The 288,358-nt window shown below is 40.2% G+C and overlaps 1 non-coding gene and 1 pseudogene across 1 annotated transcript; one reads left to right on the top strand and one right to left on the bottom strand.

The window, feature by feature from the left end:
• Positions 1–53,993: 53,993 nt before the first annotated feature.
• On the bottom strand, positions 53,994–274,123 carry LOC127205742 (cytosolic beta-glucosidase-like; annotated as a pseudogene).
• LOC127206049 (U6atac minor spliceosomal RNA) lies at positions 62,927–63,052 on the top strand. Its single transcript, XR_007832742.1, has one exon. It is a non-coding gene; the product is annotated as a U6atac minor spliceosomal RNA (small nuclear RNA).
• Positions 274,124–288,358: the final 14,235 nt, after the last annotated feature.

The raw sequence follows: 288,358 nt of genomic DNA, 5'->3' as shown, positions 1-288,358 counted from the left end.
AAGCAACTGTGTCTACCTTCACACAATCTTCATTGGCAACAGATAACAGTGAAATTGCTGACAAATTCTACCTCAGGCAGAAAAAACCTACATTCTTAGCCAAAAATATCATAATAGTTACCTCTAGTATACGAGTACCTCTAGTATCCATATAGTAATATTCTTCCCTTCTGAAACCTCTTGAGTCAGGCCTCCACAGTTCCAACCATCCCCAGCACCACTGTCTTTCATTCTCTTATGAGTATGGCCAATTAAACCAATTTAAATTGTTCAACCACTTTTCTAATCCAAAGTCCCACAATTCACACTCCTCCAAACAAAGGCATGGTCAGGCCAATCACAACAATACTCCAGTCCCTGGTACCAAGTCCTGTCTTAGTTAGGGTTTCTGTTGCTGTGAAGAGACACCATGATGACAGCAGCTCTTATAAAGGAAAACATTTCATTGGAGCTGGCTTACAGTTTCAGTGGTTCAGTCCATTATCATCATGGTGGTAAGCATGGTGGCACACAGGCAAACATGGTACTGGAGAGGTGACTGGGAGTTCTCCATCAGGATTAGCATGCAGCAGGAAGAGAGAATGGCACTGGGCCTGGCTCGAGCTTCTAAAGCCCCAAAGCCCACCTCCAGTGACACACTTCCTCTAACAAGGCCACATCTACTCCAAAAAGACCATACCTCCTCCCACCAGTGCCAATCTCAGTAAGCCAATGGCAGCCATTTTCATTCAAAGCAACATAGGTGGCATAACATAGTCAGCTTAGGTTCAGTCCTCAGTTTGATATTTAATCAGTCATATTAACATATTAAGTTTGCTCGGTGATATATGCATTAACACCAGCTTTCCCTTATTGAAAAAATTACAAATATTGTCAATACAAAGATTCTGATCAAAAGTGAACAATATCCCAGGCATCAACAAATGATGTGCTATGGTCCCCTAAAATATGATCTTCAAGTATTTTATTAATCAAGCACATGTCTAAAGAAATAACATGTCACTCACTTGTAATTTAAGAAGTCAAAATGTAAATATCTTTGTATATGTAAACCTACTACTTCATATGTTAACTAAAAGCATTAGAACAAAAGTGTCTTACATGAGTGGATAATGCCAATCCCAGAAGTCATAGGTTATCAAACAAAAATACCAGTTCTACATGTGAGATACTGCTATATGAATTGGTGAGAAAGACTCAAAAGGCTACGCAAATAACACTGGTTATTGACTTTTTCTTGGATGCACAACAAAACGAGGTGTTAACACCATATTGCTGAAGACACCACATACACTGGTTGCAGGATACAGAGAGTTAGCTACAACTGAACTGGACCCTCCCTCCCTCCTGACTAGCATACACAGTGCCAGAAGGTGACCACTCACCAACACCTTCATCCAGCTGTGGAACTCTCACGTTGTAAGGCTTACAAGTCAGGTAAGGAGATGTACCCACTGGTACAATAACGGTATGACTGCTGTGAAGGTAACCTATTAGATCCTGATGAAATTTGTGACCTGAACCATAGGGAAAAAAAATGTATGCCTTCTTCTGTAAACCTGCAACAAAATAAAACAAAACAAAACAGAAACAAGCCAACAAGAACTGTCATGACTAGGAGATCACAGGCCAAAAAGAAACTTGCTCTTCTGTTTTGCTAAATTTGCATAGGGCTACACACCTTCTAAATATTTATGTTTATACCCACAGATAAGTGCTACTCTCAGCTTTTATTCTGATAAATTTCTGAAAGCTTCTCTTCACAGAATGACGGCAAATGTAGAGACTTCTGCTTTCTCAGGGCTTTGAGAATAAGTAACTGTTTGGTGTTCAATGCTCAACAGGACATTTATACTACCCTCTCTAATGCTCAAGAAACATTGTTGATGAATAAACAGAAATGAATAACTCTCATCATAGGGAGATGGCTGACAAATTCTGTCTTCTGTGAATGCCATAGTCATTGTAGTCATAAACACAGAGCTTTCACTGGGCATGCACTAAACTAGACCTGCCAGCAATAAATTCTGGATGGGAAATGGACACATGTGTGTCTTCTCTCCTCTGAGGAACTGTTGGGTACTGATGGATATTTCAGTTGTGTATCCACTGGTGAACCAGCACAACCCAATGGTCATGCAGCTGGCCCTATTTAAACATAGTGTGTCATAAAGCTTTTAAAAAGACACAGAAGTGAGAAAGGGTGAGAACAGTGGGTTTGTAGTTAGAGCAACCAGTATGCATTATATACATGATGAAATTGTAAAATGAAAAATTTAAGAAAATCAGAAATTTCAAATAGTCACAATTCTTCGATAAGTCTTAACTTTACTTAAATGTACTCACAAATATTGCTTGTAAATCTAAATAAACTTATGACTACCATTTGGGCTCTGTCTCAACCAATAGTGCTCTTTATTCAAGGTAGCAATAACTAAGAAAATTCTAATAGGACTTTATTTTATTATCTTAATTCTCATAAAATTTTAATATTTTAAGGGCAAGAATGTTTTGTGTGACACCACCTGATGCTGAACAGCCTTGTAGGCCTGGACAGAAGGCAATAAATCACTATGAAAAACTCACATGGCACTTAGTATGAGGGTTATCTGATAACAGAAAAATCTCAGCCAAAGAGTTCCCCAGGAAAAGAAAAGAAAGGAAAAATGTTAGCCAAGCTCAGACTTCCACAGTCATGAGAGTTTGAGGACGAGTCAAGGCAAGCAGTCTGGTTTATTCAGATGAAGAAACCCCATTCCACTTATCCTGATCAGTTTACACATTTCTGTGACAAAATAGCTGACCAATTCGATTTAAAGGAGAAGTGTGTTATTGCAAGTTTCTATTCTGACAGAATACAGCTCTGCATGGTAAAGGCACGGCAGAAGGAGTGTAGGATCAGATGGACACATCATATCAAGTCAGGAAATGAGAGAACAGGAAGTGGTACTGGTTTTAAAACCGCAAAGCCCACAGTGTATAAGGTACTCTTTCCTTTAGTGACCCTCTACCATCCAACAGCTCCACAACCTTTCCAAAGAGGGCCATAGGATCAAGCATTCAAGTGCATGGGTCTATGGGAACATTTCACATTAAAATCACACTACCATGAGGTAGTTTGGATAAGCTACCTAGACTTAGTGTAACTTGGCTCATTCTTCCATGAAATGAGGATGGCAAGTATAGGAAGATCAGCCTCATTTTCATTTTAGAACATGTGTAAAGTGCTCAGGGTCCTTGGGTGTCACCAGCAAGAGCTCCCCAATGGCTATCCTGCCTGGGCTTGTTGGGTTAGCAACTGAGCTTTATGACTTCATGTTAACTCATCTGAAAAAGGTTAACTCCATTGAAATGGATAAATAAGATGACCTATACTTTCAACTCCAAAAAGGGGTGGTGGTTGGTGGATTAGTACAGAGAATACATATAACATTGGGAAGAATGTGGGCAAGGATAAAACAGAGCACACACACAAAAAAATTCGACAGAAAGAATTATGCCTTTCCTTTCAAAATAAAATCATCTAAGGAAGAGAATTGAATAAAAGACACAAATAAGAATAAAGAAGAGACAATATTTCACTCTATGCTCTATTAACTGGGAGACAAATTCACTGTGAATGTCTAATTCATGAAACAAAAAGCATCATACACACCATTACCTGTTTGCTTGTGACTATAACACTCTAATTCCTCAACTTATAACCACAGCCTCTAATATTACAGGACAAGGATGGAGTGAGGGTGGCTTAATGCAATTCAACATATTCCAAGGTAAAAGGCTGCAAATGAAAATGATCACAATGAGCAAGAATAAAATTATTATAAAACTGTCACATTTCTAATATTCCATATCACTTCTGACCATAAGCTCCCCAGCTATAAAAGCAATATCTTTAACTCCCCAGTGTGCGGCAGTGATGGTTTGCATTCTTTAAGGCTTATAATGTTAAAATGCCTTTAATTATGTTCAGGATAGCTATTCGCAAGCCGTTCTTAAACCTCTCCAAGGTCAGCCTCTTCCTTCTTGCTGATTCTCAGATCATCATTCTCTGATTTTTAGCTTCATTGACACAATGTTCATTTTATCCCCAGGAAAGACACAATTGCTGAATTGGTCACACTGGCATCAGGGACGGGAGCAACTACTGTCCCAAAAGGTTCTTTTGTTGGGCATTTGATGTCTCCTCTGCTATTCATTAGAGGTCAGCCAAAAAGAAAATTCATATTGGGATTTAATGCAATTCAAAAGTCCGAGTGCTGCAAACAGCCACCGCCTTTTGGGGCCATTCGGAGACCCTGAGTATGAAGCAGATGGTAAGCGGTAGTTTCTTACAGATTTGTGTTTCTGGTGACACCTTGTCACAGGGACAGGGAAGCAGTGGTGAGTTGCCAATCACAGTATTAAGTGGGCACCTTGGAAACTGAAAGTGTAAGTCTATGCACAGTTTATTATGAACTTAGACAATAGCTGGCTATGCTACTACATAGCAATAATGGACTTTACTTTGAAATTATTAATTTAAAAGCTCAGACACAAAACCCCCAAAAGAGTCAACTTCATGGATGGCTAGTCTTGTTAGCAAGTGGCAAATGGAATAAGTTACAGAAACATATGCACACCAAGTTCTTGGTAAGGGCACACTGTTGAAAGTGTGTTTCCAAGGATTTTATTTTAATACAAAGAGAGAGAAGGGGAAGGGAACACCCCCTGTCATCTACTTTCAGGGAGGCACTGAAAAGTCAGTAGGAATAACTCACAGAAAGATCAAGAATATGCTAGGATGTAAGTCAGTAACTATGAGGAATGATTTAATCTTTTGAATGTGTTCAATGATAATTTCACCAAGAGTTTTCTGCTTTTTTATGTAGCTTATATTTGCTCTATTTTTTTAAAATTTATTCAGAGTACATCTAAATTGTTATGCCATCACTTGTATCCTTCTGTTCCTCCCTCCTCCTGCTTTCACCCTATTCCCCTCCCCTAGGCCTATGACGGAGGGGGATCTACTCTCCCATTATATGGTCATAAACTATCAAGTCTCATCTTGGTAGCCTGCTTATTCTTTCTTTGAGTGCCATCAGGCCTCCCTATCACGGGGAAGTGGTCAAATATGGGGCACCAGAGTTCATGTAAGAGTCAATCACTGCTTTCCACATAACTGTGGAGAATGTCCTGTCCATTGGCTAGATCAAGAAACTGTGGTACATTTACACTATGGAATACTACTCAACTATTAAAAACAAGGAAATCCCAAACTCTGTGGACAAATAGATGGAACTAGAAATGATCATACTGAGTGAGTTAACCCAGAAGCAGAAAAACTCACATGGTATATACTCACTTATAATTGGACATTAGTCCAAAAGGCATGTTCCATAAAAGTCTTCACTTACCAGGAAATTGAGATAGATGTAAGGGCATCCTACTGAGACTCTAGGTAAGAAAAATAATAGGCAAATGGGGAAATAAAAGGATCCAGAGGGTCCTAGAAACCTACAAGAAGAACATCGTGATGGGTGGATCCAGGCCCAGGGATGTCTGCTCAAACTACTGCACTAACCAAGGACAATACAAGCAGTAAACATCAAAGCCCTACTCTGATCTAGCCAATAGATTTTTCTGCTTTTAAGAGAAATATTTTCCTATTAGAGAAAATTTATGAAATTTAAAAAGAAAAAAAAAAAACAATAAAATAAGCTGTCCTAACCAGAGCTCTCCAGTAGTGACAATTTACTGTACTTTAACTAATTTCTTTCCTAAGCATTGTTAGGTTGTTGATTTTTCACCTTCATCCTAGCCTTAATAACAGTATTTATTTTGTCTATTAATGGTTTATTGTCTGTCAAACCAACAGAGCTGCAAAACCTTTCTTCTACCCTACAAATATCCCCCCACAAGAAAGAGTGCAATCACATTCTTTGATTTTATAGGACCTGGAATAGGTTCATCATTCAATAGACAACTGAAGCATGAATTGATCAACATTCAACTGAGCATGGAACTGTAGCTCTTATTTTATTCTCACAATAGTCAAACACTGAAATGAGCATGTTTTGCTTCAGCCTCATCTTGTAGCTAACGTTAAGGAAGCAGAACCCACAAGTCCCATGATTCCTGATGGGCTTCAAAAAGGTGCCGTTTAGAGAGCACCTGATGCAGACTTCCTTTACAACAGGAAAGTAACTAATTCTACAGACTAAGACCCTCCTGATGATTCCATGCCTAAACTGGAGATGTGTTCATGAGGCCAATATTGACCAATGAGAGGCCAGGGCTAATAGATAAATACTTCCTTCTTCAATAATTGAGAAAGATGTTTCTTCAAAGAACCCAGTAGGGTTGATTTCTGTCTACCAACAGACCAAACAAAACATGTCCTGGTGTTGGCTTTTAGGGTCAGTTCCTAGCTATCTATGTACCTTCTGTACTCTCCATCCTAAAGAAATAATCTACATGTGAACCCTCACCTCAGGTTTTGCTCCATATAAACCAATCTAAGCAAAACAGAACTACTAACATATTCTTATAAATCATTCCAGATATAATTTTAAAGGCTTCATGGTATTCACTTGATATTTCTGTGTAACATAGTTTAACATTTTTGGACATTTAGGTAGCTCATAATTTCTAATCTTAAAAATAAAACTGTGGCTAGGCATGGTGGCAAATGCCTTTAATCTCAGCACTTGGGAGGCAGAGGCAGATGGATTGCTGTGAGTTCAAGGCCAGCCTGATCTACAAAGTGACTCTAGGACAGCCAGGGCTACACAGAGAAACCCTGTCTTGAAAAGCCAAAAAATAATAAATAAATAAATAAATAAATAAATAAATAAATAAAGCTATGATCCTTTTCACAGGTAAAGCCTTTTCTTCTTTTAAGAAATGACATTAGTAATTCAATGGCAAGAATACGAAGTTTTGTTCAGACTTCCAAATTATATTTGAAAAGACACAGTTGCAGGCTTGATCTTTCCACAGCAACATTTACCGCCATTTATAGCCTCTATATCCATGGCTCAAATAGTCATGTTTGAAAATACATCTACAAAGTACTGAGGATGTATAGTTCTCTCTTGCCTATATTTCCTTAACAACAGAGTATAATTTTTATTTGCATACTATATACATGGTACTAGGTATAATCCTTATCAGGTTTCTGTTGCTCTGATAAACTCCATGACCCGACACAACCAGGTTAAGAAAAGGGGCTACTTCATCTTACAGCTCGCAGGTCACATTTTATCACTGAGGGAAGTCAAAGCAAGAACTCAAGGCAGGAATCTGGAAGCAAGAACTGAAGCAGGCATTGTTGAGAAAAGCGTCTTACCAGCTTGCACAGCTTGCTTGCTCAAACAACCAAGGCCCACCTTCCCAGGAGTAGTACCACCTACACGGGGCTGAACATTAATGAAGAAAATGTCCTCACAAACTTGCCTACAAAATTGAGGTATCCTCTCCTTAGATGAGACAAGCATGTGTAAAGCTGACAGGAAACTAACGAGCACAATAATTCTAAGTAATTCAGGTATGAAAAAATACACAGGAGACTATGGAGATTATATGCAAATATTATATAAGAGATGTGATCCTTTACAATATTCTTGGAACCAAGACCTGCATGACACCAAAGGACAACTGCATTATTCTTTGTCTACATTTGAAAAATTAAAATGTGGGAGGTCATTTTTTTTTATTAATTTTGTATTTATTCACTTTACATCTTGGTCATAGCCTCTACCCTCCTCTCCTTCCAGTCCCACCTTCCCTCCCTCTTCTTCCATCCTCACTCCATTAGTCCCCAGAAAAGGGGAGATTCCTCCACTCCCCACCCTAGCTCATCAAGTCACATCAGGACTGAGCACATCCTTTTCCCCTGTAGCCTGGCAAGGCAGCCCCACCAAAGCAGGCAACAGAGTCCATGTCATGGACAGTCCTGCTCACCTTACTAGTGGACCCACATGAAGCCTGAGTTGCCCATTGGCTGCATTTGTGTAGGGGCCCTGGGTCCAGTCCATACTTGGTCCTTGGTTGGTGCTTCAGACTCTACAAGTCCTTCTGGACCCTGTTTAGTTGGCTTTGTTCATCTTCTTGTGGAGCTCCTGTCACCTCTAAGTCCTTCTATCCTTCCTCTATTTTTACTCAAGACTCCCTACACTTTGCCCAATGTTTGGCTGTGAGTCTCAGCATCTGTTTGGATCTGCTGCTGTGTGGAGCCTCTCAAAGGACAACTATGCTAGGCTTCTGTCTGAGAGCATAGCAGAGTATTGTTAATAGTGTCAGGATTGGCTTTCTTCCATGGCATGGGTCTTGTGTCGGGCCAGGATCATTTTTATTTTAACTTGTATTTAATAATTTTAGCAGTTCTTCTGTTGTTAATTGTCTCTTTTCAAATAGCAAGTGTTTTAGAATTCTGTGAGACCATGAACTTTCTATAGGCAATAACGTAAGAAAAGTTACCCTGGGAGAGATGATCTTTAGGGTGAATATGGGTAGGGAAGTCTCAATGAAGTTCAGAACTAGACCAAAGCACAAGAGATTTTCAGTTTAATCACTGCAGATCCCTAATCCATGGGGCCAATGTGGAGAGATACTGGAGATCATAGAGAAATAACCACCACACTGGCATCATGGGGCTGAGGTGATCACACTTGGCAGGAAGTCAAGAGAATCTGTACTGCTGGATGATGAAAGGGATGAGTCATTGCATTTGGTTTTCCTTGGAAGAGGAAAAACTATTCAAACTCCTCCAAAAGTAGACTAGAAAAATTAGAGTGTTTACTCTGTGTAATAAACTCTAAAAGCAATTCTACAATGCTAATGGGTTAATGCTAGATATAGCCTGGTTAAGCTAACATACTACCAAGAGGGGTACATGTGCCCTAAAGACATAAGCTACCTGTGCTAAGTAAAGTACTCAACTATGGCATTTAAATATGACAAGACAGACCAAAGGCCAGGGTGAAAGCTGTCCTCCGGAAGGCAAAAATAGAAACAAAATAAATATATGAACAGAAAGCTGATTGTATTAGCCATTTTGCTGCTGGTGTTAAAAAATACTAGAAGCTCTGTTTTTCTATAGTCAGACCTGGTTTATTAAAAAATAGTCAGAGCTGGTTTATTAAAAAATTTTTTCTGGGGAATCACAAGCATGATACATATGTACTATTAAATTACATTTGGCCCAAGGCTGACTCCATGTCTCCATTACCTATATCATCAGCTACAAACTAACAACATACAAACTAACTAGATATAAACCAACCACAGTTCTAAGCTGCAGCCAATCACAGGCTACCAAACAACCAAACCATATCTAAATTAGGTAAATTCTAGGAGCTGTAGGCTATGAAATTCTTTAGCTCCTGGATTCTAATGTCAGTCCGTTTGCTGGGAGAAACCTTCTGAACCACTGCCTGAACCTAAGGAATGCCCTATTCCTAAGTCAAGTTTTGCTGTTTAAAAAAAAAGAAAGAAAGAACGGAAGGAAGGAAGGAAGGAAGGAAGGAAGAAAAAAAACAGAAAGAAAGAAAGAGAAAAGAAGGAAAGAAAGAAAGGAAAGGAAAAAGAGAAACATGCCAAAAAAAAAAAAAAAAAAAAAAAAAAAAAAAGAAAGAAAAAAACAGACCAAAAAAAAAAAAAAAAAAAAAAAAAAAAGTCAAAAGAAATTTAAAGCCATTAAGCTATATTTACTGATGATCTTGAGTTTGCATCAAATAGTTTTCTTTTCAAGTAAATTTCCTTCATCGACTGCTTTGGCATCTTTCTTATATGAATTACAAATGAAATACATCACTTTCAATTTTAATTTTTTCAAAATAGAATAAGAATGTGAAATGACTTTAACAAAGTCCTCCTAGATTCTTACAAATTTCCCTAAGTCTCTCAGTTAATTTTCCCCAGGTTTAATACACTCATTCACCTCAAGGGATTTGAAAGTACAAGAATATTTTATTAGACAGCTTGGTGAGACTTGCTATCATTATTTCATAACAAAAACACTCTTACATATTTAACCAGGATAACATTTCTATAGATGAGTTATAATTTAGAAAATTATCATGAGATAACAAGGTAGCAGGTGCCTTTAACTTCAGGAAACATGCTGTTTGACCAACAGAGCTGTGTCTGAATGCACGCATTTTGAAAATGTGGCTAAAGTGACTTTTTCCCCAGCAGAATGACAGATTAGATCATTCTGAGCAGCCTCCTGATGGAAAGAATTAAAGTGTTGGTTAAAACATATATGTTCAATCTTCTGAGCCGTGTTGCTGAGCTGGCACAAAAGGAAGTAATTCAGAAACCAAAGACAAAGTGAGAGAAGGGACATTGTAGGATAAGAGGATGCCAAGTCCCGATTACATGAAGAGGGTTCTCATAGACCCTTGCTTTCTTCAGCTTCCATTTAGGGGCTTTAAAAGGTGCAGGCTGTGCCAGACCCATGCTGTTTTAATTAAACGCCACCAAACCAAATAACCCAATAGAGAAATGGGGCTCAGAACTAAACAGAGAATTCTCAACAGAGGAATATCAAATGGCTGAGAAACACTTAAAGAAATGCTCAACCTCCTTAGCCATCAGGGAAATGCAAATCAAAACGACGCTGAGATTCCATCTTACACCAATCAGAATGGCTAAGATCAATAACTCAACTGACACCGCATGCTGGCGAGGATGTGGAGAGAAAGGAACACACCTTCATTGCTGGTGGGAATGCAAACTAGTACAACCATTTTGGAAATCTATCTGGCGCTTTCTCAGAAAACTGGGAATAGGGCTTCCTCAAGACCCAGCTATTTCACTCCTTGGAATATACCCAGAAGATGCTCTACCACACAACAGGGACATATACTCAACCATGTTCATAGCTGCCTTATTCATATAGCCAGAACATGGAAACAGCCTAAGTGTCCCTCAGTAGAAGAATGGATAAAGAAACTGTGGTACATTTACACTATGGAATACTACTCAGCTATTAAAAACAAGCAATTCCCTAAATTTGTGGACAAATGGATTGAACTAGAAATTATCATAATGAGTGAGTTCACCCAGAAGCACAAAGAGTTAAATGGTATATACTCACTTATAACAAGACACTAGTCCAAGGGACACGTCCAATGAAAAACTTTACTCACTAGGAAAGTGGGTCAGAGGAGAGGACATCCTATTGAGACTTTAGGTGAGAGAAGCCTGGGAGAATGAGGAAATAGAAGGATCCAGAGGGTCCTGGAAACCTACAAGAGGAACTGTATAACAGGCGGATCTGGGTCCTGGGGTCCTCCTCAAACTATGGCACCAGCCAAGGAAAATATAGGCAGTAAACCTAGAACCCCTACCCAGACTAGCCAATGGACAGGACATTCTCCACCATTGAGAATGTCTCTGACCCATCTCTGACCATGTCCCCGGGATGGGGAGGCATGGTGGCACTCAGAGGAAGGATAGCAAGTTACCCAGAAGAGACTTGATACCCTATGAGCATAAATGGGGGGGAGGTCCCCTCAGTCACAGACATAGGGGAGGGGAGTAGGGGGGAAGCGGGAGGGAAGGAGGAATGGGAGGATACAAGGGATGGGCTAACAATTGAGATGTAATATGAATATATTAATAAAATAAATAAATAAATAAAGGTGCAGGTACTAGTTTAAACCAGGAGTCATCACGAAGAAGGAGCCTATGGACATAATCTCTATAAAGGCAGCCTACATCCCATCGATTCAAGCAAAAATTTTAGAGAAAGAAAAAGAAATGAACGAATGCATTGCTCCTGTAACAGAATAAAAGGAGGAAAATAGCACATCAGTTCACCTCTGACATTGAGCATTATTATAGAAGTTTACAATTTAAATATATCCTTCCTTTTTGATATTTCAAAAATATTTTTAAAAATACATATTCTGGGCTTGTGGGGTCATGCTTGCAATTCCAGTATTTGAGATGCTAAAGTAGGAAGATAGTTCAAGCCTTTCTGGTTGGATAGTGAATTCCAGGCTATCCCAGGCTTCAAAATGAGACTCTATATCAATCTGGTGCTTTCTCAGAAACCTGGGACTAGCACTACCTCAAGACCCAGCTATAGCTCTCCTTGGCATATACCTGAAAGATGTTCCACCATAAAACAAGGATATTTGCTCAACTATGTTCATAGCAGCTTTATTCATAATAGCCAGAATCTGGAAACAACCTAGATGTCCCTCAACTGAAGAATGGATGAAGAAACTATGGTACATTTACACTATGGAATACTACTCAGCTATTAAAAGCAAGGAAATATTGAAATCTTCAGGCAAATGGATGGAACTAGAAATGATCATCCTGAGTGAAGTAACCCAGACCCAGAAAGACACACATGGTATGTACTCACTTGTAAGTGGATATCAGCCACATAATGCAGGATAACCACACTACAATACACAGACCTAAAGAAGCTAAATAACAAGGAGGGTCCTAGGGAGGATGCTTAATTTTTATTCAGAAGGGCAAATAGAATAGACACCAGAAGCAGTTCAAGATAAAGAACAGGACAGAAGCCTGGCAGGTCCTCTGAACGAGTCCACCCACCAGGGGGATTGAAGCTGATGCAGAAAGCTCATGGCCAAACTTTGGGGTAGAGTGCTGGGAATCTTAGAGAAGAGTTGGGGGTAGAAGGACCTGAAGGGGACAGGAGCTCCACAAGGAGACCAACAGAGCGAACAAATCTGGGTGGCAGGGGAGGTTGTGCTGCAGAGACTAATGCACCAACCAAGGACCATGCATGACTTAGCAAGGACTTAGACTCCCTGCTCAGATGTAGTAGATAGGCAGCAGAGTCTCCATGTGGGCTCCATAATATGGATGGAGAGTAGGGGCTACTTCTGACATGGACTCTGGTGCCCACTCGTTGATCGCTTCCCTCTGGCAGGGCGGCCTTACCAGCACACAGAGGAAGAGAATACAGGCAGGCTAGATGAGACTTGATAGGCTGGGGTCAGATGGTAGGGGAGGAGGGCTTCCCCTTTCTGAGGTCTATGGGAAGGGAGGATGGGGGGGAAAGATGGGAGGGTAGGACCAGGAGGAGACAAGGTAGGGGGTTATAATCCACAAGTAAAGGGAACAAATTAAAAATTAAAATATCTACCAAAAGTAGACACTACGTCAAAATAATAATAATAATAATAATAATAATAATAATAATAATAATAAATAATAATAAAAGGAAAAATAGAAGTATAAAAATAAAAGCTCCAATGTGAAGAAGTGCTCCTAAGCTGCCACTGCTTCTGCTGAAATGGCTCAAATAAGCACAGGTGTAGTTTGAAGGTACCTGACAGCATAGGTCTCAAGAAATTCCCAGAAAGCACAAAGAACGATAAACAGACCACAGCTAAAAAGTGACAAAACAAAAACACAAAAGTGACAGTATGGAAGTAAGCAGAAATAGAAAACTTTTAACAGTGAAACTGAAATTATTCAGTGATTGTCATATCAAGCAAAAACGTTTATAAAGTGCAGATTTAGTATATGTTTAAAGTAGCTCAGAGAAGTTTGAGAATGGGAGAGGATTTGGGCCCAGGGGTCCCGCTCAAACTAAGGCTCCAGCCAAGGACAATACAGGCCATAAACTTCAAACCCCTACCCAGATCTAGCCAATGGACAGGACATTCTCCACAGTTGAGTGGAGAGTGGGGTATGACTTTCATACGTAATCTGCTGCCTCATATTTGACAAAGTCCCCTCAATGGGGAGACCTGGTGGCACTCAGAGGAAGGATAGCAGGCTACCAAGAAGAGACTTGGTACCCTATGAGCATATAAAGGGGGAGGAAGTCCCCCTCAGTCACAGTCATAGGGGAGGGGAGTAAGGGGAAAATGGGAGGGAGGGAGGGAGGGAGGGAGGGAGGAATGGGAGGATACAAAGGATGGGATAACCATTGAGATGTAATAAGAATAAATTAATAAAATAATTTTTAAAAAGGAAAAAAATAAAAATTAGAAAAAAAAAGAGAGAATGGGAGTGGAGGGAAAAGGTGACTCTATGACCTTGAATAGATTCTTAGGAGACATCAGTTGTAGTCCCATACATGAGAAATAGGTTAAAGTTAAACATACAATGGGCCAGTTAAGCATCAAATTGAAGATAACTTGGAAATGCACCCAAAGTGAAAGTAGATATAAATAAATGAACTAGACTGTATGCTAAAAAGAAGTGATGGAAACCATGAGATAGGCAAGTGACTTGAAGTCTAGAAAGATGATGTCTGTCATAGACTTAACACAGGCTTTACACAGAGCTGGTAAATCACTGGTCTCCACCAGTGGTCTGCAGAGTTGTCAGGTGGAAAGAGAAAGATGGAGATTCACAGAAGACACAGAAACGATATGTTGAATTTTATCTCAGCATTTGTTTGTCTTTCAGCTGTCACATGGCTTGTTCCGTAGATAGAAGGTGATGATGCCATCAGTAAGCATCATCTAGCCACTGGCTTCAGTTTGGCCTCCAGACATTCCAAGTGATATAAGCATCAGTATCTTCAGATGCACATTATCTTGATCTGTAGGGCCTATGAGCCAAAGTTACAGTAACTCTACCTAGCGCACAAGAGTAAACCAAGAACAAAATAATTTCTATGTTACCACTCTGAAGGACATAATCAGAAAAACAAGATACAGAGAAAAGACACATAGAGGACATAAATTGTTAACATCTACTGAGCAAGCATCACTGATGCTCTTCACTCAAGAAAACCCCTGCCTCTTATTAATGGAAGAATCCCCAGACATTGACTTCGTGCCTCTGGGATGCATTTTCTGTGCAGTAAGTCTTTTCCAATTATCGGCCTTGGAGTAGATGTGGGGATGGTTTCAAGCTTGTGGCCTTTTCAGCTTTTATAGCTAAAATCCTACTTCTGTAATATTGGACACCAAATGTTTCTAATTAATAATTTAGGTTTTTTATTTGCTTTTGGTTGGTTGTTTTTTCCAATAGAGGTTTCCTAAAACCTTGGTAGCTCTTGTCTATTTATGATCTAATCGGTGCTCTTAGGGGCCTGTTTTCAGGCACAGTTTACTTCTTTGTTGTATAACACCATGCAAGCCTTTTCCATTCTTTCTAGAACATATGAGCAGAGCCTTGATGTGATTTTTAACATGAGTATAGGTCTTGTGGCTGCTGTAATTTCCTTCCCAATATTGTAAAGCAATAAGTTTCTGGAGTCTCTATATTGCCTATTTCCAGACTTACAATGTAGCCCTATTGTTCTAGAATAGATTATATTTTTATAAAACTCACAGATTGGTTCTCCAGAAAACAGAATTCAGTATGGAGTTTACTGGGCAAGATTCTTATTCATGCATGGCATTAGAACCCAGGAAAGGTAGGTCACAGGGTTGAACAGAGAAAGAAATTAAGATGTAGAAAAGGTCAACAAATACCATAGCCTTTCTCTCGATGAACTCTGGACATAAAATAATCCAAGAGAGTTGTCACTTGCTGGGATGAAATGTCTGGCTGTTTATGTGTCTGCTTTCATAAAGGCATATGAGCCATGCCAGGAAGAGTTTACCTTTGGGTGAAATAGATTTCGACAGTCAAGGAGTCTATAAAAGACTGGCTAACAGAACAACAGAGACATGCATCTGGAAAATAGCCTTGCATGGTTTGGTAGGATTCTTTTCCTCTGGAAACTTAAAAGAAGAGGCTAGTGGAACAAATGGCAGCTGCTGCAGATGACCTCAGAACCATAACCAATGTGAAAGGTCTGCACTCTCCATGCCATCTAATTCATGTCCTTAGACCATACTTGTGTTTTCTGTACTGTAAAGTGGATCCTCTACTCTGAGACGTGGTGTATGGTAGACTTGGTGAGTGGCAGATCCACCAGCTCTCAGTAGTGCTAGGATACACAAGGATGTGTATCTTCCATGCGAATCAGTCTCTAAAATGCCGTGGTAGAAAGAAAAGATTTCTAGCCAGGTGGTGGTGGCGCATACCTATAATCCTAGCACTTGGGTGGCAGAGGCAGAAAGATCTCTGAGTTCAAGGCCAGCTTGGTGTACAGAGTGAGTTCCTGGACAGCCAGGGCTACACAGAGGAACCCTGTCTCAACAAGAACAAAAAATGAAGAAAAGAAAAAAAGGGAAGATTTGTAAAGGATGTACCATACGTGGAAGAAGAGTCACGTGAGCTGACCTGAAACAAAGCATCTGAGGTGGAGTAATGAGAAACAGTGACTGGAAAAGATGGTCAAATATAAATAAGGATAATATTCTTCAAAAATAACTAAGAGCCTTTTATCATTTTAAAATTATGTGCATGGAGGAGGAGCACTGTGTATGTGAGAGCAGATGTCCATTGAGGCCTAAGGCTCTTGGAGATAGAGGGAAAGACAATCACTTGTCACCAAACTAGCTAGGTTGTCTCTTCATTAGGTGGGTCAGTCTGATGCTTATTGGTAATGGGCTGCTGATCAACTGAACACTTGACCATAGCTGTAGTTGTTGCAGCTTTGGTGAGCATTCACACACCAGGGGAGGCCACTTGTTTCTTGTGTTTGCCATCCATGTCTGTCCTGTCAAGGCCAGGGCAGACAGAGATAAAGGTTGTAAGTGTCAACCAGCTGAACCATTGTGGCCTCCTCTTGTAAGGCAGATTCTCTGTGATGGCCATGTGCTACAAAGATCTTTGTACTTGGCACCCACTGCCCTATGTTCACTCACATCCCTCTGTCTCTGGCCTTTGTCATTAGTCTTCTAGTCTTTCTCCTTCCAACTGTCTGGGCATTCAGGCCATTTACAACTGTCAATGGGCATATACATACATTCAGTGATCACTCCTGGAACCACATGAAGTTGATGCCCAGTGTACCAATGTCATCTGCGACATCCAGACAGTAGAGCTGTTCTTACTAATTCCAATCCCTTGTCCATACTCAGTCCTCTAGGCCCAACCTAACTGAAGGGAAGATTGAGGTATCCTTATTTCTAGGTCCAGGACATGCCAACCATTGCTTCTGCCCTGAGATAGTAAAGCATGGAATTATATCAGTAATTTCTTGTTACTGTGATACAATACCCCAACCAAAAACAACATATGGAAAAATAGTTTAACCTAGTCATGGTTCTAGAAGAGGAGGCCATAACTGCGAGGCAGGCATTGCTATAGGTGCTAGAACAGGAAGCTGAAAGATCACATTTCTGTCCACACATAGCAAGCAGCGAACAAACTGCCAGTGAGTGCAGTGGGGCTCTAAACTCTCAATGCCTCTCCTTTAGCAACATTGAATCTTCATAACACCCATCCCAAACAAAGCCCCCTAGCTCAGGATGAAATGTCTTCATATATGGGCTCATTTCTTATTCACGCCACTACAGGACATAAAAATAATTATGGAGGTTTTTTCTTTTATTTTTTATAATTTATACAGATTATATCCTAATTGTTATCCCTTCCATTGCATCTTTCTGTTCCCATCCTCTATCTCTCCCTCTTCTGCACTATCCCTCTCCTCTAGACCTCTGACAGAAGGGAACCTACTCCTCCAATATATGACCACAGCCTATCATGTCTCATCCAGATAGCCTGCATCCCCTTCCTCTGTATTTTTGCCAGGCTACCCCACCAAGGGGAAGTGATCAAATCGGGGTGCCAGAGTTCATGTCAGAAGCAGTTCCTGCTCACTCCCACAACTGGGGAGAATGAGCTGTCCATTGGCTACATCTAAACAGGTGTCTAGGCTCGCTGCATGCACTGTCCTTGGTTGGTACAGCAGTTTGTGCAGCCTGCCACCCCTACCAGGTCCAGATCCACCAGCCTTGATGGTCTCCTTGTGGGACTCCTGAACCCCCACTCTTCCATTTAAGATAAAGTTAAGAAATGTCCAAGACTGTTTATAGCAGCAATTCTCAACCTGTGGTTCACAACCCCTTGGGTGGTTAAATGACCTTTTCACAGAGGTGATCTAAGAAAATGACAAAACACATATTTATATTATGATTCATACAGTAGCAAAATTACAGATATGAAATAGCACAAAAATAATTGTATGCTTTGGGGTCACCACAACATGAGGAACTGTATTAAAAAGTCAAAGCATTAGGAAGATTGAGAAACACTGGTCTACAGACATCAGTGCTCAGAACTGGAAGAAATTCCAAGAATACTAAATGAAACAACATCTATACTTTGATGATCACCAAACCGGGATTTCTTAAAAGACAAATTGCCCACAAAGGAATGGAAAACATTCTGATGATTTCTACAGCAACAAAGCCACATAATATTGGAATAGCACTGTCAATGTAATGAGGAAAATTAAGCGCTGAACTATTGTTAAGGGACAAGGTAAGGACATTTTCAGAAGAACCACTTATGAGAAGATCAACGCAGCACACACCCTCCTGAGACTACATGTAGAAAAACAGTACATTTAAGCGGAGGAAAAGTGATTCCAAATAAAACATCCAAACAGGATAATGCTTAATAATGACTGGGAAACATAGGCAAATATAAATCAGTATAGACCATTCAATTTTAATTAAAAATTTTTAATTATGCAAATGTGTGTGTCTTTATGTGGCTATGTCCATGTGATACCAGGAGTAGTGACAATTCTGGAATTTTGGTTTAATTAAAACACACAGAAATATAAGAATGTGTCTTTTTTTTCTCCATATTTATTTACTTTACATCCTGATCAAAGCCTCCTCCTCTTCTCACAGTCCATCCCTCAAACACCCCTCCCTCTATTCTTCCCTCTCCTTCTCCTCAGAAAAGGGATGGTCCCCCATGGGTACCACCCTCCCCTGGAACATTAAGTTGCTGTAGGAATAAGCACCTCCTCTCCCACTGAGGCCAGACAAGGCAGCCAAATTAGGGGAACCAGATCCAAAGGCAGGCAGCGGAGTCAGAGAGGGACCCTGCTTCAGTTGCTGGGGAACTCACATGAAGACCAAGCTACATGTTTTCTACATAGTGTGGAGGGCTGAGGACTAGTCTGTGCATGCTGTTTGGTTGGTGGTTCAGGCTCTGTGAGCCCCGATGGGCCCAGGTTAGTTGACCCTGCAGGTCTTCTTGTGGAGTCCTTTGCCCCTCCAGCTCCTTTAATCATTCCCCCAACTCTTCCATAGGACTCCCCAAGCTCTGCCTAATGTTTGCCTGTGGGTCTCTGTGTCTGTTTCCCTCAGCTGTTGGGTGGAGCCTCTCAGGAGTTATGCTAGGCTCCTGTCTACAAGCATAGCAGAGGGTCATTATTTGTGTCAGGGATTAGTTCTCTCCCATGGGATGGGTCTCAAGTAGGGCCAGTCTTTGGTAGGCTATTCCCTCAATCTTTGGTGGGGTGTGGGGGTGGCAGCTTCTCAGAAAATTGGGAAATAGTTCTACCTCAAGACCCAGCTATACCACTCCTGGGCATATATCCAAAAGATGCTCCATCATACAACAAGGACACTTCCTCAACTGTGTTCATAGCAGCTTTATTCATAATAGCCAGACTCTGGAAAAAAACCTATATGTCTCTCAACCAAAGAACTGATAAAGAAACTCTGGTGTACATTTACACTATTCAGCTACCAAAAACAATGAAATCTTGAAATCTGCAAGCAAATGGATGGAACTAGAAAAGATCATCCTGAGTGAGGTAACTCAGACACAGAAAGACACACATGGTATGTACTCACTTATAAGTGCACATTAGCCATATAGTGCAGGATAGCCATACTACAAATCAGAAACCCAAAGAATCTAAGTAGCAAGGAGGGGCCCAAGAAAGGATGCTTGAATCTCACTCAAAAGAGGAATAAAATAAGCATTGCATGTGGATGAAGAGAGGGAACTAGGTACAAGAGCAGATGGGGGGGGGCAGTGGTGGGGATTAGGAGTAGTGAAGAGAGGACCAGGGGAAAGAAAGGAAATCAGAGGTGGGGGGCATTCTAGGACATGTCAGAGACCTGGAATGGGGGAGGCCCCAAGAACTTACCCTAGCTGAGACTCCTAGACGCAGAAGATATGGAGCCTGAAGGGGCCACCTCCTGTAGTCAGGCAGGACTCCCAGTGGAGAAACTGGGTCTTCATTTTAATCCCACGTGTAGGGATTTGGAGCTGCTTCAGATTGTCTTCAGCAGCTGACTATAATTTGCCTCATGCTCTAGCAGAGGCATGGTTTGCCAGCTGCCGATAGTTTCTGCAAATGTCCAACACTTGGAATTGTGGGAGCTTTTCAAAGGGTATATAAATGCTCAGGCCCCAAGAGTCGTGATCTTGTTTATCTTTCAGAAGGTTTGGTATCAATTTATTAGTAGTCATGCTCAAAGAAGAAGCAAAGAGGACAAAATAGATTCAGGGCTCTCTCCCTCTCTCTCTCTCTCTCTCTCTCTCTCTCTCTCTCTCTCTCTCTCTCTCTCTCTCTCTCTCTCTCTCTCTCTCCCCTAGCTCCTTCACCTCCTAATAGGGAGTGAAACCAGGGTGATACAGCATGGGAAATAAAAGAACCCACAAAATAGAAAAGGTCAGCTACTGGCAGGTACCCACTGAGGCCAGAGTCGTTGGATTGCCCTGGAGCTAGAGTAACAGGTGATTGTGAGCTATTCATGTGTGCTGGGAAACAAACTAGGGTAAATCAGTTCCTCCATAGAGCAAGAAGTATTCTTACATACTGAGTCATCTCACCGGCCACCTCCAAAAGAATTTCTGATTGGAGAAATACAGAAGTATTTTTGATGAATACACATAAAACAATAATATTGGAATTGTGAAAAGGAATGTGGAAGGTTAAGTATTTAGTCCTCAAATATCTGGGAGGATAGTGGAGTTGTTATTGTTGTTAAACATGTGTGGTAAAACATATATTACGGCCAGATAACATCCAAACATAGACAGATGAACAAGATAATGATTAAAAATAGCTAGTCATGCATATCACAGAATGATATGCATATACCCATCACAAGCATGCAATCATATATAGCATTATACATGTATGTTATACTATGTTACTCATACAATGATCCAAAATTGGTAGAACAAAGAGGTATACAGCTTTAGGTGCACAATAGGAATCCTCCATAGTAAGTTGGAGACAGAGTCTGATTAGCCAGAGAAAAGTCTAGGAGAAGCAGGGACAGGAGATGACAAACAAGAGACGGGACCATGAGCTTCTCCTCCTTCAGGCTGCATATTATGTACCCAGCTCTCGAAGCATTAATTTTAATAAACAGAAAGTATTTTAGTAGCTCATATACATGTATGTTCTATCAAAAATACATGTACAAAGAACTGACACTTTTAAAAGCCTAGTGAATATTTAAAGGACCTTGTGTGCTTGTGTGGGTTGTTGATACATCCACTTCAGACACGGAATGGAGAATGTCAATCAACCCAGAGAATAAATCAACCTAGAAAAACATGACTGCAGCCATCATTTAAGGAGACATCAGCTCAGAGTGACCCACTGTGTACATACACATCGACTTGATAAGCTCTCTGTGAGAAGAAAGGAGATGAAAGAGCTGTCTCTCCTGACTTCTTGGGGTTGCTTTGTCTCCTGACTCTTGATAAGGCAGGCTGTAATTCTTTCATTGTTGAGTTGTGGCCGAGAGACTACCCTAGTACTCATGAACATATCAAATTTCATTCTTTGTGGGTACTATTGCTCCCTATATACCATTTTCCATGAAAAGAGAGAAACAGCTCATTGTTTAATAAAAATGGTGACGGTTAATAAGGTTTGTATTTCTTTTAACATTGCTTGAATAGTGTCTGCTCAGCTCCATGAATGAATCTGGGTAAAATAATGCTGTCCATTCTAATACAATACACAAGGAATTTGAGCACAATAACTGCTATTATCAGTTTTCCTGTTATCAGTAAAGAGATGTGTTCCTAATTCTCCATACATTATTTGAAAAATTAAACTATTATAGCTAATACAGTGTCAAAGACAATGTTAATGAAAAAATTAACTACCGAGAAATGTTTCAAAAAGCAAAAAAATAAAATTCTGAAAGAACAGATTAGAAAGATAGTGGTAAGACTATATCTTCAGCTTCTAGAATGAACATGTCCAGCTTTTTAATGTGGTGTTCTGGAATTTTCCGTCCGTGGAGGTGCACATGACTTACAGTCATTAGTTGTGAAAGTAGACCATGGCCATTAATACTACGGCAAGATAATAAGGACAAAATCTCTAAGGATGTGTTCACTGAGATATCTTGACTGGCTGTCCATCCTGCTGTGTTGGAGAACAGCGCGGAAGCAAGCAAAGAGAATGGGAAGATTCCCTGATCACACACTACACTCCTGACACCATTTCTCTTACTCACCGTGGCTGGTGCTCACTGGGATGGCATACTGATGATGACCAAAAAGTGGGTTTTATCAAAATGCTTTGGGGATGCAAAGCAAAAGGTAATCTGTGAGCTGAGTCTTAATGGAGGGCTAGCGGCCTTCAAAAAAATGTTCTGCTGGTAGGGATTAGTGAGGAGAAAGATTTGTCTTAGCACCAAAGCTGTAAGCTCGCAGATGCCTTGAGAAGGTAAATGCTGAAATGAATGAGGGTGGCAGTGAGACTGGGATATTGACTGGACAGTGTTATGGAGACTCACCCCAAATACTAGTAATCCCACTTTCTCCCTCTCAAAAATACAGCCGCAGGCTATTCTATAGGCAAGGTTTCCATAGATTGTAAATCTCTAGTGCCATCCTAGAGGATGGGTCTCAGGTGCAATACTGAGGCTCTATATGTGTGACCATTCCAGGATGCAGGAAGTATACCGAAAGCCATCCTAAATGTTCAGAGCAGGCAAACTTCAGGGGACATAAAATTGCTATACAAATATGTTGAGATATCTAAATTGACTTTGTAGGGAAGATATGCATGGGTGCTTTAGAAGCAAAACTGAGGATCACCAACCTCTGCGAAGTCATCAAGGAGACCCTGAGGATGAAGCCTCAACAGAACTGCCCCTTAGAACTTAGCTTTAAAAAAAAATGCAGGTGCTGCAGTTTCATTCACTGTTCACACCATGTCACAGGGTTAAGAAATCACAATTGATTTTGAGCTAATTGTGCGTGTGTGTGTTTTAGAACATGGTAGGGTATAAATAAAAAACTAATTAATTTAATAAATCAATAAAGTCATAAGAACAGTATTTAATCTTGTTAGGCACAAGAAATGCTTAATTGATTCATCATTCACAGAGTGCTTATCAAGGGCTTGGGGACAAAGAAGCTGCAAGGGAATTCTTGGAAGGACCAACAGTGTGACCAGCGGGCCCTGTATCAGGAAAGATGTCTGCAGATAGCTTACTTCTGTAGGTCCCTTTCAATACTGAGGGCTTGTCAATCTCTGACCCAGGAAGTTTATAACCTAATTAATGATGTTCATTTTCATGTGAGAGAGAAACAAAAGGAGGGGCTAAAAGAAGGCTTGTAAAAATAGGAGGAAGTAATTTGAAACAAACTGAAAGTTGAAGCATATCTGAATATATGTGAAGTATATGTAAATGTGTGAAAACATGTATGCATGTATGTGGGCATGTGTGGTATGCGCAGGGGCACATACTCTTTTTTTGTACATGCCTGTGGAGCCCCAGCATCGTCATGGAGTCTTTTTCTATTACCCTTCATCTTTTTTATTCAGGTAGATTCTCTTGCTGAACCTGGAATCACCTACTGCAAGTTAAGCTATTTTAGCCAACACATCCAGAAAATCTTGTCTGCCTCTGCCTCCATGGGGGTGGGATTAGAGGTCACTTCTGTGCCTGCCTGGTTTGCACGTAGTTCTAAGGATCCAATCACAATGCCTTCACAGACAGACAGACAGTGCCTTCAAAACAGACAGGCCCCAGTGCTAAGACAGAAATTGGGCACAAGCTCGCATCTCTAACCAAGACCTTATTTCCAATTAGCATCCACTTGCAAAGGAAAAATTAGTTTTATCCAATGGAGTTTCACTGGGTATATAAACCACACTTAAGGGTAAGCCCCATACCCAGATGTACATGGTCAAGACAAAATGAACTCAGTGGTGGCATTTTGTAAAAACAAACAAACAAAGTAGTGCAGGTGTTCATGCTTTTACACAATCACTTTGTCCACTGAGCCACATTCGCTGGCCAAAAACTAGGAGAAAAAAGAGAAAGAAAGGAAGGAAGGAAGGAAGGAAGGAAGGAAGGAAGGGACAAATAAATCTCAAAATTCAAAGCCTATTCCTCTTTGCTGAGGAAATACGAAAAGTTGAACACTTTTGCTTCCTAAACCTAAGTCCACCTACAGTAATCAGCAAATGCATTCCCTGGAAACATTCAGATGAAATCCTATAGGATCCGCGAACAGTTTCCCAGCATTAAAATAGCTCATGCCAACAAAAGAGGCACCATGAGACATGCCATGAAAACAGCAGGGGTTCAAGGGTGGCAGAAGCTTGTTGGGGTGTATAGAGAAGGTATGCGGGGGGGAGGATCAACAGGGCAGTGGGCTGATATCTCCCCCATGTAGCTCTGGGCCCTGGCCAGCTCAGGGGAGAAACGGTAGGAAATCAGGTTGAAAGGGTCACTAAAGGTCTCTGTAGCTAGAAAACATCAGATGGACTGTACATTAAAGCACTTCCTAACAGTACTTCAGAACTGTGTCTTCTGAGCAATTTTGCATACTTGAAAGCAGTCTGGGTACACCCCATCCTTCTTCCTCTAGTTTGTGGTACCCGTGATTATTATTAATTAAGGCACAGGCCTGTGTATATGAAAGGAGTATGGAAATCTACGGGGTTCATTTTCATATTTGTCAACTTTTATTTGAAAACAGCAGGTGAAATTCTGATGTGAGCAATGTTTAGCCTCAAACTATCACACAGATTGTTTTGCTATGTATGTAATTACAAAAGACTGCTTTGGTCAACGCTCCTGAACACTTTTTATTGCTAATTTTGGCGATAAACCTGTTAATTAGTTAATTGTAAAACATTAGTGAATCAAGCAAAAAGAATCCATCTGTTTATAAAATTTCAAAGATCTCTTCTGGGCATAACATTTAAAAACAAGAACTGGCTTTCGGTGTACTACTTACTCACTGCCAACGTTTCCTGGGAGTGTTTGCACAGTCTCCTCGAAGGGCTGAGGTGATATTTTCATGCAGTCTTTTGCTGTACTTTTAGGCGATTTTATGAGTACGTGGCGTTGCATACAATTTGTTTGGGAAACTGCTGCGATCTGGAAAGCTGATGAGGGATATGCAAGTTGTTCATCTGTTACACAGGCTAAACCTGGAAATAATTAACCAGGCAGAGACAAACAAACAGGAAATAGAATAATAAAATGAAATGGCAGGATAGTATTCCGTATAATGAATCACAATTCTTAAATCAAGAAGAGAAAGCCCAGAGAACAGCAAAACTCTCTCAACAAAGAATGCGTGTTACACACCCAGAAGGGTGGGGGAGGGGCGCGGCAACTGTTGAGCTGAGTGGGAACCAGATATGAAAAAAAAATCTGAAATTCTGTATTACACTCTTAGGACCCCACTATAAATCACCCAGAAGCCGGAGGCGGGGGGCGGGGGGACAACTGTTAGGCTGAGTGGGAAACAGATAAGAAAAAAATCTGAAATTCTATATTACACTCTTGGGACCCCACTAAAAATCTTGCATCCAGAGAATGGAATGAAAATTTTGCTTTGAGGAAGACTTGTCATCAAGCCAATCTCCAACATGGGTGGGAAAAAAGAGGAAGAATGTAGAGATCATGAACTCTTCTCTCAGTGCCATAAAAACAAAGTACAGTAGAAGCACCTGGATAAGCCTAGGTAGCAGAGCAGAAGAAAGAGAAACGCTACCTAAGTAGAAGGAAGGTATGAGGGTTCCTCGCTTGTCACATACTAAAGGCTGCTGGGAAGCGGCTCCTCAATTTATCTTCCATGGCTCCCTGTTGTTTTACTTCCTTGTTTACTTATTTGTCTATTTATTTATTGATGTCTAATGAATGGAAAAGTTATTTGGGAACACACTTCATGTGAACTTGAGGCAGAGGATATAGTTAAAAATCTTTTGTTCATAGTCACTTCACCTATACTTAAGTTATTTACAGACACCAGGATGTGGGAGTTAACACTAAGACTTCTTACTACTTAGGTATTGAGCAATTTGATCTCATAATAGGAAAAGGTCAGAACGGAAGCAATGCCAGCCAAGGCAGCCACACTGGGAAATATGTTGGTGCTGTGTAAGAAACGGGGTTTGAGATGTAGTACACAATGCCAGAGCTGTTCCCTGAAAATGTCCAGCAATCACCACACATGGTAAATCATAAATGGAGGGATTCATTGGGCTTGGAGTCTCATCATAACAGAAGTTATAGCATTTAATTTTTTTTTTACAAGACAAAACCAAATTTATTCAGCAGACATTTTAATTATGAATCCTATAAATCAGGCCCACCACAATTTCAGACACTCCATTGCGAAGTGTATGTCAACAGCTATATCTGAAGGATGAACAAGCCATTGAATCTTTTTTTAAAAAATTAACTACTCTGGTGCCCCATATTTGACCACGTCCCCTGGATGGGGAGGCCTGGTGGCACTCAGAGGAAGGATAGCAGACTACCAAGAAGAGACTTGATACCCTATGAACATATACAAGGGGAGGAGGTTCCCCTCAGTCACAGTCATAGGGAAGGGGAGTAAGGGGAAAGTGGGAGGGAGGGAGGAATGGGAGGATACAAGGAATGGGCTAACAATTGAGATGTAATATGAATAAATTAATAAAATATATTTTTAAAATTAGCTACCTTAAAGTTTGGGCTTGGCACCTCAGAAAGGAGGCCCTCAAGTTTTAGAAGGTGAAAGGCCAGTGGTTTCTCCACCTGGAGTCACATTTTGAAAACTGTTACAGTCACCTAGAAATGGCAGGTGAGGAAGCAGGAGAGGTCCCCTCCACCTCTGAGGAGGGCTAAAACAGAGCAGAAAAGGGTGTCTACTGTTTCATCCACCACCCCCACCACCCCCCACGATGGGCGCAGGGAGGACAGGAGGTTGTTTGTGGCCGTTTCTGAGAAAGCTGGTGCCATGGCCAAGAGTAGTCTAAGCAGAAGGAGTTCTGGACAGAGAAAAGCAAGGAAAACGCAAATAACTCTCCCTGTTGGCCTGCAGTGATGGCAAAACATACAGGTCTTCGCTTGGCTTTAATCTGGGAATTTTGCTACGATTTTCTTCTGAAAGCTAGAGTGATTTCTATTGCTGCTGGTCTTCATGGCTTTTGCTTTGTATTTCATTAATCATCTGAATTTCCTCTCAGACCTTTTATAAATAAGTGCAAAGATTAAGGAGAGAGAGAGAGAGAGAGAGAGAGAGAGAGAGAGAGAGAGAGAGAGAGAGAAGATACCAGGTACCATTCAGATATATCTATGTGAAAATGATGTACTTTTTTTTCTTTAAACACTTAAAATCATCTTAAATACCTTCGGAAGATGTGATTGCTGAGAGATCAGGCCTAAAAGCAACAACACTGGGGGGCTCAAAGCTCATAGGCCTTGTGTCTCTCCTACGTATGCTTGTATTTGAGGTACATTGTATTATGTCTTAATGCCATAGCCAAATCTAACTATGGGGGACTCAGCTGCTGAGAGGGCCCATACTCAATTTCTACTTATTTGGAAATGAGCATCTTCTTGATTTCATCAGTCAAAAAAGCTCCTAGCCCTGTCTATAATATTCTTACTTGGGGTCTTAATGGATGTGTTGCCCAATCCTATGATTCAATCATAAAGCACACAATTGGTGAGCACCAATATTTCCAGAAGAGATGATGTGATGACAAGATAAAGTGGAAAAGGCACTAAGATGGGAATCAAGAGACCTGACTTCTAATAGAGTACTACTGAGAACTGTGATGACCTTCACTTTCATCTAACACCCCTGAGCGTGCTGGTTTCCCTGACTACACAAATAAAGGGTTGGACCAAATATCATTAGATCTCTTCTGGCTAAGATGTAGGGGAATTTTATTTCCTTGGCTGCTTTGAAGTAGGGTTTGGCAGCTATCTATCTGATTGTAGCCCAAGCTAGTCAAGGCTAATGCTCATGACCTGACAGCTGGAGAGATAGGCACAGAGGGAAAGCCCCACATCTCTTTGGATTTCTCTTCTGTAGGGACATCATTTTCCAGTGCAAATCGTAAGTCATGGATGTCATTTTTTTTTCTTAATTTATGGCGAAGTAAAAAGAAAATAGCATTTTAAAATATGCCAGCATGTAACATTTCATTTGTTTCTGTACTGTCCGATTTAAGGATACAGATCTTATTTTTTTCAACCCCCTGAATTCATCTGGCTTACAGTATAATTTACATAGCCAATGGAGCATTTATTTGATCTGACCAGAAATAAAGATGATACAACCTTCCTGGCTGAGATTAAAAATATATAAGGATAGAATATTGATGGCAACACATAACACGGAGAAAAGCAGTCTGGTGATGAATTGTGGATACAGATAAGAAAGGAATGGTCGTAGCCTATGTGAAGTGATAACCTCAAAAGATACTGATTAATGACAGTGGTTTTCAAGATTGAAAATGAGGAGGCAAGGATAAAAGAAGAATATATTCAAGCATTCCAACAAAGGATGGGAAATGTAAAGGATAGTGTTAATTGAATTATGTGTTGTAACCAGATAATATTCTATTATGCACAGATGAAAGCCATGGGCATATCAAGCCATCTAGTACAAAGATGTCAACTTGATCCACCAAGGTTATTTTTAAAGTGGCAGACTTTAATATAGATCTGAATCTCAGAAGGACAATTTTAGTTTAATCTTCTTAGTTTATAATGGTGATAAACTTAGTCAGATTGCTCATGAGGACATATCGAGATTTATAGCAACCTCAAGATAACAGATCGCATTGTTGCCTTCCACCCTACCCCACCCCCCGCAATGCATTCATTCATTATACAGAGATTGACTTCCCTTCTCTGTGTCCATAATCACAAATGGTTCAAAGAACTCTGTTTTTTCAATCCTCATTCATTCAATAAATCTTGCTTAAGTATCTCCTGTATGAAAATGTCGTGCTTAAGTTCAGAGCCTAGAATAAATCAGTTTGCTTTTTGGGAGCATGAGTTCTCTAAAACTCATGTTGCCATGCCAACAAGGAAGGCTGGCCTAGTGGATGGAGTTGGTGAATGCTTGTTAGACTGAACTGGGCATGGAAGTAAATATCCAGGAAAGCAACCATCAAGAGAACCAAACAGTGACCTTCACATCTAGAGACAAGAGTTCAGAACAGCTCTTGCCTGTGAGTTCATTCATTCGGCCTAAGAGTGTTCCATAGAATAGTGCCAGGAGTGTTATTATAACAAAGGGGAGCAAGAGAACCTATATCAAGAAGGTTTGTATGCAAACAAAACCAAGCAGATATTGTTGAAATTGTGACACACGTTACTATTTGGCATTTTTATCTTGGAATCAGATAATAGTGGAATGCATTTCCAGTTGCATTCATCCAGCAGTGTTGTTTTTGAGGCATGGCTGAAGCTCATGGTCACATCTGGAAGAAGTTATCTTGGAAGAGCCTTGATGGGTCCATTTTGCTTTCTATGTCTTCAATCTCAACCACATTTTCCCTGTGGTAATTGTATGCCTGTTTCAATGAGTCAGACAAAAATGGTTCTGTCATAAGATGGTCTTGATTTTGGAGGTTCTTTTTTATTTTGAACTAAAATTTGCTCATGGTCATTAGAATGAGCGCTGGAAGACTATGGTGTGCAGGTTAATCTTATACATGGCCTGATTATGTTCAGTCTTCAAGCTGAGGGGTTTCTATATTCATAGGCTTTGCGGCTGTTGTTGCTGTTGTTTTTGTTGTTGTTGCTGTTTGCATATCCTTGTGTGTTCAGGTATCTATGTGAATTGGGGTGTGTGTGTACATGGGTATGTGTGTGTGTATGTGGGTATGTGTGTGTGTGTGTGTGTGTGTGTGTGTGTGTGTGTGTGTGTGTATGCCTGCACCTGCATGTGCATGAGTATGTACATAAATAGAGATTAAAGAAAACCTTCAATTGTCAATTCTCAAGGGCTGCCACACCTTGTCTTTTGAGTCAAGGTCTCTGAAAAGGCCTGGGATTCATCAAATATGATAGGGTGCCTCTAGGAGGTCTGTCTGTCTTCACATTCCCAGAGCTGGGGTTACAAGAATTTTCCACCATACCTGCCTTTTTAATGTGAGTCCTGAAGTCCTTCACATTGAGATATCTTTCCAGTCTTAAAGATTACTTCTTTTTTTAATATTTTATTAATTTATTCATATTATATATCAATTGTTATCCCATCCTTTGTATCCTCCCATCTTCACTTATCAGGAAAGTGGGACAGAGGGGAGGACATCCTATTGGGACTCTAGGTGAGAGAAGCATGAGAGAATGGGGAAATAGAAAGATCCAGAGGGTCCTAGAAACCTGCAAGAAGAACATTATGACAGGAGGATCTGGGCCCAGGGGTTCTGCTCAAACTATGACACCAGCCAAGGACAATACATGCAGTAAACTTCAAACACCTACCAATGGCCAGGACATTCTTCACCGTTGAGTGGAGAGTAGGGTCTGACTTTCACACGAACTCTGGTGCCCCATATTTGACCATGTCATCCCCTGAATAGGGAGGCCTGGTGGCACTCAGAGGAAGGATAGCAGGCTACCAAGAAGACTATTTCTTAAAAAGAAGAAAATTTAAGACTATTCAGGGATCCTGGATAAGTCCAACACATTTATATCTGAAAATTAAAAAAATAAATAATTTGCGTATGTGACCACCCTGGTTTTGAGCATGCTTTCTATGGTAAGCGGTGTCTATAATATTCCTTGAAGATCTTTGTGTCTTTGCGGCCATAACCTTGAATAGCCACTCCCGTTAAGCCGGGGCTTGTTCCGTTACAGTCTGTGCTCTGCTGTGCTATTCATCACTCTTACTTTTCTTGATCCTCCTGCATAGAACACAACAAAGTGACAGAAATCCTCTTCTAAGGATAGATCACAAAAACATTTTTGCTTTTAACTTCGATGCTTCTTCTCCTTCTCGTATTCACCTTCCCTGAAGTAAAACATGACCATGCTATAGCCACACTATAGCAAGGCAAGACAAGGAGAGAAGCTTTCAAACACCACCAAGCAACTGAGGACCTCAGACCAGCACATTATAAAAACTGAGTCGTATGAATGTCCAGGAGAGTCAGCTTGAGACAGATTCTACCTGCTGGTCTTTCAGTGCTATATCGGGCTCACAGCTTACAAAGAACCTGGAGCAGGAAGCACACACATAAATTGTACCCAAAATCATGAACCAAGAAGTAATTAATGTGGGCTGAGAACCCTGCTATTTTATGGCAATAATCACATATCAACAAATAACTCATGTACACTCCCATTAGTACAAATATTTGGTGCATGTATTCTCAATAGTTATATTTATTTATGGATTATAAACATATACTTCATTAAACCTTTATTTTAAATATTAGTAATATTCATATTTCCTTAATCTTCATTTTTCCAAATTTACTGAAGTATTGTTGACAAAAATTATAAAGCTGAATTATACTGTTTGATGATTGTATATATACATATATGTGTATATATATATACATATATTTCACAATTAAGTTACTTACAACATCTAATTTTTTTTTACTTAGTTCCCCTTTCTTTGTAAAATAATGTTTTAGTTACTGTTCTATTGTAGTAAAGAGACCAGGACCAAGGTAACCATCATGAAAGAAAGCATTTATTTGGGAGCTTCTTACTATTTTAGAGTGTTAGTCCACGGTCATCATGATGTAAGAAGAAAGTTGGTGGAGCAGTCTCTGAGAGCTTTACATCCTGATCCAAAAGCATCAGGCAAAGAGATACTGGGCCATGTGTTAGCTTTGAACCCTTAAAACCCATGGCATTAACATACTTCTTCCAGCAAGGCCAACCTCCAAATCCTTCTAATCTTTATCAAACAGTCCACTAGACATTCAAATATATAAGTCTATGAGAGCCATTCTCACTGAAATCACCACAGATATGAACAATGAAGACCTACTGTTTCAGGCAAATTTGAAGATAAAGTAGATATTGTTAAATGTGGGCAACATATCACACAGGAGCCTCCCAGAGATTGTTTTATCTTAAAATAAAAAATTGTCCCTGTTCAACAATTTCTCTCTATCCTCCATAGCAACCAGCATTTTATTCTATTTCTATTAGTTTATTTATATATATTTCAACTAATAAAATGGCCTCAAATTTTTCTAGGGTGTTTCGAATTTCATAATTCCCATCTTTTCCATTGATCAATAATATTTTATTGTTTATCTTCCACAATTTTTTTCTCTGTCTACCTTTAGACTTTGGCTGCTTCATGTACAAAAAAAATTTTTTAATCCAGCAATATGGCTGCTCTGTTCACATCCAAAGACCTTCTATATCTGTGAGATCCTGCTGTAATGCAGATACTCCCTTGGTGCACACCTTTAATCCTAAACAATAAATGTAATATTAGTTTGAAAAGGAAAGCAACTATGATTGAAAGTGATGTCTAATTGAGAAGCAGACAAAGTGACCAATCAAAGAACAATTTGACAGAATAGGATATGCCCAACTCTCATGAGAAGATTCAGGGAAGAAAGGCAGCTTAGGAAAAAGAAGTACAGAAATGGGACGGGAAGTGGGGGGCAGGGGGAGGGCATGGGAGAGTTTTGCCAGAACAGTTGTACAGAAACAGGATGCAAAGAGAGAACAAAATAGACACAGATAAAGACAGATCAAGCCAGAAAATAAGGAGCCAAAAGATTAGAACATATTGCCAAAGTTAGTATGAGCCCAAGCAGAGCAACTCAGTTAGCAGCAGAGTGAAGTCAGTTTGAATCAGTCAGATTGGGGAGGAGTTTGAGCTGAGTTGAGGGTGAACTTATTTAGCAGTAGGTCTCAGAAGCTGAAAACATTCTAGGCCTAGATTATACTGCATCAGGTGAATAAAAGTTATTTTCACAGTTTCCATATTTGGGCTGTTATGAATATTATTGCAATGAATGTGAGAATATTTCTTCTAGCTACTGATTTTATCTTGCTTTGTATATATAGGCAGAAGCATGATCGTCCCATCCTATGATAGCTCAATGGACCCTCCATGCTATTTTCCATAATAGCTGTAACAATTTCCATTCTTGTAAACAGTACACCTTTTCCCATGTTTTTATTCTTACTAGACTTTGTCCTCTGCTGTGGTTTGTTTTGTTGTTGCTTTTGTTGTTTGTGAGGTGATACATAGTTTCCTTATGTAACCCAGGCTGTTTTCAAACTTACAGCGATACTCCTGCCTTGGCCTCTAAGTGCAAGCTTTACAATCATGGACTGCCATGCCTGGTGACCTGTTGTTATTTCAATGCTAACCTTTTTAATTGGTGTGAGATAATATTTCACTGTGACTTGTAAATTTGTATTTTCTTCCTGGTTATGGTGATGTTTTTGCCATTGTTATTCCTTGTGTTTCTGTTTGATGGTTTTTGTTTGGGTATGCCTGTCATATGTTATATGACTTTTAAGAAAGAGGTTACTCAAGGTCTTTACCCACTTTTATCTGGATGCATTTGTTTTACTTTGCTTTTGTTATTGAGTTATCTGAGTTTCTTATACATGTTTTCTTAAGTTTGTTATAACAACAAATGTACAAAAAAAGTTCAAACCATTAGTTTCCACACTCCACTGAAATATTTTCCTGTCTGGATGTGGCCACATTTGCGTCAACAAATAATGTTGAAGAGAAAAATCTATAGTATTAGAACAAAATCCTCTCCCAAATCATAGACATATGACAATTTTATTTATCTGATTACTATATTCTTTTAATAGGATCCAACTCTTGTCTCAATTTTTTATTGTTCTGAAAGTGTTAATTCTCTATTTATGTTCACCAAACTCTGGTTTCTCTTCAGATCACATAAACTTTTAGCCTTTTATTTATGTTAACAAGTAGAGGAATCAACATTGATGTCACCTTGAAAGCCTGTACTTAGGTCTGTAAAACCTTTAGATGTCTTACAGAGTCTGCTCCTGTCTTAAGGGTTGCTTGGCTACTGAAAAGAAATGCTAACAGCTGTGGGAGAAGCAATTAGTGTCCATTCTATCCTGATTGACAATTCTGTAAAATGCCCAATAGCATTTTCTCTGGTTTTGCAAAATGGCGACCTTCTGTTACTGAGTGCTGGGTAGCTATTGAGTCCTGGCACAGTCATCATGATGCGCATGCCCCATGTGGTTCCCAATTAGAGAATCTAGCTTAATTTCCCTCCCTGACAAGACTGAAATATAAAAGAGAAAGATAAGACTTTTCATCGTGAGGTATGAACAGAGATTTCAGGCAAGCAGAATACATGAATATCAAGGTTAAGGGCATTCGCTTTAAAAATGCCCAGCCAGAGCTCTGAGAAACTGGAGACACGGGATGAAAGCAGAGAGATTAGCCTGAGCCCAAGCATGAATGTGCTGTTTTCATACAATGCCTTCATCAGGGGGACAAGTGGTCCTTGTTATGAAGCAGTGAGACTCAGAACAATGCCTCTCCCCAGTATGCAGTCACTGCAAATGAAGGGCAGAATTGGACAATACTGACTTGTCCACATGAAAGAGAATAATTACATCAAGTCTATGCCTGTCATCTGGCGAATCTTTTGATCGAGAGACTCAAGGAACTGGACACTCTGAGGTTATCTTCCTCTGGCTCCAAGACTCCCTATTTTTTCTCACCCTGGATTTCATATTCCCCAATTATCTAGGTTAGTGCATCAAGATAGAAATACTATGATCTTCCATTTTCCCTAATTAAGACTATTAGGAAGACATTTTATGCTCTTACTTTTTCTAATGAAATTCAATTTAAAGTCACTACATCAGGCCTTATTAGCTGCTACATCATAACACACAATATTTCATGGGGGACAAAGTGCCTAAATCAAAAATTAGATCCAAACTTCAAGAGGACAAACTGTGATAGTACAATTCATGGATCTTTGCATAGATTTCATCTTGCATTTTTTAAAAAAGCTTTTCTGGTCTTAACTTCTAATCAATCATATCCCCAAGGACATAGAATGGCATGAAAGATCTGGAAAGGAATTTTACACAATTTTTCTTCTTTGTTAAAAAAAAAAAAAAAGATTTTAAAAAGATTTCTAATCTGTCCATAATTGGGGGGGGGGGAATATGTGCACAAGAGTGGAGTGCCTAAGGATGACAAAGGTGACATCAAATGCCTGGAGCTGGTGCTTGTGAACCACCTGCCATAGGTTCTGAGAACTGAACTCCAGTCCTCTGGGAGATCAATATACCCTCGCTACTGCTTATTTCGCTACCGAGCCTTTTCTCCAGCCCCCTCATTCCATCTCTTTAATAGTAGAATGCTCTGATTACATTTGGAAACATTTCAAGAACGTGTGACAGGTGAATGAGGAGCTAACCCACCTTAATTCACACTTATAAAAAAACAGTATATAAAACCTGGACTCAATTGATCATGTGTATGAAGCCAACATGGTATGTTGAAACAGCATAGAGAAGAGAGGCATCCATAGGGTCCTGGACATAGTAGGAGCATGATATCAGGTTTTTAATAATCAGCTACTGAAGATCAAGATTGCTGTCTTCTGTACAGAAACACACAGCCAAGTTAATGTCACTACCTCTTCCCTCACATAATCTTCACTATTTATATGTGACCAAGAAAAGATATTTAAACTAACTTTGTGAAGAAGGAAACTGAGGTCCTGAGAGGATATTTGCTGACTGCCAGAAAGTCATGTAGCAAGGACGTGAACCCAGTGTCTTGGCCTGGAGTTCAGGCTGTTAACTTTGGCTCATGTCTTTTACCTGCTGTTGGCTCATTCTTCTACAAGCTGAGGACTACCCTCCATGAACTTGTCTTAGTCCTTTAGACTCGGATTCTTTGTATGTTTTTACTCATCTGTTATTTTCTCCTTCAAATGCTACAGAACAAATCAGCCTCCTATGGGAAATCTTCCAGCTATAATTATTAAAACCCAAGTAAATATGTCTCCCAAAGCTTGAGGCAAAACGTATAATTCATGTAAAACTTGGAGGCTACTTGCAAGCCAGTGACAGGGACCCAGGGCTTGGAGGAATCAGCCTCAGGACAGCAGACACACAGATGTTTTCTGTGATATCTCTGGACAAGAGGGACCTTTCTCAATGATTTCCTGTCACTGTGTAAAAGTAATACACTCTATGAAAGGTTTAATGGCCAAATAAAAGATTACTGGTTACCCTGTGGAAGGGATTCTCAATTCTGCTGTTCTCACAATACGTCTCAGAGATTTTCTTCCAGGACACATAGATGTTCACATTCCCACCAGAACTCACAGTTGTCCGTCTCTCTTGGAACAGCTCAGCTCCAGCAGTGCTCAGCTGAGACCAAAGATAAAGCACCCTGGACAAGTTGACAGTCAAGGGAGTATGGGCTCAAATTCAGCTAATGGAAGTGAAATGGGTCTTACCGTAAGATTCAGTTTTTTAAAGATAATATATTATTAAAGATATTGTTAGTTATTGACTATATCATAAAAAAAATAGAATTGAAAATTGTGTGTTTGGTATGTGAGTGTGTGTATATTTGTGGGTGATACATATGTGTGGTGTATGTGTGCTAGATATGCATTCATAGTGTATGTGTGTGTGCATGTTTGTGCATGTACTTGTGAATGTAGATGAGTTTACAAACATGTTTACCTGAGTACATGTGGATGCCAAAAGTTGATGTCACATGTCTTCGCCTATTGATTTCTTCTTCAGTGTTTTGTTTGGTTTTGTTTGTAGAGCCTGTGTTTCTCACTGAAATCAGAGCTCATTAATTAGTCAAAATGGTAGACAAGCTAGATCCAGGAACCTAAATGCCCCCTCTCCATGGTAGAGTTATGCTATGCATGTCCACACCTGCTTCTGTGTGGGTCCTGGGGATCCAAACTCTGGTCTTCATGCCTATACCACAGGCCCTTTACCAGCCTACCTCTCCTGCTTCTACAATTGGGTATGTAATACACATCAGGAGAGGTAAGCTATTTCAGATCATGGAAATATCTTGTTACTTGTTTGTAGTGTTTAGTATTTAATTGACATCATTCTTTCATGACATGGTCACTCTTGGTGTTTCAACAGCATTGAGTCATGTGCCTTCATCCATTTATGCACAATGGAATCATTCTGAGAAAAATAGCATTTTTGATTTCCAAATGCATAGAGAGAAAGACTGCCAACTGTGGAAGTGAGGAGAACCACAGGAATACCACAACATGGAGTTCAACCTCGTTGCTCAGTTTTAACTGTTTTGAAGCCTTAGAAAAGGTGTTATTGCGTACTTCCAGCATCCATCACTATTGGAAGACACAACTTTGCTGTTGGACACTCTGAGTTCCTTCCCATGTCTCACTGAGACTAGCTGCCTCACTCCTGCTGATATGACATTTTGCCATGATGGGCTGGCTGTACCCTCAAAGAATGAGCTAGGACAAAGGTTCCTTCCTTCTTTACTTGCCTTTTGTTAGGTATTGTCATCATAGCTATGGGAAAAGTAGCAAATACAAAAGATAAAATTATTTCTGTTTCTTGAAATCAAGATTGCCTGGCTCCTCACATTGTTGAAGTAAACACACCGTTATCCCATACAAATACTTTCTCAAGGTTTGAAATTTTCACCTCTTTCTGTGTTTCTTCAAATTTTTTGTTTGTTTTACGGACATCAGGTGTGACTACTTCTTTCTACTCATCGCCCAGTCCTAAGTGGTAACAGCAGCTCTGTCAGTGGCCTTCTTCCAAGGCCATTTAGAATGTACATGTCTTGGATATTGTGCAGAAAAAGTGAGAGGAGGTTCATTCTCCCCCCATCATATGCTCCAGAGCACTCAGCCTCTCTCCTTTACAGCAGCCATCACACTTCTAATTACTTGTTCAATGTCACTGCCTAATTACTTCTTCCCCACATGTTCTCTATTAAGACTTTAGAGGCCCTAAGCTCTGACAAGATAATGGTGTCTCCTCCAACACCAGATGGATTTTGAAATTTTAAAAGAAAATCAGAAGTATAAAATAAGTTTAAGACAGCCAGTAAAGTTTTAGCCCATCATGCTTGGTTTAGAGTTTACATAACCTATAATATTAATCTACGTATAGTCTTTAATTGTTGTCCATAGTTGAGCTCCACAACATGATGTTATCTATAGGCTACACAGAAGCAGTTAGAAGGTGATCATATTGTCAGATTAGTCAGGGGTTGTCAGAGAAATGGATCTATAGGCGAGGGAGGCGGAGAAAGAGAAGATGATTGTGTCTGCAATGGTAATTGGCTCACATGATTATAGAGAATGAGAAGTCTAGTCAAAGAGAGTTGAAACTGATAGTACACTGTCAGTCCATACACAAGTGTCTGAACACCTGAAACAAATATGTAAGCTCAGATTTGAGACAGCGTCTGAAGGTAGAAGACCAATGTTCCAGCGCAAAGACAGGTCTGTAGAAAGAAAAAGTTTTTTCTCCAACCAATGGATTGAACGATTCTACCCCATTTTGAAGAGTCAAACATGCCTTACTTGGTCTTGAAGTTTGATGCTAGTCTCATCAGAAATCACCCCACAGATATACTACATGTTTAACTAAACATCTGGGTGGCTCATAGTTCAGTCAAGTGGATACATAAAATTAGTGATCACAGTTACAATGGTATAGTAAGCTGAAGTCTTTCTCACTTCGTATAGTTACCTACATCAGGAGCAGGTAGAAGCAATGAAATGACAAGGCTAACATGAATCCCATTAGCTCTCTAGAATCCCCCACCTTATGCGTCAACTGCTTTGAATTCTCTGATCTACCTTTCCCCATTTCCTGTCCTCTTTAGCCCTGGTAACCACAATATTGTTCTCTATATCTGAATATTTAGGGTTTTTTATGTTCCCCATATAAGTAAGGTTATGCAATATTTTTCATTTGTCTCTTGTTTCTTATGGTATTATCTAGAATATTGTATATTATGGCAAAAGACAAGGTCCTATATTTTAGAGTTGAGTAATATTCTTTTTGTATATACACCACAGTTTTGTAATGCATTTATCCTTCGAAGAACATATACGTTTTTTCTTATTTTAGATATTGTGACTAAAGCTGCAATGAGCATGGGTATGCAAGTATCTTAAGAACTTAATCATTTTGTTTCCTTTGGGTACATCTAAGAATTATTCCTAGATTATACAGAAATCCTGTTTTTAATAACTTTAGAAATTATCATACTGTTTTCATTAAGGTCAGTAGAAATATATACTTTTGTTGACAAGGTCTAAGAATTAGCCTTTTAGCCACTTGCTGAGAATACCAGAACAAAGCCTATTCTGGTCATTATTTAATTAAAGCTTGCTTGATTTTATCACAATAAAGGAAAATGTGCCTTTCTTTATACTTTCGTTGTGTGTTTACCCTTACCCGTGAATTTTATACTTTGATTTATTTCCATGACAATAATTATCATTCATTTCTGTTGGATAAAAATTCTTAAGTCATTCTATCAGGGCAGAGCTATTGGTAATGAAGTTCCTTGTTTTTAGTGTATTCTTTTTCTTTTCTTGAGGACAGTTTTCTTGTGTATTGCAAGGATAATGCATGCTTGGCTGTATGCTCTAAGATTTCTTTTTTAGTATTCAAGTATACCATCCCATTCTTCTCTTACTACAAAGTTTCTGTTGAGAAATCCACTCAGAATAATAGAAATTCTCTGGTGTCATCCAATGTTTCAGTTGATTTTTTTTTTTTTTTTTTTTTTTTTTTTTTTTTGCCTTTGTATAATTTGATTGCAATGTGGCTTGGAAAAGGCCTATTTCAGCTAAGTTTATATGGAGACCTTTCAGCTTCAGAGATCTTAGTGACTACATGCCTCCCAATACAAGAATCTCTCAATTGGTTCATTAAATGTTATTTTTTTCCTTCTCTCACTTGTTTTGTTTACTTCTCTTGGCGAGTTGTCTTTTTTCTGTGTGGAGAGTAGATGGAGTTAATTCCAAGCTAAAGTAGGGCATTCTCAAGGATTAGAGTGAGAAATGCCTAAAGGAACCCTGTCTGAGTTGCCAATTTCTCACTGAGGTTTTTTTTTTTTAAGATAATTATTTTGTATTCCCTTTCATGTAATCTGTACATGTCCATTGACTGTATGATAGTTAGTGGTGACTGTGTTCCTTTGGTTTGCTTATGCATATATCTTTGATTTCTTTTTTATTAATTTATTCTTGTTACATCAATGTTTATCCCATCCCTTCTATCCTCCCATTCTTCCCTCCCTCCCATTTTCCCATTATTCCCCTCCCCTATGACTGTTCCTGAGGGGGATTACCTCCCCTGTATATGCTCATAGGGTATCAAGTCTCTTCTTGGTAACCTGCTGTCCTTCCTCTGAGTGCCACCAGGTCTCCCCCTCCAGGGAACATGGTCAAATGTGAGGCACCAGAGTACGTGTGAAAGTCATATCCTACTCTCTACTCAACTGTGGAGAATATTCTGACCATTGGCTAGATCTGGGTAGAGGTTTAAAGTTTACCGCCTGTATTGTCCTTGGCTGGTGCCTTAGTTTGAGTGGGACGCTGGGCCCAAATCTGCCTTTCATAATGTTCTACTTGTAGGTTTCTAGGACCCTCTGCATCCTTCTACTTTGCTATTCTCCCTTGCTTTTCTCATTTAAAGTCCCAATAGGATGTTCTCCCCCTCTGTCCCAGTTTCCTGGTAAGTGAAGGCTTTCATGGGACATGCCCCTTGGGCTAGTATGCAGATATAAGTGAGTATATACCATTTGATTCTTTCTGCTTCTGGGTTAACTCACTCATTATGATCATTTCTAGCTCAATCCATTTGTCTACAAAGTTAGGGAATTCCTTGTTTTTAATAGCTGAGTAGTATTCCATAGTGTATATGTACCACAGTTTCTTTATCCATTCTTCTACTGAGGGACACAGGCTGTTTCCATGTTCTGGCTATTATGAATAAGGCTGCTATGAACATGGTTGAGCAAATTTTGTTGTTGTGTACTGGAGCATCTTCTGGGTATATTCCAAGGAGTGGAATAGCTGGGTCTTGAGGAAGCCCTATTCCCAGTTTTCTGAGATAGCACCAGATAGATTTCCAACGTGGCTGTACTAGTTTGCATTCCCACCAGCAATGAAGGAGTGTTCCTCTCTCTCCACATCCTCGCCAGTATGTGGTGTCGCTTGAGTTTTTGATCTTAGCCATTCTGATGGGTGTAAAATGGAATCCCAGAGTTGTTTTGATTTGCATTTCCCTGATGACTAAGGAGGTTGAGCATTTCTTTAAGTGTTTCTCAGCCATTTGATATTCCTCTGATGAGAATTCTCTGTTTAGTTCCAAGCCCCATTTCTCAATTGGGTTATTTGGTTTGGTGGTGTTTAATTTCTTGAGTTCTTTATCTATTTTGGATATCAGACCTTTGTCAGATGTAGGGTTGGTGAAGATCTTTTCCCATTCTGTAGGCTGTCGCTTTGTTCTCTTGGCAGTGTTTCCTGCCTTACAGAAGCTTCTCAGCCTCATGAGGTCCCATTTATTAATGGTTGACATTAAGGCTTGGGCCGTTGGTGTTCTGTTCAGGAAGTTGTCTCCTGTGCCAATATGTTCCAGGCTCTTCCCCACTTTTTCTTCTAAGTGACTTAGTGTCTCTGGTTTTATGTTGAGGTCTTTTCTCCACTTGGATTTGAGTTTTGTGCAAGGTGACAAATATGGGTCCAGTTGCACTTTTTTACACATAGACCTCCAGTTAGACCAGCACCATTTGTTGAAGATGCTATCTTTGATTTTTTTTAAACAATCCTATGCTCTTTCACACTCTACATATGATGACTTCACGAGACTACATGAAAGATTCACAGAATTAACACATAGCTTGGTAGGAAGTGTAGAAAGAAGTGTGGGGGTCTCAGGTGAGAGTCTAATGATCCTCCATACTCCCATCTTCTCTGACGGAACATCAATGGTCACCATCATATCAACAAGTCTGATACTGTGAGTTACTGGTGATAGTCACACCTGCTCTGATGAAGACAGTAATGATTTTGTGCTTGGATGACAACACTCTACAAAAGCTGCAGAGACAAATTCCTGAGCTGAGGAGCTTGCAAAATACAAAATCACCTTTGGCCAGAGTCCAAGTTCACTTCCAAAGACACTGGTGAATACAGTCTCACAGCTAAGCCAAGGTCAAGTGCTCAGACATGGACTCCAGTAGCTCAGAGTATCAGTATGGCTCAGAGAAAGAAAAATTGCTTTTCCAAAGCCTTGAACCACTGGCGCCAGGTCACAGATTTAACTCAAAGTTGTAAACTAATAGTATAGAATGCATTTTTAGCTCTAGTGACCACACTACACTGGAGTCACAGGGGACCCTGGCATGATAAGACATGCAAGCAATGGAGGTTTGGGTATAGCAGAAGCAAGGGTATATTTGTGGCATGTTGCCACCAGATACACTAGACTATCCATAATAGAACATTCCAATAGTGTCTCTCCTTCACAAAGGCAAGTGGTCTTATCAGTTCCAGTTCCAAGTAGAGCTGCATTGCTGGTAGTTGTGGCACTGTGATCATTTGACCTAGAAGGTGGAATAACCCATCTATGGCATTAATGCCATAGACTGCAAGGCAGTGCTTCTTCTCATTCTGCTAGTGTGCACACACTATTTAGCAGAGTCTGTGCATACATGAAGGTTGGATGCTACAACAGCTGTGGATCCAGAGAAGTTTGCCACTCTTCTGGTGTGCGAGAGGTTTGGCTCCCCAGTGGCTTCCTTCTTATGCATAAGACATAAACAACAGGGTCCTACCAGATGTGTGACTGTTTCAGTAGTTCAAGGTTCTGGGTCCTAAGCAATCAGGTATCATCACAGCTTTCTCTTAACAGGAAGGGATAGTAGAATGAAAGATGAAGGCATAGAGTGCTTGGCACTAGTGGCAACAGAGCAGTAGAAGTTCTGCTCAGGAATGGCCCTCAACAGGTACAGGGAGGACAGAGCCTTATGGGAGGAGGAGTCCAATGGCTTCTCATACTCAGAACAAGACACATCCTAGCAGGGGCCAAACACGGGCTCTGGGGAGATGGAGTAATATCCTCTGGGACAGATCAGCTTAGGAACACCAGGGAGCATCTTCAGCTGGGCTCAGAGCCCAGAAGGCTCTGTGAAACTCCAGTTGTAAGAACTGCAGGTGTCCATGATAGTGGTGGGAACAGAGGTTCCTCTTGCTTACCTTTTCTTCATAGAGAAAAGTTCCTCTAATCCCAACTTGATCTCATCTGGAGAGATGATGTGTCAGAGGCTATGCACGCCTTCCTTTTTCTGTACAGCCATCTGGGGTTTCTATGTTCTAGCAGAGGTAACCTAAGTTTTGACATTGCAATACAATATGGTTGTCTACAAATGTCTTGGCCTTTATTTCTGGGATGCTTAGGGCCTATATCTGCTAGAGTCGCTTGTGATTCACTGTTGTCTGTCTTAATTTAGTTAATTTGGGGGGAAATGTTGTTGTTGTTGTTGTTGCTTGTGTGTGATTTTTTTCATCTTTCTTTTTTTTAAGGCGGAGGAATGCTAGGAGTTTACAATGAGCCACTGCATTCATGTCTTGCAACTTAATTCTTATAGGGGCATGAGAGAGCTTCCCTTCATGGGCTCCCTAAATATTCTTTTTAACTTTCTACTGGTTAGCTCTATACTGTTTCCATCTGACTTGTAAGTGCCATAAAGACACCAGTGCATCTCTCTTGAGCACAGAATATCAATAGTACCTGCACCATGCCTAAGCCAACAAGGCTCTTAATAAATGCCCAATGAAAATTGAAGAGAGAGAGAGAGAGTAGAGGCATAGAAGAAAAGGAAAAGAATCTGAAAAAGAAGATAATTGATAGAGAAAGAAAGTGAAGGAAGGCACAAAAGGAGGGCTGGAAGACAGGCAGAAGATAATGACCCTGTTGGCTTCTGTCTTGATTACACTATTGGAGAGAGATCCTCTGGTACTGCGCTGCCAGCCCATAGCAAGAGCTCAAAGCATCATCTGTCTCATTACTGCTTAATTCTAGAGTAAACGCTGCCATTACCCTTTAACAGAATTAGGAACAGTGTCTTTATTTACTTACATGGCACAGTTTTTATATGCTTAACAGCCCATTGCTCATGTTGTCTTTGTCATGGAATTAGAAACGTAGTGTGAGCTTCCAGCTAACAGCCAATGTCCAATGAGTGAAAGACTCATGGGTAACAATGTGATATGTGACATTCTCTATCCAACAGATAAACAGTTCTTAGGACTTTGGAATCCTCTCACCCTAGAAAATAAACACCATTATCACTGACAGTTTTTTTCTAAACTACTCACCCATTTGTAATGATCCATTCTAAGTTTGGGTGTGCATTTAAATATATTTCACATGCTGTTTCAAAACAGTAATATTAATAGGACTTGCCCCAAATAGTTTATAGAAGTTAGGGGAAATGTATTAATTCAATACACTTAGGAAAAATGGATTTTTAAGATAATATCAGTCCTAAAATATGTCAACATACAACCAATACATGCAGGCTTTATTTTCAGTATTTTCTTCGTAAGTAATAGTATGTATTGGTAGAGAATTCAGATTCATCAAATAAGCCCTCAAGAACAGATTTATTGCACAAGCTAAAGTTAGGAAAAGGATACCAATATGCTATAAAAAAACCTATATCTTTAGGTCCCCAGATCCTAATGTTAAAGGATATTATTATCCACTGGATCCATAAAGCCTTTTATAGAGATATTTTCCCCCTTAGCCCTGTTATTTTAATTTGTGCACAGATTTTAACACAGGCAATTTCCCCCTGCAAGGGCTTTTCACTAATAGAATTACACTGTCTTAGCTCAAAATGGTCTTTGGTTCTTAGTCCACTGGGCTCAAAAGATTATTTCCTTGTGGTGGAAAGCTCTCCACACCGCCCAGGAGCAGGCCATTATCTACACTGAGCACCCCAACTCTTTCCATCCTTCAAGAGGCTCCACAGCTGGGCCCAGCATGAAAATGACAAACTTTAGAAGGCTCCGAGAGTGTCTTTTCCTCTGGCTGGGTCTCTTGGTTGCTGGATTCCTGTCAATGCCATCACAATGCGTGCCTTTCAATAAAAAGTGATCCTAACAGGATTAAATGTAATTTAGAGTCAATAAGGAGAGGTTTGCCATCGGGCAGAATTATAATAGACAGTGTGATGAGAGCATAGTGAATCTGGAAGGTTTTCAGAGGTGCAGTCTACTGTACAAAAATTGAAACGCAGAAGGCAAAGAAAAGGTTTACTTGGCTGCCAGACCTTTCACTAGTTTTGTCTTCCATGCAAATCAAGTCGCAGGTTAGTAAGAAATGTATATTGTAGTTTACAGAAAGGCAAAGAGAGAAAGAGAGACATTTGCAGGTAGAATGCAGAAAATTTTCATCACTGCTCTTCTTTCTATGTGTGCTAAATAAAATGTTTCAGTTCTGCAGAACTTGGAAATGGAACCCACAAGAGGCACAGTCAGCCCACTACAGAATGGCATTTGATAAAGAACAGTTCTTAACGCATCTCTTGGCAAGTGGTAGCACTGAAAAGTGATCACTGTTCTAGAAAACAACATTGTATACCCTGGTCAGGATGGATCTGGAAAAGTAATAGAGGAATTAAGATCGGTTGGAACTGCCATCCAGGCGAGAGTGTGTGTGCACAGGGATAAGGTGTGGCTCCTTTGTTGGACTTGTGTAAAGCAATTGCTTTTGTTCATATGAGAAGGGTAGGAAAGTAAGACAGATACAGAACAAGGGCTGGCAGGCTGAGGTTGCTTCCCTCATGTCTGATCTTTAACTAATACCAGGGGAAAAGAAGATCTGCCACTGTTATCATTTAGTGAAGTATAGACTTAGGTCCTTTTTTGTATATCATCTCATTTTATTTTAAAGTCATCGTGTAGGTAGTTTTATTTTAATATTCATCTTATAGTAAAACATTAAAATAAAAATATAAGTTGCTGAAATCACATGCTCTATAAAATACAGAGCTGAAATAAAAACTCTAGGTAGCATGTACTTTCTCAACCATCCTATCTTTCAACTGGAAGCTGGACTATAAAATTTGAAACATAGGGAAACTTTAGTTTTGGTGCTTCATCTCTGGGAAGAGCACCAAGTTTTTAGGAGACAAGATTCCAAAACAAAATAGCCTGCATGCGTATGTAAAAAAAAAGAGAATGTTTGATATAAATGGTGCCTGTCTTGAAAAAGAAAGAAGCTACACATCTAGCACTCTGTGAGATGGACAGCTGGAAGGTATGGAAAATTGGTTGGAGTTTCAAAGACACGGAGAAACTGATCTAAAAGAGCCTGTGGTTAAACTGTATGTCACGGCAGCTGTCTGGATGCTTCTAGGAATCATCTGCCTTGGGCACTAGGCTTAATTCTCCCTAATCTTTGCCAGGGAAAAAAAAAATGTACACTTGATATCCAAAACCTAAAGCATTGTATATGGGTTTCCATACTGGTACACCAGTTGATATCTCTGTGGTTGTTGCTACTCATTATTTATCTCCTCACTGCCAAAATCCATTTATCTGGGGAAAAGATCAATATAGAATATCGTATGGGACCTAGGCCAGGATCATAGAAGTCAATACACGCCTGACATACCAACTGTAAATTAAAATCTGACTACATCATACAGATTGTATCAATGACTTTATACATTGATAAATTACTTACAGATGCTGAATATCACCCTAGGTAGAGGAAATACAAAATGAATTAAATTTGAAGGTACCTACCACTGAATAAGTAAACACAAGATTAAAAATATTATGGGTGCACAAATCTTCTCCTGTTACAATGGCTATCATCAAGGTGGGTGCGGAGAGCAATCATTGGCAAGGAGATGGAGGGAAAGGAACCCTTGAACACTGTTGGTGAAAATGTAAATTAGTGCAAGCAGTTTGATAACATTATGGGAGTGCCTTACTTGACATTTAAAAAAAATAGAGCAATTCCGCTACTGGCTGTATCTAAAGGCAACTAATTCAGTCAGTCAGTTCAACCTGAGTACTTATCTAATGTCTCATTGTAGGACAATTTTTAAAAGGATAAAATGTGTCATAGGAACAGATGGTATGAGTGAATTTCTAATACATTTCTACCATTCATTGCATCATATGAAGGGACACTATGTAAAGGGAAATAAGCCAAGCACAAAAAGGAGGTTATCACATGATCTCACTGGGAGGCGAAAGCTGAACAAACCCAACTCATGGTAATGCAAAGTAAAGTGTTCCTTAAAGAAGACCATCGCTAGGGAGAACAAAGGGCTTGAGGACATATTAGTTAGAAAAGGAAACTGGGCATTGGGGCACTAGCCATGTGGTCAAGCATTAGCATAGTATCTATGGGGAATCTGGGTTCAGTTCCCAACACTAGAAAAGGAAGAGCTAGGACTAGGAAAGTAGTAAATTGTATATAACCGAAACACCAATTGGTTACTCTAGACAAGAGAAAGTAATCTCAAAATTGTGTTGAGTATTTTAAAATCCTTGTTGTAGGTTGTGCTCCTATCTAGAAAAAAAGTAAATTCTGCTCACTTTCTATTCACTGCACCATCATTCTCTCATAGAGACATGGTTGACTCATCCAACCTTCATTATCCAAATGTCCAGGAAATTACAATAACCACTGACATTTGTTTTTTATTTTTTGACATTTTTTATTTAATTACTTTATTCAGCTTATAACTCAATTGTTATCCCATCACTTGTATCCTCCCATTCCTCCCTCCCTCCTGCTTTCACCCTATTCCCTTCCCCTAGTTCTAAGACTGAGGGGGACCGCCTCCCTCACTATATGGTCATCATAGGCTATCAAGTCTCATCTTGGTAGCCTGCTTATTCTTTATTTGAGTGCCATCAGGCCTCCCCACCAAGGGGAGGTAGTCAAACATGAACCAGAGTTCATGTCAGAGTCAGTCCCCACGCTCCACCTGACCTTTGTTATGAGGGGATATGCTATAAATGTCCAGTTTGGGGCTGAGCATTCCATGGTCTCTTATTCTTTTCACATCAGCTAGTTGCAGGCAGGCCTCTGTGTTAATCACCACCTGCTGCAAAGAGAATTTCCTGTGATGATGGTTGCAAGATGCACTGATCTTTAGCTATAACAATAAGTCATGGGGCTATCAATTAAGTACTATACTCCCCTGGCAGAGTAACAGTAGTAGGTTCTTCCTATAGATCTTTGGCCACAATAAAGGGGCCAGGTAAAAGGCTAAACTTACGGTGCAGGCTTTAAATCCAATCAGAAATAAGTTGCTTCCTCTCATAGCATTTGTATCATTATTGTACAAATGGGCATGTCTTGTCAAACTGGTCATTATTGTAGTTCACAGGCTTCATAGATAGGAAATGTTGATGATTACTTTTCTCCTCCAGTAGCATGCATACACCCTTCGAGCACCATGAAACTAGCAGTTAGGGATGAAGGACTCAAGTTAGGACCACGTTGATTTCTCCATGTTCTATTATTCAAGTATGTGGTATCATTGTGGAAGAGAAGACAGAAAGACTGTACAGGCAGAAGTGATGGATGACACAAGGAAATGTTGTTTCAGGACAAAGGAGGGCAGTTGGATGTATGAACCCGCAGCAACTGTGACACTATGCACAATTTGGGCAGCACAAACTGTGCATGACAGGCTCTTATGTACCGTGTGCTGGCTTCCACATCATTATGTAGCCTTGAACCCCTGGGCTCCTGCCTGTACCTCATGAGTTCTAGTACTACAAGCATTCGTTACCAAGCCCAGCCTAGATGATATTTATTTGCCAAGGAAACCATCTAAGACCATCCCAGGTGTCCAGAACTCTTCCCGCCTCTGCATATGAACAATGACTAGCCTTCAGAAGATTTGCTTGCCATGCCTTATTCTCTTAAGTCTCAATCAAGCTGCACAAGTCCAGGTGACTTAGCAGAGACGCTTCACTATGGCTCTCCAAAATGCTGTGTCATGTAGGTGAGTTTAGTAAGCATATACCAATTCAGTCACAGAACACCTCCAATCACAATGTTGGTGTGAATAATGGAATCTTCTCTGCACAGTCCAGCACTGAAGAAGCTCTGAAGTATCATAGTCTACCTACTGGCAAACAAACCAACAGAATAAATAAAAATCAGCATCTCTTCTTAGGTCCAGCACAGAATTAAGTCTGCTGGAAAATGGATGCCACCGAAATTAAAGGATTAGACCAGCAGGGTGGTGAGTCCCAAGAAAGCAGAAAGCCATGTAAAGAATATCTTTGTGTGAAACAGGTCTGCTCCCATGAAAGGAAACCTAAACAGACTTGACGAATTGCCAGAGGCTTGATGTGGACAAATTCAAGAGGAAAAAATTATAACCCATGCTAGCATACCCTTGGCACGTTCTAGGAGCTCTCTATGCATGCTGTATATGAACTTGCTTATTTGACTGTCATGACAGTCATATCTTCATTTGGCACATAGGGAAACTGAGGCATGTGGAATTTCAGGAAGTGGATATATGTCACTTGGCTAGAACATTTTTCATTTTTTTATTTTGGAATAATGTTTGATTCACAGAACCATTCCTCCAGAACTCACACTCTTGGTAATGACAATGCTGTGTTTCCCAATCCCCAAGCAGCAATCACCGACCAACGTTCAGCTATATAGGATATCAGTCTACTCATACCAAGAAAGGGAACCATTGTGAGGAGGGAAGATAAGAGAGTAATTAAGGGGTAGTATCAAAGTGAGCCTCTTTTTACACATGTATGAAAATGTAGCAGTGCAACTCACTGTCTTACAGAATTAATATATGCTGACAAAGTGTTATATAAAAACCTCACGCCCTTCACCTCTTACAGTTCGGAAGCTTTCTTCCCTTACAGCCTTAAATGAACACTTTGTCCTCCCGTCTCCACACCACACCCACTGCCTCTCTGCACTCAGCTTATGCCACACCTAAAGACCACGATGCGGTGTGACAGGTCCCTGTGACATCATTCTTCGAAGCTCATCATGCCATAAGCTTTGCTCCGCATCCCTCCCAAGGTAACTCCAGCCGAAAATATTACGCCGAGCGATGACTATGTGCTCTCCAGGTGTGGTGTGCTGTTAGTAATTAAACAGTATTAATTCCATCAGCTTTGATTTACATTCTGAGCTCTCATTAATAAGTCTCAGTATCCTAGTTTCTTTCTGACTAGCCCTGAGTAATACAATTGGTGTTTAAGGATTATCATATAAATCTGTTGGGTTTTTTGTTTGGTTTGGTTTGGTTGTTTTATTGGTCAGTCAGTATCAGAGATTTTTTTTCAATTTATTACAAATGTATTCATTATTCTCAAGTTTGTAAAAATAATTAAAAGCTACAGGCCAAACACAAATTCCCAGGACATAAAAATATCATTGGCACTCTACTGTCAAACACTGAGGTTGCCAACTTTTGGTTTGAAGCTTTAATGAAAAATTACTTTCCATCTTTTCAGGTAATAAAGGACGTGGGTGGTAGCCCGTCCCTTCTCCAGAGTTAGGGGATGATGACCACTCAGCCTATCAGAATGAAGCACCCTCTTGCCATGCTGTGTATATTTTTAGCTACCTGCCAATTATCTATTTTAAAATACAAACTATTCTTTAAGAAAAAAAATAATTTTCTTAAACGTGATTACCAGGATGTAGATAGCATGTGTTCACACAACAAGAAAAAAAAAAAACATGAAAAGTAAAACAACCAAGGGAAAAATAAACTCAAGTCTGTCTGTCTACTCTGTCACTGAGATCTGTAGGTCTCCCTTTATATAAACAAGTGTAAAATATAACCAAACTACCCTCAGGTGGCCTGCCACATTTTGAACACAGTGTCTACGGGGGCTAAGCATAATTAACAGCTCTTGCTTTTCCACTTAAAGAATTCAAATTCTGATTCCTTGGCAGGAAAAACACAACTAATCTTGTTCTTAGATGCTGAGACAAACCATTAAGAACAGTATTAATTGAAATACTAGAAGAGCTGTGAGAATTTTGTAGAGGGAGGAGAAAGTCTGGGAAGATTTTTATGGGGTTTTTTGTTACTGTTGTTTGTTTGCTTTTCCATCTTAACCCCAGGGTAATTTATGCTAAGTGAAATGACTAATGGGGATCCCTACTTTGTGTGGTCCACCTTTGGAGTGAAGAGTTAGCCTGTGGCAGCCATAAGAGGACTGCAAAAGGCCACAGCTCTGGGAAGAAGCTTAGGCAGGAACAACACGAATGTTTATTTCACCTGGTAGACCAAATGTGACAGACTGCTTTATCTACAACGGAATATTAATTTTCTGGTTTAGGTAAAGAAAACACAGCGCTCATTTGTATTGTTGTAAAATTTGTGCATTTGCCCCATAGGATAAGTAATACTCAAAGCCGCATCCTAATTAAAAGGAAAACTCAGTTGCCGTGCAAGATAATATAGGAGGGCATATAAATTGTAAACAAGATGCATGGTAAAAATGAAAAAGACAGGCTGGATTGGAAAGGAATGAAATAAGCTTTGGAAATGTGCTTCTTAAATGAACACAAATTGTGAGATAATGTCTCATTGAACAATAAAAATAACAAACCAGTGGCAAAGATGTAATAGAATTCCCCATGTATACCATTTTAATCTTAATATAATTTTCCCCAGTGCATCCATGTTTATTGAACTACTGTGACCGGTTCTTTCTCACTCTGTCCAAAGTTACTGAGATTGTGTTCTCCGCTGTAAATAATTCCCTTATAATGAACATGAAAACGATCCAGAAATTGACCACAGTTTATAAGAGGAAAAACTGCTCACAGAAAAAGCCCTCCTAGGGATGTCAAGCCTATCCACAGTTTCCTTGGGAAAACAGCAGGAGAGGACAGGAAACAATTCCTGTTTCCTGCTGGGTCATCAACTTAACACCTTTGTTTCTTTGCCTGTCCAGACAACACAGAGAAGATTGCTGGGAAATCCTAATTTGCATTGTGTTGGATGAAGAGCTGCCCTGAGACATCCTACGGCCACTGAATCAGTCCACATGTGACTTTGGTACCCAAGGGTATACTGCCTCAGGTCCTCAGTCTGCAAAGAGGAGGTGATGATGCTGCACAGCATCACACAAGTGGCATATAGGAAAGGCATGCTGGAGGCAGAAACGGAAGCCGCAAAGGAGCCCTGTACCTACTCCTGACTCCTGCTGACTCAGAAACTTAACAAACCTCCAACTCCAATCAACCCCATGAACATCTCAAATATCTTAGCTTCCAACATAGTAAACCCCCACCCGTCCTTTGGTTACACTCATTTTGGCCATTTGCAGTATGTGTTTATTTCATGCAATTTTAAAATAAAAATTCCCAGACAAGGTTCAGTAACATCACAGAAGGAAGAAGTGTATGAGCCAGAGGATGGAGTGCGAGGTTACAGAATACTGCCTCCTGGACAGCACATAGACAGCACACTCAGGAACTAAGTAAAGGTAAGGTTCCTTGCACAGGATCAAGCTACCAAGATCAGTCAATATTTCGGCAGAAAGACTAATTAGACTCGCTGGTTTTGTTGTGGTTGTTTTGTTTTGGTTAAAGACAAAGAAAGGATGTGAAGGTGTGAAGGAGGAGAGGGGGGGTGTGTGAGGGAGAGTGCATGGGAGGGCAAGGCAGAGGGATGACAGGTTCACACGCATAAAACTTTCAATAATAAACTGTTTTAAAATTTAATAAATAATGTTTTAAGTGTAAAATCATGCTCTGCTTATCACTTTGGGTTTTTTTTGTTTTTTTTTTTTTATTAATTTATTCTTGTTACATCTCAATGTTTATCCCATCCCTTGTATCCTCCCATTCCTCCCCCCCCCCATTTTCCCATTATTCCCCTCCCCTATGACTGTTCCTGAGGGGGATTATGTCCCCCTATATATTCTCATAGGGTATCAAGTCTCTTCTTGGCTACTTGCTGTCCTTCCTCTGAGTGCCACCAGGTCTCCCCCTCCAGGGGACATGGTCAAATGTGAGGCACCAGAGTACGTGAGAAAGTTGTATCACACTCTCCACTCAACTGTGGAGAATATTCTGACCATTGGCTAGATCTGGGAAGGGGTTTAAAGTTTACCTCCTGTATTGTCCTTGAAGTTGCTGCTACTGTGTAACTGGAGTCTGAGGTTTTGCTAAGTAGCACCACAAATCCTGTCCGGAGCTGAGGGTGAGGCTCAGTGGTAGAGTCCTTGCCTAGCGGGCACAAGGTGATGGTTTCCATCTCTAATGCTGGCCAACAAAACAAAAGAAAGCAGAAATATTTCCCTTCCGTTCAAAGCTTAATTCAGTTTATTTTTTCATTATTTTCCAGAAATTCATTACACAAAAGAAGGATATATGTTTAACCAATCATTGATAAGACCTATCGTAAACATATTAACCAATATGTTTCATTAAAGCAATAATTTCATTAAACATATTATCAGTTTCTCTGTTGGACAGAATGCACGCTGAGGCTTTTAGCTTTGCTATATTGTGCTAAATTGAATACTGGAAACTTTATGGATCAAACAAAATAGCTATGCAACCAAAGTAAGTAGCTGCACAAATCTACCCTTGTAAGACTAATCTGCCCTTCTGAGGGTTCTGCTGTTAGAGTTCCAAGGCAACAGTGCATTATCTTCATAAAGACACCATTATTTTTCTAGGATATTGTTCTAAGAATTTTAAAAGTTTTCAAATCGATCTAAATTTTTTTAATGAAAATCAATTTCTGTGATTCCTATTCCCTAACTAACATACTTTCTGATAAAATCCAGTTAGCACATAGAGGCTCTCATTAGATACATTCATAGGCCTTGGGCTTTATAACACAGATCATTGAGAACAGAGGCAACTTGAGGCTGCCTGAGACATGACCAAAACAGCTCTCTGTCATCATTCCAGCATTTTGGGGACATGTCCTAATCGTTGCTCCTGCAGAGTGCCTCCTAGGCCATTGTTTCTGATGACCTTAGCATATTCCTTGGCTGACCTGGGTCAGCAGGATCTTCAAAATCAATATGGAAGAGGCCAAACCATCTGCTGTAGCTATTGTTCCACTCAAAGTTAACCAGAAGCAACCACACACAGTATGTTTGAAGATTGACTTCATCAACATGGATAGCTGAAATTTTTTTTTTTTTTAATTAGGATTTCTGGGAAAGTTCTGAGAACAAAAATCACTGATGAACGTTGGGTGCCTCTTTCTCCTGCTTTGCTGGGGTTCTCAGTGAACAGAGAAAATTCTTCTTTATCTTTTTAATCACAGACACGACACCAAAATAAAGTAAGATGACATGGGACCTAATAGATATGTTAGCTATCGTGACTCAGGTCTTCCAAAGTATGCACCTTTTTCGAAGCATCAGGGCCCACATCAGACCATAAAGGAATTTTTCTCACTCAAAACAGTCCCTCTTTCCAGTTTTCTGCTTGACCTGAGCAGCAGCTTCAATTCAGAAGTTAAGTCATAGACAGGCATAGGTGACAGAAGGCCCACAACCCCAGTATTTGGAACTCTGACAAAGAAGGGTGAGTACAGGTTCAAGGCTAGTTTGTTTTACTTATTGAGCTGCAGATAACCCTGGATGACATAGTGAGACCTTATCCCAAACTTACTAGAAATTACTTATTATTCTAATAATGTAATCAATCATTTTGACATTTGTTTCAATCTTTCATTCTCTTCATGTCCAGTGCCTTTCCCAACATACAAATACACATACTCTTTCCTAGCACCCAGAAGTGTATTCAGTTAAAAACACCATCCACAATCACAGTGTATAGCTTCCAATAGCTGAGAAAACCCATTAGTCAGTTGGAAGAGATGACCATAGCATGCCCAGGGGAGTCTGAAAATGTCCCTGACCTTATATTCCCATAAGCAAACTGGTACATAGCTTAGAGCTCTGAATCAGAAATACCAAACTGAAAAGGGTGAGTACACAGCTCTGGCATGTTTACACCCACGTAAATGTGGCATGAAAATCTTTGAAAATGCCACAACAACATGTTATTTGGTCACTATAGCACAACACCAAAGACAGGCTAGCTTATAAACAACATTTTTTCATAGTTAAAAGAAGCAAGAAGTCCTAAATCAAGGCAATGGCAACTTCAGCATCTTGTGGAGGGTTATATCAAGTTTTATTAATGCCACCTTCTTGTCGAATCCTCATGTGGCAGGAAAGGCACAAGACCTCTATCATGTCTCTTCATATATGGTCACTAGCTCCACTGATGATGACCCCTTCCTCATTATCTAATCATGTTCCAAAATCCTTATCTCATAGTACAGTCACCTTGAGAACTATTATATCTTCATGAGTTTTAGAGAGACTCAACATGCATTCTATAGCTCATTGTCTATGCCCTCTAACAAGACTCAGAGAGAAGCCTGAACCCTTTAAGAAGCAAAGATGTGACTCTATAGTCAAGGCTTTTACAAGATCAAGCTAAACAAAAATCCCAGCATGGAACATGGAGGGAAGTTCATAGTCTCTAGCCCCAGTCAAGAGCTATTTGTAATTGATAATTTCTGGGGCAGAAAATGTTAGGTCTTTTTTAGGTTTGTGGCCTCTGACAGCTTATCCATGTCCCAGTAGGTGGTCCTAAACTGTTCCCACACAGGCAACATTTGATGAACTCAGCATGTTAAAATGTAAACTATCCAGAGGATTGGAGAGATGGCTCAGTGGTTAAGAGCACTGAATGCTCTTCTACAGGACCCAGGTTCAATTTCCAAAACCCACATGGCAGCTTATAACTGTCTGTAACCCTAGGATCTGACAACCTCACACAGACATACATGTAGGCAAAATACAATGCAAGATAGAGAGATGGGTAGATAGATAGGTAGATAGATAGATGATAGATAGATAGATATAGAAAGAAAGAAAGAAAGAAAGAAAGAAAGAAAGAAAGAAAGAAAAGAAAGAAATAATTAGGAGGGAAAGAAGTGATGGAGTGACATGGCAGAAATAGAAGAGGAGGGGAATGAGGAATAGATTTTGTCAAAACACACTATAAATATATCTTTGAAGTTTTAAATAATATGAAAAATTAAACACAAGCTAAAAACATGGATCACTTGGTCCAAATTGCACATATACATAAACACAATATTCTCTATAATTTCTTATGTGAGTTCTCTAAGCTCGTCATTTTCCTCCACGCTAAGAGACTAAAGTATGGGGAAATCTCTAAGTCTTTTCACAGTTATTTTTTTCATTTGAGATGGAAAATTGAGTTTATGCATTTAATTACGACTTTAAGTTTCTCAGAACTCTGGGATTGTGTGAAATCTTCACACTGAGCATTTTCTTTTTGAAAATCACAAAAATGAACTTGGACTGTGATCCACTAAGATCCATTCCTCCATGCGGAAATCAAGTGAACGGCTGCATTGCTTAACAAGACGGCCATGTCCCTCAATAAACAAAGACAAAATGAACAGTCATATAATAAATCAGATTTTAATTGCACTGGATATTGTTTTCAGCCATAGTGAGTCCTGTAGCTAAATATTTATCAAATGAAGCTTTTTTTTTTACCCTTAGTATTGGTTTATATTTTTCAAATTTATTAAGAAACACTGTACTCCTCTTCTACTATATATCTGTAGGTCTCCAAATCATAAGAGTTTTGCTTATAGAGTCAGATATTATGCAGACAAAATATCCCTGACAGGCTGGTTGATACATGGCCCTAGGTACACTAGTACAAAGAGACAAAGTGTTTTGATTAGAGTGTTTTATAAATGGTGTAGAGCAAGAACTTAGGCAAGCTCTGTTGACATTTTCAATGAAATTATGCTTACAAAATGAACATGCATAATGTTCAAACATATTAAGCCTTACAAGAATAAAAATACTTATGATACATCTCTTTTTCTCTTATCTGGTGCCATTTTTATTATGCTCTCCCTTTGACAAGTATAATCTGGAAAATATCTTTTCTTTTAATATTTGTTTTAGGAATCCAATGTAAGTACACCGTTTCAAAACTATGAAAGTTCAACACTCCTATAGAAAACAGGAGTCTCAATTTCCTTCACTTACTTGGTAATTCAGCCTGAGGCTACATGAGAGCATGCATGTTTTCTTTCCCACTTGTGGAAATACTACTGCCCAAGAAGAAAGCCTGCCAAGTACACAGCCACACAGTTTCTGAAAACACACAGAGTCCCACTGATCATATACTAAACCAGGGAGTAAAAATGAGGCTCTGCCTGCTTGGGAAAGAACAAAAGGAAGTCTTGACAATTTCATTGTTAATTGCCAGGAGTGCAGCAGCAAGCACTAAACGGCCCAAGTGACACTGGTGGATGTCTCTGCATTTTCACTGCAGGAACACTCAAGTGGAGAATTGCCTAGTTAGGTTCAGGAGCTGGCATGCTGGAATCCCTCTCAACAGGCCATCACCGGGAAAAATTACAAAACCCACACCGGAACCTGCACGCCTCTCCTCTTCCAATCTCCTCGGGAACGGAAAGAGACCATCATCACATTTCTTGTCACCATGATTTATGAGGTCCCAGATCTTGGCAGGGGAAAAAAGTACTTCTGAGAATTTGCTTTCTTTCTTTAACCAGAGTTGGGGGCAAAGTCAACACAGACCAATAGGAGTCTGGACAGCTACACAGGATGTGAGGATAAAAATGGTACCCATTGTAGAAGTAGAGTGTAGTGTGGGATTAGAAGACTGTGGAAGGATTCAGAAATATATTTTAAATCTTGTTTTCAGTCAGTCAAGCTCTTTTACTTATAAGAATTCCACTGTGTGTGTGTGTGCGTGCGTGTGTGTGTGTGTGTGTGTGTGTGTGTGTGTGTGTGTGTGTAATGTTTTAAAGAACATGTGTATATTTTCTTTTGTGTGTATATGTCTATTTATATTATGTATACTTTGTCCAGAAAGAGGCAAACTAAAAAGAACAAAGGCAAATTTAACCCAAATAACCTTTATGTACTTACTCAACCATGATCATTAGGAAACAGCCTAGATGTATTTCAGGTGATAAATCAATAATAAAAATGTAGTAAATATATACAATAATATAAAACTATTCATCTGTAGAAAAATAAAAATTTCAACTAAATGCATGGAACTATAAAAGATCATATCAAGTGAGGTAGCCCAGTTCCATAAAGACGAATATTCTCTCTCATCCATCTTCACTTCTAAGTACATAACCTGGACTAACTGTAGAACCCAGGAAAGTCCAAGAGAATTGAGAAGGGAATTGCAGGGTACAAGTGATCTGAAGAGGAAAATAGGGTGTTTGAGTTAGGGTGGGTGATAGAGACAAACAGAAGAATGAGGGAAGAGGATAACAGTAAAGATGTCTGAAAGTTATAAGGAATCATTATTACCTAAAACTATCAATAAGGTTTGTGTGTCTTTGTCTACATACATATATATTTAGATTAAAATTTCCCATCTGGGCAGACAATGTTCGCCCCAATGATCCATAGACTGTCTAACAAGAATCTCCACACCAGGCATGAGAAGCCTCTTTTGAGTAGTTTGTCAGGATTTTCCAAGAGACTCCCAAAACATTATAGGGTGTTGCTATTGCTCTTGACTGCCCCTCCTCCAACAGGTGAAAAATAAGTTCCCCTTGCTGAAGAAAACATGCAGTTCAGACACACAGCCTAGAGGACCTGAGCTGGCCATAGCCTGAAAACCTCCCTGAGAGGACACTCTCTCATGACTTCTAATGGAAAGAGAGGAACACCAACCCACTCATAAAAACTTTGACTCAACACTTAAACCTGCCTACAAGATGGACATGGACAAAGATAAAGCAGAGATTGAGGAAATGGCCAACCAATGCCTGATGCAAACTGAGACCCACCCCATGAGGGACAGCCAAGCCCTGACACTATCAAGGGTACTCTGCTAAGCTTGCAGATGGGAGCCTAGCATAGCTGTTCCTGAGTGGCTCCACCTAGCAGCTGATGGAAACAGATGCCGAGACCCATAGCCAAATATTGGGGGGAGTTCAGGGAGTATTATGAAAGAGTAGGGGAAAGACAGAAGGACTCTGAGGGGACAGAAGCTCCACAAGAAGATCAACAAAGCCAACTAACCAGGACCCAGGAGGGCCTTTAGAGACTGAAATTCCAACCAAAAACCATGCATGGACTGGACCTAGGCCTCCTACACAGAAGTAGTTGATGGGAATATTGGTCCTCATGTGGGTCCCCTAGTAAGAGAAAGGAAGGCTGACTCTGACATGGACTCTGTTGCCTGATTTTTTAATCACTTCTACATGGAGGGGCTACCTTGCCAGGCCACAGGAGAAGAGGACACACTCAGTCCTGATGTGACTTGATATGCTAGGGTAGGTGTCTGGGGAGGCTCCCCTTCTCTGAGTAATAGAGGAGAGGAGATGGGGAAACAGGCAGGGAGAGTGGGACCAGAGGAAAGGTGGGAGGGGTCTCTGACTGAGATGTAAAGCAAATAATAAAAAATAATAATCTAGCTTTCATGGTACTAGTCAGTGCTATGAAAATGTCTAAGAGAGAAAAAAAAGTCAATAGTCTTACCCATGTAGAATGCCTATGAACTGTTACAATGATGACCAGCATGGCACAGTAACCTTGAAGGTGCAATAGTATGGATACCTTGGACCTTAACAGCAGGTCTCTAAGTAGTCTTAAGGCCTGATCAACAAGAAGAAGACCATGCCTTCTATTGGAAACCCAGCCATGGCTACTGTAGTCATAGATCTTGGTGGAGAAACTATGACTGCCTCTTTACTAAGCCAGCACAATCCCTAACATCCTACTTAAAGATAAGTGCAGTTCTCCCTTGTCCTGAGTAGGAGTCTGTCTGAGAGAATAATACCTCTATTGCTGTGATGAAACACCTTGACCAAAAAGCCACTTGGGGAGGAAAGAATTTGAATTACACATCCAAAGTCACAGTCTACTGAAGGAAGCCAAGGCAGGAACTCAAACCAGAAGGAAACCTGGAGGCAGAAGCTGCTACAGAGTCCATGGAGAAGTACCACTTACTGGCTTGTTTCTCGTGGCTTTCCTAGCCTGCATTTTTATAGGACGCAGGACCACTGGCCCAGAAGTGGTACCACCTACAACAGGCTGGACCATCTCCATCAATCCCTAATTTAGAAAATGCCCTATAGGATAGTCTACAGCCCATTCTTACAGAGGCGTTCTCTTAATTGAGGTTCCTTCCACTCAGTAACTCTAGTTGTATCAAGTTGACATAATATTAGCTAGCACAGAGCCCCCTTCTGAATTTCTTGTTTACCACTTCATAGCTCCTACATTCTGTTATTCCCCTTTCAAGCCCTCAACCTACAGTTCCTTTATATTTTCCTGTTTTCTACAGTTACTCACATCTGAAGATTTGGGGCTAAAAACCACAGATTAGAAAGAACATACACATTTTGGAAATCTATCTGGCACTTTCTCAGAAAAATGGGAATAGGGCTTCCTCAAGACCCAGCTATTCCACTCCTTGGAATATACCCAGAAAATGCTCCACCACACAACAGGGACATATGCTAAACCATGTTCATAGCTGCCTTATTCATAATAGCCAGAACATGGAAACAGCCTAAGTGTCCCTCAGTAGAAGAATGGATAAAGAAACTGTGTTACGTTTACACTATGGAATACTACTCAGCTATTAAAAACAAGGAATTCCTGAAATTTGTGTACAAATGGATTGAACTAGAAATTATCATAATGAGTGAGTTCACTCAGAAGCAAAAAGAGTAAAATGGTATATACTCACTTTTATCAAGACACTAGCCCAAGGGGCACGTCCCATGAAAGTTTTCACGTACCAGGAGAGTAGGTCAGAGGGAGGACATCCTATTGGGACTTTAGGTGAGAGAAGCATGGGAGGATGGGGAAATAGAAGGATCCAGAACATCCTAGAAACACAGGGATCTGGGTCCAGGGGTCCTACTCAAACTATGGTACCAACCAAGGACAATATAGGTAGTAAACTTTGAACGCCTGCCCAGATCTAGACGATGGGCAGGATATTCTCCACTGTTGAGTGGAGAGTGGGGTCTGACTTTTATGCGAACTCTCCTGCCCCATTTTTTACCACATCCCCTTGATGGAGAGGCCTGGTGGCACTCAGAGGAAGGATACCAGGTTACCAAGAAGAGACTTGATACACTATGAGCATATACAGGGAGAGGAGGTCCCCCTCAGTCACAGAAATAGGGGAGGGAAATAGGGGGAAAATGGGAGGGAGGGAGGAATGGGAGGATACAAGGGATGGGTTAACAATTTAGATGTAATATGAATAAATTAATAAAATATTTTTTAGAAAGAAAGAAAGAAAGAAAGAAAGAAGAAAGAAAGAACATACAGCATTGCTTTATGGATCTGGGTTACCTCACTTAGCATAATTTTATATGCCATCCATTTACTGAAATTTTCATTATTTTCTTTAATGTCGGATAGAATTTCATTGTTTATATGTACCATATTTTTCTTATACATTGATCTGTTGAGGGACTTTGGGCTGTTTCCATTTCCTGCCTACCGTGAATAGGGAAGCTATGAACATTGCTAAACAAGTATTGAGAAAGTAGGATTGTCAGGCCTTTGTTAATATACCAAGGAGCAGTATAGATGGGCCATATAGAATATTAATGAAAGAAGTTGAGAAAGACATTAGCAGATGCTTGGCTAAACTTCAAGAAGATAACAAAAATTACTTCAGTGGTGTCTAAGAAAATACAATTGAATGAAATGCCAAAGATATTTGAAAGGATTTCAAAACTGAGTTAATAAAGAAAAAGAACTATAGCTGAAATGAAGATGGAATAAAAAAAAAACCCAGTATACCCATTAGAAAATTCAATGAAAAGCCTTATAAGAAGAAAGAATCAAGAAGAAGCTGGAATATCAGGGTTCAACAATAAAGTAATGAAAGTAAACAAAGTAAGCAAAGAAAGTTTAAAAATTAAAGCATGGAGAAGAGACACACAGGAAATGTGGGAAAGCATCAAAAGATAAAATATTCTAAATGTAGGCATAGACGAGGAAGAAGGATCCCAGATAAATGACACAGACTGGATTGTCCCCAAGTCATAGAACAAAACGTTCCCAAACTAAGGAGAGGCATATGTATACAGATACATGAAGTAAATAATAATAACTAGATAGGACCAAATGAAGAACACTCCATGGCATATTATATTTAAAGCACTACATATACAGAGCAATGTAAAATATGTATATGTACAAGATAAAAACAGATAAGTCACATATCACATATGAAGGAAGGCCTACAAGAATAAAAGCTGATTCTTCCCTGGAAACTCTGAAATCCAGAAGCCTCTGGAACAATGTGCCTCAAATTGTGAAAGTCACTGATACCCAACCAAGACTATTATATACAGCAAAAATAGCTGCCATAGTTGAAGAAGAAAAATAAATTTTCCATGATCCAAACAGGAAGCAAACAGACAAATAAGCATAACCACTTAAAAAAACACTGGAAGAAACACTTCAGACTGAAGACAGGAATCAAGATGGACAAGAGGCTCTGGAAAGAAACAAATGAAGATCCAGTTTAATGAAAAACATGCCACAACTAAGGACGTAGACCAGCAAGGAATAAAAAAGACTACAATCTTTACAAACACCTTTCAGTAATAATTCTAAATATTAATGGCCATAGCCGGGCAAAATGATGCACATCTGTAATCCCAGCAAGCAGGGAGGCAGAGGCATAATGCATATATATGAATGGTCTTAACTCTCAAATGAAAAGAAACCAGCCAGCTGAGTAGGTGAAGAAAGAAAATCCACCTTAAAGACAAAAGATGGTAAGTGTTGTATGAAAGGAGAGAAGGTTAGCACTCCCCTTGACAAGGATGGAAGAGGCCCTTGGGCCTAACAACACGCATACGGTTAAGGCATTGCCACCTACTTCGTGGCATCTAACCACTGTTTTTGGAATACTACTCAGCTATTAAAAACAAGGAATTCCCGAAATTTGTGGATAAATGGATTGAGCTAGAAATGATCATAATGAGTGAGTTAACCCAGAAGCAGAAAGAATCAAATGGTATATACTCACTTATATCTGCATACTAGCCCAAGGGGCATGTCCCACAAAAGCCTTCACTTACCAGGAAACTGGGACAGAAGGGAGGGCATCCTATTGGGACTCTAAATGAGAGACGCATGGGAGAACAGCAAAATAAAAGGATCCAGAGGGTCCTAGAAATCTACAAGTAGAACAATATGATAGGCAGATTTGGGCCCAGGGGTCCCGCTCAAACTAAGGCACCAGCCAAGGACAATACAGGAGGTAAACTTTAAACCCGTTCCCAGATCTAGCCAATGGTCAGAATATTCTCCACAGTTGAGTGGAGAGTGTGATACGACTTTCTCACGTACTCTGGTGCCTCACATTTGACCATGTCCCCTGGAGGGGGAGACCTGGTGGCACTCAGAGGAAGGACAGCAAGTAGCCAAGAAGAGACTTGATACCCTATGAGAATATATAGGGGGACGTAATCCCCCTCAGGAACAGTCATAGGGGAGGGGAATAATGGGAAAATGGGGGGTGGGGGAGGAATGGGAGGATACAAGGGATGGGATAAACATTGAGATGTAACAAGAATAAATTAATAAAAAAAAAAAGAAAAAAAAGAAATTAAATAAAGAAAAAAATAAACAATAAAAAAAAAAAAAAAAAGACAAAAGATGGTAAAAATTTCCAAGCAAATGGAATCAAGAAGCGAGAAGATCGTAATATCTGGCAGCTTTTATCTGACGGAACGTTCAGTGTTAGGAAATCTGAAATTTGTTTTGTTTTGTTTTGTTTTCTGAAGGTTCACAGTCATGCCATGTGGAAAGCATGGCATGCACTCCCACATACAGAAATCTATGACCTCAATGTGGTAGTTTGAATAAAAATGGTCCCATTGGCTCATAAGGAATAGCATCATTTGAAAGGATTAGTATGTGTGGCCTTGTTTGATTGGTGTGACCTTATTGGAATGGGTCTCTGGGGGTTGGCTTTGAGGTTTCAGAAGCTCCAGTCATGTCCAGTGGTTCACTCTCTCTTCCTGCTCCCTGTTGATCCAGATGTAGAGCTCTCATCTCCTTCTCCAGCACCAAGTCTGCCTACATGCCACCATGCTTCATGTCATGGTGATAATGGATTAAACCTTGAGCTATAAGCCAACACAAATTAAGTGTTCTCCTTTATAATAGTTGCCGTGATCATGGTGTCTCTTTACAATAATAGAAACCCAAGTAGGACATGCTTGATCATGGATTACAGTGACAGTGGCAGGACTTAAGCTAGTTATTTGGAAATATAGTCCCTAATTATTCATCAGAAATTAAATCTGGCCTTAGGTGAATCTACATTGGCAGTATCTGAAGCACATGGAAGCACACTCAAATGCTTTTGAATGGAGATACCAATATTCTCAATCTCTAATTGCTATTATAAGTATTTAAATAGAATCATACTGGATAATCAAAGATAGTCAAACGGGCCTAGAAAATAATAAAAAAAAGAAGCCAACTGATAACATACATGAGCTCACAAAGCCCTCAGTTGTTAGAAGAATATGCAATGCCTAAATTTACTGAGATTAAGGCAAAGAGACAACTTTGACCTCTTTTAGGAATTAGGAACCCATAAAGCTGAAGTAGACTGACTATCTTGGTGAGGGACACGACACACTGCTAAGTGTGCTAGGGAAACTTTTCTTTCTCACATGCCACTGGAGACAGTGAGATCTACTACCAAGTCTGCTGTAAAAATCACATGAGAGAGCATAAACCTCAGAATAATGCTCAGCCAACACTTAGTTTTTGGTTTGCCCCCTCTATGGTCATTCTTTAGGATAATACAGAACACATAGTGAAAAAAAATAGATGGGGGGCATAAGAGAGAGAAAGAATTGCACATAAACAGAAGAAAGGCCATCTAAGGGACACAGTAGTGAGGTAGTTATCTGTAATCCAAACAGAAAAGCCCAGGAGAAGCCACAACTACTAGAACTCTCAGAACTGTAAGAAAACAAATTTCTGCTGATTCTAAATCTGGTCACATTGAAAATAAAGATTAATGATCACAATAAAGAGTGATTTTTTAGATCTAAGCAGATGACTATTAACATGTACAAGCATCTACTACGGAGTAAATAGTATAGCTTCAATCCCAGAGTTAGAGTATTTGGGGCCTAGACATATGGGAGACTCCACCTAGGGAAGCTGTGTCCTAAGAGAAGACGGAATTCTACAAGCTAGCTTCTTCAAATCATGCTTACCGCTAAGACACTATGAAGATGCTAACTATTCCTGAATGCATGTCAGCCCGCTGCTCAATTGTAATCTACCTTCATTTCCACTCAATCAAAAGAAATCTTCTCAGTCACCATGTAAGATAGGTTAACTGGAGGCCTACAAATGGGAGCCAAAGCTGTGTATGTGATATAAACTGAAAAAAAGGAGTCATTACAAATATTATTGAGAATCCCAAAATAATGGTCCTAGATAAGAGTAAGCCCTGAATGTCAAACACCCTTGTTACAGAAGAGAAAGAGAGAAGCAACCCTGGGAAGATGCATAGATGAGAGAGAGAGAGAAAGAGAGAGAGAGAGAGAGAGAGAGAGAGAGAGAGAGAGAGAGAGAGAGAGAGAGAGAGAGAGAGAGAGAGAGAGAGGTGGAGGTTACAGTAAAATGTTCACAGGCCCAGACCAGGGATTGCTAGCAGTCAGAAGAAGCCAATTGAGAATCATGGAGCAAATTCTCTCCCCTAATTCAGGAAGCAGATTCTGGTCCTGCTGACACCTTACTTTTGGAATTCCGGTTTCTAGGACTGTGAGAGAATATATTTCTGTTGTCTTTAAGGCACCAGGTTTAGGGTAATTTGCTAGCATAGCCACGGGAAACTAATGCACCATGCTCTTTCCGAGAGGTTGCCAACTGGGCTCAGAGTCCCAAACCACCCACCTGGTCTTGCTGGGGGCTTATAAGCATCTCTCTCAAAGTCTGTCAAAGCCAGAAAAGGAGAGAGAAAGCCTTCTGGGGACACAGTTTGAAGCCTATTTTCTGGCAATTGCGCACACACTAACTTTGAGAATGTGATCTTCCAAGTTTGGTTGAACAGTACAGGTTCATTACAATTGAAGAAGAGCATTAGCTGGGTAGCATGCTGCAGGAGATCTGGCACACCAGCAGCCTCCTCTTTCTTTGGAAAAAATAAATAAAGGCATTGGTATGATCTAAACAACAAAAGAGGTACGGTAAGACTTTTCTCCCCTCTCCCCAATTGAATGTGAGTACCTGGGTAGCATCTATAAAAATACCCAAATCACTCTCATGTAGTAGACCCCGCCTATAGATGGGAACTCTTGGGGGGAAAAAAGAGCCACAACTCTGAAAAGACAGTATTTGAATATCAGACCTAATTTTTAAATATTTTATAGGAGAATGTCAATTAGCCAGAAATGAGCTACACAGACTTCTTAATTAACTATTATTCCTACTCTTTCTATTACACTTGGGGGGTGGAAGCATGCTGCAAATAGCAAGCAATTGAAAGGGATCATGGGATCATATAAAATTTGTAATTGTAAAGCTGATCTGAGACTAGGTATGTGACTGTTTCACCTTCCACAGTTTCTCCATCTCCATTAATTACACAGTTACTTCTGCTCCAGCCAAGAAGATGCTATTATGGGAACTGATGTTCTTCCTAGCCAGAGATACAGCAAAAAGGCTCATTCTATCCCCACATCGCTTTTTCTAACCTCTTTCTTGCCTTCTTTACCTCTGGGACTTGGTTTCCTCATCTTCAAAATGGAGGTATTAGCATATGTTTATAGAAATAATTGTGAGCATTAAATAAATTAATACAGATAGCTCTGGAAAGAATGCTCAGACCCTAGTAAAGCCTAAAACACACTACTTAGTGGTTGCAATTGTGGCTTTTATTGCTCTCCAAGTCTGGGAGGGTGAGGAGTGAAAATCTGTTCCATCTCTTCCTCCATCTGGTTTCCAACAGCTTTCAGAGGACGTAGAGTCAGCACAAAGTGCTCTGTGCTGAGAAGCAGTGAAATTGGGTGCCAAGGGAAAGCACAGCATCTGGGACAGGGTTATGCTCTGTGGGAATGGGTCAGCTGTGGGTCAGGAAAAGAAGTCAGTACCAACATGGAACTTTGGGTGATGCTTCCAGAATACAGGATGATACTGCAGCTCCCCTACTTGAGAGAATAATGGGAGTTAAGATTATCCTACTTGACATTTCTAGGACGTATAAGAAACACCTATCCTGCATTTATAAAATAACCGTGTGTCAACTGAAAAACAAGGAGCAGAGTATATGATGGTATTTTATACTCTTCTTTAATTCACAATTACAGCCTATAAGTAAGGTGAGTATTCATTGAATTATTACCCATGAGGATTTAATCATAGTCTCTGAAAAAACAGAGTGAAGAGATGTCATAAGAACCAACTATAACATTTACTGAGTATTTGAATACCATCTCAAAAATTCCTTATCCATCAAGTCATTTCATTTTTACAATGAACCTAACTGATATTATCATCTTCTATATTTTACAGAGAAAGGTACTAATGTCTGGAAAGGTTAAGTACCCTTGGTAAGATTCACACAGCAAATAAGTGGGTTGAGACAGGAACTCAAGAGGGCAGTAGCAGCAAAGCCTAAACATAGAGCCTGCACAATTAGAAGATCTACTTTAATCAGAAAGTATGGGCCATGGCTAATGAACCACTTTGCTTAATGAAATAGAGCCCATGGATCCAACAATGAGTTGGAGCTATGTAGTGCCCTCAGCCAAGGTAATTCTTTCTTAGCAAAATCTGACTTTGACTGATTCTCCCTGGTTGTTATTGTTTGAATGTGAAATGTCCCCCCACATAGGCTGGTGTCCCTGATGACTTAGAAGATGGGGCTATTTGGAGGAAGTGCACCACTGTAGGAGTAAGCCTTCAAGTTTATTGTCCCACCCACTTCCTGTCCCTATGGCTTGCTGATATATTGAGATCTGAGCAATCTCCAGTCACCATGGGGCTTCCTGTCACCATGATGAATTTATAGCCCATCCAACTGTGAGCTAAAATAAATCCTTTCTCCTTAAGTTGATTTTTGTCAGTTATTAGGAAGCAGTAGCAGAAGGTTTAAGAATACACTGATGGAGAGCAAAGGGGAGTGTGCTAGGAAAATGGGCTGCAATGCTCCTTTCAGAACTAGTGCTCAAATATATATTGTGAAGACAGTTGGCTAAAACACCACCTTAACTGCTAATGGCTTAACAGAAATGGAGGTCCACAATTCCTTTTGCTTCCAAAATATTAACTTTCTACTTCAGCACCCATCTTATGTTGTACCAGCAACTAGACTTTATAACCACTGTCATTCACCAGAGCTGTGACTCTCTTCTTCCAAGCTTGCCAATATAAAAGGCTCCGCATTTCTCCAGTTGCTCACCCTTAAATTAAATTCTCACATGAATGAATTCAACTTCCAGGTCACATAACACCTTGGCCCAATGAAACCAGAGATTTCTCATCCTGCACCTTGGAGTGATAAAACTCAGAAGTCTGAGTGTCTCTCGAGTAGAACAAGTACATTCCACCAATGCTGGACAGCCAGATGACGTGACAGATGTTCACCACTCTAGATGAGCAAAGACTAGAGCAATCCAAGAGAAGGGACAGCACACATCAAAAGTCAGATATGGGAAAGCCCCTGTGAGAAACATTAAAAGGATGATTGATTCAATGTCATCAGAATGAATGGCAGGGAAAATCAGAAGGAAGACCCAAGGCTAGTTCCTCATCAAGACTGTAAGGGTTTTGAGTTTCACTCCAACAGAGATGAAATATCATTGAAGGATTTTAAGAAGGGGAGTCATTTTAGCTAATTTGTACTTCTAAAAGTTTACTGTGCCCTCTGTGAAGAACAGATCTGAGCATGGATAGGATGAAATGGCAAGAATGGAATTGGAGTAAGCAGGTAGGATTGATGGTAGTCAGTTGGATAAGAATGACACATGTGACATAAATGAAAACAGAGACAATATGTACTCAAATGAAAGCAACAAGGTTTAGCAGTGTAGTGGCAATCAGTGAAAAGGGAGCTATGGAAACAAAGAAAGACAGTTGATAATTGTGCCAATCTCTGGATTAGGGAATGCTGCACAGAGACAAGTTTTGGCACAGAAGCCGGAAAGATAGAGTGCAGCTTGGTTATAGTGACCTTGAGATGCTTTTCTTGACATCCAAGTATAAGATCAAGGCACAATCTGAGACAGTGATTTTAGTTTCAGAGTTCTCACACAGAGATGATAATTGAAATTATGGCTGTTATTAGAAGTAAGAGAATGAACAAAAACAAAAAAAAGAACATTTGGCCATGAGGCTGTCAGAATTCTAACAATTGATGCTGAGGCTCCAACTCCAAAGCCTATGATCTTCACCAAGAAGAAAGTGGAAAGTTGCAAATCTAAACAGGAGGACTGTAAGAGGCATGAGGAATCAGATGCACCGTGGGAAGGGAGTGCCAGACGGTATAGAGAGCACAGGGTAGATGGAAGTAGGAGAAGTAGCTTGGAACATCAGTCCCTAATGACAAACACCTCTGATCTTTCAAACCTCTATTATGGACTCCAATAATTCAAAGGTGAGCAACTGGAGAAAGGCAGAGCCTTTTATGTTGGCAAGCATAGAAGGAGAGAGTCACAGCTCTTGAGAATGACAGTAGCTACAAGCTCTAGTCTCTGGTACAACATAAGATGGCTGCTGAGGTAGAAAGAAAGTTCCTTTGCCATTCCCCACAAACACTGGCTTTCTTGTTCTTCCTAGAATATACTAAGCACAATATACCTTGTGGCCTTTATATTGATTTTTCTTTCCATCTGTTATTTTTTGTCTTTTTGATACCATTGCATTCTTCACTCAAATCTATCCCCCATAACAGACCTTTTCTGACGCTCCAGTTTAAATTATTCCCACGTGCTCCATTCTCTCTCTCTCTCTCTCTCTCTCTCTCTCTCTCTCTCTCTCTCTCTCTCTCTCTCTCTCTCTCTCTCACACACACACACACACACACACACACACACACACACATCATCATCCTGTACTACAGTTTTGTAGAGTTTATTAAATGAAAATGTCTTTCTTGTGCATTCATTTCTTTGTTTCATCTCAAGTAATCTAAAGAAGGCTTTTATCTTTTTTCTTCAAAATGTGACACCCTGTGGATAGTTTTTCATTCTCCAAGGTAGATGATGAATTAGCACTTGTTGAAAGAAATGTGAAGAAAGGAAAAGTAAGAGAAATGGAAAAGGGAAAAGAATGGGGAAGATAAAATAAGGAGATGGGGAAGGCAACAGAGAGAGAAATGAGGGAAGAAGGAGCAAAGGATTGTCCTGACTTGATCTCAATAAATCTCTAGTATCATCATCCCCATCATGGTTTTAGATTCTCAGCATCTCCAGGGTTAAACAACTCAGACATCAGTAGCCACTGATTTCAAGTCTCCACCTCATAATCACTGACACTGTCTCCCATGCAACCAAACTCTGATTCCAGTCCTAAAGTGGCTGATACACCTGTCTACTTATTCATTCCAGACTGTATCTGTACTCCCCAAAGTGCATGCTGTACTCTGAAGTCCAAATTAGAGGTCCTGGAGAAAGCATCTTTATCATATGCCCTTATCTATTACCTAAACTACATATCTTAGAAATGCTATAATTATATAATCCATAAGAATATTGATCTATCTACAGATAAAAAATAGCTCCCCAACCAACTACAGAACGTAAAGTAGCCTTTAAAGTAAATAGCCTTTATAGAAAACATTTGGTAACCCCACCTGAAAATATCAGAGTCAGATATTTCCATATTCACATGAAGGGCTAAGTTCTAGGTTCTGTGATTGCAGAAAAGTAATGTTGGTAGCACTGTAAATGTTGAAATCATGACGACCCTTAACATGGACACAAATTAAACTATGTAATTTACCCTGAGTGACTGACTTAATGTCTTTCAAACTATAACTTCCCAAAGTGCATGCGGTATGAATGGGTGAATCTTAGCATCTTAACTTCTTTCTTCCATTTCTCCCTTGATACAATTCAGCTCTATTTCATTACATAAATAAGACATGCAGCTACTTGTTCAAACTCTATCTTCTGCTCCAGACTCTTTGCCCCTAAAAGTCAGGCGTACCTGGATTCTGAGTCCCCGCACTCAATTCACACTGCTTAGAATGAATGGCTGTAAGTAGATATTATATTGGACATTTTGTCAGCAATATAAGAGCATAGAGAAAACAGTTACTAAAAACCATAATGACTTTTTGTCCAAAGTGACAGAATTCATTTCTAAGTTCAAGTTTTCTGCGTAATCAGAAGAAGATGCAGAACTTGCTGTTCCTCCAGTCAGATAGACACAGTTTGCGTGCTGAGGACCAGAATGCATTGTTGTGATTCTTTAATTCCTAGACCAAGTCTCTCTTCAGTTGCCAGCATCCCTATATGTATAAAACAAATGCTAAGGAAATCATAGCTGATGCTCCTTAAGATGTCATTGCCAGAGATGTTGATGCTGCCTTCTGTCTCTAACAAAGGAGAGCAAGCTCACCATACGACCACTAAAACATTCAGAGTGTTTGAGTGCAGCAGTCACTGCACTTGCTTAGAGTTGATAGACACAGGAAAATGAGCAACAAAGAGCAGAGGAAAAAAAAGAACACAGACACTTCTTTAAAATGCAATGGTGTATGTTTTGAATTTTCCCATTGCTGGCACCAAGTTCAAGCCCAGGTGGGCAACACCTCACCCAGACTGCCCATCCTGGCCTAATGCACAAGTCTCGCCAGCCTGCTTTTTAAGGACAAGGAAGGACACTGCTTGGTGATGTGGCCACAAGCTGTTCAGGGAAGAGACTTCGCTCAGCACATTTCAGCTCTAGTGCAAGGCTGAGCTTATTTCTGAGAGCCACATAAAATAAATAATCATGTAACTGCAGATTCATTCTGATAGGGCTTCTGACAGCTGCTCTGAGAGGTGGGTCCTTGCAAGCCCATCTTTCAACAGTGAACTGACCCAAAGATGCAGGAAAGCTCCAGACAGGACCATATGGCCAGGAATAAAAACATATTTCAAACTCTGTTTATTATGCATATCCTTCAAGGGTTCACTACTCTGTGATGAAGCATTGCACCTGCAAGGCTTTAATAAGCTTCCCAAGCAAGTACAATTATAAAATTGCCAACACCTGAAGACTTTGGCTTCTCTTCTCCTCAGACAAGCACTGCCCACCAATGACTGGTCTCATTCTTTTTAATTATGTGGGCTTGAAGTGTTTTGTAAGCTGTGATCAATACTTATTCAGAAAATAAAACTCTTCCTAGGCTTCAGAGTATGAACCATAAAATATTGTTTCACCTAAACCTTGGGAACACCAACATTATTGCATACAAAACCTCACCAGTCTCCCTGAAATTCAAAGGGCAGTTCCTGACACAGCCCTGCAATGCCAAGAGAGCCTTTGACATAAACTGAAGGTGGACCTCATTTATCAACAATACCCATAGTGAGTAACGGCCTTCTTCACAATTCCACATTTTGTCCAAGTCTCGGGGGAACACAGTTTGCTCATGATTTCTTCAATGACTATCCACTGAGAGGCCATTGTGTGCCAGACTCCAGGCTATATATGCTAACCTAGATATAAAGAGCAGGCAGTCCCTGCACTCAGGAGTCAGTGTTCTCTTCGAGCACATAGATTCAGTGAGAATTGGCTTGGGGTGCTGTAAAAGACACTGGGTATACAGAAACTCAACTATCCTGTGTGGGTCAGGCTCAAATCTCAAAGGGAACAGACAGTTAAAATGAAACCTTGAAAATTACTTGAGTTCATTAGCTAGTCATGATGGACCAAATCAAGGTTGGAAGAATGCTCCTATGTCATCATCATTGGTCTCACCCAGGGCCCAAGCTGTATGATGCATCTCAAGGCTCTAATTTCTGTCTGCCTCTAGCTAACCTGAGAGTAAATAAAGCATTCATGTAAAAGACTCATCTCATGGGTAAATAACTGCCTTGAAGTGAGTGGTCACTATATGTCTACCACACTGCAATCAACAGCCTCTCTCTCTCTCTCTCTCTCTCTCTCTCTCTCCTCTCTCTCTCTCTCTCTCTCTCCCTCCCTCCTCTCTCTCTCTCCCTCCCTCCCTCCTTCCTCCCTCCCTTCTTCCCTCCCTCCTTCCATCTCCTTCTTACCCTCTCTTCCTCTTTCTTCCTTCTCTCCTTTTCTCCTTTGTTCTCTCACTCTCTCCTTCCCTCACTCCCTTCTCCAAACTGGCAATCTAGATGATCCTCAGAACCTGTGTGTCTTTCTACTTAAACCATGCTCACCCCCCCCCACTGTATTTTAGGAAGAGATTTTGTATAAGATGGTTTAGCCTAACTGTTACATAGATTAAGGGGTATGCAAGTCTTGCCTACTGAGATTCTGTTTTATCCTCTTTCAGTCCATGATTCAACATTAAAGGAGCCTTGAGAATCATATGGTTATATTCTTATAAGGGCATAAAACAGCACCTAGTCTGTTTCTCCTAGGCTTTGAAAGACTCCTGACTAACCTTCAGGAGGTCAGAGGACACAGGTAACACTGGAACTCTGCACCAGTGCTTCATATGCAGCATGCATATGGCCATGCAGAGTCTAATTTTATTCAATTCACTGACTTTAATATATCCACAATGGGAGTTTGGCCGGTGCATTTAAAAAGACACAAATGTTCCCATGAGGCATGAGCAGAAAAGGGAGGGAAATTCGGGTATGTGAAATGGGCTCTATTTCTCTTTGAAGTGCGGAGAGAACCATCAGCCGAACGGAGAGGGGGCTCTGCAGAACTTCAGTTTCCTCTGGCTCATGGTAAGACCCTTCAGGTCTTTACACTCCAGTGTCCCACTACATAAGTACAGCCATGGCTTCAGTTGCAGTAAGTATATTCAACAGTGAGCTACTTAATTGCAGTCGAGGAAACCCACAGACCACCTCTCCCACAGCCTGCTCCTGATTACATCAGTAGCTTTCTCAAATGAGCAGCTTTCTCAAATGAGCAGTGGGATGAATTTGTTAACTCCCCTTTGGAGCTAATAAAATAGCAAAATTCCCATTTGCCAGGCACTTGCGGGATGCCAAGCTCTGTTTGAAGTTTCCCATGCACAAAGCACTTGCTCTTTCCTACAGCCCTATAACATAGATCCTATTATTGCTCCCATTTTACCCAATGAGATACCTGAGGCACTGGGAGGCCATTCCATCTGCCCAAAGCCTTGCATTTGGTAAAAAAAAAAAAAAAAAAAAAAAAAAAACCTGCAGTATAGTCTTCCCTCGCAGAATGGAGTGGATTAGCAATTTGAAGAGAGTGCTTGAAGGACAGCTATCTCACCCTATTTTCATTAAGTATAAAACTTAGTCTTGCATTCAATCAATATCTATTGCTTTTCTCCCAAGCTACTAGGAATACAGGAACAAATAGGGTGATAACCCTTCCTGTCTTCAAGGGCTCCTCTATGAAAGAACAGACATGACAAGGAGCAGCTGTAGAGCAGTGATTAGATGAAAACACTGTGTACTATAAGGGCAACACAAGAAACGCCTAGCTTGGAAAAAGTGTTGCAGGAAGGGGATGCCAAAGTATGCTTCTTAACCTATTTAATTTTAATGTTTGAGAATGTAATATATAAATACTGCATTTACATAATTTCTTCTCCTCTACCCCCACTTAAACTTCTCTCATGTGTCTTCTACTCCCTCTAAATTAATGATCTCTTCTTCTTTAATGATTGTTAATACATATACTTACCCCACACCTATGTATATATAAAAATCCAATGTGCTAAGTCTATCTCAATTGTTATCCCATCCCTTGTATCCTCCCATTCCATTAGAACTAACCTTGAATGTCCGTCCTCCTACCTCCACCTCCCAAGCTCTGAGAGCACAAGCGCACACCACCACATCTGCTGTGCTCCATTCTACACCCGGGGATGGAATCAGAGATGGAGTAGGCGAGCTCTCTGCCAACCGAGCGATATCCCTAAGCCCTGGTGTTTCTTGAAACAACTCTTTAAGAGTGGAGATTTCTTAGTCTGCAGTGGGATCACCAAGCCAAGAGGGTAAAAGATTGGCTCAAACTCCCAAAACGAAGAGGGCAGGGCCAGAATGTGAACCTTTCCAAACTCCACTTCCCTCTGGCTGCATGACCTGATACAGCAATTTAAGATGCTGATCACTAGCAACCACTGAACAACAGGACACAGAAAAATGCAAGATATAAGTAACGTCCATGGGGAAAAAATAAAAAATTGGCCTACTGCAGTTTCCTTTGTGGGAAGGGTCTTCATTGACACATGCTGACCCACACAGTAGGTCACATCAGTGACTGGACTGACTGGTTAGATCATGAGGTTCCTTGTTGGAAGCCACACTCCTTCAGAGGCCGTGGAGTGAGGACAACAACCAGACACCAGACACCGGCCCCACATTGTTTAACCCTGGTGTGCATGGTGGGGACCATTTACTCTGCCTCACCCTCATTTCAGTGCTCCCATGGGAGGCCACTCTGAACCTTCTCTCTGGCTCTTCCTGCTATGTTCTGAAAGACGGGCCCCAGACAGTTCATCCGTTTTGAGTTTTCAAATTAGGAGCCATTTTCCTACAACATTAGAGTGCTGGTCTGTGCAAATCCCAGAGAGGAATAAACAGGGAAGGCTTGACTGCCCAGGACATCAAGCTGTGAAACAGCCCCCCTGGGGACACTATTCACCCCAACCCCAGCAGCCAATTACTCAGAGCCCATTTAGTAAATGAGATTATTCAGTATGCTAATTGGAGCCTCTGAAAGTAAAGTTGTGGGAGAAGCTAACTCCCTGGGTTAAGTTCTTCCTTTCTACTATGACTTAGGATAGACAGTGATACAGCCCACAGGCTCCAGGCCTAGGTTGCCTCACTTAAGTGCTAAAACTGGTACATATACTGAGCTCAGAGGCTATCTGGGAATGCTAGACTTTGACCTTAACAACAGAGTCCCACACTGACATCTTCTTCAATGTCTTTCTTCAGAGACTTGAACTTCTTCTCATATAAGTCTTTCATTTGCATGATGATTAGAGTTACACCAAGATATTTTATTATTTGTGGTTACTGTGAAGGGTATTGTTATCCTAATTTCTTTCCAGCCAGTTTGTCACTTATAAACAGAAAGGACTACTGACTTTTTTTAAGTTAATTTTGCATACAGCCACTTTGCTGAAGGTTTTATCTGCTGTAGAGGTTTTCTGGTAGAATTTTTGGGCTCAGCTATAACACTCCTGGGCATATACCCAAAAGATATTCCACCATACCACAAGGTCACTTGCCCACCTATGTTCACAATATCCAGAAACAAGAAACAACCTAGATGTCACTCAACCAAAGAGTAGATAAAGAAAATATTATATAGTTATACAATGGAACACTACTCAGGTATTAAAAGCAAAAAAAAAAAAAAAAAAAAATCATGCAATTTGCAGGCAAATGGATGGAACTAGAAGTGAGGTAACCCAGATCCAGAAAAACAGACAAGGTATGTTCTCACTTATAAGTGGATATTAGCCATAAAGTACAGAATAACCATGTTATAATCCACAGACGCAAAGAAGTTAATTTACAAGGAGGGCCCAAGAAAGGATGCTTGAATCTCACTCAGAAAGGGAAATAAAATAGGCATCAGAGGAGGATGGAGGGAGGGAACTGGGTAGGAGAGAGGATGGGGATAGGAGCAGGAGTAGGGACTAAGAGTGGGAAGAGGAATGGAGAGAGGGCCAAGTGAGTGAACAGAAATTGGAGGTGGGGGCATCTTGGGAATTTGCCAGAGACCTAGGACAGGGGAGGGCCCAGGAAGTCCATAGGGGTTACCCTAGCTGAGACTCTTATAGCCAGCTAGAACTTCCAGTGGAGGTATAAGGACATCAGAAAACCTTTGATCCAAAATTTGTCCTATCAACAGAACAGACAGGGACAAAGACAGTACAAAGATCAAAGGAATGGCCTACCAAAGACTGGCCCTACTTGAGACCCACCCCATAGGAAAGACCCAATCCCTGTCACTATTAATGTTATTCAGCTACGCTTATAGACAGGAGCCTAGCATAACTCCTCTGAGAGGCTTCACCCAGTAGCTGATGGAAACAGATGCAGGAATCCATAACCAAATATTAGACAGAGCTCAGGTGTCACATGGAAGAGTTGTGGGAACAATTAAGAGAGCCACAGCGGTTAAGAATTCTACAAGAAGACCTACAGAGTCAACTAACCTAGGCCTATGCGGGCTCACAAAGACTGACCCACCAACCAAAGAGCATGCATGGACTGGTCCTGGGCTACCTGCGCATATGTAGTAGGATGTCCAACTTGCTCTTAATGTGGATCCGCCAACAGTCAGAGTGGAGGCCCTGTCTAATTCTGATTCCTCCCTTTGGATCCACTTCTCCTAACTGGGCTGCCTTGTCTGGCCTCAGTAGTAGAGGATGTGCCTATTTCTGCACAGGATGTGCCTATTTCTGCAGTGACTTAATGTGCCAGGGTAGATTGGTACCCATAAGAGACCTCTTTTTTTTTTTTTTTTTTCTGAAGAGGAGAGGAAAGAATGGTAGGGAGGAGAGGGGTGGGGGCGGGGCTGAGAGGGGAGGAGGAAGGCTGCAATCAGGATGTAAAGTCAATAAATAAACTTAAAAAAGAAATTTTAAAAATCCAACCTAACAACTTTATTGCTTAATAACATTTTTTATTAATACTTCTTTTATTTGGGGGTATATAATTATATCGTTTCCCTCTTCTCTTTCCTCCCTCCAACCCCTCCCAGATACCACTTATTGCTTTCTTTCTAATTCATGACCTCTTCTTTTACTAATACATGCATCTGTGCACATGTAGATACGTATAAAAAGAGTAAAAACATATTTTGTCTAAAAGCAAAACAGAGACAGCATAGCTTGTCCTCCCAGGATATGCAGTGGTTGAATGAAAAGCCAGAAGTGTATATTTCCAAGCTGTCATTCCAACAGACTTTGGGAAAGAGTGAAGTAACTCCCCATTGCCAGGTCACTGTGGAATTAACTTTGTATTTTAAAAGCAGAAGAAAACCTTGAAATAGCTTTCCTTCTTTAGCCTGGCCATTTTTGTGCCTCTGGAAACAGAAGCAAATACAACATGAATGGCAAATTCCTAGCTGCAGGAAGATTTAAATCCATGCCTGAAAACTGGACAATCAAATGAGGTCAGAGCACAGTAGCAGGAAATACCCTGGACCTAAATGCAATTTATTCAAATTATTAACAAAAATAAAATTTACATCTATAGTCCTGTATGATAAGAACAACTTCCAACTTCAAAGAGCAATATTTTATGGTGCCAATCAAATTAAGCCACCAGAAGCATATGGAAAGAAATCAATTCTGTAACAAAACTTTGAAAAGTGTGTTATTCATCATGTTTAAGACAAGTTCATTCCAGGTCCAAATAAACTTTCTTCTTCCAAGGAAGGGCTGTTTTTGTTTTGTTTTGTAATACTTTGCATTTATTGAGAATTTACTTAACACAACATTCTTTCAATGCAGCTATGAAATCTTTCTTCAACCCTACATGAATATATGGAGCAAAACCCAATACACACACACACACACACACACACACACACACACAAAATCAGATCATAGATGCTTAACTGTATTGACTTGGACATGAATAAGACCACATACTTATGCAAAGGACACTGAAAATTATAAGAAGTATTTGAAACAAAGCCCAGTCCCCTTTTTTTCTGTCATAAGCTTCAGAGATTAATTAGATAATCACGTCAGCAACTCTCCTGTACTAACAGCAAGGAAGCCTTTTATAATGTCTTTCCCAGCTCTAAATGCCACATTGCTCTACAGATGAAAAACCAGTAGCCTCCAATACATTAGTGTGAACAACACACACATGTACAGCACTAGCTGGATTATACTCCTAAACTAGGACCCTCTAGAGCCACAATATCTCACATCTAAGAGAAATAGTCAAAACCAATCTTCCAAATCATGGACCACAATAGCTTCGTCTTCAAGTTACAAGGAGATGAACAATGCAGATGAGGCAAAGAAGGAAAATTCACTCCGACCGCACATACAGAGTAGCAAAGGAAGGGGGAAATGTGTGGTATACACAGTTTAGAACCAAAAGAGAATCTCAGATACCTAGCCAGTAGCTTCCAGCACCAGAGCATGTAGGAGTAAAAATGTGGAATGGCAAGGAAGAATTGACTGTATAGTGCCAAATGCCCACAGGGCTTCTTTTCATTTGTATAGCTCCTTACTGAAAATGGAAAGAGTCAAAACTATTGTGTCAAAGTGAAGTGAAGTTTTGGCTTTTCTGATGGGAATTCAAAATTTGCATTCAGTTAAAACCAGTCAAATGAAACTTGGAAATAAGTTTCTTTGCTTTGTCTCAATTTTACCATATGCATCCTTCATTCATTCATTTGCTCACCCATTCATTCATTATTCAATTCACCAATTCAACAAATATTGTCCAAAGGCCACCAACTCCAAAGTCATGCCTTAGCAACAGGAACCTGTCGAGGCTGGAGAGATGTCTCAGAGGTTAAGAGCACTGACTGCTCTTCCAGAGGTCCTGAGTTAAGTTCCCAGCAACCACATGGTGGCTCACAACCACCTGTAATGTAATCTGATGCCCTTCTCTGGCATGCAGGTAGATAACTGTGTACATATTAATAAATAAATCAATCTTTTAAAAAAAGAATCTCAATAACCCAAGCAGGGAGCACCTGAAAGGATATTAACAATGAAAGAGCATAGATATGTTTGCAGTAGAATAGTGGAAAATAATTCAAGGGTACAATAGATTGTTAGAAGATGATAGTTTATATGATGATCAAGGAAAGCTTAGCCAAAGAAGTCTCCTGAGGAAATAGTTATAAAAGGAACAAGGTATATGAACATATGGTGTGGAAAAAAGAAGGAGATAACATCCCAGGAAGAACAAGCAACAAGCACAAAGGCTCTTGTGTGTAGACAAAAGGATGGCCAGACTTGACTGAGTTAGCAGCGATAAACAACAGATCAAGCAAGGGTCTTGTAGCCTACAGCAAGAATGACGATCTTACAAATCCTATTCTGATTGAGATGCAAAGGGCTGACTTGGCTGGTGTGAAGTATAGATAGCTAGGAAGCAAGAATAAGGCAGACACATTAGAGGGCCATTTTGTAGATGATAATGAAGCAGACTGGTGTCATAGAACTGGGACAGTGGGGATTCTTGGGGTGTTTGAGGGAAGTTGTTACAAAGGACAGCAGAAAGTGAAGAAAGACAATGAGATTTGTCACTTCTTGGAATGAAGAAGTTGACTGTGACTACTAAAATTCCTCCAGTGCATCTTCACATTTAAGACATATATAAAACATTGGTATTAGTTAGCTCTTCTCTAGAGAAATAGGTGTGTGTGTGTGTGTGTGTGTGTGTGTGTGTGTGTGTGTGTGTGTGTAATTGACTTCTACAATATGGTTGCAATAGCCCAACAACAGTTATCTAACACCTGAGTGGCTAAAAACCAGTAGCTACTCAATCCAAGAGGCTAAACACCTCAGCAGAGCAGTCCAGCAATGGCTGGCTAACACAATTAGACCGCCTAGCCCACAGGATTGGGTGCTTCAATACTCTAATGTGGCAGCAAAGTCCTGGAAGGTTCCTGGAAAGGAACTGGTCCTCAACCCAATTTGGGATCCCTGAAAACTCTGGTTCTGATATCAACAAAGGAATCGGCAGCAGCAACAGGGTAATTTACTCAGTGATGAGTGAGATGGTCAAGCTAGCAAAGGGCAATGCTCTTCCTTCTCTTGTGGCTTTTTTATCCAGGCTACCACCATGTCACCCATGTTTGAAGTGGGTCTTCTCACATCAACTTAGGCAGTCAAGATAATCCTTCAGTTGCGAGTCCTTCTCCAGACGATACTAAGTTGTGGCAAGTTGACATTTAAAGGCAACAGCAATGAATCACAGATAAGAGGCATGAGGTTCCTGTCTTCACTAGGGAGCAGCTGACTGCTTATTTAAGTGTTCTTGGTTAATTTCAGGGTAGAAAAGTTACAGGCAGTCAGTCACCTATTGACTGAACCCATAATCATTGAAGTGGGGACTCCCAAGCCTCAGTGTTTACCTTAGATGACCCTTTAACCATCAAATGAGGAGACTGGGGAGGAACTGTATCAAGTGAGCATGAAAACTGTACGCTCTGGAGTCCTAACCTACAGTGGAAAAAGAGGGCAAGGATTTTCCTTGATCAGGAACTTTAAAAATCACTGGGCAAATTGAGAGTAATACAAACCTATGGCTATAAATATTTAGAAGGCTGTTTAACAGCATGGCCATTTAGCAACATAACACCAGTGCGTTCCCCCCAACACCCTAAGATGTCCAATCAGAAAGCAATTGGTTAGCTCCATAACCATCATGCCACTAGGCCACCAGCAGGCACATTTTGCTAGACAAGTCAGTATATCAGCATGCAGAGTCTAGCATTAGGAGAGACCATTGATTTCATTTCTCTCCTTCCAGCCTACACAGTACTATTTAGCACTATGTAAACTATCCAGCACAGTGAGAGTTTCCTGGTCAATTGCAATTGATTTTTCTATGACACATATTCAAAATGAGTGGTGTCTTTAGAACTAAAGTATTCCCACTAGTTAGGGTAGGCAAACAAGAGCAATGACAATACTGTTTTTGGGGTGCCTCTGGGGCTTCTCTAACCAACAATTTATAGGGAAATATTGCATGCCTGGAACTGAGATTTTCATGTACTAACCCATGTCTTCTGAGAGTAGCACCACCCAACCATGTAAGGTATTTCTGTTCGATCTCCTCTTTAAATAGGACTTATTTTTAGTTAGTTTACAAACTAATAGAAGTCCTCCTACAGCCTTAGATTTTGGCTAACATACTACCTATCTTCTCCTCTCTCTATTCTCCTATCTCCACTAAAAATTCAACCTAAAGCATCCCCTTCCTTTTGTGTCACCTATATTGGTCATTGAAATAGTATTAGGAAAGATAAGTTGTTGAGTGTGAGGTCACTTATTGAGACACAATTCTTTGGGGAGAAGGAGAAGCAGGGCCCCTTGACTGTCAGAAAAAGCCAAGCTTTCTCCTCCCAGGTACCTGACAAGTGAATCAAGAACTGGATTACTGTTCGTGAGCCCATCTCTGTTCTTACTTCTAGCCACATCTCTTTCTATCAAAGTGAACACACCACCCATAGCTCTTCCACTTAGAAGGACTGATTCATCTCCCTACTTAATTTTTCAGGGATAGTCCCAGGTTTTCAGTTTGTACACCCAGGCAGCTTACCCACCATGTGTCCTGAATTGTTTGTTCATGCTGTGCATCCAGGAAGTCTAAGATAGGAAAGACACTCCCATTTGAGAGGGTGTGCCTGGGAAATTATCCTTAGGAAATGAATGGGCTCTCATAACCTTTCAGTTGCTCTTTAAAGTATTATAGGAGTGCGTTATAGGTAACAAGCCGGTGGCTTTTATGTGACCACTTGCTAACAAGTTGCCTAGATGTTGAGGTAAAGCCCATATTTGTTATTCATGGGTTTAAAGAAATGTTGTAGTAATTTAAGAGTTAGAAGTGGGGGAAGAGTGCTGTGACACCATGTCTTCAGGGCATTGCATAAACTTTGTCCTCATTAATTCATATCAGCTATAGTACCTGCACAAGACTGTCACAAAATGGGGCCTTTGGTGACCATTTCTAGTCTGATGGATGGAGTAATAGTCTCATAGAATCCTCAGCATTGTGGGCAAGTAGAACAAAGGGCAAAAGCAGATGGTTAGAGGCAAGAAACACCAGCAATGGTGCGCAACCAGCCTACTCTGCCACAATTGACTATGGAAAAGATTGAGCAGGTGCCAGTGGACAGATGGATTTAAATAGCACTTCCCAAGAGCTCTCCAGGCTACATCATGGTGAGGGTGGGCCTTTCATGATGTGCATTAAAGCTAGTAAGAGGACACCAAGTGGCTGCATGGATCAATTACAACGAAGACAACTCATGACCGCCCACAGGAAGCAGTCACACAAAAGGATACCAGCCAGTCAGTACTAGCAGTCTCTGAGAGATCCTGCAGACAGCTCATTACCCTCTAACTTCTGAGTTTCTGTGGTGATAGTATAACGCTAGTGATAGTTTACTGAGGAACATGAAAATATGGTCTTTTAGGAACACAGCTTAAATTATAAATGAATCCCAGTGAAAACTTTCTACACGTACAGATAGCTCTATGAAAATATCTGATTGAATAATCTGATGCATATTCCCCTGTCAAAAACTAAAGTCACAATAATTCAATAGAGAACTTTTATAGACAATTCCTATACAGAGAAAAATAAATTATTCACTTGTTTGGGGATTTTCTAAATTTTTAAATCATTTTCAGGACCTGTTGTACCAATCCAAAAATCTATCAGGAATATCAAAGGTTCAGGTCATGTCTACACCACAGAGTGAGTTCAGGCAAGCTTCAGCAATGGAATGAGGCTCTGTCTCAAGATAAAAGGTAAGTAGAGGCCTAGGAATGTATGCGTCTCAATGGAAGAGCACTTGCCAAGCATGTACGAGGCTTTACATTCAAATTCCCATGCTGCCAACATCTTTGATTCAGCTGTTGCCTTTTTACTTTTTTATTTCATGTATGTCTGGTGGAAGAGGTGTAGAATAGTGTTGGCCTGTCCTTACCATTTCAACTGAATTCCAAAGATGTAACACTGCTTTTCTGAGGATATGCCATTTTCAAGAAGCTGTGCCTCAGACAGTGTCCTATGAAGCTGCAGTCCACTGTGCATGCTTCAGTCATACCTCTTCCCCATTCCGTTCCTGCCACCATGTTACCTGGAATCTTCCTGTAAACTTCTTTTGGGACGTTGCCTATTATTTCTCATGCATTTAGTTCCTACCAATGACTTCAATTTTATTATCTGGACTGCATGCAGGGACCAGTTTGTATGAGCTGGGCTTCTTTCTCCTGATCCGTGGTGTGAAGGTGGACAACAGCTGTCATCTTGTCAAACTAAAGCTACTCCACTGATTTAGTCCAAAGATGAACCCCTGCTTTGAATCGCCTATTCAGAGCTAAGCCAGTATTAACTGGAAAAGTTGATTCCTTTTCTCTGGTCTTGAAGCTAGTGTGTATAACCCTGGATCTGGTAGTGAGTACAAAGGAACAGGTTTGTGTATCGACGATAGCCTCCAGTGGTGCACAGACAGGAGACAGAGGAAAAACGGTCCCTATGGGTACTTCAATTCCACTGATGTGAAGGACATCCTTGAACTTCCTGCTATTTGATCAAATAAACTCAGTTGTCATTTAAACCCATTTCTGGTAAGTTCTTTGTAGCTAAGTAAGATGAATCTGATACTCACAGAAGATCCCCAGGATGTTCTGTAGGTTGAATAATTATTCAAGTTTAAGACATAGCTTAACAGATATTTGAATTTAGATAGATAGATGATAGACAGACAGATAGATAGATGATAGAGAGATGACAGATAGAAGACAGATGATAGATAGATAGATAGATAGTAGATAGATAGATAATTAGATAAAATGTAAGTCATTATGAAAGTCTTCTAAGTAGGTTTTTATTATTTATTTACTTATTTATATATTTTTTGATTTTAAGAAAAAGCCTCATGTAACCCAAGCTGGCCTTGAACTTGCTACATACCCAAAGATAACTCAGACCTTCTGATACCTCTGCCTCTAGCTCCCAAGTGCTAAGATGACAGGCATGTACAACCACACTTGGCTTTATGCAGTACTGAGAATCAAACCTGTGGCCTTGTCGAACACCCTAACAACAGCAACCTCCCAGTTCTCTCTATGTGTTTGTTTTTAACTGGATCTTTCTCAAACAACATATAGTGAATGTACTGTGCACTGTCTAACAGTGTCTACATTTTACACAATAAGTGTAAACCTGTATTGATACTGATGCAGAGGACATTTGTCCTGGAAGGTGAATCAATTCACTTCTAATATTCCTTGACCTGATCCTCTGGAATGTGGTGATTCTGACACACTGATGGTACCTGGTGTGGTTTGCAGACTACAGACATGGAAATAAAGTTGTGAATTTGAAGTAAGAAAAAAAAAAAAAAAAGCAATTGAAAAGTCTGAAAGCTGCCTTTTCTTTGGATCCTTCCTCTAATACCAGTTTGTATTTCACACTGGGAAATACAAATCATCAATGTGTTAATTAAGCTGTGTTTCTCACTGCACAGTCTTTTTGGCTTCCTTCAAAGTGATAACAAATGGATCATCATTTTCTTTAGATCTGAGATCACAAAATGTCCACAAGCAATATACAGTCATAGCAAGATAATAGATGGCCGAAAAATAAATAAATAAAGCTTTAAATATCACCCACCACAGAACCTGGAATATAGAATGTGAAATTTTCAGAGGCATGACTAATGGGGTGATTTCTATTTTTCAGGCAACTGAACACCCAGCCCATGAACTGAGTACATATAACACTTAGACAACAGTCTTAGAGAAAACTGACAGGTATATAGGGCATTTTATCTCGCATTATGTGATTTGTGGAAGCAATCTCAACTGGAGGCACTTCAAAGGAAGGCATTAAACAAGTGTAAAATAACTAATCTACAAGTATTTATTAAGTGTTTGCTGTGTGGTTAGCCAAGCACAGGGTGCTTCAGAAAGAAATAAAAATGTGAGACCTGAGGACCTCACCGAAAGGATCCAGCTAACCATGCGTCCATTCTTTCATCCCTCAAAGCCACCACACAGGAAGGAGACTCCTAGGTTAATTGGTTCAAAGCATGGTTGGATTCCCTTTGCTCTCCAGGAGCTTCCACTGTCTACCACAGACATTCTGAACCTCTCTGTGAGCTTCTGACTCTGAGGGTCTGCAGCATAGTCCCTACACAGATTTTGTGACAATAGATGCTGGCTGCAGTAATAACAGATGTTTATAGGAAAGAAGAGGGGGAGGTGAGAAGGGGAGGGAGCAGGAAGAAAGAAAGGGGAGGAGGAAAGGGGGGAAAACAGAAGAGGGAGAGGGGGGAGGAACAGGGGAGGCTTAGTGGAGGACCTGAGGTCATCAGAGGTCATAGTTGGGAAAGGAGTCACAGTAATTTTTCTCATGGGACACAGCTAGTCCTCTGTATCTCTTTGGCTTCGGGTCTGATCATACGAGTTCTTCCTTCCATCGGCACTCCCAGCACTGGTACTATCCACTACAAAATCCTCATATATGCCTATCATGGTAGGAGGGAGAGGAAGAGTTTGAGGCAAATGGTGTCTGCTGCTCAGCTGGCTTCCCTTTTAACTCCATCCAGGGCCCCACCCTATGGGGTAGCTTGTGGACTACAGATCCTAGTACTTGTTTTCACCTCCCTAGCCACATGGGCCATTACCTTACAGAAAATCTTCCTCTCTAAAGATAAATCTTTTTACATAATGGAAATCCCTCTCCATGCTTGATACATATATACATATATATACATATATAAGCAATTAAATGTTACATATACATCTATAAAAAAAAAGAGCTAAACTGATACCAATGCTACTTTCAGAAACCTCAAGAATGGGGGATAAATAACCTTCATTTGTCTGTAGACTTGCCTAGCTACAAGGGCCACAATTAACAGAGCATATTATACAATTTTTAAAAATCCAGTTATAGTTACTATCATTTGTATATGAAGTGTCCTCTAAAAGGTTCATATCCTAAAATATTGGGTCACTATCTTGTGGTATTGGAGTCATATGAGCACTGGCATCATCAGCCGATGACAACATCCACTGATGTTCATTGCTAGATCCTCTGTGACAGGGTAGAATCTGCTTAGGAAAAAAAAATGGATCATATCTCACCAGGATCATGGCTTTGAAAGGTGTGTTGTTTCCTGGGTCCTTTTCCTCTCCCTCCCCCTCTCTTTCCCTCTCCCTCTCTCTGTCTTCTTCTCCCTCTTCCTCTCTCCTCCTTCCCTCCTTCCCTGTCTTTTGGCGGGAAGCTTTTCTTTTCACTTCCAAAGGAATGACCTAGGGCATTCCTTAGTAGCTCTCATGAATAAGAAAAATATCTCTTTAAAGACACACAAACTATATCTTTTTTATCTCTTTATCTCTGAGCAAGATACCATCCATGCTCCAGGGTTTCTCAAGAATGAGATGTTTTATTTGATGGGTGTGATTGACAGATTCTCTGTCACTCTGAAGCAAAAGGTAGAGTCGCTTTGCTGAAATAAAGTGAATGAAGTAGGGACAAGTTGAATTATTCAACAGAAAAGCATGTGAAGATATCAGAAAAGGTGAAAGGCCATTAGAAAAGGAAAGGCCAAAAACCAAGTCAAGTTTTTAACATTTCATCTAGGTAGTGGTATGTGCACTGGCCACCAGCTGTGCCAGCAGTGAAGAGCGCACAATCGAGCTCACTCTATCACACAGTTGCTGAGTGGCACACTCAGCATCTGAGTCAGGCAGTTAGTAGAACTGGACAGTGTAGGAAACAGTGTGGGAGCCATGTGGAGCAGCCAGAAAAGGAAGACAGAAAGTTCAGAGAAGGGAAAGAGGTTCTTCCTGTTTGACAGTTCTGCCTTCCTTGTGCGGCATCTGCTGTAGGATGAGCAGGGATAGACTCTGCAAAAACATTTACGCATTAGAGCATCCTCAGAGGGGATGATCCCCCTGAGAATATGCTTATGTCCCAGCTAATTAGCCAAATAGATAATTCATTTCACTCTGGAGAATCCCATTTTCCCTGAGGGGAGAAAATATTCGAAGTCTGCAAAAAGAGAGTCCCAGACTATTGTGAGCATTGCTAAATACTGAGCACCCATCAGCAAGGGCTGAACCTGACAAGCACAAAGCAAAGGCAGATTATCCCACTTTGGGACAAGCCACCCATGACCCCTGACCCTGGTCTTCCCTTCATTCACTTCCAACTAACTTTCCTATGCCTTTCCCCTCCATTTAGGTCATAAGTCAACTACTGTCATGGGGAATACAGGTCCTCAGAAGACATCTTATGTTGTTACCAAAATACAGAGAGACAATCACACAGTCTGATGGTGGCAGAAGTGGGGAAGGGGGAACAAATAGCATGCAAGAGGTCAGTGAGTGAAGAGGGCAGTCCCTGTGCATAAGAGTGTGAGAACAAATATCTGCAGGATTTCTTTCATCAGCTCGCCTTCTCCCAGGACACAACAGGGCGTAGGGAACAGGAGCACTTTGGCACGTTTTACTTGTATGCCCACACTATTCAGAGACTTGGGCAGCTATGCAATTCTTCAAGTCCCCAAGCAAGAGCAACCATTGTAACAGAGCTGGGCTCAGCAGACTGCAACATCACAAAGCTGCTTAGGCCTTGCCATGCCAGAGCCATCCGTATGCTGCGTTTTAAGGTATCCTTGTCCTTCTGTCTGTTGGAGTCTTTAGAAAAACACAATATGCCACCTAAAGGACATCAGTATTTTAATGCCCATCCATGGCAATTGTATTTTGAGCCATATATTAATTAACTGACATTTTAGGGGTTTTTTTGTTTTTTGTTTTTTGTTTTTTCCTCACTGCTCCCCTCTAGATTGCTCCTATGACGATTAGCTAAACCTGCTTCCTTGTGTAGCTGTGTATAACAACTGTGCTTCCCTGTTTGTCTGTATATAGTAATGCCTCCTCTTTGTTCAGCTGTATACAATAACCACACCTCCCTGTTCAACTGTATAAAATAGACACATTTAGCTTCCAGGACGCTGCACCTTCTCCATGAGAGAGCCCAGCCCACCTGATGCCAGGTTTTCTGTGTGTTTGTGTGTCTGTCCTTTTTTCATTCCCTTACCTACCCAGTTAGGTCACTCCCAGGGGTCCTGCGACATTTTAGTTTTTATATCAGTGTCCTACAAGTTGCTGGATGTGACTTTTCCATGAGAAATTACATATTTAAGAAAGCTAATGGTTCTTCACTTTCCAAACAGACAAGAATGTAGATCATGCCCATGGCTGGCCACAGCCTCCAAGGGGAAATTTCAATGGAATCTAGGATTCATCCCTTTCAGTTGCAGCCTCCCTACTATGATAGCAGTGATGGATATCAAGGTCAATTCCAAGGCAAAGCATTGGCCTCCACTCTAATTATGAGCATTGTGTTTTGAAAGAATACTGCTTCTTCATTCCAAGTAGCTAAAAGTCAAAGCATCCTGCAGCATCCAGAAATTGATGTGACCCACATTTCTCAGGCAACGACAGAATTTTGCATGATTTGCCACATAGTTTGGTTTAAAACAGGACCCAGGATTCCCGTTAAGTCGAAAGTTATTTCTACTTCACCATAAAAGTACCTTAAGACCATCACAGCTGTCACCACATGTTCAAAAAGCCTCTACTTTATTCTGCACTTAGTTATTTTGAGGTTCTAGTTATCCTAACACTGAATAGCATTCCACTGTTTTCCAAAGACAGAACACTGGGAGGTGCTTTTAACCTAACCACAGCTGCTTTTATGGGCCCTCCATTTTCTTACTATGGAACTCTAGGATTGAGCATAGGCTAAGTGACATCTTAAAAGTAGTTGATATGAGATCTCTTCTTTACATATTGCACTGTAAGCTCATAGTAAATACATGGACCATTGTATACCATTTATTTACACATCAGGAGGATTTGGTACTAGTTCTTCATGGAGAACAGCTTTCTTCCTCTCAGGAATGAGCAGTATTTTCCTCTTCACCCTACCTAGCTGAAGGGCGACTCTGAAGTAAACATTATTCCCGATCTTGAGAATTTTTATGTTAGGCTAGTGTCATGGGCTGGACACATACTTCTCTTTCAGCTGGGTATGCTTGCATTATGCCATATTTAGTCAGGGTTATCCCAAAAGAAATCAGGTAGGGTTCATAGGGAGCAGATTATCTAGAAAATACTAAGACATGATACCTAAGCCCTCTCTGGAATGAAATAACTGAAATCTTTGCGAGATGAAAAGCCAAGGAATTAAATCCAGTGGTGCCTCATCACACAGAGAGAAGCTATCTTCAATAAAATGAGAGTCAAGAATGCATTGACCAGGGATAGTAAAACCCAGAGAGAAAATGGTCTTGTCAGATTAGTAAGCCAAGGAATGCAGCACTACCTTATTCCATTGCCTTGTGAATAACTTAACTGATTTTACAGTCCAGGTTAAATTTCTGTAAAGATCCCTTGAGTTTGGCCCTTTTGCTACTAATCAGTCTGGATAAAATATATAAGATAAATTATATAATATGTATTGTATAATATATAACATAACATATAATATATTATATCTTCGGTTGTAAATTTTCCTTATATTGTTTTCATTTTAAGCATATTTTAAATTTGTTTTAGGCAAGACCTAAACTACTTAATAGAAAAAATAATGGTTTTTCAAGATTTAGCTTGCAATGCACATAGTTCCCTAAGTGGATGGGCTAGCAATCCCTAACTCTACCCTCCCTCTAGGCACTTATATGCCAGTGTCTGAGAAACACTGGGAAGTACAAGGAGGGAGGAAAACCAACAGGAGATATTTTTTTAAAGATTTACTTTATTTTTTTATGATGTGTGTGTGAGTGTGTGTGTGTGTGTGTGTGTGTGTGTGTGTGTGTGTGTGTGTTTGTAGGTACGTCCATGTGAGTGCAGGTGCCTCAATGGCCAGAAGAGTTGGATCCCTTAGAGCTGAAGTTAGAGATGACTGTGAGCCATCCAAGTAGGCGCTGGGAATGGAAGCCAGGCTCTCTAGGACAGCAGGATGCTCTCTTTACTGCTGAGTCATTGTCTCTTACTTGATGGAGAATGTGCAGCTATGAGTTCCAAGCACAATACTTAGATGTTACGCTACAGCATGATATGTTAGAGGACAGCCGTGGATGCTATAGAAAGGAGAAATAGGAAGGGGACCATGAATCAAGAAAGGAAGATGGCTGTAATAACTTAAGTGTTTAAGTTGAATTGTGTGAGAGGGTACCAAAAAACAAAAAACAAAAAAACAAAAACGAGTGACACAATGGATCCTGAAGTACTGGGAAGCTTGGTGCTACCATTGTTTAACATATCAGGCCACGGTGTGGAGCATTCAGAGGTGAAAAAAATCTGATGATTTAAGGAGTTCGCAATCTAACTAGAAAGATACATAAAAAGGTACGCATAAAACAACTCTGGCTACTTAAAGGCTTGCATTGTGCCAAGTATCAAACTAAGTATCTTATAAAGGTAACATAATTCAACCCTCACAGTAACTTTTTTGTGGTGACTATTACTAGCCTTATTTAGCACTGAAATTAGTCAAAGTGAAGTGATTTGCCTGCGACCTAAGACAGGAAACACAGGATTGGTTTAAACCCACATCTGTCCAACCAGAAATTTGTGATCTCTACATTAGTCTATCTAAATATGGCTAAAGTAAATCACGGAAATACGGTAAGCAGCATGCATGAAACAGATGCCTGAGTAAAGAAGTTTACCTATGACAGAATGATCGTGTAATGGCTTTTAATCCATAAAACAGGGATGGACTCAGTGATTTCCATGGTTGCTTCTAGCCCAAAAAAGCCCATCATTTTAAAATGTGGCTTCCTTCCTTTCACCAAAGTGAGAATCATTTTTATTTTGTAAGGTTGAGTAGCATATAACACAATTCTCATCTTTATGCAAAGCTATTTGTAGCCAGGCTAAATTGTGCTTGCAGCCTTATAGTTCGCCTAGTTTAAAGTAGAAAGAACATTAAAGGGTAAAAGAATAGGAGAGTGTGAAAGAGGAAACGAGGATAAAAAGAGAGCATGTCGAGGAAATAGAGGCTTCGTCAGGAAATAGGCAAGGGAAATTAAATGGAGGTTTGAAAAGCTGTCATTTTCCCGGAGTACTGAGAAGGTTTACATATTTTATACTTATATACCATGATAGCTGACCGAAAGATTCAATACAGACATGAAAACTATCTCCCATGTTAATTCTGATCGTCCCCCTTGCTCTAAAAGTTGGCTTACAATATCATACCTTCAATGTACACCCAATGCTAAGTCAGAAAAACATGTTTTCATTGAGAGACAAGAGTTGCACACACCAAGAAACACATAGAGCAAAGTACTTATCTTTTCTTGGAACACAGAGGAAAGGGTACAATTAAATTTCCCCTATGTTGAAGGAAGCACAAAAGCAACATAGTCTTTAGCTAGACTGTATCAGGGCCTTGTGTCTCCTTCCATCATCATAGCTACACTTAAAGTGAGTGCTGGTAATGTATGTAACATGGTACCACAATCCTGTGGCTCTGGCATGAGGAAGGTGATATTAGAGGACGCCTGAGACATTCTGTCTAAATTCTCTAGCCTGATTGGTGAGCTCCATGTTCTGTGAGAGGTCATGCCTCAAAAACAAAAGCAAACAAACAAAAGCAGAGGGCTTGCGCGGAGCTTAGGTAAAGTGCTTGCTTAGCATTTTCAAGGCCCTGATGTGATCCACAACACCACAAAGACAAGTCAAAACATAACAAAATTGAGAGAAAAGGAGAAATTCAGAAAGACACTCCAAGTTAACCTCATGCCTGCATGCCTACATAAATACACATGAGCATGCACACATATGTACATACATGCATGTGTTTACATGAACATTTACATACATACAAACACAAAACCACAACAATATATAACTACTACACTCGGTATCAAAGTAAATATACTCAATGTTTAAAACATAAATGCACTTCATTCCATCAATAAGAATTATCTTGTCTCTAAATAATTTCCGGGAGATTGCTGAAAAATGGGGCATTTGTTTATTATCAAAGCTATCATTTTCTTTTTTAAAACTATGCCAAACATTAAAACCACACAGAAATAGTCAGACGATGAGCATTCACCCAACAGAAGAAATTCATGTATAATATTTAGTCTTCTTGGTGACTGATATAATTAAAAACTACAAAGCCATACGTGCATCATATCAAATTAATCAAAGGTATGTTTTGTGTATGTTTGTTTTTTAAAAGAGAACATTCAACATTTATGAACATAAGCAAAGCAGTTATCCTAACAACTGTTAAGGAAAACAAAAGACTGATTTCTAGAGATTAATGCTTTTCGACACGAACTCTGCTTGGCTCAATCATTGTTTTCAGGAACTGTGTGTATCCTAAGGACATCAGCAGAATCCAAGTTTTTTTGTTTGTTTGTTTGTTTTTTAAACTCCAAAGATCTAGAATGATTTTTAAATTGCTAGTGTGAATGTAAGCATTTAGTTCTTCCAACTCCCCTACCCAAATAGAACATTTCAAAAGGAAATAAAGGGAACCTACATTCACACTGGAACTCATGAGAAATGTGGCTAACCTGTCATGGGATTTTGCTCTGGCATCCTCTCAGCTTCCTGGCCCATGTTTCCCATAAAATGAATTCAGATAAAGCAGGAGCTCAGCCTAGAGGATAGAGTTTGTTACAGACTAAACATCAGTACACAGTCCAGGTTGATGGTAAGCAATGGCAAAAGGAGCACTGTCCCAGTCTATAACTAAAAGAAACAGGATTAATATTGTTGTTTTTTAAGTTTCTGAAACAGCTCCTGAAAGAGCATTTTTCCGAGTGGTTGACCGTCAGTCCTACCAGAAAGCCATGTCTCCACCTAGGGCCGGGGGATACACCTTCTTTCTAGCTTAGAGTCAGGGAATCTAATATTCTATTTGTTAATTGCACACATACATAACATATACTACGTATAATATATATATAATTTTATACAGAAAGAGACTTTCTTTATGGGACAGCAGAGGTGGGTCTTATTTACAAAGATTACATTGCATAAAATTCTGACTGTTTACTGACAGCAAAAAGAGAAGAGTCACGCTATAAGAACAAGTGGTCTTCTAATAATCCCCACAGCTGCGTATTCTCCAAGAGACAGGCATGGCAGTACTCTCTTCATACAGAACTGCTCTCCCTCAATGCTAAGGTCCAAGGGAATGAACCCATCCTCAGGAAAAAAAAAAAAAAAAAAAAAAAAAAAAAGAATTGAAGAACAGTAGAGAAGGGAGATAGTTTTACATAGTATCAAATCTTCTGAACCTGTTTTTAATCTCATTTAATTAATTTTTTTTTTCTGTCCTTCCATGAGAAAAATGACAGGGAAGAATTTGAGAGTCGTACAAGTTATAGAAGTGCACTCTCAAATAAGCCTGTTCCAAAATGATCCAGAAGCAGTTTACTGGCTTAAAAAAAACCTTGTGGCACTCAGAGGAAGGACAGCAGGCTACCAAGAAGAGACATGATACCCTATGAGCATATACAGGGGGAGGAAATCCCCCTCAGGCACAGTCATAGGGGAGGGGAGTAAGGGGAAAATGGGAGGGAGGGAGGAATGGGAGGATACAAGGGATGGGATAACCATTGAGATGTAATATGAATAAATTAATTTAAAAAGGGGTAATATGAAAAAAAAACCTCTTTCCCAGGGGGTCATCTAAACAGTTAATGACAGCTCAACAGAAGTGAGATCACTGGCTTAAGTTTCTCTTAGAAGCTGGTCTTTTTGTTCCAACTCTCAGACCCACAAGTAGTCTATGTTCCAGACCAACAACCCTGCACAAATAACCCCACGCAAGTTCTCAGCTTTCTGTTTAACACTAGCTGATCAAGGCCCTTAGACCAGTGATCCTCAGCATTATCTGCACATTAGAATCCCTTGAGAACTCATAAAATCCCCCAGTGCTCAGACAGGGCCCCAGACATATAAATTAACATCCATGAGAATGGAACTCAGGTGCCAATAGTGTGTGAATTCCCCCAGGTGATTTCAGTGTGAAGTTAAAATTAAGAAGCAGTTCTTCACATCTTTGCTTTACCTACAACAGAAAACGAAAATAGAAAAAGGGAGCCATGTGAGGGAAATTATTTCTCCCAAAATAATGCAGGTTTTCACTTTACTGTTTTTAATTTCCCAAATTTATTGCTTTCTCAGATAATAGCCTGTTTAAAAAATGTTTCAGTCTGGAGCGATGGCTCAGTGGATAACGGGTGTGTTACACAAGTGTGAGGAAACCTAGTAAGCTCCATGAAACGCGCATAAAAGGCAGGCAGGTGTAGTACTGAGTACTCCAGTACTCAGGAGGCAGCCAGGGCTCCTGGCTTGCTAGACTAGCCGGGATCAATGACTTCTGGGTTCAGTGGAAGACTCTGCTCAGTAAACAAATGTTGAGTCATTTGAGAATGACACTCAGTGTCAACCTGAGACTACGACAAGCGTGCAGACATAGGTGCACGAGCACGGGGCCACTCATATGCATGTGGGCACATGCACACGCACATACACACACACCACACATTTACATGTCATTCATGGGCATTTTGAACCTTGGTAACTTAAAAGCCTTAGCAACTGCAAAGCAATGGGTTGGGAAAGCTGACTCCATCAAAGGCTTCTTCAGTATGATATAGTTCCTTCACCACAGAACCATCTCAAGTTTATCTGAAGAGTAGGAGTCTCAGCCAGACTCATTGCCAGGCCAACAAATGAAAACAAGACACACAAAGACACATTTTCCAAAAGAACTCACACTATACAGAAAAACTGTTAAAAATCAGTTAAGGAGCCAGGAACGTGGGCCAGTGAGTGAAGATGCTTGCTGCCATGCCTGCCAATCTGAGTTTGACACCAAGGACCTACATATAGAAGAGGAAAACCCACTCCTGTAAGTGGTCCTCTAAACTCAGGAGCTGTGGTGTGGGTGCCTCCCCCAGCCAAAAAAAAAAAAGTATATTAATGAACAAATATCGTTTTAAAAAATAAAGAAGACAAGTCAAGTATTTCATGTTTTAATATACTAATAAAACAAATATTAAATATGTAAGGCTAGAGACTACTTAGAGTCAAAATGGTGAAATTGTGCCCTTAGGAGCAGAGTATTGTGATTGTGGTTGCTCCAGTCACCAGCAGGAGGCGCTACAGGATTAGTGGAATCCTGTCACACATCTTAACAGATCACATGACAGAGCATCTAAGTCCATCTGCAGCCACAGTCACGCATATGCATAGAACACCGAATTCAGACAAAGTTTAGAATCGCGGTGCAGCATCCAAATTGATGGGTTCCAATGTGATGTTTATTTATTAATCTTCTGAACTGGGTTTCCACGTCAAACACTTTATGATTGATTGGTGCAGGCTTGACTTTAAAGAATTAAGTGTCTCTACTTCTAATACCATAAAGTCTCTGTTATGATTCATGCCTCGATTATCAATGGGAATTAGGAAGGAGGTTCAATTCTAATGCAAGAATATTTACCTTGACAGAGTTTCACTAAACAAAGCTAACACACATCATCTCAATCTCAGAAATCATATTAACACCATAGCAACACCAGAAGAAAAGTAAGGTGAAGAAAAAGAAACCAAGGTTTTGTATGCTGTCACAAAAGCCAAGCTAGAGCTTAGACTAGTGGCTAAAAGTGGGAAGCAGTTAGGTGGTTGCTTATTCTATAATCATCCTGCAAGAAGTCCTCAAGTCAATGACTACTGGTTTTGGGGTGAAAATGGAGAGGCCCCATTGCTCCAATGCTCCAATTTAGAATCTGTGATTATTTAATCAGGACCTTGGCTAAAACATCCAAATATTCTTTGAAATTAGAATCCAGAGGTGATGGTATCCAGACAACAGCTGTGCCTTATATATTCCCATAGCCCCCACAGAAGCAAGCATGCTGTGCATACTCAATAAATATTAAGTGATTGCACACACATATGGAGTGACCCTCCCCTGTGGGCCAGACGTCTTTGCTACAGCATCTTTGACAGATGGGCGTCTGACATCTGCTTCCTCGCCGTCTATTCACAGATATCTAATGACCACCCAAGGATGTTCCTTCCCTCACTCAGTCTCTCTGATGGCTAGAAAGCTTTGTCTTTCATTAAGCTGAAACTTGACTTTCAGTAATGGGCTCCTATTCATCTGAATTCCATCTTTCAGAAGACACAAGGTGCATCTTTTGTATCCTCTTTATGGTCTTCTTAATGGACTATAACAAGCAAGAGATTGCCAGGTCCTTCTCCACCTGACAGCACATGAGAACCAACATAGCTAGGGTTTTTTTTTTTTTCACTATAATTTCAAATTTGAATAATGATAATAAGGCTCAATGAGGACTGTAATTGAAGACAAGACTCCAGATATAAACAAAATGACAATATCACATATTAATTTAGGAAAACACTTAAACCACAGTATATATCTTTGCTTCCATGTAACACACGCGTGCGCGCGCGCGCGCACACACACACACACACACACACACACACACACACACACACACACGTTTCTCCTGTCTTATTCATTTATGTTCTTCCAAATTTCATTTCTAAACTTGGGATCAGACCATCCAGTGGCTTTTTCTGTGTGCACGGATAGTGCCCACTACTTTGACAATATCAACAAACATGTAGCATTTTCTTGTTAGCAGCCAAGAAATAGTCCATGCCAGATACAAAGAAGGCACAATATCCCTCTTCTCACTTGGTTTGTAATTGATGGAAGTATGTAAGAGAACCAATCAACACACTAGGAATATAATTTCAGATAAATAGGCAGATATTGGTTGAAAATAAGGCCTGTACAGGGGAGCAGGTCCCCCTCAGTCACAGTCATAGGGGAGGGGAGTAGGGAGAAAGTGGGAGGGAGGGAGGAATGGGAGGACACAAGGGATGGGATAACAATTTAGATGTAATATGAATAAATTAAGATATATATATAGAAAGAAAATAAAGCCTGTATATAAAGGTTCCATAAGACAGCAAGATAAGGTGTATTTGAGGAAAATAAACCATAGAAAAGTCAACTACATCCACACTCTAGCTCTTTCTCTCTTGTTGAGGTATTAGACATCTATAAGTAGTGTCACCTATAAATTTGAAAGTCATCTCCTCCACTCTTCATTCACATCATTAATTAAAGTGTCACATGGGACACGATTAAGAAAAGAGACATTTCACGTAGCCAGAGATCCCTTACTACACTGCATTATACAGCTTCAAATGACAAGGATTGTGTCGACAACATAATAATTTCCCAAACGTTGAGAATTTATCCCCTACCATGGCGGTTTGAATGTGAACATCTCCCACAGGCTCTGGCAATGATTAAGGTGAGATGTAAAAGGTGCAACCACCCATTCCATTTGGAAAAGGGGATAAGGCAAAGATAACCACGACAAATGAAAAAGCCCAGGTAAAAGATACGTAGGGTATACTTAAACTCTAAAAATAAAGGAATTTACATAAAGTTTGGCTATAAATACATAACCACCTTTTCCATATGGAAAAGGGCAAGATGAAAATAACAAAAATAAAGATCCAGGCCCAAATTTCTAAACGGGTACGAGACACCTAAAATTAAAAGGAGTTTATTTGAAGTTTATTTAAATATAATGCCTTTTCTATTGCTGAAGGCAACTGGCCTGTCTCTAAACAGAGAACCTTCTCTAGGGAAACAAGTAGCAGCCTGGCCTATACATCAGGTGCCATAGAGCCCAGAGGAGGACATTTAGACTTTACCAACTTGTTTTGATTTCAATTAGAAAATGAATGTTTGTTCTTTGGTATCTTACATCTTTTTTGAGAAGAGTCAAAATAAAACTGATCTGTATACAAATGTTCTTTTTTTCTGCTCTTATGAAGAAGAGAACGCCATCTTTAACTTATCTATGCATCATGCACCTCTAACACATAGAGTTTAAGGACTGTACAATGGCAGTGAGAAGTTATATATTTACAGTACAAGAGAATCTGACACTGGTGATGCGGGATCAGACCTGACAGGGTTCATCCTCCTGGATGCTAAGACACAGACACATCTCTTCCAGCATCCTGCATGCTTCATCCTCACTGTTGCTCATCAAATCCTGCTCCCAGGAGAGCTGGGAAGAAAGCTGCAATTGAGATTGGTGCAGTATTTTAGACTGTTCCAAACAGAACTCCTATTAAGCCTAAATTTCTTAATATTTAGAGATTAGACCACAAATACTATTAGTAGATTGCTAACCTATTTTTTCCAATTTTATTTGGGCCCCCCCTAAAGGCATTCTTTGCCCCCTAATCAGTGAAGAAGCAAGCATAAAAAGAGAAGGATGTCCCTTTTCCAGTAAGGGGGTTGCGTTTTTTGTTTTGTTTTGTTTTGGGTTTTTGTTGTTGTTGTTGTTGTTGTTGTTTTCTTGGGCTATGGATGTTTATTGTCATTGGGAGTTGGTTATAAGTTATCATTGGTCTTATTCAGAGAGAAAAGGAAGTTAAACTCAGGGGTTTCTCTCTTTTCTTTTCCTTTATCTTTCTTTCTTTCTTAGGTAAGGACATAGCAGTTGAAAAGAAAGAAAGGGCAATATAGACAATATAGAGATATGACAGGACAAAAAGCAGATTATTAAATCTACTACTCAACTTAAGGCCTTAATTGTTACTCACAAATAAGGTTATTTTTAATTCATTGGTATATAATTTTGTCTATTAACCCTAAAGTAAGTTTATTTTTGATACATTGGCTTACAATTCAAACTTCAGATTATCCTTCACAACATCACGATGGGCAGATCTGGACCCAAGGGGGGTCTGCTCAATCTACTGTACCATCCAAGGACAATACATGCAGTAAACATTGAACTCCTATTCAGATCTAGCCAACGGACAAGACCATCTCCACAGTTGTGTGGAGAATGGGGACTGACTCGGACATGAATTCTGGTACCCCATATTTGACTACTTCCTCTTGGTTGGGAGGCCAGGTGGCACTCAGAGAAAGAATAAGCGGGCTACCAAGATAAAATTTGATAGGCTGTGACCATATGGTGGGAAAGGAGGTCCCCTTCTGTTACAGACCTAGGGGAGGGGAATAGGATGAAGGAGGGAGGTGGGAAGGAACAGGAGGATACAAGTGAGGAAATAACAATGGAGATGTAATATGAATAAATTAATTAAATAAAAAAACATTATTCTTCACACACACTATATAAATATATAATATATATGAATATGTAACTACTCTCGTATGAGGTATTGCACCCATACAACTTGATTATAATACAAGATTTACTTCCAATACATTTGAAAGTTCTATGGCAGGCTATTTAGGATAATTAAGTAATACAAGTTAATTATTAGTTGGTCAATTCATTGCCATATCAAATACTAGCCTAGTTTAACAGAAATATACATCCTAGATTTAACAGATACATAGATTATGTAAAAATAAATAGATAGTTAAGGTCTTAAAAATCCTCAGAGGCCTACAGAATATGGCATTTTAAAATGTTTTTATTATTTTAAGGATTATTTGACAATGAAACATGTCACCCAGCATACCTCAAAGAAGATGATGAGCATGAAAGAGCCTCCTTATGGCGACTGCTTCAAATGTGGCAAGCCAGCCACTGGGCAAAAATGTCATCATTTCCGCCACAGAATTCTGCCTGAAATGGGCAAGCTTGGATTCAGGCTGAGTTGACTGCCGAACTCTGCTAAGACAGGGTAAGCAAGTCCTCAATAGTTCCTGCTTCACAAATATGTCTGTCAGACATATTGGGCCAGAGGCTAAAAATGTTGCTCCAGAAGTTTTGAGTGGCTGTCCAGATATCAAACTATCTCTGTCATTTCTTTTTATAAGCTGTTAACCTACACTTCCTGTTTACATGAGTGATTAATTTTATTCCTTCTCAAGTCTCTGATAGGATTGAAGACCCAATAGTTTAGTTTTATAATTAAGTTTAGTTGTTTAGGAGTTTTAAGAAATGCTTTTACATCTTGATAGATGTTTCTGGGTTGATAGAGACGAGATATGATAAAGATTAATTTAGGTTCAGAATGTTAGACTCACAATATAGAAGAAATAATGTTTTCTTCAAGGTTGCCAAATACCTTTTGACAAGACATTATGTATATTAAATCTTTTCTGTAGGTTTTTATAATTTTTCATAATTGTTCTTACTGTATATTTTTTAAATGGCCTTTTTATTTAGACAGAAAAGAGGAATTGTTGGAGATTGATCTGATATAGTCAATGCTAATTGCTAGCCTGCAAGATCTAGTTACTGTCCTGAACCTTGCATCCCAGATTGTCTGAATAAATATACCTGGGCAAGGCAGAAGGAAAGGGCGGAGTGAAGGTCTGGCTTTGGGCAGAGAGAAAGTTGGGACAAGGAGAGATGGCTTGGAGGAGGAAGAAGGAGGAGAATCACCATCGGATAGGAAGTGTAAGGACCTCAAATGTCTACAAGCAGTAAATTATACATATGATCTGTTCACACATCAGAATAATAATCATCCCTTAGAAAGAACCCACCAAAGCTGTAAGTACTACCGTGGACAGACCTCACAGAACATGATACTGAAAGCCGGCTACATAGAGGGTTATTATCATTTATGTAATAGTATAATGTAGAATCAACTTCAGAATAAAGGTTATCCCCTGATATACATAGAGAAAAGGAAAGAGATTTAGGGAGGCCAATAATAACTTATTATTTAACTTGTTAAAATGTTGACATGAATTCAATCTGGGCCACGGTTACATGGGTACCTATATTTTGTATGTGTTTTTTTAAATAACTCATTTTTAAGTTAAATAGAACAGAAGTTCATCTTCATTTCCCCAAAGGAACCATGATATTTTCTCCTCTCATAACGAGGTCCCAATTACTCAGTGTTTTTCTACTTTTTCTTTTTTTAGCAGGAATCTTACTTTAAATGAATTTTTTTTCTGAATTCCTAATATATACAACCAATAAGAACTGAGGTGCCCTGGGGCCCTGCTTTCCCATACTCCCTCTATGCATCCTAACAGGGTCCCCAAAGGTATTATGGAATGCAAGACTCCATGGAGTGCAATGTGAAAGCTACTCATATGACTGACAGCTAATCTCTCTGGGCCCATGTCAACAATTGTGGTCTAGGCCCTATGTTATTCTCCCTTCTTTCTCTGCTGGTTCTTTCCTGACCTGTATGCCAGGCAAGCATTCTACCAACTGAGCTCAATCTCCAGCCACAGCACATTGCTACCTAGTATTTCCTTTTATCAAGTAACTAAATATACAATAATAGCACATTTTCAATAATTCACAAAAATTAATAACTCTCAATATATTTAAGCTGTCATTTCTGAGCTGTCCTTTTTACCTTCACCTAAATAAGAAAGATTTTAATACTGCTTGTGTTAGCAAAATAAAGTTTAACATAAAAATATAAAATTAAAACCTTTTTAAAGAAAACAAGTCTGCTTTCAATAAAGGGAATCATTAAATTATTAAGGGTGAATATATTTATATGCATTTATGTGAGAAATAGTTATTAGATATACTGATGTTAAAAAGGAGACATAAAGTACTCTTCAAGACTGACCAACATCCATGTTTAAAATGACATCTCTATGACTAATATGACAGTATAATTAGCTTCAATTTTATGAATGATCATAAATTTTAACATTGTATATTAGTAGATTTAATTTGTTTGAATAGGTGAGCTTATGCCATCCTTAAATGTCACATTTTAAAAATACTTTTATACAGTTGGCCATTTAAATACTCCAAACTCAAGGTTTCAAGAAAATTTAGTTCATCTTACAATATAACTGTAGTTTATCAAATACAAAACTTGTCTGCATAGCTGAAGAGACATAGACCACTGTACTTTGGCTGGAATAGTGATAATAGTACACTACTGCAGTGTCAAATGAAACACCTTGTGAAAACTAGTCTGAAGCATCCCTCATGAGGGCAAAGGTAGATGAAACGCTGGTAGATTGGTAGAGTGTGGAGATACCCTTCCTCAGAAAATCACAGGAAGAGAACAGACCACCTCCAGGCTGGGAGGCTTATCTCCACATCTGACCCTGACCACAAGTGATTGCCAGGAACAGGACCTGTGCCCAGAACAACACGCACAGAGGACATGTTGCTCAAGCATACCAATGTATGACCAAAGATTAATTATAGAATTCCTAACAAGCAGTAAGTCGCTTCTTTGCTTTAAAGAATGGATAAAAGACCAACATGAAATGTCCATTCCCACCAAAGGCTGAATTTATTTGAGGGCAGAGATCAGATCCAACAATATACAATAAAACTCTTTATTCATCAGATAGGAAACGCCATGTTCCAGCTAATCAAATATTTTTTGCTAATTGTTGCCACATGCAGAAGGATTACAAATTTTTTAAAGATTGAGAATAAATTAAAATACACTTAACACTGCAACTAAACTGATTATAATTTAATCTTTCTCTAATTATTCATAATGCATTGCAGGGTCATCAGGAGGAGCATAAATTATCAGTGCTTGATGACAATGCAGGAAGTCACAGTTGTTCTAAGATCCTGGTTAACAGAATTCACTGAAAAAGTTAGTATTTGGAGGATTTGTGCACTAAGCACTTTCTGAGATATGAAGTATACCGTCAATCCTCATGAAAAGCAAATTTTGAGATATGATGCACTGACATCTTTGGAAGCAGAGTAACTTGCCCAGCATGGCAGGGTACCAAACCTTTTGAGCACCAATCTGTCTTTAAAGGGTAGGCTCAACTAAGTATATCTTTTTTATATAAGAGTATTTGTGGAAGTCTCGGCCTGGCTATTGAAAATGAACACACAATCATGAGGGCTATCCTGTTTGTTTATGTAGATGGGTTGAAGAATATTTTTGAGCCATACTTCACATAGCAGCTATAAATTCATCAATACAGTACATGTGGAACAAGAAGTGTGTATGAGTGTGTGTGTGTCTGTGCCTGTGACTTGTCTTTGTCTGTGTAGTGTTGGTAGGGAGTGCTCTTGGCAAGGGGAAAAGGGATGCTCTCGTGTGTGTGTGTGTGTGTGTGTGTGTGTGTGTGTGTGTGTGTGTGGGGTGTGTGTAATCAGAGGTCAGCATCCACTATCTTTCCCCCATCTCCCTTTACCTTTTTATTCAAGCAAGGTCTCTCATGGACCCTGGAACTCTTCACTTGGATAGAGTAGCTAAGTCTGTAAGAGCCCCAGGGATTCCCCTCTATGCTGCCATCGCCTAGGGACAGTGTTATAGATAAGCACTTCTTTTATATGAGGCCTGAGATTTGAACTCAAGTTGTGCCGTGTAGCTAGCACTTTAGCCATAGAGTGACTCTCAATCCTCATGGAATAGTTTTGGAGTTGTTTGCAGACAAAATGAGAAATGTTAATATAAAAGATTGTATCTTGAATATCTTAGGAAGAAAACATTTTCAGAAACTATTCCAATGTAACCCTTACCCACTTAAAATTCATCTGCTGGTTAAGGTACACAAATATACACTAAAACAGACTTATTTATTAGTCTTCATATGGTGGTACAACTCTGATATTATTGATCAACTGTGAAACACATGTGACTAAATTATTACTCATAGAACACGACCATTAACTTAAGATATAAGAAGGACATATGCTCAACCATGTTCATAGCAGCCATATTCATAATAGCCAGAACATGGAAACAGCCTAAGTGTCCCTTAGTCGAAGAATGAAAAAAGAAACTGTGGTACATTTACACTATGGAATACTACTCAGCTATAAAAAACAAGGAATTCCCAAAATTTGTGGACAAATGGATTGAACTAGAAATGATCATAATGAGTGAGTTAACCCAGAAGCAGAAAGACTCAAATGGTGTATACGCACTTATATCTGGACACTAGCCCAAGGGGCATATCCCATGAAAGTCTTCACTTATTATGAAAGTGGGATAGAGGGGAGAACATCCAATTGGGACTCTCAGTGAGAGAAGTATGGAAGAATGGGGAAATAGATGGATCCAGAGGTTCCTAGAAACCCATAAGAAGAACATCATGAGGGGTAGATGGAGGCCCAGAGGGGTCTGCTCAAACTATTGCACTAACCAAGGACAATACAATAGTAAACATTGAACCCCTACTCTGATTTACCCAATAGACAAGACATTCTCCACAGTTATGTGGAAAGTGTGGACTGACTTTGACATGAATTCTGGTGCTCCGTATGTGACCACCTCCCCTTGGTGGGAAGGGCTGATGGCACTCAAAGAAAGAATAAGCAGGCTACCAAGATGAGACTGGATAGCCCAGGACCATATAGTAGAGAAGGTCCCCCTCGGTCATAGACCTAGGGGAGTGGAATAGGGTGAAATTGGGAGAAAACAGAGAAATAGCACACTGATGGAATTCTTGTTCAACATGTGTAAGGCCCTAGTTATTAATGCCGCAAAAGATGCAGGAAGTGTATAACTAATCCCTATCTATAATCCCAGCACTTGAAATATAGTTTATAGAAACCACAACAATTACCTCATCCTTAAAAAACTTAAACAAATACAGTTGTTATGTCAATCTAATATTTTACTGAAATTCCCAAAAGTAATTCAGTTTTTCTACTAATCTAGTCTCTATCTCCTTACAACTCAAACATTAACTGAGCACTTACTGAATAATAAGTATGTAACTCAAAATCCAAAATGTTTTTTTTGGTCAGAATTTCACCTTCCAAAACGATAAATAAAATGTTTGTGTACACTGCCTCTATCTATGCATGCTGACTTCTTTTAATATCTTCCATTTCCTTCTGAAAAATGGTTTTCTTCCTCCCTCTCAAGGTTTATAATAAGTATTGTCTTCAGGAATCAAAGTGTCTCTCAAGTTCCATCTAGTCAACTGTCTTATACAATAAGCATCTAATTGTGACAAGGCTGCAGGTAAGCAAGACGCCCACGTTGCTAGCTGTTGATGCTTCTATTTGCAATATTGCTGTTTTTCCTCCACACAATGTCCAGGTGCACGAGTGAAAAGCCAAGGTGGGATGGGGTTAACCAGCAATGCACACAATGCCAGGTCTGTGAATGTTTGACAAAAACAATACTAAGGTCATTGTGGAAAGCTAGACCAGCAAGAGCAATGTAAGAATTGTTCAAAGACATGGAGATGAAAGCCACAGGACCAGTGAGGACAACACCAAGTAACACTGGGAACCAGCATCATGAAACCAGAAGCTTGTTTCCGTACTGCATAAGGAGCTAACTTACAGGTGCCAGTATATTCCAAGGAATGCCTCTCTTTAAACACTAGTAATTTTGTTAAGCTTCCTAGGCAAGATATTTGCTCCATGATCATACAGTTGCCCAAAAGAATAGCCCCCTAACACAGCTTCAGGTAGCCCCTGTCAACCAAACTAAGTTGAAATCCCCCACCTAACACCAAAGCAGGCTTTTCACTCTCACTGAGATACCAGAACGTTCAGGTCACATTGGAGTTCTAGAAACAATAGACAATATAGACAAGTGTTGGGTTAGAGAGCTTGCTCATGGGTTAAGAGTGCTTGCAGCCTTCCGAGAAGAACAGGGTTCAATTTCCAGCATCCACCTGGTAGCTCACAATGGTCTGTAACTCTAGTCCCAGAGCATCCAATGCCCTCTTCTGGCCTCTGTGAGTACTGCAAACAAACAGGCTACATCACAAAACCTACAGGGTGGATTCTGTAAAAAAAAAAAAAAAAAAAAACACTGAGTCAGTGTGCACTCATCTAAATTTCCCTTAGAATGAAGAAGTATTTTTATGGAGAAAAGGTTGTGAATTTTATGTTTAAGAGTAATTTTAAAAGTACTGCAAACATGTGCACACACATACATACATCTAAAATTAATAACAAGGAGGAGGAGGAAGAGGAGGAGAGGAGGAAGAGGAGGAGGAGACAGGCACTTAGGAGCCCCTTTATATATACCTGGGCTCTCTGGAAAATGTCTTTCCTCAATTCCTGTTGCCTTGCATGGGTCTTTATTAAAGATATTTATTAAAAATTACTGTAGAACCTTTCCCTTTTTTCCTTCACTTTTCTGAATTTTTGTTTAGTATACTCTTCCTATTAAGAAGCTTGGTTTTCATTAGATAAATTAACTTTATATGCTGTACTTGAAGGTCCCGTTCATGTCTATAAAAATAAAACTGAGCTTCTGTGGGCTGTAACACAACAAAAAGTATAGGGTAAGTTATGTGAAAAACACCGAAGCAGTGTGCAATCATCTAAATTTCACTTAGAATAAAGAAGTACTTTTCTGAATAAAAGGAATATGAAATGAACAATATTATACAGATCTTTAATAGTAATTTTAAAATTCACTGGTTTGGGGCTGGTGAAGAACTTTAATTATCATATCATAGCAACTGAAACTGCATTAAAAACCTCAATTTAAACCAAATTTCACTACTTCAGTCTCAAGCTCTGGTTCTTGCCCATAGAGAGGTCCACAAGGGAAAGCACAGTATAGACTGGGGATTGCAGCTGGCTCTGGGCAAGTCTTCCATGGGCAGTACAGCTGCTCCTTTTATGAGCAGTTCCAGGACACCTATTCCATGAGGCAATGTGCCAGGTTCCCTGTGTCTCAGAAGATGGGCCTGAAAACAGAATACATCTGATACTGCCCATGAGAGCCACACCTGCACAAGTCTGGCAAAATATGTCATGAAACAAGTGTGTGTGTGTGTGTGTGTGTGTGTGTGTGTGTGTGTGAGAGAGAGAGAGAGAGAGAGAGAGAGAGAGAGAGAGAGAGAGAGAGAGAGAGAGAGAGAGTTGGTGGGGATGCAAATAAAAATGACTCTGAGATCCCATCAGAATGGCTAAGATCAAAAATTCAAGTGACAGCACATGCTAGCAAGGATGTGGAGAAAGCAGAACACTCCTCCATTGCTGGTGGTAGTGCAAACATGTACAACCACTCTAGAAATCAATCTGGCAGTTTCTCAGAAAATTGGGAATAGTTCTACCTCAAGACCCAGCTATACTACTCCTGGGCAAATACCTGAAAAATGCTCCACCATACAACAAGGATATTTTCTCAACTATATTCATAGCAGCTTTCTTTATAATATTCAGAATCTGAAAACAACCTAGATGTCCCTCAACTGAAGAATAAAAAAAGAAACTGTGGTGCATTTACACAATGGAGTACTACCCAGCTATTAAAAACAAAGAAATCTTGAAATTGCAGGCAAATCGATGGAACTGGAAAAGATCATCCTGAGTAAAGTAACCAGACCCAGAAAGACACACATGGTATATACTCACTTATCAGTTAGATATTAGCCACATAATATAGGTCAACAACACCATAATACAAAGACCTGAAAGAAGCCAAATAACAAGGAGGACCCTAGGGAGAATGTTTACTTCTCATTCAGAAGGGCAACTAGAATAGACACTGGAAGCAATTGAAGAGAAGGAACAGGACAGGAGCCTATCATAGATGTCTTCTGAACTACTCCACCTAGCAGAATATTAAAGCAGATGCTGAAATTCACAGCAAACTTTGAAGTAGGGTGCAGGGAGTCTTATGTAAGAGTTGGGGGATAGAGGGGCCTGGAGGGGACAGGAGCTCCACAAGGAGACCAGTGGAGCCAGCAATTCTGGGTGGAGGAGGGGGGTGCTGCAGAGACTGATGTATCAACCAAGGACCATGCATGGAGAGGACCTCAGCTGTTGTCCCTAGGCAGCACAGTCTCCACGAGAGTCCCATAATATAGGGAGTAGGGACTACCTCTGACATGGACTCTGGTGCCCACTCATTGATCACTTCCCCCTGGTGAGGCAGCCTAGCCAGGCCACAGAGAAAGAGGAGACAAGCAGTCCAAATGAGACTTGATAGGCGGGGGTCAGATGTTAGGGGAGGAGGGCTTCCCCTTTCTGAGGAATAGAAGAGGGGAGAGTGGGGATAATGGGGAAAGAGTGGGGCCAGGAGGAGACAAGGGAGGGGGCGACAATTGGGATGTAAAGTGAACAAATATTTTTAATTTTAATTTTTAAAAGGATAATAATAATAATAATAATAATAATAATAATAATAATAATAAAAGTCAGTCCTATGATTTGTGACAATAAGTACCCGAAGACAGCCAGACTTGGTGGCTCACATCTTCAATCCCAGCACTCGAGAGGCAGAGACAGGTAGATCTCTGTAAGTTCAAGGCCAGCCTGGTCTGCAAAGTGAGTCCAGGATGGCCAAGACTACACAGAGAAATGCTGTCTTGAAACACCAAAAAAAAAAAAAACCCAACAACAAAAACCCAGAAAACAACAAAACAAAGAAAACAGACAAACAAAAACCTGAGGGCATTCCATGAGATCTGCCAGGCATCAAAAGACAAACCTTACATGCTCTCCTTCACATTTGCAAACCAGTTCATCTGACACAAGAAGAAACATAGCTAGTTCTTTCCATACTCTGCTTTCTCTTCAGATCTTACAAATCTTTCTCCTTTTACTAGTTGTTTCCAGAAACCAGGCAATGAGAGAGCTTAGGAAGATGTCAGTCAATTGCAAAAGTCCTAGTGAAAAGAAGGGACACCCGTTATGGAATGTGGTAACTATGTGATAACAATAACGGCGCATGGCATTCCTGAAAACTGAGAAGGCAAATTAAAACGTTGTCATCACCAAACCATGGTAAGTGTGTAAGATGCTACATTCACTAATTAGCTTGGCTGAGCCATGCCTGAAAGTACACACATTTTGAAACATGTTACAGGTCAATAAATACATACAACCTTTATGTCAATTTTTAAAAATCTAACAAAAATCCCTAACTATGAATTGGCATTCGTGAGACAATTGCATTCACCATTTGTGACTCTCCATTTTGCTCCTGACCTGGGTCCTGTTTGCCAGCAGCCACTAAAGGAGGCGAAGAGCAGGTTTGCCAATGTTTTCAACCCAATCTAACATGGCACCAGTGTGACCCCAAAGCCATGAAAACATTTCTCATGTGAGCCCTCAGTGCACCATGAGATGGACTACTTCATGGGGTTAAAGTGACACCGTTCTCATTCAAGAAGTAATAAAGCAATAGCCCCTGTGTGGGAATCTACATTCAGGTACTGGAGTCTCTATTCTGAGCTGACAATGGATTTTTAATTGGTTGGTGCTTCTGAAAGGTCAATGTATTAACTTTGGAGATCTTTCCTTAATCCTTAGGATGTTCGTGCACATTTAGAAAAACCCAGGTGCTTAACACATTTTGCCCAGTTAAATGGGCCTCTGTGATCTGAAATTGGCATAGGCAGGTGGCTGCCAGGTCTGCGCTACTTTGGGAAATAGATGTATTTCTCCTCTACGAGCTCTCGGTGGGAAGGGGAAGAGGACGGGGAGGGAGAATAGTGACAGACAACAGCAGGGGGACTCTGTGCTCAGCATCTTGTCTTGGTGGTAGAGCCAACTGCAAGATTTATAACCTTCTTGCTACCACGTATCAGCTTCAACACTTTCCGTGAAGTCTTCAATAACTTCGATGACATCTTGCTGAGGGGTTTTGTCATTAAAAGCCTAAAGCTGGTCATTAACAAACCTTCTCTGCAATCATCCACCGCTGTGCTAGCTCAGGCATGGATCTAACTGGAAAGTTGGGCTGCCTTGGAAACTTTCTAGAAGAATGCATTTTTATTGTGCAGAGTATATTTCTTTAGGGGAAGAATCCCAATCATTTCATCATTTATTTCTCATTATCTATGGGCTAACCCTTCCCTCATAGACACAATCAAATTCAGCAAACATGTGTAGCACACTACTATATAATAGGCACACTGCTTGGGGCTAAATATATAATTAGGAAAAACACAGCTCAGCCTTCAGAGCATTCATGCCATCTCCACCCCCCCTCAAAAAATTAGCCATCATTAACACAACTTTTTTGTAACATGGAGAGAACCAATGCAGGCATTATAGCATCATCTTGTTCATTTGTCACTGTCTCTTAGAAGATGCATGTTCTTAATAACTTCATCTTTGTGATTAAATGAGTAGAACTTTGCCTGCTTAGGAAATCAACCAGCCTAGGAGTCTACCAACAATATAATAGACAAAGAAAGTGTGGTACATATACACAGTGGAATTTTATTTTGCCACAAAGAACAAAATGATGAGAGTTGCAAGAAAATAGATGGTATTGGGGATCATTTCATAAGCAGAATAAGCCAAACTCATAAAGATACATTACGTATTTTAGCTTATACTCAGATTCTAGATGGAAGACATGAAGGTAGAAAGAAGACTATGAGAGGGGATGAAGACGCCTAAAGGGAGATGGGAGAGGGCATGAGAAAGTAATGTCTGTGACATGAAAGTAGAAGGAAGGATGATTTGAGGGAGCAAGAGAACCAGCAACAAGAGTGAGAGGGCGGTAGGGGATAGGGTTAACTACAGGAAGGATAATGATTCCCATGGATGAAGAGGGCAAGCTAGGTATAATGATACTGATCTGTCACCCCCGCACCCAGGGATGAAGGCAGGAGAATCAGAAATTCAAATCCAGCCTTGGTGATATGTATTCCTATCTCAAAATAAGTAAATAAAAAATTTTTAAAAAAACAGAAGATGGGAGAAAGAAAAAGAGAAGATGATGGGACGGGAGGAAGAAGAGAAATCCTATGGAGTTCCATTACTCTACATGCCAAGACACTTAATTTTAATTGGGAGTGTTTATTTAAAAAAAAAAAAAAACAATGACAACAAAAACCCTTTCTCACAATTAATAAACTACTAACTCACAGAACAGGATCTCAAAAGCAGGTTTTGCTCAACTTCACACAGGTTGACCTGTCCTACACAACCACACAAGATCAGGACACTGAAAAGTAGGGAAATGTCCTACAATCTCAGAGTGAACAAAGACAACCAAGCTGGGTGCAGACAGAAGTTGAGCAAAAATGAGGAAAAACATGAGCCAGGGCTGACACCACTTTCACGAGAGCTAATTTGTTCTGGAGTCTTGCTCAGAGGAGTCTCTCCCCTGGCCTCCCTCTTCCTCAAATCCATCCATAGCACTGAAAATGGAAAGTTTCCATCCACGAGCATTTTGTGCAGGTAATTTCAAGATTGTCCCTGAGCCTCCACCACTGATGCTGAGCTTATCAATAGAATAAAGACTCATGTGTTGTATGAAACGTAAGCGTTTGTACATCACTGAACTCCAAACATACAAAAATCCATCTGAATAACTTTTCCTGCCAACGATTCAGTGCTTCACATAATTTTATGCTCCCTCAGAAAGAAATAACAAGAAATTTGCCTCTCTTCCTATTCCAGAAGTGGTCAATGCTTCAAATATGCAAATAAAATATGCAAGCATGAGAGAGACTCTTCTGCTACAATGTGAAAGAAGGGGAAATAACCAGAAACAAATAATAAGATATCAATGATATTTCTTATTATAAAATATTTATTATACTATTCTTTGTGGGAGTAAGAAATCAGAGGGTAAATTGTTGGAGTCACTTCTCCCCTTCCACCATGTTGGTCCAAGAGTTTCAACTCAGGTTTGTAGGCTTGGCCGCAAGTACTTTTGCCAACTAGGCCATCCCACAGACCCGATAATGTTATTTTCTTATTATTTGTTTTAATTTTGAGATTAAGATATAAACCGCGCCCCCTCCCATTGCTTCCCTCTTACCCCTCCCATATATTGTCATTTGCTCTGTTTCAAGTTCATGGCATTCTTTTTCCATTAATGGTTGAAGCTATATCCACATTCCTAAATACATAAGTACAACAGTCTGTATAATGTTACTCATATGTATGTTTTTAGGGCTGACCATTTGGGATCAGATAATCAATTGATGTGCTCGTCTCAGGAGAACTATTTCTACTCTCAGTATTCATTAGTTGACTGTGGTTCTTTGTGAAGGTCTAAAGACTGGTGATCTTTCTCTTGTCCACCTTTGGCATGTCTGTTGTTGTTATCTTTGTTCGGCTCATGATTATGCAGTCATGTAGGTATGACTTTAAATAGCAAGGAAAATAACCTGTGCAAAGAATATTTTAACGATGCACATTTTGTAACAATAATTAACACTGGTTAAGGACCTCCAATGTACCTGGCAATGGCTTGCAGAGGTTTATGCTGTATATTATCAGATAGAATCTTTGGAATAGCTCTGCCTCTGGAGCCATCATCCCCGTACGTACCCATGAACAAAGCAGGGACCTCCATGTTAAGCTACTTGTCAAAGGCCCCACACTGAGGCTTTGCAGAGCCTAATTTTGTCAAGTTTGGGGTACAGCTTTACTCTGGCCAGCATCTATGTGAAATAAACTATGGCCTATTTAAAGATGCTGGACTAGAATTAAACAATAAAATGATAATTAATGTTCTCTCCCTTTCCCCTCTCCATCTCCTCTTTTCCTCTTTCTCTCTCTCTCTCTCTCTCTCTTTTTTTTTTTTTTTTTCTCCTTGCCCAAAATGAGCCAGAAACATTAGCTTACATTTAGTGCTCTATAAATAACTGGGATTTCACCTGGGGAGCCCTGTAAACCCTGCAGACAGATATCACCGATCCTTCTACAGTGTCATTATGTGCCTGTCCATATGCACGATGTTGGGGGAGGGGGTGTTGACAGGAATCACAAGGCCAGCATCCATCTGACACCCTGGGTTTTTAGTGGGCTCTCACCTGCAGTGGGCTCTCACCTGCAGGGCTCCTACAAATGTCTTCCTTGAACTGCTATTATTTTGAATAGCTCACAAGATGCTTCTTACTAGGATAGTTCTTGCCAGCCAGGACAAGGAGTCGCAGAGAATCCATGAGTGGTGAAAGGCCAGATTTGTGGGTCTGAGATTTTCCCAACATTGCAGAGCCAGTTGAACCTTTCAGAGACATGAAGAACTGCTGCACAGGACCTAGGTAAACCCTGAACTGTAGGCTTAAGGCGCGAGCTTTGTGCTGGGGGACAAAATTTTCTGTGTTTCACAGATCTTAGATAATACAAAAATAATGATAATAATAACACCTTCTTCCCTGTCACAGGAAAAGTTGCTTAGTAGCTTTTTGGTGTGAACAAATAACTTGGATTCCTTGCATGTCAGTTTCCTCATCTGTAAGAAGGGCGTAATTACACAAATCATTATTTGGGATTAAAGTGACATGCTAGTGTCAATAAAGCTCTTTTTGTTCTAATCAAAATTGAGTTATGAAGAAAGTGCTTAGTGACAATTTTTACAGAAGTAAAATTAAAGTCTCTTAAGAAAGTGAATGCAACCAAGTTTCATGAAAAACTAGAATAAAAGACTCGGCACCATGGGAGAGTTCTCCTGGCTCCTTGGCTCCACTTCCCTGTCCACACAGGCTCTCCTTCCTCCCTGTTTTCTAAGGTTATAAGGTAGAGTGAATGCTCTAATGGCCCACAAAGTTGCTTCCCTCCTCCATTCAGTCTAAGAAACTGATCATTCAAGTTCAAACTCCAGTGAGAAGGCTGGGATTGGCTCAATTCACATCATGTGACTCCATCTAAAACAACCCATTATTTGTTGACAGGTACAGTACTCTCTCCTCTTTTCCAAGTTGACCTTGTGCTACACGTACAAAAGGGGACTATAACCAACTCAGAGAAGAAAGGATACTTGTTACAAAAAAAAAATTCCATACCAAACAATTTAGTAACATCTAGTACAGAAACATAATAAAAATATTACACTGATATCCATCTTGAAATAAATATATTCATGTTTGGATGTTTGTATAGAATAAATATATATTAATATAGATAGCATGTCAATATATAAATTTCTGGACATTTTAAGGGCTCATATCTTTTTTTAAACTCAAAGAAAGATGGTATTAGGGACGTGGCATGGTGATACATACATATGCAGGCAGGAATATCAGGAGCTCAGGGCCAGCTTTGCCTAGCAGTGACATTAAAGCCAACCTGGGATACATGAGACCTTGTCTCATAAAGACAACAAATCAGAATGCAAAAACATTATATTAGCCATAATGAAAATACGTAGCATATTGTAAGATGAATGAGATAACACACACCAAAAATAAACAATGTTTTAAATATATAATACAATCACTATTCAACATACCATGAAGTGTCTCAGTAAACCCACTGTTAAATTTAAAATCTATGTGGCACCCTTAATTTATTTGTTATCAGCTGTGCAACACTGAGCCGGTGACAATGTTCTAAAAAAAAATATTCCAAGAAAATCTGAATTTCAGAAGACAAGGTGTCGGACTAATTAATTAGTTATGTGTGCCACGGTCTTGATTGTTTTGCCTTGTGACAGAGGCTCATTGAAGGACATGGTTCTCAGTTGCCGCCTGGTATCATCACAGAACATGGTACCATGATGTACCATCCCAGGCAACTATCAAAACAACATTACAGATTCCCTGACTACTGAGTGAACATCATTCTCTCCATCTTAAGTTGTGGTGGCATCATTTGGGTATATCCCATTCATTTTCCATACAAAAAACACACTAGAAAGGCAACATGCTGCAGAAAAGGAGTTTGCTTGTCAGCCCGGTTTCCTGCTCCTGTCCCTTAGCAACCCAAATTAACCCACAATTTCTGCCTTCACATTCCATTACAATCCACATCTCTAAATGACTACACTTATAGGTAGGTCTATCGCTGACCTTTTAGCATGAGAAATCTCAGGGATAGCATCAATCACTAAAACCATTTCAAAGGCCAACAAAGATGCATTTCTATAATTGGTAATAAGCAGAATACCAAATTGAAAGTGAAAAAATGTTAATTCCTTTTTTAAACCTTTTTTTCTTTTTAATTAATTAATTTATTTATTCACTTTACATTCTGGTCATATCCCCTTCGCTCCTCTCCTCCTAGTCCCATCGTCCCTTTCCCATGGTGCCTCCCCTATTCCTCAGAAAAGGGGAGCCCCGCCCACCCACCTACCCCAGCTTATCAATTCACATGAGGACTAAGTTCGTCCTTTTCCCCTTATGGCCTGGCATGGCAGTCCTGTCAGGAAGAAGTGATAGAAAAGCAGGCAACGGAGACCATGTCAGAAACAGGCCCTGCTCTCCTTGCTAGTGGACCAACATGAAACCTGAGCTGCCCATCGGTTACATCTATGTAAACGACCTAGATACAGTCCATGCATGGTCCTTGGTTGGTGCTTCAGAGTCTACAGGACCCTCTGGGACCTGGTTAGTTGTCTTTGTTGGTCTCCTTCTGAATCTTTTTATCCTTTTTTGTCCTTTTATCCTTTGCCCCACTTTTCTGTGCTTTGTCCAATGTGTGGTTATGAGTCTCAGCATCTGTTTCAAAGCATTGCTGGGTGGAGCGTCTCAGAGGATAACTCTGATAGGCTCCTGTTTTCAAGCATAGCAGAGTATCATTGGTAGTGTCAGGGGTTGGCTCTCTCCCATGGTGTGGGTCTTGGGTTGGGCCAGGCATTGGTTGGACATTCCCTTAATCTCTGCTTTATCTCTTCTATTTTTATCCCTGCATGTCTTGTAGGCAGGGTAAGTTTTGATCAAAGTTTTTGTGGATGGGTTGGTGTTCTCTTCCCTCTACTAGGAGTGTTGTCTAGTCCCTCTCCTATCCTCCCAGAGGCCTACTATATATATAAAAACATAAAAATAAAAAGATTAATTCCTATTTTGTCCCTTTTTCCAAGCACGCATAAACTGATGTTAAACAAATCATTTAGGCCTGTGAGGGATAAACTTCATTGTTGGCTTCGCTTCCTTAGATTCATCGAAACAACTGACGCACACCTTTGGCGGTGCCTATAAGGGAATTATCCAAGGGTTCATGAGAAGACCCAACTTTAATGAGGGAGGGGGAACCACCCCATAGGCCGGAGTGGAGTAATATCCGGGAAGAAAGTAGAAAGTCAGAGGGCACCAGAGGGCATCATCATCCTCTTTCTCTAATTCTGGTTGGCCATGGAGCCGACCATTCTCCTCAACAGCACAGGCCTGTTGTCTTGACGTCTGGCTCAAGAACATGAGATCAAACAAGCATGTGTTGTAGCCTGTGAACTCCTAAGCTAAACTGTGATTTAAAATACACGCTCCCTTTTCAGAGTTCTTATTTCGATGTTTTGTCACAGCAACATGAAAGTAACTAGTAAAGTACCAACAAATCTGCTTGAAAGCCTACCTCTCCTACAGGATGAAACCTCAGAACTTTAACAGGTTAACAATATGCCAGACTCATTTGTAGAGAGGAGTACAGAGGAATCTCAGAGAAACAGAGATTTCCCTCTAATTTCAGAAGTGAATTCTCACTCCAAAAAATAACACATTTTGAATGACATTTTTCAAAACAATCTTTTGCTCTGGGTAGATTGTAGGAATCTGATTGTTGTCTACCAAGAAGCTCTAGGCCTCAGTGAGGGATCACTCAATAAATTAGGAATCTGATTGTTGTCTACCAAGAAGCTCTAGGCCTCTGTGAGGGATCACTCAATAAATGTCAGGTTTTAGAAATATACCCCTTGATATCACATTGTAGGATTCTTTTCAGGTGTTTCCTGAGCACCGTTGTAAAGACTAACTCCCGGACTTTTCAATAGAATCATAATAAGTAAATATGGCTGTTAAAATTGAAAAAAGGAAATTGCAGTCTCACTTTGTGTTAGATTGTCCATCTGTGACTCCTTTATAGGAAGAAGAAATAAAACTGAGGCAGTGACAATGTTCTAAACAACGTTATTTTAAGAAACTCTGAAGGAGGCAAGACAAGGTGGCAGATTACTTAATAATGCATGTTATTAATTCATAATTATGACTCATCATTTATTATCAAATATTAAAGTATTGTCTTGGAAGACTTGGCATCATCATCACTAGAAGGCAGTTCACATATCTCTGTTTCTAACCTGGCTTCTTAATCGTAGCTCAAATGCTACACTGAGAACCTTGTAAATCCTGTCAACTCATTTTTGATAGTTAGAATATCAAAATATGCAAATGAGTATGCTATGCCTGAGCAGTGTTGACGTTTTATGACATTTAATGATTTTTCCCACCATTCTATTCTTGTTACCTTCACTTATAATTCGGGAAATGCTGAAGACAGTTGCTTTTTCGTTATTCAGTTTCATCAGAGTAGAAGCTGGGCCTAATCCTCAGCTTCCTCTCTTCTAAATACCTGTTCTCCCCTCTCCTAATTACACGGCTTTACACTAATTTACATGAATTTCAGCTTTCAAAAATCAATGGCCTTTGTGGAATGCAAATAAGCACATGGGAAAATTATATTAAGTTTGCACAATTGATCTTTCATCATTTCAAATGGTACCTTTGAATAGTTCCTGAAATGTCTGCCTGAAATACTCCCAATGCTGAGTGTCATCAAGAGATGGGGGTCACACTGGGGAAATCCATTCTCAGTGATGTAAATTACAGGGTTATTATATGTATCCTAGGACAAGAGAACAGAAGTTTCATTCCAAACAGATGTTTAAAAAAAAAAAAAGATAGCTCATAAAATCAGGTACATTACCCTCTATCTTCTGGAAGCTACAACCCCAAAACTAGTTTTCATCAAATTGCACTGACCCTATTAACTTAATTTTCCACACACTGACCTTTTATGACTAACAATGGAAAAGCAAAACTGTGAAAATGTCCATGAAGACAGTCAAATGACTCTTAACATAATGAGAAGACAGAAATATCTTTCTTTCCATCAGCATCTGCTGATTGTCACTGCTCCTTAACCCCTTGGTCCCGTGTGCGGGTACATTTTCTATCTGCCACAGGAGGAGTCCAGAAAACTGGTATCTTGCTATTGTAATTTGAGCTACCAGCATAGGGGAGAGGCAGAAAACATTTAGCTCCCTTTCAATTAAATGCCTTTTCTACCTACAGCAGTGACACCAGCTTGAAAAAATATGCCCAAATTGCTCATAAGGCCACAACAGATCTTAACAACAAATTTTGTTTAAAAGCCAGCTAGTTAACTTCAACTAACGCAAGGCTTAGTCTTTTCTTCCAAGTCAACAACTGGGCAAACTAAGACCTAAACTCATCCCTTTTTGTTTCCATATACATGAGTAAATATGACTGCCCTGTGTCCTTTTGTATTTGTGTACATATAGGCACAAACAAATCATTCATTTACCTTAATATATTTCCATAGTTTAGATATTCCCCATGGCACCACATACATCCAACCTATATTTTTCCAGGATGGACTGGGGAAAAAATTGAATCTCCACAACCTGAAGGAAGCCAAGTTCTCCCTTCTTATTCCCCTGGTGCCTGACTAAGCGGGTTGTATAATATTGAACAAAAACGAAATCAGCAGTGCCTTTGATCATTTCATTTTCTTCTCTTCTTCTGTGAATCCTGGAAGCCGTGATGATGAATAGCCTTGCTTTTACTCACAGAAGCAACCTGGGATTTGACAACTTCAGGATAATCACCATCAACATATATGGGCTCAGCAAAGAAATCAAACTGGAAATTGATGGCCCTCTTAGAAGCTTCCTGGTCAAGCTCTGAATTGGGACCTGCTAGTTCTAACCAACAAAAAAATAATGATAGGGACACATGACCCTTCGGTTCTTTTTTGGAATAAAGAATCATAGCTATGCCAAGATCTGGTGTGAGCCTTAATCAAATTATGAGCCACGTGGTAGGCCCCAGTCACAAAACGAGGCACACCAGGAGCAAAGATACGCATGTCATGGGCCAAAAGAGCAAGAATATCTGGCTCATTAATGGTGCAGCACTGCTTCACTCAGTCTCCAAAGGTCCTGAAGCAAAACCGAGCATATTTGTCAAAGGCTTCGCCAATTGCTTTGGACAACCAACCTCCTAGATTGTCTAAAGCCTGAAGCAAATCAATGTGCTAGATGACCACTGTGGGCATCATCCCATTCCTTATCAAGTCATCTATGGTCTTGTTGTAGTAGTCGATTTATGGGAAAATAAAATGTAAAAAACCAAAAAGTTATTTTTAGTATATTGTCAACACACTTTATGAGACTGTTATGCGGATGAGTCTTATTCAAATTAAGGTGTGTGATGTATCCAAGTTGATCAATGAAAGGTTGGGAAGATGCATGGAAAACAGCAGAGAAGACAGGGTAATCAGAAAGTGATGTGGGGGAGGAGGTCCCCCTCGATCATAGACCTAGGGGAGGGGAATAGGGTGAAAGAGGGAGGGAGGGAGGAATGGGAGGATACAAGTGATGGGATAACAATTTAGTTGTAATCTGAATAAATTAATTAAATAAAAATAAAAAATAATAATTCAAAATGTTAAAACTGGTAGCTTCAAACAGCTTACAGTTAAGGAAGCTGTGCTGAATGGTTTAGTGGCCACTGAGGTGTGGATGTGGTTTTATGTCAGAGAGATCATAGGCAAATGTGGCAATGTTGGCTATGATGTTTGAAGACCAATTTTTAACATGTGATTGTGAGTTCTTATTTGAGTGTTCTTGGACTATGGGTAATGAGACTGCTATCTGAATAAAGTACTAGCTGTGAAAAAAAAGAAAGAAAGAAAGAAAGTGATGGTGAGTTGCATGGCAGGACAAGAAGATAACTGCTCTAAACAGATACATTTGAGGAAGTTGTGCCACCTAACATTATGTTATTTTGGTATTTATTGAAATCAACTCCATAGGAATGCAAGCTCTATGTGAGATGAATGTGCAATTTGCCTCTTAATTTCCAAACCCTGGAACCCTAGCAGAAGTTCAGTAAATAATAGCGATCTATTCAATTAATGGATCTCAGTAGTATTAGAAACTACATAAAGCAAGTCAAATGACTGCCTTGGTTCTTTGGCCAGCCTAATCATCTTACAAGTATAGGCAAAGAAACCTACTGAGTGTACAAAAAGTTTAGCATCAAAAAACAAGTATGGTAGGACACACCCATGGTCCCAAATACTTGGAACTATTTGATCTAAGTACATTGAGGTCAGTCTCAGGAACAGGGTGATAGCCTTTTTCAATAATCTAAAAAGATCTACATGTATCCCAGAAAGTGGATAAAAGATACAACAGCCAGGAAGATACTGGCACTAGTCTCATACAGTGACTCTTATCTTGAAAGTGACCCTTTGGAGAGGGTGATGCTAGTACTGTGCCTGGCTCTAGGTTTAAAAGAAGGAAAGGGACTAGGGCTTAGAGAAGAAAAGCTGTCCTGGGTTAAGAGGTTTCTAGAGAAATGGTGTAAAATCATATGTATAATTGCATTGAAGGCACACCGACAAGGAAGTTCCTTTTCATTTCTAACTCAGTGACTATAGAAATAGACTTCTGCTGTTCGGTCATCTCCTTGTTCATCGCTTAAGCATATATTAGTAGAAAAGCAATCATATGCTGGTCATAGACACTTAGGAAGGTAAGCATGACCCTCTTCCTCAGGAAACTTACTAAGAACTCTACAGATAATACAGATATACTAACAAACAGGTGGAGATAGTACAGATAATGTTTAGCATTTTATTTTTAAATAAGTTAAATCATATCCACCTTAACCTTAGGGCATCTGCAAGCATGCTCTAAAAGCAATATACCATAATGGATTTAATACTGAACTATTGTACCAGCCTATATAAAGTCCATGGACACTCTGTCACCTACTTGTTCCATGATCTTGGGTTACCAGATCCTCCTGAGTTATTTTTACTCACCTATAACACTAGAAATCTACTTCAGCAAATTATTGTGTGTGGGTTTAATTAGCTGATATACTGAACATCATAATAACATTTCTTAACACATAAATAAGCACTCAGTGCAGGTAATATGTCATTCTACTAATCAATTTCATTGTTATTGTTAGATAAATTCAAATGATCATCATAAAGCAATGGAAACAAAATGTTCCCTAAAGAGAAAAAGAAACAAATGTCCAGAACAACCAAGGAGATACAGACATGAAAACCATCCAAAGATGAAAACAGGCAATTTACTGAGTTTGCTATAGGAAGGAAGTCAACCACCATCATTCAATTTGGCATGTCCTCAAGGACACTCAGGAGACAGGGGGGGAAGCGGAAGGCTTCAGGCACACTCTAACCGGAGTTGCTGGTGCAGGCAGCTGGAAGGCGGCTGAGTACAAGTGAGTGTCTTGTGTGGTTGGTTTAAGGAGCAGATTTTGTTTTCTCTGATTGGCTTGAGTTAGGTGCAGTCAGAGGGTGGATGTTGTTAGCTAACCTTGACTATTCTGGGCAGGCAGCTACAGAGGTTGTGGTTTAGCTGTCTGGGTTTCTCATGTGGGCCCGAGTTTTATTATCATATGCTGTCTGGCCAGTGTTTATATAGACACTGTCTTAAAAGAGGCGCTCCTTCTGGGAACTGAGATTTCAGTGTATAGAGGGTTCATACCTCATCGGAAGAAAGGAGAATGGGGAGAAGAAAGCAGAGCATGTAGAAACCACATTGTGCACCATAGTGTTGCTGAACTGTCTGAGTATTTTTAACCATGGCTCACTTATTTTAGAAGAGGAAAATAACATGAGTCATGTATAAGACCTCCATGTCTTGGCAACACATTCGTTTATAACTGGAGTAGAATAATTCCTTCTATTCCCAAAGACGCCCTGAATTAAGTTAGTATATCCCTTACAGAGCCCAGGTTGACTGCAAATGCAATTGATGTAAAGACCTTGACATGAGAAGGTTTCTCTAGACTTTTCAAATGGACTCAATATAAGCCATAAGTCCTTAGAGGCAAAAGAGTATGGCAGGAGAAAAAAATAATCAGAATATGTAAGAACAAATAAGAAGTGGAGACTGAGGTAGATTGAGAGAGACTAGTTTGCTACCACTGGCATTGAAGATGAAGAAGAACAGGCCCAAGCTAAAAAAAAAAAAAAAAAATCAAGTGAAAGTTGCCCTCAGAAGGTAGCTAGCAAGAACATGAGAACCTTGGTGCCACGTGTCAGCAACACACATGAACCAAGACACAGACTGCCTCATATGCTTTAGAAAGAAACATGACGCCGAAGATACCTTGATCCCAGTTGCCAGAGGTCTGAGGTCATTGCTGTGTGTTGGTTTAAGCAGTTGAGCAAGTGCTGGTTGATTTGGGTAAAGCTTTCCTTTTCTTTCTCAATAAAAATGTGTTCCAACCCCATCTCTGGTCCACTATAAATGCCCATTTCCCAGTTTATAACTGGGATATCTAAGGTGATAGACTACACCAATCTTAGTATTGGTAAGTTTCAAGCTCCTTCTAGTGAACTTTTTTCATTGGGTTGCCTTGCAAATGAGCTTCTTTCATTGAATCCATACTATATATATACTAGATGGCAAGCACTTTTGCTTAATTTTAGCACTAAGCACTTTTATTCCTATTACACAATGATATTTGGTATCAAGAGAGCTGGGGTATTATCAAATGGAATAGACATTATTTAGTCCCACACCGTGTCTGAGTTTTTCCCACTTCAACATATCATCTCTCCCCTTTACAAATGTTCCTGAACTAGGAAAATGTGACTTTTCATTAGCCTCAACTTCTACCTACTCAGACCTGGTCATAATATCAGATCGTTTTTATTATCCTTTTATGAGGAATCTTTAATGGTATCCAATCAATTTTAATTCAAGCCACATGATAATCATGAGTTGGCATTAAACACATTTTATGTGTTTAGGAATTCATGCTCTGTTACATAATTTAGATGTAATATCCCAGAATGGAGTACCTTTCTTACTTCAGCTTTATACAGTTTACTTGATGATATAATGAGACTTTTACAACTTTTCTGCGAAGTGTGTGTGTGTGTGTGTGTGTGTGTGTGTGTGTGTGTGTGTGTGTAGGCAAGGATCGAAACTCAAGTTTTGTGAACACTAGGCAAGCACTCTACCACTGTGCTGTATCCCCAATTGATCCTAAGGGCAGAGCACTATATTCAGACAAAACAGTCAAAGGAACTTGGATGAATCACTTGACCTCTGCATGCCTACAGTCCTCATTTGTGAAAGAGAGATGCTAACAGTGCCACCTCGCGGCTATTATAAGAATTGGATAAGATCATACTATTGAAAGTCTTCGGTCTTATCAATAAGACTGGTAAAGTTCTGTGACAACTAACCTTCCATGTGCTCAAGTGACTGCCTTTTATCAACCTGAGGGTCCTGAAACTGAAAGGTCATTTGGACTCTGTTATGTTTCAGATTTTTAGGATAATGTTGTCTCTTTGAAGAAGTAAAACTTCTACAAGTTTCTCTCCTAGTCAATAACACATTTCTATTTTAATGATTTATTTCTTTCTGTTTTATGTGCATTGGTGTTTTGCCTACATGTGTGTCTGTATGAAGATGTCAGGTTCCATGGAACTGGAGTTACAAACAGTTCTGAATTGCCATGGGGATGCTAGGAATTGACCAGTTCCTTTAGAAGAACAGCTAGTGCTCTTAAGCACCAAACCATCTCTCCAGGCCCCACATTTCTGTTTTAATTAAGCCCATTTCTGTTTATTTCATTTTTGAAAACTTGGAGAAATTTTGAAATGTAGAAAAATAAACCTTCTCAGGCTAACTCATATACAAAGGTCGTATGGGACAGTTGGGTGGTAGGGCTAGTATGGTAAAGCAGGCATTGCTTGAAATACAAAAATAATATCAGATACCTAGTGACAAAAAATAACTGCAATGGGAACTCGCATGCTTTGTCTCACAGGAGAGGCTCACATACTACCTTATCTTAATATACCTAGTCCTTTCCTCCATTTCGGAACCAGTTGGCTCTACATGACCCATTTACCTCTGCCGTGGTCTTGCAAAGGCATCTGCCCACAGTACCTCAGATCCCTGCACAATCTACCAGCAGAATCAGTCCTCTCATTTGATCAAATCCAGACTTCCTTAGGAGAGATAACCAACTGGGCAAGGCAATCTAATTCAACAAGGACACAGAAATTATTCACAACAGGGGATGGATGGGCTTTTTTCTTTGTCCTATCAGCAGTGAAGAGGGTTACACAGAACAGAGAAATAGGAAAGCTCTGCTATAAGAGAAGACAGATGACAAGAACTTTCCGAAAGCATGCTTCCAGAAACACAGAAAGGGGGGATGAGAGGGAAAGGAGAAGAAAAGAAGGGATGGACGGGAAGGGAGGGAGGAAGGAAAAAGAAAGAGAAAGAGGAAGGGCTGAAGAAGGGAGAGGGCTGAGAAGTAGGCAGGCCAACCAACTATAAAATTATAACAGAATTTGCTTTGGTCACATGTCCAAGCTCTGTCAGATTCGTGCTAACTCTCCTTGATTCACACCTCTAGACTCATAACCCCAGTTTATTGAGTGGTCCAAGAACTGTTTTAGTTCTCTGCTCCTGCTGTAACAAATGACACACACACACATTGTCCTACAGCTCTGGAGGCCAGAAATCCAAATAGTTTTTAAAGAGGGTTAGGTCAAGACGGCAACAGAGTTGCCTTCCTCTAGCAAGCGCTCATGTACTGTCCACTTCCCTGTTTGTCTGGGTGGTAGGGGTCCTCTGCGTGTCTTCACTGCTGGCTCTTTTTTCGTCTTCACCTCACCTGTCCTCTCCAATCTGTTTCAATCCTTATGTGCTGTCTGACTGCAGTCACCCATCCTCCCTCCGTCACTAAGCCACGTGATCACAATACACCCCCACACAGCGCATCCAAGATAATCTCATCTCCGTATCCTTAATGACACCTGTAAAGTTTCTCTTGCCATTTAAAGTAATGTCTTTACAATGTCTAAAATTCAAGACAAGAGCATGTTTGCATGGAAGGAGACGTTACCCAGTCTGCAGTTAGGCTGAACATGAAATGCAAGACAAGTGTGAGTTAGTTAGCTTACGTGTCTCATTCTTACCAGGTACTCTTATACTTGAAGTCTCAAAGTGAACAAGAATTTCTACATGTATATTCATATTTTCTCTCTTTCTTTCCAAAACTTGTGTCTCCTACTAATCCCATAAAACCTACATTTGTGGCAGATATGAAAATGCACTTAGACAGCTAAAAAAAAAAAAAAAAATACAGAGCTATGTGATTTCAGTCGCCAGCTCATTCTTTTCTTGTTAAACCTTGAAAATTTGACATTTGAAAAAGAAAAGGCGTGCCACAATCTTATGTTATAAAATATTCTGCCAGTTTGAGAACATAGAATTGCACAAGGTTCCGAATGCCCCATAATCAACTTTGGGATGGGTAGTGAAGCATACACACACAGAGGGGAGAGGAGTAGCAGAGACAAAGAGTAGAGACACAAAGTTAGACACAGAAACAGAGACCCAGGGGTTCTGCTCAAAGTATGGCACCAACCAAGGACAATACGTTCAGTAAACATTGAACCCCTACCCAGATCTAGCCAATGGACAGGACATTCTCCACAGTTGAGTGGAGAGCAGGCACTGACTTTCATAGGAACTCTGGTGCCCCATATTCGACCACATGCCCTTGATGGGAAGGCCTGGGGGCACTCAGAGGAAGCATAACGGGCTATCAACAAGAGACTTGATACCCTATGATCCTATAGAGGGGGAAGTGGTCCCCCACAGTCACAGACATAGGGGAGGGGAATAGGATGAAAGCAGGGAGGGAGGAATGGGACAAAACAAGGGGTGGGATAACATTTGAGATGTACTACGAATAAATTAATAAAAAGAGTAATAAATAAATAAGTAAATAAATAAATAAACAGAGTGTGTTCCTGCACTGAATAAAGATAGTAAGAGGTTCTTTTGTTTTGTGTTAATTTGTTACATTTTCTTTGAGAAAAATGGTTAAACAAGATGGTGAGAGGCACACAATGGCCTTTCTTAGCTTAAACCATTTCAATCTCTTCAACACCTCCCATAAGCACCTCCCATTTCCTTTTGTTCAAGAGAAAGTCTGTACTGTTAGTCAGCTATGTCTGAGGCTAAACCAAAAAGCGCTCCGTGTGGTGGCCAGGTCATCGCCATGTGCGCTTCGCACGTCTGTCCTCACTACCCCCAGATCACTTCACTGACTCCAGCAACCTTTGTGCCTCTGCCTCCATGCTGCAGTGTCTCTGCCTCTGTGCTCTTGGATCCCTTGCTCACACTGTGTCCACAAACTTCTGTATGTGTTAAGCTGATTCTCAACATGTGGCACAGTGCTATAGCTCCACAGTCCTTTAGCTAAAAACTTTGGTAAAGGGCAGGAGAAACTAGGGAGATTGCTCCATCTATACAGTGATTGTCTTGTAAGCTGGAGGACCTGAGTCCAGTCCCCAGAAGTCATATTTTTTAAAGTGGAGCATACTGAAGTAGGCTTGTATTATGAGAGCTAATGGGACAGAGACAAAAAATTCCTGTAGTTCACTGGCTAGCCCAGCCAGTCTGGATTACTTGGCAAGTTCTGGGCCAAAAGGAAACCCTGTTTAAAAATAAGGGAGAATGAGCTTGAGGAAAGACATGCAAAGGCTCCCTTCTGGGTTCTACAAGCATTCACATACATGTGTATGTGTGCATGTGTGTGCACCCGCATTTGCGCTCTCTCTCTCTCTCTCTCTCTCTCTCTCTCTCTCTCTCTCTCTCTCTCTCTCTCTCACACACACACACACACACACACACACACACACACACACACACAGGTGCCTCTGCACAACACAGAGTAAGTAAAGAAGTCTGGATAGAGAGTATCTTCAGAATGTGGTCATTTTAGAAAGGAAAGGCAGAGCGTGTGTCATATAATACCTAACACCCACAGTGGGTCTGGGTCAGTTTTATCTGTAGCAAAATACACAAATAGCCTCATAAAATATGAGAAGCCAAGATGATGAGGGGCATTTCATACACACACATTCACTTGTGCTTACGATGCAAGTTTAGCTGCAAAGCCCTTAGTAGGAGATCTCAGGATTCCAGAGCTCCAAAGAGGGGATACTGGAGCAGTCTTACAAGCCTATGGTGGTTGCATTTCTTAATGTTACTACCACTTTGTTCTTCACCATCCAAATGGAAGCTCACCAAAGAGTCCACAGAAACTTCAATGGAAAAAGTCTTGGTAGCATGGAACATCTATTTCATTGATAGGCAAAAATCATTCCAGACTTCAAGTGGTTTTGCATGGCTTTTGATGCACTTAATACTGAGCGCTAGGATTTTTATATCAGATCTAGGTTGAACTCAGTCATAAGTAAATTTATGTTAGGGATGCCTCTCACTCATAGACATACTAGGAACAAGAAATTGCAAGAGCGAGTACCACATTTGGCACAATGACTGACACGTACTACACACTCAGTAAAAAAGATCATCCCTGTACTTGGTGGGTTTTATGATTATAGACCTAAATAAATTAAGGGATTATTTACTGATTCCCTCTTTGGAAGGCAGTACACTAGGGCTCTGCAGACAGAATTATCTCTCCTTCACACTGTAAGCAATTCAAGGGATTTCTCTTTCTGTGTTGTGAGTATACAGCACAGTCTTTTAGGCGTAAGTCATACTCAATATAATCTGAGGGAAATTAAATGCAATGTGCTCACAACACTAATAGTGAAGAGGGTGATAAATACCCAGTGTGCTTTTCAAAATGCTTTGAAATGATAGATAGATGATAGAGATAATAAATAAACAATAGCTTGATTGATTAATATAGACAGTAGACAGACAGAACAACAGATGATAGACAGACAGACAGATAAGAGATAGATAGATAGATAGATAGATAGATAGATAGATAGATAGATAATAGAGATTGAGATATTTTCTGTCTTAGAACATATAAAGATTTTAGAACAAAAGAAGCATTTGTGCTCAGCCTTGAACAGGTGTAACTGGTGATTAAGGAAGAGACATTCTAAGAATGAGGAAAAGTGTCATCAACTCCCTTCCAATGTGAAAGGTGCATAGTATTTTTAGTAAGTGGTAGCTTATGTGTTTGGGAAATTGTAGTCACATGTGTAAGATGAAATCGCAGTTTAGAAGTCTTCAGAAATGAGTTAAAACTGAGTCAATTAGAACCTACAATGATAGAAAAAGAAGAATGCTCCATATTGAGCCTTGAAGGAATGAAGTGTTTTTTCAATCTTTCTCTTCTTTAGCAAGAGATGATTCAGCCTACTATGATTGAGACCAAGTTTAAGGAAAGTTGAGATGGTTGTAGTTGTAGGAAAGACTGGAGCACAGAAAGGAGAAAGCAGGCAGATCTGTCAGTGTGTATGTGTCAAAAAGTCCTTGTTGAGAATGATTAAGAGGAGAGGGCTGGGAAGGTGTTGATCAAGGGCGAAGGCTAATAGCTGCAAAGGCACAAAGAGAGTAGATCACAACTGGCAAACAGTGAGAGGAAAGAAGCAAGACATTGCACTCACTCAGAGTCAACTGTCAGAGTCTGAGGCATCGTGGCACAACGAAAAAATAAGGGAAAGATGTTGGGTGAGCAGGGGCTGGAGAGATGGCTCAGTGGTTAAGAGCACTGTCTGTTCTTCCAAAGGACCAGGGTTCAATTCCCAGCACCCACATGGCAGCTCAAAACTGTCTGTAACTCCAAGATCTGACACCCTCATGCCAATGCACATAAATTGAAATTAAGGAAACATATTTAAATTAAAAAAAAAAAGATGTTGAGTGAGGAAGATAGAAAATTATGGATTTATCTTTGAACCAAATAACACATCACTTCTTGTTCAAAGCCAAAAATAATAATCAATGATGTGCAATAATTCTACATTCAACTAACAGGCCCTTTGTTTGGTTAATATCTACTGATTCATCAATGAGCCTACTTATCTTGGATAGTCGCTCTTCAGGGGCAGCACTGGTTGCAGGGAGGGGGCACCCTAAGGACTAGAGCTTCATGTAAAAGCTCTGTGCTGTGCATACATTTCACAAGGAAGAGATCACCCAGCCTTGTTTGAGACAAACACTGCAAGTTCCCAAGGACAGTCAGGCACTAGCAGAGTGGGTTTGTTTTTCTATAAGGGATTCCTATAAGGATTCCCATGACAACATACAGGCTCTGGGGGTGTGGAGAGTTTGGGGATGTAGGAAGAAGAGCTACTTTCGGGTCATACAATTGTCCATCCTGTATTTCAGACAGGTTCCCTAAAATGTACACTTTGTGCACTTCATTTGCTTCATCTAGTACTTCTAGTTGTATGAACTCCTTTCCAAGACCAAGTAGTAATAAAGAGTGTGAATTTAGGAGCCATATGTTGTGGAATATGGGGTTGGCAAACTTTTCCTGCAAAGAACCAGATCATTAATATCATGGACTTTGTAGGCCATATGGTCTCCACCCCAACTACTAACTTTTGCCATTGCAGTAGGGTAGCAACCATAGATGACGTGTAATGAATGGTCATGGCTATGTTCCAGTAAAACTTTATTCACAAAAACAGGTGGTGGGCCAGATTTGGTCCCTAGGCCAGGTTTCCAAGTCTATTTGTATAAAGTGTAAATATAATTTAAGTTTATATTTCAAATATATTTACCAAATGTGTGGAGTTGAACATTCCCATCTATAAAATATGATCATGATGTCTTCCTTATTGGTTTGAGAATGAGAAAAAAATGAGTGTTAAGAAATGTCTAAGTAAGGCATCTAATAGAGATGTTAACGCTTCTTTTATTTATGTGTTACAAGAACAGCTAGCATTTAATAAATGTTTATGATATGTTGGGTGCTATGTGAAGCACAAAATTAGTCCATGAAATTCTTAGTACTTCTCTGAAATGTAAACTTTTATAGTGTTCCTTTTGTTTTTGGAGAAGCTGATGCCAAGAAAAACTGTTATATATAGTATAGGATGTAGCTGGCACTTCCCAGTTCATCCCAACTACATGAGCTCCAGGGATGTGGGGGTGACGCCGTATGCTCGTGCAGTGCAGTTGAAATACTCCAAACCTTTTGGGTTCCTTGGGGCTTTCATAATTCCTCCTGGGTGACACAACTTAAAAAGTAGACTAAAACATAAACAAACAAAAAAAGGGTGTAGGACAGCAGCTTTTGGAAACTGATCTTCTCTGAGATAATGTCTTACACAAACAAACCCCTTATTCCAGCCTTCACTGTATCCATATACCCCTCCCTCCTCCAAAGAGGAGCCCAACAGCCCAGGAGAACAAGCTAAGGAAAACCCATTTCAAAAATATTCAAAAATATTATCCCATAATCACTCTGAAAACTTGCGATTTCAAAGCTATCCTTCAGAACAGCATGCTGGATTAATTATGCCAGGCTGCAGCAATAACCTTGAATTAAAGCCACAACCTTCTAATTTTAAGAAACACTTGCCTTTCTGGTTGACGAAACCTGTCGTCCCATCAGGTAACAGACGTGACCAGGAAAGAGAGAAGCGGTAATGAGTCAATCCAAGCTGTTTGATACATTTCAAATCTTCTTCCCACAGAGTGTAGCTGCCACAAGCTACAGAACCAGTCTGGTTCGCAAAAACTCACTTGCCTCCCTGATGGGTGAATGTGTCCCAGACACAAGGGCCTCTTCCATCTGCATCCCAGCCTCCTGAGAAAAGAACGGAAATGAAACGGGTACAGGCCTGACATCGAGTGGCATATGTGGAATGTAAATATTTGTCACCAAAAGAACATACCTCATTAACTCAATGTACCATATTTATAACTTTAAAATGTGCCTTTAAAATAACATGCATGAGTGGGTTACGTGTTTAACTGTCCTTGATCCCGGAAGCTGACTAGTAGCAAATGAAAACTTATTGCATAGTGCTGTGGCATAGCAGGCTTTCATGGTTCATTATCCAAAGTGCTCTCAGGAGGTAAACAGAGGCAGTCCCCAGCTTATGAATGTCTGAGTGGCAAGCACTGCTGCCTTGAGAACATTACTCCTGGTGACGACTGACGATCTTGTTCTTGCCTATCAGAGTCAGAGGACTGTATCTCTGCTGGCTACACTTGAATCCATTCTCCTTTTTTTTTTTTTTTTTTTTTTCTGACAGGGAGTTATTTAATGGTCCAGCCTGTTCTTTGTGGGAAGCCACAAAGAGCTTTCTCTATTGGTATTATATCTGAAATGCAATTGTTTGTACTTCAATCAATTCAACAGACGTTTTGTATCAAGCACTGTGCCTAGTGAAGGAGAGCCTCGGGAGGACTACGCTGCCACACTGTTGAGGAACTTGCCCAATTTCAATTATCAGTTGTAAAACCCTCAATGCAAAGGCCCTGGTCTTCACAGAAATGCAGAAAAGACAAACAAAAATATATTATCTAATTGTGAGCCATAATCAGAGGAGGTTTCTTTCTGCTTAGTAATTTTATAAACCTAAAATGTAAAACTGATCTAAAATATGCAGTCTATGGATTTGAGAATATATATAGCAGGGTGTTATGTTTTATATATTTAAGAGTATGAGAAACAAGCTACAAAGCCCACGTCCAGCAGTATAATCTTGGAATGATTCATTTAGGCTAGTGCCTAGATTTGGAGGGGAAAAAAGAATAATGGTATTAGAGAGGAACAGGCGGTCTTCAAGGATTTTCCCTAGGTGTTTCTCCTTAAGTAAGATAGAAGATACATGGGAGTGCCTATTATATAATCTATAATCCATCTGAAAATCTTAAATACTTTTTCATAATCTCTCTGTAAGAAAGAGTTCACAGAGTACGGTTATCAATAGTAGTGACAAGGACCCACTGGTCTTCACCGAGCATCTATTGACTCATACGTTGTGAATAAATATAACAAGATTAACTATGATATCCAGCCTAGCAAAAGGAAGGCATTCATAGTTTTAAAAAAAATGGAAGAAGAACTAAAAGGGGCAGTCTGACAAAACCAAAAGTGACTGTGCACATCAAGCTAGGATACTAATAACTACACAAAGCCACAGCACCACCCAGGTGATGTCCATCTCTGGGCTTAGAATGGTCGATAGGCTTCAAGTGTTTTACTCTAGCGTAGAATAGGCACAAACATGAAAATATAATTTTCTAGTATTGTGCTTATACATTGTGTGTTTGATTTAATAAATGAAGATTCTTAATCTGAGTGAATCTGAGCGGTTGTAGTGCTGGCTAATATTTTACTGCTGGCTGTTGGCTATGTTTAAAAACACGTGGAAATATATAATGAATGAATGTGTGAATACATTCCACAACTAATAATGGCTCTTACAGTAAGCTCCCTGTCGCCAACTGATTTTGAAAGAATGTTTTCATTTCGTCAAGTTCTTCAACAAATGGTGATGGTCTAACTGGATATCTACATGTAGAACAATGCAAACAGACCCTTATTTATCACCCTGTGCAAAACTGAAGTCCAAGTGGATTAAAGACTCAACATAACACCAGACACACTACATCTGTTAGAAGAAAAAGTGGGGAAGAGTGTTGAACTCATTGGTACAGGAGGCAACTTCCTGAACAGAATGTCAACAGCTCAGACTCTCAGATCAACAATTAATAAATGGGAAGGCAAAGGACATTGTCAACAGAACAAAATGACAGCCTACAGACTGGGAAGGGATCTGTCACTATGTCTAACAGAAGGCTTATATCCAAAACATATAAAGAACTCAAGAATTAAACACCAGCAAACCAAATAATCCGATTTAAAAATGGAGTACAGAGCTAACCACAGAATTCTCAACAGGAATATCGAATGACCATGAAACATTTAAAGAAATGCTTATTGTACTTAGTCATTAGGGAAATACAAACCCATCTTACACTTATCAGAATGGCTAAGATCAAAAACTCAAATGACAGCACATGCTGGTAAGGATGTGGGAAGAGGGGAACACACCTTCATTGCTGGTGGGAGTTCAGACTTTTACAACCACTTTGGAAATCAATCTGCCATTTTCTCAGAAAATTGGGAAGAATGCTACCTCAAGACCCTGGGCACATACTCAAAAGATGCTCCACAATACAAGCTCAACTATGTTCATAGCAGCTTTACTTAGTCAAAAACTGGAAACAACCTAGATGTCCCTCAACCAAAGAATAGGTAAAGAAATTGTGGTACATTTGCACAATGGAATATTTCTCAGCTATTAAAAGCAAGGAAATCTTGAAATTTGCAGGCAGTCCTACATGGGATGTCTCCATCAAATCCTCCCCTCAGGGTTCAGGGAACCCCAAGGAAGAGAAAAAATGGTGGGAAAAAATGTAAGAGCCTGAAAGGATAGAGAATACCAAGAACACAAGACCCTGAAAATCAACAAGACTGAGGCACATATGAACTCACAGAGACTGTGGCAGCATCCACAGAGCCTGCACTGGTCTGCACCGGATGGGATGCATCTTTGTCTGTTTTGTCTGACTTTTCTTAGGTTCTTTTCCTTGTTTCTGTTTTGTTTTGTTTTATCCCATTTTAATGTGTTAGTTTTTGTTCTAGCTTACTATATTGTATTTTTGTTATTTTATTATTATTACTTAGAAGCCTACTTGTTTTATAATGAGAGATGGAAAGGAGGTGGATCCAGAAGTGAGGAGAGGTGGCTAAAAACTATAAGTAGAAGAAGAAGGACAAATGTTAATAATGACTTTTAAAGTATGCAATTTTCAAAAAATGATTTTAAAAGTTTGTGGTTTGAAAAAAAAAAAGCAATAAAAGGGAAAAGGGACAAAAAAGAAAACCAGACAATACACATCTCTGTCCATTCTATCCCACCCACCCCATCCCTTACCCATACCCAAGCACCAACATCCAGAAAACAATTGCCCAAACCTTCTCACTCTGTCTGAGAGATGGAGTTGGGGTGTCTCCACCCAGAGAGGAAATGTCTTCTCCCACCACCACATCCTCTGGGTTTCAGAATATAAAGGCACCTTAAGGGCCAGGCTTTTAGTGGTGTTAGCTTGACCTTCATTTTAGAGAAAGAAAACAGTAAGCACTGTGACAGAGGGAGGTAAATGTGAATCCGGGGCAACTGTGAGGGGGACCTTGGACCTCTTGAAACATGGAGAGGTTCCTAAGGGCAGAAGTCTGACCCTTGATTTTTCTCTTCTTCTCTATGTGCATAAAACTCTACTTGGGCTTAGTGCAGCCATGTCTGTTAAATGGAAGTTTCTAGAAAGTTTCTGATAAGCATCGCGAGCCACCCAGCTAGGCCATACAGGCAGAGAGACAAAGCTGACATTTACGTGGGGTGTGGCTTCAGGAGCCGCCGCTAGGGGGCATAGGCTTGAAACCAAGCTCTTCTTGAGGGAAGACTTCAGGTCTTGCAGTAGATAGGCAACACACAATGAACTCAATGTCATCTTTGGAGGCCCCTTGTCTTATAATGTCATGTCATGTATTTTGTACAAAATCATATATAGGATTTGGGGTCACATGCCTTCCAGAATGGGAGGAGCATGGACGAAAGGAAGCTGAGGTTGTTTGCTTTCCAATGAGCTGTTCCAAGCCAAAACCAGAAACAGGCACCTATAAGTCCTGTTAAATCAGCCCTGGATATCCAAAGCCTCCCCTCGTCTAAGCTGGCTCCGTCACTCATCTCGGCCCACTTCTCCCTCTTCTGCAGTCACTCGACTAGAGGCTCAGTTAGGTTCTCCAGAATCCATGAGTTGCAGCCCCTGGTCCTTGAGCATGTGACTAAGTTTGGAGACATTTTAAAGCCATGACTCCGTTAAATGAGGCCACTTGAGTAAGCCCTCCTCCAGAGTAACTACTATCAGACTTGACAAGGAAATTTGGAGACTTAAATAGGCACCAAGGACACACACACACACAGAGAGAGAGAGAGAGAGAGAGAGAGAGAGAGAGAGAGAGAGAGAGAGAGAGAGAAGACCATAAGAGACACAGTAAAAAAAAAAAAAAGGTGCCTGAAATCAAGGAGGGGAAGTTCTCAGAAGAAACTGAAAGTACTGACACCTTGATCTTGGGCTGTTAGTTTTCAGAATCACTAGGAAATTAGTTTCTATTTGGTCTGCTATATTTTGTTAGAAGATCCCTAATAACCTAATACAATCCCTGCCTTTTGAGAATTACACATTTTACACCCAACCGGTGTATAAACTGAATCCCCTCAGGGAGATATTCACTCCCTCCTCCTTTGACCCAGTGACTGACTACATTCCAGGCCTTCCTTGCTAACTGTTCAGTGGCAAACCCTTCATGCACCATAAGTCAGACAGTGGCTCTGATTAGCTTACATAGTACAGTAGTCCCCTGACCCTTTACCCATGAGGATATATTTCAGGGCCCTAGTGGATGCCTGAAACTACAAATATTACTGAAATCTATATTTTTCATATATGTACAATTAAATAAAGCTTAGTTTACAGTTCAATAAATAAATAAATAAATAAATGTAACAGATCTTTAAATCTAGGAAATACAGATGAAAATGGCAATGAGAAATCATTCTACAGCCATACGGTTGGCAGACATGTAAAAGCTGCTGCTAAGGAGAAAGGTATAAACTGTATTCATTGGAGAAAAATATAGAAACATCGACAAGTCAAAAAATAGCAAATAGTAGGGTAAAAATTACTAATTCAAATACTATCACATGTTTACTAATGTGGTCCAGAGATACACGATACACGTAGCTATGGTTGCAACCTCAAAAAAAAAAAAAAAAAAAAAAAAAAGACTAAATACAAAAGAACAAAGAAAATATTAGAAGCATCCCAAACTTCCCTTGTGCAGACAATAAATAAATAAACTATAGAATATGTATACAATAGGGGTAAGAAAAAGTGAATCCATCCTTACAGACCAACCTGCCTGCACAAAACCCCTAAATTACATTAAGACAATATAAGCAAGTTTTAAATATATGAAGGCTTTATTTTCTCTGTGTAAAACTAATGGTAAATAACAGGTTTCTAGCTAGAGTTTCCTGTAGTAAAATCACACACACACACACAAAAAAATCAAAGAATTAATAAATGTAAATTTCATTTCAGTGACTACCTGAATAGGAGAAAATAATGGATATGGTTGTGAAAATATGATGAGTACTAGAATTGGTTTTATTTAATACACATATATTATAATTTCAACTATTGTGAATCTAACAAAAACCACAGTATAACACATTTCAATGTTCATAGCAGAAGTCTTTTGTTAAGTATTAGCTTTGACTCAACCCTGTACCAATACCTTATTTTAATTCCATTCTTTTGTTCCTCATCATAAACATTAGCGGTATGAATATTCTTCAAAGAAAGTATTATTGCTTCAAGAAGGAAAACTAGGACACATAGAGATTCGGTGACTTTCCCAAAACTGGACAGCAAATACTGATGAGTATCGCCATGCAGTATACCAATCTGCCTATATACCAATTTGCAATACCAGCAAATCAGAGCCCTGGCTCTGTTACTTATTATTTGGGTAAGTATGGAAAAATATTAAACCTTCCTTTGTGAGTTAGTTTCATTCAACACTTACACATTTAAGAAGTATTGTATATCCATCCTCTTCTGAGAAACTCATGGTTGTGTTGTCATCATACAAACAAATATTGGCTAAAGACAGAATTATTGTAAGTTGTGTGAAAACATGAGGAAAATATTAAAAAGTACATACTCAAGAGTTGATACTGTCATTGAAAGTCAGGTGACTTAACAATAGAAAGCTTGTTAACATAGAGATTAGGCCTCATAGTAGTTGCTAAAGAGAAAAGTGATTTATGGGTCCCGTATCGTGGTTACAGTACCTAGAGAAAGGAGCTGCTATGAGGCCAAGCACCGGGTACCAAGAATGTAATGTTCTGAGCCAGAAATATTTATTCTCTAGTCACTTGGAAGAAAAAAAAATTGTCCTTTGAATTTCCATACTATCAAGAATTACAAGGTATTTTAATGAAAATGGAAAATATTGAGTCTTTTAGATTGTAAATGGATCCACTACCAAGCCTGAAGACATGAGTTCAATCCCCAAGACCCACAGGATAGAAGAGAACTAACTCTTGTCCATATACACACAAACATAGACACAGTGAAAATGTCCCTCATAGCCTCAGACATTTGAAAACTTGGTCATAGTTTAATGGCTGCTTGAGAGGTCTAGCAGGTGTGACATTTGGAATAAATATATCACTGGAGGTGAGGGTTGAGAGTTTAAAGGCGCTTGCCTTTTTGGATTGCTCTTGCTCCTGCAGCCTTGTGCCTTTGATCCATCATCATGGACTCTACCCCTAAAACTGTAAGCACCCAAAGTCTTTCTCCCATAAGTTGCCTTGGTCATGATGCTCTTACCACAGCAATAGAAAAGTAATAACATATGCATACCAAAAACAAATAAAGTGTAACACATTTGTATTTAAAAGTTTCATATTAAACAACATCCATGACATCCAAGGCTGCAATGTGTTAGAGAAATTGCAGAGGTTCCACAGCTATGGATGAGCCTCTGTGTTTTCTCTGGCTTACGAGTGACACAATTTCCCTGTATTTATTGTGGACACACATGGACTACTTTACACGGACTTTCTAGTTAATCTCAAATGGTCAAAACACCAGTGAGCCTGAAGGGTTTCAATACATACTGCGGATGTTAGCTGTCTCTTCCACCCTAGGCTCAAGGCAACAAGCTATAACTACATTCCCACAAAGCATGGACTAGTTTGGGGCTTTAGCTTCTTTCTGTCATATGTCCTTTGTACCATAGTGCACATGTAAGAGATGCTGAAAGCGATGATCTCTGCGTACGCCTGCGGAATTACGAATGCATGTGGTGGCTAGGAGGGCTGGCACTATGAGGCCTCTGGCTTCCTGGCGTGTAAGATACAATCAAAGACGGCACAACATTGTTGTTATTATTGCTACAATATCCTTTGAGAAATCGCAGGTCTGTGTAAGCCTCTGTCCTATGCACAGAGAAAATCATCTCAACTAAAAGAACAAATGAGATATAGGTATATGTGTACACGAGCATCATCTACATCTTCCCTCTCCAACACCCCAACATGGGCTCAACATTCCACTGTTTTTAGGAATACTTCTTTCTTCCCATAAGTATGGCCCCCTCTAGACAGCTATGATACAAACAGCACATAGGGCCAGAGTTATTTTGTAACATGTTTGCCTCCTGTGCTTTGAGATCTAGTCCAGGGAAAGTGCACATTTTCCTGATTCATCTGTCTCTCTAGTAACAAGAATGACGTATGGCAGTACCATGTGCTGGGTAAAATGCTCTGCACATGTCAGCTTCACACAAAATAGGAATGTTGGTATTTATTGCTTCAAGGACGTGCAGAAGTTCTCTTCATATTTGTAAGCTACTTATGAATTAGTTTAAGGATGAAAATATGTCTGAGGAAAATCCAACTGATTGCTGCTATATGTTATTCACTCGCAAAAAATATTTAATTTTAAAAGTAACATCCTTTAAGAATATTATGTACAACTATTGTGTGTGAAACTCCAAAGCAGTGGTTATTAATCATTGCTTAATTGATTAAACAATGATTGTCCTAAAAGCTGGACTTGGCAAGCTGGCCCAGAAGGACAAGTGTATTCAGAGTCATAGGGTCAATCACCATACCACAGGATCACATTTCTTTATCATATTCTAAGAGGATAGAAGGTTCTAGAAGGAATGTTTCTAAGAGTAAAGTAAAATAATAAAGTATATAATGTATTTGAAAATACTGAGATGCAATCAACATTTCTGTCAAGTAAGGTGGAAATGACTTACTGAAAGGATTGCACAAAAGGAAGCTAACAGGAACAATAAAAATTATCAACGCTGCGACAAAGCAAAACCTATTTTAAAATATAACCATAGAGCATTAGGGGCTCATCTTGCACAGTGATGTAAAAATGAAGCAACAATTTTTTTTAAACTTGTTATTTAATCAAATAAGAAAAGCAGAGATGTTAGCCTTGTTAGTGTAATATAGTGAGTTTGCAAATAAGTGAGAAAAAAAAAACTCGTCTTGTGGAATAAGAAGTTAATGTTGTACAATCAACTAAAAACTACGTAATAGTTATAAATGTGCCATTTAGGAACATAGATATAAGTACTACTAAAACAAACATTAAAAAAAATAAAATGCATAGGCCTTGGGCCACAAATAAAGACTAGGGAGAAGTGGTATGGAACACCTTTTCCTGGTGATGAGCAGTAACCAGTTCTAACTGCACCACGCAGTACTATGTACATACAGTACAAAGATAAAAACTGAAGGTCAAATTTGAAAAATAAAGATAGCCACTGAAGGAGACAAATCAGAAGAATGCCAGTTTCAGGCAGCACTACATAGAAAGACTTTGTCTCAAAATTACATACATAACATCTGGGGAGATTAGTGAGTGGGTAAGGCTCTTGCTGCACAAGTGTCAGGCCCTGAGCTCAGATCCCTAGGTCAATGCAAAAAAGTGAACTCACCAGCCAGCCTAGATGAAAAACATTCCTAATCTAGGGAGAGATTATTGTCTCAAAGGAATAAGGTGCATAGTGACAGAGCAAGACGCCCAATGACTGCCACTGGCCAACTCAGCATTTGCACTTCCACACATGTGTGTATAAACCCACACACATTCTTTACATCCACACAAAAGCAGATAAGTAAAACAGAGTTCTCTTCAACTGGAGAGTTGACTGTGCAGACTTTTAGAAGTTGCTTCTTTGAAAGAGAGATAGGGTTTGTCCATGGCTCACATTGTTGCTGAGAGATAGCTCCATTCTGAGAAGCCACACCACAATTGTTCAGTCAACCCAGCCTTTCAAGAACCTTCACGAGCAGCAGTTTTTCTCAACAGACAGTACCATTCAAGGTCATTTTTGGCTAGGAAATGAAGTTTTTTAGTCTTCCCAAGACCAGACTGTAGCATGTGTTCAGAAATCAACTTGCTCCTGAAAGACTCAGGCAGCATTATGTTGTGTCATTGTGGAACTTAACAGATTGGGAAGGGTGCAGTTCAGTTTTGTCCTTAAGCTTATATCATAATACATCCTGTAAAAGAAGGCAATTCTATAGCCTTACTTCATGAGATAGAATGTCCCAAACTCTTCTCAATATTTTTTAAGCAAAGGTTGTTTGAGATGACTATTCTCCTAAGATCTGTCATTTCCCTTCTATGAGCCCAAGACACACATACAAGCACAGATATGTATGCAGCTATAACCAAAGTCTATTTACAATGTTCCCTCTTTTTTAAAAATATCACTAAAATTGATTAAATTAAGATAGGTTTTTATTGAGATCAGAGATTATGTTAGTAATTGGTAGACTAGTAAATTAAAGGCTTCATAAATCAGATGGTTTAGCATACTTTCTTCACTCTCATTCTGAACTCTTCAGTGCTCTTCTATTTAACAGTAACTTCATGAAACTTTTAAATAATCATTCTTTTATTGAACTGAGATAAGTTCTTTTTTTTTAAGAGGAGGGACGATACAAAGAATTAGTGAATATTTAGTTGAAAGCCATGCATGTAAGGAATCCCAACCCCACAAAGCAGATGGCCAAATGCAAAATCAACAGCACCAATATGAAAACAGTGTTCATGGTGCCAGACCCAGTTGCAAACACTTACAAAGAGGGCTCTTGATTCACTGACTGATTACAAGCACGTCACGTCTCTAGACCGCTAATGATGTTTGGGACGTGGTTCTCTTGAAGGGAATCTTGTCATGGTCATGTCAACATAGCATAAGCCCAGTGTCTAAACAAAATCAGGAAAATGGTTGGCAATCTTCTACCTCAGAAGGGAACTATACCCAAGTAGTATTCATCCAAAATGTGAGTATTGAAATCCTAATCCTCTGTAGCTTAAAATGTGGCTATATTTGAAGGTAAGGCTCAGAAGGAGTTAATTCCTTAAAATAAGGTCACTGAAGCAGGAAAAGGTTGTGTAAGGACAGAGTGAACCATCTGTCGCCAAGCAGTAAGCCTCAGGAAGAAGCAAGTCTGCCAAAACCTTGTTCTTGGACTTTTAGCCCATAGAACTACAAGAAAACAAATTTCTGTTGCTGAAGGCTCTCAGTCTATGGAATTTTGCTATGGCAGCAATCACAAGGAAGTCCAGAGTTCAAATGTACTCCCTGGAGCCATGCTGAGCGCTTCCCTCAGTTTAAAGGAAGTGATGAATGGGAGCCTCAACTTTTGACGAGGGAATCCAGAACCAACACAGAAAAAAAAGAGTAAAGAGGCAAAGCTAAGGACAGGAAGGAAGAGAAGTGGAGAGAAGCTGCATCTGAGTCATGGCCCCTATATGCACAGAGCCTGGATACAGAGACATGGTCCATTCATTTCACACCTGAGAACGGGACCAGGCAATAAAGCTACACAAACAGGTCACAGCACCTGCCTAGGGATGCCCAAGATAGCAGAATTATTTTTTATTTGTGTTCTGGAGCCAATGTAACAAATCATAGGCAAGTTAGTGGCTTAAAATAACTGAAATGTATATTCCCACTGTTCTCAAAGCCAGAGGTGTGAGATAAAGCTATTGGCAGGGTTGTTATCTTCTGCACCCACGAAGGACTTATCCATGTCACTGCCCTAACTTTTGTATGCTGCTTACACCTCTTGCCTTCCCTTCTCACCATGCCAAATTTCCCACATGTTTTCACCTGCCCTTCCCTTTTAGGGGTGGTTTTGTTGTCTCCATTTTTTAGATTTTTAAAAAATACTATTTTGACATGGATGAAAGGCCTGCCTCAAATTGCTATGTAGCCCAGGGTGGCCTCAAGTGCATGAAAATGTTCCTTTCTTCACCTCCTGGAGTGTTTGTATAACCAGCGTGGGCCACCAAGACTGACTTCATGTTCCATCTTTCATCAGAATCCCCAAATAGGATTTGTGTGCTAAGCATAAATCTGCAATTATAGGGTCTCAAGAGAAGAAGCTCCATAGTGGCTTCAAAAAATAAAAAATAAAAACTGCTTTAAGACATGATAGCATTTGTGGAAACCAGTAATGGGATCAGACTTATGTTTTGTTGCTATTTTCTGAAGGTGACTGAATTTCTATGGACAGAGAAAGTACGAGGTAGAGACTATGACAAGGTAGAGAGTATGACAAGGTAGAAACTATGACAAGGTAGAGACCAACTATGGTTCAACATGCATCTCAGGAACTAGGACGGTCTCCCAATATTAGACCATAAAAACGCCCCCAAAAAAGAAGGGTCATCGTGGAAAGGCTGCAAGGACCCGAGTGTGATGCCACCAAACGAAGCTCCTTCCTTGTTATCTCCCCTGCGACAATGATAGAAACCATAGTCCGCAATCCAAAATAAAAAAGAACAGGGAGCCTTCCTCCAAAGAGGCTGAAGGAAATTTAATCCTAAATCTAATTTGGAGTTTTAACTATTTTGTGTCTCTGTTGTTTTAACTCCTAAAACAGGAATTGGGCTTTTGCTTCTTAACAATGGTCACATGTTATCAGCCAAGGTCCCAGGAGGAAACAGGTACCACTCTAGCTCGATCATAGAAGAGAGTTTCATAAAAGGGGAGGGAGGCAGAGGAGAGGGAAGGGGAAAGGGGGAGGAGGGAAGGATGGAGGGACAAGGAGGAGAAACAAACCATTTGCAAAAATTTGCTGAGAGCAACAAGAGCACCTTATCAAGTAGGAAGTCATTACTGCAGATGAAAAGGCTATGGGCAAAACTGGTTTCCAGAACCTTCATCAAATAGCAGTCTGCCATTGGCTGCCTGGTTGACAAAGTAGCCTTCAGCAAAGGGCCCCATCAAACCTCTACAGTCAGAAGGGTGAAAACCAAAGTCCAAACACTTTGGCATATTTCTCCTCCCACCCTACACTCCCATTTTGTTAGTGATCCCCATGCACCAAGTCCAAGCAGTACATTGGAAGCCTGGTCCCGTCCACATCTGTGGCCCTCCCAGGGTTCAGAGTAGGGAAGAATGGAGAAGGTGTCTGAGTATTTTAATTACATACCTGATAGGACCAAAGAACCAGAGGAACAATGTCCAGTGGAAGGACACTGAAAACAAAACAAGGTTTCCTTTATGACTGTGTGCCAAGAGTCTTAACTGTTACTATACCAGTGTCAGGAATAACAAAGCCCAATTGTCATTTAACTACTGCAATGAGTACTTTTATAGCTACTGACAAAATTCCTAACAAAAGTAACTTAAAGAACGGGTTTATCTTGGCTCGAAACTTACAGGCGAGGCCCATCACTATAGAAGAGGCATGGTGTCTGGGGGATGAGGCAGCTGGTCACATTGTACTCAAAGTCAGTAAGCAGAAAGACATGAATCCTGAAGCTCTGCTCACTTTCTCCTATTGAACTTGGCCTAGTCTATGGGACGGTGCTGCCCATATTCAGTTAATTCTCTCTGGGAACACACTAGCAGACACAACCAGGGCTATGTCTCCCAGGTGACTCTGCCTCCCTAGGGTTGCAATCATGATTAACAATCACAACAGCTAATTAAGTCATTCTGAGGAGTAATAAATTCTTAAGATTAGTAGTGAGAGGAAATGTTTCAACCCTGCTGAGCTTAACCTTCTGGCCTTTACCCTTCCCGTCCCCCCTGTACTTTTGTTGGCTTCTGATGGTTAGAGGTCTTACCTCCAAAGACTTCTGTGGCTTCTTTGTCATTTCCATTAGTCCTGTATAATATATGCAGCTCTTTGTCTTAGCTGCCTCTGTCTGTTCAGATCTCCCATAGCTATTCTTTTAAGTGTCAATTAAGTCTCTGCATTCAGTTCTTTATGTACGGGGGATCAGATTATATAGTAAGAGACTTTTCTCTATGTTTTTTGCAAAGAACCTACCACTCTTCCTTCCATCCACTAAGGCATTGCCCCCCTATGCAGGATTCAGGTCCTGATCGCTGTTGGGCATTTGGAAGAGTGAAATGGCAGAGTGGGAAAAACACCAGGATAATGGTAGCATATATCACTTATTGAGCTCTCATGATAGCCAAGCACTTTTCTAAACAATTTGTGTGCTTTATAACTAATGATTCTATCACCCCCTTTTAAACTATGAGGAACCAAGGGTCTCCTGGAGTTCAAGGACTTGGAAATGGTCAGAGAGCTAACTAAAATTCTGAGCCATGCGTGACTTACCAAAACCCTGTCTGTGCCCTTTCAGTTAGTTCTATATATTAAGTCTCTGTAACCCCAAAAATTCATTCAACCACCTTTATCTCAGCCTCCTTATCTACAAAATGAGATTGTTCATCATTCCTGGTCTTTCTAATTGGCAGGGAGAATTTACTAGATAGATGACTAGAGTCAGGAAAAGTAGCCTGAAGGGAGGCAGCACATAGTTGTCATAGGTATTTGTGAACATCTGTCTAGTCCTTAGAGGAGGAGCCTCTCACTCAGCTTGAGAGCATTCCTGGATGCACTGGTGACTAACCAGACCTGTTAGGTATGCCCACTAAATCCTGCCCACACACCTGGATTCCTCTAGGCTTGGCACTTCTCCATCTCTGGATCCTCTACGCTTTGAGAAGGACATATATTCTGCTCCAGAGCTTTGGGGCAGGGAAAATAGCCCCAGTACAAAACCCCATATAAAAATCTCTCCCAAAGATCCACAGACGCTTTTATCAATGACCTTTATTTTATTTCTTTAAAAAAAAAAAGTAATATACACATGAGGGATGTGAAGAGAGAGTCCTCTTTCCTCTTCTCTTTTTACGTAACTTCACAACAAGGAACAAATATCAATGCTTAAAATGTAAAAGGTGCCCTACAGTCAGCCTTCTGCTGCCCTCCACAAAACTCAGTTAAACCCTTTAACTCTTTCCTCCTCTGCTTCTTCTTGCCAATGTCACACAAAACATGAAACACTATTAGAAACCTCAATTCCTGGGAATTTGCCTGGCCCAATTCCAAAAATAAATCAACTCCAAATCTGTATAAGCACTATCTGCTTCTCAGCCACAAATCAAGGATTTGTGGTTGCATGGTACAATTAAACCCAACATAGGGTTGTTGTTCATTGTTTGCTTGGCTTGTGGTGGGTGTGCGGGGGCTTGGGGTTTAGTTTCTTGTCTGTGAAAAATTGTAGCATTCAGGGGCAACTAGCTCTTTTATCTTTCATGAAGTACCTCAGATATTCAGATATAAGGCAGAACTCTGGGCTTAAATCCTAGCTCCCATTTCCCAAGAGAAATGATAAAGACTGGCAGGGAGAGGACTGATTATCTGAGGAGCCTGACATAAACAGACATGGCTGATGATGGATATTACACCAGGAGGGATTCTGAACCCCCCAACTAAAAGGGCAAGAATTCCTGACTTGTCCAAACAGGAATGTGAAGTTCTGACTCCTACATACAAATTCATTCTGGACAATTTAAGATCTTGGAATCTATATCCATTTCGGTACAAGGAGCAATTATATTTTCCTCGCAAGATTTTTGTAAGGATCAGTATGAAATATCTGACACAATGGCTGGCAATTACATTTAAAGGCAGCTATTATTGTGGGCTTTTTTGTTTTCTTTTGTTTTGCCATTATCATGATGACAAGTTTTTCTATTTGTGGTGTGTGTGTGTGTGTGTGTGTGTGTGTGTGTGTGTGTGTGTGTGTGTGTGTGTATGTTTCTCGAATCCCTCACTAGATTCACAATATATTTACATCTTGGCAAAATGTTAAAATGGATTTAATGATAACCTACATTAGGCAACTGTGGTATCATTTTTGTCTCACAGAACCGATGGGTCATATAAATGCATCGCCCAAGTTGAGGTAGTACTGAGTCACAGCCCATTGCCTAAGGAGAGCAGCAGCCGCCATCCCAAACACAGCTCTGCACTTGGTACAGATGGGGCTCCGGGTCTGTATTTACTGGAAGATGCACTACAAAGGCTTAATTAGGAGAGGTAGGCGATGTCACAGCAAGTTCCCTTTATCCCATTGTTGTGGTTCATGATTTCTTTGGCTGAAGCCATTTGGATTACCAGTGACCCAATCTAAAGAAATCACATATGCTCCTCTTACCTCCTGTCACCTATTTGTGTTCTAAAGCATCCGTATTGCAAGACTCAGAAAGATCTATTATCCTTAGGCATTCTTTACAGCTATTTTATTTGTATGGTTGCTGTTAACTATTTCTTTGAAGTTCACATTTCTCCCAGTAAAGTGATATAACACTACTATACAGAGGGTAGGTAAAACACATTTTAAGGACAGGACAAGAGATGCATATGATATGCAGTTTCATCCTGAGAGCACTCTGAGTAATCCCGTGGATGAGAGACAATCATTTCTTGTAGGCTCTAGGTAAAGATATCATTTACGTTTATCTGTGGACACAAAACTCTAAGAAAGCATCACTTAGCATCACTGCCTTTGGTGTTAAAAATATTTATGAGATTGAAATCATTCTCCAGGAGGACATTTTATTTCAATGTCATAGGTCAGATGCACTGGCTAACACCCCAGATGATATTGATGTTCCTTCAAGATTTAAAATAATGCTTATACCATTTATTTATTCACTCATACAGAGAGAGCACCCATCCTGAAAAATCAGGAACACTGAACAAGGTTTACATAAATCTGACTGTTTTCCCCCTCTGGCCATTTGGCTCCGTCTGCTAGACCATAAATATTCAATAATTCTTTACAATGACAAAGCATCCTTTATGCAAACATTGCTAAGCACATTATTCTTCAATATTACAGTCGCCTTTTTAACCTACTGATAAAGTCACGGGAACTAACTGACTTTCTTCAAGGTCCCACCACAAATTGTTTATTTTGTCAATCAAAGCCCAGGTGTCCTGATCCTAGTGATAACTAAGCAGAGAAACAAACAAACACACACGTTTTTAGGTGCTAAAGCTGATGACCTTCACTAAATATTTCTAAATTGAATCTATTAGGCAAAGTGTCTTCCTTAAAGATGTTAAATGTTGTGATGCATCCAATTGAATTTTATAACTTTCGCTCCAATTTGCCCAGGGCCAGTTACCATTTTCAGAGCCCCAAGAATGACCTATTTTAATTGAATCCTGTTACAAACACTTAAACTTTCACACTCTAATCAAATCAGGTTTCTAAATAGAAATTGAAGTTGGAGCAGAGAAATAAAACTTTTCATGTAAAGGTCCACTTGAAGTAATAGCACAGCCACGTGAGAACATTCGAGCAAAGCAAAAAGATGGACAAGTACTAGTAAGACTCGGAGAAGCTACAGCAGTTCATGTTACTCAAGCAGAGGGAAATATTTTCTAGTTTTTTTTTTTTTAATCTCTTCATCAAAATCCTAAGTAACATTAGTTAAATGTAAAAAGGTTAAAAATATCAAAACTGGGAAGTTCTTTTGAAATCCCATATCTTCTCTGTAACATATGTAAATACACACTTCACAGAACTCTGGACTCAACCAATGTACCAGCCATGAGCCTATGAGATATCACAGTATTTACATTGAGTCCATGTATCTGTGGGTTGGTCCCAGCCAATACTAATTGTAGAAAACGAACTAAGACAAATCTGTTACAGGAAGATATGAGACTCTTCCAACTGGTGGCTTTAGATCAGGGATGGTAGCAATTTTCTTTTGAATAGCACTGTAGTCTACATGATCACCCAAGCTTGATTTCTTCCTTCTCTCGCTCTCCTTCATGTGTAGTGCATGCATGTCAGCTTCTCTTGGCTCCTTACCCTTTTTATTTCATTTCTCCCTAATTAAATTATTGCTTATAAAATATCACCTTGGTAACCTCTTCTTAGAGGACTGTAACTAACATTCCACCCTTGATAAGGATGCTGCTACTACAATGGGAATGAAGGTGAGGGACGCTGAGAGGATGGTTATAGAGGAATGGTAATTCAGGACGTGCCTGTTCTGGAAAGAGACCACATCCAGAGATTTTCTAGGTCTGTGCGATGTGGCTGGAATACAAACATGACCTTAATATGGGAGACAGAGGCAAATAGATCTGAGTTCAAGGCCAACCTAGTATAGATCAAGTATCAGGTAAAGAAAAGCTTAGGTCCAGGCATGGTGGTACATGTCTTTAATGACACACAATGAAGGTAAAGTTAGTTTGTAGATGGAAGCATCCATGTTTCAAAGATACCTAATTGAGTGGCAGAAAGGGTGACGCATCAGAGATTTGACAGAATAGGGTATGCCCAACTCTCATGACAAGAGAGAGACAATTTAGAGAAAAAGGAGACAGTTTTACCAGGACAGTAATAGAACGCGGGTGAAGATGAATTGATCCAGAAAGTGAGAAGAGGCCAGATTAGAGCAGATTGTGAGTTAGTCTGAGGCCAAGCAGAGCAATTCCAGGCTGAGGGAGAAGCCAGATTAAATAAGTCATCTGGTTTTGAGCCAGAACAGCTGAGTTGAACCAGCCAGCCCAGAGCTCAGAAAGAACAAGTAAGGGTGATTTCACTAAGTACTAAATCTCAGAGGCTGAAAACACTGTAGGCCTAGCTTAGACTGCACAGAAGCTGGAAGAAGCATCCAGAACTAGGCCTAGGTTAGCAGAAGGAGGCAATAAGCCTTGGAGACAACAATTGAGCCAGGAGAATAAAAGTTCCTTGTACAGGTGGCCATGACAGTGGGAATCATGATGATGATGATGATGATGCTAGGAATTAGTGATTACAGTGATGTGATCATGTGTCTGGGGATGAAGATTATGGCATTAGAGATGGTGATGATGGTACCAGTGGTGAGGAGGAGGAGGACAATGGCAAGTGAGATATGCTGATGGTGACAGAGAGAGTGATGGTAGTAGTGCTAGTGATAACTATGGTGATAATGGTAATAATGATTTTGATTATGGTAATAATGATAAAAGTGATGGCAATAATGGAGATGGGTATGATAATGATAAAGATGGAGATGATAATTATGTTAGTGATGATTATGGTGATGGTGGCTATGGTGATGATAAACATATAAGGATGAATAGATATTGAGTCCTTTTATAAAATTCCAATTTTTATACTAAAAGTTGCCTGAAATATTTCATTACTTTTATAATACCTTTATAATAAACACTCAAAGACTTTTGTGACTCAACTGAAAGAAGTAAGTATTAAAAGGGTAACATAAACTGTAGGACTATGTTGCTCACGTAGAGTGAAAAAGCAGTTTTAGCTTTTAGTTTTTTATGCATGTAAATAGAAGCAGTGATGCCAGTCATCGTTATTTTGTCTCATTTTTTCAAAATACATGCATATTGAATCCCCTTCCGTGTGTGTGTGTGTGTGTGTGTGTGTGTGTGTGTGTAGGGGTGTGTGGTGAGCATACACTTGTAAATATGCCCTTGTATGCTTATTCTTGCAGGCACATGAAGAGGACAATGTCAGGTGTCATCCTGAACTGTTTATCCACCAGATTTTGTAATAGACAGTCTCTAACTGACTCTGGAACTCATCACCTCGCCTGTCCTGGCTGGCCCATGAGCCCCAGAATCTGAGCCATGCTCTACTTTTGTGTGGGTGCTAGGGATCAGAGCTCATATCCTCATGTCAGGCACGTTACCCAGTGAACAAACTTTCCAAACCCCACTCCATCCATTTGTATTAAGAGTTTGCAGTATGATCATGTTACCCTCTTTCTAGAGTATTACCATGTAGTTATAGTTAACTAAAGTAATAAGCGTATGATGTCAAGCCTTTTATAAGAAATTAAATTCAACCCAGAATGGTAGTGAACACTTTTGACACCAGCAAGTGAAAGACAGAAACAGGCAAAGCTCTGTAAGTTTGAGGCCAGCCTGGCACAAACAGCAGCTGGGCCAGCTGGAGCTGAAAGAAAATGAATTTTTATTTGAATGTCCTCCCTAAACTTGGAACTATCTACTTTTTGTGTGTATTGTATAGGACTGATCTATTTATTCAGATACTGCTTGATAAGTTGTCCTAATAAAGTGCTTCTCAGATTTGTATCACACGTGTCAAGAGCCAGCACATCAACCCTGTGGCTGATTACAAAGTGCTCCGTGGTATTAAAACAAAGGGCAAGAAAGTGAGCCAAAGTCAAGTAACTAGATAACTTAGGCTATTAAAACATCCAAAATTATAATACCTAGCCTCCAATTTTAGAATTTATTGACACTATTAAATTGATCAGTCGCCAATGTTTTTTTTATTAATTTTATAAATGAAAGCATTGGTGTAATAAAATGCACTTTAGAAGAGGCACAATCCATCAGCATCATTTGAAGAATGAACCCTGGCTTGGACCTTTTACCAGCATGCTGGTCCAAGAACAGAACAGCTGATGAAAACAGCGGTACTTAGATTAACTTGGGAGTCCTTTGATTCATAAGCCAACTGATGCTTCCTGAAGTACCTCTAGAATCACTGGGTTAGTCTTCAGTCTTGGCAGACTTCTGCCAATGCCTTCAAATGACTTCCTAAATACAAAATTTTCTGAGTTTTTTTTTTTTTTTTTTTTCCTGTTGGACACCGGTTGTGGTAGCTACAGATCATGCCTACTACATGGCAAGTGGCGGTATAAAGGATTATTCCATGGCCTATCTTTAAAAGTCTCTTTTTAGATAAGTGTGCATATGAACAAGAAGACTGGGAATGCTTTGCAGAGATGACGTTACCATGACATCATCGCTTAAACACATTGGAGTACCACAGTACACTGTACCAAAGCGCCCCCTACAGGGAAAAGAAGGTTACTCAATGTTTTTTGCACTGACTTATATCAACCTGGCCTGCTCAAACTTCCACCACTTTGGGTGTTTCGATGGTGTGCAAGAAATAATTGTGTTATGACATATATTCCAAGTGTCTTCATTTTGAAGATATTAGAAAGGTCTACTTTATAAATTTTTTTCAACCTGTACAAACTTTAGCTGTGGGGGTGGTGGGGGTTGTTGTTTGTTTCTTTGATAGTTTTGGAGGTTTTATTTTCTTCTCTCATACATCATCCTAGCTGCACTTTCCCCTCTCTCCACTCTTTCCAGCTCCTACCCCCTTCTCCTCAAGATCTACCCCTCCTCTGTTTCCCTTCAGAAAAGAGCAGGCCCCCCAGAGATATCAACCAAACACAACCTAACAAGTAACAATATAACTAGGCACAGACCCTCATATCAATGCTGAACAAGGCAACCCTGTAGGAAGAAAAGGGTCCCAAGAGCAGGCAGAAACAATCACACACCCCCACTCACACTGGTAGGAATCACACAAGAATACCAAGCTACACACTATAACATATGCAGAGGACCTAAGTCAGATACATGCAAGCTCCCTGGTGGTCACAGCAGTCTCTGTGAGCCCCTATGAGCCTTGTTTAGTTGATCGAGTGTTAGCTCTGAGTTTTAAATAGTGAAGAATTTGAGTTGTCTCTGCTTCTCATGTTGTCTTGCCTCCCCAAGATCCACCACCTCCACAACTCCTTCCTTAAATATTTCAACTGAGAAGCCTCCTTTGTCCCTGAGCTCACATGTCTGAACAACTGTTGGAAGACCACACTGCCTTGCATTGCCTATTACTTGAGCAATTCATCATGTCAACTCTTTCTTCCTGTGCCTGGTGCCTTGTGCCACCTTGATCCTGTCAAGCTACTAAAAAACAAGAAAAGGATGTTGGTAATTTTAAAAACCATGCTTCCAACCTCCAAGCCTACTTTTTTAGTGCCTCATCAGCAACAGATATCATAAAAGCCATCACACGACACATATTAGTCTTTTCCTATTTCCTATTTCCACCATGGCCCACATCACATCATAAATATATCTTTTTGGTTCTTTATCAATGATGTCTCTTTATTCTTTTGTCCTGTCCTTTTTGTCCCATCCTCTCATTTCAATTGCTCATCCTCATCTACCTCATCTACTGCAATACCCTGACATCTGTTTCCAGGTGTCTGTCTTTCGAATATTTCCTATTTTTTCTTTTGCTTAAGAGCACTTTACCACTGCCAAATACCTACTGAACATGACCCTCACACTACCTCCCTAGCCAGGGATGATGATCATCAGTGCATGTATTCCACCCACTTAGCTTCAGATCACAACATTCACCCAGTCATCAAAGCATAAGTCAAGCGCCAAATGTCAACTAGGATACTTCAAAGCAGGTATTCCCAGATGGTCTTTACAAATATTCTCCTTAGTGTTTCATGGGGTTCCAAAGGATTAGAAGAACTCCTAGTGATTGACATACATTTTAAAGTATTTCATTCACTTCAAGACCTTTGGCCTGCTTGTAGGGGCGTGATTGTATCTTTCCCCAAATGCAGTTCAAAGATTCATATTATTGCGCCCTGTCTCAAAAAATGTTTCATTTGCTGATACTCACCTCTTGTGTCATTCCCTGAAAAGCAAAAGACCTTCTCCTTCAAATGCAACTTAGACACCACAATCCAATTGCTTATATATTTTACTCTTGCATTGCCACTTCTCCCATCTTCCCCAATAGTATATTTATTGTTAAACATCGTCATTTTATATCATAGTTATGTGCCTGCCCCAACCCCTTAGGTTTAATTTAAATGATCTTTTTATTCTCCTGTCTATAATCAAGCCATAATCTCAATAAAAAATATGCTCAATTGGCATAATCTAATAACTATACATCATCAATTTGAATAAGTAGTCATAATTTAATGTAATTACTCATTCCCTGGCAAGGAAATTAGGTCTCTTGTTCAACATGAGGACAAACATTTTCTGTATTGTTTTGGGTCTCTCCTCTCCAAATCAGAGAAAAGTCATTATTTAACAACACGCCAACCAGGTCACAACTTTAGGATGACCTTCATTTGAGCCATGGAGAAAACATTGGGAGGATGCTACGAAGAGATTCAGCCTCAGTTGCATAACGTCTGCGTTGAGGACTGTTCACTTCTCCCATCAGCAAGCCAGCTGGGTAGCAGGAATTTCTGTGGGCCGACATCTGTCAAGTCCTAAGTGGGAGTCGAACCAAACACTATAGTATCTTCCTCTTTACTTACCACTCCCACGTCTTCTTCACGCTATACCAGAGGAAAAAAGCAAAGCCCTTCCTTCTGCAGAATTTCACCCTGGGAAAAATCAGCAGTGCCTCACACTCCGTTCCATCACCATTGGAGTGAGCCCCTAACCTGGGACTACTCCTAGCCCTGATCAAAATTTATGAGGCATATGAAGTAATAGGCTATCAAGAGAAAAATGTTGCATTTTCTAAGTTCCCCAGTTATGCATCTGCATGACGGACTGCAATGACTGCAAGAAAGATTTTTGTCTTTAGAGTAAATAATGCACTTTTTCCCCAAGTCTCAAAGCCTATATTTAAATGATTATTCATAGGTGCTATGGGAAACTTAAAGCTTTAGCTTGGCACATCCCAATGTAAAACTGGTAATGTTTCATAAGCCTTGTTTATGTGTCACCTGCCCAGAAACTCATCATTGCCTCTTACATTATGCTCCTAATTCCCAAGCCAACCTCTGAAATCTATTTATCTCATTATGCACCTGAAGGGTATTTTGTGACACTGACTCCCGTTTACAACATCGCTCCTTTGGGAAATTGTCCCCTAAGTTCCCAGTCTAGTGGCATGTAGATACATTTCTTCTCGCATTCTGTGGTGCATGGAATAGAATATGAAGATGAGCACAAGAAGTAATCTTTTCATTCCTAAATATACATTCCAGAAATGACCTTCACTAAATGACCATTGTTTATTGTGGGTAAACAATTGTAGCACAGACTAGAGAGAAAGAGATTTTGAATTTGAAGTATCTTGTATGTGGGCTGTTACCAAGATGAAACATAGGCTTGGTTATAAGATTTGACATTGAACCTGAAGCTGTCTGACCTCTTGTCTTTATTTTCAATTCTTCTCATAACTTCTTTAAATGTATATGATAATTCATATTCTGTAAATGCAGGCATCACAGAAAGTATTTTTCTGTCTTGAAGCAATTTAAAACCAAATATATTTACAGTTTTGAAATATAAAAAAGTTCTTTTAAATTAAAAGAAATACCTTTTTTTAATAGTTAATGTAAAGGATTTTTAAATCTCATTTATTTTGTGAATTGGTTCTGCTTAAAATTCTTCAGCCCAGTCCACTCTCAATTATCCATGCTAAGGAAGGGGGATCAGTGGCCTGGATAATCTAAAACAGCAGACAATTTTAAAAGCCCCGGTATTTGGCCCAGGCATACTTTACAATCAAACTCTGATTATCTACATTAATGAAAGGAAGAGCAGACACCTTGAGAAAGATGCAACACCAAGGCAGATCTGCCTTCAGGCACCCCAAGGAAGAAGATCACAAGGTGTAGTGGAGAAAAACAACAGGGTCCCAGCTGCTATCAACAGAGACAACCTATCCAAAATATAAGAACATAATGACAGTATCCATATAACCACCCAGAATGATAATAGTCATCATTAGGCGCATGGAGATATGCTCAAACAGCCCCAGGTGAAAAGACGGAGTGCCCATAGCCTAAGAATAGATTATTAGGGAATGACAAGAGGGCTCAGTGGGTAAAGGCACCTGCCATCAAGTCTGAAGACCCAAGTTCCATACCTGTGACCTACCTACATGACAGAAACAGAGAACTAACTCTCACAAGTTGTCCTCTGATGTCCAAGGCATGCACATGCACATGCATACATGCATACACGCGCGCGCGCGCACACACACACACACACACACACACACACACACACACACACACCAAACCAATTAAATAAAATGTAACTTTATAAAAAGGAATCCATAGATGGCATGTAGTTTAAAACGCTACTTTTGAGGGCTGTCTCCATACAAGAACCAAGCTGCCTCGATCACTACTAAGTTCCCAGTGACACTCTCGAAATAGTAATGCAGAGGACAAACCAGAAGGCAGCTGTGTGACAGAGCAGAAAATCCAAGGCTTGGAAATGAGAACACCTGGAACTTTGTCCTCTGCATCTCTTTATTCATGCCAAAGTGAGATGTGCATTCAAGCAAAGAAAACAGCATGTGCAACGGTACAGAGGCATGAAGGTCATGACATTTAAGAAGACTACACATGCAGTATTTTGGTTAAAGAATATGGTACCAATAGAAAATAAAAAGAGTCTGGAGGATCATCTGAGAAAACATTATGATTTTTCTGCCATGTAAGTTAAGATCCTATAGAAAATAAAGCACATCAAAATTGTCTAATGATTATCAAAATCGATGGAAGACATTTTGACTGCCACTGTCCTAAACACCTAATACTCATAAACACATTTAATGTTTACATTAACTGGGCTAAGACACTCTTGCTGTGCCCATTTTACAAACAAGAAAAGAGGGCCTTACAAAGTTTAGATATTACCTAAGATTCCACAGCTCCTCAGGGGAAGAGGTGGGGTAAAATGGAATATGTACCTCATATTCAGAGCTTCTGGTCTCCTTTAAGAAATAAGAAGATGGTAAAATTGTAAGAGAATGATGGGAGCAATGTGCAGGAGACATCAGGGGTGCGACAAGGAAGGAAGGAGACTAAGAAGAGACGATATATTCTAGAACTAATGGAATACTAGAGATAATGAAGTAAGGGGGCATAATAATGAGATTTACATAAGACAGAAAAATATTGACTAAATTAAGGTAGGCATAAGAGGAAGGGTTACTGCAGGAGCCCCATGGTGCCGGCTTTGGGGGTCTACTGAAGCTCTAACAAATGTCGAAGCATCACTTTATCTTGTGCACCCATGACTTAGCCCTTTGGGATGGGGAAGCCCAGGAAGGGACAGCACAGCCGATCCCTTTTTTTTCTCTCCACATCAGTGCTGGCGTACGTCCATTCAAATAAGCAAATACCTAGTCTTAGCTGAAGGATTTATGGCTGACAAAAGAATTCATAAACAAACATGGGCTGATATGTAGAAGCCATACTTCAAACAAATTACTGAGATACCATGACTTGCTTCTTGTTTCTCAAGGTTAAAGCCATTGAGTCTCGTTTAGCTTTCTGTGTAACGTCATTGGGACAACTATAAAAGATAAACAAGGAAACAAGGGCATAGGAAGAGTCAGAATGCAGAACATCCTGAATCTCATCCAGAAAAGAAATGTTACATGTTGTGAAGACATTTGTAAATATCTTAATAAAACCAATCCCATTTTCAGACCATTGCTGTCCTGGTGCAAGGACAAAACTATGTGAGCCTATACTTATGTAAGTGTTAAGGAGAGGCTGAAAATGTACCCTCCAAATTATAAGATGCTTGCCTGGCCAATATTCAGCTGAGCTTTTGCCGTGTGTTTTTCATGGTCTATAATTATATTATTCTTAGAATCCAATTTTTCTGGAAACATATATGATAAGCAAGCATTCTGTTCAGATCTTTGTCAGTACAAAAGGATGTACAAGCAGAACACTGGTGCTTTATCAATAAATGCCACATAAGCAGTAGTTATGGTGATAGTTACTTTTCAGCACAACCTAGGAAGCCAACTAAGGAACAAGAAGACTTTTTACATGAAGATTCTGTGCTTTCGGAAATAGAGGAGGTAAGAGATTGTGACAAATGTAATGACCAAGCAATTGACCCCAGCGGCAAATCTAGAGATCTGTGGCCTTTCTCAGACATAGTAACCACCCCACCAACTTCGTACAGGTTTAATCACATTGCCTGAGGATTTTACTTTCTACTGCTAGACTGTTTGAGGTTCCATTGATGCTCCATTTTCCCATTGTCTTTGTTCAGGCCGCTATCATGCAGTATCAGCGGAGGCCTGGGTACCACCTTCATCAGATTAGAAAGAGGATTTCCTCCTGGATCAAGGGAGGCATCTTCAGCCTGTGCTCATGCAGAATGGAAGAGAGAATTCAGGCCTCTGGGTTTCTTTTCTAAGTCAGGGAGCCCATCAATGAAAGACTCACACAGAGGAGTTGAGTGTCTAACTAGAAATCTAGTGGAGAGGTTGGGGATAGCATTCACCTTCACCCCAAAAGCATGAACCTAGAGAATTTTCAGAATTTGGGTGCCTTAGTGCTGACAGGAGAATATAATAGCAAAAAGAAGAGGGAACTCATTTAGTTCATTAATTTTGCATAATATCTCATCATTTATGAAGTGCTCCCATATGTTAATGCATGTTAATAAAGACTTATACATAAATGAATATTATATTAAGGTCTTTATTTATGTTAATAAAGATTTCAAGTTCAAAACAGAGTGGAACATACATATTTAATTCTTTTCATTCTCACACTCCATTGAAATGACAGTAAATAAGAGATCCACAACTGAGCTTACATTAGAAAGATCCCAAAAGAACATCACATTTACTCAAGTACTTCTGGAAAATAGAAATAAAATAGGACCAATTTGTCAGTGAAACTAAGACAAAGCACTTAGACATAGACTCTAGAGGAAGCTGAAGAAGATGGGGGAGCTTCTGCTTGACAGCTGCTGAGGCAGCCATCACAGGGGAAAGCAGACATGGCCTCCCATCCTGATAATTAATCCAAGGATCATCTGTGGCACTGATGGCCTGCTGGGTTCATCTCTTCCATCAACAAGACAATGCTACCTTTACCCCATGGTCACGTTAAAATATGCTTCATGAGAGTGACAAATGTGACCAGGAAGGATTCTAATATACATAATGAGGAAGAAGAAGAAGAAGAAGAAGAAGAAGAAGAAGAAGAAGAAGAAGAAGAAGAAGAAGAAGAAAGAAGAAGAGAAGAAGAAGAGAAGAGAGAAGAAGAAGAAGAAGAAGAAGAGGAGAGAGGAGGAGGAGGAGGAGGAGGAGGAGGAGGAGGAGGAGGAGGAGGAAGAGGAGGAAGAGGAGGAGGAGAAGGAGATAGGCAGAGCAGCACAAAGGTAAACATATACTCTTAAAGCATTCACATCTGGTGATTCTAAGGTCAGAATCTTGGCTAGCTCCCCCACATACATTTTCCGGTCTGTGAGAATTGACTTTCAATCGCAACTAGCAAACAGAACTCTGTTCCTTTGCAGGCATCCCTGTTTCAGTTGATAATACTGAACTAATTTAAAGAACTCTAAATACATCGCTGCTATTAGTCAGCATATTAATTCATTCATAAGTACCTTAGAATCTTCAGGCACTGGATGAAAAAAAACAACATGAAAGATAAGAATGAAAAAAAATAAAAGTAGGAAGGCAATGCACTATGTTCCACTATATCTCAGCTTTCAGGAGGCTGAGCCAGAAGACTTATGTGAGTTGGAGGTACTAAATTTTAAGCTAGCCTAAACTACACAGCAAAACCCTGTCTCAAAAATAATCTCAAAAATAATACTAAACATATATGCATATGTATACATATATGTGTGTGTTTATTTTTTCATTTTGCTATATTTTAGGGATTTTTTCCTTTATCTCTTCTTTTATCTTCCCTTTTTCCTTTTTATCTTGTTTCTCTTTTTAAATCTTTTTCTTTCTTACCTTTTGCAAATTGACAACTTATAGTTACATATATTTGTGGACGATAAAGTGACACTAGGTGAGCACAGGCGAGTTTGCCCCTCCAGTTGCAGCTCTCACGAGAGTGGGCCCAGCACCTTGCCTGGGCAGCATAGTAGAGCTAGCCCTGGTGGCATGGGTACAGGTAAATCAGCCCCAAGGGCACGAAAGCAGGAGAGCTGGCTTTGCCCTTTGCTGGCTGCAAGATCAGGTGAGCTAGCCAGAGCAGTGCTGGAGAACACAGCCTGGTGGTGTGGGTGCAGGAGAACTGGCAGGCTGACAAATTCAACTACCACCCAGGCCCTGATCCAAGGCTTTGAGTTGGCCCACCCCAACGGCTACCTCATCTATGAGCTACAGGAGCTCATGAAAGGGCCAGTCCTGCAGATCCAAAGCTGCAGGATCTTCATGACACAGGGCAACAACACAATAGCTAAGCGAAGTCCCCATGAGGATGCAGTGTTGACAGTGTAGCAGGAGGCAGAGGCCTCAAGCCAGACCAATGACTCATTGCAATGCACATTTGCAAGTAAAGATGTGTGGACAAAAGGCTATACTGTGGGGCACACCATGACACACTACAACTTCCATGATGAAATAGTTTTTATGTTTTGTTATTTTCTTCGGTGGGAGGGGGTGCAAAGATGGAGGGCAGACAAGAAGGGAAGATGAATGCCATTAGGGTGCATGATGTGAAACTCACAGAGAATCAATAAAAAGTTAATAATAAAAAATGTTATGTTATGATCTGGGACTATTTCATGGATAAACTAGTTAAGTATTCCCTCAAATACTCAAAGTTTTAATGTGAGAACTTTGAACTATACTTTCTTTGCAATTTTGAAATGTGCAACACTCAGTTTTCAATTCTATAACCCATGCTATACGCAAACCTGTATCATTCCTGTCTAATTAATTCTTACTTAGGGTTAGAGTCTTTGACCATCATCACCACACTCCCCTTATCCCTAACCTCTGCAGCCACCAGGCCCCTCCCCTAACAGTTCAGTTGTTTTAGATTCCCGGTAAGGGAGCTCACACAGGAGGCTCTTGCTATTCCTGGCCTTTTAACTGAGTAAATTGTTGTCCATTTCTACCCATGCTGACTGAATGGGGATTTTGTTTGTTTCTTTCTTTGTTATTTCTTCTGGTTTTTATTTTTTGTTTTTTTGCTTTTCCTTTTTCAGGCTTCATGGTACTTCATTGTGTGCAGATATGATGTTTTCCTGGCCATTCATCTCTTGGTGAGTGCAGGTCAGTGCCACACTAACAAGGTTGCGGTGAACATAAGAGTGCAGATTTCTCTCAAAAAAAAAAAAAAAAAAAAAAAAAGGTATTTCAAATTTTAGAATAAATTCCCAAAAGCATGACTGCTAGATTGACAACTTAATTTTTTGCACTACAATATTAAAGAATTATAAGGATAACAGTATTCAGAAAACAAAGCATGCCTTTTTATTTAAGGGAGCAACAAAATAATTTGTTCTCAAAAACTATAAAACTGATTGTTACATCTAAATATTTCATAGAGGGGCTGAAAAATAGAATGCATGCAGCTAAATCTCTGACAGAGCTAAAGGACATTCCTTTGGAAGACAAGGTTGAGAAGAGTGGCCCAGAGAGGAAGCAGAAAGTGTTAAGAGTTTCCACTGTTCTTATGATGAAATAAAAAGGGGGTAAGCAAGAAGAGACTTGATACCCTATGAGCATATATAGGGGGAGGTAATCCCCCTCAGGAACAGTCATTGGGGAAGGGAATAAGGGGAAAAGGGGAGGGAGGGAAGAATGGGAGGATACAAGGGATGGGATAACCATTGAGATGTAACAAGAATAAATTAATAAAAAAATTAAAAATAAAAAAAAAAAAAGAAGGGGGTAAGAAGGAAAGTTGGCATCCGGTTCCATCAGATGAGCCATTTTTCCGGAGAGACATCTGAGGCTCAAAGCAGTTGGCAGTCCAGTGCCTCGTGGTCGGTAAACAGAGTCTTATATGCTCCGGATGATTCAGTCCCTCTCCTGAGCCCTCCATGATAAGCAGAGAGCCAGTGGCTATTTTTTCTGGCCTGTGTCTCCTAGTCTATACCTCTTCTTTGCATTTAGTTGGTGGGAGGATATCAGTTGATGCGTGTTTGGAAGTCATTCTTGCCAACACCTACACCTTTTTTCCACTGTCAACCTCATGGCATGGTCAAAAAATAAAATACAAAGGTAATTTGAGATTTTTGTGGATCTCAAAGTCCTGAAGAATGAAACAGGGATTATGCCATGGTGTGAATTTGAAACATGCCCCCGCAGGCTCGTGCTTTGAATTCTCAGTCCCTAGCTGCTGCTGTTGTTGTTGTTGTTGTTGTTGTTGTTGTTGTTGTTGTTTGGGGCTGTGGAATATTTAGGAGGTGGGGCTTGGCTGGTAGAAGCACATCTCTAGGGAGGGGACTTTGAAGGTCATCCGTACCCCCGGTTCCCATCCAGCTCTCTCTCTGTCTCCATCTTAACTGCTGTCACCATGCTTTTTCCACCATGACAGATGGAAATCTCTCTGAAACCATGATCCAAACACTCTACATTTGTTTCCCGTTTTCTTTCTTGGGTGATCTGAACACAGAACAGATCTACCTAGAAATGATTGTTCTGGATACACACACACACACACACACACACACACACACACACACACACACACACACACACACACGGGTGGCCACTCACCTAATACCAAACAGGATATTTAATCCAAACTAGTAGAAACTGTGGAACAAGAAAAACAGTTGAATTTGATTGAGCAGAAACCGCAAACAGAAAGCAGAGTTTGCGCTGGCCTTTACAGTAGGTAAACAAAATGTGCCTCCCATGTGGATTCACTGAGCTTTTTAAAGGGGCAGAGAAATGGTATAGGATCATTGTAAAAGTCCTAAATCCTGCTCATGTAGCTGCCCTGTTCATTCTCCCGCTTTCTAAATGTAAACATAACTTTACATCTCTTGACTATAGAATTTCATTGTTGACAAACCAGAGCAAAAAACAGTCAAAGCCGAACCCCTGTTTCTGCCAGCATGCAGCCAAAGTCGCCGCCGTTAAATCAAAAGTAAATACAACATGGGCTCCAGTGCAGCATAGGAAGCTTATAATGATACCCATAACCCAGGGTTGTTTGCCTCCTTTAGAACCACAACCCCTGCTCAGGACTTGTGGGGTTTTACAGAGCAAATTCACCCCCTAAGAGCCTTCTCCAAAATCACCCGCAGTTACAAGCTTCTCCGAGCCATAGAATCAGATTCTATATGTCGTTTTCATAGTTCCTCTGTGGAATGCAAGGAAATGAACGCAACATCACTGAGCTACTTCCTGGCTTTGTTCCTTACCTGTGATCTAGCCCAAAAGAGTACACAGAGTCGGCGTCACAAAGGGTTAAAAACCTTCGTGGGTTTTCTACGCCTAAAACGATGGCCAGCCTCACTTTCGTGTACAGAATGATTGTCTGCATTTTCCTCCCTGTCTCTTTACTTCAACAAATACATTTTATAGGTCGTGCAATGTTCTTTACAACTCACCTAAAATGCATAATTTTTCTCCTGCTTATACCACTTATTTATTACTTATTTATGAGATTTATATTGTACCTTCCTCCAAAAGGCCCAAGGCACTGCTCAGCAAACCATTATATAATAAACATTAAACTCCTCTTCAGAACCATAAACAGTGCGGTGGCCAGGAGAGAGGCACTAAGGACTAAGAAGAGGCACAGGAGGAAGGCCATGGTTCTGGTGAAATACAGAACCATGTCGGGATAGTAGAAGGGTGATTAGAGGCCAGACTCTGCACTTCTCAGTAGGCCCCCCTTGAAAAGATGCTTAATAACATCTCAATTTTGAGTGGGGGAATCCCTCAGAGCTCCCAAGAGAGTGGAAACACATACACCTACACAGACACCTATGCTTTGAAAATTGGTGAAAGGACATACACGGGGATGTTTTAGAACAAAAATCATTGAACTGTCAAATTGTTTTTACAGATACCATTCTCCTTCACCCCTCCCTTTTGCTCAGTGGCTGTGACTTTCAAAGGTCCCATAGGCTGAAGTATAACAAAAATACAAAGAGATTTTCCAAACGAAAAGGCGGCGAGCTGACCTCAGCCTTTTAAAGTCAGGCTAAGTTGATCTGACTAAGCCACATTTGGACTTCCTGTATCTGTAATTGAAACGATGGTGGAGGAGAAGGCTAAGCACTCTCTCTCTCTCTCTCTCTCTCTCTCTCTCTCTCTCTCTCTCTCTCTCTCTCCCCAAGAAATGAGTTCTCCCACTAAATGACACAGATGAAGGTGCTCTGCTCACAAATACAGGCTGGAGTGAGCACAGCCCAAGGAGAAAGATAAACGGTAGCACTGGTGTCAATAGGAGCATCCGTGTTAGTGTTAACAACGAGCTGCATGTGGCATTCTCGTACTCCAATTACGTGTGCTTAGACCATATCTATAGGGTGAGCCTAACTCTTTCATAGTCTACAATTAGAGAAACGGAAAAGTGATTGTTTCACCTGCCCTTGTTATGCTAAGAATCAAGTAAAATTCAAACCCAGTACTTCTAAGGTAGAACAAGCAAGCCCAGTGAAGTCATTCAGTGAATTGATAAAGGTAGCAGGCTGAGGACTCAACACAGCACACTGGTCAAGTTTTCCAGCCTAAAAGCTACTCATAGAGAGTTAACACACAATAGCCAGTTAAGGGACACAAACAAAGACCTTAACATGAAACAGCACTAAGCCCCCCTCCCCTCCAGCCCACCCCCACCCCTCCCACCACCCCCCATGCAGAGGAGCATGGAAAAGACTGCCTTCAGACAGACAGATAGACTGGCTAAGGTAGCCCCAGGTCCTCAGTGGAACTTGATGTTGGTGACTGATTCCCACTTATTAAACTGTGTGCTTATGCCAAGTTATCTATAGAGTTCTAGAGTGGGTAATCCTCAGCAATCCTTGCTGTGCTCCTAAATATTAATAGTATACTAGAAAACATATCAGCATAGAACACTTCCAGGGCTGTTCTGTAGCAGATGTCATAGTTATCTCCCATTTTACAATGTGAAGAATGTTAGTAGAATTTGTTCTGAAACAGTTCATATACGTAGAGAATTGTCATCTTACTTAATCAGTAAATAGGTGCAAGCTAAGGAGTGTGTACTTATGAGAAGTACTTAAGGCTTAGACAATCATCCCAGCCAAGAACTTAGCCAGTCCCAAGCTGCTCACTACTCAGACATGCCCAAATTAGGCGAATGTTGAGTGTTACTAGGCTATTTCTGCATTGCACTTCCTTTTTCTGTCATTCAATACTGACTACCCATATCACTTGGCATAATATTTGAATCTTTTTTATTTCTTTATTTACAGTTTATTTATTTATTCACTTTACATCCAGGTCATTGCCCCCTCCTTCCTCTCCTCCCAGATCCTCCCTCTTTCTCCTCCCTCTCCCTTATTCCTCAGAAAAAGGGAGCCCTCCAAAACACCCACCCCAGCTCATCAAGTCATATCAGGATTGAATTCGTCCCCTTTTTCTGCAGCATGGCAAGGCAGACCCATCGGGGGAAGTGATCAAAAAGCAGGCAACAGAGTCCATGTCAGAAACAGGCCCTGCTCCCCTTGCTAGTGGACCAACATGAAGCCTGAGCTGCCCATTGACTACATCTACATAGAGGACCTAAGTCTAGTACATGCGTGGTCCTTGGTTGGTGCTGCAGACTCCAAAGGCTCTGTTAGTTGGCTCTGTTGATCTTGTGGAGCTCTTGTCACTTCTAGGTTCTTTTGGATCAAAGAACTCAACATAACACCAGATATACTGAATCTTGTACAAGAGAAAGTGGGAAAAAGCGTTGAACTCAGTGGCACAGGAGACAACTTCCTGAACAGAACGCCAACAGTCTAGTCTCTAAGAGCTACAATTAATAAATGGGACCTCAAGAAACCAGAAAGCTTCTGTAAGGCAAAGGACACTGTCAATAGAACAAAAAGGCAGTCTACAGATTGGTAAAAGATCTTCACCAATCCTACATCTGACAAAGGGCTAATATCAAAAATCTGTAAAGAATACAAAAAGTTAAACACCAGCAAACAAAATAACCCAACTTTAAAAAGGTAGGTAGGGCACAGAGCTAAACAGAGAACTCTGAACAGAGGAATCTCAAATGGCTGAGAAGCATTTAAATAAATGTTCAACTCAACAACCTTAGTCATCAGGAAAATGCAAATCAACACAACTCAGAATTTTTGAATCTTAACTGGTTGAGGGAACAACCCAATTTGTAAATCATTTCCTTATTCAAATAAACTCTGCTCAGATTAACTTGTCTAAAGTTTCCCTTTTAACAGGTTGTCATCGGAAGTAAGATCTGAAGTACATTTGCAGGAAGCCTAGGAGCAAACAAACAGTTTAAGGACCCATCCAACCCACTGGTATTTTGCAGCATGTGGGGTCAGGGTGTGTTCTCTATCAAACTTGAGCTCCATGGACTTGCATTTTGAGACATTTCACCTTATTTGAACAACTGTTTTTACTGGCCAGCGTCTAGGGAAGGACTAAATAAAATAGCTCAGTTAAATCTAACTAGACTGCTTAAGACAATAGCTTTGGGGGCTGGAGAAATGGCTTAGTGGTTAAGAGCACTGGCTTCTCTTCCCAATGACCTGGCTTCAGTTCCCAGAATTCACAAGGCAGCTCATAACTGTTTGTAACTCCAGGATCAGGAGATCTGATGTCTTCTTTTGGCATGCATGGACACAAAGCACACATATAGTATACTGGCATAAAATCAGACAAAACATCCGTGCACATAAAATAACAAGATCTTTTTTAAAAGAAGGTATTTTTGGAAAAAGAAGTCTGGGGCTATATTTTTAAGAGTTCTCTAGGTGGACTATAGCTGTATTTCCAGGGCAACTACAAAAATAGATAACTTTTAAAATAAGATCATTTTGTAGTGACTGAGTCTTAATTGTCATCATGTCCCAAACACCAGAACCAGTCAGACTTTAATACTGATGGACTATCTTTATTGCCTAAACTTGTAATTGTTTGAGTTTAGTAAGTTTTTCTCATAGGGACTCCTCATTTTCCTAATATCTAGCCCAATAATCTCCCCAATAGGTTGTATCCACTCAAGAGTCTCAAATGCAATATCCTTGGTACACCAAGTCACCTTACTGTGGTTAGAATAGCAGAAATATAGGAGATAGAGCACAGAGGAGCTGGAGAGTTGATTCGCTGATGAGCAGTACTTGCTGTTCTTGTAGAAGATGGGGGTTCAATTCCCACCATCCACATGTGGCTACAACCATCTGTAACTCCACTTCTGGGGGGATCCAAATGTCCTCTTATTACCTCCTTGGACACCAGGCATGCATGTAGTTGGTGCATATACACTCACACAAGCAAACACTCATACACATAAGATAAAATAAATAAATATAAATATTTTTAAGACATAGAGAATCATCTAACTAATTTGACACTGAGAAGCCAATACTGGGACTGAATAAGTTTATTACAATTGTGACCACAGTGACAGTGCCAAGGTTTCAGTTAGCTTTCGAAACTAAGAAGTTAACTAGGAAGGAAGACTTGAAATCAATAATGTTTTCAATAAAAGGGAATTGAAATCTAGCTTAAATATAAATGAAATACAAACTAACTTGAATATATTCCTTTTTTGAAAAAAAGATGTTTTTAATATTTTTTATATTTTATGAATTTATTCATATGACATCTCAGTGGTTATCCCATCCCTTGTATCCTCCCATTCCTCCCTCCCTCCCATTTTCCCCTTATGCTTTTAATATTTTAAAAATGATACTATAGTATATTTTGCTCATATCTACCTTTTCCCATGGCTCCCTATATTTCCCTTAAATTCATGTCCTCTTCTACTGTCTATATGATATATATAATATATATGCATATATATGTATGTGTGTGTATATATATATATACACATATACATATATTCTCTACTGAGTGTGATCAGTGTCAGTCATCTGTACATGGGCACCCAATTAGGTGGCTTGTCTCTGAAGACAACTGACCCTCCTTCATCAGCAGCAGCTTCAGACTCCATGTAGTGTTTCAAGCAAGGGTGAGGTTGTGACCCCTTGCCCCATCCCTATGGGAATGCTGACCAGTGTGGCCCCATTCGGGATATGTGCAGCACCCATAGCTGCTGAGAGCTCTGTGGGTGCAGCACCCCTATCAACAGACATTAAAGGAACAATGCCTGGGGCAGTCTTAGAAGCCAAGCTGTCAATCAGAGGCTACAAACTGTAAGGCATGTCCAACTAAGGCAACGGTTGAGCTATGCCTATCCAGTGGTTGCTCTATTACTTCCTTTATCTGTCTATAATTAGTGTCTGATCACGTTGGTAGGTAGAGCCCTCAGACTATGTATTGATCCAGGGGCTGCCCAATTCATGAACCCTTTCTTTACTCAGGAAAACTCTGATACATTGTATTTGCCTAAATTCTGTTCCTTTCCTCTTAATGAGAAGAACAGAGGGGCTGGACAAACAGCTCAGTAAGTCAAAGCAGTTGCCACTCTTCTGGAAGACCTGGCCTTAGTTTCTTGCATCCACATGATGGTCCACAGCTGCCTGAAGATGGAGTCCCAGCAGATCCACAGGCAAGGCATGCAAATGATGCCTAGATGTCTATGTAGGCAAAACACCCATAGACATTAAAAATAAAGGTTAAAAAAAAGAGAGAGAAGTAAATAATTTGCCAAAGCCACAAAGTTATGAAGAAGTAAAGTTGGGTCCTGCATCTATGAAGTCTTGTTCCAGAGCCTGCCTTCATAATCACAAGGATCTGTGTTTCTAGAACCTAGCCCTTGCATTCCAGGATTGCCCTTGTTTTCCAAAGAAATGACACCTCCTCCTTGACCTGTTGGGCCTCCTTTCCAGAAGAAAAAGGAAGAAGGTCATGCCTTTGCTCTGAGAGAACGACATCCTTTATGTAATCCACTTGAACAGGTGAAAACTGTCTAGAGGTGAAGAGCATCCAATGGACATGTGGCACAGAGTCCCTGCTAACCACAGCATTCTCAGACATCATTTCAAAGGACCTTCACATCACAGCACTCTTCCTCCCACGGAGATGTCTTGTATATGACAGTCACAGCAAGAGTAGCAGAGGACCCTGTTCTCCTTTGCAGATCTGGAAGACAGCAGTAAAAGCTGGGGACTTCTAAAAGCAGCCTTGCCTGTGCAGAGATGAGCCTGTCCTGTAGAGCCTCTGAACAGAAAATGTCCCCCACTCAAATGGCTCCTGTCTCATCCTGTAAGCTTTAGAAGAGATTGCTCTAACTAAGGAGCTCCTGTATAGCGCCCCAGCCTTCCATGTGACTTCCCAACCCATGGGCAGTCTAGCCCTTCCATAATCAGAAACTACCTCACTGACTGACATATTCTCATTCGTCTATTAGCTTTCTGTAAGGAAGTCCCCACACAATGTGAAGAAATCACCGAAATCTGACCTCTGTCCCATTTGTAAAAGGAACAACTCAAACCCAAGGTGCCAGCAGGGCCCTGCTGCTCCTAGGACAATCACTACAAGCCTTTTCATGTCTCCTCAGGCCCTGGTGGTAGCCATTGAGCCTTGGAGTTTCTTTGCTCATAGCTGTTTCACTCCAGTTTCCATATTTATTGTCACATGGTGTTCTTGTGTGTCCCTTTCAGTGCCCAAACCTCCTTCTTTGTATGAGGACATCAGTTACAGTGAATCAGAGCCCAAGCCTACTCCGGTACAATTTAGCTAATTGCATCTTCAAATGACTAGCACTAGCCCCTGGGACTGTCAGCGAACAAATCTTAGTTGCTTAAGCCTCACAGCTTGGCATCATTTGTTACAGCAATCATAGAAAGCTACAACAAGAAACCTTTTACCTTTGTTTAATTCGGGATTTCTCCACACATGTCTATGACCAAATAATGAGGAGAAATTTTCACTGCGGTGGATGTTAAGAATTCTTAATTGCAATCCCCACAGAATCAACTAATCTGGGCTCATAGGGGCTCAGAGAGACAGAATCACAATCAGGAAGCCTACATGGGTCTGACCTAGGCCCTCCGCACACGGTTATGGTTGTGTAGCTTGTCTTCCTGTGGGACTCCTAACAGTGCGAATGGGCGCTGTCTCTGACTTCTTTGCCTGTTCTTGGAACCCTTGTCCTCATACCGGGATGCCTGGTCCAGCCTAAATATGAAGGGATGTGGCTAGTCTTTTCCAACTTGATATGTTGTGTTTGTTTGAAACCATTTTCTGAAGGGAAATGAAGAGCTATGGAAGAAGGGAGGTGGGGTAGGGGACTAAGAGAAAGGAGGGGAAACTGCAGAGAGAAGAATAAACAAACAAACAAGAAAAGAAAATAAGTCTTCATTGCTTGGCAGGGCAGGAGGGTGTATTATTTTAGGAAAATAAATTCAATTTTTTAGTTTTGCAGATGAACAGATCATGTGTGTGCCGGGGGAGGGGGGGTGATAATATCTTCATGTGCTCATCTGTATAGAGATAGAGACTGGAGGTGACACCAAGCCCACATGGACTTTCCGTTTATTTCATTATTCCTCTCTCATGAGCTGACCCAGGAAATGGGGGAATATGTTCAAGCTTTGCCTCACTTGGAACAGAGCAGAGCATACTTGCCAATTAACCAAGAGCTCTTGGGAGGAATTTACTCAACACTTTTCTAGCCAGTGGCGGCGGGATGGGGAAATCTTTTCTAAACACTGGGAAGATTGTGAGCCCAATCACAAAAGAAGCTGATGCGAACTGATTTCTCAGGGAGCTCTGGGTGCATGGAAGGCCGCTGCATCTTGTCCTCACCCCTCTCCCACCACTCCTTGTATCTGAGGAAGGAGAGAAGGGGATGTGGCCTCTTCTGTCTAAAAAGAGACAGTTTCATGTATAGACTGCATTTTTCTTCTGTTTTTGCCTGTTCACTCCATCCTCCTCCTAAGGAATACAGACCCCACCAGAAGCACCCATTCCAGGCCCAGAGCCGGAGATGCATCTTCTCCTATCTTCTACTTGGTAAGCAGCGGCAGCTGCTCCCCATCGGAACCCCACAGGGAAAGCCATGGCAACAGAGGTAGAATCAGCACCCTCCACTAACAGTTCAGGACTTCAACCAAGGAGGGATGCTGAGCAGCCGTGAAGACTGGTGGCCTCTCACGGAAGACCACAGCCTCAGAGTGCAAACACAAGCGGACATAAGAAGGGCAGTAGGCTGGCGGGCCCCGCTTAAGTGGCCACAGCTGTGTCAAGACTCCGGGTTACATCTAAGATAAGCATTAGGCTTTCTTCACCCAGTTGGTTCTCCCTTGTTCTTAACAGACTTGTATCACCCTACGTTCTGCCCAAGTAAATATTTTCCCTTTTAATGTAGCACATTGGCATGGCTTTTAAGTTACATAATTCTTCGAGAGAATTCCCCCAACCAATTCCTCCCTCCCAATGTCCCCGTGTATGTGGGTCGGGGGGGGGGGGGGGTTATGGTTTCCTGCCTTCTGGTACGGCTGTACAGGGGGATGATGACAACCCAAGCCCTAAGCTTTTCTACAGCCTGTCCTGTCTTGTCTCCCTCGGTGTCCCTTGCTGCTCTCGAGGTTTGTATGGCCACCTTCTAAATGTGAACTATTTCTGCCTTCGGGACTCTCTGAGCTAACTCTGCAATAATCCACAATTAAAGGTTTGTTTTAAAATATCTTGTGGAGAAATGGGTTGAGGACAGTAAAGTTACTTTTTCCATTTACTCAACTCTTGAACTGAATTTGTTCCTGCTCAAGGAGAAGGAGTTAAAAGTGGAAGGAAGTAACAGTGTGGATCCTAACCCTAAGAAGAAAGAAGCGGCAGCCAGGCACGGTGGGGTGGTGCACGCCTATAATCCCAGTACTCAGGGTGGCAGAAGCAGGCAGATCTCTGTAAGTTCGAGGCCAGCGGATCTCTGTGAGTTCAAGGCCAGGCTGGTCTACAAAGCGAGTACAGGACAGCCAAGGCTGCACAAATAAACCCTGTCTCGAAAACACAAAAAGAAAGAAAGAAAGAAAGAAAGAAAGAAAGAGGGAGGGAGGGAGGGAGGGGGTAGGGAGGGAGGGAGGGAAGAAGGAGTGCTTAAGTATACACAGGAGATGAGGAAACCCTTAAGACATTTAAATTACATACTTGGAGACATAAACATCAGTGATGCAGGTAGAGCTATTTAATGCAAAGAATATTCAGTTTTGGAACAATCTGTATAAACCAATGGGGGGGGGGATCTTTTCAGTATGAAGCACTAGATGGCAGTGTTGCAATTATTTAGGCTAACAAATGGGTCAAAACACAAAATTGAATATCCCAGCTTTCCTGTGTGCAACAGTCCCTCCTGACTCCTTAGGCTAGTCCAGGGTTCCTAACCAAACAAATGCCCTTCTCCATCTTCTACAGTCGCTAAAGTTATTTGCTCCCAAAACACATAATTATCCTTTCTCAGTTCTAGTCAAATCATCTCACAGATGAGTCTCTTGCTTTTCAGTATGAGCAACTCTCTATACTCACAAACATAACTGAGGTTTGGGAGGGTCTTTCTTTGTCTTTAATGTGGGATGTACATGGATATACACTGCGTTAGAAATTGAACCTGGGATTTTTTTTAACCATTTTGGTGACTACATTTACAATAATAAAAACTGGAAATAATGGTGCATATCTGCAGTCCAAGCATTCAGGAAGGAGACTGAAGCAGGAGGCTGGAGTGTTTCAAGCCAGCCAGAGCCACGTGGTGATTTCCAGGACAGCCTGTGCTACATATTGAGACTCTATCTCAAAATAGTAATAAAAAGACTGCTGATATAAATAATATATCTATGTGAGAAAGATACAATTCAAAAATACAGTAAGAAAATTGCACATTCTCCCAAGGTTCCATCATGTCTGTCTGGTTGAAATAGCTAGATGCATGTTTGCTTCTTGTTCCGTGTGCTGCCTCTTGAAAAATCCAGTGTATCCTCACAGAAGCACGAGAGATGAGAATGAAAGGAAATCACATATCAACAATATTACAAAATAATGTTGACCTTGTGGACCCCTAAACGGACCTCACAGGACCCCAAGAATCCCATAAATACATACTTTAAGAATTGTAGACCTGGAGTGATAGGTCAATGGGTAAAGTGATTCTTGCACAAGGCAAACATGAGTTTGAATCCCCAACACCCAAAGAATGCATTCACAAAGTCCACTACATCTTACTGCAGAGATCAAAGTCAGTGAGAAATCATGTCTCAAAAGGTAAGATGTAAAACCACAGACAGTTATCCAGAGTTTTCCTCAGCCTTTCCACATGTACTCACAGGAGAGCGTGCACACACACACACACACACACACACACACACACACACACCACACACACACACACACACACATACATTATTGGCTAGATTCTGCATCTGAGACAGACCGTATTTTTTTTCCATTCTGAGATTGTGTGAGCTCCTTCAACATTATATGTTCTAAGTCCATCCGTTTTCCTGAAATGTTTGTGATTACAATTTTCTTTAGCACTGAATATTATTTACAATAATATGAATGATATGCAACTCTAATGCCATAATATATAACATGCTCATTATCCATTCATCTGTCTGTGAACATCTAGGTAGTTTCTAATTCTTTGCTATAGTGAATAAAGCAGAAATAAATATAGGGTAAAAGTATCTCGATGATAGTGTACGGGGTAGTCTGGGTACAAACCCAGGAGTGAAATAGTTGGGTCATATAGCAGTTCTATTTTTTTGAGAAATTTTCAAATTGATTACTAATCGGCTGTATTAATTGTGCACCCCGACCTGTAATAAATAATGAATGTTATCTTTCTCTCGAACATCTATTGTTAGATTTGTTGATGAGTAAGACTGGCTTCTTGAAGCATTTTTAATTTGCATTTCTTTGATGGATAGGGATAATGAATACCTTCATAATAATTGCTAGCCAGTTGTTTTTCTGCATTGGGTCTGTGCATTGGTTGTCAGTTTTGTTTTCCTGGTATTTAATTTCTCTAAATTCTAGACATTAGCCTCTTGTCTGTAGTATGGCTGGTAGAATATTCACCCATTCTGTGGGCTGTCCATTAACTCTGCTGATTTGCTGGATGGAAACTTGTGATTTTCATTTCATCCCACCTGGTAATACATGGAGTTAGTTCCCATGCTATTGATGTTCTATTCAGAAAGTTCTTTCCTTCCCTAATATCTTGAAAGGCACCCCCTATACTTTATTCTAGAAGTTTCGGGTTTTAAATTAAGGTCTTTGATCCATTTTGAATTGGTTTTTGTACAAGGTGAGATATAAGAATCTACATCATTCTCCTCCAGCAGGCAGAAGCCCAGTTTTGCAGCCATGTGTGTTGAACAGGATTTTTTCTAATATGTGGTTTTGCCTCCTCTGTCAAACATAAATAGGCATAGCTTTGTTATTTTGTTTCCGGGCCCTCTGTTATAGTGATCTTCTTGTCTATTTTTATGTCAGTACCAGGCTGTCTTTATGACTACAGTTCTATATGTGTAATTTGAAGTTGGGTATTATAATATCTCCAGTAATGTTCTTATCAATTAGGACTGCTTTGGCTACTTGTGGTCTTTTTTTTGGGGGGGGGGCGCTCCATGTGGATCCTTGTATTATTTTCCTAAACATGTGAAATATGATATTGGAAGTTTCATAGGTACTACATTAAATCCATAAATCAATTTTTTTGTAGTGTAGTGATTTTCACAATATTCATTCTGTCCACTGAAGCATTGGATGTTTTTCCTTGGTCCTGTTTACACAAAGCCAAGAAAGATCACTTCAGCTATTCATTCAGTAACCGACACTACTTTTACCAGTACCCATAGCTAGATTTCATGCAGACATTCCTCTAGAAAGAATTACAGAAAGCAGAATGACCCATAGGCTTTGGAAGAGAGAAGTTTAAAACAAACCCATTTCAATGGATGTATACAACGTAATACGGCAGCACAAAACATATGGCACAACCACCATCCATACCAAGCACCAACTCCCTTGAATGGAATCCAATATTACAGAGATAGCTGAACTGTCTGGGAAAAAAAAATCAGTATTCCTGTTCAAAAGAATTAAGTGAATATAAAGAAAAGTCAAACAAATGGATGCACTAATTAAGGAAACCTATACACGATCTAGACAAAACATTCTCTAAAATGAATGTAACAGTTGGTAAATGAGAGGCAAAAGGGGAGTGAGCCACAAACTTCTACTTTCTTTACAAGAAAGAGTGACTGAAGTTTACTGTCATTTAGATCCCTTCTACCTCATTGCAAGATTTAGGCTTTATGAAGATGAAGTTTTTAAAAAATGTCTAGTTACCTTGTTCTCTACCTCCCAATTTTTCTCCCTACTGGTTAATGTCAAGATGAGCCCACCATAGCCAATAGTCTTTGGACTGTGGAATTTGATGGGTTGCTTTGCTTTGTTGGGGCTTGGGTTAATGTTTTATAGTGCAGACTCAGCCCCTGCACATGAGCCACCACTGGGCTACAGTGCTAACCTATTGACTGAATCACAAGCTCATGTTAATCTTTCTGGGACCGTGCTCACAAGAGCCACCAACTGCTGTCTACTTTCCAGGCTGAGGGCCAAACAGTCACTTGTATCATGGTAACTAGGAGTGCTCTGTGTCCTACTTGTGAGTTACTTTCCTTATTGCTGTGCCCCATGGATAAGTATATGTTTTCACTTCACTAAACCACCATAGTCAGAGCTGCTAATTACAGGAGAGGGAGAGGTGGAGAGAGAGAGAGAGACAGAGAGAGAGAGAGAGAGAGAGACGGAGAGAGTAATTACACAGAGAAGGAGAGGGAGAGGTGGAGAGAGAGAGAGAGACAGAGAGAGAGAGAGAGAGAGAGAGAGAGAGAGAGAGAGAGAGAGAGAGAGAGAGTCCAGTCCAGCAGTGAGTCTTCATTAATGAGACAGCATCACTGGAGAAAAAAAGAAATAAGGAAGACAGTGGAAGACAACACAGTGAGGTAGAAGTGAGATGAGGCCAGTCTTACAGCTGTTACTGCAGTAAATTATCCATCCTGATATTCTGTATGATCTGGTCAACACTGATCTAGGAAGGCACACAGGCACCCAAGTGCTTTCTAAGCAGCCCCAGTGACTCCTGTGAACCTTGGGCTATTTCTCATTTTTCAATAATTTTAATTGCAATTGTGAACCTATGTGCAATAAGGTCTTCTATGCTATCTCAAGCATCAACTTTATTGCTTGAGGCGGGAGTTACATAAACTTATTGTGATAACACCAGTTTCTCATGCATGAAAATGCATGACCAAATTAGTTATAATGATATTCTTGGTTTCTCAGTAGACAGAGTTGAAACAGGGTTGGCAGGAAGCAAGCCAATAATGGTAATCTTCAGTTATGAGAAGTCTGGCTATTGTGATGCATGTGGGCTCATTTCTAGGAGCAGAGGACAGAGACACTTTCTTAGCTGAGCTAGCCAGGATTCAGCTAACCTGCTTTTTGGTAGCCTTATGCAGCCTAAATGCTTCTGAGAAGCTGATGCAGGGCCCTGCCCAATAGCTCACTAGCTCCAGGGACTCATTTATGTCCATCTCCATATCTCATCGCATTGGTTACAGGATTGGATCAGACATGGGCTTGACATCCAATTCAAACACTGAGATGCCAGGAAAAGTGCACATGTTTCTGAAATATGCTTCCCCTTCCACTGAAGGTGTGTTTTTAAACCAGACCCTTCCTGCTATGCTTCAGTGAGGAGTTCCATAGAAATCCCACAAATATAAAGAAAGCTGGCTTTGGGACATACAGGACAAACAGAAGGGAGACATTTGGAGGACTTGTGAATTCTCTTTATGATTTATAACTTTTTGAGTTGGGCTTCCTGTTTCTTACAAACAAAAATTTCAAAGTCTGTATTTATATGTAGGTGAACAATTTATGTTTATAGTTAGCCATGAAAACTATGCACTTGAATGCCACAGTTTTATTTAAATAGGAATATTTTTTTGTTTCAGGGCTATTGGTTTTATTTGGGAGATTTCCTATAATTTGAAAAAGCTTACAGATGAACTGCACAGCTTTGAAACCTATGGAAAAAAACTAAGCAAAACATATAATATAAAATAACTATGTAGACAAAATCTATTTTTATCACTATTACCACGCAATATCTATTGATCTATTATAAAACATTAAAATCCACCAAGCACTAATAGCCATGTATTAACCAGGGGTCGGGCTCATTGTATATATATCACAGGCTGTTGTCCACCTAATCTAACAATGGAAAGTCCAAGAATCCAGTAGTCATTGTTTAGTCCACAAGACTGGACGTCTTTGCTGGTCTTCAGAATATGCTAGGATCCTGAAAAGGAAGGCTAATGCTAGGTAAGCAATGAACCTGCCACTGAGAGTGAGAGCAAGAAGGCAAAGAGAAAGAATTCCCTTTTTCCAAGCCCTGTATATAAACTGCCACTAGGAGTGGTGTCCCAGATAAAAGATGGATCTTCCTACCTCAAAAGATCCAGATTAAAGCTGAGTCTTCCCACTTCAAATGATTTAATTAAGAAAAATCTCTCCCAAGTGTACCCAGCCACTTGGGTTTTAGTTAGTTCCAGATATAGCCATGTTTATAGCCAAGAATATCCATTACAAGCCACCTAGAGAAATAAAGGCACCATCACAATCAACAAAATGTAAACAGAAGTAGAGATGCACCAATAAATCACAGCAACATAAAACAAACTACAGCATGCATATACCCGTGTGGTCATTTCTGTTTGCTCCTGTTGCTATTGCAGAGGCAGCAAGTGTCATGAATGTCCACTAACAACACCCTGTGACACAAATTGCATCCATGTGAGCCATTCTTCTCCAGAGAAACTGCATATCACAGCAAAAAGTGATTTCTCACATCTTTGCACTCTTTTCAGTGCTCACAGCAGACACAATACCTGTTCACAGACCTCTTTGCTGTAAGTAAAGCTTTTGGATAATAACAGAATACTTGGTTAAGCTCCTAGGGAGGCAAAGGTTATAATTGAATTTTCAGCTACTTTCAGTGGCTTGCATCCCTAACCCTCATGTCATTTGAGGGTCAACTAAACATGTGTATTATATCCACGGTCTTCCCAAGCCTGAGTTATGAGTATATGCTCATAAGTGTTCATAAGACACATGAAAGTACAGTGTGTGTGTGAATGTTTGTGAGTATGCATGTGTGTGTTGTGTGTGTGTGAGTGTGTGAGTATTTTGTGAGTATGTTTGTGGGGTATATGAGTGTGTATGTGAGTGTGTGTGACTGTGTGTGTGACTGTGTGAGGTGTGTGTGTGTGTGAATGTGTGTGTGAGTGTATGGTGAGTATGTGTGAGTATGTGGGATGTGTGTGTGAATGTGTGTGTGTGAGTATGTGTGTGTGAGTGTGTGTGGGGTGTGTGAATGTGTGTGTGTGTGGTGTGTTTGTGTGAGTGTGTGTGAGAGTATGTGTGTGTGAATGTGTATGTACGTGTGTGTGAGTGTGTGTTCCTTGTAGATTAGGGAGGGTTGTATTATAGTATCATACATTCCTTCTATTCCATTTTCCTTCTGTTTCTGTGGCCAATGCAATGACAAAAGGAACCTCAAGAGGAAAGAATTTATTTGGCCATACTTCAAGGTCATAGACCATCATGGAAAGAAGTCAGTGCAGGAACTCAAGCAGAAAGTTGGAGGCAGGCCTATTTTTTTTCCACACAGTACTCCCTCTGGCCAAAGAGTTACAGCAGGAACCTCATAAGATGCTGCTTACAAGCTAGCTCGCAAGCACATGCTCCTCTAGCTTTCTTATACAGCCCAGGCCCACCTGCCCAGGGAATGGCACCACCCACAGTGTGCTGGCCCTTCTGCCATCAGTTAACAATGGAGGCCATCACCACACAGAGATATGGGCAATCCCTCACTGGACACTCTAGGCTAAATCAAAGTGACAGTTAAAGCTAACTAGGATGGGGGCTTGAGAGATGTCTCAGGGCTTTCAGAGAACCTGAGTTCAATACCTAGCACTTAAATGGAAGGTCACAACGGTCTGCAACTCCAGTTTCAGATGCCCTCTTCTTGCCATCCCAGGCACCAGACTTGTAAATGGTGCACAGACATAGATGCAGACAAAAGACTGATAGAATGAAATATAAAAATTTTAGCATGATCTAAAATGTACGCCCAATAAGGGAACTTCAGCTTTTTTTTTCTACATTTCTTAAATTCTGGCCCAGATTATAAACCTGGAAGTGAAGATCTGTGTGAGGTAATGGGTGGCAGGTCCAGGTAGATTCAGTTACATTACTTACATTTATTTACTGAAAACTGCAAATTCCCTGAGAGTCAGCATAAAAGGAACATAAAACAACAGCATTATGTCACTCAACATTTGACACAAGAAACAAATACAAAGACCACGATGCTATATAATTAAGGATTTACTAGTGAGCAATTTTCAAAACAACAAATGATCTACCTTTCAAGGTGTTGGTAGGCCGATCCTAACAATGGCATACAAGCAATCACAAAAACTAGTCCAACAGCAACTCCTGGACTTAGAGCTTTCATTCTAAAGGGTACTGGGTGGAGGCAGAGCCTTGGCATTCCTTTTGGGGGCCTTCCAACAAGTACCCACAGCTGTGCTATCAAGTTTCAACAGTAGCACACTGGAGGACATTCTTCCCAGTGCAGCTGCCAGGGGCTCCATCCTCCTTATCTCTGTGACTCAGGTTCATCAGATATATTATTCACACGCAGAGAGTTGGAAACTCAGCTTAGTGTCTTAGTAATACGTTTCTCCCAGTACAACCCACGTCTTGTATTCTTATGGAGTATCTGAAGACATGCTGAACTGAGCCAGGATTAGGGTGAGGCAAGTAGGCGCCTAGGGGGCAAAATGGAAGGAGGTACAATTCTCCCTAGCACTGGTGTTAAATACCAGGAAGGGGGGGATATGCTCAAATTCAAAGGCCTTGCTCCAGAGGACAAACTGGTTTTATTTCCAGACTGTGGCAATGAGCAGGTGTGTTATATGCCTCAGGACTAGACTGTAGCTAATCTGCTTAAATCCCACAGGTGTTCACACATTGAGAGGATGTTTGATTATTAATCTCACACAGAGTCAGAGTTTGGGACTTCAAAGGGCTTTTCTGGCCACAGTAAACAAAGTAGTGTTTCAGAGGCCCACAGTCTGGAAAGGAAACGGAAGTACAAAACTGGGGCAAATACAATATAAAATCAGAATGAAAAGAAACAATTTTGCAAACAATATAAAGCAGCTTTATTTCATCCATTTATTTGTCGTTACGGTCTTTTATACCCAGGCTAGCCTTGAAATCACTAGGCAGATGAGGATGACTCCAGCTTTTGAAATTCCTTGTCTTCACCCTTTCAGTGCTAGGATCACAGGCGTGAATCACCCTACCCAGCTGAGGATCGAACCCAGGACTCTGTGCACGCTAGGCAAACACTCTACCAACTGAGCTACCTCCCCAGCCAAATAAAACAATTGAGACGAAGCAGGTTGGAAAGCACTGCAGCATTGAGGTTTGTGTAGATCTAGGAGACCCTGCTGTGAATTTTTCCATCTTGGATTCCATACTCAAGAGGCTGCCCCAGGTCCACAGTGATAGTCAAATCCTTCTTCATCTGCCCATATGCCACCAACCTGTAAACTAAGCTGACTATGTTTAACTCAGTACATGATGCCAGTTCTCTGTTCACAGCCATGGTAGAGACTACTCTTTGTAGGCACATTTTCGCGTGACCATGTAATGGATTAACATATGACATGCCATAATGATTCAGAGCGGTGTTGTAGCGTGGGTATCACAAATCCACCAAACGTCTGCAATTTGAGGTCGCTCTTAGCTAAGTCTTCAGCTTTCATCCTGTCAAATCCTGTGCTCATTCTCCCTCTATCTCCTGGCACTCTGGCAGTAAGGGGATGCTCACTAACATTGCCCTGGTCGTTTTTATTGCAGAAGACAACTGAAACACAGTTTTCCAACTACAGTTGGTATCTTTTTTTTTTTTTTTCTGAAATGGTAAGAGGCAGGGAGGCTGGCTCTCAGGAATCAAATGATTAAGTGCTTTGTTTTTGGTTCTAGGCATTGAACAGAGAGCCTTGTGCAGGCTAAGCAAGCACTCTACTGCCACTTCTGACATAAGACTACTCCTTTCTTTTGGATACAGGCATTAGTAGGGGTGGGTAATGAGGACCTTATGAGCTGCTTTGGGAAGAACAGCCTGTCTATAAGGGGAGAAAGATACAGGTTAGAGGATGGACCTAAGCCTTCAGCCTCAGCTGTTTGTCAAATGCCAAGCTGGAAAATGTGGGGTTGGCATGTTCTGGGCTACATCATAATTTTAAAATAAAACAAGTGCTGAAACCTTGAATTCGCCCATTTTTCTATTGTAAAGAGTATTTGCTGCTACAGGCTAGTCAAAGCCACATCAAAATAGGACACGGTGACGTTAGGACTGTTTGGAGCTGAGGCATTTTAAGAGCAGCAGAGACAAAAGGGGTACTCCACACTTTGCATCAAGAGAGAAGAGAAACACTCATCACCACAGGGGCTGGAGACACTCCCATGTAAAAGACCCTTGCCTAAGCCATGACAGAAGAAAATTTCTTGTCACAAAAGCCCAGGAGGGGAAGGCTCAGAAAAATCTGCACACAGAAATGTATGTTTAACCTTCTTTTAACTGTCACTCTTTGCTCAACCACCTGCATAGGCATGGGGTTTTGTGACTCCTTGGGTCTTCATTTTTCTGCAGATATATCCATATACACATGTAAAAGCCTGTATTTTTTCTCTTGTTGATCTATTTTATGTCAATTTAATTTTCAAGCCCAGTCAAAAATATAAGAAAAGTAAACATTTTAGCCCATTTTCTCTGCTATTATAGAACACTTGAAACTGAACAATAAATAAACAATAGAAATGCATTTGTCTTGAGGCCCTGGACACTGGGAAGTCAAAGGGTAAAATTCTGGAAAACGGCAAGGGCAAGATTCAGAGAGTATCATAAAAATGGTGCAAACATCAGTTCTTTCTATCCAGAGCACACTGCGTAATAGCCACCCACTCTCATTATAATGGTATCAATCCATTCACAAGTGCAGTAAGTATTCGGGTGTCCTAATCACTTGCTAAGAGTCCCCACCTGTCCTCACTGTTGCATTGTGGTTAATTTGCAGTACACTGTAAGGACACAGTCAAACCATGGTAAAGGTAAAATTTTGGCCCCCTACCCTCTGCTGCAGTCCCACAGCCCAGAGCCGGAGAGCTGGCTCAGTGATTAAGAGCACTGGGCTGCTTTCCCAGAGGTCTTGAGTTCAATTCCCAGCAACAACAGGGTGGTTCACAACCATCTGTAATGGGCTATGACCCTCCTTCTGTCATACAGACACAGCACTTATATACGTAAATGTGTAAGTCTTTAAAAGAAAGAAGGAAGGACAGAGAAAAAGAAAGAAAAGTTCTTTGTGAAGTTTTTTCATGAATGCTTGGATGCTATAGAAAGACAATTAGAAACTTTAATAGGAGGAACTACTGTAAATATGAGCCACACAATATACATGATATAAGATTTATTGTAGAAACATGGGGATAGAAAGAAGGGGGAGCCACAGGGGCGACAGAGTGAGAGAAAGTATAAGAAAGTAAGAGACAAATTAAGAGAAAGGTGGATGGTGGGTTTGTCCCTTTTATCCTGGGCCCCTGGTGGTGGCAGATGATGATGTCAGAAGTTGCTAAGCAACCTGGAGGTGGTAAGCTAACAACTACTAAGGACATAGTTCAGTCCCTTCTAATTTAGGGCATACAGATGTTTCTTTTGGAAAGAAAAAACTACCAGTGAGTGCTGGCTCATCTGTTTCTGGATCTCTTTCTCCAGCTTGTGTGAAGCCTTTGTTTTATTTCTGCCTATGTTATTTTGGAAGCCTCATGACTTCATCTAAAAATAATGACTTTCCTTTTGGGCATGATGGCTAATAAATATGATAAATATTTAGTTTGGATTAGTTCCTGGTCCCTTTTTCCCCCTCACAAACAAATTTCTTAATCAATAACTGATTGCTTTGTATAAATAGACTATTGATGATTAAATGGCAAACACTGTTACATTTCTCTAAATTCTCTTTCCCCCTACAGTGCAAATTCATTCTATTTGCTTCTAGTCTACTATACTGTGAATATGCTAATGTGATTTTTAAAAATCTTTCTCTGTGGTTTTATTTTCTCCTCCCCTCAACATAAAGTATATCTGGCCTTCCGGGAACTTTAGGATCCTGGATTTTGCAGCAAAAAGCAACAGTAAATTCACTAAAGACCTTTTCCTTTCACAGGATCACCCATACGCATCACTATTAAGAATTAAAAGCCTCACACATGTAAAAAATAGTTCCATTTCTTTACCTGTTTTTGATGGCTTAAGCAGAACTGTCAGTTTTGTCAGGCTAGGGGATAAAACCATTTTTATTTGCAAGACTCTCCACAAATATGCTATGTCGGCTTTTATAGTTAAAAATGCATCATCTCCTCCAAGTGTAAATATTTTCCTGGGATGAGAAATGCAATAAAACCACAGGTCCCCAGCCTTTGTGGTTGGTACAAACAAACTTTGCTTTTTTGAGCTTTCAGTCTTTAAATGTGACAGCCATGGGTTTTATTTTAAAGGTTATACGTTGCATTCCCTAAACACCCCCCCCATGTGTTTGCAAGATTTATTCCTGTGTGGTTAAATCTTTCCAGGGCTCTGAAGTCACCTGCTAGGATTGGCCCCACTCGGCATATGGGAAATCACTTACAGGAGAGAACAGTGTTCCCTTTGTATCTAACCACACTCTGGCTCAGCCTCACCTTCACAATTAACTAAGTTTCCAAAATCCTTTTCCTGGCCTGCACTATGATTCTTTTCTCCTCTCAGAGAGAGTAAAGGTGCTTTATCCCAGCTCTGTACTTTAACTTTCAAATGTCAACAATGCTTCTACTCTTCTGGTGTGTGTGTAGCTGTTCCCCCAGGAATCATGGAGTAATTTAAAGAATCTGTCAATGTAGGAGAGGTTTCTTCCCCATCTCATTTGCCATATGTAGTGTAGTATGTACATATTCCCGTACTCACATATTTCTCATAAGATCTATTCCAAATATGTGGCTACTGAGGTTGTGATACATCTTCATTTACATCCGTGTCTTTACAAATGTTCCATTGTACCCATGTGCTATATATCAAAGAGGGAAAGGGTATTTCTCAAAAATGAGGCCACATGAGGCGTATATAGATTATACAGGCCAGCATCAGACCCTGATTCTAACCACTACGACTCTTCAAAGCAGGTTGTATAGATTCCTCTACACCCAGCCAACAGACAGGATGCATAGCCCTACACAGGCCTACTGTTTAAGCTGAACACTTGCAACAACTGTTTTGAATAGCAGCAAAAATGCACTGGGAAATAATGTCACAACTGGATGCCAATCACTTGAGGCTAAATAAAGCGAACATTCCAGAGGCTCTTGCCTTTCTTCTGCCTGTTCTTTCTTTGTCCGCTTTAATATCTTTTTTTTTTTTTTTAAGCAGCTTGTATGACAGCTGTTCTATATGTCATGCGGCTTAGCAGTTAACAGCCCACAGTCCTTTCCCATTCTACAGTGGTCAAGTGCAAGCAAGGCCTTCATTCAGGGTCATAAAATGTAAGACTAAAAGGCCCTATTCATGGAACTTTGAGAAGACTCCTTGGGGTCATAGAGTCTCTTGAGAGGGAATTGAAGGTGAGAGTCATTTAGGAAGCTGCAACATTTATAAGGAAGAAGAGCCAGGGAGCTCCCTGCAGACACTGATATATCAGCAAATCTAGAACACAAGTCTAAGTTCCTACATTTCGTGCCATACCTCTCTTTTCAGGATTTTCATCCACTCAGACATTGAAGTCTAAGATTAGTCTAGTGGGAAGAACATGTTTTTATCTTAGAATCCATATGTCAAAAGAATTTCCCATGTTTCCCTTGATACTTTAACTTGCTAGGACATCAGAGGAATCTATATCCCCTCTCCAGGTACAGACTTGTATTAGATTGGTAGTTCTGCCTTTTAATCTTTGTATATACAGCAGTTGCCAAAAGGTTGGAAAATTGTACCCCTAACCAGACTCTTCCTGTGTACTCTTTGAAAAGTCGCTTTCTCTGTTCTTTCCCTTTTGCCAAGTATAGAAGTAAAAAATAAAAAAATTTTTAAAGGTACAGAGAGAGACATACCTGGAAATTTGTGTTGCTAGGGACTTGGCACTGGGATTAATAACTCCTGTGCAGAGGCCCAGACTATATAGTGCACATAAGAAGAATTGGTACTATATTGACTCAAAACACAGTAGGCCAGGCCTCCAACCAAGAGGGACCTTCCAGATAATCAGCATGTTCAGGGCAGAAATGTCTTGCCAGGATCAAAATAGAAGCAGATAGCGGGCATTCTGCTTTGTGGAGCCAGCACTGAACATTACATTTAAAGAAAAAAAGTGCTGGATGTCTTTGCCACATCTTTAATCCCAGCACTAGTAAAACTGAAGCAGGCTTATCTCTGGAGTTTGAAACCAGGTTGGTCTACACATAATAAAAGACAAAAGAAAGAGAAGACACTTTGAGGTTTTTTTTGTTTGTTTGCTTGCTTGCTTGCTTGCTTTGTTTAAGTTTCCATGTTTAAATGATCTGATTAAAGGGAAACTAGGAGCCTGGGAGATGGCTCAGCACTTAAGCACATTCACTGGCTGCTCTTTCAGAAGTCTCAGGTTTGATTCCCAGCACTCATATAGGAGCTCAGAACTATCTGTAACTGCAGTCTTAGGGGATCTAACCTTTTCTGGCCTCCTCAGTCACCAGGCATACACATGGTGAGTAGACATGCATGTAGGCAAAGCTCCAATACACATAAAAATAAATAAAATTTAAAAATAAACAATAGGAGAGGAAGCATTCAGGCATGGTCGTGCATGACTATAATTCTCTCTACCTGCAAAGCTGAGGCAGAAAGACCTCGAGTTCATGGTCCAGCTACTGGTAAATCCCAGCAGAGGCAGGCAGATCACTGTGAGTTCAAGGCCAGCCTGGTCTACAAAGCAAGTCTAGGACAGCTAAGGCTACACAGGCAACTGATCCTACTGCATAGGGGCTCTACTTTTCCCTGTTAAGTCTTACCTATGAGCCTACTCATCCTCTCATTGTCTGTGAATCTCATTCTTCTAGTTCAGGAAGCCAGAAGCCAGAAGCCACTGATTTGGTGTCTAGAACCTGAACTCTCATAACCTAACACAAGAGAGAAAGCCTCTGAGGAACGCAGACATCCAACTTTTCTCAATTCAGTGCCTTTTCTCATCTACCATAAGGGTCCCATCTGGCACTCAAGACAGATAAATAGAAGACGAACCTAGCAGATGTATTCAAAGTTTCACATGACAAAAGAAGCTTCTGAAGTGAAGATTCTGATGCCCAGCTTAAACTCTAGTTTCTCTTTAGATTTATCAAAGAGTGGAAAATCGACAAAGAAGACTGTGACTGATGCTAACAGACTAAGGTGGAACTTGATAAGATCTGTGTGTTCAGTTTCTTCTAGACTTCTCCATATAGCATTCCTTCCTCCTGTCATCGAGAAGGGAGAAACTGTTCTTCTTAGGTTTTGTGGCTTACTTTGGGAAACAGGAAATTCTAGTTTCTGTGATCTCTTGGGAGGATTCACAATTCTGATATCTAGAAATCACTTAGGGTAGGAGGTGATGGGGGAAAAGATGGAATAAGAGAGGGTTGGATAGACATTTGTTTGGTGTTCCATCTATTGTCTGCCTCTCAGAAAATCCAGCACATCACAGGCCATATTTTGGGGTACTAGGCTTTACCTACCACAGTAGATAGCTATGCTTCTCTAGATGAATGGGGACCAGTTTCTCATACTGGTGAATAGCACTGTAGGTCAGACCTCCTGTTCAGGATGACTCCTCATTCCAGTGGCTTGTACTACAGGATCAAGTTTCGTAAGAGTGTTATAAGTTACCAGAGCAAGAATAGACAGTCAGGGGTAAGGGAGATGACTCCATAGTTCGAACACTTGCTGATCTTCCAGAGGACTATAGTTCAATTCCCAGCAGATCTTCCAGAAGACCAGAGTTCATTTCCCAGAAGATCTTCCAGAAGACCAGATTTCAGTTCCCAGCAGATTTTACCCTGGGTGGTTCACGACCATCTGTAACTCTCACTCCAGAGAATTTAATCCTCTCATGTAGTCTCTACAAGCACCCACACACAGGTAGCATATAAACAGAAACACAAGACATATACATACATTTTTTTAAAGGTTTTTTTTTTAAATGGCCATTTGTACCCATTCTTTCTCCCTTCACAGACACTCTACTCATGAACTACAGGTACTTTGATGAGTCGGGGGATATCAGAAAAACAGACACTCAGCTAGGCTGTTCCTCAAAAAACATTAAAGATGCATGTAGACTTGAGTTGACCATACTTAAGCCAAAGACAGGTGTGGCCATTTTCTTTCATTTTAAGCTTTCCCTTTTCTCACAAAAGTTGGTAAGTGATGGGATGGGAAAGGAATCAAGGCAGGCTAGGCATTACACATGACTCAAGTCCCTATGTCAAGCTGCTTAGCCTTTCTTATAACAACCCCAAAGATCAAAAGCCTCTTGTCTTTTGCTAAAGATGAAGAAGAAAAAGGAGAAGAAGAAGAAGGAGAAGAAGGAGAAGAAGAAGAAGTCACATAGATATAAGGAAAAAGACAACCAACCTAAATCATGGCCAAATTAATAAAAGCAAACTTTATTTGTGTACATTCCCTAGGATTCAGGTCAAGAGAAGAACATTAAAGATGGGGAAGGTAGGATTTTATAGCTTAAGACTAACGGGTTTCCAAAAAGGGAATTTGGCAGGGAAATAGACTGGGTTACAGGTGCAGAACATAAGCATAACAATTTGGTCATAACAACCTTTGGAAACAAAGGCATGGTCCGGGTGTCATAACAAGGTAGTCATAACAGCCTCCTGAAAAAAAAAGTGTGGTTGCCTTTTCCTGAAACAAGAAGTACAAAACCATCTGCAATTAAGGGCGTACCCCAAGCCTTGAGAAACAGATTTAATCATAAACCAGAATGAACCTAAACTGTCTTTATTATAAGATGGATTTCAAGCCCAAGATGGAGGCAGGCTGGTTTATCAGTTAAACAGTTTCTTCAATTCAAACCAAAACTAGAACTGGGGATACACTTGACAATGAAACATATTTATTAGCTTGGACTAAATTATGAGTCTTCCTTAAGCTGTTAAACCCTGAAACATAAGCTCCAATGTGTGAGAATTTTGACTCTTCACCTCTCTGCCTATAACTAGATTCCTAGAATAAACCAAAATATCCTCCTCCTCCTCCTCCTTCACTTTCTCTTCTTCCTCCACCTACTTCTATTCAGACAAAAGACAGATATTCCAAAACCAACGAACTCAACAAAGAAACAAAACTAGAGGCTAGGGGAAAGGAAGATGCTTAACACCTAGAGCTCTCTCTCTCTCTTTCTCATTCTCTCCCTCCCCTCCCCGCCCCCCAACTAGATGAAAGGAAAGTCCTTGCTCTTGTGGGAAGTGCTGCCAATCACTGAAGATAATAATCTGCTCCACAACTCCTCTTATTTACACACCACAGCAGGAGAAATCACCTTTGTCTGAAGGTGTGACTTCTGACTTCCTGAATTTTTGACGCTCTCACTTAACAAGCTTCCCTTTGTGTGAGAGGCCCAGTCTCCATCCAGAGGTAGGTGTTAAGTTCCTTGAAGCCATTATTCACAAGAACTGGTTCCCACTGCTGTAGGCAGGCTAAGTGGGGAGGAAGGGCCAGAGGAGAGAGGACAGGATTGTTGAGGGGGTTGGGGATCAACTTGTTACTTTTCTCAGCTTTCTCTAGCTCTGGCCCAGCTTTTCAATTCCATTGTCAGTGATCTGTCTCTGTCATTTCCTTCTCATCTTGACTCCCCTCTCAATCAAACTTGAACTAGACACTGGTAGACAAGTACTATTAACTGATCTGTTCAAGACTATACTTACTCTAGGAAACAAAATGATCCAACAAGCCAGGTCTGATATTCATGGTTAGCTTTACAGCAGTGATCAGAAACACCTTTGGCAATGGTGGTATAAGAAGCACTTACCAGGAAACTGGGACAGAGGGGAGGACATCCTATTGGGACTCTAGATGAGAGAAGCATGGGAGAATGGCAAAGTAGAAGGATCCAGAGGGTCCTAGAAACCTACAAGTAGAACATTATGATAGGCAGATTTGGGCCCAGGGGTCCCGCTCAAACTAAGGCACCAGCCAAGGACAATACAGGGAGTAAACTTTAAGTCCCTACCCAGATCTAGCCAATGGTCAGAACATTCTCCACAGTTGAGTGGAGAGTGGGATATGACTTTCTCTGTACTCTAGTGCCTCACATTTGACCATGTCCCCTGGAGGGGAAGACCTAGTGGCACTTAGAGGAAGGACAGCAGGTTACCAGAAGAGACTTGATACCCTATGAGCATATACAGGGGGAGGTAATCCCTCTCAGGAACAGTCATAGGGGAGGGGTATAAGGGGAAAAGGGGAGGGAGGGAAGAATGGGAGGACACAAGGGATGGGATAACCATTGAGATGTAACAAGAATAAATTAATAATAAAAAATTTTAAAAAAGAGAAAAAGAAAGAAAAAAAGAAGCACAGAAAGCAGAACCCTAGTTGTTCTCCTCCAACCATGTCGTGGGGATGCTTGCTGCTTTCTGTCTACACTGAAGAGTAGTGGAAAGCTATCCTGCAATTCATTACTTTCCACTGGCTTCCAATGTGCCTAACACTGGGCTCACAGACGGTGCATAAAAGGATTAAAATGGAACAAAGATCCTCCTGGCAACCACTAGGAAATCTGTCAATTTGAACGACTGCTTTCAAAGACATCACAGTATAGATTGGCACAGTGATTGCTATTACACAGTATTGTTATGGGCATCCAGCTAAGCACAGGATAAATCTGTTGTCTAGAAAATGCCACTCCGTTTGCATCAAGATTAACTGAAAGGACCCAGGCTGAGATAACTCCAGTGCTTTGGATTCCTATGCAAATATAGCAACAACAACAGGGGGGAAAAAAGACAAAGAACAAGCAGTTTGATCTGCACAGCAAAATGTAGCTTGAGTTCTGCCAGTGAAGGCAAAATCTAACCTTTAATTAGACACTCTCTGGTTTCAGGCATCTCTAGATCCTTACCTGCTGCAGGGTGTGGCTGGCATATCCTGCCCTCTACCCTGAATTCCCTTAGGCCAGGGGCAGGACTTCCCTTCTCCCACTATATAACCCAGACATTTTGGTTCTTTCTCCTCTCTTTCTCTCTCTGCCTCTCAATCACTCTCTTCCTTCTCTCTGAGTTCCTTCTCTCCTTCTCTCTCTGTGCCTCTTTCCCCCAACCATGGCGGCTTCCAATAAACCTGCTTTTATATAACTTCTTCTTGCCATTAGCTCATTCCATTATTGCAGTCGCCCTTACCTCGTTCATATGCAAACACGCCAAACACCCCATCCTAGTGGTAATGCCCAAAATTAGCTTGTAAGCCCTACCTGCCCAAGAATTAGGCAACTCTCTGAAATGCTCGGGGTTGTAGTTCTTAGAAAATAACAGCCTCATGGCGAAGTACAATGTTCTATACAATTGTCTTTATAAACTGCTACAACATGTGGCCCTGGGTCATTTCAGCTGAGAAATTCCAGGGAGTGGTCCTGACCAAAGTCTTTCTCTTGGTCAGTATTTAATATTTAATAAAGCTTGTTTAAATTTCACCCAAAATGATGGCGTTTGTTTTTCTCCAATAAATCTTAAGATTACCACTAGTCATTAGTCTGTTTCTATAATCTGCCTATGAAAGGCCACTATGCGGAAAACTGCTACAGCCCAGCTCTCAACTCTTCCACTTCCTGGTCTTGCTTACCTTGAGTCCATTCCCAAACTTTGGCCCAATTATGTTCTCTTTTAAAATAACAAAACTCCCCAACCATGAGGATCTGAGTTCCATCCCCAGCCCTTAGGTACAATGTCAGAAGTGGAAGTGCCTGTCTGCAATCCTAGGACTGTGTGGTATAGACAAGTGAGTGCCTGGAGTCCTCAGGCTAGCAAGTCCAGTAGAATGAGTTTCCAGGTTAAGCGGAAATCCATTTTGAAAATAAGATGGAGAGGGCCAGTCTAATGTCTCTGCTGTAAAGGCACCTTCAGCCAAGACTGCACAGCTTGATAGCCTGAGTTTGATTCCCAGGACTCACATTGTTGGAGCAGATAAAAGTTATCTTTTTATCTCCATGAGCACACTAAAGGAGGTATACACACACACACACACACACACACACACACACACACACACACACACACTAAATTAAAATATAATTTTAAAAATATTTAAAAACAAAGTAAAGCACAGTATGATTGAGGAAGGCACACAGCTCCCTCCTCCAGCCTCCACACATCCTATGTACACAGGCACACATACACACACACACACACATAGATAGAGGGAGGCACACGTACACAGGTACACACAAAATAAATAAATTAAATTTTAATTAAAAAATATTTAAAATCAAAGTAAGGCAGAGTGTGACTGAGGAAGGCACACAGCATCTACCTCCAGCCTCCACACACGCTCTGCACACATACCCCTCATATGTGCATGCACACAAGAAGGTGATGGTGTCAATGACAGAAACACAAATCATCAAATTGCTATTCATAACTGAGTGTTCAAGATGCTCTGTTTAGCTGTGGACTTCATGCACTGTGAACATGATTATTTCCTAGGATTTAGGCCACTATGCAACTTCCTTTGCAGCCACTTCACTTCCGTTATTAAAATGACAATTTTATATTCACTGTTTAAACAATTTGCATTTTATCCTATTGCCCCCTAAAATTGCCTGATTTTTAAGTGATTAATTTATATCAGACATTAGTCTATGTCATCGAATTCTTCAAAAACAAACAACTATGTAAATAATCCTCTTATTCATTAAACCTCACAAATGAGAAACTATCAAGGGTGTGTACCTGGCTTTCACTTGGGAAACAGAAAGGTGAGACTGGAGCAGTTTTTCTTGCTGTGAACCCAGATTCTTTCATTTCTATGATTCAGCATTTTCACGCCTAGTTGGCTGTTTGTTTGTTGTTTCCTAAATCAAATGGAAGCAATATACTCTTCTAATGTGTGTGTCTTCTTCCAGCAATGAAGAGCCTCTTTCTGAGCAGCTTCTTGTTAAGTAAATATTTGAAGGAAAGGAAGAACAGGAAGGGGGGGTGGGTAAGGAAAAGGAGGGGAGGAGCAAAGAAAACAGGAGTGCATGACGGCAAAGATTGACATGGTTATACGGTTTCTTTCTTTTATCAAACCCATCTGCTGCAGCCAACAGCACCCACTCCCCATTCCCAACTTCCTGTTGAGGATAAGGCTGGGAGGTGAGCCACCATACATTTCTAATTTTCTGCATGGATGCCTTAGTTACTATTAAGATATTGTCAAAGGGAAGTAATTTCAAAGAAGAGAAGCTAGTCTGATTAAGAAGTTCGATTAAGATTGGCTTTTGAGAAAATATTAAAAGCTTGGAAGGAAAAAAAATGAAAAGATTAAGATTCGAAGCAGTTAAAGGGACTCTCAGACATCACAACAACAGAGAACACCGGCTGTGCAGAACAGCACAAAGCCCTTCCACACTCAGCACCTTTTATACTAGCAATCGCAACAAGTGTGCACTGTTACCCTGGTCAAGGCCATACACACCCTGGTACCTCTGATTCTTATCAGTGTCATTTTTCAGTTCAGAGCCTGGAGGTCCACAGTTTAATCACACCAGCCACCCCACCTTCTCTTGATGCACTGTTGCTTAAATTGTAACTATAGCAGGTGGAGTCTAGCCTAGTCTTGCCCCTTGAGATTTTTAGGATTAACGTTTGGTAACTTGTAGATTTGCTGAGACCAAAGTAGCCATCTGTGATGGCTAATCGTATCTGTTGAGCTGAAAGAATCTAGAGTGACGTGGGGACATCTGTGGGTGGGTCTGTAAGGGAATTTCCAGAAAGGTCTAAGTGAGCTAAGAAGAGGCACCCTGAAGGTGGCCAGCATTATTCTATGGGTTGACATCCTTGGCTAAATAAAATAAAAAAGTCATCTCAATACCAACATTCATGTCTCTCCTTCCTGACTGGGACCAGTTGCTTCAAGCTCCCACCAACAAGCCTTCCCCCACCATGATAATCTGTAGCCTGGAACTGTAAACCAAAACACATCCTTCTTTAATCACACAACACAGCAATTCCCCTCTTAGATATTTCCTTGGGAGAAACTGAAACATGTCTATCCAAGCATCATTCAGAACAGCCCAAAACTGAAAACAACCCAAACAGTCATCAATATTTGCATAGCTAAACAAAATGTGACTTTCTTACATAGAATACTCTTTATTAACCAAAAATACACCATGGATGGATGAGCTTTAAACGTGTTAGGCTTAATGGAAGGAGCCAGATATAAATGACTGCAAATATCATCTTATTTACATAGAATTTCTGGCAAGGCAAACTCATAGAAAGAAAGCAGATCTATGGTCACCAGGGACTAGGTTTGGAGGTGGTGAGAGCCTAGATAGACCCAGGGGAGCTGTTTGCACTGAAAAAGATGCTCACCCGCTATATTGTGGTGCTGGCTGCACTGCTCTGTAAATTTCCTAAAAGTCATGGAGTCGAGCAGCTATAATATGCAAGTTTTATGATATGTAAATTGTACCTCAATAAAGCTACTTAAAAAAGGGGTTTCGTGAGGCATATTTAAAAGGCCAGCAGGACTAGACTCTGATTGCCATCACACACATTCTGGTGACAAATACAAAAAGGAAATCTGAGGATGTAATTACCATCCATCTTTTCATTTTATGTTTGTCCCAAATTACATTAATGTACAGTATCCCATGGGTGAAAAAGATACCATGCTAACAGATGGCCCAAATTTCCTAATTTGAGAACAATCCCCTCCTATGGGATTTTCAGTATCCTGCAAAAGCTTCCACGGTTAATTCTAGAAGTATGTGGTTGACTCATTGGGCTTGTAAACTGAACTCTAAGCAGAATTTTCCTCTAGGCTCAACCATGTTCATTTCATCATTCTGCTCCCTCCATCGTACGCATTGACGACCTGCAGATGAAGTCACATTATTTTGGTGACTCCACCTGAGCTAAGTGCTTTCATAGCCTCACTATAAATTAACAACCAACAATATAAGAAAAAAAAAAGTACAAATAGCTAATAGTTTTTATTTTTATGTCCAAATTGACTGAGAACAACATGATATGACAAAATGCAATCACCACACAGCTTCAAGAGGCAGCTTGTAAAACAAACAAAAAACATCATTACATTTCAATATTCTCATACCACAAGCACTAAGAATCGAAAGAAGCTTCTTAGATGAAGGTTGAAAATGCACTAATCTGTGAATATTGCTGATATGTCTGTGGAAGTCGATTGATAGTATATCTATTTAGCACGGTACGAGTAGTAGATTCTCCACCAGGGCCTATGACTATTTAGCCATAGATTCTTGCCCCCAGTAAAGGTACCAGGTAAGAGTTTCAACTTGAGGAGTAGGCCTTAAATTCACTCTGAAAGTGGTTGGATACCTTCATTACATTCGCGCCACTGTTATACCAATAGGTACACCTTGCTAGGCTGCCCTTACTGCCCCTCATCTAGTTCACAGCTGGGTAAGATTGGTGATTATTTTCCTCCTCCAGACAGTGTGCATAACACCTTCCAGGCCAGCCATATGAAAGTTAGCCAGTAAGGATAACAGTTCCAGGTGCTTGAATTTTCCATGTTCTATGATCTAATGATGTGGTATCTGCGGCAGTAGGCTCTTACCATCAAGTTTTAGATGGTAACCAAGAGCATCAATATCACACCCTCATCTTCTAAGGCTTAGAGATGAATGCAGAAAGTGAAAGAATCAAAGGCAGCAGATGGCAACAAGGAAGCAGTGTTTTTCAGACACAGCAGGGCAGCTGCACATATGGACTCATAGTAGTTGTGACAGCATTCACATGACCAGCATAAACTTAAGCCAGACAAAGTCTCAGCATGGCAAAGTGTAGGCATGAAATGCTACGACCCTATCCAAGGGGCTGTTGGGAAGGGTAGCAGCTAGGAGAGGGAGAATCAGGTTTTGGGGGTTAGTTGACCAGGCTTCAGGAGAAGGCCATGCCTCCAAAAGAGCATATGAGCAGCATCGACTGTACTTGATAGGGGGAGGAGGAGGGGGAGGAGGAGGAGCAGGAGCAGGAGCAGGAACAGGAGGAGGAGGTTGGGTGCTCAGAGAAGTGGAATGATTTTGGGAGGTCTGGGGAGAGGAGGAGGTAAACATGATCAAAACACACCATATGAAATTCCCAAAGAACTAACAACTAGTTATTTCTCCATAACAACTGGAAAGACGGGTTTTTAAATTTAGACATTTAAGACTTGGAATTCGGTTCCAAGATCTGACCATGTGAGGTTGCTGTCCTTGGCCTTTAGTCTCTAGCTCTGTCATGGTTCTTTCTTACAACTACCTCTTGCTTCTTCCCGTTCCAGAAAGGCTCATGTTAATATTTGTAAACACCATGCTAGCAGACTCATGTTCCCATCGCCTACCTACAGCTGACCCTAGCCTTTACTACAGACTTAAACACTGAGAGTGAATTTGCAGACCCTGGCTTGACCAGACATAATAGCCATACTTTACTCACAATCTGCTAGAAAACCAAGGCTCTGATCTACAGAAGGTAGCATATGAAGTCTGTCTGCTGTAGCGAGGTCTTCAGGAATACAGACTGCTATCTCAACTGACAATCCAGGGACACCAAACAATCAGTCCAGATGACCAGACAACTTCTCTCCTTTTTTCTCCCTACTTCCAACTTAGGACAAAGTAACAAAGACCCAAGTATGCACTCATTCTGTTACCCAGAATTCCCTGCTGCTAGTTAAACCCAATGTAGTTTGCCCAGACAAACAGCCTCCATCTATGACCAACCTGAAGCATCCTTTCTTCTATGAAGCTCTCTGCTTCTTCTCCTTTTGATTTCTCAGTGAAAAGACAAGCCACTGTTGCTGTCCCCTTTGCTTTTGCAGCTCTGGGGGACTTTGCTTTTCTAGTTGGGTTCAAACTTTATTTTCACTGTGCAGAGTGCCATGCGGCCGACTCTCAGACATACTGACAAGGAGGATGCCTCTGAGGTCCAAATTGAAGAGATACAGGATATGCTGAGAATTGTCAGTCTGGGCGTCCTGGCAAGCAACCCCATCTTCATTATTCTGAGATATGTAGTAGGCGCTTGTCATTTAGGGCTTGAAAGAAAGCTCCAGAATGAGTCTTCTTAAATTCCAGGGGCCAGATCTGTTTCTCTTCCTCACTGAATCTTTAAGAAGTAGCAGACTGGTGCAATAGTTTGACCAGGACCCCTGGGCCCAAATCTGCCTATCATAATGTTCTTCTTGTAGGTTTCTAGGACCCTCTGGATCCTTCTACTTTGCTATTCTCCCATTATTCTATCATCTAGTGTCCCAATAGGACAATACAGGCCGTAAACTTCAAACCCCTACCCAGATCTAGCCAATGGACAGGACATTCTCCACAGTTGAGTGGAGAGTGGGGTATGACTTTCACACATACTCTGGTGCCTCATATTTGACCATGTCTCCTGGAGGGGGAGATCTGGTGGCACTCAGAGGAAGGACAGCAGGCTACCAAGAAGAGACTTGATACCGTATGAACATATAAAGGAGGAGGAGGTCCCCCTCAGACACAGTCATAGGGGAGGGGAGTAAGGGGAAAATGGGAGGGAGGGAAGAATGGGAGGATACAAGGGATGGTATAACCATTGAGATGTAACAAGAATAAATTAAAAAAAAAGAAGAAGAAGAAGAAGAAGTAGCCGACTGGGTTTCTCATGAAACCAGGAGGCTACTTAGTTAACATAAAGATAATCACTCTAACCACACTTTAACAGAATTCTTTGGAAAGCTCTAGAATCCTCTTGGTTTTTTGTTTTGTTTTGTTTTGTTTTTTCTTTTTTTGGTTTTTTGTTTGTTTGTTCTTGTCTTGGAGTGATTTTCTTGCAATGATCATTCCCCTTAACCTAGAGACTTCTCTCAGCACAAACCCGCTGTGAGCCTGAGCAGTGCCCCCCACCCACGCAGGCTCCTTTACAGCAGCTGGGGCCAGCCTAAGCCTGAGTGGAAAGGGTGTTCTTCTGTACCCTCAGAGGCTGCTGCTCTGCACACATGATCTGTCCCCTCTGTCCCATGGCCACACTTCTGGTCCTGTGCAAAAAAAGGAAGAATGGAGCTTCCCAAACCTGTCCTATCTCTTCCAGATGCCCTAAGCAACACTGTTCTTCAGAGTGCAACCACCACTGTAGACACTGATTTGGTAGTTTTCAGCTCCCAAGTTCTATGGGACCATGAGGAAGTTAAACATGAAACTGTTCTTGTCCTTCTCAAGCATGAAAGGCAAGATGACAACTATAAGTTGGTGTAGGCTGGGGATTGAGATTGAGTTCCACTCAAAATATGGTGGGGACAGTACACCACTTAGACCAATGTGTAAACTGAGGAGTTTGTGGCTTGAAAACTACATAAGAAATATTGGGTCTTCTTAGCTAAATGACCCAGAGAGATTTGTGCTGAAAAAAAAAATAGACCAAGATCTGTACCAGAGCAGCACTCAGAGAAGTGTTTCTGAAGTTGGGTCTGGGGAGCAAGGCAGTGTCAATATGGCTTCACTCCCCCTTCTCACTGTGTGTTCTGTGATCAACTGTGCAACTGCCCCACTGTCCATATAGCCAAGAGCATTTCATGCCTCTCAAGTGGTAGGACCAGAAGATGTGAGTTTGTGTTATAACCTGAAAGTGGGCTTCACTGCCTGCAGCTACAGGCTATTGTGCAAGTTGTTTGTTTGTTTGTTTGTTTGTTTAAACTCCATTTCCACATATATAACATGAGAACAGTAATAGTTAATTATTGTGCATCTAGTGTAGATAGTGTAAACACTAAGCCTGGTGTTGAAATGAGACTCCATAAAAAGTATCTACTATGGCCCATGAATGTGGCTCAGTGGTAGAGCAGTTTACCAGCATGTATGAAGCCCAAGGTTCACCCCCTGCCTAGCAAATCAAACCAAAATACATGTAAAACTGTGGCTACTTTTGCTGTGATTATCCTGATTGTTTGTCCTGCTTTGTTTTCTTGTTTGTTTGTTTGTTTGTTGTTTGTTTGTTTGGAGACAGGGTTTCTCTATGTGGCCCTGGCTGAGCTGGAACTCGTACTGTGGACCAGGCTGGCCTCGAACTCAGACATTTGCCTGTGTCTGCTTCCAGGAGGCTGTGATTGAGGGTGTGCACCACCCAGCTGTGTCTTGCTTCTTAACACTGCTATTTCTACTTAATTTATGTGACAGTTTATATATCTATGTAGCTGAAAGAGAATTCTAACACACACACACACACACACACATACACACACACACACACACACACACACACACACACACACACACACACACTGCATTTCAGAGCATGTTCTGGCCCCCACAGGAAGAATGATAATGACACCCAATGGGTCTTTTCCATTTCTAATTTCACTCATTCTATGGTCCTGCGATTACTATAGGCAACTAATCAACTAAACATAATTATGCACAATTCCAAACATATTATGAAGTAATAAGGCCTTTATTTTTCATTGTGCCCTGAATGCTTGTGTCATTAGAAATGTAGAAAGAGAATCTAATTTGGGCTTACTGAACGGAAAGTCAGAGGAGTGAAATGGAGGACAAAATTGTCCTGGTCAGCTTAAAATAGAAGACCACCTGTGTCCAATTTGAGCGGGTCCGAAGAACCTCACAGCTGCCCAATCCACACAGGACTTGCCCTGATCACATGAGTACTGTAGTTTATTCTGAGTCCTTTGAGAGCACACACCTGTGTTAGGCCTCTGTGATGGAATGCAAATGATCCTACAGGATCTGGGTTCAAGATATCCCCAGAAGAAAGAGGAGACACATGCCAAGAGTGGGTGCTTTGGGAAGAACTGGCCACACCTCTGCCCAGACCACCTGCATATGCTCTGATCATTTTGCAGCCCAGTACAGGTCTCTAAAGCCAAAGTTGTCTAAGTTCAGACTTGGAAGTGAAAGTGAGCAAACAATGCCCTAAGTGTATTAACGAAATGCAAGGAAGAACACAAGTTTTACAAAGTATTGCTAATGTCAGTGACCTACCATTAAGAGAAGCAATAATGATGGGATAACCATTGAGATGTAATATGAATAAATTAATAAAATATAAAAGAGAGAGAGAGAGAGCAGTAATAAATGCACCACGTCCTATAAGCTATAAAAACAACCAGCTAGGAAGAATCATTCTTATCTAAAGATGAAAGCCAGGGAAGGTCACACACTGAGCCACATGGAACTAAGTTATGTATCCTATCCAACACCCTCAATCTATACCCCAGTGGAGCAGCTGCCAATGCATGCTTTGTGGCAAAAACCAAGCAGAACAATAAAGGCTCTCACAAGGAGAAAAGAGCAGAAAAATCTCAGTGCTGGTTTGGAAATTATTTTAACAATTCTTTCCTGAATAAGAAACTAAAATATGATAATGTCAAACTCTGTCTCCAAAAATGAACAAAACCATAAGTCATTTGAAATTCTGCATGCACAGTGTCCCATTGTTTCCCCTGCAACCTGCTCTAATTTTAATCAGTACAGCACAAGACTATCCTGTGTCGTCCCAGGTATCTTTTCATATTTGTTATTTAAATATCCGTGGAGAGCAATGAGCATAGCTTCAAGTTCATGGCTCTCTAGATAAAACCACATATGAATGTGGATTCCAAATTCTGTCACTTCTATTTTACCCTATACGAATACACATTAAATCCTAACTGGCTTTACGAGAGCACTGTTATGAATAAGACAGCACAATTACAAGCATGCAAACCCGGCTAGCTGGAGCTGGTATTTCAGGGTACAGGAAGGAATAAACATCTTGCTTTTACGTGTCTTTTTTTTTTTTTTTTTTTTTTTTTTTGAGATTATAAGAAAAATGTTGAGTTTAGTATCAAGGATAGATTACCTTTAAAAGGAACGTTCATCAGAGAAAATATTAATTGGCTGCTAGAAAGCAGCCACAAGAATAAAGGGTAATAAATGCAATGAGAGATTAAAGCTAGAAAATTCAGCTAAGGAAGATTGGAATTTCCTTCCATGCAAGTGGGAGCTTGTAAGCATGTGTTCATTTTCTCCAAATATCTAAGATGTTTAGATGAGCAACAGCATGCCATGAGTTTTCCAGGCACGCTCTAAGACCTTTTCACTCCATATTCCCCTGACATAATGTTGCAATTCTGCCCTGAAGGTCCTGAATAAAGAAGTGGGAAGTATATAATCCCCTACACATGTGTGAGCTGGCTGTCGCTGTGTGGATGAAAGCAAGAGGCATGAAGAATGGCACAGCAAGTTCCTGGTAGGGTAATGGGTGGGTAGGAAAATCTCCAGAGGGTAAAGCAAAAACATGGACCCCAGCAATCTTTCCACTTTCCTAAATTCTCAACTGTTACCTAATAAAACCCCAACAAAGGAACCAAGGATCAAGGAATTGGACTCCATAGAAGCAATATGTCATTTACCCTATCTTTTCCCAAGTCTTGTCTTCTTCAGTCTTCTCTGCCGTCTTCACTCTAATCAAAAAAGGAATGCTAAGAATGTTGGAGAGACACACAATTATTAAAAATGCTTTCATCTTGCCAATGCTTTGAAACATTTTGCAGCATCTGCTTATCTCAAGTTTCAGACCTCAACATCCATAGGTCTCAACCTTAGTGTAAACTCCGATATTAAGAATAATAATTGCCAAAGTTATTATATGCCAGGAACTCTTCTTATGGCCCGTCACATTTTAAATCACACTATATTATGTATTATATTATATGTCATATATTATATATTATTATTGTTGTTGCCATGATCTGTTTGTGCCCACCCCCAAACAAAGTTCTTGGAATAAAAATTGTAATTCCCAAAGTGATGGTATTAGGAAAAATACCTCTGGAAGATGATTAGGTTGTGTGTAAGATCCCTTAGATTTTTCTCTGCTCATGTGATAAATAAAGAAAAGAAACTTATGAGAAATGGGTTACTTTGGTTCAAGCATACAGTCCAGGAAAGCCAAGACATCAGGAGCTTGAAGCATCCATATTACATCCACAATCAGAAAGCAGAGACGCCATCAGGGCTTGCTATTGCTCAGCTCCATTTCTCTTAATTACACAGTCCAGTTGGTCAGTTAGGGAATGGCACTACCCACAGTGGGCAGGACTTCTCAACTCAGTCATGTATTCCTAGAGGCCACTTTCTCAAATGATTGTAAATTCTGTTCAGTTGATGATTAATATACCATCATGGAAAGAGTCTGGAGGGCTAAGAGAATTGCTCTGCCATCTTCCACCATAAGAGAACACTGAGAAGATGTCAACTATGAACCAGAAAGGAGGATTTTTACCAGACACTGAATCTGCCTGTAACTTGATCTTGTATTTTCCAGCCTCCAGAACTATACAGAATATAATTCTTTAGTTTGTAATCCATCTGCTCCTGCATCATGTTGCAGTACCCAAACAGATTAATATAATCAACACCCCTATTTTATCGGTGAGAAAACTGAAGGCTAGACCTTCAAAGCATACTGTCTATGATTGTGTAGCCCTTAGGTTGAGAGACAGAGATACTAACCCTAATTTTCTGACTTCACAGAGTGTTTACTTTTCATGACTAGTAATATTATCACTATTATTACCCCCTTCCCTTCATCAAATTTACTATCCTCTCAAGGTATTAATAATCAGTCTCTATAAAGCTCTTAGATGGTAGTGATAATGTCCAGTGCACTATTGATTTCTCTGCCCTTTACTTTCATATATTATCAATAGGAGATTATAATAGGGTCCAGCCTAAATGTCTTGTACAATTGCTAACTATTAAGGGTATATACCAGTGAGAACAAGAGTTTGAAAAGACTCCAAGAGTACAGAATCATCTTTAAAAGTTATCAATGATCAAATATGGGGGAAAGCGGGAGGGAGGGAGGGAGGAATGGGAGGATACAAGGGATGGGATAACAATTGAGATGTAATATGAATAAATTAATAATAAAAAACAAAAATAAATAAATAAAAATAAACGTTATCCATGAATAAAGGAGCAAGTCTTTGCTAAAACTTGGTCAAAAGGAATCTGTAAGTGAACCTAGCCCTTCCCGGGGAACCCTTGGAGCAAAATTTCACATGCACAATCTTTCACCCAACAAATGGGTCTTCAAAATTCAGTTTTCTGTACCTTAAGATACTATTAGGATCAAGGAGAATTAAGACATAACTGGGGCAGAATATGTACAGCACACAGATCAGACAAGAAATTTGTATATAGAAGATTTAAAGACTTCTTAAAATTAGAGCCAGCTGAGAAGGGAAAAGTGCTTGATGTCTGATGATGCCAGACTGATGACTGGACTCTCTCCCTGGAGCCCACATTAGTGTGGAGGAGTGAACCAGCTCCACAAAGTTGTCCTCTGACCTCCACCCATATACTGTGCCCTATGCATACACCTGAAAACACCATACTCATAATAAACATAATAAGCTATTATGAATTAATAATAAATGGCAAATATCCAAGTTAATCCTCAATAGATAACAATGTAAACAAATACCTCACTAAAGAAGATTAATAGAGCTGAGATACAGCTCACTAGCAGTGTGCTTCCCTAGCAAGCTCAAAGCCCTGGGTTTAATCCTCAGTATTGCAGAGAGAGAGAGAGAGAGAGAGAGAGAGAGAGAGAGAGAGAGAGAGAGAGAGAGAGAGAGAGACAGAGAGAGACAGAGACAGAGAGACAGAGACAGAGAGAGAGAGAGAGAGAAGGAGAAGGAGGGGGAGAGAAAGAGAGAGAGAGAGAGAGAGAGAGAGAGAGAGAGAGAGAGAGAGAGAGAGAGAGTTTTGATATTACTAGTCATTGTGGAAACAAAGACTAATGTCCAGTAAAATACTGCTGGTTCCTACCCAAAAGAAAGACTAAACTAATAATACTCAGATTTCAAGAACTGACAAAGAAGGAAGAAAAGTACACTGTTCCTACAAATGATTGTATAAAAGTACATTAAACCCGAGGCTCTGGTTTTATCTATTTTTATACAATCCTTTGTAGGAATAGTATGCTTTCTTCCTTCTTTGCAGGAGCTCCACAAAGAGACCAATAGAGGCAACAAATCTGAGGCCAGTGTAGGCCTACCTCTGATGCACCTACTAAGGACCATGCATGGAGAGGATCTAGAACCCCTGTGCAGATGTAGCAGATAGGCAGCTCAGTCTCCATGTGGGTCCCCTAATATGAGGAGTAGGGACTACCTCTGACATGGACTCTGTCATGTTGTTGATCATTTGTTGGTGACCACTTGTTGTTCACTTCCCCCTAGTGGGGCAGCCTTGCCAGGCCACAGAGGAAGAGGATGCAGGCAGTCCAGATGAGAGTTGATAGGCTGGGGTCAGATGGCAGGGGAAGAGGGTTTCCCCTTTCTGAGGAAGGGGGACAATGGGACAAGGAGCAAGGGTTGAACCAGAGGGAGACAAGGGAGGTGACTACAATGGGTATGTAAAGTAAATAAATCAAAAAGTAAATACATCTAAAAATGAAAAATCTCAAAATATATAAAACTGGCTGTAGAGATGGCCAGAGGTTAAGAGCACTGTCTGCTCTATGAGAGGTCCTGAGTTCAATTCCCAGCAATCATCTGTAATGAGATCTGGTGCTCTCCTCTGGCGTACAGGCACACATACAGGCAGAACACTGTATACATAATGAATAAATCTTTAAAAAAATACATAAAACCATTTTACTGATAGCAACCCCAAACTAGAAACAAGTAAATGTTCTTTATAGCTTATTGTAGTTTTTTTCTGAACACTATTTTTACCTAAACCTCTAGTTACAAAGAAAAAATATGGACTAGAGAAAACTATGCAAGTCTAGTTTCTACATTATTCAGGAATGAATAACAGTCGGCACAGGTAGGGATGCCATTACACATCACATTTGTGACTAATATCATCTCAGTTTCAAAGAAACACTTCCGCTCTTTTTTAGCCTACACGGATGAAATGAAAACCAACTGTGGGGCTGGAAAGAAAGCTCCATGGTTAAGAGCACTTGCAGAGGTTCTGGATTCGATTCCCAGTACCCACATTGCAGCTCACAACCACCCGGAGCTCCAGTGAATCCAGCAAGCTGTTCTGGCTTCCACAGACACTGGGTATACATGTGGTGCACCTGCGTACCCTAATACATGCAAGCCCTCACACATATACATAAATTAGAAGTATGTATACAGTGTTCTGCCTGCATGTACACCTGAAGGCCAGAAGAGGGCATCGGATCACATTACAGATGGTTGTGAGCCACCATGTGGTTGCTGGAAATTGAACTCGTGACTTCTGGAAGAACAGTCACTGTTCTTAACCTCTGAGCCATCTCTCCAGCCCCAAGTCAATCTCTTCTTATAAAAGCAATGTGTTCACATTTCATACTCCTACCAATGGGGTGCGGGAGGGGAGGGGTTAAGGTCGGCATAAACAGATCATGTGAGCAGAAGAAATTGAACAGGAGTAACTATGAAGAATTTACTTGGAAAGTCCTCTCTCGCAGGGTGAACACAATAGGTTCTGGCTTCTACTGTGGCATTTGTGCCATTTACCCTTTACCTGGCTTCTCTCTGTGATTACTTCCTACTTCGTTTGATATTTGGGATCCAGATCAGTGTTTGGAAGGATTGCAAATGGCGAGTGAAGATCTTTCTTCCATAGTAAAAAAAAAAAAAAAAAAAATAGGAACAAGCTTAGGTGTTGCATTCACACTCATCCTTCACATTGCCAACTAGACAGACATTGGAAGCCCAAAATCAACATGTACATTTAATATATTCAAATAATTATAATCTAAATTCAAAAGTCAGTTGGAAGCACAACCATTTAAGTATCTTTTATAAGTAATCACTGATTATAACTCAATGAATAACATGGTTTTCCTCTTAACTTTTAGATTAATTTATAATTTTAGTATTTGTTTTGCCTTGAGTTTATGTTTAAAATATATGAATTTCAGGGCTAACCATGCACACCTCTAATTCCAGCTCTCAGAAAGAAGCAGAGACCAGTGGATCTCCGTGAGTTCAAAGCCAGCCTGGTCGAAGTAGGGAGACTTAAGCCAACAGGGATATATAGAAAGAACTTCCCTCAAACAAAAAATACAACAGCAAAAAAAAAACCCCACAATAGTCATGTTAACAAGATTTCATTCTTACCCAATTACACCCATTTGTTTGCATATTTGTGGCTACTTTAGTGCTATAATAGCAGAATTAAAATTAAGTATCTGCTTCTGTTGATCATTACTGCCAGAGGAACACAAATTATGTACAACTTTGATTATGATAATTATAATCAGTGATTTTGCTGGAAGTAAGGAAAAATGGGGATTATGAAAGAAACACACAATTTATAAATTATGGATGTTTTTCTTACTGACCGATAAATCTTTGACTCATCAACTGAGCATCCAGCCATTTGTGAAAATAATTAAATCAATCTGCTTTGATATGTTTTGTCAACTTTCAGTCATTGGAAATTCCTGGCTTTATACAGCTTTTTTATTTTTGGCATTATGAAGCACTGTTTTTCAAGGAAGAAACAAGTACATGTCTCATTTAATGTCTCTTTTTATTTATACCTTGGGAATAATTTAGACAAATGGTATCTATGACTCTTTATACTTCTGCCCAAGCTCTGTACATGTAGGGGACAAAGGATTTCCCAAAGACATGTAACCCAAGACACCTGCTTCTTTACAGCAAGAATCCCCAGGTGTGGAGTTGAGGACCATTCCAGTGCTTGCTTGGTCAGGACAGGTCTTTCATTTCCCTAGAGAATTATGAGCTGACAGAATGCCTCCTCGCTCTTTCTTTAGTGTCCATGTATGTTTCCTGTAGTTGACACTGATACTCTGATAGAAACAGGGCTGAGGAAACAGGTTTTTTTCTTCTTTTATGTATTTCATAAGCCAAGTAAAAAGTCACTGGATATGAAATACAAGAATTATAAGAATTACTGACTTGTGGGTCTCCATCAATGTCCCTATCCAGAATAGACACAGTAATTGTCTATAATTCTGCAGAAAATTCCAGTTCCTATCTCTTCCTCCTCCTTTTCCAGTGCAAGGTGAGATTTCTTCAAGCATTACACATCAAAGCAACTAGAATGAGTCTAACACAGCTCACTTTTCTCTTTCTGACAGCTGTTCTCTTGTTTTTGTTCTTCTATTAATTTATTTAATATACAATATTTTTTTCCTTCTTTTCCCTCTCCCAACTCCTCTAAGGTCCTTCTCAAATCCCTACCCACCTAACTTTGTTCTCGTTCTCTCTCTCTCTCTCTCTCTCTCTCTCTCTCTCTCTCTCTCTCTCTCTCTCCAAACAGTAAGACAAAAATAAAACAAAAGGTGTGCACACAATTAAAACATAGAGTCTATTTTCCATTGGCCACCTACTCCTGGTCATTGATCCTGCCCCCCAGAATATGATTGATATACCTACTGACACTCCATTAGAAAAAAATTTGAATTTTCCTTTCCCAGCAGGTCTCAAGTGCAAACACCTTTTGGTTAGGATGTGAGGCTCTGTTCCCATTTCCCCTTTGCTATGCTGGGGTTTTGTCCAGCTTGAACTAGTGCAGGTCTTGTACATGTATCACAATCTCTGAGTTCATGTGTGCATCAGTTCTGTTGTGGCTAGAAGATACATACATGGACATTAAAGGAATAGCGAGGAGGCATTGTGGCAGCTCATGATTCTCTAGGGAAATGAAAGACCTGTCCTGACAAAGCAAGCACTGGAATGGTCCTCAAATTCCCCACCTGGGGATTCTTGCTGTAAAGAAGCGGATGTCAGTGGGAACTCCTTTGTCCCCTACATGTGCAGAGCCTGGGGCAGAGGTATAAGGAGACCTAGACCTCTGCCTCTTAGAAATCTTTATGCCGCCTCTTCCACACAGATCTGTGAGCCTTGAGAAGACATCCAGCTTAGAGCTGTGAGCTTCGAAGTCTCTCACTCTCTGCACACTATGCATAGGTTTCTGTGCTAATTTTCACCTTGGGCAAGAAGAAGCTTCTCTGATGAGGGTTGAACAAGGCAGTCATCTATGTTTATATCTGCATGTCATTACAATCATTATATTGATAAGTTCATTTAGCAGAATAGTAATCTTTCGCTTTCCACTAGGGTCCATGACTTATGTAGTCTCATGTTCTTGGCGCTTTAGCAGTGTCAGGTATGGGTTCCACCTCAGGAAGTGGGTCTTTAAATCCATTCAAACAGTGTTTGCTTAGTCCCATCACATTTGTGTCACTGTGGCACCAGTATACCTTGCAGGCCGTTCAGTGTTTTTGGTCACAGGTTTATGGCTGGGTGACAGTCATGATTACTTTTCTCCTCAGATAGTGTGCAAAGCATGAACCAGAACCACAAACGCTAGTAAGTTGGGGTGAAGCTTCTAGGCGGGCAGCAACTCCATTTCTCCTCGTTCCATGCCATAAATAAGCAGTGCCTTCTGCAGCAGGGCCTTCTGTGACATCAGGTTGTGGAGAGTAACCAATAGCCTTATCAGTGACATGTTACATGTGAGCGGGCGAGCAGTGGGATGCCCTTTTAGCTCACCATTCTTAATTATAAAAAGCCTTAAAGATTAGAAATGTGTTCTTTTTTTTTTTTGTCTTAATCTACCATCAAGTTCATGGGTCGATTTCTACCTATTGATTTTATTTCTTTTTTTAAAATTAGATAGAGAAAAGCAGAGCTGGATAGAGGGCTCAGCAGATCAAATGGTTTGTGGCACAAGCCTGATGCCCTGTGTTTGATCTCAGTAACCCCACACGGTGGGACACAGCAATGCACATTTACAATCTCAACATTCCTGTGGCAGGATGGAAGATACAGGAGCATTACAGAAAACTTGTGACCTAGCCTGGGATAGTGAGTTCAGCAGAAGCAAAAGAGAAACCCAGCCTCAACAAGGTGGAAAGTTATTGCCAGCTCCTGACATTTGTCCTCTGATCTGCACTTGTCCACTGGGGAACATGCACACCTGAGCATACACACACATATACATGCACCCCGGACACACTGATAAATATTGAAAAGAAGGAAAACAGAAAACTTTTCTTATTTAATGATTGCAAAACAAACGTTTTTTTTTTTTTTTTTTGTATTGGAAATCATAAAAAAAAAAATCATTATAGATTTTCCCCTGTTTTTTCGGATTGCCATACTCTAACCAAATAGGAAAAATATTGTTTTCTCTTTCTTGCTAACTTTACATTGCTCAGGCCAGATCACCTTCTTTTCTTGAAGGGCAAGCAGTGAGTGGAACAGAGTGAATGTCTGACAGATTCATTGCAAATCTAGGTTACTACAAAGCTAATGGTATTTCCTCCCCAAGTCCTCCACTATGTGAGACTGGCCCAAAAGCTTGAGAAGCCCTTTCAGAGTGTTCCCGTGACCAAGCATGACTTCTGGCTGCAATTAGGCCATGCCTAATTTTCCAGGGGAAAAGACATGAGTTCACTGTGTAATGATGCCTAGCACAAGAATGTAAACATCAGAGCTGGAGACTATAGATGCCATAATCCACTGTTTCACTTAATGACCTGCTTATCGCATCTTCTATACATCAATCTGTCGTCTCCCTGAAGATGATCCTCCTGGTTATTTAAAATCCTGAAAGCTTTCTAAGTGTAAGAGTGAATGGCCTTTCAGAAAATATCTTAGTTTCATTCGAAAAGGTAGAGGCAGGAGGATCTGTGTGAGATCAAGGCCAGCCTAGTCTACAAAGTGAGTCCAGGACAGGCAGCACTACATAGTAAAACCCTGTCTTGAAAAATGAAGAAGAAGAAGAAGAGGAGGAGGAGGAAGAGGAGGAGGAGGAGGAGGAGGGAAGGACAAGGAGGAGGAGGAGAAAGAGGAGAAGAGGAGGAGGAGGAAGAGTACATTATAAACAAGAACAAAAAGAATACAACATGTACATCCTCTGAAAGATTCATGTGGTTTATAGAGAAATAAACTAAATGCCTGAATCAAAAAGTTATAGGTTTTAGTCTTCCAAGAAGAGGCGAACAACCTAGACATTTCAGAGCCAGAGAGAACTGGGCCTAAATTCTTCCTCCTTGTAATTTAAATTTGATCATTACCTCATGTCACCTGGACTCCTTTTTCCTTCTGTAAAATGATAATATCAATATTTACTTTGGAAAACTACTCTGAGTGCGAGATGAAGCAAGGTCATAGAATCAGGTGTCTGTGCATAAGCCACTTCAGATAAGCATGGTATAGGGTAAACACGCTCGGAAATCAAACTTTTTCACTTAAATACATGCTCTGCAGGGAGTTAGATTATGTACTCTCAGGCACAAAATTTGTTGAGTTCAGTGTATGTGTGTCTGTGATATACATGCATGACAAGATGTGCACACCCATGCCTGGAGAGGCCAGAAGAGGAAACCAGATATTCTCTATCACTCCACTTTATCCCTTTGAGACACAGTTTCTCACTATACCTGCAACGAGGCTGTCAGCCAGCTAGCCCCAGAGAACCCTTAGACCCTGATCTTCACGGCTCTGGGGTTGCAGGCACACATGGGTATCCCTGGTGTGTTTATGTGAGTTCTAGAAATTTGACCTTTAGTCCTCATGTTTGTCCAGCTAGAGCCTTTCCCTTCTGAGCCAGCTCCCAGGCCTTTTCTTGTTTTCATTTCCTGTGTACATGTGGCATACGTCATGGTGCTCCTTGTGTTTCTGTGTCCTCGTCATTAAAATGGGAGTGAGGACACTGTCTGTATTAAATGGAAGTTATGAAGACTGCGAGGGGTCACACAGCACTCCAGCACTACGAACACTGCCTTTGGCACCTTGCATGCTATATATGTTTATATTAAATTGTCAGCTATTTATTTATTGAAAATCTTTATTCCACCAGACCAGAACTGTTCTATTAAGTACATGCTGTAGAAGAATAACCAGAGTATTATCTCTGAAAATATGGGAAGTTCATTCTAATTAAATCCACATTTCATTGTTCTGGCTTCTCATAGCAGTAGATTTATAGTTAACTTTTTTTAAAAGCCAAAGTTTGGAATCTATAGTAACATGTTCTGCCTTGTTATTGGACATAAAGACCCCAATTATAGTACTCAGTTACTGCCTTCCAAAGTATTTTTGGTAACAGTTGAACAAAAAGCACTTCAACAAAAACACCATTGTTTTCTTTAGGATCCTAGAAAGTTTAATTAAAATGCCAACATGATCAAGCAGGCTAAGAATGTTTTCTCATTATTCCAATTAAGAGTCAGTAAGATTTGATTAATATTATTCTGACTGCTCTGGGTTTTGGCAGATCTGTATATTTTCATTTAGTTATTCATCTCTAGTATACTCTATTAATTATCTCTCTCCTTTCTGCCTTTCTCCTCTTCAGTATAATCCTTTGCTTTTGCAAGTGGCCTCTGGAGCCTTTTCCTTAAAATAGTAAGAACTATTTCAAGTTATATTGTTAATTTTAGTCAAAACTTTAAGTACCATTTTGAGTTAATTCATATTTCAGATTCTTCTTATAAAAGAAATGTGTGAGGTTTTTTTAAATGGAGCCTTTCCAGGCTTGATATGATTTACTGTGTAATTCAGTGTCTACCAGAGAATTAAAGTGATTATTTATGTTCCCCAGACTCAGAGAGTTAGGAAAACATTGAACTGTGCTGATTTTCAAAAGCACACAGTTGGAACTGTTTAGCAATGCTTTGTTTGTATGCCGAAAACCTAGTATGTATTAAAATAGGTATGTGATTCTGTGCTGATTTCAAGAAAACGTGGGAAAGCTGCTTCTTCATCAAAGCTTATATATTCAATGCCCATCTCAGAGTTGTAGAAACGCAGGCTGGGTTTAAAAGAGTAAATAGACAGAAGTCTAAAATCCAAAATTATGACTCCCAAAGAAAGAATAACTCATTCTTTTTATATATGGAATATTAAATTATCCTGGCTTAATACATAATTTTGAGTCAATGTGTGAAATGGTTTTCTTGAGGGAAAATGCCTAGTTAGTGATCTTTTTCAGCCTAGCAATTGTGCTGGTATTTTAAAATATGTTATTGCACCCAGAGGTTTAGGAAATGGTCATATGTCTTATAAAATATGAATAAATGTGAAATAGAATTATGCTGCAATTTTTTGTGAAAACCATAATTCTGAATTGAATGCCTCTTGTGTTTTTAAACCTCACCTGCATAAACATGAGAATAAAGTGTGGGCTTTAAAGAGAAAGGCATCTGTAATTATAGCACAGATCTCTTATGCCATTAGTTTCATACCTGTTTAATACACACACACACACCCTCAGTCATAGACCTAGGGGAAGGGAATAGGATGAAAGCGGGAGAGAGGGAGGAATGGGAGGATATAAGTGATGGGATAACAACTGAGTTGTAATCTGAATAAATTAACTAAAAAACCACACTCACACCCCACCACTACATATTACACCACATACACACACATACACCACACATACACCACACACGTACATACACACACACAAACATGTACACTACACATACACGATACACAAATATCATATACATAATACCACATATGCATGTGCCATATAGGCTGCATACACACATATATTCTACATACACACACATACTGTATATACATACACATACCAACCACACACACACACACATACACACATACACCACAGAGAGATATGCCACACACATCATAAACCACTCATATCACAAATACGATACCAATCATACCACACATGCATGCATTACACAGGTCATATATACAACCTACACACACCACACAGATACACACACACACACCACATGTCACACACATGCATACCACACACATATACATGAGCACACACACTGTTCTGGTTTCTCTTTGGTGAATACAGGTCCCTGAGAAATTTTAATCAAATTAACAGATAATATAGCAAGCACAATTGCAAGAAGTATTGCTGTTTATCTTTGGATTAATTTGTCTTTACAAATATGTGTCCTTAGTTAAGGATTTGAAAGAAGCTCTTCCAGTCCCAGGAGCTGCGGGAGCCGTGGGTTACTGTGCAGACATGGCCAAGTCCAAAAACCACACCACACACAACCAGTCCCACAAATGGCACAGAAATAGTATCATGAAACCCCAGTCACAAAGATAGGAATCGCTTAAGGGGGTTGACCCCAATTCCTGAGGAACATGTGCTTTGCCAAGAAGGTCAACAAGAAAGACCTGAAGAAAATGCAGGCATACAATGCAAAGGCAATGGGTGCGTATGCAGTCCTTTAAGGCCCTTGTGAAGCCTAAGGCCATTAAGCCCAAGATACCAAAGGGCCCAGCCGCAAACTCAGCCAGCTTGCTTTCATTGCTCACCCCAAGCTTGGGAAGAGGATTCAAAGCTACGTGCCCAAGGGTCGTAGGCTCTGCCAACCAAAGCCCAAGGTTCAAACCAAGACAGAGGCCACAGCTCCCACTAAGGCCCAGGCATCAGCCCCAGCTCAGGCTCCCAAAGGTGCCCAGGCTCCTGGGAAGGCCCCATAATGAAGGCTTCTGCCAATGTGAAGGCAGATGGACTGCTGTGACACACCTACCTATACACTATTTACAGATGACCAGTATCCCATGCTGTTTTTACAGATAAACTCAAGGCAAGATCTGTTTTATAAAAAAGAATTTGAAAGAAAAATAAAACATATTCACATTTCTCCATATGTTCACCTTATCGCAGCTGGAAGCCATTGTACACATTCTGTTTCATGCCCCTGAGCAGCAACGGATGCTCATGACAGTTAGCAAGCTTGACAGGCCTTTTTATACACAGAACACTTTTCAAATTCATTTACCGCATACACAAAGTCAAAGACAAAAGGAATTACTATGAAAGAAAGGAATTACTATGATAACAAATCATTACACTCTCCCAGGATTAAAAAAAAAAAAAAAAATCCTCTATCTTATTCAGGTCTTTATTGATGGTGGAATGAGAAGAATCCTAGATGATGGAGCACAGCTTCCAAAGAAGGTATGAAAGATGAAAGCTCTCGAATGGCATTAGTGTCAAGGGAAATTCTTCCACTGGGGAATCAAATGCAGTGTCTGCATTCATATTCAGCAGTGCAGAGAAAAGTGCTGTGAGTAGAAGAATCTTGTGATTCTTGTATTGCAAAATGTATGGCAATCAATCGCCAACAGTATTATATTACAGACTCCTTTACTGTCCTTTGCAGCCTTTACCGCATGGCTCATCTCTAAAGTGAAACAAGAAAATGGGGGGGGGGGGTAATCCTTTTTATGGGGGATGACAATTTACATAAACTATTCGGTTAAGGCTTGATACATAGTAGGTGCTCAGCAAATGATGGCTTCTATTTCTAAACCAAATAGAAACACTTCCTCTACCATCTGTACATATGACTATCTTTTTCTTTTTCAGACCCATACCTTAGCAGCTAATAAAGTGAAAAGGCAAACTGCATTGAGGGAGAAAACATTTACAAAGCATATACCTAATGTGGGATTAACTTCAAGATGTGCAAGGAAGTTAAATATTACAGCTCAATAGTCAGAAAATGAAAAGGCCAAGAGAAAGATTTAAGAGGAATTCTCAAAAGGCATGCACACATCATAGAGAGTATATAGAAAGATACTTGGTAATACTAACCTGTAAACATTAAAACCAGAGTGAGGTCTCACCCCCTCAGACCCCTGAGAATGGTTTTCTATGAATAAAGTGCAATGTTCAGCCATCTTGTCAGAGCCTAGGTTCCTATTTCTCCAGCAGTCTATCATTTCCCAGAAACCAGCTGACCCTGTCGTGGTTCGGCAGTTAGACTAAAGATAAGATTTAGACAGAGCCACCCTGTTGTAGTTTAGCAGTTAGATTAGATATAAATAGCAAAATATTCAGTGTGGCAGAACGTTGTGTCCTGCTTGGAATTCCTCGCATCTTGAGATAGCCTGCAGCTTGGTTGCCATAGCAATATGCTTCCCTGCCCCCTGCCTTATAAAACCTTCTACCTGAAAAATAAAATTTGAGAGCTTGATCAAAGACTTGGTCTCCTTCTTTGTGTCTTGTGTTCTGTCTCTATACAGGAGAATTCTCCTCCCGAGCACTAGTCGAACCCCGGCAGGCCGGGTCAGTTGCCTTGGGGAGATAGCTCAGTTGGTAGGGTGCTCATCTAGCATGCATGCATGCCTGGGTTCAATTCCTAGTACCACTTAAAACCAAGTGAGGAAGCACACACACGCAATGAGGTTCAAAGTCATCTTAGAATACATAGTGAGGTCAAAGCCAGCCTCAGGTACTTTATACCCTGCCTTCTAGGCTTTGATCTTTGAAAAACCTACTTTATTTGGGATCTTTAATGTCTCTACCTCCATTCCAACCCTACACTAGATGGGAGAGAAAGGAAGTTAATAGGGATAGGAGGGTAAACTTTTTTTTTTAGACTCAGTTCTTTGCGGTAATTCCATTATTCATCGTCAGGATTCCAGAAGACCCTTTAAACAGCAAACCAGAAATTCAACCAAAGTGACCACAACCACAACAGCTGGAAACTGTAACCTCAAAGCGTTTTTTTGTTTGTTTGTTTGTTTTGTTTTTTGTTTTTTGTTTTTCTGGAGCACTTTTTTTAGGAGAGTCTTGAAGCAAAACAACAAACAGCCACAAGATGTGAATCGATACGAAAGCCAAAAGCCAAGCCTCTGTTTGAGGGCTCGTATTTATCTTCTCTCAGAGTCTGTACCAGGATGTTTATCACCTGGCAAAGACCATGCCCCCACATGAGGCAGTTCCCCTTCTATGGGGCAAGCATCGCTTGCCTTTCTCACAAGTCTCCTTCACATCCCACACTTGGGATCAAAACAAAAATATGTCTACATCCACTGCACTACCTCAAAAAGGCAAACCAAAGCCATAACACCAAATGTTAAGTTTTGGTAAGGATGAGGGGCAAAAGGAACTGTTTTGTCCTATTGGTGGTGATGAAAGTCAGCAAAGTGCAGAGGGAAATGGTATGAACATTCCTTAACAAGCTACAAACACAACTGTTATAAGATCTAGCAACTTCATTTACCCAAAGGACTGAAAACAAATGTGTCCAAGGATTCCTTGCACCCCTATGTCCATGGACGTTATTCTTAATAGCCAATATGTAGAATTGATCTAAGTGTCCATCAACACATGAATGTATTAAAATTTTAACCAGACACAATGAAATACAACTATGCCTTTAAAGTGGAGAAAATCATGTCATTTGCATTGATATATATGAATTTAGGAGGTACAATAGGAGAAATCACCTAGACCAAGAAAGATAAGTGCAATATGAACTCGTTTTCTTGTGGAGTCTAAAAAGATGAAGTCACAGAAGAATAGAGGATGATGTAGCTGCCAGAGGCAGGGTTAGATTGAGGAGTTATTGGTCAGAGTTCAGACCTTCAGAAGGACAGGCAAATAATCTAGACAATTTTGAGACTCGCCTTATGGCAGAATGACTATAGTAAAAAAAAAAAAAAGATGTATTTCAAAGTAGGAAAAGTTCAAATATTTAACCAGAGAAAAATAAGTAAGCAATGTTATAAATATGCTAATTAGTTTCATTGACTCATTTTAAATTTCATATATATGTATGTACAGATATCAAATTACTGCATTGTACCTCATAAACATAGTTATAATCTGTTCAGTAAAATACTATGAACTTAAAACCATACCTCATTTACACACTTATAATAAGCAAAATATATTATCTTAATTTTTCATCATGTTTCATAATTATTTAATTGAATTATGAAAAATCCACTTACCCATTTGTTTTACATTTATAATTATAAAAATATTTCATTAAAAATTACTTATTCTAGTATTTATGACCTAATTTTTTTAAAGCATGGAGTGTTTTGCCTGCATTTATGTCTACACAACCACCATAGGCAGGGTACCTGCAGAGGACAGAAGAGGGTGTCAGATTCCCTTGAACTTGAATTATAAGTGGTTGTGAGATACCATGTGTGTTTTAGGAATTGAACCTATATCCCCTGGAAAACAGCAAGTACTTTTAACCATTAAGACACTTCCCTAGCCCTCCATTTTTCTCTTCTTTCTTTCCTTTTCTTCTTTTTTTCTCTTTCAGTTTTCTTTTTGTGGCAGGATCTCACTATGTAGTACAGGCTGGTATCAAACTCACAGAGTTCCACCTGCCTCTGATTCCTCAGAGCTGGTATTAAAGGTGTGCACCATTACATCCAACTTCCAAATGTCTTTTAAAAATCAAATCATTCTACCTTACACATGAAATATTTAACAAGAATAATATTATACCACCATTTTTTCTTAACCAGGAATTAATAAGAACATATGAAAGTTATATAATTTAAACTTCTTTATATATTCTTCAATTTCATTTCTAAAATATAACTCCCACTAACCAAAGGCTCCTTAACACCCAGCAATTAAATTAAAAGCCAGAGTTTGGCATTTTGCAAAAAAAATAAAATAAAATAAATCATATTTAAGCTTGAAAGTTACATAGAATTTAAAAAGTTAGAAAGATTTTGAATTTGCAATGGGTTGAACATTAATGCATCTCATCTTTGTCTCTTTGTGACGCTGTTTAATTTTAACTGCATAAACTCTATTCTGGCTCCATGGGTTCCTTTATCTAATCTCAGCCTGCCAAGAATCTGTTTCAACACTCACCTGGGTTAATATGCATCTTATTGTTCTTCAGTTCGGAAAATGAAGCTTTGGACAGAATCCATTAGGCGTGTGTTGGTTTGCCTGAGCAATTGTTTCCCAAATGCATATTAATTTTGTTATTATTTTTAGCTCTGCTCCCTGGAGGTGCTTGTGTCCTGAGCCTCAGCCCAGTTCTTAAAGGAAAAGAGTTGTGACAAGTTGTGGGAAGCTGAAAAATGGGCCTCAAGAGTCTCAAACTGGAACCTCAGGAGAGCCTGGCTACCCTAGTCAGGGAACGTGCCTAGGCCACACAGTCAGGAGTCCTGAGACATGATCCTTAAGATTCCTCCAAAACTTTCCTAATAATTCACAGTCATTTTCAAAATGCACTTTTACCTAAAACACCCAGAAACAAGAGAGATCTGCGGGTCAACACTTGGGAAAGCCATATACTGCAATTCCACTGCCAAGTCAAGTGGCATATTATCTCAGTGTTCCCTAAAGACACAGAACTGACAGAATAAACACTAAAAGAGAACTTATTTTCTGGGCGTACACAACATTGTCAGAGTGGTCCTACATGGCTGTCTCACACGTGAAAAGCTGAGCACATGGTAGCTGTTCAGTCCATGACGATGAGTGTCTCTGTGGCCTCTGGTACTGACAGCAGTTGATGACAACAGCCATCTCAGAATTGCAATTAGAATCCACATTTGCCCATTGATAATGAAGTCAGTCGTTAAGACAATAGATGGCGCTATCTGTGCTTCAAGTAGAACAAGAATGAGTTGAGGCTGTCACTCAGGTCACCCATCTTGAAAATATGCTGAAAATCTTTTTTGCTGACTGCAATTTCCTGTTGAATTGCACCTGTTGAACATTTGAAGCACTGATTCATTAATTTTTTTTAAAAAAGCACATTTTGCCAGCCAATTACTCAGCGTTCCATGACATGATCAATGATGTTAAAGTTTTCAGTTCATTGTATTAATCAATTAAGCACAGAATATAAACAAACAACAACAACAAAAAAACAACTGTCAGCTGATCTCGACCAATTGCTGACGAACTGCTATTTAAAACAATTAATAACGAAGTAATGCTTGAAAACTAAGGGCAAAGGCCTAATTGATTTTTCAAAAGTAAGAACACTCTAAATGCTCAATTAGTTAATAATTTGCCTACTAATTGATTTCTTCAAGGTGTCTGCCTGGCAAAATTGAGAAGGGTTCTGTAATCACTATCCTACTACAGAAAACTTCTTTCTAGGCACCAGGAAGGTTAGAAGATCAATTTAGATTCCCATTAGTGGTGCAGAAAACTTCCTCCGAGGGTGAAAATCCAACTCTCAAACCCAAGGAAATGAGCAATTAATCGAAGTCTGGGGAGTGGTCTATGAGACGAAGCAATGTCCTAAAGAAGAGGAATACATTAGAGGAAAAGTCATGAAATGCTGAAAGTATCTATCAGAAATAACAGGAAGTTGCCAAATGCAAAAGGACAAGTTTGAGAGTGAGAGACCTGTGATGAAAACTCTTCTAAACAAGGGTAATGATCTAAATAAAGAGAAATGAGCAGGCAGGGATGGCAGGAATTCGACTAATTATGTTTTATTCCCCAATTCCTTATTTTCATTGCACGAGACAAGTTATGTGGCTTTCTGGTAATGGCATCTGATGAATAGAGTCTAGGTAATAAAACAGGGAATTTAAATGGGGAGGGGCAACCCAAAAACATCCTGAGGGTAGAGTGCAAAGACAAACAGGGTGAATGTTAGCAGTGTTGGGGCTCAGCCACTCTGCTGAATATTTTATGGAGAACAGCTCATTGGATCCCCAGAAGTTCCTCTCAGAGGGTGTTTTTCCAGCTGATAAACAATGTTTCTATATTTGAATATAAGATGGTTCCAAGGCTGTTGCCCCCAATTTCCACATTGTCTTTTATCAAACTGAAAGAGTTAGGGACCACTACAAAGGGACAAAGGCAAAATAATACCCAGGCCCTCAATCCATTAGCACACATTGAACAGCTTTGTGATAAAATAACAGATTGGGTACCAAAGCCAGATAGTTTCAGGTGGGAGTCCTTCATGCTGAAGCAAGCTAAAAGCTAATGGAGTTTAAGACAGCCACACAAGTAACAAAGTAAGGCCTTAGGAACTGGAGAGGAAAAAGCCATATACCACAAAATGCCTTGATTATCCCTGGAAACAACTCAGATATCAGATGTTCTCTCAGACAAAGTCGCAGCCCTTTTTCTTTCTTTCTTTCTTTTTTTTTTTAATTTTATTAATTTATTCGTATTACATCTCGATTGTTAGCCCTTCCCCTGTTTCCTCCCATTCTTCCCTCCCTCCCACTTCCCCCCTTCTTCCCTCCCCTATGTCTGTGATTGAGGGAGACCTCCTCCCCCTATATATGCTCTTAGAGTATCGAGTCTCTTCTTGGTAACTTGCTATCCTTCCTCTGAGTGCTGCCAGGCCTCCCCATCCAGGGGACATGGTCAGAAAAGGGGCACCAGAGTTCGTGTGAGAGTCAGATCTCACTCTCCACTCAACAGTGGAGAATATCATGTTCATCGGCTAGGTCTTGGTAGGGGTTTGAAGCTTACTGCCTATATTCTCCTTAGCTGGTGCCTTAGTTTGAGGAGGACCCCAGGACCCAGATCTGCCTGTCATAAAGTTCTTCTTGTAGGTTTCCAGGACCCTGTGGGTCCTACTATTTCCCCATTCTTCCATGCTACTCTCACCTAAAGTCTCAATAGGATGTCCTCTCTTCTGACCCACTTTCTTGGTAAGTAAAGTTTTTCATGGTATAAGTGAGTATATACCGTTTGTCTCTTTTTGCTTCTGGCTGAACTCACTCATGATGATAATTTCTAGATCAACCCATTTGCCCACAAATTTCGGGAATTCCTTGTTTTTAATAGCTGAGTAGTATTCCATAGTGTAAATGTACCACAGTTTCTTAGTCCATTCTTCTACTGAGGGACACTTAGGCTGTTTTCATGTTCTGGCTATTATGTATAAAGCAGCTATGAACATGGTTGAGCATATGTCCCTGTTGTGTGGTAGGGTATTTTCTGGGTATATTCCAAGGAGTGGGATAGCTGGGTCTTGAGGAAGCTCTATTCCCATGTTTCTGAGAAAGCGCCAGATAGCTTTCCAAAGTGGTTGTACTAGTTTGCATTCCCACCAGCAATGAAGGAGTGTTCCTCTCTCTCCACATCCTCACCAACATATGGTGTCATTTGAGTTTTTGATCTTAGCCATTTTGATGGCAGCCCTTTTTTTTAGTGGACTTAAAAATCTCTGATTTAGGGGCGAGGAGGATAGATAGCTGAGTGCTCAAAGATGACTGTACAAGCAAGATGACTAAGTGTTCTGATAGTAGGAACTCACAGAAATGCATCATGGCATGGCCACCTGTCATCCAGGCCCCTCAGGAGGCAGAGACTCCCCAGAGCAAGCTGGCTGGAAGACTATCCATACATATGGCCAAGATGCCTGTGACACTGAGTGACCCTTCCTCAAAAAATAAAAGGGAAGAGCCGTCAAGGAAGATCCCTAACATCAATTTCAAGCCTTTACACACATGAGCACGCACACACACACACACACACATACACACACATACATTCAAACATGCAGATACATGAGAAGAAGGAAAAATCCACTAATTTTGGAAGTCACACCACTGAACTTTGAGGTCTCCAATGTTGTTGTTTCTATGACATCTTCAGTGAATGAGTTAACAGCTTCCTACATTACTTTGAATAGACTTTTAAGGCTGCTTTTCCTTGTTGAATTTTATTATTTATTTTCACACAAGTATACACTGCATGTTGAGGATACCCACCATCACCATCACTTGCACCCAGCCTTACTCTTCTCACTCCCTTTCTCTGTTGGGTCCCTTTGGTCTTCTGGTAAATTTTATGTCTATAAATGTGATTTTTCTACCTTTACTAAAACCTAAAAACCACAAGAATGAGAAACTAAATACTGTTTGTCTTCCTGAGAGTGGCTTAATTTTTTAGTTTCATCTATTTCCTGCAAACTATACAATTTTTCTTATTTATGTCTGAAATGCATCCAGTGTGTATATATACCACATATTTCTTACCAATTCCTTGTTGCTGGGGACCTAGGTTGGCTCTATAATTTATATAGCCTGAAGAATGTTGTAATAAATACTGACATGCAAGTATCTCTGTGATCTGTTGACTGGGAATCCTATGTGTAAATACCCAGAAGAAATACTGTTGGATCAAATGGTAGACCTATATTTTTTAGTTTCAGAATCTTGCACACTTATGGCCATAGTAGGTGTACCAGTTTATATTCCAATGACAGTATATAAAGCTCCCCTTCTGTCCACATCCTCACCAGCATTTGTTGTTATTTGTTTCTCAATGACTGCTCTTCTTACATTCTTACTAGGATGAGGTGGAGTTTCAATGTAGTTCTGATTATATTTCTCTGATGGCTAGTGAAGCTGAACATTTTTCCTCTTTTAGGGGGCTGGGGGGCTATTTGTATTTCATCTTTTAAGAACTATCTGTTCACCTCATGAGTCCTCCTTTTTGAGATTTTTGATTTTTTGTTTAATTTTTAGTTCTTTGTTTATTGTAGATAATAATACTTTGTCAAATTATCTAGGTTGTCTCTTCACTCAACGAACTGTTTTCTTCTACTTTCATTAAGTACTGTTTTAGAAAAGCCACCTTTCTAAGAACTCCTATAGCTATTGATTGTAGTTTAAATAGAATAAAAGTTTGACACCTCTTCCTATCATGTGTGCCCCTTTGACTCTGCTCAGCTTGGTAAATAAAATATTTAGAGTTTTGAAGTTCTAACTCAAGGTTTTCATTTCCTTGTTTTGAAATTAGAATCAAAATTCTTATTGCCTGGTATGGTAGAAAATCAGTCAGGCATCCCATAAAAAAGCATAGCAAGTACCAGTACATCCTAAACGTTTTTTCCTGTCCCCATCCACCAAGTGCTGAACTCTTGTGTTGAAAGCCAGTCATCCTTTTCCAGCCTCATGTGCAGTATCTATGCAATTCAAATCTGCTGACTTTCCCATGGTCTCGCACTTTTGCTTTTATTTCTCTGTCACTAAACAAGAGTAAAGCTGGTCTGAGGGTCAGTCTAGGTTGTTTTCCTCTTTGACCTTGCTCCTAGCCATTTGGCCATATTCCATTGCTTCTGGAAAGCAATTGCATTGCAAATGAAGAACAGACAGTCGATGGCTTTGGAATTCAAATCTGTTCCCTAACTCCTTAGCTTAAGCAGGGGACTTAGAACAATAATAGTTTTAGAATTTATGAATATCAGAATATATTCTCCTCACTTATTAATTTAGTTCACAGATTTGTAAAGTTCAGTACCAAGAGAATGCAACCAGACAACTAGCTAAAGCTTTCCTCCAAAAGATAAGAAAACTGTATCATCTGTTCATAGTCATGTATAAAAAGAGGGGATAAGCAATGGGCAAGATGTGAGAAGGAGGGCAGGACAGAAATCAAAGGAAGGTTCTGTGGCAATCTGAACTCCTAAGGTTCTTAGACAGTGACAGTCAAACTAGCTTGAGGTCTGTCTTACATAGACATGGCAGCCAGCTGCAGACTCAGTGCTGTAAATTACCGTAAAGGAACACAAACAAGGCATGTCCAGAGGCCCCAGGTCACCCTGGTGGGCTTCCTTCTAGGGAACATGAAACCATCAGCCACCTCTGGCAATGCTCTAGTAAACGGACAACTGAGGATATGTAAGCAAATAGCACACATAAAGTCATCCCAGGAGAAGTCTATGATGTGGGAGAATTGTGCTTGTTTAGAGACAACCTAATAAATGACTTTGCTAAACATTTCAGCATTGTACTTGTGAATGACACAGTTTTATTTTAAAATAAATATTCCCTTGTCTTTGGTGTCCCATCATTCCACAAAGCCTCTGTACATTTATTCTTTGAGATAGAGAACCCACCTTGCCAAGTATTTAAGTACCAAGTGTCTGGTTTTCATTGTCTTTACTTCTAAAGTGACCAAAGTGTATCCCTGGCCACTCTTCCTTGGAAAGTGAAGCGAATCCAAATCTCACATGTTACCAAGGCTCAGTAAAGTTGCTATGCCTCACGCATGTGTATGAGTGGAATATAGATGGCAGTGATGAAAAATGGGGAGCCACTTTTGGTACTATTCCATATGTAGTCATCATTGAAAAGAATTTATGAATTCCAAGAGACAGAGGCTTACATTCAAAGTGGCACAATGAACAAATGTATATTTAAGATTGAACATGTAAGAGCATATAATATTGTCTTATTTTCATCTATTGTATTTTGCTATTTATATTTTTTTTATTATAGTTTGTACCCTTCTAGCTGTACTTGGAGGAGAAACAGCAGATTAATATAAAAGGAACATTGCTATGGGAACTGGACACCCATGATCTTCTGTGAGATAATTTTGAACAAGAGATGAATTGGATTTGAATGTCTTTTCATCTCTTGTATTCTGAGATCCAGCGCTTCAAAGACACTAATGGATATAACCACATACTCTGGTGGCATGGAGCCACTTCAGAAACAGTCCCTTCCAGTTCTTCTCTTCTACCACGCTGGACTAAATCAGCTTGATTCTCTTTATCACTCTTGAGGACCTTTGGTTAACAACAACAACAACAATGAAACACCATTTGCAGAGTATTCACTATATATATATATGCCAGGTCCTGTGTATGGCAGATGGGTTTTAGAAGCAGCTGGAATATCCCAAGCCCCACATCCATACCCTTCGAGGCTCCTGGTGTTCTGGGGCAGAGTCTACATCTTTTGATGTAGGCTGACTGTATGGTGTGATTTGGCTAACAGCAGGTCATGGGTGTGGTGACATGCTAGCTTCTATCCTACAACTCTAAGATTGCCCTAAAAATCCTGTCATTAATACAATAGCTAACCCAAAGTGCTGTCCAGGAGTTAAAGAGCACATGAAGCAAGAAACTGCTCCAGTCTTTGCTCTAAATTGGTGAAAGAGCCCATCTAAGAGCAGACCCTCCCTCTGACCTACGCTGGGCCAGAGATGCAGGAGGGAGGCATGGTGAGCCCGTGACAGTCAGAAGATGTGCTGATCTGAAATGAAGAGTGGATGTTGCTTTGAGCCACGACATTCTGATACGGCCTGCTATGCGGCCCCCTTATTCCAAGCGATGTTATTTCCCTCTGAGCACTCTGCATCGCTTTCGCGTTCACTCCCTGAAACAGTCTTCTAAGAAAGCTACTTTTCCTGTGCTACTTAAGAGGTAAGGGAAATGAAACACGGGGTGACTGACTGAACTGCTCCCAATAACAGAAATACATCTTACAAATGATAACACCTCTTTGATTATTATGCACACCAATGTTTCACATGCCACTTAAAGATACATCCTAAATTCATTAATGTTAAAACATTTTGGAGAAATGTACCTTAGAGTAGATGAGCTTTGCGTAAGTAGTGGAGACAGGCCCCTGGGCTGGGTCTTCCCATCTATATGGAAGGATTTAGTAGTTTGGAAGTGGTGTGAACCTTTTGTGCATGTCTAGAATAGAATGCTATGTTCATCTCCTCTTACAAAATTGTTGTTCATCTCATGGACTTTTAAATTTTTCTCTCCCGTTTTGTGAACTGTAATAGGTGTCTTTTCCTCTAACTGGGACCCCTGTTTTTTTCTGGAATACTTCATTGCTTGGATTATTTCATTAGCATTTCTTCTTCCTAAATCCCTCCTTGGTTCGTTGGTCTTCTAAAAATTCCCCCCATTTATCTATGTCTCTTAAAAGAAATTAGATGCTCACGTACTATATATAGTATTAACGAGACCTAATCACCAGTGCTTGAATTAGATTAATTACCTTGCTTGTTTTCAATGTGACACTCATCAATCAATTAATATTCCACACATGTGTAATTCCTGCATTGTATTTCATAAAACAGATTAACCTAACTAAAGCTTTTGGAAGAAGAGAGAAAAGGAGTGGGGATTGCTTCTCCTCTTACGTGTTACTGGTATAACCTTGAACTAGTGACATGGCATCGTTGAGATCGCCAAAGAAAAATGCTGACAAACTTGCTGCAGCCTATGTTCTCAGAGGTAGGATGAGTAAGAACACTGCATGACGGGGGTTGTACCTGGCCCCTTGTAACTTCCTCCATGAATTTGACCTGTGTGCTTGTGAGGACTCCAGCACCTCACAGTGAAGCTGTCTTACAGCAGCTGAAAGTCATCTGGGCCAGAAACCTGGAAGAAAAGGTGGACAAGAAAGATAAGTTAGAATCTATAAGGCTCAGATGAGATCATAAGAATGTTCTAGAATCCGGCCACACAATGCTCAAATTTCCAGCATTAATTATATGGGTGTCTGGTTGGATGCCTTGATTTCCAGCTCCCCATTACGGAGCCAAACACATCCTGCCCCGGGAACCAGAAAAACTTGAGGACACTTAAAGATGCTTTAGTTGTTACAGATCTGTGATGCTCATGCCCCAGATGAATCAGGCTCATCCTCTACAGGGTACAACAAAGCCTGCCACATCACATATTGTTTTGCCTTACTTAAATAAAAAAAGAGTGAGAAATTCAATTTGACTTTCAAGTAAATACTTTTAAAGTGTTTGCCAAATATTGCCACATGTGGTTTTAAAACACACCTGTGTCCTCTACAGAACCTGGAAATATTCCTTCTCAATATATTTCAGAAATTCAAACTTCACTGGGCATTCTGTCTTTTGTTTGTAACCTTACCTACCTGCATTAGCATTCAATGTACCAAAACATTATGACTTCTACTTTATGTCTGTCTTCTAATTCACCTATACCTATGTGTCTCAATGAAAAAGCAAGACAGAGGAAGTATCATCACCTCAAAACAAGGTTAGATATCCATGAACAAAATAATGGTGACAGTACTGTAGTTTTGTAGCCCCTGTGCATTGTTTGTGGAAACACAGAATGCCAGAACCAGGATGGAAAACAGTGTAGGGCATCCTCCAGAGACTAAAGAAGGAACAGCCAGCAACCCATCCAAAAAGAAAAGAAGCGGCTGTGTGAAAGCTAATGTCAGAACACCCTTCAGGAAAGCAATTGCTTTTGGGGACAGATGTTATGATAAGTTAAGAAGTAAAAGAAATATGTGTGAATAGGCAGCATTCAGACTGCACAAATGGCACACTTGGCCTGTGACAAAAATGTCTGACACTAAACTTAACAAGTAGAGAAGACAGAATGTCTAGGAAAAAGAAATCTACCTTGTTCAAAACTGTAAAACAAATACCTACACCTTACACAAAATAATCAGTAGCACACAGACCACATATTGTACCAAAATATAATTAAGGTATAAATCAAAGCTAAGAATTTTAAGCACAAATTAAGTACAAGTGAAAAAATAAATCGCAATTGAAATTAGTATGTCTTGAACAACACAAAGTTCTATATATAGAAAGTTAGGGGCTATTGCCAAATTTATTAGAGAGTAATTTCAGACTTGAATTATACATGTTAGTAAAACAAATAACTTGAAAATGAAGAAGCAGCCAAGGACCAGGACCAACCTAATGATACACATCGGCAGCCTGAGCACTCAGAGTCAAGCTCAAGCCCAGCTTAGGGTACATAGCAAGAGAAGAGGAGAAAGGAGTGGGAAATGTAATCAGGATATAAGGTTCAAGGAAATAATCTATTTTAATAAAAGGGGAGAAAAAAATAAAAGGAAAGAAGGGAGGGGACAAGAGAGAAGGGAGGAGTGGCCAGGGAAGGAGAAAGGGGAAAGGAGTTACAAGACATTGAAAGAAGAAAATAACAACAGAAAAAGAAATAAAATATAAGAGAAATATATGGAAAAAAAAAAGAGAAATATATGGTATAGCAACTCAACCCAGAGGCCTTTATTGAAAATATTAATAAAAATGGAGTAACCAAACAAATAAACAAGTAACAACTGATGATGTTTCAAGTAGTGGAAATTAGGCATCGCCTTCCTTGTTTTTTCATATCTTAAGTTGTATCTGCAAGTTAAAGGAAGTCATCAGGATTAGGGGTTGTAGTTCAATGATAAAGTGTTTGCCTAAGATATGTGAGGCCCTTGTTTCAGTCCCAAGTGCTTCAAAAGGAATAAAAATAATTAACTAAAAAGAGGCTTTGATTTGAAAGAGAAGGTAAGGATTTGTGGGAGGATTTAGAGTAAGGAAAGAGATGGCCAAATGATGTACTTATAATTTCAAAATTAAAATAAATAATTTGAAAGGATAAAGAAATACGCAACTGCAACTCATTCTTAACATAAGAATGCTAATTTTTGGGCTAGAGAGATACTCAGAGGTTAACAACACTGTCTTTTCTTCCAAATAGTCTTGAGTTCAATTCCTAGCAACCACATGGTAGCTCACAACCATCTATAATGAGATCTGGTGCTCTCTTCTGGCTTGCAGGCACACATGCAGGCTATTCATTGTATACATAATAAATAAATCTTTAAAAAAAAGAATGCTAATTCTTGGTGATATTAATTCTAATATTCTTAAAATTTTTTTAGATTTAGCTATAAATATTCTTGGGTTAAAAATGCTAATTGGCATCAAAAATCAATTACCAATGCTGTTCATTGACATAATATAGACTGAAATCAGAATGATATTATTTCTTTATATGATGTAACCTGATGAACTCATATTTAGTTACCAATGATTTCACAATTCTACAAAGATTGGTTAGTCTATGTCCATGAATTCAACTGATATGAACCTTCTGTTCAAAGAGACTTCACTCAACTTGGTAAACTTGAAGTACATAAATCCTTTTCTCTTCCTTCTAGGGACTTCACGATGGATGGGACTCTGAGACATAAAGGTTTAATTACTTCAATATAATGACATTTAAAATTTTCTCATTCTTGGAACTGTAGGAATTTTTAAAATAGAGGTGCTCCTTTGCAACATGGGTTCCACAGTAATGGATTCAAGTAATATCAATGAATATAAAAACATTCTTTAAAAATTACAGTAAATATGTTCAAAAATATTTTCTTGTTCTTTTCTCCTAAACAATACAGTTTAACCACTCTTTACATAGCATTTACACTGTATTATTTTGTATAATGTAGAGATGGTTAAAGTATAGGAAAATATACATAAGTCATATAAATGCTAGATCATTTTATATAAGGAATTTGATCATCCTCAGATGTTGATAGCTATAAGGTGATCCTGAGAACATCTTCCATAAACTCTGTAGAATGGCCATATTAATATACACATATTAATTGAATTATATTATATAATTTTTATTTATACTACTGATAATTTGTATTAAATTATATATTTACATACATATGTACATAATTTTAACTTCATTTAAATATTTCAATATCTGCTACAAATTCCAAACCTAAAAGTATCATTCCATTTATGCTCCCTTTGAGTCAGAAAATAGTGAGCTGAAGTATTTACTGTTTTGCTCCTGTATACTTCAGCAACACAATAAATTAGTCAACAACACTAACATGATTGAGTAACAAGAGCAAGCACTTAGGGCAGCTTTTCTCTTTTGTACATCATTATGAACCAATCGTTTTTCAGATTTATGGTGTGTCCATTGACCACAGCTATTATCCTCCTTTTGGTACTCAGATTATCTCAAGCACACCCTAAATTGGTTCTTGTGGTCTCTTGACATAACACCATCAATCTCAGAATGCTTCCTTTTTTCCTGGCCCTAGATCAGCTATTTTCTAAGAGGTTGCTGCTCGTGAGCACTAGAGCACATCGCAGGATGAACTTGGCCCTAAGCCATGCCAGCACACAGGACTAAAAATGAAGCTCTTCGTCCCTTTTACCCCCAAGATCTCAACCTCAACCTCAAGGACTAGTATGAATTCATGTTAATCTTTCCAATTCACTTCTAATGATATAGCTCTTCTGTTTAAATCATTTAGTCATAAATCGCATCTTGGTAGTGTTGGGTTTTTTTTTTCCACTGTAAATTTTTACTTCTAATGAAAACACACAAGAATGTCCTTTTGTAATAACAATTTAAATTTTAATCTAATTTTTTTTTTTTTAAACTACCAAAGCTCAAATGTTTGGACTGTTTCTTTTGTGTCAACGAAGTCTGATATGCATGTGCTGTCAAGTGAGCTTCTGGATCCTAAGCACCGCCCAGCCAAGATTTCCATGCAGTGTTCATATGTTATGCCAGTTTATATACAGTAGTGTTCTATGTACTCTCACTGTGGACATTGGCATTAGAAGCAATGCCGGAAAACTCTGTGCACATGGAAATTTGTAATTGTCCTCCTTTTCCTGGAGCCTGATAATAAAGTGGAAGAAAGAAAATAAATCTACTCTGCTAAGTCCACCATGAGATACTGGGACCCTCTGCTTGGTCTCCCAAATTCAACAATTTTGTTTCACCATCACATTGTCCTTCTGTACTTTACACTTTTATTTTCTAGCAATACAAACCCACATGCACTCACATAGTCAATCTATTTTTGGTAGCACTACCAATTCCCTTCTTGCTCATAAAGCTTTAAACTCATTTTACTCCCTTTTCTGAATAACAGTCTCTTCTTTGTTCTATGATACACTTCTTCTCTTGACAAACTGAATAAATCATTCTCTGAATTGTTCTCTGAAAGTTTATAACATACAAATTCAAATAAAATTGTAAGATTGAACCTCTGTGGGAGGTGATTGTAACTGTTTTCCTTATTGAAAAAAAAAAATAGCCCAAAAGCTTTTGTAAAAATCAAAGTGCTGAATTTATTCATTATTGCTTAGACCACAGTGCTGACTTCAGTCTTTCCTAGAGGTTCTCTTCTGGCTATTGAAGTCACTGCTAAATGCTTCAGGGTGTAAATTGGCAGCTCTTAGACTCTTCCGGCTGATCAAAATATTTGTTTCAAGCAGTGTTAGTCCCATTATATTTTTTATTTTAATAAAACACACACAACACATAATTTACTGTCATAACCATTTTAAGTGCACAGTCTGTTGATGTTAAATAAATTCATACTGTTGCACACCCACTATCTTCCATCTTTTCTTCCTCCAAGGCTACTAGTACAGTGAGATCTACCAGGTGACTTTCCTCAGTGTCCGCTGCCTCCTCAAGATTCTGTTTTCACATAAGCTCCCAAAGAAAAGAGCTTCAACTTGTGGATCTGGAGGATACTCCAGAGAGATGAGTAAACACTGCTCAGACCCTCTAAATCAGGTCAAGCTGCAACTGAACACCTGCAAGCACACAGAGCTGATAGTGCACACAGCTCAAGAGCTACCCTGCCCAGCCCTGTCCAAACCATCAAGATACAGATCACCCAAAGGATGATGAACTAATTATTTATGAACCTTTACTTTGAATATTTGTTGAAGGGACATAGATGACAAAACAAAACAAAACTAACAAACAAACAAACAAACAAACAAAACCCAGAGCATTACATTTCTAAAATGGTAACTCTTTCATCTAGTATTATCACAATCTACAAGGCCTGGAAACCTCAACATCATGAAGCCTTTCAAAAGCGTGATCGATGATATATTTCAAAATTATTTTAAAGGCATAGCTAAGCTCGCAAGATGATAAGAAAGTACTCAAAAGCGAGAGATCCCAGAGTGAGCCCAACCTATGGAGGAGGCGCCAAAGCTGGCAGCAACCCCAAGGACATTGGCTGACCTCCAAAATGTAAGAGTCTTCAGTCTGAACTACTTAGAGACATTCTTCTGCTCTCACACAACAAGGAATCTAAATTAAGGTACTGATTAAAGTCAAGAGTCCAAGGGTTGTGCCATGCAGGAAAGATCAGAAGTAAGTAACTCACAATCACACGTGTAACTGGGAAACTATTTTTGAAAGGGGAGGGCTGGGGATCTCCTCTTAGAATTTGTTAACAGAATTGGCCATCTCTCAATATATAGCTATATAGAACACGTCAACAAGGTTGGGGAGATGGCTTGGTGGGCAAAGTGCTTAACACGCAAGCATGATGTGTTAATAACACCGATGCAAAGAGAAAGACCACAGACTCAACTCATCATGGCCAAATTAATTAACGCAAGCTTTTTATTCCTGTATGCTGGTTGCCTTCCCCTAAGGCTGAGTTCAAGAGGTCAGGCCTGGACATAGGCAAGATAAGGGTTTTTATAGTTTGGGGACAAAGGGTTTCCAGATGGGCCATATGGTAGGTAAATAGGCAGGGTTACAGATGCAGAACATAAACAATCCTAACAAACACATGGCTGCAGGGTGGTTGTAACAAGGTAGTCATAACAACATGTGGTCATACTAACCTTTTGAAACAAAGGCATGGTTGTCATTTCCTAGAACAGGCAGTGCAGAGCTGTTTGTAGTTAAGGTTACAAACGGGACTAAGGCCCAGTCCTTGAGAAACATCTTTAACCATAAATAGCAATAAGTCTAGTTTGTCTTTACTATAAGATGGTTTTCAAGCCTGGCACAAAAGTGAATGTAAGAAAATTAAAGCAGCTGTAGACAGAAAGGCAGAAAGAAAGAGAGCCTTGGTGTGAGCTTAAGTGGGACCATGTTTGCTACCCTTCTGTGACAATGGCCAAAATGCCTACAGAAACAGAGGAGATTCAGCCTTACTGGGGCAGAAATGACTTTGATTGCCTGCAAAGGAACCTGGGAAGTGTAGTCTTTCTGCAAGAAACCATCATTCCTAACTCTGAGAGAATATAAAAAATGCTGGGCTCTTTTCTGCTGGGTCTTTTTCAGAGGGGGTAGTTCCACACCCACTGGAAAAAAAAGAGCCCTCTCAGGGAGAGTCTAAACTTGGTAGGCTGCAATGGATCAGGTGATTGCTGCCCTGTATTCCCAAAGAGACTTGGAAAATAATTATTAGAGGGCTGTAAGTAGCTGATTTGGTCACAGAGGAGAACTGAGAAATGTCTCTGGGAAGGTGGGAGGAGGGGAGAAAGAAGTGGGAGACACTGAGCGGGCCAGTGAGAGTAAGTGGGCATAGAGCTGATTCAGGTTAAAACGTGACTGGTTCCAGAATAGACTAGACCTAGGCCCTTACACAGATGTAGCTGATGGGCAGTCCTCTAGTGAGGAGAGTAGAGGCTGTCCCTGACATGGACTCTGTTACCTGCTTTTAGATCACTTCCTTCTGGCTGAGCTGCCTTGCCAGGCCACATGGAGAAAGGGACATGCTCAGTCCTGATGAGGACTTGATGAGCTGAGTTGGGTGGGTAGGGGGTGTCCTTTTCTGAGGAATAGGGGAGGGAGGAGAGGAAGGGAGAGTGAGACTGGGAGGAGAGGAGGGAAGGGGATATGACCTGCATGTAAAGTAGATAAATATATTAATTAATTAATAATTTTTTAAAAGTGACTGCTTCCATTGTTAGGACCGTTTGCACCAAAACGAGCTCGCAGAAGTAGTAGAAAGCTACAGAGGAAGGGCAAGAAAGAAACAGGAGAAAATAAAGGACTAACATAAAGAATTGTATCTGGCCTAGGATGAAAGGGATGCAGGTCTTTTGTTGTTGTTGTTGTTTTGTTGTTTTTTTGTTGTTGTTGTTGTTGCCAGCTTTTCCACAGTATCTTAAAGGTCTTTTTGCAGATGTATCAGGAGTAAATGTAGCTGGTGTAAGGTGAGAGTTATTGTAAGAGTTCATGTGGAACATTTTATTTTATTGGGTATAGAGTAAAAGCGTAAGCATAAGGATAATGAAGAATAAGATAATGAGGAAGGGTGGGGCAGGGGAGGAGCCGGAGTGAGAGGAGCTGGAGTGGGAGGAGCCAGAGTGGGAGGGGCTGGAGGGGAAGGGAAACAGAAGCCCATAACATTGTGGCTAGTGTTGAATTATTCTGGTCCCAGTCTCGAGGCCCCATTTCAAACCAGTTAGGGTTTACTGGCATGGAAGCAGCCTGTTTATGGAAAAGAGCACAAATCATTTTCACCTCTATAGGCACCTTCTGTAGGCATTCTGCCCACCTACAGACATGGGTGACAAAGAGGCCTCCACCGTGAACAAACATGGTCCTGACTAAACTCAGACCAAGCCTCTCTGTCCAACCTTTTGTTTCTTTGCAAGCACAGGCATATGCATGCACACATATCCATATGCAAATGTGCATACACATACTCAAAAAAAAAAACCACAATGTTCCACACAAGTGCATACAAATATTATCTGTCCCTTTAAAAAAAATGAAAATATAGCAACAACAAAAAAGAAGTAATCTCCAAATAAATTTAAAGTTCAAATCGATATAAATGCTCCAACACAAAGGAATTAATAAAAAGTGGCCTGACCTTGGGATAACTTCCAGGTTCTTGGGAAAACAAAGGAAAATGCCCCCTATGAGCAAACTCTTAGTCACAATGTAACAAAACTGATACATGGACAGGTATTGTGTGTGTTGCGGTGACTTTTAGCTGGGCAGCCTTGCTTGAAAGCAGCAAGAATGGTCCAGGTCTCTTCCCATCTTTACATTCAATAGTGTCAAACGGAATGTGTGAAACAGGTTTCCATGGGAGCACATACACCACAGATATTGGCAAGCATGACAAATTGGGCTCATTTGAATGGGAGTTGATCTACCAACACAAAAGGCCGGTCCACGCACACACATGAGCTTACTGTTAGAAATGCCACAGAACAAGGCCCGGGGTGGGCACGGCTGAACGCTGGAATGCTTGTTTAGTTTGATGCACTGGGTTTCACTTCCCAGCAATGGAAAAAATAAAATACAATAAAAATTAAAAGTCAGAAAAATTAAATCAGCTCTGCTAAACATCTAAAGACTGCAACTGTTAGAATTATCTGGTAAAGAAACTTTCATATGGCAAGAAAAAAATAAACATGAAAAAAATAAAATACTGTAAAAAATGATTAGGCAGATACAAAAACAGAATTTAAGGTAGAGGAAACAATAAGATGAAAAGACTTGGGAATCTCTACCCAATAACTCAGAGCTGTCCCCTGACATGTAAGTGTAAAGGGAAATTCAAGTCCTTAGCAGTTCCACTGACTACAACCCTACACAAGTCCTTGCTTTATTCTAAATCAAGCTCCCATTGCTATGATCTTCCCACACTATTCAATTGGCTTACGGAGCATATTAGAGAAGTTTTAAAAGTATACCTGCTGTTTGGTTGTATTCATGTGGGATTTTTCTGGTATTTTTCTTATTTTGCTATAAGATTCATCACTATTTTAAGAACAAATATAAGCCAGGCATGGTGGAACACGCCTTTAATCCCATCACTTGGGAGGCAGAGGTAAGCAGATCGCTGTGAGTCCCAGGCCAGCCTGGTCTACAAAGCAATGGTCTAGGACAGCCAATGTTACACAGGGAAATCCTGTCTCAAAAAAACAAAACAAACAAACAAACAAACACAAATATAGTCACTGACACAAATATAGTCACTGCCCTGGTCTGATGGTACAATACAGTAGGCAAAACAGATTCAGTCTCCAGTGTCACTGTCTGAAAAGAGTTTCTAAATCACTAGGAATGTGGTGGTCAGAATGGTTTTGGCCTAATGAGGCTACCCTGGTTAACCTGTGTATAGCTTCAGGCTGGTAGCCAGAAAAGAACCAAATTAAAGAGAAACCTAGAATGTTCATCTCTAAGGAATGCTGTGGCGCTGAGGAATGACTTATTTGCTGTGGCTCTGGGATGGACACTGTAAATACCTCTACGTGGCTGGATTTAGGGGTCTTCTTGGTTACTACACACAGACGCGCGCGCGCACACACACACACACACACACACACACACACACACACACACACACACACACACACCACACACACAGGTACTAGGAAATGGTACATCTCAAACCTACAAAAACAGAAGCTCCTGGCTGGAGCTTTGTAATCTTTAATTAATTTGTAATCTTGTAATAGACCAAGAATATAAAAAAAGGTGTTTTCATAGTTCTGTGAGCTATTCTAGCAAATTCTTAAGCCCAAGGAATGAGTAGTGGGAATCAGCAATGTATAGGTCTCTAGTCAAGAAGAAGCAGACGAAGGACTTCTGGCCAGCTCCTAAGGGGACTCTGGGTTTACTATGAGGCGTCTTCGTTAATTGCAGGCTGTTGGGTTGCAAATTAAATTGAATTTGAGCATAGACTGAGTCTGCAGAAAGACATAAAACTGGATGATGTGAAACCACCCTTTCTTATACTATATGTGAGTGTTACGAAAAACGGCTCATGGCTGATATTTTCCATACTAGGAAAAGAAATACAGTTACCACACAAAAAAGTATAAACATCTAACTATTTTTACTAAACATATCCTCCATAGCATCAACCAAACTGCAAATTTGTACACCAAGCCCATGAATATTCTATCCATTACATATTTGTATGCATATATATAATTATATATATAATTCTTTTTTCTATGTTTAATGAATTAAGCCTTAAATAGACTCAGAAAGTTGCTTTTTTTCAATCAGTAGTTTTTAGACTTATCTATAGTAAAGATAAGAAATTAAACTGATATGTGGCATGGCCTTATTCAGTTTCTTCTCTTACGTTAACTTATTTAAATACATTAAAAAATAATTTCCCAGTGTCTAGTACACTCTAAGATACACATTCTCCTTGACACATTAATTTGCCAACTACAAATCAATAGGAAGAAAAAAAGACAAATCAATAGGAAGGATTTGAGAGGAAAAAAAACCAAACCAAACCAAAACAAACCAGTCAAAGACATCAAAAGTGGTCACAGGTGCAGATGACAGAACGCTAAGAAGAATGAAATGCTCAGAGTCCCTAGAAACCCTTTCAGATGCAAATGTCTCCCATTGGCTTTGTTGCCCAACAGCCCTACACTCCCCTGGACTTCATCTGGACCTGAACTCAACAACCAGATGCTTGGCCTGCTGTTCCCAACCATCAGCCTCCAGGCAGACCAGAGAGAGTCCCACCCTTCACACACATTTCAGCATCTTCTCAATATAGTCTAGGCTCCGATCCTTCTGACCTGACCACAAACTGAATAATTCGGAGATTTTCTACTAAAGCTTCAGTTTTAAAAGAACTCTATACATAACTAATTTGCATATGATCAGATTTATACACCCATAGAAATCCCAACACCATCAAGAGATAAAACATCTCCTCTCCCATCCACTTGTCCATTTATTTTATTTTATTTTTTGGTCTTTTGTCTTTTATTGCTAATACTCAGTGTTTAATCCTGGACACAGACAATAAGGGTTTTAGTTCTGACTTTGCAGACCATGTGTTTTCTAGATATCCCTATTTTGGATTCATGATTTGTATTGCTAGACAGTGAACAAAACCAAACTGGGAAGGAAAACATTTGTTTTAGCTTGAGCATCCAGTCTGTCATTGAGGGATGGGAAAGGAGGAACTCATGCAAGAACTGGAGGTGGAAACTGAGGCAGGGCCATAGAGAGAACGTTTTCCATTTGCTCTCCCTGGCTTGCTCAACTCCTTTTCTTACACAGTCCAGGCCCCTCGCTCCAGGGAGAGCACACCTGACAATAGGTGGGGCCCTTCTCCCTCAATTAGCAAACACTATTATGGCCCACAGACGTGCTCACAGGCAGTCTGATGGAGGCACTTCCTTAATTAAGATTTTCTCTTCCCAACAATGTCTACATCAAGATAGAAAACAACAACAAAAAATGTAAACAACACAATCCACCCTTGCTTGACTTTGACACTTAAGCACCTCACTGTAAATCATAACCTGTCCCCCTCTCCTTTTTTTTTTTTGGTCCCCAAGATACCATGTTACTATGATAAAAATTCAAAAGTAAACAAATCCAGTGCTTTAAAATTTCACTGTCCCTTTAAAAACAACAACAACAACAACAACATTTAACAGCTGTGAGCTCCTATAAAATCCAGAATAAATTACATGCTTTCTTACTCCAAAAGAGAAGAACCAGGGAAAAGTGACAAAGTAAAGCCAAAATCCAGTAGTGTAAAAAGCTCGGCATCTGATATTTGAGACTCAGGATCTCCTGCATGAGGAAGGATATAAGTTGTTCCACCTCTCTGTCTATGCCATCTAAACACACAGAACTTGTCTCTTAAGCTCTGCCCCATTCCTCTCCACAGATGCCCCTATCATTGGTGGTCATCTCACAGTCTTGGTATCACCAATGCTCTGGATTCTCCACTACAACTAAGGCTGTACCTTCACTGATGGCCTCAACCACGCTCTCTCAGTTCTAAGCCCCAGATGTTCTCTGTCACCCTTTTATGTCTTTTAACTGGTGCAGTATGGAATCAAGTTCAGTTACCAGTTTGGGACATAGTCTTGATCCCAGCTGGACCACATCTTTGTTGGTTGCTCATCTCTTATTGATCTTATTGATCACAATTGGTTTTCTAGCCCCAACTAATCATCATTTATTGTCCCAGTAAAGGAGAAGTGTCCTTTCCATGGCAACAGCTCTAATAGCTTTTGTGTCTCTGAAACTTCACAAACCAGGCCTCCTCATCTGCATTGCTCTCAGCATTATCTCTCAAGTTTCCCCCCACAAGACCTAGTTAATCTCTGAGCACTCAAAGGCTTTCCTAAGTCAAAGTTCAGAGGCTTCCATGACACTGTTCCCTCAAAAATAAACAAAATAACAGACAAAACAACAACAACAACAACAACAACAAAGCATGGTGAAGCCCATCACAGCAATTCCCCGTGTTTCTGGCACCAACTTCTGTGCTGGTTTGTTTTCCTGAGCCTGTGATAAAAGACTGACAAAACCAACCTTTGTGCTCAAGGAAGCCTTTCTCAGCTCTTAGTGAATTTAACTTGGAAAGCCAGCATGCCCCATGATTGGTCAAGGCTCACCAAAGCCATCCTGAGCCAAGAGCTTTCAAATTCATTGTTTCTTTCCCAAGACAATTTAGGTAATGTAGACAAGGAGAGAGCAGAGCAAACCAATTTATTAAGAGAAAATGAGGAAGAACTGCACAGAGTGGGAGGCATTCCAAAAGAGGAATACTGACATGCTCCCTTGACGAGTGGCCTTTTACAGATCTTACAGTAACAACTGAGCAGAGAGTAAGGCAATCTTTATTCAACTTTTGAATGCAGTGTAGGCTGAGCCAATTAAGCGATCTACACCTGACTACTCCTGCAGCCTCAGTTCAACCAGAAAAGTGGTAACAGGCTTCTCATCCACTCACAGGACCAGCCACTTGTCCTGGTTACCTTCATCTACTCTCAAAACTACATGTACTCATTTGGTAAGCTGTTGGTTGAGGCACATTCTACAGGACTACTTCCTGAACCACTGTGGACCCTGCCCTGCCCTTCTTCCTGCATGAAAAACTAATTCTTGACTCAATGGGCCCGAAACATCAGAAACCATGAGAAACAAACTGTCATTTTCAAGTGATAAAAACAAAATAATGATCCTTTAATATTGCTGGATGAGTTAGCTTTTTCAACAAGTGTCCACACCATTTCTAGTAGAGTAACTTCAAAGTTCTATTACTGATTCCTGGTGGTTAGTGATTTGCATCCTTTTAATGAATGATGCAAATGCCTGAATCCAATGTAGCATTTGAACTTGGGACTGTTTATGGATGGCAGCATCCCTGTCCCAAACACTATTTTATAAAACGCTAACATCCCTGAATTGTTTCCTTAATCTTAAAGGCTTGCATGTTTTCTTCATCCTTTTCCATTAAATGAATGTATCTGTCTTTATAAAGATAATGAGTTCCCAGATGACAGCACTTATCTTTAAACCACCCTTTCTAAAACAGGAAGGAAAGCATAGACCGATTAAACAATCTGCCCATTTTCACACAGCTCTTAAGGAGAAACGCTGGAAATTGAACCTATGCAACAAGGCATCCAAATCTCTTGTTTCTAAGTACAACCTGCTGGCCACATCTTGAAAATGTGCCTGTATCAAGGAGCCAAGGTGGACAATGCAAACCAGTACAGAAGGAATGAATCAAACAGCACACATATATTTGCCTGGGATTCTAAAAGGTAGAAAGTACAAGAACTTTCAGTTTTGTTTTGTTTTGTTTTTTTCTCAAGTTCTTGCTTGGCCTGCCTTGAGCTCTGTCCTTGTATGACATTTCCTCTGTTTACACAAATATTCAGTTCTCACAATGTCAGTTGGAGTGGATTTGGTGTCTAGGTTTATGACCTCATTTAACCTTAATTATCTCCCTAAAAGCCTAAACTTCAAATAAAATTTCAGTGGCAATGAGGTGTCTACATGCAGATGTATGGTTGCAAGGAACACTATACGGTGTGTTACAGATCAGTTTCAATAGAATTGAATTCAGTTGAATTCGTGACCTCAGAGGAAAACATCACACACACACACACACACACACACACACACACACACACACGGGGGTGGGGGGGTGGGGGGGGAGACAAAGACAGAGAGAGAGACAGAGACAGAGACACAGAGAGAGACAGAGACACAGAGAGACAGCTAAAGTAATTAATTCTAGTTACACAAAAGAGAAAATCCTAATTATATATACACTAACAGCAAGCAGGTTAAGGCTTCCACCCAACTCTTAAACTATGAGAGCACACTTGCTCCATTTACACCACTGTACCCTAGTGAAGACGGAACACGGTCACATCCAACCTTGTGTCTGCCTCCTTTTTCAAAGACAGGGTTTCACTATGTAGCCTTATTTGACCTGTGAGTTACTATGTAGACCAGGTTGGCCTAGAGCTTGTAGAAATCTTGGACCCCTCTGTCTCTTGAAGTGCTGGAATGAAAACCGTGTGCCATCACACAGAGCTGGCTTCTTTTATTGTTCATTTTCCAGGAAGAAGCATTCATTTTTAACTGGACTCTTCCATATATACAGAAAGAGAGTAGAAGGGAAGAAAGGTAGGAAGGGAGGGAGGAAGAGGGGAGGGAGGAAGAAGGATGGAAAGGAAATTTCTATCATGTACAAGATTTATTGTACCAAAAATTACACTCAAAGTGTAGCCTTAAAAATTATGTTAATAATAATGTCACAAACCTATTGTAGCTCCAAGTTATGAGTCTGAAGCCTCAAAATTTACTATTTGAAAAACTCTGCAAAATAAAGGGTATTCTCAGAAACAATATTACTTTTGTTTTTATGTTTTTAAATAATTTAATATATTTTTATTTAGGTTAGGCTTACCAACTGTTTTTCAAATTAATCACTTATATATTTCTTAATGTCAATACCCTATGGGCTGAGCTTAGCTCCCTGACCTTTCAGATCCTCTGAAATTGTCATTTTAAGCAGAACTTTTTCTTTTTTAATTTTTAATTTATTTGTATGAGTGTTTTTCCTGTGTGTATGCATGTGTATCTTGCACATGCCTAGCACCTGAAGGCAAGAACACAATGTTGGATACGCTGGAGCTGGAATTAAAATCAATTATGAGCTGCCATTTGGGTCCTGAATGAAGCATGGACCATCTGCAGGAGCAATAAATAGTCTTTTTTTTTTTTTTTCAATATTCTTAACTGTTGTGCCGTCTCTCCTGCCTCTCGACTCTCGACTCTCGAAATTTTCCTTCAAATAAACATATGATATCCTATGATGCCAGATTAAAAAAACAATACACCTAGTAAATGCAAACCTAGTAAATGCAAACTCTAGGTAAAAATGATCTCAAAGTCATTTCGAGTGCTAAATAACTACAATTCTAACATTAAATGAGCTGACAAATTCTATCACACATTTTCATTGCTTGAAATAGTTATAAAAAGAAATTGACTTGTTGCAGAATGTCAGGCTTTGGACAGCCATTGAAATTAATGTTCCATGAATCACAATTAATCTTATTTAGCAAATTAGTTCATATAATTAGTTTACATACACATGATTGGAACAATAAAATGCTCTCAGTTATGTAATTGTTCATAATTAGAATATTAAGTTACTGCTCTAGTTTTTAAAGATTCCAAACAAGTTGATTCATAGTTACTTCATATTTTACTTAGTTTATTGTTTTATCATTAAATTTGCATCTTCTTTTATAAAACTTAAGGAAAGAATTTGATAGAGCATGTAGGTAAATGCCAGTGTAGATGAATACGGAAATAGAAAGAAACAGCAAGCCTAATTCAGTCTTAACTACGCCCTAAAATCTAATATAGAGGAAGCAACATACCATTTTAAACATACTAGCCAAGCAGAGCACAAACCATCTGACTTTAACATTTATTCTTTTTTAAAGATTTATTTAGTTATTATGTATACAGTGCTCTGCCTGAATGTACACCTACATGCCAGAAGAGGGCCGGCATTACATTATAGATGGTTGTGAGCCACCATGTCGTTTCTGGGAATTGAACTCAGGACCTCTGGAAGAGCAGTTGGTGCTCTTAACCACTGAGCCATCTCTCCAGCCCAATTTTAACATTTGTGATAATACCTCTTATCATTATCTCTAGTAGCCATCCCGCGCCTGAAAAATGAAACTCCGAGAATTCCTCTTACTTTCGCCCTTCTCCTTAGCTGGTTTTCTTTTCTGACTCTCCTTCCTCTCCACTTCCTCCTTTTCCTTTTCACTAGTCCCCTTTCAATGCACAAAATTTGACTTAATCTACAGTGACCTCAACCTGGACATCCTAGAAATTCATTATTATAGCTTTGTCTTCAGATCCCTGACTGTCTTGGCTGTGGCATGAGAGAGAAGGTTTTAGAATGTAGTAACTTAAAAACAATGTTTCTTGCTCTGAGCAAGAATACTTTCAAAAGGAGAAAATGGTCATGTTTTCAATTTTACTCCAACTTTGACTATAAATCCTACAAATATGACAGACTATAAAACATGTTTTATTTTGGTCTTAATTTTATATGTTGTTTGGTTTGGTTTGATTTTTGAGAGAGGGTCTCCTATAGCCTAGGTGGGCCTAGAACTCACTTCATAGCCTAGAATGACCTTGAACTTTCTTCCTCAAACTCCCAGGTACTGGGGCAATAGGCATGCCACAGCAGGCTTGCCTGGAAGTGGCATTTTCATGTTTATTATTTTAAGTCCTCTTTAAGACTTTGCCTAAGAGCTTCAAAAAATAATCCGATTCATGGCTCAAAGTCATACCTTAAATCCCAGTCTTGAGGATCAAAGAATATGAGGGGGTTTTTTTGTTTGTTGTTGTTTTTTTGTTTTGTTTTGTTTTTTGTTTTTTGTTTTTGTTTTTTTTGGCGGCAAGTCCTCTAGATGTAATCAAGTTAACTGGATGTCATTTGGATATGCCCTAATTCCACTCAACTGGTGTCTTTTTGAAAGGTGGAACCATGGACACAGAGACAGGCACATAGGGAGAATGAACATAAAGGTGGAGGCAGATGTGATGCTGGGGTGGTACCTTTTACAAACTATGAGGTTATAGGCTTTAACATACGCTTAAAGGGAATCATACACTGGTCCTTAGAGAATGTTGTCACTCCCTCTGATGCTTCCCCCTCTGCACTGCTGACAAGCAACCCCTGCTGTGGCCTTGCAGTTCCACTTTCTTCAAGCAGGCCCACTCCACTGATATCCAGACCCAAAGCCACCATGAATTACAGTTTTAACCTTTTAGCTAGTGTTTCCTGGGCTCCTACCACATGTGGTAGGTTAAATGGCAAATGAGCTCCACACACCCCAATGCACACTCCCATGTTTCTAAAACCTGAAAGCTTCCTCCTTTGCAGCCCCCATCTTTCCTGTCTGTGTTGTGAGATGATAGCTCTCCAGCTAGTGTTCTTCTGAAGGACAGTCTATCCCAGTACCTTTCTTTCATTGACCCCATAACATCATTTTAAAAAACTCTAGTACCAGCCAGTGAACTCAAAGCCGAGCATAAAATACCAGAAGCAAGGAGACAGGCTTGAGGTGAATTCTTCCCCAAAGCCCTCATGTGTAACTAAGCTGGCCAACATTCTGACCTGGCCTTCTGGCCTCCAGAACAATGAGACAATGAATTTGTGTTTTTTGTAGTACTCTACTATAGAGACCCTAACAAATGAAAGCAGTAGAAAACTGTTGTGCCCTTTGTGATTTTCTCTTAGGGGTTGAAGCTTTGATAGTGCTTGCATTTGAGTTTAAGATTCATGGAATTGCAACTCACAACTAGAATACCAGGATACATTCTGCTTTTAGATTGGAAAAGCTCAGAAATCCTGGCATCACGGAATTCTACCCTAGTATAAAACACTATCTGTCACTATTGATATATGTTATCATTATTGTGATAAGAGAGCACAGGTTCAGAATCTTTCTGTGTGTGTGTGTGTGTGTGTGTGTGTGTGTGTGTGTGTGTGTGTGTGTGTGTGTGTGTGTAACATTGAGCTTGTATAAAGGCCAGAAGACAATCTGTGGGACTCAGTTATCTTCCATAATCATTTGGCTTCCAAGGATTGAACTCAAACCATTAGGTTTGGTCAAAAGTATCTTTACCCAGTCAGTAACCCTTCCAGAACGCAAGGTTGACATGATATCTATAAAGCAGTTACTGTGATGTGCAATAAATATGAATACAATAAAAATTCAACATTTTGCTATAGAAAAAAGATAGTATCATAATTAGTGGTCAGATATTGAATTTGGAAGTCATGCTTCCAAAGTACAAAAATTCACTTCAAAGCTTTGGTGATGAGGTATTATATTATAATAGATGAGTTAGCTCCTCAAACAAATAATCTATGTCTAAACCCTTATATTTGTTGCTAATTCACTTTTTTACCAAGGTATAAAGATAATTCGTGGGCTGGAGAGATTGGCTCAGTGGTTAAGAGCACTGCCTGCTCTTCCAGAGGTCCTGAGTTCAATTCCTAGCAACCACATGGTGGCTCACAACCATCTATAATGCGATCTGATACCCTCTTCTGCAGATAAAGCACTCATATGCAATAAATAAAAAATAAGTACATCCTTTGCCGGGCGTGGTGGCGCACACCTTTAATCCCAGCACTCAGGAGGCAGAGGCAGGCAGATAGCTGTGAGTTCGAGCCCAGCCTGGTCTACAAAGCGAGTCCAGGACAGCCAAGGCTACATAGAGAAACCCTGTCTCGAAAACCCAAAACAAAGAAAAAATAAAAAAAAAATAAAATAAAGATAACTCAACTAGTAGTAGTAAATCATCTTACAAACAAATTAGCCGGGCACCAAAGAAAGATCTATGAGAAATGAAACAGTTAACAGTTCCTCACTCTGTATAAAGACACACACGTGCGCGCGCGCACAAGCGCGCGCATGCACATGCACACACACGCAGAAACACAGAGAGAAAGAGAGAGAGAGATACACACAGACAGACAGACAGACGGACAGAGACAGAGATAGAGAGACAGAGGGAGAGACAGACACACACACACACACACACACACACACACACACACACACACACACACCAAAATGCATCCATAACTTAGAGGAGGAAAAGTCTATTTCAGCTCAAAATTCTAGGTTACCATGTGTAGACATGCTGCGACTAGCTATTTCATGTCCCTGACTTGATTTATCAAGATGATGGACTACAACATAGAATTGTGAGTGAAAATAAACTCTTCCCCCACTCTAACTTGCCTTCAGCCCATGTACTTTATCACAGAAATATGAAATGAAACTAAGACATTGCACATACCCAAGTCCCTCTTCAAGATTTGCCTTGTGCAAGAGAGGAGCCCCGAGATGCTCAAAGGGAAAATGACACACCTTGGCATTTAGCAACGGAGGGGGAAACTAAGCCACCTTGTCAAAAATATCAACTTTTCAAGACCTGTGGGAGGGAACATGGAAAGCACAGGCTGCCGGCCACATCTTGACAAGGAACTCCTTGCAACCGTAGCTGACTGCATAGTTGTATTTGGTTATGAAACTTCTACAGCTACAGAGGAGGTATGCCTCTTCTCCCAGAAGCTGCTTTGAGCCAGAGGCATGCAATTAAGCCACACCCCACATCCCTGCCCCCAGAAATTATGAAATAATAAGTGTTTGTGTTTCTCTTTCCCTTCTTCTTCCTGACTTGGCACTGAACATTATCAACTGGCATCCACTGCAATGATAGTATGATTTTTATACTGCATTTCACTAATATGGGAGATTCCATTGCCTTTTTTTTTTTAGTATACCCCACATGTTTATAAACAATTTAAAATATCAAAATCCTAGAAGCATACGTAGGCATACATTTCAGAGAAGCAAGAGTTTTGGCCCAGATAAATGAAATACTAAGAACTTGTTCTTTGAGACGTTTAACTTTTAAAACATATCACGTGTAACTCTGGTATTCTACATGCAGGGGAAGGGGGGCCTGTGGGGGAATTCCTCAGTTTCCCTCCTGGAAATCTACAGATCCACACACTTCTCCACATTTTCCACAGACAGGCATCTGTGTTCGCATGCAGGTATTTCAATCTAGATTACCACATCCTATCATCTGCTTCTTCCCAGGAGAAAATTGTCTGTCATTCTACAAAGAATGCAAATCTGGAGTCACATTTGTTTGCACCTTGATTTGCTGGCTGCTCTATCTAATTTGTCTCATTGCCTGGGATCTCTGGCTCATCACACGGAACAGGCGTTCCTTGAGATGTGTGTGTGTGTGTGTAAAGGCACATTCGTCTGCATCACACGATGAAAATTCATAGATCCAGCAAGCTGAGAGCAAGGCAACTATGACTCTAGAATTTCTGCCCATAGTCCTTGGCTACTGAGATGTGGTCACAAGAAGCCCAGTGTCAGCTAACTCACAGTCAAGCTGAAAATGAGCCAGGAATGGTAGTGCACCCTGCATGGTGACAGCAATCACAGTGTCAGGTGCTGGAAGAAAAGAGTGGGAAGATAAACTGGAACTGTTCTAACACATCTGTTGACAATTTCACGTACACAGGCTCACCATGATCATTGGAGATGTTTCAAGTCTGTTCTCATACACAGATACAAAGGTGCCGCCTCACTTTCCTCTGGTTGCTATAACAAAATTGAAACACTGGCTTCAAACAGCAAGCTGATTCACAGTTCTGGGGATACAACCATCATCTCCTCTAGGCTGAAGCCAAGAACTCAGGACAAGACTACAGAGGAGAACAAATCTCTTACCTCTTCTAGCTTGAGGATACCACCAGCATGCCTAGGAGTCTGCTCACATCCCTCTAATCTTCAAGGCTGACATCTTTTCAGGCATTAATATTTATGTTCCATTTCTGGGAGGCCTTCTCCTCCATATGTAGGAAATTCTCCTTCTCTTAGGTTTCTATAAGAATATACATAATTGTGATTTAGATCCATCTGAGCAACCCACGTTGTCTCCTTGTATCAACATTCCCACTGCACCCACATTTACATCAACTTTGGCATGTTAGGTAGTATTTGTGAGTTCCTAGGATCAGGCACTAATACCTTTGGGAATTTTTTTTTTTTTTTTTTTTTTTTTTTTTAGTTCTTTCTCTTTTTTTTAAATTCTTGTCTCATATATTATATCCTGACCACAGTTTCCTCTCCCCATCCACTCCTCCTCAGTTTCTCTTCAGAAAAGGGCAGGCCTCCCAGGGATATCAACCAAACACAACGTATCAAGTTACAGTAAGATTGGGCACCTCCCCTCATATTAAGGCTAGACAAGGCAAGCCAGTAGGACAAGGGTCCCAAAAGCAGGCAAAAGAGTCGGAGACAGCTTCTATTCCCACTGTTAGGAGCCACACAAGAAGAACAAGATACACAACATGTATACACAACATGTATACAGAGGGCCTAAGTCAGACCCATGTGGGCTCGCTGATTGTTGGTTCAGTATCTGTGAGCTCCTATGAACCCAGGTTAGTTGATTCTTGTAGTGGGAACAAACATTTTTAGTAACACCATACCCATTGTCTTTCCCTAATAGTATGGTTTTTCAAAACTGTTTTTACCAGAGTATTGTATATGGTATGAGATACACAATTGAAATCCCCAGCAAAGATTCAGTATTCTTGAAAACCTTGTCCTTCTCCCTTCTCTTCCCCTTCTCCTCCTCCTGCCAGTAATTGTAGGGTATATGCTTTGTACCAGGAAAAGTGTAGAGCATCCTGGAGAAGGGGTGTATTACAATATAATATGGAAAAACAACACCACTAGAGAAACCCATCACGTGATTTGCAGGTAATGAGGAGTCACTTTGTCTCAATGCTTTCTGCTCAATGTTTGGTTTGGTTGCTCTAAATTTCAGCAACACATTGGATATTATGCACAAGGATAAGCTGCTCCATCTAGAAACCTGCCTAGACAAGAAATCTCTTTGTCTCTGATCTCATGTTGTTTATGAAAGTAACTAATACATTTATCAGTAATTCTCTTCTGTTAATTAGTTCTGGTTTGCCACACCAAGGCTTACAGTGTATAAATCATCTACCATGGTTTCTATAGTCATATTCACCACAAAATTTGTGTATGTTAAGATTTTAACTCCTAAGTGGTGTTATTTTAGAGTGAGCTTTAGAGGTATTATTGGTTGCCAAAGCAAAGTGATTGAGGTGGGATTAGTGGCCTTTTAAAGGATTTCTGAGAGTCATCTTTGGCCTTTCTACAAAGTGAGGACCGTGAGGGAAGATTTCATCCAAAACCCAGGAAATGTGTTATTATCAGACAGACAACACATCTGTTAACTACTTGACCTTGGATTTTACAGGCTCTAGAACTGTGAGAAATGGATGTCTGTTGTTTACACATTCATTTCTTAATAATATTTTATTATACTTGCCCCGAATGACTAACATGGCTTCCCAATTGGTGTTATCTTGACCTTATAACAACATAGTAGATTAAATGTCTCATGTGTTGACCATGCATCTTTGCTTCCCTGTCCCTAAAAGTTAGGGTTCAATTCCCTCCTCACTGAAGGAGCTGTATTTGGTGACTAATTTCTGGAAAATGGGCAATATGTACAAAACGATGCTATGTGATTTCTAAGACCAAGCCATAAGAGCCATTGTACCTCTGGCTACTTTACCTTGGCTATCTTTCTAAGAGATATGGTAACAGTGATGTTGAGATGACTTTCAATTGACTCCATCAGGAGAACATAGCAAAGAACTGCTGGATGAGTTTGTGCAATGGCAGAAACATAGAAAAATGTGCTAGTGTCTTTCCACAACCTCATAATGTATTGAGAAACAATAAATTCACAGTGTTTAATGGTCTCTATGATAGCACCATGTCATAAAATCTGCCTGCCTTGGTAGCATAGCCCAAGGATGTCCGAGTCTACATTACTAATATTAATTTCCATATGTCTATGCATACAGATGGGTTACGGAATGAAAACAAGTTTTAAAAGCTGCTTCAAAATTCAGGAGGCTTAAGAAATGAACTGAGGGTCTATGCTGATAAGATAATGAACCAGACAAGTGCTGGGAGACAGCTACTCAAGTCATATTTGATAGCAGACTATATGGGGGAGATGTAAGCCAGTGCCTACTCATTTCAGATATGGAACTGACAGAATACCAAAAAAAGGATACCAATATAGTCCAACTTGGTGAAACAATAAGTTTTATTGGGTTACTTACAGGAATATGGGTGAGGGGGTCACTTACAGGAGCAAATGTGAGTCTAACGCAGCTGCATCATCAAAGTGCCCTGTAATGTGGGTCACAGCTCATGAAAGCTGGAACAACTTACAGAGAGGTCTACAGGTTGATGAATTTCTTTTCAGGCAACTCACATAGATTCTGCCTTTTTCATGCAATCTTTGTTTCTTTTAGGTGGCTTGTCTTGTCTCTACCTCTTCCTAGAGGCTTGGCTGGTCTGAGAGTGTCTCTCAGCAGTCCCTCACTACACATATATGTTGGGGGATAGTCTAATGTATTTTGATGCTAATTACTGTTTGTTGTCTCTGTGATCCACCTTTTGATTAACAGAGCAGAGGAGCTAGAGATGTGGCTAAGGTGAGAGAGGTAGAGAGAGAGAGAGAGAGAGAGAGAGAGAGAGAGAGAGAGAGAGAGAGAGAGAGAGAGAGAGAGAGAGAGAGAGAGAGAGAGAGAGAGACAGAGACAGAGACAGAGACAGAGACAGAGATGGGGGGGAGAGACAGAGAGAGAGATAGAGAGAGAGAGAGGAAGAGAGAGAGAAGGAGAAGGGGGGAATTGAGGAATCCTGGGTAAAAAAAAGACTGCCACAAGGAGGAAGAAGAAAAAAAGACCAGGAGAGAGACCTGAAGGGAGAGGAGGAGAAGGCCGCCATGGGTTAGATGGAGAAGAAACACATGGCTGGCGTGGGTGGAGATTTGACACAGATGAAAAACATTTACAAGTATTTGGGATTATAGATGAGAGGTAGCTTGATAGAAGTTATTGAAAGCAAATGGCATGGGATTGAGGCAGGGATCCCATACCTGCCCCACTATGGAAAATAGTTTAGAAGATTGATGTCTATCCTGCCCTAGGTTAACTAAGGCTATTTTAAAATATAACGAGTGTCTGTGTCTTAATTGATTGCTAGCCTGGCATATTGATAATACTAATAATACAGGTAATTTTAAAACAATATATATATTTGGGATGGAGAAGCCTAGTGTTTCTGGCCAGTTTTAGGGATCTCCTTAAACTTTTGAGATGTTTGCTTCCCAAACTTAAGGAGCTTCCTCTCTTTAGAATATCCTGTGTCTTAAACACTTTTCATGTAGGAGAAAATGTTTCCATATTAGAAAAATTGCTCTACAACAAAGTGAAGCTCAGAATTCAGCTGTAAGATGAAAAGGCTAGACTGAGTCCAGAGCAAGACATAAGTCAGGAGCAAAGTGCAAATGGACAAACTGATGGACAGGCAGGCAGTCCAGTAGGCTTCACCAACAACAGGGGACAGAGCTTGATGAGGGTTTTTCTGTCCCTAATACATACAGCAGGAATCAAATAATAAGATGCTGGGGAGTCATGATGTCTTAGGGTTTCCATTGCTGTGAAGAGACACCATGACCTTGGCAACCATTTACTTGGGGCTGGCTTAAAGTTTCAGAGGTTTAATCCATTATCATCATGACAGGAAACATGGTAGCATGCAGGCAGACACGGTGCTAGAGAAGGAGCTGAGAGTTCTACATCTAGATCTGCAGGCAGCAGATGGAGACTGCGTACCACACTGGGAGTAGACTGAACATATATGACTTCAATGCCTACCCTACATTGAATAACAGCTCCAACAAGGCCACACCCCTAGTAGTGCCACTTCCTATGGCCAAGCATTTAAACATATGGGTCTATGGGGGCAAAATCTATTCAAACCACCAGACATGGCTTTACAGTGTTAGGTATGACTGACTTTAAGAAGTCCAGCAGTGGGAGCTATACCCAGTCCTCTGTGTGCCCATTAAGTTCACGGGCCTAGTTTCCCTGATGACATTAATATGCTTGTGTCTTTCCATAGCATTAATTCTTTGTAATAAATGTTTGGGGTGGCTCCTTTTCTAATCCCAGGAATAATTCATTTATCCATCCATGCTAGAATGGTTACACTTGACCGTCAGTTCTCTTACCCGGCAGGTAGTGCTGGAACGGGAGGGGACCTGGACCTGCCATTTCCACTCCCTTGGGGCTGAGTGGGATGGTGAGTGTGGGCATCCCAGCCTCCTCCTATGATGCCTGGAGGAAAAATACACTGAGTCGGGAGTCTCATAGGAGCGAGGTCTCAACTTTATTGTGGCAGGTTTCTCTCATATAGAGCATAAGGAGTGGGCAGGGCATAAGCCGTCAGGAGATATGACGTCTCCCAGGACGTAAAGTGGCCTGATATTGTGGGACCAATTGGTTTGTGTTATGTGGCTATTGGCAGGCGGGGCTCGCACCAGGATGGACTATGCTGAGTCATTCCTATGCGAAAGTATTTACCAGAGACTGTTGCTGAAACTCGAACCAGGCTCGGTTCTTCCCTCAAGGCCTCAGAGAGCTGACAGATTCGGCCATAGGGTCCAACACTTGACCAGAGGTGCGGTCCCTCAGTCCACCCAGATGCTGGGTCATCTTTCTCATTCAAAATGCATTCAGAGGCCACTTGGAAAATGGAGTCTCTTAGGGTGAGGCATGGCCTGAAAACCCACTGTTTCATACACCATTGAGTTTCCTGTAGTAGGCAATAGCCTGGTCTCAAGAACTAGCCATCCAGACAATAGCTTCTTTGGTCAGATGTGTAGATCTGGGTTCTCTAGTGTCTATCAATGTGCAGATAACTATAGACCTCATCAAAGCCTCAGGGTCACTGTGACGGCAGCCTTGAATAACATCATGCAGCTAAGCTACTCCCAGATTCCTGGCTCTCAGAAACTGTCAAATAATCAGTGCTTATTGTCTTGATGCATGCCTCAAGTTCTTAGTCAGATTTTGAAATATAAGGTACTTAATTTGGAATAACCAAAAAACAGATGAGTCTTTGAAGCTAAGATGTACAGACCAGTGTTAGTGTACTTATCTAGCATATACAGACTCTGGGTTCGATCGCAGAACTGCAAATAACAACCACCACAAGAAGAAAAACAACAACGACAAAACATAAAAAGAAAGGAGATAGCATGCTAGTTTGACCCTTACCTCCTCTTTTTCCATCCACATTCTCACATACTGAATATCAGCATTTTCACTACCAGGCAAGGTTTTGAAGTATCACCTTTGTTTGGGGATATTGATCAGCGGTTGACACTTGTTTAGCATGTTTGAGGACCTGGGGTTGATTTCTCAGCATGATGGGGGAGGAGGGGACCAATTGGTTATCCTAAACCAAATGGTTAGCTGTACAAACATACATATGAATAACACTATCTAGACTGAGAAGGTTATATTTAGAGGGGTGTGTTTGTTTGTTTGTGTGTGTGTGTGTGTGTGTGTGTGTGTGTGTGTGTGTGTGTGTACATGTGTATATTTGCATGCAACAAAAATTAATGAAAGGGAGGACGGAGGAGTATATGAAAATGCTTGCAGGGAGGAAAAGGATGAAATAGTAATCTCAAAAATACAAGGAAAAGCGGTTCCTTTTTCTTTCTGTTTATGACCTTCATTGTGTTAGGCAAGAAGTTAAAAATTAACAGACTTGCAGGTCACTGGAAATAAACCTCTCTATACTATGTGCCTTAACACAATAATGGTGCAAATGGAAAAATGGTGGTAGATAAAAGGGAGGAGGTATCCCAGGTGTGTCTCCTTGATATTTACTTCTAATTTTATGTGTGCATGTTTAGATAGAGGAGAGGAGCCCAGAAGTCAAAGTGGGGAGCCTGGGTATTTCCATGTTTGCTCTCTTCCTTGCAGTCTTAAGATCACTCCTCAGGATACAGGAAGCGTTCCTTCTTGGTTAGGATGGCTGCCAAGTGAGCTCTCAAGATCTGCCTGTATCTGCTCCCTTCTCAATGCTGGAGTTACAGGAACCTGCAGTTGGGCTTGGTTTTTATATGAGAACCAGGAATGTGAAGTCCAGTCCTGATGCTTACACAGCACTCTTGCTCTCTGAGTTATCTCCCCAACTGCATGCTCCATAAGATTTAAAGTATGAAAAGATAGCCACAGAGTAGGCAAAAGGAATGAATTGGAGGTCTCAGGTCTATTTATTACACCAATTAAGGAACAGCTATTTCCTCCTGGTAAAGCAAGGCTCTTTTTATAGATTTTTCTTCCTTTAATTCTAATCTGATCTCACGTTACACAATTTCTGGTCAAAAGAATAAGATCTGAACTGCATCTCTGGTCCTGCGTAGACAGAAGATGTTCTAATCTGCCAGGGAAGATTATAAGATTACCATGTAGCAGAAAGCTCTGTAGCAAAGAACAAAGACACACCATCGTTTTTTTTTCCCTTAGGAGCTAATCCAAATAGTCCTGTCAATCACCTGAACAGGAAACTGACCCTCAGCCAAGCTATCTCTTCCAGAGACTTAACAAAGTAGTATAAAACCTACTTAACATGGAGGATGGTATAATGGCTCCTTTAGGCATTGTCTACTCTCACCCCTCAAGAGTTTGCCCGATATAATTGTCTCCATGGGCACAGGGAGTCATCCACTCTCAGCCTGTGAGAGTGCCTCTTACACAATGGCATCTCTTCTATACAACGGTATCGCCAGCCATTTCTCTGCAATATGCCTTCTGGCCATTCTCTTCTCTTTACACTTGAGATAGCCTTATGTTATTTTGCAATAACCTCTAGCTCTCTTCTGTACCATGCTTTGTGTCTCCCTTTATTCATTCACTCTTTTAGAACCAGTTTTTAAATACACATGATTTTAAATATTATCTAACATTATGTGAAGGCTATATAATGGGAGATATAAATTAGTCTCTCCTTCTAAACTTATCTCTGTAAATAAATTACATTGTATCTAGCATGACTGATTATTAAATTGTATATCTTAATTATATTTAACAGTTTATAATATGTTAGTGGCTCTTTTTATAAGATTGGGACATGATAAATATATCCTTGTTTGAACCTTAAAAATTATAATTCTTGAATTAAAGATCTTTTAATATTAAAATAAACTTTAAATTATTAACACAGTCTACAAAAAGAGTAGAACTCTTATTTTCCTCTTCCTTGTATAACACAGTTTTACAAAATGTTGAATTTTTGTTGACATATATGTATGTGAGTATACATATAGATGTTTCAAAACATATCATCTTGGAAGCTGTGTGTTGCCTCCTTAGTCTAATAAAAGGGAAATACATTGATAAGCAGAGGGCTCAGTGGATCTAGCTCTTTTATGGGCCCTGTCTTAGTTAATTTATGCCATGAGCTACATTAATTAATGAAGATGGCAGTGAAGTCACATGGCATGCTCTCTCTTTAAATTTGATAAGATGATGGCTGTGTCACATGGCTGTCAAGATGGTGGCAAGCCAGTTAGATGCTCCATGGTGAGCACATAAGGCACATCCCCTTTCCTAAGCCATAGTTCAATCAAAGTTACATATATGGTACATTATAGCAAATTAAGATTGTCTATATATCCTTTTAAAATCACACTATTCAACAAAAGCTTTCAAGATCGTAAACAAAACCAAGGAAAAGGAGGCAGAATTCAGAGAGTTAACACCTAGCCATTTGTATTCTCCACGGGAACTAGTTTGTCTTTTTCTGGGTTGTTCTGTTTTTCTCTCCTTCTCTCTGTCATAAAGTTAGGTGACAGTCCTGATCCAGGACAGAAACTTTGAAGAAAAATTTTAAAGATACTTGGTTGTGGGCTGATGGTACAAAATCCATCTCCAGAGTTGGCCTTCTCAATTGAGCATAAAACTATTTCCAACAGACCACACCGAAAAGACATTTGCATCTCTGCAAGACTGATCTATATATCTACCTATGATCTACAGTAAAATACACACCAATAACTAATTTGAGTGTGTCTGCAGATGAGAGCAGACAACCTGAAATGCTTTTACCTCTTAGCTGTTAAAAATATGAGAAGGAGTTTCCAGGTTTGGAGAGACAGAAATACAAGTAGTTTAAAAAAATTATAAGACAAAGAGGTACAAGGTAAGAGTTCTATGTTATCTCAGGAACAGATACAAAGTTAGAGGCCCAGCAGAAACAATGGAGGGTATTCTGGCTCTGGTGGGTTGTTAGCCTTAAAGTCAACTGCAAGTTTTGATGGGGAAGGGAACCTTGGACCATGCTGCCATTCCATCTTGTGAAGTTCCTTAAATTAGTTTAGGTACTAGAAATTGAAAGTTCCAAATTTGGGCCAGCAATGGCCATTTGCCCAGTGTTTATTTAGACCAGTTTTGCAATGCTCAATTCCATGAATTGGAGCTCCCGTAAGTTAACATTTACAGAGGGCAAAGGAATGTCTTTTGGTATAGAAATTTTGGAACCCATGCTGGGCTCAGGTCCAAGGCAGAGAGAGACAAGGATCGATGTCCAGTTATGTAGAGTGTCCACAGTGTCTACTATATCTAGAAATGTCCAAATGTGCCTGGAATATAAGGCATCACCCACAACCTATACAATTTCAAGATTGAGGGAGGGGGAATGAAGGCTGTCAGAGCTGAACATAGAGTCTTTCAGCCAGTAGAAAAGTCTCCTGTACCTTCAACATAGTGGGCAATTAAAAAGCCCCAGTGACGCCAAAACCTGCTACCAGTGTTCATTTATATTTGACACATGAATAAACTATTTCTTCTTTTCTTTGAACCTAGAGCTCTGTTTTCGCATGAACACTACGTAGTTTCTAAACAATACAGAGATTAAAAACATGTTGATTGGGTTGATTTATGGCATTAAAATTGGCAAGAGCTCATTCTATATCATCAGCTGGGATGAGTTGAGAAAAGGAGGTTGGCTTCAAAGGCAGGAGGAAGCTGAGAAAAGCAGAAGCAAAGACGATACAACAGATTGTCCTCTCAAAGCTCTCTTTCCCACAGATTTGAAGGAGAGAGGCACCCCAACCATACTGTGGAAAGCTGACCTGTTCCGGGATAGGGTGAGTGGGTTTCTCTTGATTTCTGAGACCAGGTAAGCAATGCAGTTTTGGGTGATTGAAGTGAGACTTCAATGTGAGTGACATTTTGTCTTGCTGCGTTGGGCCCGGAATAGGAGCTCAATCCATTGCCAATGGCCTCTAGTAACTGTTATGTAACAGCAGCCAATGAGAACTGTATTGCAAGAGAAAAAACATTCTAACACATTGGCGATCCCCAAGTTCTCCTCATATCCCAGCTTAAATCATGAAAATGTCTTTTCTTTAATTATTTTTAATCTGCTGTTACATTCTATGTATTGTTTAATTTTGGCCGAAAGACTGGTATCTGAGCTGTGTCTCTGACCCTGGGTGGAGACAAGGCTTTTGAAACTGTCATTAAGATAAGTATACTGCCCAGCATGTCCATGGAATTTTTTTATTTTAATTTTATTAATTTATTCAGATTACTACTCAATTGTTATCTCATCACTTGTATCCTCCCAATCCTCCTTCTCTCCCATTTTTACCCTATTCCCTTCCCCTAGGTCTAAGACCAAGGCGGACCTCCTCCCCCACTATATGGCATCTTACTTCCTTTAAGATCTTAGCAGTAAGCCAGGCATGGTGGTGCACACCTTTAACCCAAGTACTCAGGAGGCAGAGGCAAGATGATCTGAGTTCAAGGCCAGCCTGGTCAACATAGCAAGTTCCAAGCCAGCCAGCTGTCTCAAATGGAAAATATATACATCTATTTATATGGAAATAAAATTATGTGGGGGAAAATATATTTGTTTAGTGAGCCTTAGGTCTAGGCCTTGAGGAAAGATGAGAAAATGTGGTATTTAATAAGATATGGGGGGAAGTGTAAATTTGTCATCTTGAGTTGATGGACTTCAAAAAGAGATGTGAAAGTATTAAGGATGTCTGTCACATAAAATGTGGGAATTTTAAATATTAGGCAAACACTGAAGATGCATAAGATGTATTTACCAGAAATGGCATCATCTACAAAGGAGTCACATGGTTGCCCAGACAGTATAGCATTCTAGGTCCTGATTCTCTGTGATCTTTGATTTTATAGAGTTTCATTGCATAAGAACAGCTGGTTTTCTCTTGAACATTCTCTGTGGTGTTTCCTTTTGTCATGTAAATTGAATCCTAGTATCACCTTTGACCTCAAGGGGTTTCCACAAGGAAAAGTGAATTCCTCAATGGATAATTTAATCCAGATTCTTGCACTAGCAATACAAGGGTGGGAAAACTCAAAAAGTTTTAAGATTTATAAAATAATGTGGATTTCTCTCTGAGGAGTCAAACTAAAAATGTGTGTTTTTTCAGGCTTGACTACAGACAACTGTAAAGGCTAGCTGACCTACCACACTTGGAGAGCACTCCCCTCCTTGTTACAGGATGTTGGAGGCCCTTTAAGAGAATGCTATTTCCTCTTGGACAAGAGATTGGAAGGAATCCACCTCTAGCCTAGGTGGAGACCTGACATTCCAAGCTGCAGGAAGCAGAGTTAATCCCCCTGGGCTAGACAGTTACCTGGTTAAGGAACCACCCCTCAGGAAGGCTGACTAGCCTTAAGCACACTAAAGAGACAAGGGCAAGGATTATCCTTTAATGAGAGAATGTACTTTCCTTTCCAGAAACCTGTCATGAGGTGCGCTAAAATTGGCCTGCCTTTTGGGGTTCTAACTCAGAAAGGTGTTACTTTTCCTTTTACGCCTTTTCCATCTTTTTTGCCCAAGTACTTTTCCTCCCAGGTACCTTGGGTTTTTAAAACTCTTTCTCTGGAGCTCACTCTCCCCTCTTTTGTCATGTGGCTGCTTGCCCAGACTCCATGCCTAACTCTCTTCTGTTTCTCCATCTGCCTCCTCCAAGAAGCCGCCAAGATTTTCAGCTTGCTTGCCTTGTGTTTATTCTAATCACTAATAAAACTACCTTCCAGTTCCCTTTTGAGTCCATTCTTAAATTCTTTTCTTAACAAGTCTAAGAACCCTTAAAGCGTAAGGCTTCATTTCCCCAGTGTTCTATGGCACCCCAGAAGGGGTTCTCCACCATTTCTGGTGCCAGCGCACTTTGGACCTGTATGGAAGGGTAGCTCTCTCTGAAGGGAGTTGCAGGCAAGAATCCAGGCTCATGTTCTGTTACATATCATACTCCTCTTCCCTGCACACTCACTCATGAGTCTCTTCCTCTGAGACCTTGTCTAAAAGTAATTCCAGATGCCTCTGCCAAGGTCTCCATTTAAGGGAGAAAAGAAGAGCTTAAATGCTTCTTCCTTCACTCTGCCTTAGTACTTGGTTTTAAAACAGAAGACATCTGTTAAGTCTGTTTGACACATAACATCAGTTTATTCAATTATTTCCCTCTTTAGTTTCTGTCTCAATGACCTGCCCATTGGTGAGAGAGGGGTGCTGAGGTCTCCTACTGTTAATGTATAGGATTTGGTGTATGATTCAAACTTTAGTAATGTTTCTTTTATGAATATGGTTACCCTTGTATTTGGGGTATAGATGTTCAGAATTGAGATGTCATCTGGGTGGGGTTTTCCTTTAATGAGTATGAAGTGTCTTTCCCCACGTCTTTTTTGATTGAAAGTCTATATTACTAGATATTAGAATGGCCACTGAAGCTTATTTCTTGAGTTCATTTGCTTGGAAAACCTTTTTCCAGGCCTCCATTCTGAGGTAATGTTTTTTGTATGTCACAGAATAATGGATCCTGTTTTTTTATCCATTCTGTTAGCCTATGTCTTTTTATTGGGGAATTGAGTCCATTGAAGTTGAGTGATATTAATGACCAATGATTGTTAATTCTTGTTATTTCGATGTTGGTGGTGTTACTATGTGTATGTTTGTGTGTCCCTCCCCTCTTTTCTTTATGTGGTGTGGAATTCTTTATTTCCTATATTTTCTTAGGGGTAGTTAGCCTCTCTGGGTTGGAATTTTCCTTCAAGTATTTTCTATAGGGCTGGCTTTGTGGGTAGATACTCTTTAAATTTGGTTTTGTCTTGGAATATCTTTTCTCCATCTATGGTGGTTGAGAGTTTAGCTGGATATAGTAGTTTAGGTTGGCATCTGTCTCTTAGAGGCAGCAAGACATCTGTCTAGGCCCTTCTAGCTTTTAGAGTATATGTTAAAAAGTTGGGTGTAATTCTGATAGGTCTGCCTATGGCCTTTTTTCCCTTGAAGCTTTTAATATTCTTTCTTTGTTCTGTAGATTTAGTGTTTTGATTATTATATGGTGAGAGGATTTTCTTTTCTGGTCCAATTTAATTGGTATTCTGTATGCTTCTTATATGCTTATAGGCATTTCTTCCTTTAGGGTGGGGAAATTTTCTTCTATTTTGTTGAAAATATTTTCTGGTACTTGGAGCTGAGACTGTTCACCTTCTTCTATTCGTATTATTCATAGATTAGGTGTTGTCAAAAAGAAAGAAAAAAAGAATCCCAAATCATTCGACTTTACCAATGAAGATTCAGGAGCCAGATGATGGGGGTAAAAACCTGCTAGCTCAGAGAGGCAGAGAAAGCACCCAGCTGACCTTCCTATTCAGCTCACATCCCAAAGGAAGAAGCCTGAGACCTGACAGGCTGTGGTCAGATGGTGGGGAAGGAGGCCTCCACCTGTCAGAGGTCTAGAAGAGGGAAATAGGGTGGAAGAGAAAGGGAGGGTGGGAATAGGAAGATAAAATCGAGAGAATTACAATTGAGGTGTAATGTACATAAATTGTAAAAAAAAAAAAAAAAAAAAATTAAAACAACAACAGCAAGAACCCAAAAGCCAAAAGCCAAAACTTGCTAGCTCAACTGATGGCCTAGGAGGAAAAAGTCTGCTAGTTCACCCTGAAAAGACAGAAAAGTTGTTTTTCAATGCTGGCCACTTGGTACCTTCCAAGATGGCCTCAGGGCTGTTCTAAAACGACACCCTCGTACCAGTCCTGAACACCTGACAGCACGTGATGTCCCAAGCTGAGCTCTTGCCCCCTCAAAGATAAAATAACTAGTAACTAATCATTTTAAAGGTCAACTAACCAATCATGTTTGTACCAAGTTCTGCTTCTGTAAGAGTATCAAAGGCCCAAGCTTTGCTTATTCGGGGTCTCCAGCTCAATCGAGCTTGGTAGACCGCATCACGGTGGTACAATAAAGCATCCCTTGCTAATTGCATCGAACTGGACTCTCATGTCTCATTGGGTTCAGGGAAGTAGGAACTAGCCCCCCAGGTCTTACAACCACACACCCTATAGAGACTAAACCAACGCCATTTTGTGTTCAGGGCCTGAGACCCTGACCCTGCGGAGTTTCTAGGGAAAGCCACAAACATACAGCTAGCGTCTGTTGCTAGGAGCTTGCACCCAGGGCCAAGCAATCAGAGCTACAGGTCACCATGACCAGAACATACAAAAAATTGCCTTCTGTGGCCTGACTCTGGTCCCCTCGCTTAGCCCTAGTCCCCCAGCCAATCAGCTTAAAGGGCAACTTTCCTGTATCCCTCTAACCTATCATCTAACAGCAAGGGTTGGAAATTGCCCCTCCCCCATCCTGCCTGCAGTTTTTTCCTTTATAAACCCTGTTCCCCTAAAGGGGCCACCATCTTCCCTCCTCACAATTTGAGCTTGAAATAAATGAGACTCCATGTAATTTGCATCTGGCTAATTCCTGGTGGTCTTTGAGGGTTTCACAACTTGGGCACTACACACCCCGGAGGAAAAAAACAGAAGATAAAAGCCAAAGAGCTAAAGATCTTCTTCTTCTCCATGCTGTCTTAATACCCTTCTTTTAAAGTCTCTCCTGTCTACTTAATCCCTGTCAGATGGTTTCTTTGTCGGCGTCTTTGCCTATTGTTACCTTTATTAAATACTGGGTACAGAAAGCTCTTGGATTGAAGGTGTATGCTAGGGCTGAGACACACCAAAATCACCTGTTTACAACAAGCAGAAAATTCTTGGATTAAAGTTGTGTGTTAGGGCTGAATCACAACAAAGCAGAAACATAGATTAATAATTCACAACCTCTGGATTCACAATGGGACCAAATATTCTGTAACACTTAGGTATTTTCATGGTATCCCAGATTTCCTGTATGTTTTACATTTGACATTTTCTTTGACTGATATATCTATTTCTTCTACTGTATCTTCTACACCTGAGAATCTATCTTCTATCTTTTGGATTCTTTTGGTGATGCTTGTGTCTGTTGTTCCTGTTCTGATGAATACATTTGAACACCCAGAAACAAACCCACACACTAACAGATACTTGGAGTTTTACAAATAAGCCAAAACTATACAATGGAAAAAAAAAGAAAGCATCTTCAACAAATGGTCCTGATCTAACTTGGTGTCTGCACGTAGGAGAATACAAATATGTTTATCACCTAGCACAAAACTCAATTCAAAGTGCATCAAAGACCTCAACATAAAGCCAGAAACAATAAGTCTAATAGAAGAGAAAGTGGGGAAGAGCCTTGAACTCTTTGGTATAGGAGACAACATCCTGAACAGAAGACTAGCAACTCAGGCTCTAAGATCAACAATTAACAAATGGAACTTCATGAAATCCAAAAGTTTCTGCAAGGCAAAGGACACTGTCAATAAATTTAAAAAAAAAAAAAATGGCAGCCCTCAGAATGGGAAAAGATCTTTACCAATCCTACATCAGACTGAGAGCTAATATACAAAATATATAAAGAACTCAAGAAAGTAAGCACCGCCAAACCAAATAGCTCAATTTTAAAAATAGGGTACTAAGCAAAACAGAATTCTCAACAGAGGAATCTCTAATGTACAAGAAGCACTTAAAGAAATGTTTAATATCCTTAGTTATCAAGAGAAATGCAAATCAAAACTTTAAGATTCCATCTTAACACCCTCCATCTTACATCCATCAGAATAGCCAAGATCAAAATCTCAAGTGACAGCTCAAGCTGGAGAGGATGTAGAGAAAGGGGAAGATGCCTCCATTGCTGGTGGGAGTGCAAACTTGTACAACCACCTTGAAAATCAATCTGGTGCTTTCTCAGAAAATTAAGAATAGTGATACTGCAAGACTCAGATATACCACCCCTGGGCATATACCCAAAAGATGCTCCATCATACCAGAAGGATACTTGCTTAACTATATTCATAGCAGCTTTATTTGTAATAGCCAGAAACTGGAACCAACCTAAATGCCCCTCAACAGAAAAATGGATAAAGAAAATGTGATGCATTTACACAATGGAATACTACTCAGCTATTAAATACAAAGATACCATGCAATTTGCAGGCAAATGGATGGGACCAGAGAAGATCATCCTGATTAAGGTAACCCAGATCCAGAAATACAGGTATGGTATCTACCTACTTATAAGAGGATATTAACCATAAAGAACAGGATAGTCAGCCGGGCATGGTAGCGCATGCCTTTAATCCTAGCACTCGGGAGGCAGAGGCAGGCGAATTGCTGTGAGTTCGAGGCCAGCCTGGTCTACAAAGTGAGTCCAGGATGGCCAAGGCTACACAGAGAGACCCTGTCTCAAAAAACCAAAAAAAAAAAAAAAAAAAAAAAAAAAGAACAGGATAGTCATGCTACAATCCACAGATCTAAAGAACCCAAGGAGGGTCCAAGGAGGGATGCTTGAATCTCACTCAGAAGGGGAAATAAAATAGGCATCTGAAGTATATGGAAGGAGGGAATTGTGTGGGAGATGGATAGAGGGTAACACGGATGGAGATCAGATTTGGGGAGATGGGAAAGGTGAGGAAGGACCAGGAGAGAGAATGAAAATTGGGTAGGGGGGCATCTCTGGGACAGGGGCATCTCTGAGACATCTCTGGGGATCTATGGAAGTGACTCTAACTGAGACTTCTAGCAGGGGTGAATGTGGAGCCAGAATTGCTTTCTCCTACAGCCAGGTGGACTTCCAGTGGAGGGAGAGGTGCACCAATCTATCCGCAAAACCATAGACTCAAAATTTGTCTCACCTACAAGAAGTGTAGGAATAAAGATAGAGCAGAGGTTGAGGGAATGACAAACCAGTGACTGGCCCAACTTGAGACCCACCTCATGGGAGAGTGCCAACCCCTGAGACTACTAATGATACTCTGCTGTTTGCAGACAGAAGCCTAACATAACTGTCTTCTGAGAGGCTTCACCGAGCAACCTATGGAAACAGATCCTGAGACCCACAGTCAAACAATAGGCTGAGAGAACATTGTGGAAGAGAGGGAGGAAGGATTGACCAAGCTAGACGGGTCAAGGAAACCACAAGATGACCTACAGAGTAAATGAACCTCAATTTATGGAGACTCACAGAGAATGAACAACCAACCAAAGAGGTTTGGACCTAGACCCTACACATATGAAGCAGATGGGTAGCTTGGCCATCATGTGGGTCCACTAACAATGGGAATAGAGAGTGTCTTTGTCTCTGTTGCCTTCCCCTAGCTGTTCTTCCTTGTCTGGCCTCACTGGAAGGGGATGCACTTAGTCCTGTTGTGATTTGAGGTGGTAGGGTGGGTTGGTACCCATTGGGTACCTCCACTTCTCAGAGAAGAAGGGGAGATGGGGGAGGCGGGCAGGAGGATGGGACTAGAGAAGAGGAGGGAGGAGCCTGAGATCAGGCTGTAAAGTGATTAAATACATACATATAAACATACATACATACATACATACATACATACATACACACACATACATACATACATACATACATACATACATACATATATAAAGGAGGGAAAAAGAACATAAGATATCTTTCCCCCTTCCCCCTGCCTACCACGCCCCCCGCCCCCACTTATTAGGTCACTTTGCTCTATATTCTTTCTCTTAATACAAAGAAATGACAGGGAGCTGCTGCGACTTCAGCAGTAAGTCTAAGTGGGAAACAGTTGCCTAGCCTCCTCATTTGGCTCTCTAGGACCAAGGCAGCTTTAAGCTACCTATGGTCCTAACTAGTACCTGCCTGCCTCCATGACTCCAAGTGTGTAGGCCAGGTCTCATATAAGGAATCTTACCCAATCTTCATCCCCTCAGAAGACATCTGAACTAGAAACTTTGTTTTTGTTTGCTCCCCCAGCCCTGGGATTTTGAAGGGACTGTCTTAACTCTTTTTCTTTTAATACTCCCACTGTAGCTAGGAATGGCCATGGTGCTATAGGTATCCTGGTGTTATGGCAACTGAAGTATGCTTTACATGGTGGCTATCTTGCCTGATGAAGCACTTCTTCAGACCTGAAGCCATACTCTCCCCGCTTAAGGTCCTATCTCCTAATAGAGTTCATTTAAGTGGTAATCACTGTGCCAGTGCCTTTTTTTTTTTTTTTTTTTTTTTTTTTTTTTTTTTGGTGCCTGTATAAGTCATCATTACTTGGGGCTTTCTCATTTCTCCTTCCACATCCTTACCCTAACACTGGGGTCCATAAAAACATCAGAACCTTTTCTTTAGTGTTCCTTCAGCAGTGAACAAAACCCACATCTGTGGTGATCTATAGGGTCCTGCGCTTATATATTAGTCATGTGCATGCTTACTGTGATTAAATATCTGATATAAATCAGTGCTTCTTAAACTTTTTCCACGCTCAAATCCTTTTAGTCCAATTAGCCCAAGAAAGTTTGTGTGACCTTAAATTTTATATACATATAAACAAATCACCTTCATAAATATATGTGTATATAGATATATTCGAAGCATTTATTGATAATGCAACCATTCTTAATTTTAACATTTATTAAAGACAAAATCCAATTTGCATGCTAATGAGATGGATGTGCTTGTTGATTTTACACAAAGAATTAAATCTCTTCTTCGAGTTGATAATGTAGGAAGTAGAGCATCTCTGCTTGGTTTTATAATTGTTAACACCGAGAATGACACTTTATATAACAAATAGAACAAAACAGAAAAAGTATATTCAAGACCATTTCGTAAATTTTTGGCAACTCTTCCACAATTCCAAGCCAAAATTCATCAAAGGACATTTTTTTAAAACTCAAATGAACAGTTAAAACAGTAATTTTTAGAAATTAACTTTCTAACACAATATATTTCAAATATATACTAACTTGATACATGCTAAGAAATGATGTAAAAAATATCAACAATCTTTGTTTTCTCTATTAAATGACTGTGCCTCTCTAGGCCAGAGAACTTAGTATTTATAGATAAAAATCACTGTGGCACTGACAAAGTCAGATCTGAGTTTAGGTGCTTCAGACAGTGTTTGTTGGTGTTTTCTGGTATTACGACACGTGTGTAGCACAAAATGCATACTTGTGTGTTTAGAGTAGAGGCTACAGTAAAGTCACAGGATACAACATGGGTGAGAGCTACCAGAAGCATCTTAGATTCATAATGCATTTGATTGTTTTAAAATTAAATTCTGGTCACTCTATATTCAGAGACCTTTCATTGTCCTTGTGTTATCCATGGCCTTTAGTCATGTGACTCTATATGGGAGCCATAACCTTTAGTGAAGAAGCTAAGACATGATAACCTATATGAGGGAAGACTTACTTTAGCTTGTAGTTTCAGGGTGTTCAGCTCATTTTTCTTGGCTCCATGCACCTAGACAGAACACAGAGTGGCAACAGTGTAAGGCATGTGGTGGAGGACCGCCTTCTCTCCCACATCGACAGGAGGCGGAGACTAAGATAAAAAAGATTCTGGGAGAAGAAGGTAGCCTCAAAGGTCACCCACAGTGATCTACTACCTAGAGCTAGTTTCTAGAATATTCTGAAATCACATCATGAGCTGGAGACCAAATATTTAATTGATGATCTGCCAGAGAAGATTTTATATTCAAATTTTACCAGGACATGTGCTTCTATAGGCTAGAAATGGAGCAGGAAAATTTGGTGCTTTTTCTAGTTATTTTCTATGCTTCTGTTCTCAATGTCATCTTCTTGATTGTAGACACAGGTTTGTTTTGATTTTATGTTTGATGCTGCTTGACTCCAGTAGTTTGGTGATACCTGGCAAGTCAGTTTTCCAACCTCTGCAGAGTTTTCTGTCATCCTATTGGAATATTCCAGTTGCTATACCTCAAAAAATATAAGTAAATCAAATCTGAAATTCCCCTTTTTCACTTTGTCAGGAATGATATAACAAAGAGGCCAGAATTGACTCTGATCAAGGGAGTATTACCAGCAAGTATTATGGTGTAATCTATGGGGCTGACGACTCTTTATATGACTTCATATGGCAGCACCATACATCAAATGTATTTGTATTTAAAAATAAAAACAAACAGAATATACTTTTCACAACCAATTTTATACACTGGCCATTCATTAATATGACTCCAGAAGAAAGTTGCTGGTTTCAAGTAACAGCAAACTCAGCACAGTGACTGATGTGAGGGGGAGAAAGTGGTTCAGTTAAACGACAGACTATAAAGTAGAAGCTACTCTAGGCATGAATGAATAAAATACCATCAGTCAATGTGTCAGTCCTGCTGTGATCCTTCGGGCTGTCTCCTTTTCTTTGTGCCCTTCTCATCTGTAGGCAAACTTTATTAATAAACAAATAAATTTCATATTAGTGGGCCAGCCCATGTAAGACAAAAAATGGTGGCTTTCCCAGACTTTCATCTGTCTGATTATTGTAGACAATTTCTGACAATTCCTGAATCAATCCCTTTGGCCAAAGAGTCTGTTGTTCCAATTGCCTTCCTGTAAGTCATACTTGTTTGTTTGTCTTCATTTATTTCCCACAGCTAAAGAGTTGAGTTATTACTGACTGAGAATATATGTGAAAGGCAAAGTAAAAATCAGAAGCTATTGAAAAGTGAATTAAGACTGTGGATGCAACCTAAAATGTCAAGTAATTGGGGGCAACAAAGAACCAACCATGCCTTCCATTTGTCCAAGAAATCTTATATTTCTTATATTTATATCTTATATTTATAGCAGATAACATAGGTATTTTGAAGTAAAAGTTTTGAGAAAGACCTAGAAGTCATTGTGTTACATAATAAAGAATGAGTTAACACAGTAAGAAGATAAAATATGTATACACATGTACACACCTAAAATGGAAGTTCTTAAACACATCAATCAGGTACTAATGGGTATAACAAGAAAGAGCACAGTACAGTTACAATACAGAACATTAACACTTCATGTTTCTCAATGGACAGGTCATCTGGATAGAAAATTAATGAAAGTCTTTTAAACTTCAGCTAAAGTCTAGACTCAATGGCCCCCAACATATAACTAAAAGGTAAAGAATACAGATTCTTATCAGCTCCATAGAATATTCTGTAATCTGAAGAAGACTCACAGCCTAGTAAGTATTTTCATTCACCACAATGAGGTACAAACCATTAACCATGGATTAATAGCTAGTTCATAGATATACGGAAATAAACCAAACAGACTGTAGAAACACCAGAAGCCTAGTGGATAACAAAATTAAATGGGAAAATTTAAATCCTTCTATAGACAAATGAAAATAAAACCACAACATACCAAAAGCTATGAGACACAGAAAAAAAGTTTCTTGGAAATGGGGAGTTTATAGAAATAAATTCCTACATCAAAAGGACAAAAGGCCTCCATTAGACAGTATACAGTTGTATCTTAAGTAACCAGGAAAAGAAGAATGAAATAAATGAACAATCAGTAAAAAGAAGGAAAGAAAACAATCAAACAGAATTAAGTGGGATAATCAAAAATTTTATTTTAAAATTAAGAGTAAGGGTTGGCTTTTTAGAAAGATTCACAAAGTGAACAAAAATTTAGCTGGTTTAAGACCAAAAAAAGTGGACAGGAAAAAGAGAGAGATGAGAGAGAGAGAGAGAGAGAGAGAGAGAGAGAGAGAGAGAGAGAGAGAGAGAGCGCACAAAGAGAACGCAAATAAAATCAGAAATAATTAAAAGACACACTAAAACTGATGCAACAGAAATACAAGATTAGCAATTATATATCAACGGACTGGATATCTCAAAAGAAACAGATGAAATATCTAAGAAAATACAACAATCAATATTGAATTATGAAGAGACAGAAAATCCAAGGAGGGTAAGAAAGTGGAATCTTCTATACAGCAGATAGCAGAATCAAGAAGTGCAAAACTCAAATTGTAGAGTGAAAGAAAAATTTGCTAACTGTAGGTCAGAAGAGTTAATGTCTAAACCATGCAAGAACTCAAGCTCAGCAGTAAGAAAAAGAGCCCACCTAATTAAGAAAAGGGCAAAGCACCTGCATAGGTGCGTCTCAGAAGATGAAAAACAGCCAATAAGCATATGGAAAGATGTATAACACAGCAACCCTCACTTGTTAAAATGGCTATTATGAAAAAGCCAAAAGATTGTGTTGTTAGAAAATGGAGATAATTTTTGTCCTCTTGGTGGAAATATAAATTAGTCAACCATTATAAAAGTAGCACAGACGTTTATGCAGCAATTTGAAGGAGAGCTACCATAGGATTCAGCAGTCCCACTCACTACTGAGTAGTATATGTCCAATGCAAAGGAAATCAAGATGGTCAAGAGAACTCTGCCTTACTGTGTTTAATGTAGCATTGTTTGCAATGGCCAACATACAGAATCAGCCATGTGTGGGTAGAGATTATCTTTTAAGTAAACTGCTTCCCAATCTTAAGGAGATTCTTCCATTTACTATGACATACATAGTGGGCTTTATGTTAGGCAGCAAACACACACACACACACACACACACACAATTGTGTCACAATTACTCATTGACAGAATGACAGCTACTAGAAGCTGGTGTGGCTAAGATAGGTGGAGAGATGGGAAGGGATAAAAATACAGGTAAGTAAAATCCAAGAATCTATTATTATAAACTAAGGTGATTATAGCTAATAAAAATATTCTTGAAGAATTCTAAGGGTGAATTTTAAATATATTCACACACACACACACACGCACACACACACGCACACGCACACGCGCACATGCACACGCACGCGCACACGCACACGCGCACGCACACACACACGCACACACGCACACGCGCACACACACCTAAAGCACCTACATAAGCATGTTGTTCATGAGAATTATAAATTTACCTGTCAATTTTAAAGTAGAATGATAAAAAGAAATTTGCACATGAATTACAATTTTTCTTTACCTTTGACTGTCTTAATGATCACAGGTCCACTTTGTTTTTTCATGGCTGCTTCATGTGTTACAAAATTAAGGAAAATTTCTTTACCATCAACAAATTGTTCAAACATCTCCTCACTGTAACTACTTCCTATGATAAAAAGCCATAATAGTAGTGAATTGCTGTTGAATAAATTAGCCTAAACAAGAGCACAGAAACCTCAAATATCATATCACTATTCCTAAAAGTAAGTTTGGGGACAAGGTACAGGCTAGCCTCCTTACAGATTTGAAAAAACAAAAAAACAAACAAAGTAGTTAGTATCAGGGACTGAAACAGAACATCCAAAAACAGGATTGCAAGGAGCCAGAATAGAACTTCCTGAAATATGACTGTACGGACCAGAATCTGAACTCCGTATCTGCCTTTTGCATGAGTATTACTTTGAGCTGATTATTTTAAGAAACAGCATACTAAGGAGAAGCTTTGAGAAGGAAAGCATCTGTCTTTCAGAAGGGGAGTAATTTGCAGTTGTAAAGGAAGTCACCAGTTGTGAAAGTCTTTCTCTCTAAGTACCAAAGACAAGAGATCTACTCTAAATTACCCGGATTCCCCTTTGTACTTTGTGTGGGTGCATGTGTGATGGGAGCAAGGACAGTCAGGGGACAGCCTGCAGTAGTTGGGTTCGGCCTCTCCTTCCACCCTGAGTTCCAGGGATCAAATTAAAGTCACCAAGTCACTTTCACTGGCTCAAGAGATGCTTCTTAGTACAGAAAGTACTGAGTTGAATTTGCAGATGAACCCTATTCTTATGTACATATTACCTATTATTTTCCAAACCAGGCACTCCATACTCCTTTTTATATTACTTAAAGTGATATATTTCTATTACTTAATGTACTATAATAAACTGATTACATTGCTTTTCTTACTAATAATTGCAAGTCCTTGTTGATGTTATTGTGGTGTTAAATATAGTATTTGTAAACCTTTCAAACATTTTTTTTAATCACAATGACTATGACTATTACTCCAAATACTTGAGAACAGAGAATCGTAGGAAGTGAGTTAGCGTCCTGCCTGCAGTTGCAAAGTGACCAGTGTCCTTATGCTCCAACTACCATTACGACTTCCTCTCCACGTTGAACTCACCTCCAAGCTCTGAGCCAAAATAATCTTTTCTTTCCTTAAATTGCTCTTGTCAGTTGTTTTATCGCACCAAGGGGGAAGAGACTAATGCAGTCCCTGCCTGTATTTTTTTCCTATTAAAAGCCTTCTGCCTGGTTTCCTACAATGGAGTTTGTGTTCAACAGGATTCCATCTTCCCACTTACCAGTCTTTTAGTAAACACAATTCCTACCAACTCTGGATCCTGGCATCTTGGCCGTCAAGCAGGGTCCAGGCCTTCACATGGGACCATGATGAGGTCATGAAGTAAATCCTGGACACAAGCATGAGTTCTTTCCTATTACTGGATAACTCTAAGTCAAAACTCCCCAGGAACAGTTAAAACATGGTTCAGAAACCTTGGAGAGATTATCTGAGGTTTACAACATAAATTTGGCCAGATATAGTTGTACATGTCTGTAATTCCAGCACTCAAATGGCTAGAGAAGTTTGATTGCAGGATTGAGGCCATTCAGGATTATACAACATATATGTATGTGTGTGAGTATGTGTGAGTGTGTGTGTGTGTGTGTGTGTGTGCGTGTGTGCATGCACATGCTCACATGTGTCTGTATATGTGTACGCATACACACATGTAGTGAGAATTCTAGAATTTTGGGTTTTTTTTCTTTTTTTGGAATTTTGGTTTCTTTAAAAAACACAGAACTTCCCCTAGGTCTAGGGGAATAGGGTGAAAGTGGGAGGGAGGGAGGAACAGGTGGATACAAGTGTTGGGATAACAATTGAGTTATAATATGAATAAATTAATAAAAGAAAAAAACACAGAACTTTTCATTTTAATCCCAGGTGTGGTGATATGGAGCTTCTTCATAGCAGCTGACTATGATTTGGCTCATGCTCTCGTGTAGGTGTGGTTTTGTCAGCTTGCAGATTGTTTCTGCGATTGTGTGATGTTTGGAATTCTGGGAATTTTTCAGAAGGTATATAAATGCTACAGCCCCAATAGGTGGTGTTAGTAGTCGTCGTTTGTTCAGGAGGTTGATTGCAAGTTGTTAGTAGTCATGCTCAAAGAAGAAATAAGAAGAAAGAAATTAGATCCCAGGGTCTCTATCTTTCTCTCTCCCTGCTAAATTTCTTTCTTTCCTATCTAGTGACAAGGAGTGAAACCAGGGGGATAAAAAGGTGGGCAAAAGAGGAGCACACAAAATAGCAAAGACCAGCTACAAGCAAAGAAGAAAGAAATTAGATTCAAGGATCTCTCTCTATATATCTTTTTCACTCTATCTTTTTTTTCTCTCCTATCTAGTGATAGGGATAGTGACAGGCACATATATATGCCTTTCTTTTGTCAGAAATATTCCAATCCTGGTTTATTCTGCCCAAGAACTGCAAGCTAACAAGAGGATGTGCATGCGTGCATGTGTGCTTGCTTGCGTGTGTGCATGTATGTGTGTTTGACATATTTATGTACACACGCATACACATATATCACATGAAAAGCAATTTGGATGGTGAAATTAGTGAGTCAGGTTGGGAAGAAGAAGAAAGAAGAAGAGGAAGAGGAAGAAGAGGAGAAGGAGGAGGAGGAAGAAGAAGACACTAGAGAAACCATTCTAGGAGCTAAAATAAAACTAGGAAAGTACATAAGAAAAAAGAAGTTATCTTTGAAGGAAGCGTTGTCTTGGAAATATTTTAAGAGTGCTCTGTAATTTCAAGTTATCTGCTATATAGGCTTGCTTTTGCCTTTGAGTTATGATGGTTCTGGGGCAATACTGACTGGAAAAAACTGGAAGATCCTTCGAACTTTCCTAGATCTAAATGGAGGATAAATATAAACTCAGCTGCCATAGTATAAGTCCACTGATACAGACCCACAACACATCAAACAAGCCATATTTTAACTCACAAACATGCAGTAGCAACAAGAATAATCAGATGATCAGGATCCCCAGCAAACCCAGCCAGGAGCCCAGGCCAAGCAAGGCAAGATGCCCACACTAGATGGATGCTCTTTTGTGCATGCTTCGCTTTGCACCAGAGCTAAAAGTACTCTGTCCTGGATATTGTACCCTAGACATCACTATGATCCCTGGGTAGCCTTCCCCAAAAGAATGAGAACACATCTCAGACTGTTTCAGATATTCCCTCCTTTTGTTAGGATACTGCATTTCTGATCTATTCTGCTCAAGAACTGCAAACAACCCGGAGAACAAATATGTGCTAGATCATCCAAGGTAATCCACAAGCTTTATCCTGAAAACTCCTGTTCCAAAGTCCCACTCAGCCTCTATGTGCTTACGCCTAAGAGGCACTGAACCTATCTATGTAAGGTAAAGAACTGCCTTTGATGGGGACAAAACCACAAGTGATATGATGAACCATCATATATAAGGTAGTTTATAAATGACCAATATTGGTTTTAGAGACTAGGAACTTGAGGATCAAAAAGTCAAGTGTTTTCAGATTTTGTGCCTTGTGGGGCTCACTTTCTCATGGACGGTGACGTTTTCTCATTCTTTTTCTGGCTCTCTTTATGTGGGAGAAAGGTATCCATGAGCCCATACACACTTTCTGTTGGGTTTTGCTTTATTTAGAGATAGTGTTGCCCCAGGCCACGCTGAGATTACATGCTGCTGCGCCTTAACCAATTCCAGGATGTTCCTTTGTTTATTTGTAATATTGATGCCAGACATCAGACTTAGGGTATCCCACACACTGGTCACAATCTACCACTGAGCTCCTGCCATGGTTCCTTAATGTAGCTTTGTGACGAGCATGAAACAAAGGACCCAGACAAGATATGCTCAGTTCCTGATGCAGAGAAACATGTGAGACGGTCTTATTTTAAGTGATTATATTTTGATGCTGCTTGTTATACACAAATAGTTGCCTAATACATTGCTTGAGACCTAATCTTAGATATCAGCCAAATCGAGTACCCTCAGAGACAGATCACCTCACTCAGCAACCAACAATCATGCAACACTTTTATATTTCACTTGCAGTAGAAGCCAAAACATTAAAATCAAGTGCCACAGGAGACAACTTCCTGAACAGAACACCAACGGCCCAGGCCTTAATGTCAACCATTAATAAATGGGACCTCATGAGGCTGAGAAGCTTCTGTAAGGCAGGAGACACTGTCAAGAGAACAAAGCGACAGCTTACAGACTGGGAAAAAATCTTCACCAACCCTACATCTGACAAAGGTCTAATATCCAAAATATATAAAGAACTCAAGAAATTAAACACCACCAAACCAAATAACCCAATTGAGAAATGGGGCTTGGAACTAAACAGAGAATTCTCAACAGAGGAGTATCAAATGGCTGAGAAACACTTAAAGAAATGCTCAACCTCCTTAGTCATCAGGAAAATGCAAATCAAAACAACTCTGAGATTCCATCTTACACCCATCAGAATGGCTAAGATCAAAAATTCAAGTGACACCACATGCTGGCGAGGATGTGGGGAGAGAGGAACACTCCTTCATTGCTGGTGGGAATGCAAACTAGTACAGCCACTTTGGAAATCTATCTGGTGCTATCTCAGAAAAATGGGAATAGGGCTTCCTCAAGACCCAGCTATTCCACTCCTTGGAATATACCCAGAAGATGCTCCAGCACACAACAAGAAACTTTGCTCAACCATGTTCATAGCAGCCTTATTCATAATAGCCAGAACATGGAAACAGCCTAAGTGTCCCTCAGTAGAAGAGTGGATAAAGAAACTGTGGTACATATACACTATGGAATACTACTCAGCTATTAAAAACAAGGAATTCCCGAAATTTGTGGATAAATGGATTGAGCTAGAAATGATCATAATGAGTGAGTTAACCCAGAAGCAGAAAGACTCAAATGGTATATACTCACTTATATCTGCATACTAGCCCAAGGGGCATGTCCCACAAAAGCCTTCACTTACCAGGAAACTGGGACAGAGGGGAAGGCATCCTATTGGGACTCTAAATGAGAGACGCATGGGAGAACAGCAAAATAAAAAGATCCAGAGGGTCCTAGAAATCTACAAGTAGAACAATATGATAGGCAGATTTGGGCCCAGGGGTCCCGCTCAAACTAAGGCACCAGCCAAGGACAATACAGGAGGTAAACTTTAAACCCCTTCCCAGATCTAGCCAATGGTCAGAATATTCTCCACAGTTGAGTGGAGAGTGTGATACGACTTTCTCACGTACTCTGGTGCCTCACATTTGACCATGTCCCCTGGAGGGGGAGACCTGGTGGCACTCAGAGGAAGGACAGCAAGTAGCCAAGAAGAGACTTGATACCCTATGAGAATATATAGGGGGACGTAATCCCCCTCAGGAACAGTCATAGGGGAGGGGAATAATGGGAAAATGGGGGGGGGGAGGAATGGGAGGATACAAGGGATGGGATAAACATTGAGATGTAACAAGAATAAATTAATAAAAAAAAAAAAAAGAAAGAAAGAAAAATAAATAAAAAAAAATAAAATCAAGTGCCAATGTGGTCCTAAATGATCAGCATTGCTGTTTATTGTCTGAGTTGATCCACTGGAGTTTCTAATATCTTTGCTTCAAAATGGCCTCTTGGAAAAAAAAAAATGGCCTCTTGGTCATACTGGAACATGAACCCATGTGCCATCTTTCAGAGTCTCCGCCTTGCACTTTCACCTGAGGCTTCCTCCAGACACTTACGTTGTGGTGGTTTAAAGGAAATGTCCCCAATAGCCTTGGGCATTTGAATGTGTGGTCCCAAGTCGGTGGTGGCACAGTTTGGGTAGGCTGAGGAAGTGTATCCCTGGGGACTGGCTTTGAGACTTAAATGATTCCCACCAGTTCTCAGTTTCCTGTCTCAGCTTCCCTCTTGAGGGTACAGGTATGAGCCCTCAGGCCTTCCGTCATCATGTTACAGCACCTTGGACTCCTACTACTGTGGAACCATAAGCCCAAATAAACTCGTTCTTCTGTGTGTTACCCTGGTCACAGTCGTTTATCACAACAATAGAAAAGTGAGTCATGTATGTGGTCTCTGTTTGGTCTCTGCTCAGAGGTGTCTTTATCAGTGAGCCCTTCACTGACCAACTTATGGAAAGAAGTAATTATTAGTCCATTGTACTATTTATCTACCTTTCCTACGTTGTTTCCTCTCCACTTACCACAGCTGACCAATGCCTTCACGTGCACATTTCTGCCTTGTCCTCCACTCTCTACCAAAATGAAAACCCCAGGAAAGAACGGCCTGAAGGATTTGCGGTAGAACCGAGCTGAACATTCGGTGAACAGGCAGCACAGACTTGCTAAACCCATGGATGTACTTGTGGTCCTCGAGCAGCCGAACTGGTGCATGTGTCAGCTGTAAACATTCCATGGGGGGAACTGAGGATGAGGCAGGGTTTTAGTCAGAAACTGTGCAGTACATTACACACAACCAACCAGAGGATTACGAATTACCATTAACAACCCACTATTGGTTAGAAGACAGAGCAAAATTGTAATTCAGTGCTATTATAAACTTGTAATTTTTCACATGAAGAAAAAAAAAAGCTCTTCCATAATCACAGACTGTACCCCTAACCTTGGGTAATCATCTTGCAAATGCATGTGATTAGTCACATTGGGTAATGGGAAAAGGAGTGCCAGGAGCTGGGGCGGCACAATCCATCACCCACACAGGGGAAATAACTCAAATCTTGTGCCCTCCTAATGGTGGGTCAGTAGCATCAATTCTGTATTTGAAGGGCAATCCAAACCAAATTCCCTAAAGTGCACCAAAATTTAGATAACTCCTCTCTGCTAAAAGTAGCATTATCTAGCAAAACAACAGATTTAGCATTAAGACAATTTGTAGCAGTTGGGAAAGCAAGGGAATTAAAAGCATAAAAACAAATGGCCCAAGACAATCTCAGTGGTTTAAAAGAAGTCCTGACTATATAGCTCTATCTGTTTAAGGGAACAGTGTTGTATCAAAATGGTATGAAACCTTGCTCATTGCTACACAGAACCTAGTCACCTGTTTGAAATTGTTCTACAGTACAGGAAGTATAAATTGAAACCAGGTAGAAAGGTGAGTTATGCTGCCCCACATGGAGTCATTGTTGCTACAGTTCTGTGATGCAATCAGTGTTTTAAGGTTAGAAATCTGTGGGAGGCACCCTCTCAGAAATAGAATGCAAAATTGCATCAAGGACCAAGATTTATCAGGAATACAAAAATAAATAAATAAGGTTGCACAAAAACACAAAAGAGGACAGAATGGCTTGCCTGTCAAGGGAAAGAATGTTGTGTGTGTGCCTGCATAACCATATCCAAGTGAGAAAGTGAGTTTCTCTCTCTGTCTCTGTCTCTGTCTCTCTGTCTCTGTCTCTGTCTCTCTGTCTCTGTCTCTCTGTCTCTCTGTCTCTCTGTCTCTGTCTCTGTCTGTCTCTGTCTCTGTCTCTGTCTCTGTCTCTCTCTCTCTCTCTCTCTCTCTCTCTCTCTCTCTGGGTGTCTGTGTGTGGTGTGTGTGTCTTTCTGTGTGGTAGATGTGCATCTGTGCTTGTGGTATGTGTACGTAAGTGTGTGTGTGTGTGTGTGAGTGTGGGTGTGGGTGTGCATATGTTATAATACTTCACTTTAAAAAGGGCCCAATTTTAAAAAAATAAAGGATTCTCACTCAGGATAGTGGAAAAGATAATAAAAAAGGCACAGAACCACTTTAAGTGAATTTAAGTCTCCAAGACCAAGCAAATTACATCCTGAGAAGCTGAGGGAATTTGGAGATCAAATCACCACACTGTTATTTAGGATGAAGAATGGTATAGAAGCCAGAAACTGGAAGGAGCCTTATGCTGCTGCTTTTTACATGGTATGAAATATATAACACTTTAAAGGGATAGACATAAGCACCATTGAAGACAAATGCACTTTAAACACCTGGGCAACTGTTTCTGCAGTGTGATGGTTTGTGTTGGTTGTCAACATGACAGGCTCCACCGTCACACTGGAGACAGATCTCTGCATGTGTTGGTGAAGGGTTATCTCGAATAGATTAACTGAGGTTGGAGGATTCACCCTGAGTAGCGCCTATCCCTGAGGTAAGGCACTGACTACAAAAAGATTAATGCTGAACATTAGCATTGGTCCCTCTGCTTTCTGATATGGCTGCAATGTGACAGGCTGCCTCATGTGCCTGCACGTATGACTTCCCTCCATGATGGACAGTATGCTTATCCTGAGCCAGAATAGTCCCATCCTTCCTTAAGTTACCTTTGTCACATATTCTGTCACAGCAATGTGCAATACAACTAACGCATGCGTCAGTAAACTGCTACTATCCCAAGGTCAGAGCAGAGTGAGTTTGCATTCCTGTGGCTTTGAAATAGTTCTTTTTGTACCTTATTTCCAGAAGGAGTAGATCTGAAAGACGAAGATCTCTAAACATCAGAGTCAGGAAACTGAGCATAGACTGAATTCATTCGGGCTCTAACTCCTTTCTGATTGACATCTCCTCCACTTCCACCCATCTCTCATTATGAGGCAGAGTTTCTCTGTGTCCCAGAACAGGCTATCCTGAAACTTGCCCTGTAGGCCAGGCTGGCCTCAAACTCACAGATATCCATCTGCCTCCTAAGTGCTGGGACTAAAAGTGTGCACCACCCTGGCCAGCTTCTTCCTTCTCTCTTTACTCTACTCATGACTGCCTCAAGAGACTTTTTAAAAAGAGATATTTTATTTTTTATGTGTGTGGGGTGTGTGTGTGTGTGTGTGTGTGTGTGTGTGTGTGCGCGCGCGCGCGTGTGTGTGTGTGAACCCATATGTGTGTAGTGCATTAGAGTGTTTATGGAAGCCAGAAAAGGCTATCCAATTCCCTAGAACTGGTGTTACACTCTGTTGTCTTTAAGAAAAGCAAATGCTCTTAATAGCTGAACTGTCTATTTCTCCTGGTCATCAAAGGCTTTTGTAAAGTTTCCATGGACTAATCAAAGTAAAAAGTAAAGCAAAGCCCCTTGTGCCATTTCCAACATATAGCTGGTTAGTGGCATGAGTCAGTGGAAACACTTCATGTCCGTAACTCTCTAATGCCTTCTTGTAACCTCTTCAGCAAAGCAAACAACTTTTCAGGGCAGGCTTGATTCATGCTCGGAGGAGGTCTGTGGCTGTCCAATACTGCCTGTCCTAGTTTGAGTTACTATTGCTGTGACATATGCAACTATGACCAAAGCAACTTGGAGATGAAAGGGTTTATTTGGCCTGCACTTCAACATCATTAATTTATCACTATGGTAGAAAATGGTTCCCACCAGCTCAAAGGGAGTAGCACTATTTGAGAGGATTAGAATGTGTTGCCTTGTTGGAGTAGGTGTGGCCTTACAGGACAAAGTGTGTCACTGGGGGTGGGCTCTGAGGTTTCACAAGCTCAAGCTAGGCATAGCGGCTCACTCTGATTGCTGCCTGCAGATCCAGATGTAGAATTCTCAGCTACCTCTGCAGCACCATGTCTGTCTCCGTGCCTCCTTTGAACCTGTAAGCCAGCCTCAGTGAAATGCTTTACTTTATAAGATTGCTGTGGCCATGGTGTCTTATCAAAATAATAGAAACCATAACTATGACAATTGCCGTCTACGAAAGTCAGGACAGGAACTCAAGTAGGGCAGGAACCTGGAGGCAGGAGTGCTGCTTACTGGCTTTCTCTGAATGGTTTGCTCAGACTGCCCAGAACCAGCATCCAAGGGATGGCACCACCCACAATGGGCTGTGCCCTTCCCCATCAACCACTAATTAAGAGAATGCCCTACAGGCTTGCCTACAGCCTGATCTTATAAAGGCATTTTTTTTTTCCTGAGGTTTTCTCCTCTCAGATGACTTTAGCTCGTGTCAAGCTGGGACTGCACAGGTAAAACTGCTGTAGGAAGGCAGCTGAAAGGCCTATGGTGGTATATTAAACCCAACTTAGTTTTAGTATTAACAAAAAGTACTTGATATTCTAATTCTGTCACAGTCTGATCACCATGTTTCTCTCGTCTTAGGGTCTATTTAAGGTTGATCTCAGTTCTTTAAATGTCAGAATCTCCTACTATGTTTTGATCAGTAAATGGCAAAATGTATGTCATTGGCTCAGTAATACATGTCCTAATTACTGGTAGCCATAGAGGCCTAAGTTTCTCACAGACAGTAGCTGATATATTCATTTCAATACCACATGAAGCAGTTATCTTAACTTCCCACTTCACAAATGAGGTGGCTAAGTGACCTAGCTGCTTAAGGTCACAAAGCTACAAAAGGCTAATAGGTTTTTTAAAAATTAGGATACAAAGTCAGCTGTCTAATTTTTAATTTTTTCCCTTGGAAGTTTGGTTACAATGACACAAAAGTCTTCTACACACACACACACACACACACACACACACACACACACACACACGTGTGTGTGTGTCTGTATATGTGAAACATCTATGTAAACACACACAGATACACATGAACACATATTGCTTAACTATACCCTATTTGACCTTTTATGTGGCTACTACATATATGAAAGGAACAGAATTCATAATATTGTTAATTTTTTTCTGATGCTAGGTAATTTATTTTAGCTATATTTAAACACAGCACAATTTGGTGAAATTTTTCCTGATGATAAATAACTCAGTCCCATGTACACAAAAAATCTAAGTCATGGCTACATCAAAACTCTATGTAAAAGGACATGTGACACCTTCCATAAAAATACGTTCTATAGATTTCCAAGCTCATGATAAGGGTTTGGAGCTTCCTCCATCTGGTGTGGTCTTTGCCACACAGATATAGCAAAGGTCACCAGGCTATTAACCTCATCTACCTCTTGCTTTCTGGACAGAAAACAGGTTATACATCCTTCCATTTGAAGGGAAAACCCTCTTTGTGTTTAACATTCCCAGTTCCCCTGGTCCTGGGCTGAGGGACTGTGGCCCACCAAGATCCATATGTTGAAACTTCAACTCTGGCATGATAGAATTTGGAGATAAAGCTCAGAGGAGGGGCAAGCAGGCTATCCAGATGAGACTGGATAGGTGGTGATCATATGGTGGGGGAGGAGGTCCCCTTATGTCAGAGGCTTAGGGGAGAGGAATAGGGTGAAAGAGAGGGAGGGGGAACAGGAAGATACAAGTGAGGGGATAACATCGGGGTGTAATCTGAATAAATTAGTAAAAAAATAGAAAACAGACATTTAAACTCTCTAATATTGTTAAATTTTAATTTAAATCACTATGTGTGGTTAATAGCTGCCATTTTGGGCAATGTGTATGTAGATCATTGGTCTCCACTCCCATCTGTAGAGCACGATATTTGACCCTTTAAATGAACCAATGTGACAACTAATGAATATGACCCTTAGGAAAAATTTCTAAACTAACTGTATAGACATTTATTTTCGACTTTATATTACAGAAAGACTTAAACCTATGAAATTAGACAGTACAGTTTATGCTAAAATGGCATGCATCCATTTTCCCAAGTCACAACTATCTACACTGAGGTTAATCATGCCTTATTTATGAGGTGGCCCTATCTCACAACCCCCACGAGACAATATGATACTGCAAGTAGATAGCACAACCTTTCATTCATAAGTTTGACCCTAACACAGAGGAGAGGGCCATGTCCTAACAAGGTACAGGCAGATAAGAGCTGTCTATACTCTAATATTGGCAGACCCACAAGCGTCAACAAACTAAACATCCTAAGTCAGCATCTTAGTTATTTTTCTGTTTCTGTGATAAAACACCATGACCAAAGACAACTCAAGGAAGCAAGAGAGTATTCTGGCTTACGGTTCCAGAGGGAGTAAGAGTCCACGTTGGTCCAGTGGAGGCACGGAGGCTGGAACAGGAAGCTGAGAGAGCTCACATCCTCAGCCTGCAAGCACAGAGCAGAGAGAGCAAACTAGAAATGGCCTTGAGTCTTCAGACACCCAGCACCTCCTGGGATTATCTTTCTGGGAGAGTATAAATTGAGCTTATTTGCTCCATTTGCTTGAGGTATCCTCACCAAGAGTTATGGGGAAGACCTTTAAATTTCCTTTGCTGTTGTACATAGTGCATATTGCACAGATGCAGTGAATTGAATTTTTGGCAAAGGATGAGGGAAGGACACACAGCCATCTGCATATCTCCAGAGCCCATTTGAGCGAATAAAACTCAGTCTGTTTCCAATTAGCTTCACAGCCTCAGGTGCCTGGCAGTTGCTATGCTTGATTCCTTGCACAGAATATTTTGTGACAGAAGAGCAAGGGGCAGGGGTGGGGGGGGGGGGAAGAGCGTGTCAGTTGAGGAAGAGATTGTAGCTACACAAACTTGTCTGTCACTTAATGTTTGTCACTTAAGGAATTTGTTTTCTTTCTGGGGTCTGTCTATTGTCTTGAGGTCTTCTTTTCTTCAACTTTACATTAATATTTTTAATTTTATTTTTGAGATTATAATAGAGTTACAACATTTATCCTTTCCCCCTTCAAAGCCTGCCATGCACCCCCTCCTTGCTTCTGTTAAATTCAAAGCCCCCTTATTACTAATTGTTACATGCATATAAGCTTGTATATGCATACATATTCCTAAATATAACCTGCTCGGCCTCTATGTTTTCAGGTTCATTCACTGTTGACTGCCACGGGCATGCCAAGGCCCTTCATGTGGAGGTCAGGGAACAACTTGTATGAGTTGGTTCTTTTCTTCCTCCATGTGGGTCCCAGAGTGCTGAACGCATGTTATCAAGCTTGGTGGCAAATGGCTTTTCCCACCTAAGCAATCTCACCAGGCCTTAAGGTCACTTTTGAAAATAATGATACCTTGGTGAAGGAAAGAGAAACATGTCTTTTGTTTATATCACAAGTGGGCGGTAAGAAAAGACTTGTGAGAGAACAGGTGATGTTTATCCCCTTAGAAGTCGAACCACTGTGTGGGGAAGATTGGTTGTTAACAAGCTGAAAAACATCCTTGAACACATTCTGAGAGGAGATATAAATGTGAGCCAAAAACAGGAGGCAAGGCCTTTGAGACTTGGGATAGTTTTGGCTGTTCATCGCTCCACTTCAAGATGTTCCTAGAGAGAACCATTTGAGGAAAGGCTTCAGGGCTCTGGGCTCCAGCTGAGGCTACGGGTTCCAGTTGCTCCAGGTTGCAGCAGAAGAAATCCTGCTGATTACGCCAGGAGAATCGTTCCTCAGAACTGATATCCTTACAGTTTCATTATTGTATTCTTTAATCTCCTTTTCCTATTGTTTAGGTTAGTTGGGTTATAAGTCAGATACTCTTGGTTAATAAGTTTGTAATAAAATATAATTGTTAAGAAAATTGTGCCTACACCTTGGGCAGCAATAGGCCTCTAATGGCTACCCCTCCCTGCCACCCTACCTAAGACAGTGTCTTGCTATGTAGTCCTGGCTAGCCTGGGAGTCATTATCGGGCAATGGCTGGCTTCCTATTTGTGAGAGACCTCCTCCTACAGTATTTAGTGTGGCAGGGTTACAGTAGCATGCTACCATGTCTGGGGCTGCTATTTGATGGCTGCTCTCTGGACTCTGGTAACTACTCTCTGTTTCACCTTAAAACCATGAGCACAAGACCCAGGCTTATCTGGTGTCATGTGGATGGAAGGTCTGCTTGCTTCTGCTATCCCTGGGAGGGCTGTGATTTACTCCACTGTGGCTGATCTCACCTGAGCCAGTATAATGGGGGTGAAACACAGGTTGCTATGAGACACCAAACTTAATTATATCACACACACTCCACACTGAAGTCATTACTCTAAAAGAGGCTGAGGAAGGGAAACTATGGGGCGGCTGAGGAAGACCTTTCTTGGGTTGTGGCTATCACGTTGTCAGGCAGGGAGTTCTATCAAGCTTCAAACATCTACTAGGCTGAGGTCTGATTCTGAGCGTTTTTCTTAGAAGGCCTAGAAAGAACAGATTTTTATGGTCCCTGTTATGAAGCAGATTAAGTTCTCCTAAAATTCATATGATGAACTATTTACTCCCAATTGTGAATGTTTATGCTAGTTACCTTTAAGAAGGTAACTAAGGTCAAATGTAGTTCTAAGAATGTATCTCTGTCCCAAAGGACTTAATGTGCACATGAGAAGAGAAAGGTTGAGCTCCCCCCCTCCACCTCCCGCTACCCTCTCTGCCACTCCCTCTCTTTCTCTCCCTTTCTTCTCTCTTTCCATTCCTCCTCTCTTTCTTTGTTCCATGTGAGGACACACTGAGAAACCTGCAGGCAACTGTTTGAAAGACAGAACCATACCAACTCACTGGCATTTGATTTTAGACTCATTAGCTTCCAGAACGGCAGGAAAAAAAAATTCTTATTGGGGTTTTTTTGTTTGTTTGTTTGTTTGTTTGTTTGTTTGTTTTTTGGTTTTTCGAGACAGGGTTTCTCTGTGTAGCCTTGGCCATCCTGGACTCATTTTGTAGACCAGGCTGTCCTCGAACTCACAGCGATCCACCTGCCTCTGCCTCCCGCCTGCCTCTGTGCCACCACACCCGGCAATTCTTATTGTTTAAGCCACCAGGTCTACATATTTTGTTATACTAGCCTGAGCTGATTAATATAATACATTATTATCAAAATCTTGGGGACTTTAAATATTTGCCTTCTGGCTGGTGATATGGAAGAATTACCTCTGTAGAAGATCCCTCTTTGACCCATATTTCAAAGGAAGGAAGAATGAAAGTAGGAAATAGGAAAAAAAATTAACCCCGGTCATCAGAACAAACTGATTTTATATAAAGAATGTACTCTGTGAAGAAATAATGTTTATTTTCTCAAAGGCAGGCATCAGACCATCTTGAGTGTAGACTAGTCAGAAGAAATTTGCATGATCACTCTACTTAAATATATGGTAGGTAGCCTGGGACAAACCCAAAGAATGAAACAACTGTTTAAAAAAAAAAAAAAAAAAAAAAAGTTGCACTGGAATCAGGCTGACTAGATAATGTTAGTCCCAGGTCATTTCAGGCTAAGGGCTCCTGAATTTTCAATATGTAATTCAAAAATTCATATTGATTTTGCAGGCTGATACCAAAAGAAGAACTTCATGTGTTAAATTCCCACTCAAAATGGCTCTAAGTGCTTATAATTACATTTCAAACATCTGCTGCAACAATCACAGCTCTGTGCTAGTTTTTGCAACACAGATTGACTGACAGCAATCTCTACTGACAACAGTTCCGACTCAGCTTCAGCTTGAGCTGTGAGAGTTTGTAGTCGGGAGCCTTATCTGAACTGTCACCATTATGTCTTATCGCCTGCAAGCAAATGGCCACTCCTGAATGGTACTCACCACAATGATTGCCTCAGGTTGGAAGGTTGGTGGGACTAGACTCCAATATTTGCCACGATTTTTGCCCCATAACGTTTACTTTTTTTTCATTTTGAACAATTGGAATTTAATTTTTCAAATTAGTTATTGGGGTAGTCTAGCAGGTGGTGATGGCTCACGTGAAATCTGGCCTTGATGGTCACCCTACTATCCATTTGTGCAGAACTCACTAGTTCTGCAGTCTTTTACCCGTTTACATGGTACTGGGTGTTCCAGATGGTTCATTGGGCTAAAACTCATTCTCTTACAAACCTGAAGACTTGAGTTTCATCCCTCAATCACACACACACACACACACACACACACACACACACACACACACATATGTATGTACACATACATACATACACATATGCATACATATGGGTTAGAGAATAGATACAATTTAAAGAGAAAGCTGCAGTGCAGTTTAAGAGGCTTCAGAATCCCATAGAGAAAAAGTCTGGGAAGGTTGAGAACCATTGTTCTACCTGGTGTGTCTGAAAAATTCTTGGACTGTTTTCCCTGATGTGATTACAATATGCCTATGTACACCCAAAATTTTGTTTGTTTGTTTTTCAAGACAAGGCTTCTCTGTGTAGCCTTGGCTGTCCTGGATTCACTTTGTAGACCAGGCTGGCCTCGAACTCACAGCGATCCACCTGCCTCAAAGTCTTCATTCACTCCAATAAGCTCATTAGGGTGGCTCCTGTTCAATGCCCAGGAATAAGCTGTTTATCAGACTGTGCTGGAGAGGGGGTGCCTGACATGTGGTGAAGACTCTGGGCACGCCCAGGGCCCACAGCCATTCTTTTCTCTGGAAATGAAGCTCTAATCGGCTTGTCAGCATGCTCTCCCAGCAGCGCACAGTCTGAAAACCCACTCTGTTTTGCAGAACACAGGAGTAACCCAGAGAAGAGCGCAACATGATCGCAACAGTCCCTTTGCAGTTTAAACTGGAGTTTGGCTCCTCCTAAAGGCACTCGAAGAATGGCTAATTTAAAACACATTTTTTTTTTTTTTTTTTTTTGGTTCCTGATAAACAAAAAGTACTTTTTAAAAAAAATCTTATTTGTCTCTAAGGGATCCTTTTAATTCTGTAAAGTCAGCAAAAACCAGATGATTATAGGGACTAATCCTCTACTGTCACATAATCACTTGTGAAATGTGATATTTGGGCTTTATTTTATATTTTTCCTCCTCTCTTTGCCACCAAAAATTCTCCTCTGTTTCATCCTTCTCCTCTTCCAATAGTTCAGAGACCAGGCTAGAAACAAGCACTCCGTTTTGCTTTCTCTTCTAATTTTTCTGCTTAGAGATCTCGTCTACACCTGTGGGTTCAAATACAAATTTTGGACTCTGCTTCAAAAGAACAAACAATTATTCAGCTTGTGCTGAAAGCCTCAAACTGTTTGTTCATAACGCTGCCTTGTAAGTGTAGCCACTTACTTGAAAATGAGTTTGAGGCTCAGCATGTCCCGACATGACCTTCCTATGACAACTGGTCTTCCTCCAGGGGTCTTTCCTCAGAGAACGGTGTCATCCATCGCTCAGGGAAATCCAGACACTAAGTGTCTTCTTCTCCCTCATTCTCTCCACTCAACCCCAAAAAGGAGCCTTGTGGTTTTCTGAAATACTACAGGGGTCCGCCCACTTTTTCTCATCATCCCCGCCCCCCTCCTACTTTTATATCATCTAAATTTCTGCTCTGTAGCTACAAGCTCCTAATCACTCCTAGACGCCACTTTTGTACATTTCCCTTGCCCTCACTCCTGGGTCCAAAGAAGCATATACCATGTAACTTTTATTGCTTTACAGCCTTGAATGGCTTCCAAATGTTATTAAGATGTATGCATGCCTGTGGATGTGTAGTGTATGTGCGCATGTGTGTACACTGTACTTGTGTGTATGTATGAGCATGCATGTATTAATATGTACACATGTGTATGTATAGTATATATGTATGTAAATGGTACATGTGTATATGCAGTATATTTGTGTGCATTCTGTATATTCATATGAGCACATACATATGTGTGTAGTGTGTGGATCAAATATGTGCACAGGTGTTAGTATAGGTGCCCATGAGTGTCTATGGTACATGTGTGTATGTAGTATATTCATGTACATGTGTATTCATGTGCACATGTGTTTGTTGTATATGCATTTACATATGCACATGTGTGTTAATGTATGTGTGCATGTGTATATGTGTAGGGTATGTGTGTGTATTCCTATGTGCAGATGTGTGTGTGTGTGTGTGTGTGTGTGTGTTGGAAAAGGAATCCAAGGCTGTGTGCATGGCATTCTTTTTTTCAAAAACAAAATAATAATAGTAACTAGTAATAAAATAATAATAATAATTCCCAGTAGCAATAAATAAATAAAATTAGTCACAATAATAATAAAAATAAAACAAACCAAGAGTACTGTCCCTGCAGGGTCTCACCTATGTCCATATCATGGATCTCTTAGATGGTTCTCTTTTCATGTTTGTTTCAGTGTTCTGCTCTTCTCTGGTGTTCTTGTGTGTTGTAGTTTCTTTTCAGCTTCAGGAACCTTCCCCTAGCTGTTTCCTCTTCTTGGGTTTCTTTTACTCCCAATAGAAGTAAACCTAATACCTGAAGAAGTCCACCAGAGATATAAAGCCACTGAGGCTTCAGAGGGGTGTTGGCTTTCAGAGTGGCCCTTTACTTTTGAGAGTTTTCTATGACTTATGCAGACGTTTCTACCTGTAAAGGGATTAAACAAAAAACAAAACAATGACAAGAAGCACTTACAGTCAACCTATTAGAAGAAGGCTCCTGTAAGACCATGGTTAAGTTTGTTGTTTGTTGTTTGTTATTTCTAACTCCTGCACATGAAGAGACTCCGGCTTCCGGAACAGAACATACTCTGGGATCATTTGCTGTCACTGACGCCAGAAAGTTGAAAAATGTACTCACAATTGTTTGTGCTTTGCCATTTTAAAATCAATATGCCTTCTGATTAAAAAGTAAAATCAATCTTTCTTTTAAAAAGTAAGAACATAGATTTTTAAAAGAATAAAATAATTTAATACAAGAGTGCGTAATACAATGTAAGTCATTCCCAGGTCTTTGACCTTTTGCCCAGACATAAAGGATTCATTATCAACGTTGACTTTTATATCCTTCCAGGAATACTTCAGGCACACACAGTACAAAGACATACAGATGCATAGTTGTTCACTTACAGCAATGGAACCATCGCAAATACATAGATCCTCCAATTCTCCTTCCTTGGGTCTTGATTGCTCTCCACGTATGCTCCATCAGAACTTATTAAACTCATTTTCTGTTTTTAATTATTAATGACTGTGGTGGTTTGAATGAGAATGGCTCCCATAGGATCATATGTTTGAATACTTATTCCACAGTTGGGAAGGATTAGGAGGTGTGGCCTTGCTGGCGGAGGAGTGTCACTGGGGGGGGGGGTGGGCTTGGAGGGTTCAAAAGCTCACTCCATTTCCAGTCTCTCTGCATTATAGTTATTGTCTCAACATTAAGATCTCAGCTACTGCTCCAGCAACACGCCTACCTGCCTACTGCCATGCTTCCACCATGATGGTCACTGAACACTACTCAGTGTCTGAAACTATAAGCAAGCCTCCAGTTAATATCAGTTGCCTCGCTCATGGTGTCTCTTCATAACAATAGAAAAGTAACTAAGATGATGATCATTGATACTCTTTCTTCTTTTTTTTTAAATAATTTGTTTATATGTTTTTTATTTTATGTACATTGGTATTTTGCCTGCATTTGTGAGAGAGTTGGATCCCCTGGAACTGGGGTTATAGACAGTTGTGAGCTGCCATGTGGTTGCTGGGAATTGAACCCAGGTCCTTTGAAAGAGCAGTCAGTGCTCTTAACCACTGAGCCATCTCTCCAGCGCCAAGGATGCTCTTTCAAGATTGTACTATAACAACAACAAAATGTACCAAATCAATGTTAATTTTTCCTCTGTCCACATATAGGTATTGTCCTGGAGGAAAAATCCTAGTAATAGCATTTCCATATCAAAGATATTTTCTGTATCATTTCGGAAGAGCGTACCAAATGATCCCAGAGAAATAGTTTCATTTCTTTGTATGGCCTCCAAGCACACAAGAGGATGTCTACTTCCTTACAACTGGAAGCCATCAAGTATTGTATGGTCCACTTCTTTACAGTTTTCTGGGTAAAACCTTTGTCTCAGTTTCTGATGGAGGGTTGATGTGCTTGTTTATATTTATTTATTTAGTAGGGCTAAGAATTTTTCATATTATAAAACCTATTCCTTTCCTTTTTTTACTTTTTATTTTTCTTTTCAAAGCAGGGTTTCTCTGTGTAGCGTTGTCTGTCCTAGACCTGCTTTGTAGACCAGGCTATGCCTGAACTCACAAAGACCCACCTGCCTCTACTTCTTGAGTGCTGGGATTACAGGTATATGCCACTGCACCCAGCATAAAACCAGTTTTTACTGCTCTCTGAGACGAATACTAATATTTCATGTTGTTCAATTGATAATCAGATAATTTCTTATTTAAAAAAGTGTTTTGTTTTTCCTTAATGTGTATGGGTGTTTTGCCTGCATGTGTATCTAGCTAGGCACCATCTGTGTGCCAGGTACCGTCAGAGGCCAGAAGAGGGCACTGGATTCCATGGAACTAGAATTAGAGACAGTTGTGAGCTGTGATGTGGGTACTCAGACTTGAACCTGGGTCTTCTGGCAGAGCAGCCAGTGTTCTTAACCCCTAAGCCATCCTTCTTACATATTAGAAAACAATTATTGTGTATATTGCAAATTTTAAAATCAATTTATCTTTTGATTTCCTGTGGCTGATTTTAAAGTTTCAAATGATTAAAGTTATCAACTTGTGTCTTACTGTGGTATTATGTATATATGCCCATAAATGTACATAATTATATAGTTATGTGTAGATGTGTTTTGCATGTTAAGCCGACAGTTTTACATTTAAAAGTTTTGGTTTTCCTTTGAAGCAGAGGAACTGAGGCAAAAGACGTGATCAGTGATAACTGATCACTTTTAGATGACTACAATCCATGGCTGAAGGACTTTACAACTTCACGGCAGCAGCTAAGGTAATGCTTCTCTATGCTCCCTGGTGACATCATATCCCAAAGAACATCCGAGCTTTTTATTTTTTTATTTTTTCTACTTAATTTGTTCTCCATACTCTGTTTTTCTGATGCTGAGGATTGAACTGAGGGC

This window comes from Acomys russatus, chromosome 22, assembly GCF_903995435.1.
Source record: "Acomys russatus chromosome 22, mAcoRus1.1, whole genome shotgun sequence".
Lineage (NCBI taxonomy): Eukaryota > Metazoa > Chordata > Mammalia > Rodentia > Muridae > Acomys > Acomys russatus.
The sequence above is the reverse complement of the archived record's forward strand: the minus strand, read 5'-3'. Positions and strand labels throughout refer to the sequence as shown.